The following is a 220,654-nucleotide window of genomic DNA, read 5'->3' on the forward strand; positions in this document are numbered from 1 at the left end:
CTTAAAGAAAAACGAGTACAAGCAGTGCGCTATTGCTGTGATGCTACTTGAAGTTAACACGTGTATTATTGTAGTAGAAGCAAAGTGCTATTTATGAACGTGTTCTCGCAAACTCATTCTGTCATGTCAGAGCGCTCCTCTTACAGCCTCCGTTAAGCCGCCTCATTCTTTTACACCGCTGCACCCAAGGCTGAGCAGATTTTTTAAATTACTCTCACATCCATTACTTCCAACTGGATTAAACTGATTGTTTGTTTTGCCACCTGCTCTATCCTTTAACGTAAGCCGTTGCAGTAAAGACGCAGTGCGTACGTTCTAAATGCAAAGCCTGTCCTGGATTACACGTTCGCCTAGAGAGGAGTACGCTGTGATGTGTCGGACTCGTTAAAATTGCACACGTGTGTTTTTACCGTGCTTGGCCTTTATCTGTGTGTGACTGCGGTATGAAAAGAAACAGCAGGGCTTGAAATGAGTTTGTGCTGCAATTGTTCAGTTTTGTGTACTATGCATATTTATATAATTGTTGCACGCTGATTTCCTTACTGAGCAATACGAGTTTATGAGCTCTTCTTCTACACCGCCTTTAACTTGAACATGAAACAATTTTTGTGTTTAAATCGAATGTTCAGACGTTCAGCTGCGACTGATGGAGAGGACAGGACTTTTGACTCTTTGAAGACAACAGGTCATAAAGCAGCAAGAAAGCGCAATCAACGCTTGCGATTATACAAACATTGCTTTCCTCATCTCGGATATTTCAAATTATATTCCGTTACACCTTGCAGCTGTAACTAATGGAAGTCGTAATCGTTTACGACCCTTCGTCAGCAATAAATTCGAGTCATTTGTGAAACGGTTTTGCAAAAATGTTTTTTTCGTTTCATTTCATTTTTTCATTTGCAGAAGTTATTACTCCCGCAACACTTTGCATGTAGGCCTTTAAAAGAAACGAGAGCTCATAACCTCTCTGAGTTACTATGAATTTTGCACATTCGCACCTGAGGATCTTCCTCCTTGCACATTTGCTTCAGTTCTGCCAAGTTGGACAGAGTGTATAAGTAGACAGCAATTTTCAAGCCATACCACGGATTTTCACTGGGATTCGACGCTTGGTTTGGCTAGGCCATTTTAAAAAAATCTACCTTGTTGTACCGACCTGAGTTACCGAGATTTTGCTCGGGGAAATGTGTTTATTGTAAATAGTTGAATTATGGGAAAAATGGAATTAAGTGTTCAACCGCTGGGGGGACTTACGGGGAATATAATGCAGTGACTGTGTTTGGGAATAGGCAAGAGAGAAAGCCTCATGAGTGCTAAGCCGGCTGGGAAGGCTGGCCTGAGATGCAGATCTGTGAGGATCCCTTGGACCGAGAGCATCGTTTCCTTGTGTGCCGGTGTTTTATTAAACATTTGTAACGAAAGCTGCTTGTGCGTCCTTCTTTGTCCCATCTGAACCCAGAGCACAGCATGCTACATTGGTGTCGGGGGGATGGAGCAGGGTACGTATGAGCAGACCAGGAGTCGGCTTGTCCTTTCGGCGGCGGACAGAGGTCAGCATGGGCACTCTGATCGTTCTGCAGCTACACAGCCCCATACGCAAGAGGCTGTGATGCACTGTGCGTTCTGACATCTTTCTGTCACGGCCAGCATTAAGTTTTCAGCAATTTATGCCACAGTAGCTCTTCTGTGGGGTCGGCCCAGACGGGCTAGCCTTCGCTACCCACGCACATCAATGAGGCTTGAGCGCCCGTGACCCTGCCGCCGGTTCATCGGTTGCCCTTCCTTGGACCACTTTTGGTAGGTACCAACCACTGCACACCGGGAACATCCCAAAAAGACCTGCCGTTTTGGAGATGCTCTGACCCAGTCGTCCAGTCATCACAATTTGGCCCTTCTCAAAGTCACTTAGATCCTTATGCTTCCCCAAATTCAACTCAAATTCACAAACTGACTGTTCACTTGCTGCCTAATATATCCCACCTCTTGACAGGCGCCGTTGTAGTGAGATAATCAACGTTATTCATTTCGCCTGTCAGTGGTTTTAATGTTTTGGCTGGTCGGTGTATGTATCAAAGAAAAGCACACCTTGGTGATGTTTCCCGACACCAAGTCAACCCATTACCCAAAATCATACTGAAACAATAAATCATGAAGAGACAACAAAATAATCAAAGCAATAATGATAATTTAACATTTTTAATAAAGGAGGAGAAAAAATTCTAATAATACATCTTTGTATTTGGACAAGGGGGGTGCGGTGGCGCAGTGGGTTGGACCACAGTCCTGCTCTCCGGTGGGTCTGGGGTTCGAGTCCCGCTTGGGGTGCCCTGCGATGGACTGGCGTCCCGTCCTGGGTGTGTCCCCTCCCCCTCCGGCCTTACGCCCTGTGTTACCGGGTTGGCTCCGGTTCCCCGTGACCCCGTATGGGACAAGCGGTTCTGAAACTGTGTGTGTGTGTGTGTGTGTATTTGGACAAAAATATTAGGGAGATGCTGAAACAAACAGAGAGCAAGACAAAGGAAAAGGAAGAGGGGGAAAAAGAAGAAAACAAGAAAAGGGGACAATAGGCAAGAAAATGAAGGACAGCAGATATCACACACACACACACAAACATTTTCAGAACCGCTTATCCCTCACGGGGTTACGGGAAACCGGAGCCTACCCGGCAACACAGCAGATATCACGTTTACTAAAAAAATAGTTACATCATGTGTTACACTGGATAAATCCTGCGCAGAATTATTGCTGTGCTGATCCTCAGATGCAGGATCTTCCCTTAGAAAATTTACGAAACAACCTACAGTAATCCAGTAACTCAATAATCACTACAAGGTAAACTATAACCAGCTTCATGCTTCTACCCTGCAAGTTCATCCCAATGTGGCCCAATCCAGACTTTTTCATAAATAGGAAAACACTCATTTGGACTCAGCATTTCCATTTGGACTCAATGGAGTATCACAGCTCCATCATATTTTTATTGGTAATAATTTTCTGAGCCTCAAAGACTTCGCACAGATGGTACAGAGCATAGCACCTCCTACGATATCTGCTTCTAAAAATGTCATTGTATGTACAATCCCTATTCATAACAACTCTCTCTGTCCACCACTTACCAAATTTTTAAAAAAACCATCAATGCACCACACAACAGTACATCTGCTCCTAAAAACCAGTAACTACAGATGCAGCTTTCTGGATTCTTATACAATACATAACAACATTTATTCCTTCACTCCCTTCACAAGGATCTTAGAATATAACTTATTCAATTCAAAATTATCCATCAAACACATTTGACGCAACAGCAAACATTTAAATTGGGATTCACCGAATCCCGGTGTTGACTAATTTCTTTTGATTCATACATTCATACGATTTGGTACCGCAGTCCAGTTTACCAGTTTTGGAGAAAGGTGGTTCATAAAATATCAAGCTTCATAAATCGCACTATTCCGACGTCTCCATTATTGTGCTTACTTGACAATATCTCATTTCCAGACCCATCAAATCAAAATAACAAAAAAAATACTTGCTGCTCTACCGAGAAAATCACACTTGTCAAGCGGAAGTCCAAAAATTAGATCTCAATTTCCCAACGGCTCCACTTTTAATGCACTGCACTGAACTTGCTCGGCTCTCAGCATTTCATACGCACCAGTCCCAGAAATGCATTGAAATCTGCTCCGCAGCTCTTCGTCTTTACACTTGCTGATTAATCAATTAACGTCATAAAATATACAACTTACTTTTGGTATAAGTAAACACATGAACGCGTTCGTGCTTCTCCTAAAAAGATCGGATCATAATGATGATGGTGATACTAATAATTCTTTTTAGCAATAATTTATGGCTAACATATTTTTCCTTTTTTCAGCCCGTCTCCTTTTTCCTTCCTATTCTTACTGCACTCCTGTCAATGTGTGCCTACTCAGCAGTCTGTCTTGACCTTGACACCTATAAATATGTCAGTCCCCTCCTGCCGAACAACCCCGTAACACGAAGCCTTACCACCACGCTTGACAGTAAGGGTGATGTTACAAGGGGTCATTGACTAGGTTTTGGGTTTGTGCCAAATACCTCACGAAAATAATTTTTCTTATCGTTGCTTTAGCTGTGCTTCCGTGACGTTTAAATGCTTTGCCCGTCTTTTCATTCGCCAGCCTTTTGTCTCCTATCAGCTCCATTTCAAAGTTCCGCGGACAGTTCACTGAGCATCATGACGGCGTATCTTATCTGATCTTGCCTGATCCGCGGTTAACTGTAAGACGTCAGAATGTGGGTAATATTTTATCGTTTTGCAACAGAGGTAGACCACACTCACGTTATGGACAGACCTTTAAGAAAAATTAAATACAACTGGCACAGTGTCAGTTATTTACAAGAAGAGAGTGAATACTTGTCAGTGAGGATGAACACACACGCTTGCTGAAGGCACAGCGAGCCGGAGCCAAACCCAGAAACACAGGGCGTAAGACCGGAGGGTGAGGGGACACACCCAGGATGGGACGCCAGTCTGTCGCAAGGCACCCCAAGCGGGACTTGAACCCCAGACCCACCAGAGAGCACGCCCAGGCCCAGGCCAAACCCACTGCCCCACTACAGCCCCTCCTAAGAATGCTTTCTGGTTTCAATGTTTTGTAAAATTTTAAAAGCACCTATAAACTGATATATTTATATCTGTGTGTATGTTTATGTGTTTGGGTGTGTGTGTATTTCTAAGTATGTCTATCATCGGCACACCCCCCCCCCCCCAGCTCTCCAAGAGCTGTACTCACCCAGATTCAGTAAAAGGGCTACCAAACTCATTCTAGACCCCTCACATCCAGGCCACTTCCTCTTCGAACCCTTGCCATCTGGATGGCGTTACAGAGCACCGAGCACCAGGACAGCCAGGCACAAGAAAAGTTTCTTTCCTCAGGCCATCTACCTCATGAACAGCTAAATCCCCCCTAGAGAGTAAACCAGTGCAATACACAACACTATTTATATTTATCTTTATATTTATAACTATTCATCACATCATATCTCTTACTCACTCGCCCTTGCATTTGTATAGAACATACCTGTACATACATACAATGTCTAGTGATTATTTTTGTATATTGGGTACTTCATATTTTTATATATTTTTTATCCTTCATTCACATATTCTATCTTCTCATCTGTCTTGTCACTGTCATTCTGTCTGTGCTGTGGAAGTTCCTGTCACCAAGACAAATTCCTCGTATGTGTGAACATACTTGGCAATAAAGCTCGTTCTGATTCTGATTCTGATTCTATATTTTCATGTGTATGTACAAGGAGAGATTTTTTATGCCTTTTTTGCTGCAGGGTCCATCCTGCTACTCACATGTGCTTTTTCATACAGGGTAACTGATCGTGTTTCTGGCTGTGTAAGCATAAAAGATCCAGCAGAGCGGTTAGTGCACTGGACTTACAATCAAGGTTAAAGGGTGGGACCTGCTGCCATACCCTTGGATAAAAGCAATTCACCTGAATTACTTCTGCAGATGCTCAGCACTTTCGTATGGAAAATTGTGAAATAATGTGCAATTGCTAAGCAACGTAAATTTGTGTCCCCAGACTAGTCTATTACCCAGATTGCCAAAGATTATTAGTTGTCTGCAGATATGAGCACTTAAAATATGAATGATACAGTAAGGAGCTCTAGTGTATAACCCAGGAAACAGACAACCCAACTATAGAACGAAGTATAAAATTCAGACAGCTGACAAACTTTCAGTGCAAATCAAAAGCACGGATACTGCACCATTATTTATACACTGATGATGGTTTTATTCTGGTCAAAAACATAGCACTGTGTGTTCCTCATAGTTAACATCTGAATCAAACAGTAAGGATTTTGAATTGCAGTGACATAGTTTTAGGTGTGTGAATTCTGATGGCTTTCTCCACAACCACCAGTATTACTAGGAAATTTTGTGGAAATTTTGTATTTGCACTTTCCTTTTAACACACACACTATCTGAAACCGCTTGCCCCAAGTGGGGTCATGGCAAACAGAAGCCTAACCCGGCAACACAGGGCACAAGGCTGGAGGGGGGACACGCACCCGGGACGGGACACCAGTTTGTCGCAAGGCGCCCCAAGCGGGACTCGAACCCCAGGCCGGCCAGAGAGCGGGACCCGGCCAAACCCGCTGCATCACCGCACCCCTACGTAAAAACACTAAGCATCATAATCCTTTTGTTACTGGTCTGTAAATGCATATTTTATATGTGAATTGTAAAATACAACTTGGCAGACTGTTCAAATTCATTGGCAATCAGTTCAGGGGAATGATATCAAAGAGTTCATCAGATTACACTGTTAGCTTATATCCTATGTGAGAGGAAATGACCTCCAGCACGATTTGACTTTATAAAGCACTTTCGGACCTTTTCACGTCAATGGGTTGCTCTACAGAGAGGTTGTCAAACACACGTGTTTAAATGATGAAATCTTCGGCTCTTATTTTTAGGGACAAGAGATCACTTGGTGACACAATAGTCAGGAAACCAGACTTTAAATCAGAAGTCCAATTATTTAGCCCGTATTTCCAGCACAAATAATTCCGTTATAATTTTGAGGAAAATTGTGAAACTGATGTGCTTCAGTAAAAACACTCATCTCTACAAATCTCTTAATGGTACAACTAAAAGGGAAAAAACAGGGCTTTTTTTTGTGTGTGCTGAGGGCCATATTTAAACAGGTGGCTAAGAAAAACAGTGTCTTCATGCGGAATCTCAGCCAGGTAACGTCAGCTGTACGAGCTCTCAGATTTCGGTCAACAGGGCGGTGACGGACTTCCATGGCGTGTTTGGTGAGCACCAAGAGGGCTCCGGTTCAGCTTACCCAGTTCATCACGGCTCAATACGTAATCTCAGAAATGTTGTCCGTGCAATCACGGATACTGTACCAAAGCAAATATTTCGACATGATCAACAGGACATTGTCCAGGAGAAGTACATAACATCCTCCTAGGGGACCTTAAAGTAAACAATATCAAAGTTTAAAATGAATTTTTGCACCTACTCCTAATTTTCAGAAAAAAAAAAGACTGGAATAAACATTTTTATTTTGAATGTTAATGCACTTGTATAAAGTTCTGCCTTGTGTACATATGTATGTGCTCTCAAGAATCAGGAAAAAAAAAAAAACAACTCATAAAAGTAGGACTTTCACGTTCGTGGGGCATAGCCGCGTTGTTCTGTACCATGAGAATATGATAATATATAATAAAACAGACATCTCTTGCTGGTCTGCAAAGCTACCCTGTGCTTTGATAATGTGTATTTTAGTTGAAATGCAAAAGGAGACAGGCAGTTTATTTATTCACCTCAAAATATGACATCTCTGCACAAAGCTGTAATTTTCTGGGAATTTTAACAGATAAAATGACAAAAAAAAAAGGCCTCTTTGGGAGTCTATCCTCAATCACAGGGAAAATGGCAGGCTACCGCATCTCATAGTGTCCGTCTCAGCTTGAACCACGCAAAAAAAAAAAAAAAAACTTTGTGAGGGCAAACATAAACATACATTGTACGTTCGTGCAAGGGAAGTAAAATGAGTAACTGGAAGGCCTGAGGAGGACAATACATGGAAAAAACACGGAGCGCTCTTCTCAACGGAGAAGACGACTTTGAGAAATGTTTAATGACGGGAGAACGGAGCGAAAGCAAGAGCAATTTTTTCGGGCTTCTTCCAAAATTATGGACAAAATAACAGAAAACAGCAGAAATAACAGAAACACCACATGAAAAAATAGTCCAGCTTTGAAGTAACTATCAAAATTGCAATTGCAGCAATTCGTTTTAGAAGATTAGATTAGAAATTACTGCAGGGCCGCCGTTCAGAAACCGCGTGTATCCAAGGCCAACATAAAAAGATGCATAATCTGCTGTAAGGAGCATGAAACATAGAGCCCACAAGAATGGAAAAAAGTAATATGGTCTTTCACCCCGTTTCCGACGTCCGTATGGGTTCACGTTTGCAGAAAGCCGAAGGATGCCTTCAACCACAATGTCCGTTGCCGAGTGTTAAACATGGTGGAGGATACATAATGGTACGGGCAACCATCTCATGGGAGTCATTAGGTCCAAGGATTGCACTGCGTGGTCATAGTATGGTCAAGGAAGATGAGGCCACTTTGCAGGACCAGGTTCCCTCACAAACCTCCTATATTCCACGATAATAATGCCTCTACAGAAATTGCTAGGCAAACTCCAAAGCGGTTTGAAGAACTCCAGGACGGAGCCCGACACCTTCCATGACCCTCCTATCACGAGATCCAAACATCGCAGAACATTTGTGGGAATTTATGGGGCACAGAGTGCAAAGGAGGTTTCGATCTCCTTCATCCCTCAAAGAACCGAAGGCTTTTCTTCTCGAAGAATGGTCCAGCAACCCTACAGCTACGCACAGTTCAGGACTTGTATGACAGCATTCCAAGGAAGACCGAAGCTCTTCTGTTCTTCAATAGGTTCTTCATATAATAATACTCTTATATGCTTCTGTTTTGTCCACCCTCTGTATTATCTCCATGTTTTTAGACAATAGTTTTGAATCATTGGCTCAACTGATGGTGGCACTTAGTAATAATTTGTGCATTTTCTCTTTTTTACCACGTCACTGCAACAACGTTGCAAATGATTTGCCTGTGAATCTTTGTGGTGCAGCATGACAGAAAAAACTGTATGAGTTCTTCCGTTATGGTAACTCCTGGGTCACAAGCCACATGGCCTCGGGTGGCATGGCTGCACGGTAAGTATCGCTGCTGTCTCACAGCGCCTGGGTGGTGCGAGAGGATGTGGGTTTGATCCCTGCTCGGTCTGTGGAGAGTTGGCATGTTCTCCCTGTGTCTGCATGGGTTTCTTCCCACAGTCCAAAGACATACTGTTCAGATTCCCCATAGTGTGTGAGTGACAGCGAGAGTGTGTCTCTAGCAGTGTAAGTCACCTCGGTGAATAAGGTGTGTGGGCTGATAACACTACATAGTATCCATTGGAAGTTGCTTTGGAGAAAAGTGTCTGCTAAGTGGCTGTTAAATAAAAAAAAAAACTTTAAAAAATCTTAAACAGGGCTGAGTTATCCATGCCAACGCCTCCTCAATTCAGTTCCATGGAGGGTAACCCAGTACAGCGGAAGTTGAGCAGCGCTGCATCAGCAAGTGGGCCGAACGTGAGGTCCTGGCACCGGCACAAGTGGCCTTATGTGGCCAAGCGCAATGGAGCAGATTTCTGATGTGGCAGAGCTGCTGCAGGACTCCTGGCGAGAAAAGACCGGTTTAGCATCACCACATTTTCCTTGATGCCCTGCCTGTTCACACTTATTACTGACCACAGAGGATAACAGTGCTTCCCCACCTCTGACTGAGACGGACAAAGCACAATACACCTGGCCACGTTCCAGTGCCTGACATTGCCACCATCCGCATTACCTTTGCTGCCTATGACTCAAGGTTAAATAGAAACTGAAATGTTGTCAGAATGTGACGGAATGAAAACAACTTTTTTTGTCGGTTTTTTTTTTTTTTTTGCCTTCACCTAGACTACGGTGTCTAATTTCTTCTGTTGAAGCAATTGAAATGCAAGGCTCCCGACGAGCGGAAAACAAGTGGCTGGCTGTGCATTGTGGCTCTAATAACTGTGATCCCGAGTACCACAGGAGAAAGACGAAGCGTAATTACAGAGCCTCCAGCTCTGCGTGCGGTTGAGCAAAATACCCCCTCATTATACTATTTAAACCAGTACATGTATAGCAGTGCCAGTCTTCCATTATTGCCTATATATACACATCTGAAAGCTGTGATCTGGGTGCCCTGCAGAGGACTCTTTGCTGGATTTGCACGTTTGTGCAGTGAAGCGGCAAATACTGAAGCCAGGAGAATAATTCTGGGCCGCGGATGCTTAAATGCATCCAACTATCTCATTCATCCCTTCCCCAAACATTTTCACTCCAAATGCCGTTTTGGTGGTAGTGGGGGATATTCAGTGGAAGTGATGTCAAGTCTATCACTTAAGTTGGATTCATATTTGCTAATTTAATGCTCTCGCCCCGAACACCACGGAAATGGAAGTCATCTCTGTTATACATAAGCATCAAAAGCATTTAAAACACAACGGGATTTCACTGTTAAAATGTTGCTTGAAAATAATTGCATAAAGACTGCATTACTTCCTGTACCAAGGGAAATACTTCTTGGATGCTGATCAGATTAAAATCAAACTGGCAATATGTTCACTTTAGAATAATTACCTAACCACAGTAGCTTTTAATCTATCCGAAAAATGTCCGAGCCTAAGTTTCGGTCTGTAATCAAAAGCCGATTGAAATGTGTGAGAGAGAAATGCTTCTGGGATTTGGATTTGGAGGAGGAAGAAAAAGACAAACTGTTCCTTTCTTTCTATTTTCCCCTTTGGTAGGGGAATCAATTGCACCTTTATCCGTGGAAACTGACACTCCTGATTTACACATGGCCAAGTCTGGGGAATGTTGGAGGATATGTGAAAGTGTGTGTGTGAATGAGAAAAAGAAAGAAAGAAAGAAAGAAAGAAAGAAAGAAAGAAAGAAGATCTGGTGGAGAACATGTCCAAAGACTTACCTTCTGCGTTTACATGAGGACAGCCAGTGATTTAATGCGGTGATTAGAGCTACTGCCTTTTGATCCAAAGGTTGCAGGTTGGATCCCCACCTCTGGCTGTAGTACCCTTGAGTAAAGTACTAACCCTAAATTGCTCCGGTAAAATTACCCATGTGATAAATGGGTAAATAATTGTAGCCTTAACATCGTAAGCTGCTTTGGAGAAAAGTGTCAACAAAATAAATAAATATAAATAAATATCTACGAATAGGGCTCTTTCAGCTTGACTTCACTGCTACTAGTATAACTACTACTAGGAGAATAAAGGTCTGTTTCAAATGAGCCCTTCTGATTTCGAATGATGTCCTCTGTATCTCCCCATACTGGCTCTTACACCGTCATCAGAAATATTTAGGGCACAATAGATTATGGTAGCATTCCAATCCTCATTCATTCCTAGATAAAAATCAAATGAAATTGTCCTCAGTTGCCGTAAACTAAAGCGTTGCAATTTTATTGGCGATTGCAAGAAGAACAAGTGACTCAGCAAGGTGTCGCTCTCCTCAAGGAGAGGTTGAAGGTTGAAAACTGATGTTACGTTGGCTGAAAGGAAGAGATGAGTGCATATTGAAATTAAGCAGCCCATAATGTCCAATGGAGGCTCCCACACCATATTCACATTTTGAAGTGCTCCTAAGTACTTCTTGTGCGTCATCTTAACGTGAATATTCGCCGCAAATTTAACTAGTGCAAATTGTCAGTGTCAAGCAGCAATGTTTTACAAAACAGTGCAAAGACACCGATAAACAAACAATTTACTTTCTGACTTATTTTCATCATCTTCCGGCCAGTATGGTGGCACAGCGGGTAGTGATGGAGGCGCGCGGGTCCAGGGCTGCGGCTTTGGGCACAGCTTTAGATCTGACTCGGTCTATATGTGGGTTTCTGTGTTATCCCTGTATTTGTGTGGGTTTGGTCTGATGTCCTTCCACAGTCAAAAGACAAGGGTTTTTGGCAAATTGTGATATTAAATTGAATGTGGTGAGTGAGTGAGTGAGTGAGTGAGTGAGTGAGTGGGTAACATAGCTCTGCTCTATAAGTATGTGCATGTTTGTAGGGACTTCAGTGCAGAGGATCTACAGGTATCAGCTAAAAACCAGTTAATTGTAAATGCATGTCACCGTGAGAAAAAGCTTCTGCTAAATTCACACACGCACACACACACACACACACACACACACACAGTCTGAAACCACTTGTCCCGAGTGGGGATTCAGCGAGCTGGAGCCTAACCCAGCAACACAGGGCGCAAGGGTGGAGTGGGAGGGGCCACACCCAGGACGGGATGCCAGTCCGCTGCAAGGCCCCCCAAGCAGGACTCGAACCCCAGACCAGAGAGCAAAATCTGGCCAAACCTGCTGCGCCACTGCGCCCCCACCTGCTGATTTCAATTCAATTCAATTCATTTTTATAGAGCGCTCTTCTCACGCAGCGACACAGAGCGCTTTAACACAGGCATAAAGCAAGGAAAACAAGCACATCAGAACAAAGAAGACAGTTGACTACAGAATGAATAAATGAACAGAATGAATGAATCAATTTAATAAATGTATGTAACTGTAGGTGAATAGAATGCGCTGTGGGACAGGCAAAAATTCAACACTTTCTTAGTGTAGATGCGGAGGGCATTTGCATATGAACATAATGTGCCATGGGTGGAGGTCACAGCAAACTAAAGTCGCTGCGGAGAGGACAGTTACACGGTTAGTGAGTCCATCGCAAGGTGTTCTTTCAGTCCCTATTTATTTCAGCTTAGCAGAACGACTTTGGACCACGAGGAGTGGGTGTCACCCAGGAGATCCCTGCAGTAGAACATGCTGACACCATACAGAGAGAACGGGGCCAGATCTGAACCCACATCCCAGGCCTTATGAAGCTTCGGCCATGCTTCACATACCACCATCTCACCTGAACTTACTAATAACATCATGATTATAAATCATCCCAGAATAACATAAATAATGGTATAATGCAGGGGGGTGCGGTGGTGCAGTGGGTTGGACCGGGTCCTGCTCTCCGGTGGGTCTGGGGTTCGAGTCCCGCTTGGGGTGCCTTGCGGCGAACTGGCGTCCCGTCCTGGGTGTGTCCCCTCCCCCTCCGGCCTTACGCCCTGAGTTGCCGGGTAGGCTCCGGTTCCCCGTGACCCCGTGTGGAACAAGCGGTTCTGAAAATGTGTGTGTGTGTGTGTGTGTGTGTGTGTGTGTGTGTGTGTGTGTGTGTGTGTGTGTGGTATAATGCAATAACCGGTCAAAGTATGGGGCAGTTATTAATACCGCAGTGGTTGCCAGTTAAAATCGCACCTCCAGGTGTCATGCCCTTGAGTACTCACTCTAAATTGCTCAAGGAAAATTACCCAGCTGTATAAATGTGTAAATAACTGTAAGTAGATTAATATTGTAAGTGTCTTTGGAGAAAAACTTAGTTAAAGAAGTAAACGTAAACTGCTCTCAACTGCTATGAAATGTCTCCCTCTAGTGGCCACATGGAAACACAGCAGGTGCGCGCAGAGGTGCCTCGATGTTATACATTTACATTTCAAGTCAAGTGGCTTTATTGTCATTTCAACCATATACAGCTGGTACAGAATACAGTGAAAGGAAACAACATTCCTTATGTAGGACTTTGGTGCTACATAAAACAACACAAAGCTACCTGCGCAGGACTGCATAAAGTGCATGTGTGCAAGACGCGTGCAAACAGCACAAGTACAGTAATGAACAAAACAATAAACAGAGTAAAAATAGAAGATATTACAATATAATTATACATTCTATAGATAAAATATACTAATTAGCAGCAAAAAAATACAGCTGGTCAGTACAGTATCATGGAGTGTGTGTGTGTGTGTGTGTGTGTGTGTGTGTGTGTGTGAGGGTTTGTGTCAGTCCAGTCCCTGGGTATTGAGAAATCTGATGGCTTGGGGGAAGAAACTGTTGCACACTCTGGCCGTGAGGGTCCAAATGCTTCGGTACCTTTTTCCAGACAGTAGGAGGGTGAAGAGTTTGTGCGAGGGGTGCGTGGGGTCATGCACAATGCTGGTGGCTTTGCGGATGCAGCGTGTGGTGTAAATGTCGGTGATGGAGGGGAGAGAGACCCCGATGATCTTCTCAGATGTCCTCACTATCCGCTGCAGGGTCTTGCGATCTGAAACGGTGCAATTACCACACCAGGCAGTGATGCAGCTGCTCGGGATGCTCTCGATAGTCCCTCTGTAGAATTTGGTGAGGATGGCGGGTGGGCGATGGGCTTTCCTCAACCTTCGTAGAAAATAGAGATGCTGCTGGGCTTTCTTAGCTATGGAGCTGGTGCTGAAGGACCAGGTGAGGTTCTCCATCAGATAAACACCAAGGAATTTGGTGCTGTTGACGATCTCCACGGAGGAGCTATCGATGTTCAGCGGAGAGTGGTCTCTCCATGCTCTCCTGAGATCAACAATTATCCCTTTTTGTTTTGTCCACGTTTAGGGACAGGTTGGTGCTCTGCACCAGTCCGTTAACCGCTGCACCTCCCCTCTGTATGCTGACTCGTCGTTCTTGCTGATGATACCCACCACGGTCACGTGATCGGCGAACTTGATGATGTGGTTCGAGCTGTGCATTGCTACACAGTTGTGAGTGAGCAGAGTGAACAGCAGTGGACTGAGCGCACAGCCCTAGCTGAGAGAATTTCAAGACTTCCACACTATATAAATACAACAAATTCTGCAGTTAGATCTTCTTAAAGAGCACATGAGGGCCAGCAGGTGGTACATTGCTGGAGTTTGCATGTTTTCCCCATGTCTGTGTGGGTTTCCTCTGGGTGCTCCGGTTTCCTCCCACACTCCAAAGACATGCTGTTCAGGTTCCCCCGTAGTGTGTGAGTGACACAGAGAGTGTGTTCCACTGATGTACAGATGAGTGACCCTTTGCAAGTAGTGTATCTAGCAGTGTAAGTCTTTGGGTGCTCTGGTTTCCTCCCACACTCCAAAGACATGCTGTTCAGCCCCCCCCCCAGTGGGTGAGTGACACAGAGAGAGTGTGTTCCACTGATGTACAGATGAGTGACTCTTTGCAAGTAGTGTATCTAGCAGTGTAAGTCTTTGGGTGCTCTGGTTTCCTCCCACAGTCCAAAGACATGCTGTTGAGGTTCACCACAGTGTGTGAGTGACAGAGAGAGTGTGTTCCACTGATGTATAGATGAGTGACCCTTTGCAAGTAGTGTATCTAGCAGTGTAAGTCACCTTGGTGAATAAGGTGTGTGGGCTGTTAACACTACATAGAGTTCATTGGAAGTCACTTTGGAGAAAAGCGTCTGCTAAATAAATAAATGCCTATTTATAATAATGATACAGATCAACTAAGAAACATGTGGCACACAGGGCCGGAGCTGTTAATTCTGGTACCCCTGAAAGAACAGTGCTGCGCAATGAAATAACTGGCTTTCGGACACCCCCTGCAGGTGTGGCCCCTAGAACAGTCGGCGCCTTTCCAGCTGCAGCCCTCGTGCTGCAGTCAAGATGCTGAAAAAAATGTTGCAGTCTTAGAGGTTATTGACTGTAGCAGACATATAGGGATGACAAGCACATGTTTTTACATCCTGATTCCTAGAAAGAAGCGAAGACTGGAACAAAGACATACGGGCTCTCCGTAATGATGGTTCGCATAGCAGCTCGAACAAACCCTGCCGAGGTTCCCGCTGACAGGCGCACCTAGTCCGTACGAGGAGAGGGAGCCCCCTGGTGGCCGGTCCCCGAAACTGCGACAGAGGACGTTAACACTCTGCTGGGCAGCGCCACCTACAGGCCCAGCGGCGTCTACCGGGCTCGTCAAGTCTGCCAAAGCTGTGCTCCGGTTTCCGCTCGTTCTCGAACCGACTCTGCACTGTGCGCTATACACACTGTCACTAAACAGTGCACACAGAGTACGGTGGAGACATGGTTTTGATCAATAAAAAGATTTAGAATTGTTTTTCACTTGACATGAATGAAGGATGTTGTATTCATTGGGGCTGAAATCTAAATCTATTTTGATTCCATAATGTAAGAAGAAGGGGGCGCGGTGGCACAGCGGGCTCCGGCCAGGATCCTGCTCTCTGGTAGGTCTAGGGTTCGAGTCCCGCTTGGGGTGCCTTGTGACGGACTGGCGTCCCGTCCTGGGTGTGTCCCCTCCCCCTCCAGCCTTATGCCCTGCGTTGCTGGGTTAGGCTCCAGCTTGCCATGACCCTCTTTAGAACAAGCGGCTTCAGCAAAGGTGTGTATGTAATGTAAGAAGACAAACACTAATGCTGGAGCAACTGCATCTGCAGTGAGTCAGTGCACAGTCCGACCTCGTTGCATGTTTCACGTTCTTCCTCCACACTGACTTCTTGAGTTGGGATCGCTCAGAATGCGATTTCTAAGAAAAACCGCCGTAGACTGCATGATTGTATGTGAATGTGAGTTTGATGCGCTTAGAATTTGATTTTAAATATGTGTCAGCCAAATTACATTCACATTACATTTACATTTATTTATTTAACAGACAGGGGGTGCGGTGGCGCAGTGGGTTGGACCACAGTCCTGCTCTCTGGCGGGTCTGGGGTTTGAGTCCCGCTTGGGGTGCCTTGCGACAGACTGGCATCCTGTCCTGGGTGTGTCCCCTTCCCCCTCCGGCCTTATGCCCTGTGTTACCGGGTTGGCTCTGGTTCCCCACGACCCTGTATGGGACAAGCGGTTCTGAAGGTGTGTGTGTGTGTATTTAGCAGATGCTTTTCTCCAAAGCTACTTCCAATGAACTCTATGTAGTGTCATCAGCCCACACACCTTATTCACCATTCGTCCTAAAATGGGGTTATTCACAGATATTTCGAGAACATATGCCTGCTGCTGCAACCTTGAGGGCCGCGTCTCCACGTGTTACCGCCTCGGGTGACAAAACTCCCGTTTAATTAATAACGCCGGGCACCGAGCGTCTGTGAAGCGCCTCTCCTGCCTCGAGGCTCCTGAGTGGACAGCGGCGTGGGGATGACAAACTCGCGTTAATCACGCGCGCGGTCCCGCCGTTTTAACCGCAGCGCGGCGGAGTCGCGAGGACAGCGGAGGTCGGCCGCGCTCGAGGCGCCGCCGCGAGCCAACCGAACGAGCACCTGCCGGCAAACATGGAGCGGACGGCGCACTCCGAGGAAACGAACGGGAGCGTCAAAAGCGAGAGCGTTCGCGACGGAGAACGCACGCAGGACCCGCACCTGCTTTGCTGCGGCTCGTGCTTGAGGCGCGCGCGCGCCTTGATGCCGCTGAAGTACAAAGAGGAGATGGTCCGAATCGTGCAGCTGGCCGGACCCGTGGTGAGAGCCGAGTGAGAGTGGTGCGCTGTCCGGAAACGCTGTTTCAGTTACATGATTCATTTAGTCACTTAGCTGCAGACGCTTTTCTTCAAAGCGACTTACAATGAATGGATACTATGTATGTAGTGTTATTAGCCCACACATGTTATTCACCAAGGTGACTTACGCTGCTAGATACACTACGGGTCACTCATCAGTCACACTATGATGGGGGAACTTGCATGTCTTTGGACTGTGGGAGGAAACCGGAGCACACCCACGCAGACAGGGGGAGAACATGCGAACTCCATACAGACTGAGTGGGGATCAAACCCACGTCCTCTCGCACCACTGAGGCGCTGTGTGTGTGAGACAAATGCCGCTGTGCCACCGTGCCGCCCGTTACTCTCCCTCGCTCTGCGTAGCTCCGTTTCTCGAGCTCTTTCATTTAAAGCAGGATGATAAGTAAACGTTTTTAATTGTGCATTGTATTAACAACTTTACTTAATAAAGTTTAATGCCAATGGGGAAAAAAACGTGCTAAATTCATTCACAACTTTTCAGTCCGGTTATACTTACTTGCAGAGTAGGGAGCAGATGGACCCAGTTATTTTGTCCGTTTTCCGTCCATTCACTTGATGTCCTGACTGAGGCAACTGGACCCCTGTGCGCAGCACAAGCGGGCCGAGCGTCACTAAAATACTCTAAACTGTCCGTTTAGAACCGTGTTTTTACCTCATTGCCTGCCTGTCGCTTTTATTCAAAGAGATTGATGCATTTGGCAGATCATCATGTATACCTCACAGTACTGCGTATTTACTGCAGGAGTTAGAATAAGTGCGGCACTTTCTTCAGGGTAGTCGAGCAGTAGCGGCAAGAGGGCCGGGAACCAACAACCTTCCGTCTCTTTTAGTCCCTTTCCTGACCTGCTACACACAGCTATGAGCTCAATTGCTGGAGGACACAATGAAAACATGGTTTCTTTTCCAGTGCTTAGTTTTCATGTCTCATAACTGTGTGTTTCTTTCCCCCTTGTTCCCAGTTCATCTCCCAGCTCATGGTTTTCATGATAAGTGTGGTCAGCACTGTGTTCTGTGGCCACCTGGGCAAGACGGAGCTGGCTGGGGTGGCTCTCGCCATCGCTGTAAGTCACCTCTTTTTCGAACGTGCGCACGAGCTTTTGAACCCAAGCGACGTGCAGAGATTTATTCCTCTTTTTCTCTTTATATGGTTGGATGTGCCGGTTGATCCATTGTACCTTGCTTATGGCTTCGGCTTTCACTGAACCTTCTAGAACTTGATCTTAGCGCAAATTAGTCACATTCCCTGTTATTGCTGCTTTGTACCCTTTCTGTTTTGTCCGTGTGTATTCATTTTATGCTGGGGCTACAACACAGTATTAATAATGGAAATTACCTTTATTTCTTATAGTCATTTCTTATGTTAGTGGTGCAGCAAGTAGCACTGCTGTCTCACAGCACCTGGGTGGCGTGAGAGAACATAGGTTCAATCCCTACTCAGTCTGTGTGGAGTTTCCATGTCCTCATTGTGGCTGCATGGGTTTCCTCTGGGTGCTCTGGTTTCCGCCCACAGTCCAAACACATGCATTTCAGGTGATCTGATGATGTTTAATTACCCCTAGTGTGTGAATGGCTGCGTCACTGTGTATGTATTCTTTATTTTGCAGGTGATCAATGTCACTGGAATCTCTATTGGCTCTGGCTTGTCATCTGCTTGCGACACACTCATATCTCAGGTAGGCAACGCCAAAAAATATGGTCTCTGTCTCACGTTTGTAGAAAAGACAGCTGGCTTTCAACAGGATCAAGAGATTATTGGAGTCTGTGTTCAAGTTGAGGGTGTCACAATGGATTAAAATTCAGAAAATTGCTATTGTGACACTTGTCCAGTGTATCACTTTGGTGGATAATAGATTGTTGTTTTAAGATGTAGTTTTGTTCAACATGAGTACTGAAAGTTGGACAGGGAGGTGATATCAGGGATCCAGGCAATCAGCAAGGAACTGAACCCTTGAAGATGCGTCTCCTGGGGTCCACTTTAGTTCGCCGCCATCGCTCCTACTACGAAAATGCACGCGTGTGGCTCAGTTCGAGAAGTTCAGGCTTACAGGTGTCCCTTTTCATTGTGTGCAAGGGCTTAGACACGTACATTTACATTTATTTAATTAAGTATTCTAAATGGAAGTGCTCAAGCCTGCATTGGTCCCTGCTCTCCTTCTGGCAGACATTTGGGAGCAAAAACCTGAAGCGCGTGGGTGTGATCCTACAGCGGGGGGCGCTCATCCTGCTGCTGGCATGTTTCCCTTGCTGGGCTATGTTCATCAACACTGAGCCCATCCTCCTTGCAACACGGCAGAATCCTGACGTGGCCAGGTGAGGTTCTGAAACACCTCCGCTCTGAGTGACCCTTTCACGAATCTAGTGGCTCAGCGGGGGGCAATTCCAGGATCGGAACGTGAAAGAGCGTGCGGTCAGGCAAAGGTGTAGGTCTTTTCTTCTTCTCAATCTCTTCATTTCTTTGTTTCTCTTGCGCTGTTGCTGCCGGGCCTCCCTTACCACAGACTCTCACAGCTGTACGTGAAGGTGTTCATGCCTGCCCTCCCCGTAAGTTCAAATGCTTTTTTGACAAACTCCACAGGAAGTGCGATTACTGTCACGCGCCCGGTAGGCAGGTTGCCCTGGGTCCGCTAACATGTCTCCATCCCCCACAGGCAGCGTTCTTATACCAGCTTCAGGGAAGATACCTTCAAAATCAGGTGAGACGCTGCTGGAATTATTCTTCCCAGTTGACGTTCAACATTTTCATACTGCTGCTAGGAGCTTAGATGAACATTGTAAGGAAATTAAAAATGCACTATGAGGCTGTGTCATTATGCTATTCCCTAACAGAGACTGCGTTGGTTACAGGGCATAATATGGCCACAGGTGGTCACAGGGGCAGCAGGCAACATTTTGAACGCCTTGATCAACTACATCTTCTTGCACTTATTGGACCTGGGAGTAGCGTGAGTACAGCCCGAGATTGACTGACTGTCCCAGCCTCCAGCTGCTCACGCGGTAACGTTGTGTCACCTGTTCGTAGTGGGTCGGCCGCAGCCAACTCCATCTCCCAGTTCTCCCTGGCTGTGTTCTTGTACATCTACATCCGGTGGAAGGGTCTGCACAAAGCCACGTGGGGAGGTAATGACGGCAAGGCTGGAGAGGGTTAAGCTTGCCCTGCATGTGGAATGGCTGGGGGGGGGGGTGGAAAGGAGGCGTATGGAATGGGGACTGTAGATTTTCACTAAAGTGACTTACAAACCTTATCTTTCTTAAATGTTATTGATTTACTATATGGCTAAATAGAAATGACATGATGTCATGGATGTTGCTGAATGATACAATAGCAGGGTCTCCTGGTCACAACGCAGTTCCTTAACCTCTACGCCGCCCCGCCTGCTGTTTTTCTCAGGTTGGTCTATGGAGTGTCTCCAGGAGTGGGGCTCCTTCATCTATCTGGCCATTCCTAGCATGCTTATGCTTTGTCTCGAGTGGTGGACCTATGAGATTGCAGGATTCCTTGCAGGTCAGTCTTCATTCCATCCAGCATCAACAGAGTTCTCTAGAAACGGAACGCGCCTTCTTGTTCATCAAAAAACAAATACTAAAAAAACTAAAACTGCGAATACAAACACGTGCCATCTCTGCTCCTCATTTTACTCCTTTTCCGCTAACATTTAGCATTCTGTACCAAACTGCATTGTACTGCTCTGGCTTGCATTGGAAGCATTTATGCCATCTTTAAATTGCACAGATTTGCACTGTACGTTTCCTTTGGCCTACTCTTTTAATTGTACCTGCACGGTTATGACAACCTACAGATACCATGTTAAGTGTTTCCATTACACTTGATATTTTCTACAGTGCACGGGTACTGTTAAAATTTCCAAAAAATTGTGGTCTGTCCTTACTTTATTTTTCCTTAAAGCTGTTAGCGCAGTGTGATGAAATTTGGGAAAAGCTGGATACTTGCGATGCATAGAAAAAACCAAAACTAAAGTATGAAAAATAAAAAACCACAAAACAAAAAACTCATAGAATTTAAATGCTTTAACTGATTCAGTTTGGGTCACTTGCTAGTTGTAATACGGTGTATTAAATGCACACATAGTTAAACTTCTTTGTCTCTTTCTTGGTCTGTTATTTACAGTAATATACAATGTTTCCCGTATATTGCATTAATATTTTATCAGCTTTACAAATTCACCGTTTCCTGGTTATTGAAATGATTACTGTTGCACTGTGTGCATGATATATTGAAGTTAGCGTTCCAAACTATCGCATTCTTTCTATTCTGTTAACAATTCACAAATTCTCACAAAACAAGATATTTTATAATTGACGAACAAAATCCTTTGTTAATCAGTAGCATCTCCGTTGAAGATCTCTCAAACCTTGTCCGTCTCACTGTGAAATGAGTTACCTCGTCGAGAAGGTTCGGCAGGGTTCAGCACAATTTAAGGACAGTGGAACCGATGGACTCATTCTGCTACAGAACAGCATTTATCATTCATATGCAGGCCTGTATTTCATACTGATATAGTAACTCCCCTCTTTCCTCAGTTTTGGTAAAGATGTTCGTTTGGGTTCCTGGGTTTACTGGGACTAGTCAGTGGGTAAAATTGTTGAATATGGATTAAGACCATGTAACTGGGTAAGGGGACAGCTGGTGGTATAGTAGTTAGAGCTGCTGCCTTTAGACCCAAAGGTCACTGGTTTCAATCTCCCCTCTGGCTATAGTACCCTTGAGCAAGGTCCTTACCCTAAAATTGCTCTGGGTAAATAATTGTAAATACATTAACACTATAAGTTGCTTTAACAAGCCAACCACTCAACTTGTCAAAGACCCTGACAAGTGTTTTCATTCATTTGTATGTAGTTTTTTCCATATCGTGTTAATTTCTCTTTGTTGCAGGACTGATAAGTGAAGTGGAACTTGGTGCTCAATCTGTGATCTATGAACAAGCCACTGTTGCATACATGGTACATATACCCGCATACCCTTGTTAAATTATACCCATAAGAAGGCAGCAATTCACAGAAGCACTACAGTATTTATTACTTGCTAGGCTCCCTTAAAGGGACTGAAAATAACGCTGCAGTCACCACATAAAAAGCACTCGGATTTTGATGCAACTATATTACTGTTACAGGAAAGCTACATGTGTGGGTGCTGCTATGGTGAAAATTAGAGATAAAGGCCTGGCAATCAGAATTTTTCACTGTGAGCATTTCATACAGCGTGATTTTGAAAGACACAAGTCATTGCCTGTATTGCAGGGAAAATGGCAAAAGTGTTAATAGGGTGAAAAGAGCTGAAAAACAGAAGTCTGGTACGAATGTTTGGAAAGCACTGTTATCCAAGGCTGACGCGCAAAACGCATAACCTGAGGTCACGAGCACAAATCCTGGACTTGTGGACAGTGGAAAAATGTAAATGGTTTGATGAGTAGTGGGGGTGCGGTGGCGCAGTGGGTTGGACCACAGTCCTGCTCTCCGGTGGGTCTGGGGTTTGAGTCCCGCTTGGGGTGCCTTGCGACGGACTAGCGTCCCGTCCTGGGTGTGTCCCCTCCGGCCTTACGCCCTGTGTTACCGGGTAGGCTCCGGTTCCCCGCGACCCCGTATGGGACAAGCGGTTCTGAAAGTGTGTGTGTGTGTGTGTGTGTGTGTGTGAGAGTGTGATGAGTAGTGTTTTGCTGTTTTTCTTACTGCTGTGTCAGTTTGTGTTTGAGAAAGCCAAAAAATGTTGATGAAGGCATTGTACCTGTCTGTAGCCAGATATTATACTTATCCACATATGAAGGTGGATCAGCAGCTGTCACATTGGATTCAATGGCTCTGATTACAGTTCTGCATGGTTACAAAGAAATATAAAGCCAGTTTAGGTGACAGTGTGCCCGAGGGTGCTCGCTTTCTCCGCAATGTTTAAATAGTGTGAATGTTAATACTCTCTCTACCAATGTCTGCTGATACAAGACCATGAAGAAGTCTATGAAGACCATGGCCATTCTTCTGTTCCTAATAATTCATCCACTCTCAGTATTTCAAAAACTTAACTTATTAAGTTAATTGATAACAGCGGGGCGGGGTGGTGCAAGCGGGCTTGGCCGGGTCCTGCTCTCTGGTGGGTCTGGGGTTCGAGTCCTGCTTGGGGTGCCTTGCAATGGACTGGCGTCCCATCCTGACCCTACCCTCCCCTCCCCTCCCTCTCGGAACAAGCGGTTTCAGCTCTGTGTGTGTAATTGATAACAAACTTTTGGTACATACCATTTAACTTCATTAAGTAAATGTTGTTGTCACTTTTTTTTTTTTTTTTTTTTAAAATATTGAAATAAAAGTAAATGCACGTGTAGTGCAGTAGACCAATGAAAATAATGTTATGTTTTCTGTACCATTTCCAGTTATAATCCTGCATTGTGTCCTGTCAGCTCCCTCTAGGCTTCTCTGTGGCCGCCACTGTCAGGGTGGGCAATGCCCTTGGGGCAGGGAACACAGAGCAGGCTAAACTGTCTGGCAAGGTATCCCTGTTGTGTGCAGGTGAGGGGGAGTTGTGTATGTGCTCGTGATTATTATTTGCATTGCACAACAACTGTTGCAATTCATTTTAAATCACTGACAGCACATTATCTTTATTGGAAATAACATAGGTCCACAGACCGCGGTAGGTACGTGTAAAGAAGTCATCCTTCTGATATAGACATTTCCTTAAGAAGCTAATATAAAAGTATACAGCTGTATATAAGTATTGTTATAGCAATTATCTGTGAGATTAGAAAAGTGATGGTTCTTTCTCTTTTCCAGTTATGGTATCCTGTTTCACAGCGGTGACCTCTGGATGTTTGAAGAATGTGATTGGATATGTGTTTACAACCGATAAGTGAGTGCTCTAGGCTATTACTTTAGCCAAATTATTACTGAGAATTTATCTCCCTACTTTACCGTTCGTCTGTCGTCAAGAAGGCCGGCACTGAGGTAACGCCTTACAACTAATGGCATTTCGTTTAATGCGTCCTTTGCTGGCTGTTGCATCAGTCCACCAGTTAGCCTTTCCAGTCCGCTGCACAGCGGTGATCATTGAAAATTGAGCTGTATAGCAGTGAGTCAGAACATTTTAGTTTTTTTCATTTTGCCTCTAAACCCCCTCCACTCAAGCCTTAAGAAATAAGGTAAAAGGAGGGACCTCTCACCAGGACAGTGTCAGGCTAATGATGCTGCTTCCCATAGTGTAATGTATTGACTACTAATACTGTATATTCTAGTGGATCATAGAATTTCACATTTAACTGCCAGGGAGGAAATGGCCTTTGTACCCTGGCTTTTATAAAATATTTTTCTTTATAACGGGGTGACAGCATGAAGTAGTGAATTTCAGCCTAGCAGCTGAATAGTCATTTAAAAAGTCACTTAATCATATCTTTTACAACCTACCAGCTGTCATTTACAAGAATAGTTTAAATGTGATTTATTCTAAGTGAAAATTAAAAAAAAAAAAAAAAAAAACATACATTTCTTCCTCTCTTGAAATTTTGCAACTAGTAGAATACAGGAGATCGAGTAATATGTTAATTGAGTTATGAATAATGTTAGCTAATGTATTTTCTTTCTGAAATAATTAACCCTGGCAAAACCTAATGTAAACTGCAAAGGAACATATTATATCAGGATATGAAGCCTTCATTATGAGACTTTTGGGTGAAAAGCGTAATTTAGTAAATGAATTTTTCATGCGTTTGAGCTGAAAGGAAACAAGTCTCGGAGGGGTACAGACTTAAAACCACTAAAGGTATAGAACAATTGTAAAAATGTAAAATGGTCATATGTTTATTGTAGGAAAATGGACACAAGAGGCATTCATCATTTTATAAGTATGATTTCCTAATTGTTACCGTCAATATGATATCATGAATCATTGTTAAATATAACAAAATGCATAACAACCACTTGTGTTTAACAGTTTTTTCAGACAATCGTTACCCCATTCATTCCAAACTGCTGAGCATCCTGCCAATTCAGAGGGTATTGCAAAAATTTTGCATTATGAGCCCACCTACTAAACTCACACCCGAGAATTCCCCACATTTAAACTGTCTGATTTTGCTGCTAGAATTTAAAATTAATGGCGTATAAAGGAAACCTGGCAAAGGCAACGTCACATTGATAACATCTGATCCAAATGTAGGCAATGGCAATATAGTGAAGTTCCAACCCAAGACTGTAATTGCATTTAGTAAAAACTAAACTTCTGGAGGGAATTATTATTCCATAGCCTTGCCCACACCCAGCTTTCGGTCAAAGAAAAAGCGTCAAAGGCCCGCTGATCTTCAGGGTTCCAGAAGCTCTGTTTTCAGCAGCTCCTCTCCATCTCTGTTGGCAATGGTGTCCCAACCAAGATGGCTCAATAACTTCACTTGACAGCAGGTTCAACTGCTCCAGGACACTCTAAGCCGATGTGAAAGTACACGAGGCATTCACCCAAATCCATAATCGCTCTAATACTAACAACTACTGAAACAACAGTGCCTCACCTCAGCTCTAAGTAGAGTAACTTGACCAACTCTTGGAATTGCTAACAATTAGTCCGTCATTTCCAAAATGAGTGCTAGAAAAGATGGCAAAAGAAAATTTTTCAGTTTTTTCCAGTTCGGTTTGATGTTCATTGAAGAACATCCTTGTAAGTGCAGGCCATTATTTCTTGCAGTTTAAGTAAAGGTAAAATGTTGTGTGCAAATATTTTTTTAATGTGTTTTAAAATTTGATGAAAATCACTTTGTACCAGATGCAAGAGATCTAAAATACAAGATTTTACAAGGGGTGTAAATAATATACTGGCAGCTGTCAACTCTGTTCTTTCGTTTCTTCATTCTCTTGGCTACAGGGAAATCATTCAGAGGGTCTCGAAGGTCATGATCATCTACAGCGTTTTCCACATATTTGATGCCACCGCAGTGAGGGATTGTCTTTACGTCTTTTCTGTGGATGTTTCTAAAACTGTCATTCTGCAGAAACCATGGTAACTCTAAGTGCTCTTCCAGGGTGTGACGGGGGGAATTGTGAGGGGTGCAGGGAAGCAGATGATTGGTGCACTGTGCAGCCTGGTGGGGTACTACTTTGTGGGCTTCCCCATCGGTGTGTCCCTGATGTTTGCAACCAATATGGGACTCATGGGTGAGAAACTGAAAGGGACATGGAAGTGGTATGGGACTAGGGTGTGGGTCTATGTTTCTGGACACCTTCAGCACCCCTCACAGCTTATCATACACAGTCCTCTAACCCTTCTGTCTCATCTAGTCATGATTTGCTCCTTCTTGTGGGTCATGAAGAAGTTGCTCGTCTTCTTTGCAGGCGCTTATTTCCCAGTGTGATGTCTGTTTTCCTCTCCACCAGGGTTGTGGACAGGCTTCTGCATCTGTGTGTTCTTCCAGTCAGCCTTTTTCATCCTTCTCCTAGTAAAGCTGGACTGGAAGAAGGCTATGGAGGAGGTGAGTAATCTTGTTTCTGAAATAAGTTTTATTCAACAAAACAAAATCATACAGCATAATTGAATGTTAAATTAATTACAGCAAGCACATTACAGAAATACATTTAATTTTTATTGTCCCGTGTTTGTTTTTTTTTTTTTTTTGAGTTTCGAAATGATTTATATAAAGACAGAAGCAGCTTGTGTCAGCGTGGTTGGTCAGTGCGATGCTTAATTTTCAGCAATTTTAAGTTGAAACAAGTATCATACTACATTCAGTCTCTGTCTTTTTTTTTTATTTTTTTTTTTCAACTTTGAGACAAATACTTTCAATCTTTTTCCGTATTTCAGGAGATATTTTACATTCTAGATGAAAGTTCCTCAGATTCACAGACACTGGAAACCAAATTATTTTACTATAGCAACTAAACACACACACACACACACACACATTTTCTGAACCGCTTGTCCCAAGCGGGGTCCCGGTGAGCCAGAGCCTAACCCGGCAACACAGGGCCTAAGGCTGGAGGGGGAGGGGACATAACCAGGACGGGACGCCAGTCCATCGCAAGGCACCCCCAGCGGGACTCGAACCCCAGACCCACCAGAGAGCAGGACCCGGTCCAACCCACTGCACCACCACGCCCCCCCAACAATTAAACAAAAAACGGATAAACAACCACAGAACACACAACAGATTACCTACTCCACTTCAAACTTTCATATAAACAGCAGAATTAATAAACATGCTTCTTTAGCATTTACATTTGCATCTATTCATTTAGCAGACGCTTTTGTCCAAAGCGACGTACATCTCAGGAAAAGTACAATTTGTTCATTACATTAAGAGAAGGAGACACAGCTGCAGACATGTGACTCAAGTAAACCTAGTTTGTTACCTACCACTTGCTGCACCGAGGTTCATCGTTCAAGTAGGTGCATAAAACACAGGATAGACAAATCTTGATACCCTCCCACCAATTATTTTTTATTTATTTATTTTTTTTAAATATTAAGATACACAAGCGAGCAAATACAATGCCGGAGTAGTGGCTGAATAAAGGCTTTGCCTGGTGATGTGCGCGAACATTTACACCGTACGTGAGCTGGAGAGATCTTGGGCGAAATGGGTCCGGAAAAGGTGACTGTTCAGACCCTTCTTGAAAACAGACAGAGTTTCAGCAGTTCTGAGTGAGAGGGGAAGGTCGTTCCGCCAGAACCGAGAACCTCCGAGCTTTACCTTTCGCGCGCGGGACCACCAAGCGAGCAGAAGCAGACGAGCGAAGGGGTCTGGCTGGGGTGTAGCGGTTGATCAAGACCTGCAAATAGCTGGGAGCAGTTCTATTGATGCATTTGTACACAGTAACCAGGGTCTTGAATTTGATTCGGGCAGCTGTAGGAAGCCAGTGCAGAGAGCATCCACTGTGATTACTTGCAAACATTTACAGAACATGAACAGATTAGAAATAATGATGAGAATCCCTTACACAGGAGGTGTTTTGGATCAAGGTTAGGTGAGCTGGAGGTCCCTGCAGATCCAGGAGAAGTTCTGCTGTTGCTTTGACCCTTTTACCGTACAACTGATTTGTTTCCCAGGCACTTGTAAGGGCTGGTGTGCAGGTATCCCGTCCACCTTTGGAAGGAAGGGAGCGGCCTCGTTCTGCGAACAAACGCGTCTCCATCCAAAGTAAGACCGCAGCCTAACTGCTTTGCTACACGGTGTAAGCCCTTCGACGCTGCCGGTTTCACCGATGCGTACATCACCGTGGGGAAAAGTTGCGTGTCGCGCCAAAGAGATCGTGACGCGGGTGTTTGCGTTCGTTAGCTCTGCAACTGGAGCCGATACCGGAGGTGAGCCCCGAGGTGGACCACGCGGATGTGGAGGTTCCGAGCAAGTCCGTTTACGAAGCGGGGGAAGAGCCGGTCCTCAGCACCATCGGAGAGGTGCTGTCTGTCCGGCAGCTGGTGCTGCGGCGGGGCTTGGCAGTCTTCTGCATGCTCCTGATCCTGGGAGGAGGCATCGCTGCCAACATATTCCTCACTCCTCTACTTAGCAGGTCCTCGGACTCCCCGCCCCAAAACCCCTAAACTGCCGCGTTCTTCCTCCCCATTCCTTTCTCTTACATTTTAATCGCCCCCCCCCCCCACCCTTCAGAGCTTTAAGCTGGATGATATTTATATTCCTGCCATGCAGATCTTTGCCTGTGTTGGCCTTATCGTTCAGGTGCAAAGCCAGTTCTTAATGTGGATGAGCTGGTGACTTAACCCTTATAAAAAATCCATTAGCAGTAGATCCTGCTGATGCACAGGACTGGAAGGGCACTACTATACTCCTTCCCACAGACTACAGGGAAGACACGAGAGGATGTGTTTTGGAAATACTCCGGGACTGATGCACCTGTCCCTCTCACTTGCAGTGCCTGTTTAGCAAGGGTTTTCTATCAAAGCCCAGGTGTTACATGTTCTTACTGTGTTTCAGGGAGGAAGATGCTTTGTCGTCGCCCTTGCAAATGCATGTTGTTCCTCATAGTGTTACGCTGAGAATGCCTTTGACCTTGTGAGAATGTCAAAATTCAATGTGCCCTTATTTAAGTAAAACTTTAAAGGAATGCGAATTCACCGTGTTCGATACACGTTTGGTGTCAGTCTCACTTTCACCCCACGACACAGAGAACACATACAGCGTCTGAAACCGCTTGTCCCGCACAGGGTCACAGGGAGCTGGAGCCTAACCCAGCAACACAGGGCATAGGGCTAGACGGGGAGGGGACACACCTAGGACAGGATGCCAGTCCATCGCAAGGCGTCACAAGGCACCCCAAGCAGGACTCGAACCCCAGACCCACCGGAGAGCAGGACCCGGTCCAACCCCCTGCACCACCACATTACTTACATAATACCAAGTGGAACAGACTACTACTTTCATCAGTTTATTTTTTAGGATAACATATTTTCACAAGTTTGTTCCAGCCAAGCAAAGGCTGATATTAAACAAGCAACATGTGAATAGCTTAAAAGAATGGCTCTAAAATGTAGATAAGAAAAAACTTGGTAAATATTACCTGTAATTTGTTAATACTATCTCTGAATGTTTAAATGATAAATAAAATATTCTTATATTTCCCAAAAAAGGTCACTGAGCAGAATTGTCATTTCAATGCATCCTGAGAAAGGAACGATTAATTATTCCGCGTACGCTTTTCTCCGACGTGAACGACAACTCGGAGATAACAAAGTACATTTTACCAACAGATGGAGAGATACGGATGCAAATGCACAATTCTTTTTGGCGGGAGGCTGCCGAAGAAATCTCACTTCATCTATTTGTTCTTAAAAGCATTTGAGAATCTGCATAATAGTGTGTACGCAATTATCATGACAAAATTGTTTCCGCAGCATTGGGTGCACTTGGCTTACAAAACTGGTTTTATATCCCTTGACAAACACAATCCTAGCGGATGCATGTCCGTACTATGATGGTTCCCTGTGTCTTGAACAGTTACAAACCAAATTTTTTTTCAGTCTTTTTTTATTTTGCGTCCGCTATTGCAAATTCATCCGTTTTTGCATATCAGCCATAGATATAAACTGAACCTGTGCTATGAATACCTGTTTTGCAACGCTCGCGATATATAGGTTTTGTTTGGACTGAGTCAACAAGGCATTGAGTAAATTATATATTGATTTTTCTAGTTTCTGTCACCATCAAGCCTCCTAGATATCGCCGTCAACGAACTTTAACTTTCAACTAGTTTCACTTTCAGCAGCGACTTAACAGTTGAAAGTTGTTTCACTGAAAACCTACATTATTGTCATAGATTCCCTTTGTCTGACATAAGTTGCAAACTTTTTCAACACCGTTTATCTTGTCATGTGACGTATTTTAGCTTTCACACGCATACATTCTCAAGCACATGCTGTGAACAATCTGAAGTCACCAGTTGATCTGAAACACATCTCTTTGGACTGTGGGGGGGGGGGAATCAGAGCATCTGGAGGAAACTAACAGACATGCAAAGATAATATGCCAGCTTCACATAAACCGCACCAGATTCGAACCTATGTCTGAATCCAAAGTTCACGAACTCTGAGGCTCCGGTGTGACCCGCTGCACCCGTGGGTTGGCCTTGCTCTTGGTAAACTACTCATAAAATACTCATCAATTATTAGCAAAGTTCTGAGAAGTTCAGACCCATTGAGAGTGTTTTTTCTGCTCTGACAAATCTAATACATCACCGATTTAGATGTTCCATGTGCAGTATACCGTGTAGTCGCTCGGGTGATCTGTCATTGTCCTTCAGGTTTTTCAGATGGGTTGTGCCAACAGGGGTCATTTTCTTCTACATGTATTCATTTAGCTGATGCTATTCTCCAAAGTGACATGAATCTCAAGAGAAAAATACAAAAAGTGCATTACATCAGCAGAAGGTACTTTTCTCTAAGCTTCCACCTGATTTTGACTGGGTTTTATTGTTTTGAGGCACTTGTGGGAAAAACAGATCTTAGATGCCTTTGCTTCACATTTAGCGTGTTAAATCTGAATATGATGACAAGATAAGCTCAAAACGCCCAACTGGGATTTTTTCCTCACCACCCTGATTCCAACCAAGGATATAGCATGTACTTATGTAGCACTACGTAGCAGGTCTTATTTAGGCAGGAAAATGCCAAGCAGTGCATGTCTACACAGTGTAGTGATATATTTTAAAATCTTGATAGTAGCACAACAAATACCATTATTACAGAAACCATATACATTTCTGAGCATAACAAATACTAGTTCATTCAATAAAATTAACACATACTTTAATTTGAACTTATCATAGAGATACTAGGTAAAAAATTAGAAAAACATGGAAGTTTCCACAGAAAATGCAGTGAGGTTAAAACTAAGTATTTTTCAAAATCCCGAAACATTGTAAGAATAAGATGCATATTTTATGATGACTTTAGTGCTCTAAACTGAAATGATATGAAGAAAATTAGCATCAACAACAGACTTTGGCTCCGAATTCTGAACTGCTAGACAGTCCCCATTTCGGCCACAGAGGATACCAATATGAAGAGGTCCAAGGGGTAAGGCAGGAGTTCTGACCCCAAGTTCTCGAACCCGTGACCTCATGCAGGCCGGGTTGTGTTGATGAGTGGCGTCAGGGTGGAAGTTGAGAAATTTCCCCAGACCAGGGTATAATTGTTTCCTGTGTTCCTTAGATCAGGTGGAGGGAAGGTAAAGTGGGCTATGATGCCCGCGGCCAGGGTGAGGATAGCTGCCAGCAGGGCCATGCCTCTCCTCAGTAAGAGCTGGGGAATAGAAAGGGGTGGCTTGGGGTCCCTGGGGGCCTCTGGATCTGCTTGGGGCTCTTTGTGTTGCTCCTTGTTGCAACTGAAGGGGTAGTCCCTGGTCTTACCGTCCTCATTTTCTGTCGACAGCTGGGAAAAAAGAAGAGGCATACAGTGTCACAGCGCAGCCTGCAGAAAAAACCAAGTATGCACTGGCTCATCAGCTTACAAACACAACTGGGAAAGGAAAACTGTTTATGTCTTGTTCTGTTCACAACTCCAAAGTCATTTTTATCTCTCAGTCATAATCAATAAATGCTTAATAATACAAATGTGTCTTTAGTTATTCATGGGTTTCGTTCCATAGAAATTTTCGATGAAGACATTACAATTAAGGGAGGTGCTGCGGAGCAGGGGGTTTGGCCGGGGCCTGCTCTCTGCTGGGTTAGGGTTCGAGTCCCATTTGGGGTGCCTTGCCATGGACTGGCGTCCCATCCTGGGTGTGTCCCCTCCCCCTCCAGCCTCGCATCCAGTGTTGCCGGGTTAGGCTCCGGCTCGCCACCACCCCACTCGGGACAAGCGGCTTCTGACAGTATGTGTGTGACGTTACAATTTAAAAAAACGCTCCCAAACGCAGTTTATTTTTTAAATATTTTTTATGTTTCATACATTACAAATGAATTTTAAGTAAATGGAAATAAGAATACGTTATAAATGTTTATTCAGTCCTTATTGTTGACTTATCCATCCCACAAATATGTGCAGCTCTCATCATCCTCTAGCCACTTTGAATGTTATTATCTCCAATTGCCAGTAGACCTTCTCCTACCGGCACTCTTAGAACCACCAGCACACATGAACACCGGAGGTGAGCTGTAGAAACTGTCGGGGGAGCAAGTGAACTAAGTGGGGCCCACATCGCTATTCTTTTTTGTTCGCTTTAGTGCCAGTGCTGACTTTGAAAGGTAAAAACAGTTCAGTCTGCTTGAATTTGAAATTTTAGAATATAAATGAGGAAAGTGCAATTAAAGCGTAACTGATTTCTAAAATATATAACTCAGCTGCTCACTCATTTAGAAGCAGGTGTGTTATAAAGTGGCTGCTTTACATAAGAAATTACTCTTGGCCTGATTAGTGGCCAAAGGTGCGTTGTGCTCCGGGTATCCCAGCCTGGTACTGCTATTTTTTCCAGTTCTGTAGAAATGTGCAGATCTCTGGCAGCACCTACCAGCACCGTCTCGACCGGTTCCTTTGGACCATCCGAGTTCTCTGGGACCAGTGTGTCAATCACAGGCTCTCCTCCAATGGGTGGCCTTGGGCCCACGCATGTGATTCTTCCGCCCTTCGCAGCACGCTTTTGGGCCTTTCGCACGTAACAGGACACATGGGAGAAAGTGAAAGAAGTGAAGTGCACAAAACCTACTGCCCGGTGTAGTACTACTTTGCATGACTTTTTTCCTTAGAAGACACTTTCATCTGCACCGTCTGAAGCGACCGACCTCTTCGGTCACTCGAATCCAGTTCATCTTGAAGATGAGGGTGATGAAGAAGAAAGCCTGTATGACAACACATATGAGAAGGCCCAGCCACAGCCCTGAGAGAGACAGGAGAATGACAGCCATCACAACACAACCTGGATTGAACAGAAGACAGCTCGCACGTGACACATCATGAGCTCATCAAAACTGATTGATTGAAACATTGATCCACATCAACCATTTATTTATCGACAAGTGAACAATCATAGGGGGGCGTGGTGGCGCAGCGAGCTCGGCCAGGTCCCGCTCTTTGGCGGGTCTGGGGTTCGAGCCCCGTTTGGGGTGCCTCGGGATGGACTGGCATCCCGTCCTGGGTGTGTCCCCTCCCTCTCCAAACTTGTGCCCTGTGTTGCCGGGTTAGACTCCGGTTCGCCGTGACCCTGCTTGGATCAAGTGGTTTCAGTCAATGTGTGTGTGGGTGTGTGAATGATCATGGATCCAATTCAAGTACTATTTCAAGTCTTCTCTACCCAGGGAAGAAATACTTAGCTCCCAGTAAAAGTGTGCTTCTGAAGCAATGGCCAGAAACATAAAAGATTGAAACATACTGTAGAATATCATTTCCACTAGTTGACAGACCTTTCGACAAACCCACATCAAGACTATGTAACTCTGAAACCCAAAATCATATTCTTTTTTTTTTTCTTAAAATCAAATTTCCAAAGTGAACTTTGTTATCTTAAGGGGCGTGGTGGCGAAGTGGGTTTGGCCGGGTCCTGCTCTCTGGTGGGTCTAGGGTTTGAGTCCCACTTGGGATGCCTTGCAACGGGCTGGTGTCCAACCCTGGGTGTGTCCCCTCCCCACTCCAGCCTTGCGCCCTGTGTTGCCGGGTTAGGCTCCGGCTCACCGCGACCCCGCTTAGGACAAGTGGCTTCAGCCACTTTGCTATCTTACAAATATGTATTTTTGGAGAGAACACAGCTGTTGTATAGCAATAACAGGGAAATTTACCAGATATCCTCAGCTTGGCAGCGAACATCAGGGAGATGCCTGTGGGTACCCCAACGGTGTAGTAACAGATGAGGTTGGCAACAGCAGCAATCTTCTGCTTGCCAGCCCCTAGGAGAATTCCGGAACTGACGCACTGGAGAATCAGAGCATCACAGACACGGACTTTTGACCTGCCACATTACATCACACCTGTGTTCCCAAACTGCAATGAAAATGCTGATGCTCAAATGCAGAGGTGCAACATGGACTGTGACTCAATTTGGATCGTTTTATTTTTAGGTCTGTTCGGGTTTGGGTTTCAGTTCTGGGGCACTGTAGCAGAAAACTTCTGCAGAGTTCAAACTACAGTCCTCTGGTTATGCATTGTGAGACATTAACCACTAGTAAATGCCACTGCCAATTGTTCTATCATTCCATAACTTGTAAAGAGAACCGTCGGGATACAAATGATGACAACATGAAAAACTCACCACGAGCGCATCGAAAAACTGCAGGAAGATGTACACGTTCAGCGTGCGGGAGACCTCCTTCACAATGTTTCTAGCAGCAGGGCACAGGTGAGAGAGAGAAAAGTGTTACGTGACTGTCCATTGTCCATGAAACCTGCCTTTAAACTTCTTTTTCACGCAACAGCGCAAAGCACAATGGCTTTCTGGGGCTGTGTATGTCAAGCAGGCACTCACACATCACTGGTGAAGATGAATCCAACCACAGTCTTTGTTGAGCCAAGTACGATACCCTGAAACACCGCTAGTACACCTGCAGCAACGAGCAATGATTAGAGCACCGAGGAGTGAGGGGTACCTCTGCGGTACGTGCATAACCGATATTTCACTAGCAAACTATTGATATATGATCACGTTGTCGACTCGCAGAATTTTTCTGGTTGATCCTAATAGAGCTTTGTTACGCAACCGTTATGCAGTTCGCCCAAGTTATTGTTATATATGTTTTTCCGCTTCATCGCTCAGCTGAGCATCCACTGTCATCTACTATGAAAGAAAGAACTGAGTCTTGGAAACAAGCAGGACCGCCTCACCTGAGAGCACAAGAGACACCTTGCTGGTGGTGAGGGCGCTGGCCGTGTCCCCGGCTCCCAGCGCATTCCCCACGCGCACGCAGGCAGCTGCGTGAATGCCCAGCGGGAACTGGAAGGCACAGCAGGGACACAGGTACTTTCACAGAGGAGCTACAGGTATGGACACAAAGTGCAGAGGCAACTCTGGATTCAGATGAGACATGATTACTGATGAACGGTCCACACAGCGGCTGCAGACGGTCAAGACGGGAATTTTCTAATGCAGAAAAGTTTTTTGCTTATGTATTTTCTAACGTTTTTGGTTTTCCAATGTAAAAGCAGAAACTTTACAGACGGCAAGGTGGCACATGGAGTAGTGCTGCTGTCTCACAACATCTGGGTGGCGCAAGAGGATGAAGGTTTCATTCCTGCTCAGTCTGTGTGGAGTTTGCATGTTCTCCCCGTGTATGCAAGAGTTTCCTCCGGGTGCTCTGGTTTCCTCCCACACTCCAAAGACATGCTGTTCAGGTTCCCCCACAGTGTGTGAGTGACAGAGAGAGTGTGTTCCACTGATGTATGGATGAGTGACCCATTGTAAGTAGTGCATCTAGCAGTGTAAGTCTTTGGGTGCTCTGGTTTCCTCCCACACTCCAAAGACATGCTGTTCAGGTCCCCCCATAGTGTGTGAGTGACACAGAGAGAGTGTGTTCCACTGATGTATGGATGAGTGACCCAGTGTAAGTAGTGTATCTAGCAGTGTAAGTCACCTTGGCGAACAAGGTGTGTGTGCTGTTAACACTACATAGAGTTCATTGGAGATCGCTTTGGACAAAAGTGTCTGCGAAATGAATAAATGTAAATGCTTGTTTTGGGCCAAATGTGATTTGTGTTTCCAGCAGGTGTCAGTAAGTTGCACCCAAAGAGGAGAAAGTAATATTTGTATTGATGCTGTATGTTTTGCAGATTCTGTTCTCCAATGTGAAATATAACTCCAGGTAAAAAAGCCCATTCCACAACAGACAGAAGATACAAGCCCTTAATGCTGAGACAGAAACAAACTGTTATTAAAGTGCCGCTCGTGTGTGAGTTGGGGGGGGGATGTAACTTTGAAGTCGCAAACAAAAAAGTTTCCAACAGATTTACATTTCAGTCGTATTCATAATTTAAGGAGCCAGCGACACTTAAACACAAAAGAAGCGAATCATGAAAAAGCACAGATAACAACCGCTGTGGGAACATTAGATAATCAGCATCATACGAACAAGATATAAAAAGCACATGGGTGAAAAAAAAATTTAAAAGATGAAATATGAATACAGACTTGGCCGTATTTTAAAGACATAACAATGTGGAAATATAGGCAAAGACACACGCAGAACGCAACAGAAGGAAGAAGCGTACAGCTCGGACTGACAACATGCTAAAGTGAGAAACTGAGAAGAACCGAGAAGAACCGTGAAAGCTGAGTCAGAACACCTCCTGTTGCATAACTGCTTGTAATTACTGCCTGCTATTGTGCTGCAAAGCAGTTAATGAGTGTTGTGAGGATTGTCACAGGCTAAGCACAAGCCACCTTCCAGCAGCCTACCATGTAGGTTATGGCCCCCAGCTCCAGGAGCACATGCTGGGCTGCCAAGTCCACCTCCCCCAGCATGCCTGGAAATGGGAGAAGGAAGGAAAAGGGCACAAAGCACACTTCAGTGTGCAGGACTTCAGAAAAACCTCTAATCGCAGGTGGTGCATATGGATCTAAACTTTTGTGCCAAGGAAGAAGTTCTTTTTGCTCTTTAAGTATGATTTGCAAAGATTTATAAAATGAGAATAAAGACTCTTTTATAATATAGAACATATAGATGAGAAACACACACACTTTCTGAACCGCTTGTCCCATAGGGGGTTGCGGGGAACCGGACCCTAACCCGGTAACACAGGGCGTAAGGCCAGAGGGGGAGGGGACGCACCCAGGACGGGACACCAGTCCATCGCAAGGCACCCCAAGCGGGACTCGAACCCCAGACCCACCGGAGAGCAGGACCCGGTCCAACCCACTGCGTTTATGCATTATTTGTCATATTCTAGCATTTATCCACAAAAGATTATATCTATCATAGAACCAATTTGTTATGATATACAACCGATCTGAGTTGGTGTTCAGCAATGGTGACTGACAGACTCCCAGTATGGCATGAGGCAAGAGTTACAGGGACACAATACCTGCCAGGAAGCCGCCAATCTCATATATCCACCACTCAAAGCAGAGCATCAGTGTGCTCGGGATGGCCAGCTGCATGTAGGAGCCCCACTCCTGTAGCGACGCTAGAGACCACCCTGTAGGAGATGGAGAGGCGTGAGTCCCCTTCCCATAAACAGCTCATTTACATTTACATGCATATTTATTCATTTAGCAGACACTTTTCTTCAGAGCGATGTACATCTCATAGAAAATACAATGTGTGCATTAGATGAGCTGGAAGAGAGACATAGATGCAGATGCGTGATTCTTAAATGCAGTTAGTTTCTTTCCACCATAAAAACCGATGTTCATCACACGAGCAGTTGCATAAAACTTTATCCAAGTATCCACGATTCCAAATCACCTTGCTAGTAATTTTTTTTAAGAAACATATAAACGTTTACATTACATTACAGGAATAGCTGTGTAAAGGTTTATCTGGGCATCATGTTAAAGTTATAGTGCATGAACATTTACACCTTACATGAACTTAAGAGCGCATGGGCGAAGTGAATTCACCTTTTCATGTCTGAACAGAAGGTCCTGAACTCAGAAAAACAACAGTTAGTTTGAATTTTTGAATAATAAATGCCAGTCACATGTATTTTCATGTATGCATCTGAACATGAAGCCTGTTTCATTATAAAGACTGAATCCAGTACAACCTTAGTTCTGAACCCTGCTCACCTCCCCATGTTTTCACATGCAGCTTCTTCCAGCGAATATAGAAAAGGAGAAGGATGGCACTGTAGATCTGGGACAGGCTGTTTGCTATTGCCGACCCCCTGCACGTGCACACCCACACACACGTGTACACATACACAGACAGAAACACACCACTGTAAAGACTCAACCAGTGAATCCTATCCTGTAGATACTATATGCATACCTGCATACTAGCAGTGCAAACACATCTGAACCATTGCTCTAATCACGTATAAAAATATATTGATAACGGTCAGAAAAAGCAGACCTACTTCACTCCCAATTCCATCCAAAAGAGGAGGATGTAGTTAGCGGAGATGTTGATGACATTGGCCAGCGCTGCCACATACAGCTGGGGTAGAGTGATTCCCTGGGCACAGATGCTTGCATTTAACTTTACACACTTGCACTGATCTCACTCAACACTCGGGAAGACCTTACTTAACACAAGGACTGGATGGTTTACACAATGTGTGCGCAGTGTATTCAATTACTTTAATGGTAAGATGGCCACAAGAGGTTTCCCTTAGCAGCAGGGCCGGATGGTTACCATGGCAATTCTTTGCTCTTCGTCAACATTAACTTGACAGTAATAACAGCAAATAAATCAGTAGCCGAGTAATGCATTTTAAAAGTGTGTGTTTCCACCACCGCAGTGGGTTGGACCGGGTCCTGCTCTCCAGTTGGTCTGGGGTTTGAGTCCCGCTTGGAGTGCCTTGCGACAGACTGGCATCCCGTCCTGGGTGTGTCCCCTCCCCCTCCAGCCTTATGTCCTGTGTTGCCAGGTTAGGCTTCAGCTCCCCACGACCCCGTATGGGACAAGCGGTTCAGAAAATGTGTGTGTGTGTGTGTGTGTTTCCATCCATCCATCCATCCATCCATCCATCCACTATCTTCCATCCTGCTTGTCCTAATAGGGTTTCCACCCCTTTCCCTATAATCTCCATACATCCCACTTTTTGACTGTCCCAAGAACAACATATAAAGATGCAAGAAAATTAGAAACTGAGATGTTGTACCTGGTTCTGAAGATAAGCCACTTGTAACTGATGCAGAAACATTGCCTAAATGAAGCACAGAAATATGAGACAAAAAGCACAGAATAAATTTGCATCCGTGAAATCCAAAAAGGCTGGTGTAATTTATAGGGATTTCATACTGTATGTTTCTGTGTATTAAAATGTATGCAGAATTGTCTGGGTTCAATCATTTAGGCTTGAAATCCACTATTCCCCTTCACTACGAGCTTGTAAATACGAAAAGGCAAGAAAGAATATGTAATATGAGTCAGATGATGAAAAAGGAAACAGGACAAGTCATACACACATCTGCACAGCATCATCCCCCGATTCACTGCCTTTTTAAAGCTCTTGGGAACATTTTGAATGACCAAAAGCAAGAGGGAGAAGCGAGACAGACAAAGGTCTGCTCCTGATCCTGCTTCTTTCAACCCTAAGACCCAGTGTGCCACGGAGTGTCACTATAAACTAGTGTTACTATAAACTGTATACACACTCACATTTCTAAACCAAAAGATAGTAAGAGTTGCGCATTACCAACACAGCCCATCTCTTTCATTGCTACATCAGTTTCTCATCAAAACCATATTCAACATGTGCTGTTTACTCACTGGAACAGCTGGTAGGAAGGCATTCACATACAGCTGTGCAATCCTGAAACAGGTAAAATGGTCTTGATTAGCAGTGGCACAAAAACATATACGCAGTCCAAGCTGTTTTGCACCGTAACCCAAATTTATTGCAAATTTATTCGGACAGGGTCGTGAGGTGAATGTGGTTGCCAAAAATTTAGCAGGAAAGGCAGGGCCCCGAAGCCATGCTTGTTATGTTCCAAACCCTATGGTAACCCCCACATTCTTATGCTCCTAATTAATTTTTATATTAGTGTGGTTAAAGTCCCAATAAAAGTACAATTTCAAAAATCCAAACTCATTGGGTGTCTGAAGTCATTCATTAAATTGGAGGCTTTTGCGATTATGTGGAAACACTACAATTTAAATGGTGCCGGGTGCAAACATCTTTGTTTCAGTAATAAAGCTGCCATCCCCAGAAAACAGCAGGAACAGGCTCGGCCATTCACTACACAGCCCAACAATCCATAGAACGAAAATCTGAACTCTAGTATGGTTCTAATATGCAGCAAGCAAATAAACAGAGTAAATTGCTCTAGTGTAGCAGAAATTTTGATCAGTTCAGCTGCTGTAGGTAAATCCTATTTCAGCTGACAGGAACTTACCTTTTTAGAGATATGCCAGACAGAAAGGCTGTGATTTTTTTTATTTTCAATCCAGAATGAATGACCTTTCCCTTTGAAATGTACTCATTTCAGTATGCTGTAGAAAATGTGTTTTTTTACATGTACGTTTACATTTACATTTATTGATTTAGCAGACGCTTTTGTCCAAAGCGACTTCCAATGAACTCTATGTAGTGTTATCAGCCCACATACCTTATTCACCAAGGTGACTTACACTGCTAGATCCACTACTTGCACTGGGTCACTCATCCATACATCAGTGGAACACACTCTCCCTGTCACTCACACACTGTGAGTGAACCTGAACAGCATGTCTTTGAACTGTGGGAGGAAACCAGAGCACCCAAAGACTTACACTGCTAGATTAACTACTTACAATGGGTCACTCATCCATACATCAGTGAAACACACTCTCTCTCTGTCACTCACACACTATGGGGGGACCTGAACAGCATGTCTTTGCATGTTTTAATGTTTCAGTTTTTACTGTGCAAAAATGTTTTAATTAGTTTCGAAAAAAGTTTACAATTTTAAAATCTTTCTAAAGCATATTCTAGGCCTCTAACTTTCAAAATCAGAACTGATAGTTAAACTTAACAATCCTTACATTGTGGATTTCTTCAACCTTGAGAACTGTACATTGTTGTTTCTGAAATGGACTAATAAATAAACTTGGTCATGCTGATATTATCAAGTCACCTATGAAATTTTGATAGCACAATAAGAAATTTACAATATTTCAGTTCTGTCCCTGGGAGCTCAGACATGCTGTATACTGTATTTTTTATATCATAGCCGTGCTGTACTGTGTAAATCAAAATTATTCCATGCTAGAAGTGACTTTATAAATTCAAAAATATCACAAAAACAAAATTTGTCTCATTTTATATGCAGCAAACATACATAATTTATAACTGGGTCAGGTTTAACAAAAGAAATGACACTCCTGGAAAGCAGGCAGTGTTGCAAGATTTATAAACTTCAGCTTCCTGGGGGGACTGTCGTCATGAAACCGGGCAAAAATATTAAGTACTCCAGGATTTATAATTTCTTTACAGGCAAAAGAAAAATATATTTTGAGCAAAAAATAATTAAGGCACCAGACAATTTTGCCTGAGGCTTCATTAGTGAATCAATTACTACAGCTAATTTCTTTAGTAAACTCTAAATGTATAAATGGGTAAATCTGTAAGCTACTTAAAAGGGGATGTGATGGCGCGGTGGGTTTGGCCGGGTCCTGCTCTCTGGCGGGTCTGGGGTTTGAGCCCTGCTTGGGGTGTCCTGTGATGGAGTGGCATCCCCTCCAGGGTGTGTTCCCTCCCCCTCCAGCCTTGCGCCCTGTGTTGCTGGGTTAGGCTCCAGTTTGCCGTGACCCCAGTTGGGACAAGCAGTTTCAGTCAGTGTGTGTGTGTGCGTGTAAGCTACTTAAGTTCTTTAGGGTAAAAGCATCTTCTGAGCAATGTTTAAATATTGTAGTGGTTTCCAGAGAAATGACTGCTTAAAGCTGAGTAACAAGATGTGGGTTTGGGCCCTGGTTGGCGCACAGTCACCTGGCCACCTCAGCCTCCTGCTGCAGAGCGATCAGTATGGACTGAGTGTTAACAAGCACAGCCCAGCAGGGCAGGCAGAAGAGCAGCAGAATGAGGATGCTCCTTTGCAGGATCTCCCCAACACGCTTTAGGTTCTTGCCCCCAAAGGTCTGTGGAGGGTAAGAGACTTTGTTAATGTTGACATTTATTCATTTTAGCTGATGCTTTTCTCCAAAGCAACTTTTAGTGTTAGTCCACTTACCATTATTTACCCATTTATACAGCTGGGTAATTTTACTAGAGCAATTCAGGGGAGGTACTTTGCTCAAGGGTACTACAGCTGGACATCAAACCTGTGACCATTGGGTCCAAAGACAAGAGCTCTAAGCACTACATGCACTTAAATAAGCATGTTGTAGAACCAAGTACTGGAAGGGGCTCTACTGTTGTGCCCTTGTGAAAAATTCTTCAATTCTTATACTAAACTGCAACCCCCAAATTATATACACTGGTAACAGGAGTTTAGGCAGTTTATGTTCTTTTGAATAAAAATAACAATATATAAGATAATAATGGTCATGTAATAATAATGAAGACACAACAAGAGTCAATTACTGAAGGCTGTGGTAGGGAGCTCTTAGTGTCTTTAACAGGAAATCAGATATACAGTAGTGAATATTCAAGACAATCAAAAAATGTTTCTTAGTTTGAATTCGAATTAAATACTTAATTTAGCGTGGAGGCTTACGTCAGTATTTTCTTATTATTGCTGTTGTTGTTGTTGCATGATGCAGCTGAGATCAATGCTGTAGTTTTAGCACCCTTCAGGACATTGTGTGCAAAAAATATTTTTTGCATGACTGTGATAACATTACAAAAAAACTCACCTGGGACACCAAAGTGTCACATGCCAAAGCAAGTCCATATCCTACAGCCGTTGAGGTGACATTTATGGTCTGAGGGATAAAGTGAAAAAAACTGATTTCAGTTTCCTGCCCATCCCTAATTTGGTTGAGCTGATACATTTCTAATAGCTTTTGTGAAGCACTTGTAATACTATCAGTTGCATCTTTGGGCTCTCGGCATTTCACAGTAGCTATTGACTTTTTTTTTTCAGAGATTAATATTGCAAGATGTAGTTATCATTTAAACAGAACATTCAGCTAGAATCTTTCAAAACCATGACAACATGAGGCCGGAGAATTTTTTTAGCATTTTTTTCCTTGACGATGTTAATTGAGTGTTTTTTGACAGATTTCCTCTACATGTGACATTTTGCTTTTTTGACATTCAAAAAGTAAAATTAGATGAATGAATGAATGAATGAATGAATGAATGAAAATGTGTTACCGCTGAAGCCAAGGCGTAGCCAGCCAGCTCTGAATTTCCCAGGTGCCCACAGAATATGGCATTGATAAAGGGAAGTAGGAAGTTCAGGATCCGAGATGCCAGCTGGGAAGGCAGAGGCGCACGTGATGGACAGGACAGGATACATGCACGACAAGGTGCTCGCAGTAAACACACAGCAAGTCTCACACATGACAGTATAACAAATGTAACAACTGTAATTTTACATTTACATGTAATGATCTCAGCAATCACCTTGCAGCACCACACTGTGACAACAGTGATTGTTATTCTCTTCCACAACACTGAGCACAGTGAGAACAAGTGGAGGAGTATCTCCAGTAATATCAGCATGCTATCTTCATGCCTTTAAAGGCTACAGCTTGATACACTTAAGAAGTAAACCCTGCGGGTGACTCTCACCCGCAGCATCGCGTGCAGCACCACCAACTGGGAAGAGAGGTAGGAGAACAGCCAGAAACAGCAGAATGTTCTCGAACAGAGCCAAGTGACACTCGCCATCCTCTGAGAAACTCAGCTCATCTAACGTCTGTCCGGTGACATTACAACCGCTGTTCAACACCACACACAAACGCGGGGTCAGTCAGCTCATGCTGCACTCAGCACCCATCCCAATAACTTTGGTCCCTCTCCGCCCTGACGTTATTCATTTCTTTCTGACGGTTCATTATAGAAAATGAAGTGAGTACACCCCTCAGAGGAGACCCAAGTCACCCATTTCTGTCTCCCTGTGTGACTGGAGCGCATGGTGCAGGCACTGTTACCGTGGGAACCAGCTGACGGGTAAACAGAAGGGGTAGTGTTGGGGGGGGGGGGGCTCTTGCACCCCTCTCCCCATGCTCTCACCAGGGGCCCAGTCAGGCGCAGCAGCTGCTGTAGTTCCTCTCTGTAAGCTGCAGGGATCCATCGATGCACACAGCGCCAGCGGAGGAGACCATGATCGGGACCCGTCACCGCGGCAACCTGCCCACCACTGCACGGGGGTCCGAGCATGTCCGGGGTCCTGTTCTTTTCCATTCTCTGCATGTCCTCCTTGAGAAAAATGCTACTGGGAGTGAAGGGAGTGTGAGGCAAGTTGAGAGAAAGAGGGGGCTATAGAGGGAGAGGGAGAGAGATAGAGAGAAAGAAATGCCTTCCACCCTTGAGAACAAGCTTCTTCAAAAGTCCATGGAGGCAAAGACAGCTGAAAAGAATGAAAAAAGAGAGCAAAAAAGGGAAACCAATGGGTTACTGATTAAGTAACCTGCAGCCTGGTGTTCCACGGGGCCACTGTAAGCGCTGCCACAATCAATCCGTTTATAAGTTCCTGCAGAAACACAACAGCGCTGGGGTTGAAGGGGTGGTAGGAGGCTGGGGGGGGTCAGGCCTCACAACGTCACGCTAATCTTATCAGGAATGCCTATATAAACAGCTAAGCGTTTTCTTTTCACGGCCCATGCTGTTTTTGCCGGATTTCTTTTAGCCCCTCTTAATTAATTGATGCAGGGGGAAGAAAATCTACAATAAAATGGCATTGCTTTGTTCTGGCTTGATGTAGTGTCGCACATTAAGGTCTGACCCCACACCACATTGCTCACCGAATGCCACCTCTGTCAGACTGGTCTTGCTGGACTTACATGCACATCCACAGTCGCTTGGAAGCTGTGTTACTCTGCTGAGTTACTTTTGCTCTAGGTACACTTAGCTGGCAGAGTGACATGAGACTTCAAGGTGGTTTGTCCCTCATGGTCGCTTTGGTGGCTCATGGAAATCCGGTCTTGCCCAGACTCTTTGCCGTCGATGAACACAACGCTATAGACTCAGGTAGTTATTTGACGAAGGAATAAAGGTAGGATTCTGAAAAGCCCTGGAAAAGCTCAAATTGATAAACAAAACCTCTGACCTCAGACACATGTGACCTTTATCCCATGAAGCCAGTCCAATTCCACACACGCTATCTGAGCCGCTTGTCCCATACGGGGTCGCAGGGAGCCGGAGCCTAACCCAGCAACGCAGGGCGGAGGGCTGGAGGGGGAAGGGACACACCCAGGACGGGACGCCAGTCTGTCGCCAGGCACCCCAAGCGGGACTTGAACCCCAGACCCAGCGGACAGCAGGACCCGGTCCAGCCCACTGCATCACTGTGCAACCGCACCCACACCCCCCCCATTTCAAATATTCTCATCCAATCACTGCTTTTGTGATACAGCTGTTTATTTATTACATAATGGTGAGAGAGGACTAAGATATATTTGTTACAAATGCTATTTTAGATTATGGCATGTGGTTGTGCCTCTGTCTCAAGGCAGATACGGGAATGTGGTCAGTTCGGAGATTCAGGTAAAGGGCAGCGTTTGATATTCCACCTTAAGGAATAAAACACTGTGAATCTGAGTGCGTTGATGTGTGCAATGAACCTTTGGTCCTTGGTTTCCACAGATCTCTGCCCTGTTAAATAGGTGTCTTATCATTCAGCTATTATATTGCAAAAACACACACACACTCACAGGTCACTGTCCTTTTATGGGGGGAAAAAATAAAATGTGCCACAATGTGTGTCCCCCTTTTACATGAGCTTCACTGTAGCGCCACGAAATTCGTCCCACTGTGGTGGGATAGAGAGGTACAGTTCTTTAACAGCCGCAGGGTTCCTGTGTTGTTCAATTTTTAAGTTCACTAGAGTTTGTTTTCGGTGTGGAACTCTTTGCATGGTTTGACACAAAGAGGTGGATACAGAAAGAGAGACAAAAACAACACACACACACATTTTCTGAACCGCTTGTCCCATACAGGGTCGCGGGGAACCGGAGCCTAACCCGGCAACTCAGGGCATAAGGCTATATGTATAAAAACCTTTTAAGGTCGGGAGGACTGGCGAACATCCATTGGAGGTTTCGAGACATGAGTTATCTTCCCGCTGCTCTGATGACATTGACAGTTGAATTGACCTTGAATGTATGTTCTGTAAGCATATAATTTCTTGGTGATGTTGCGCAAGTCTCCATTATAACATTGACAATGTATGTAGTATCTGCAAAATAAACTAGGGTGGGTCAATTCCTTTCAGTTTGCTGTGGTAAGGAACTAACGGGGCAGTGGTAATCTGGGGTTTTCAAGAATGTTGTAGTAAATTATGGATATTCAGCTCTGTTACTTGTGATCAGATTTAAATCATATCACATCACTTAACTTTTTTGCAGGTTATATGAGAAATGTACACTTCTCCACACCCAATAATAAAAAGATGAAACAACTTTGATTTTGTCAGTGACACTTGAGCTATGTTTGTGGTATAATTATTCAGATTCTTTCTTGGGTTTGCATTTCACTTCACATTTTCACTTTTTGATAATAGGGATGCATTTGCTCTCAAAAGCTTAAAGCAAGCAGAAAAAGTCCTAAATCTTTGTTAAGTTCCTTGTACCCATCCCCTTACAAATCTACTTGGCAGTTGCTTTAACACCAAAGAAATTCCTATTGCTGTACTCGGGTCGTCTCGGTGTTTGTTCAGAGCTCAATTAACATTATAAAACTTTTGTGACTGTGAACGAAGAAAGGTGCGTCTCTCTGAGAAAACATTATAAAAAAGACAGAATTGACAGTATATAAATGCCATCAGGACAGAGTCTGCTCCTTTCATACAGATTCCACCATCCTTTGGAGTTTATACAGAGGGGTATAACAAAGGACAACATAAGAGGGTATGTAGCCAGTAGTACTGAAAATTAAGCATAATTAAAGTTTTGATAGTTCTCTTTGATGAATTTTCCACATACGTGTATATGTTGGGTTTTTCGCTCTCTTATTGGTCTCTTCAAGCTCTGGTCTTGTGGCCCATATGGAAGAAAAATAGATTTTAAAATAATTTTGTTGAATATATGTTATCATAAGAAATTGGGTTCAAATACCTTGAACATAAACATAAATATTTTGAGAGAAGTGAATATTTATCCCAGGTTAATAACTTTCTATATCGAACATTTCTATGGACATTTATTTTGAGCTGGTATTTAAAATATAGCTCTTTTTAATACATTGTACTTAAATAATTTTAACAGTTGAACCTTTTAGATAATAAGAATAAAAATGAATGTGATATTCTCTTTATGTTTATAGGTGTATTTTAATAAAAAATGAACACGATATTGGCAGCTTTTCAGCTGCTTCTACTGTTTTCTTGCTACACTTCTGAAACAAAAGGTGAGCACCAATTCATTTTTATATCTATGTAATACTATTGTGTGTATATCACATAATTTGTATACAATTCAATTTTGCACAGAAATGAAAAAAAAACAGTATGTTGGTGTGACAGAAGAAGTTGTGTAAGATTTGTATCATTTTGGATTTGCAGCCAGTTTCATCTATCTATCTATCTATCTATCTATCTATCTATCTGTCATTTCCTACCTTCTCTTGTCCTTGACTTTCCTCTGCTAGCTCTCAGGGTGGAGTCCAGTCCTCCAGCCTATGGAGGTGTGATTAGCATAGAGGCTGAAAAAACTGTGTCTCTCACCTGTTTGCTGGAGTCCTCAAGTCTGGTGGATCGGGAGCTGCAGTGGTTCCGGAATGGAGCCCAAATCCACCTGCAGGAGTGGAATCGGCTAAACCAGAGCAGCCTGTGTCTGAACCCCGTGTCTCAGGACGATGACGGTGTCACTTTCAAGTGCCAGCTGAATAGTAATGCTGCTGCCAATGCTTCCGTACAACTGGAAGTCTTCTGTGAGTGTCGGGCCTTAAGGAATTTGCTAGATAGAGATTCAGTGAGTGACAGAGATACAGATAGAGATCAAGGTTGAACATCACTGCAGGACAGAGACTGGTGCAGCACAGAAGCTAACTAGTGTTCCCCTCTCTTCTAGTCGCTCCAGATCTCTCAGGTGTTGACAACATCACCATAGAGGAAGGTGGAAAGATAAGTTTGGCCTGTGACATATATGCCAACCCCCAGGTGACTGTGACATGGAAGCAAAATGACAAAGCTTTGGACCTGGCAAGTGGTGGCTATGAACTTTTCCACAACACCTGGGAGTCACGTCTGTCCATCTCCAAAGTGCAACGAGAGATCCACGAGGGCCAGTACAGCTGTGTGGTCACATCCCCCAAGTTTGGAATCAGGACTAAGATCTTTTCTCTCACTGTGGAAGGTTTGTTTTACAGAAACCTTATTTCCTTCAAACTTTGTTATAGCTACAATAGATTATAGATACAATACTTTAAAATGCTAAATCAGAACATGAATTTAAGAGTCTTGCAACATACTATATGCAAAATGTGCACTTGCCTAACATGTGAAATATATACAATACATTCCATTCAGTCCTGATGTTATATTTCTATATGGAGTTAGGGTGATATTTATAACCTAAGGTAGCATAGGTGTTGCTGCCATTGAAGTGAATGAAAATGACCCAGAAAATTTGTGGGTCATACTGACAGTGAAATTGGTATTTGGAGAGAAGTAAAGAGAAACTGCAATGTATGGAAAAATGTGTGTAATGTTTTTGGGTTATTCTCAAGCACATAATTACAAATATACTGCTTGTTTGTGCAAGTAAATGGTTTATTTAATCATTTCTAAATTTACAGCACTAGTAAAATAAAGGAATGATTAAGTTATGAATGATGGTATACATTATGTAAAGAACTGAAATCAGTCTTTGTACATTTTTGCATTTCAGAAAGCAAAAAATAGGAATATTAAGCTAGACCATGAACTTAACACTCATCTATAATGTTATTATTAGTTGTAAATTGATATACAAGTCTTTTTTAATCTAGAATGCCCAGGAGGGTTGGGTAGCCACTGACACATGGACCCCCCAAGGTTTTTTTGACTTTCAGTTGGGAGTTTTTTGTTCCTTTCCTCCGTGGCCAGCAGGCATACTAAGAGCGCTCTATAAAATTTAATTTAATTGAACTGAAATAAATATAGTGGGACAGTGGTGCAGGGGGCTTGGCAGAGTCTCACTTGCTGGAGTTCGAGCCCTGCTTGGGGTGCCTTGCAACGGACTGGTCTCCCATCCTGGGTGTGTCCCCTCCCCCTCCAGCCTTGCACTCTGTGTTGCCAGGTTAGGATAATTTATTAGCCAGTACTAATAATAACAAGCCGGTCAGTGTGATCCAAAGCCAGCAGAGACTGGGAGTCAGAACCAGGACTGGGAGCTGCCCCATTAAACTACCTTTGTTGAACAATGATTTATACAGTAGTTATGTCAGTGGGAGCTGAGGTGGAGTATGTTGTAAAATCTAAAGATAATTTTTGATCCCAGTGAATTACAGGGTATGAGTCAGCACATCACTGCCTGAGTGAGTCCGGACAAAATGTAACTAATTATTGGATGTCTCAGCAAAAAGTGCTGTGGAAATATTTAACATCTTAAACTGAAAAAGTAAAACCAAGCTAAAGGAAATAACTGAAGACAAGCTACAAGGTTTTTGTCGAAAATAGAACAGCCGTGAAGTTCACAAAAGTAATGTGCTTCTCTCTTTTCTGCAACCAGATAGGACAGTTACATTCCCACTGGGCGCAGTAATTGCTGGCGTGGTGGTGGTTTTCTGTACTCTCCTTCTGGCTTTCATATCCAGGTGGAAACGGATCACAAAGGTATCTGCTCGTATCCTTCAACATTCATTCATTTAGCTAACACCTTCCTCCAAATGACTTACAATGTTAAGATACCTAGAATTACTTACCCATTTATATGACTGGGCAATTCAGGGCAAGTACCTTGCTCAACATTACAACAACAGGAGGTGGGATTCGAACCTGTGACCTGTGTGTCAAAAGGCAATTCTACTCTAACCAGCTGTCTGTATACTGTATATAACATAATGACTTACTGGCTACCATATGAAAAAGCTCGACTCTACACAGAGGCACACGGTGCTGATTAATCCCCGTTTTTTTCTCTCTCTTTTTTCTCAGTGCTGCAAGTAGAGCAGGCTGTTGAGTCAACACTGCAAGCTAAAGGTTTTGAACCATCAAGCCCCACTGCTACTACACACACACACACATTTTCAGAACCGCTTGTCCCATACGGGGTCACGGAGCCTACCCAGTAACACAGGGCGTAAGGCCGGAGGGGGAAGGGGACACAACCAGGACGTGACGCCAGTCCGCCGCAAGGCACCCCAAGCGGGACTCAAACCCCAGACCCACCGGAGAGCAGGACTGTGGTCCAACCCACCGCACCCCTACTGCTACTACATTTACATTTATTCATTTAGCAGATGCTTTTCTCCAAAGCTACATACATCTCAGAGAAAATACAACTTGTGCATTACATTAGCAGAAAGAGAGACATAGTTGCAGACATGTGATTCTTAAGTAAACCTTGTTTGTTTCTTTCCACACTTTTTACTAACTCCCGAAACCGCAGCGGCACTCAAAACCAATCATGTCCTGACATAGCCAGCTGACCGCAAAGTTAGACTGGTGTACACACTTAACTCACATTCTATGTCTTGATTTGATTTGTTAGAGGGATAAAATCTATGAAATTGGGGTAGGAGGGACTCAGTTATACATTGAAAACACTGAAATAAAAGTTATACATTGATTGACAGCTTGAAGGACATAGCCATACTTGAGGGCCAGCAGGGGAAATAAAACCATTAAAACTTTTAAATATTGTTTCTCTTACAAGGACGAAGGCTTCTCAAAAACTGTATTCACCTGTTATTCATTTTTTCTATCTTGCATGTTTAGCAGAGTTAATTAAGTTCTCATATCATACTAGTACACAAAATATGTCTTAATGCTCTCTGAAGACAAGCTAACTGAGCTTGTTTTGTGTTCTGTATCTAACTTTTACCTCAAATAAATGTACAATGTTGAAATAGCGTTTTTGTCTGTGTTTTTACTGACAAAAATAGATCGAGAGGTTCAACAAAGTGACTCCGATTAAGTCTTTTAAAGTGAAACTATGACGAAAGAGCAACCGTTCTAGCATGTTCCAACGAACAGTACGTCGAAGCGTCGTTTGTGGCGTGAAGAACGTAGCGAAACAGTCAGATTTCTCATCGGGCGTTGTTTATTGGAGGGAAAGGCCACAAGGAAGAGCCAATCGGAGAGCTCGCTGGCGTCGCGAGGTTTGGGAGTGGTCGCGTGAGAGCCGCCGAATTCGAACTGAGGAGTTAAAGGAGAAGTTCTGTGCCTTGTCGTGAGGTGAATGGTCGTTGGGTTTCGTTCCACAAAGGTTTGTATATGTTATATTTTAATGCAACTATAAGTAAAATAGAGCGACAGTATTTTTTTTTTTTTTTGCGATGTAGTTATACACTGCACCGACATGATATGTTTGATTATGTTGGTGAGCTCAGCTAGTAGCGTCAGTTTTTGTAATCCTGGTGAAAGTAATTTTTCGACTGGGAATCAATCATCGTGCAAGAAGAGAGATGAGTAGGAGACGTTGTTTGGAAATAATTTTCCAGATTTTTGTTAGTTCTTTTATTTGCTTTAAAAAAAAAACAGCACTCTGACGCCGGTGGTTTCCAGCAACACCCGGTGACTACCGTGTCAGCCTGCCTTACTATCTGCCTGACGAACAGGGAAGCAAGCTCAATTTTCCTCAGTTCATGGGTAAATAGTATGATATTTCTGCTGGTTCTAATGAGAAAAAACCATTTCGTTTTATTTTACTTCAGGGTTATTATTCATGGGGGTTCCAGCAGCAGTCTTTATTCGCAGCGAGGGGTAGGGTCAGTGAACGGCACCACAGCAAGGGGGCGCTCTTCTACTGCCCCGTGTTCTCCCCCTTCGTGCTTGAGTGCAGTGTGGCTCATTTCAGAGCTGCTTCTGTTATCCTCAGTTCACAAGCAATACACTGAGTGCAGCAACTAAATGAAGGCTTCAGCCAGGGGAACTCTGGGGGGGGGGATAGAAGCAAGTGCTTTTGTCACCAATATTTATCCGCTGAGATTTCAGACCCGGTTCATTAGTCATCCTGAGTAGCTTGCTTGTAGAATTAAATAAAGGTATATAATGATTTGGAGAAACTAACTGTTAAGGTGTAAGTTAAATTATTTGAAACATTTTTGTACTTTTTTAAACCTGGTGGCATGTGCAGTTTCTACAGGTTAACAATGGACATGACATCATCTGTCATCCAAGCGGTGAGCGGTATCTGGCGAGGGCACACGGCCCTAGATGAGTCAAATGAAGTGGACAGTTCTCCTGAGGTACCGGACAGGTTCCGAAAACTGCCATCCTCCTCTTCGCTGGGGTCCCTGGGCGCCTCCCTTCGAAAGAGACTCCCCCTGAGGACTGTCCAGGTTGATGCTGAAATACAGCCCACACGGGAGATACTGCAGGCACAGGCCAGCCAAAGGCTTTGCCTCCTGCGATGCAGCGCTCGTAACTCCGTGAGCAGTGCCTACCAGGTGGGTGGAACAATTCTTTGTGTGCTGCTTGACTTTCTAGGGGTTAAGCCTAGTCTAAGTCTAGTCCACTTCTTTTAACTGATAATTTTATTACTGTTCAAAAAGATCGTGTTGTCAGGTCTTTTTGGTAATTAGTGGATAAGTGCTTTGTGGATTATGAGATGTGGCTGACATTTTACCTTTACTCTTTTTGACCTTTACTGTCCTTCAACTTTTGCACAGAAGCTCCAGAGGAGCTGTAGTTCTCAGGAAGAATTCTTGGTGGCAAGCCCTGGTCAGGCCATTCAGGGAGAAGAGAACAGGGGGCCTGTCCAGAGTTGTACCCCTCACAAACCTGCTGCTGTGGTAAGCCCTAAATACATCTCCCAGGTTGCTAGCCAAAGGGCTTACCGGGCAGCAGCCACCTTGGATGACCAGGGCATTGCAGTGAGGCCCAGGAGCTCCAGAAGACGGCTTGTGCGACTGGCAGCACTGCGAAGTCCTCTTGCCTCCCCCAACACATTGACCCAACAGCGGTAAACACTTGCCCTATTTCATCTCAGTACTATAGCTATTTATTTATGCAGTATATGCGCATGCGATCACTTATCTATCACTTGCACATGCTATTTTACACTGTATGCTGCATGACTTATTTACAGATGAATATATTTCAGACTTAAAGTAATGGTAACATTAAGTAACACACTTGTATCCCATCACAGGGAGTTTAACCGAAACCTGGACTCTGTTTCTAGTGGCCTCAAGAAACTTGAACACCTCTCACAAGCTTTTGATGACATTATCGGGAGAGATGACCGGTGAGCTGGGGTTGAAGGGGATACCTCTGCTTAGCGTTAGTAACTTGGTCTTTATTTGCAGAATGAAGGAATTCTCTTAATTCTTTATCTTAAAATGCACTTGCAGTTTTTCCTAAGTGTAGGAAAAGATCAGTGTATGTGGCCTTTTGTAGTTGAGTGTTTGAGTGTTATGCTCAGAAAGACTGGGATTGGAGATCTTGTTATTCTTTGGGCTGTCTTTTATTTCAAAACTGTCTTCACTTTTTTGTCCAATTCCATATGAATTTATTAACCTGGACCAACAGTCTGTATAACTTTATTTCCTGTACTATTTCTGTAGATCAGTTGTTATAATATCCCTGTGAATTGAACTTTACCTAAGTTTTAGCATATAAAGCAGAATACACAATGGTTTACAGTGAGTCATCTAGTAAGTGCTACCTGAGACCTTGACTTAGTGGCTTGTAATCTCATTTTTGAGATGGGGGGGGGGGGGGGGGGATTTCAGAGTTTTAAGTCTTGATGGGAGCTTGTGCTCCTCAAAGCTTCTGAGGAGGACAAATTAACCGTTTTTCTCTGCCATCAGCAAGTTGAGAGACACACACACACACACACACACACACACACACACACACTTTCAGAACCGCTTGTCCCTTACGGGGTCACGGGGAACCGGAGCCTACCCGGCAACACAGGGCGTAAGGCCAGAGGGGGAGGGGACACACCCAGGACGGGACACCCAGGACGGGACACCAGTCCACCGCAAGGCACCCCAAGCGGGACTCGAACCCCAGACCCACTGGAGAGCAGGACTGTGGTCCAACCCACTGCGCCACCGCGCCCCCCTACATACATACATATAATATAAAAAAAAAAAAAAAAAAAAATTTCTGAACTGCTTGTCCCATATGGGGTCGCGGGGAACCAGAGCCTAACCTGGCAACTCAGGGTGTAAGGCTGGAAGGGGAGGGGACATACCCAGGATGGGACGCCAGTCCATCGCAGGGCACCCCAAGCGGGACTCGAACCACAGACCCACTGGAGAGCAGAACCCGGTCCAACCCACTGTGCCACCGTGCCCAGTTGAGGTACAAATTACGGAAATATATTGAGATAAGGTTTCCCCATTGTGGCCAGTATCTCTGTGGAGCATTCCTAAAAATGTCTATAATCCTTAGCTTTGACTTCTCATTGAGCATGTTTGTGGCCTAACAAATGCTATTGAAGTTGCATGGCTTATGTGGTTATAGAAATCTCCCATATTCAAAACCACTTGACTTATTTATACAGGATAAACAATGCAAGTATTATGCTGTTGCCCTTTCTGACCTCACTTCACCAAAGAAGCTCTTGTATTTTTTGCTGTGAAATGTGGACTTTTGGTGCATAACAATGTAATTCCTGTTAGTCCGACAGCTGACATGCCAAATTTCAAGCCTGTAACAATCACCCATCTCCGAAGGTCTTGACAGCCCTATTTCTATTTTTTTTAATCATACAAAAATATTTTATTCCCAAATCTTTGAGGGATTGGTATTCTGAAGCTGGGGTACCTTTGCTGGCATTGTGGACCCAGAATCTTTGTATACTTTGAGTCTAAATGTGTATATCATGCCTGCTGGTATAAACCTTACCTTTTCAAACTTTGAACTGTGATCTTACAAAACAGGATCCAGTCCATGATGAACTACCACCAGATTATGGTGAGGAGTTGCAGGGAGGTCCAGAATGACCCAGCCTGTTGGCTTACAAAGACCTCCATCCAGAGCAAAACCAAAAGAGTTCAGGAGTTGGTAAGCAGCTGGAGTGATGTGGCCTTGTCCAAAGTGCGTAAAGCCACCTAGAGTGACTTTCTACATTGTTGATCTGTTACTCAAATTATGCACCTCTATTCATTATAAAGGGTAAAATACCATTGTTAAGATGTTAACCATTTAATGGTGCTGCTGTTACTCATTGTATCCCATTTTGGTTTTTTTTTTGAGTACTGAGTGCATGTGTCCTGATTAGATTTCTGGGTTCAGTTCTTGACAAGTAATGTACAAAAATAATTCCAATGTAGTTAAAAGGCTATCGATAGGTTTTTGACTTGGCAGTTCTGACAGCTTAGCCTAGTCTCTGCACATATGATGCAAGGCTGCACAGTGTGTTTTCCTGTACTATGCTCTATGAATTGACTGCCTGAAATTCTGCTCTGTGCCAGATCTGCAATTAGGGATTCAATATTCATTACCTTAAAGCTACAGTGTGACCTTGGACTCATAGCATCAAAATCCAGCTTATTGTTTTCCTGCAAACAACTTTGATATATTGAGCTAAATGAAAGGCTTAACAATGATCCAAAGAATTGCCTGTATTACCATTTAACAACCACAAATATTGAGCTGATGGTGGCTAGGATTCTGAAACTGATTGTCATGAGCTTCCTGCCAAATTTAAAAGCTCTATTTTGCATTCAGGGAGGGTGTTTGTTAATCACATGGAGAAACATCTGTGTATCACAAATACAGAGCCATAAAATCGTGTCTAACACAAAATGCTGTCAGTTTTGCACAATGTGCATCTGTGTACTGATCAAACTCCTACAGCTAGAATTTTAAAACGATGCATGTATTTTTAGCTACTCATACCATTTAGTATTTTATAAAGTGCAGAGTTTTTTTTTTTTTTTTAAAGGATTTCTTCAGCCTGACAAAATGACAAACCAGTAGGCACATGCTGATTGTACATCAGTGTGTGCACAACTTTGGTTCTTAGTGATTATTGATAAAGATATCTTCAACAATTTTATACACTGATCAATATGCTCTACCACAGGTTTACAGTGACAAATGTATTAACTATATAATAATACCTTAGCCATAATGAGGTTTCCTTTGTTTTAATTTTGTAGCTGCTTTACCAAGTGGTTTTTTGTGGTTGGTTTTTTTTTTTTTTTTTTTTTTTTTCTTCTCCCCCCTCCTCTCTTCTCACTCCCCCCCCCCCCCCGGAGAGAGTCGAAATATTAACTTGTTTTAAACATTTCCTTTTTCTTCAAAGTCCTGTGATATATTTTTGTGCTTTGCTTTTCCTTTGACATGACAGCCTGTTTACAAAAGGAGACATTTGTTTGTGACATCAAATAATAAAGAAAATGTATTCACAACTTTCTTGCTTTTTCATAATGAGATTTTCAGGTCAAAAAATGTACTCTTTCACACCTGGACTTACAGACAGATTAGACTTTTAGATGCATAAATGGACTTTGTGTAAAATTTGTGGAGAAACCTAAAAAACCTTTTCAGTAATTGAATTAAGGAGTCAAAGGTTAATTTTTGTTTACACATTTAATCCAAAATCACATAAGCAACCTCCATTGTACACAGTAATCAGCTGTTTTAGGTGCCTTTCAACTTTAATTTGTCCCATTATTACAAATATAAGGAGGCCTTCAATCAGTGTTGCTTTGCTTACAATTTTTATTGGTATTTTTCAACAGCTTATTTTACTAATGAAAAGCCAAATTAAAAATATGCATTATAGATTCTACCAATATAACTGGTGCTTTGTGTAACTGATGGAATAGATGTAAAATAGCTGGAAAGTTACATTATTACTGTACTCCTATATTTGACTGTTTCACTTTCAGCAGTTACTATATGGTGGTATGTATATTCCAATTAGGCCTCAGTTTTGACCAGAAACTATTGCATTATGTTACAAGTTCCACTTTTTTTCTGCTTTTCTAACACCATTTGCAATGGTTCCTCAGAAATGTGGAATATTTCTGAACTTTGAGGCCTGCATGAGACTGACCCTTTCAATCCAGAAAAACAGTAGCACTGGTGTTTCATGATTTTATCCATGGAAAAAATGATTTGCTACTCTACTGATGGGAGGCTGTATGGTTAGAGCAACCTTATCGTGAGCCCGTTCCAGCAGAAATAACTCTTCCGGTTTCGCCTACTATAAGCTGGTTCTTATGACTGTCAGCTGAAATTTGTTTTTCTCAAACAACCAGGACCCCTGGACATGAGCTGTAACCATACTGTCTGGTACTGGGGCAGGGGTGAAGGGTGTCTGAGTCAGCTTTTCACATTCTACCCTACTTGTTCTGCTTATCTGCATTGCCATGAGAAGAATTCTGACTGCTGGATGAAGGAAGACCCCACAGGCTGTCTCAGTGCAAGCTTGTCCTCGTTGTGAACCCAGGGTATGGTAGAGGGTTCCTCTGTATGTGGTGTGAGCCAGCGCTGTGATCTTCCTGCTTGTGCCTTATGTTTACTGGAGATCGGGAGTGAACATGACATGCAATGACTGTCAAACGCCAATTGGTGTGTCATTCCTGTTTTTTTTTTTTTTAAACAAGTCCCCATATTCATTCCATTTGCCCTTATTTTGTATCTGTCATGCTTGTTTTCCATGATACATGTTCTTGTTTGAGCATCTAATGCTTTGTGTTTAACTTTAGTGATAGCAGTCATGGTCAAGTCAGAAGTTCATCTTGACACACCTCAAGAGAGACAGGGAGGATCAAGGGGTGATGTTTTCGCAGTACATTGAGCCACGTGGCCACACAGACCGTCCCCGTCCCCATGGTCCCACCCCACCTCCGCCACCCCTACCCCTGTGCTCCTTGTCAGACTCAGGCTGGCTCTGGGCACGTTCAGGCTTGGTCATAGCTGTGAAAGGTGGATCCACTTGCTGCACGGACATGGTCCGACGTAGGTGAGCGCGCTTTCGCAGGAAGTCTGGTTTGGTGGACAGGCCAAAGGAGCCCTTCCGGAGAACCATGCGTCCAGCAGACGGGGTTTTTTTGGAACGAGCCCGCTGGCCAAAGCGCAAGGCAGAGAGGTGCGACGCATAGCCCTCGCTGAGGAACTAGTCAGAACAGGCATGCGTGATATGGTGAGGAAAGGAGGATGAAAAGGAACAAAACGTATAAAAACGTGTAAAAATCAGCAAAAGTTTAGTCTTTCCATAAATCAAATTGTAACATCAGGGGTGATATAAATCGTGGTGTCCTTCAAGTCTTCCTGACCCAGACTGTCTTGCTTACCTGGCACTGGTTCTGATGCTTCTTGGATGGCCTGCCCACTATGTATATCTGAGTAGGACTGATGCCCAGCATGCTGTATACAGAGATGTCTTTCATGGAGCCGTAGGCAGCGCAGATCTTGATGTGGCACTGGCAACAGGGGAATTGTAGACCCGTGAAAAATGGGTGTGCATAACCGTTGTGGAATAACATTAGTCATAGTTGTGAATGGACTACAATGTGTGCCGGGAGTTTTATCGTACCTGATCCATAGCAACGTGGCATGTGGTTTTAGAACACTGTATTTTGTGTGTGTGTGTGTGTGTGTGTGTGTGTGTGTGTATCATTACCTCTTGCACCAGATTTCTGAGGAAGATAGTCTTCTGGCGCAGTGGATCATGCACCAAGCCTTCAGAGAAAAAGACTGCACCCTGTGGGAAGTTGTGTTGCGAGAGCCAGGACACCACACGCTGCTTTTGCATATCTGGCCGGCCCGTGATGTAGATGATCAGGTAGCCCAGGTCCTGCCAGTGCCTGCCACATGGCCCAAACACGGGCACACAGACATTAACACTGCTAACAGTACACCGTCAGTATAACCACGTGTACATGGCAGCTGTTACCTCACTACATCTACAGCGCCAGGGCGAACCTTGGGGTCCCTGCCCATGAGGGAGACGCTGGCAGCAAATGACCCGTCGATGCTGAACACCACACACTCCGTTCCTCGCGGCAGCACTGTCAGACAGGCCTCAGCGCTCGTCTGGTCACCCCTGGGACAAGAGGGCATATTGAGTCAGACAGATGGTACAAAAAGATAGAAGAAAATGTTGCCTGTCCTTTCCCAGATGGAAGAGCAGAGCACATAGTAAGGGAGCTGAAACCTACACTAAACTGAGGTCTATTACAGCAATTTTCAGCATTTGCCCTGTGTGTATGCATTTTTGTTCCAGCTAAGCTGATAATGGTTTTTATTGTGCTATTCACTTAACAAATTGGATTATTCAGATCACACTTAACTGAATGAAAAGTTGTAATTTTTAGCAGTGTATTTAAAAAATTCCATAAAACCAAATTACAGCAGGTGCATTTGTGCTAATAAGATGTGTCCCTGTTGTCTGAGCATTCATGAAACTGAATTAGTATTTAAATAAAGGACAGGTGATTCTAGTCACTGCAGTCTTTTTATTAATTTAAAATCAATAGTGTATTCTGAATGAGGGAAAATGGCATACTTGCTTTAATGTGGATTGAATCAAGGGTAATTACAAAGTTCAAACAGAAACCATGATATAGTATAGGGGATCTCTAGGGTGACGAATGAATCATCTTCATAAAGGCTTAGATCTCTTTGGTTATAGAGCCCAACAGTGACAGCTGCTCACTTGACCACCATCTTGATAGGGTAGACCCCCACACCCAGCCTCTTGTTCTGAGGGATGGTGTAAGTCACTTTGCCACTGCTACTGGTCACCACAGTGTCATAATGCACCCAGCGGCCTGACGGGGGTTGCGTCACCAGGAACACGTCTACCTGGAGTTACAAAGCAGGGAGCTAGTCAAGATATTTGTCTCTACAGGTCTTCTGCAGCCTGAGGCTGCAGTGAAAGATACTGAGAGCAAGAAGACATCAGAAACTTTCACAAATGCATTCATCATATAGTCAGTTACATTACAGATTAAAACCCCAGGAAGGGAGCTGCAGTTTTATGTTTCATCAAGGGCACTAAATGAATTATTCTCTGTGAATTGCATGGGTAAATTTTCAGCTATATAAATGCATGAATATATTTTGAGGTCCACAAAAACAGTGACTCTGGATGAAAGTGTTCCACTGAGGCTGCACAGCTGGTCATGCTCTATATATACTTTGTGAGTGAGGGGCCAGGAGGGTACTGGAATTCCAGGGGGATCTAGAGAGTACCTGACAACAGAAATTCTGCAAATCCTACCTTTTCTCCAGTCAGTGTTACCATGTCCAGGGGACCATACATGAAACGACCCACTAGCGTCTGGGGACCTTTTTCAGTAGCAATGATGTCATTTACCCTGTGGTTGGCAGTCACATTCTGAGCACAACAAAAGAACAAAGTGTAAGTATATGTTTAAAATGTATTATTATAATTAACTGGTTTCTTCATGTGTTTTCATGTTTCAGTGGCAAAGGGACTATGGTCACATTCATATGCCTCTCATTCAATTCTTCACTCTCAGCATAAAAGTCTACATTCTGTGTCTGCTTTTTCCAGGAGAGGGCATCATATTGCCATATGCAGCCCCATCAAAGATAAATCTGCTACCTGCAATGAATTTTACATTAATCACCATGCATAATATCATGGATTCTGCTAAGTATAATCCCACAGAATCTATGTGCTGCAGAAAGCTATAATACGCACTTTCCAAAACAGGGAATTCCATAAAAGAATACTTAATTTTTCATTATGTCAAAATATCACATTTGAACAGTCAATAATCCTGTTTGTATTGGAGAAAAACCCACATTTCCTGTAACATATAGTAGTAAAAGGCATTGTGTGCTCTGTATATATGAATGGATGTATAAATATAACAACTTATTTCAGCATATTTTGGTACCCTGTCCAGGGTGTACCCCCCAGTCTTGCGTTATTCCAGGATAGGCTCAGAACCACTGCAACGCTGCCCAGGATGAATGGTTATCGAAAGTGAGTGAGAGTGTGAGGAATATTCTGACATTCATTTTACTGTACATGAGGAGGCTATACTATTGAACATGTAGTAATTTCCTACAGCTCTGTGACCAAAATTTGTCATTGGAGCTTACTGTTCAGCTAACAGACAAGTTTTTGCTCACTCATGTTTATATGTGCTAAACCAAAATATTACCCCATGTTCTGCTTGAGTCTCCTGGAAATGAATTCTGATTAGAAACCAGTTGGATAATTTTCTGCTTTGGTTTTTTTTTATGCAGAGGGATCTGTGCACTCACCCGCAGCTTCACGTGAGTCCGTCTGCGTAGCCATTTCTCTCGTTTGCCAGATGGAGAGAAGGGGGCAGAGTTAGAGTCCTCTGCTTCATGCGAGCTGAGGCAATCACACCGCATCACCTGTCAAAAAAAACACAAGGCAGTCTGTCAGACCTTCCACAGCCACCCTGATGTCAGTTACATCTGATGTTCCACTGGCCTGTTCTATCGAGACAGCCAGATTTACTTTCCCACTGAGCAACAGGACCTGTTGTTTCACTGGCAAATTAGATTTGCCATTGCACTAGCTGGTTGTCCATCATAAACTAAGAAAAAAAAATATCATTACTCACTGAAGGGTTTAGACTTGGCAGTGATAGTCTCAGAGGAACATACATCAGCTACCTCACAAATAGTGTTGGTGCAATGTTAAGATGAAAACAGCTGAACTGGGGCTCGAAAAGGGACGAAAAGAGGCTACTGTTTGCAGTAGAGCCAAGAGGTGGAGTATGACAGCAGGGACTTATGAAGACAAATTAGGGATCTGCTGTCTCACTCAGACAGCATAATGGCTCAAAAACCTTCACCTCTCCCTGTGTTCTGATGTCTCCAGAAATAACCCAACACGTCTGCCTTGCCTGCAAGAAAGGAGCGTGCTCCCGACTCCCTGCAACCCCAGGTGAGTCAGAAGGGCAAATGAATATGACCCAGAAGTCAAGGAGACCAAATATTTGAGCGTTCAACTCCACTTGTTCCTTCATTGCCTTCTAACATTACAATGCATTTCTGAATTTTGTGACCTTGAGTTAACATCACTAGAGGGAAAAAGTCATTCACCGGAAATTCACTCTGTGTGTGAATGGATGGAGGAGGGAGAGGTAATCAAGTGTAAGCTGTAGCATTCCAGCTCAGGCAATAAATCTTACATTTGGAGAAGTCACCATGGGAAATATGGTCACATCACGTTCCTGGCATCTCTCGGTTTGAAAGCACTGCCAGAACACCAAGCAGACATGAATTCTGCACACTCAAGGTGGGGTTGCAAGTGCTCACCTGTCTGAGCACAAAGGACACTACATCGGTGGACTCCCAGTAGGAGCTGTGGAAGACCGGGGGCAGCGCTGCGGTCGGGAAGGCGGTGAGCACGTCAGGGCAGTGCAGGGCGTAGTCCAACCTCTTAGTGCCCCACCACATGTGGCAGACTGGGAAAAGCAGTGAGATCCACAGATCACGGAATTACAGCAGAGTGGGTTGGGCTACAGTGAAAAGTTTCAGTAAAACTAGTGGTGCCTAATTATACCAATTCTGTTCCTTTCTATTTCATTTTCTATTTCTATATCTTAAAATCATATGCAAAAAAAGTACTTATCTGTGTTAGTCTCAGGATCAAAATCCCTGACTGAACCTCATTTTGGATTTTCCAGAAAGAAATACCCACAGAAATAATTTCATGGGACTAAGCCACCCCTGTCCATTTTGTGTCTAATGCCATCTTGCTCACTGTCAGCAATGATTTCGTCCAGCTGATCTGTTCTTGATGTCTCATTTTCATCAGCAGGGTGGCTGATTTGTTCTGCAGTTGAGGAAGGAGTCTGGAACGCTTCCACGTTGCTTTGGATCGCATCATCTGGAGGGATTAGAGGGACACCGGGCTGGTTTCATGGAAACCCAGTGTAGTGTACAGTTACGGTCTACTGAAGCTGCGGCAGCTGCTGCATGTACAGATGGTCTGAATGAATGGGACATGATCTGAATGTGTGTCATACAGAAGCTGCTGTAAGTGTACAGCATCAGCCCTGTCTTCTGTTGCTGAACAACTACAGACGGAGCAGTTTTGTTCAAACTCATACAGAAAGTTCTTCCAGTATGTGAGAGACTCTGGTTTCAGTGGAAAACATGACCACGCTGTTCATTTTGCTGGTGTGAGAGTGAGGATGTCAGTATGAGCTGAATACCTGAGAATGGTATCACCTTCAAGGGAAAATTCAACCATTTTTACAAAGTATTGGGTCAGTAATGAGTAAAGTGGGTGGAGACAGTGTTGGGAAAGCAGTTACTCCACGCTGTAGCAGCCTGTACTTCTTTCTGTACTTTGTCTTTAGAGATTCACAGGTAAGCGGCACGTAAAGCTAAATGAAGCATGTCTCCTCAGTGCAATTCTGTACAGGCCTTTACCCAAGACAGCAGAGCGTCCATCCCCCATCGGGTTGCGCTGGTAGCGGGGCACAGCAAAGGGTGGCAGTTTGTGGAAGCTGGGGTGCAGCAGTGGCTCCAAGCGAGAGGCACAGGGGTCCAAGGGGTAGAACAGGTTGTAGATCTGGGAGCAGGCAGGTTGGAGCTGGGAGGCTGGGAGAAGAGGGCAGAGCTAAGAACGTCACCACTTAGCATATCACCACACGCAGGTACAAGATAGTTGTGTGTGTCGATCTGTGTTTTTTTCCTCCATCCAGACCTCCAGGCAGCACGCTTCTCCTCATGGCCAGCACCAAGCCCAGCGGGCAGCCCAGCAGAAAGCAGTGGGACACCTGGAAGTCCAGGTGGCCAGGACTCAGGCCCACTTTGGAGCTGCTGTCCGCGTCTATGCCGCCCTCCCTCTGCAGCGGAGCGCTGGGGAGAGAGTCCGTTCAGGTCACAAACACTGCATTTGTATATAACACTGACATTTAAACCATCTTGGCCCTCTGATCACTCGGGTTGAACACACCTCCCAGCATACAAACATGATCCGCTATCATTTTCTGACTTCTCTCCACTGTTGCCAGTTGCCTTGCTCCATTATTATTTATACATGTTATGACTGCAGCTCTGGATTATTTTCAGTAACCTCGTTTAGCACTCTAACCTTGTTCAGAGCTCTGTGTCAGTCTGATGAGAAGAGCATTCTATAAAAACTGAACAGAATGAAATTTAACTGAATTCAATTTCTAATTTTAAGTGTCTTGAAGTTCAAAATGTACTGGTTATAGAACGAAATGTTAAAACAAAAAGTTATAGGTTCGATCTCCTGCGTTGACAATGAATTGTTTCGGTAAAATCCTCGTGTTTAACATTTTGAGAAGAATTTTGGATGTGCGGGATTGTAGCCCAACCCTGTCCTGGCGTCACACACACACACAGGCTTGCACGTAAAAGGGCTATTTTTATCCTGCAGACAGCGGATGGGCAGACTGCTAGTGCAGTAGAATATTGATAAGGTTAGAAGGAAAATGAGGGTGACCAGGTTTCTTCACCCCCATCTTTGGCCACAACCACCTGGCGACACCTAGATCACCTTTTCGCAGCACTCCTCCTTTTATATAACTATATCTAATTTACAGCCTGATTTGAAATGACTGAAGCTGATATAGCTGTAAGTCCAAACACAAAGAGCCTTTGCTGCTATGAAAGACTTCCAGTCAAATCCTGTCTGTGTCACACTTGATGGCTGGGGGGTTTACACAGACAAATTTGCCATGGCAATAACACAAAAGCCCTCGTCTGACAGCTTGCTGCAGTTCCTGCTTCAGCTTTTTGGCTCAGAGCTGTTTGGTTTGAATGTCAGAACAAGGACGTTTCCTTTGTTCACAGTTTCTGTTGGTTTTTATAAAAATTATTAAGTACATAAGCCAGGATCCTTCTCTTTCCTTTATTTCGTATCGGCATTCTGATGTCGGCCAAAAGCACAATGCTGCACTGAATACCTAATGAGATCGGGTATCACTGCTAAGAATTAAATGTGTTAATCTGTCATTTGTTGTACATTACTGTAGACAGCATTTGGAAAACAAAACACCTGACTTTTCAATTTTCTCCCTGCCTTTATTTTTCAGCCTTATCTTTTTTTGTACATTGACTCTTGAGTTCTGTTGCCGCTACTTCAATAGCTACAAAGCCATGAAAGATATTTTCGAATTTTTTTAGGTGCATTGAAGGTCTTGAAGAACCAAAATTCAAGACCAGACACATGTTCTCAGTATGATGAAATGCTGAGTGGGCAATAGCACCCTTTGGTGAGATTGGCAGGAATCCATGTCAGCAACTCTTCAGCAGCTTCAGTAGTTGATGAGTAAACTAACTCCACCAAAGGTGTGTCACGTTGACATGGTGGTGGTGGTGCTTAAAATCACACAGCGGCTAGAATGTTACTTTGTCTTCATTGTTTCTTTTACGATATTGGGAATTTATGACTGGTCTACGCAGAGACAAGCCGTGCTCTTGATTTTACACCCTGCTGGACCATTTGCTTCTGTCCTAAACTTGATTGTTGAATGAGCTCAGGCGATGCAGTGAGCACGCAGTCTTTTTTTGGCATAAACACGTGTGTGAGTCAAGGGACACCCCAAAGCACTTAGGGACTTCCAGTTGCTGGCAGTTCTCATGTATAATGCCTTGGCTGAACCTTGGCTGAATCAATCAAGTATTTTTCCTAACTGGTTGTAGAGTTTATTGTTGTATTCCACAACATTAACATTTATTCATCTAGCAGACAGTTTTTACTGTCATCTTCGACATCTGAATGCACAGCCCAGGATGTGGAACACACAACAGTATGTTTTTCTGGCATTGGCGCTCAAGTAGTATCTCATTTCCATAAAATGCCCAAGATTTTCTCTACTCTGGGCCCCAGAAAACTCTTCCAGTATTACTTCATTATTGCCCTGCTTACAAGCTTCTCCATAAGTTCATCTTCTACCCTGCATTTTAATTTACTCGCATACCTTTCCTTTCCAGTACCTGCTGTACCTGCAGAAGAAGGACCCTTGGCCACTGGTAGTGGAGTCACCATCGTACAAATCACTCTGCTTCCTGCTGAGGTTTCTGCCTCTTCCAGAGCCAGGGCAGAAAGCAGCTGAGACGTCAATGTTGCTCTTGCTGAGTCTTTTGCTAGAGCCAAGGCTTGGGCTGGCCCCATCTAGGAGCCTTGGGGGATCCTGTTGAAGGACACTGGGATGAGGATGTGGAATGTAGATGAAGCAAGAACTCTTCAAGTTTAAATTCCTGCTCTCTGTGAAGGACTGGCACTCTGTGATACCTGCTAGGAGTTATTTTTGTCTTGCAACTCAAGAAGATTATCTCCAAGGAGAGGTTGGTATACATGTAGGGCTTTTGGTGAGCTAGGGTTCAGAAGTAACTCTCTAGGAAGGAGTATCTAGGGGATCAGAACATCAACACCCTACTACCTTTAGACTCTCTGTGCTGTTGTTCCCACTGCTGTCACCAGGGCTTCTGCATGGTGGTCCACTGCTGAAGCACAGTGCATCGAAGCACAGCACACCCCCCACACAGTCTCCCACCAGGCATACCTGACCAGAGATTCAAAACAACACTGGTGATTGGCAGGAACAAAGTTCTGAACTGAGAGTGTTGCTGACTGGGGAGAGCATAGGGATGACTAACAAATTTCAACAGCACATTTTTCACAGATAAGATATGTTTTAACTTGAAACTCATTAACCATGACATTTGAACTGTGTTCAACCGGACTCCAATCTACTTGTGTATTATTCAAATAAAAAATTGTCAAAAGGCCAGATGTATCACAGAAAACAGCCAACAACTAACTGGTCCTTCGGCACTGGTGAGTGGACACAGTTCACACCTGGCCGGTGAAGCCACGCCCATCTTCGGACTGTAGGAAGCTACGGTAGACACGGTTGGCCCGGATGATGAGGGTCGCTACAGCATCCAGGTAGCGAGGTGCAGAAATGGCAAGAAGGGGTAGCGCAGCCAATGGCAGGTAGTCCACACTGCTGGAAACACAGCTCTCATCATAGCTATAGGGATTCAGGCTGCAGCGAGAAACAGGGGGCGGTGACTTGCTAAGTCATCAGCACGGAAAATGCCAAAATTCAATGCAGCTATAGAATTTGTAGCGATTTACACATTGCAATGGCATTAAAGAGGCCCAACATTAACTGCTATTTTTAAGTTTTTCATTGATTTTCACCCAAATTTAGTCATAGTACACTCTAACAGTGCTAAGAACAATTAATGGTACATCTGCATTCTATAAATATCCTAATGCACAGGGTATTTCTGCCCTGACTAAGCAGACAACACAGATCATATGTTCAGTCTAAGAAAAAGGTGGATAATGAAACACAGCCCTTCCTAAGAATTGTCCATGATTAACATTCATAAAAGCCAATGAACAGTAAATGTCAGAGGCATGTTCATTTAAAGAATTAGGTTTATTGCCATATTCCTGCAAGTACAAGTAAAGGACAGATATGACATCTCCAGTGATGCTGAAGTTTACTCATTTACTAATTTATGTATATTGCCAAGAGTACAGCAACATCAGTATCTTATGTAAGATCTCATATCTAGGATCTAAACAGCACCTTCTGGGGTAGATGGCGCCACCCCACTCACTTGGAAACAAGCGAAAAGGCCTCCGCGCACACAGCGGGGCAGGGAACCAGCCGGATCTGGATATGCTCAGCAGTAGCGGTACGCGATTGTGCCCGTGCCACCCGGTCCAGGACTTCTGCCAGCGTGGCCACATCCCCTGCCTTGGCCCCCGGGTCCCCACCTCCTGGCTCCAACATGTGCCCACCGTGCACCACCAGGATTAGCAGACGGGCCTTGCAGGTCTTGCCGGTGGAGTAAAGGTGGTGCAAGGAGGGGATTCATCGTCAGCTTGTTGGCATGATCTGCGTTTACTCATGCTCCTTCACGAAGTTAAATCTAGAAGGCATGCGTTTTAATACATACAACACTGCTAAAATGATCAAATTGTTCGCAGACAGCGGGCTTACCTCGACCTCCTCCAGTATGTCAATGCTACTCTGCGGTCGTCTCAGGGCACACAGGCTCTCTGGTAGGTAGGGGGTGAGAGGGACACAGAGTTTGGACTGTGTGACATTTTTTCTGGTGCATCAAGGAACTCGTATTGTGCTCCTTGTATTTTTTAAAAGCATTCACGTCTGACAACCTTTCTGCTTTGCTTTCACGCAACGGCCCATTATCCGCTGCCTTCAGCTTCGTCTCTGTAGAACTACTATAGCACCCGCCCAGAAAGGCCCAGACAGGGGATAAATCAGCACAGGCCTCTGGGACGGGGAGGGGGGGCGCCGAAATGCTTCCCACTTGCCACTCTCAGACGTATAGCCCGGTCACCTCAGGAAACCCGCTGTGAGAAGGGAGCTCCGCAAAGGAACCGAAACTAGACTTGAGTCGATAGTGGCGGTGATCAAAATCCTAAATATAACAAAACTGGACAATAAACCTTGAATTCCACATGCAGCCTTTCGGACGTCTAAGTGCCAGCTCTTCTGGATCTGAGCAAGAGGGTGGAGAGCAATCTGACCCCGAGACCATTCCACGAGACGGGACAATCAATGGCGGAATCGGAGCGGCAGGCAGCGGCGTAACGCTAATGACTTTTTATGAGGGGATCAGTTCCATTCAAATGAGCTTCTAGAATCATCCGTTGCATATCCCCCACCTTTGTCAGCATGATAAAACCTGAGTACTGTGCTCTTTACATTGTGACTGGGGTAATCATTCAGTTGTTTCCATTTCCACGCCGTGTTCATAATGCCAATTCTCCCCCGTGGCTGTTAGCGCTGAGCTTTTTACGCAGAGTTCATTCAAACAGACTGCTGCTGGTGATCAGGGGTGTAACCAGTTGTTGATTTCCAGGGAAAAAGTTTTGAATGTAAGGGGCGCCGTCATGCGGCGAAACAACGGAGCAGCGAATGGCGGTGAGGTCGGGTCAGGATGGGGATCCTAAAATGGGGATGGAGAAATTCCCGAAAAAGGAGAGGAGAAGGAAACGGGTGTGTCCGTCAGCTCGCAAGAGGGAAAAGGAAACGCGGGAATAAACACGGAGGGGTGGGCTGATCTGCGTCTTCGTTCTTTGCCCGCTTCGTCAGTCTGCCAGCCTGGGGGAGTGTCAGCTCTCGGGAAATAAAAGGACAGCGCCGTGTAGGCTTTCCCTTTCTGGGCCGCTGCCTTTTATGAGTTCTCTACAGCCCAACTCTACCTAACGCACACAGTCTCTGGCTTTCTCTTTCACACACACACACACACACACACACACACACAAAGTCTCTCTTCTTCTTATGCAAACCAGCCCTCAGCATGTGCTTCTCACACAAACACTTTGGTTCTGTTTCTTTTCTCGTCTTTGTACATATAAATTCTACCCCACAGCTGGCTCGACGCTTGCTTACCAATCACTCATGCAGGTCAGGGGTACATTACATTTTTAATAAATAATTTGATACAGTTGTAGAAAATTGCTGCTAAGAAAAAAATAACGGTTGAACCACTTGGGAGATTTTATACATTTATTGGTGTAGCTGATGCTTTTCTCCAAAGCAAGTTGCATTGTTATGCTACCTACAATAATTTTGCAATTTGCACAGCTGGGTGATGTCAGTGGAACAATTTAGGGTAAGTACTTGACTGGGGTAAGTACAAGACTTGATCAACCACTACACCCCAACCAGACCCCTTCGCTCATCTACTTCTGCTCGCTTGATGGTCCCGCACACAAAAATTAAAGCACGGAGGTTCTCGGTTCTGGCTCCGTTGTGGTGGAACGACCTTCCCCTGTCACTCAGAACTGTTGAAACTTTGTCTGCGTTCAAGAAGGGTCTGAAAACTCACCGTTTCCGGACCCATTTCGCCCAAGATCTCTCCAGTGTATGGTGTAAATGTTCGTGCACCGTAACTTCAAGATCATCCCCAGATAATCCTTTTCACAGCCGCTACTCCTGTATTGTATGTGAATGTTTGTTTGTGTACGTTATTATAAAAAAAATTGTAGGAAGGTTTTCAGGATTGAGGGGGGCGCAGTGGTGCAATGGGTTGGACCGGGTCCTGCTCTCCGGTGGGTCTGGGATTCGAGTCCCACTTAGGATGCCTTGCGACGGACTGGCATCCCGTCTTGGGTGTGTCCCCTCCCCCTCCGGCCTTACGCCCTGTGTTTCCGGGTGGGCTCCGGTTCCCCGCGACCCCGTATGGGACAAGCGGTTCAGAAAGTGTGTGTGTGTGTGTGTGTGTGTGTGTGTGTGTGTGTGTGTGTTATCAGGATTCATCTATCCTGCGTTTTATGCACCTACTCGATCAATGAACATCGGTGCATCAAGTGGAAAGTAACAAACTGGGTTTACTCAAGAATCACATGTCTGCAACTGTCTCGTTCTCCTAATGTAAAGCACAAATTGTGTTTTCGCTGAGATGTTCGTCGCTTTGGAGAAAAGCATCTGCTAAATGAATAAATGTAAAATGTACCTTGCTCAACAGCACAAGAGCAAAAGGTGGGATTTAAACCTTCAGATGCAAAGACAATGTAACACTAACCACTACACTACCAGCTAACCCTTTATATGTGTGCTTTGCATGTATTCTTGTTTCCCGCTCCCTGTATGTTAAGTGTGACTGACTGCATCCATGTGTCCAGTTACAGCAATCCAAATTACCTGTGTCCACGCTGCATTATCAGCGTTATACACGTCCCTTATTTCGAAACTAAAATGGAAACAGCAGACATTCTCCTCAGCCCCGCTGTTCAGCGTACGAACCTTCCCCGAGGCTGTGGCAACGTGTCGCCGCAGCTCCTCACAACCCAACGCAACGCACGCTGCGTGAAAACCAGGTCTCCTGAATTCTCCTTGGGAATTCTGGGATGTTTGCGTCCGTTTACCCGGCTGCACCCGGGGCAGGACAACAGCCAGAAATGCCCCTTTCTTGCTGTGAGGGCTGCCTGTTGGCTCAAGTCCTTACATGTGAGCCTTATTCGGTTTCGCTGCTTCGCTGTCATTCTGCTCACTGTATAGCCACGGTCTGCTGGCGTGTTCCATTCACGGGTCTGTGCTAGTGCGTCATACTCACCCTTAGCAAAAACTGGCTTAGTTTTTATGGTGACAGAGGGGGGTAGCGTCTGAGTGGGCTTGCAGACCCCTCCCATCACCTCCTGAACTGCTTCGTTCAAATACATTTTTTAAATGTAATAAGTTCTCACATAATAGCAGGAGAGGAGTCGTACCTGAACCCTGAATACCGATTCATCCTTCAGAAATTAGATCCTGTACAATCTCCTGCCTTTTCTGCTTTTTTCTCCATTCGACGGCTACCATTATTATTCTTTCTTTTGCTGACACCTTGACACCTTTGTCCGAGGCGTCTTACGGGGATAAGATGCATTGCTTTCTTAGCCAGGGCAGTCTTGGCCACTTTTACAATCCAGGGATGGATTAACAGAAATATGAATTACTATACTTCTCTCTCCTATTTATGAATTTTAGTTTGGGAATGTATTCGTTAAAGGGGGCTGTGGTGGCACACTGGGCATGGTCTAGGGCTGCTTTCTGGTGGGTCTAGGTTTCAAGTCCTGCTTGGGGTGCCTTCTGATGGACTGGCGTTCCATCCTAGATGTGTCCCCTCCCTATCTGGCCTTACACCCTGTGCTGCTGGGTTTGGCTCCGGTTTGCTGTGACCCTGCTTGGGACATGTGGTTTCAATCAATTTTTGTATGTACTCAGCATTTCACTTTTTTTTGGGGAGAAGTTTCTCACTGTAAGCGATTTTTGAAATGGCCAAATTCTCATATTACACAGATGCCCAGACACGAACAAAAATGCGGCATCAAGTTGGCAGCCGTTAATTGCATGTAAACCGTGGCAATAAGGCATTGGGTCATACAAAAAGACTGGGCAAATAAACTGTGGGTTAAGCATCCGCACAGAGCCCAGGGAAGAGCACCAAGCACAAAGAAAAAAACTTGTACTAATCTGTGGACAACAGAGTAACACGCAATTCCTCTAAATGACTCGTCATTTCAACAGCAGCAACTGGGGCCAAGTCCAGGTAGGAGTGTTCGTGACCGGGACTTCAGGGCGGGAACGTAAAAGGACTCTCAGAAGAAAAATATTTGGCTCTGTTTCCTTCACAGTAGCCCACTGTGACTTTTAACAACATGTAACTTGAACTCAGAGTAAGCTCATTGTTGAATAAGCTACAATAAATACAAGCAACATAGACTGATATTTAATTCAAAACAGAAGGTCATGGTGGAAAGCAGCCATAGGTCTACCTGGAGAAATAAGTGTATGAGGAAGAAAAACAGAACTATGATGAACTGAAAAATATGTGCAACGCTTAAACACTTGAATCAAAGTCGAACCCTAAAAAAGACAACCCGATCAATAGGCAGCTGAATGACTCTACCGCAGTAAAAATAGCAGGGTTAGTCTGAAACTCGACTCAGTTTGCACCATCAAGCAGCAGCTCAGCATATGCAGTTATCCAAAGCTACATATTTCTCAGTTTTACATTTACATAGGTGCTTTTTTTTTTACATTTTACATTACATTTACATTTACACTCATTCACTTAGCAGACGCTTTTCTCCAAAGCGACTTACAATGGATACTATGTAGTGTTACTAGCCCACACACCTTACTCACCGTGGTGACCTACACTGGTAGATACACAAAGAAAGAGGCATCTCTGCTTAATTGTACAACAGTACTGTGTCCCCCTGGGGTACAGCAGGTAAAGAAATGGAAATCCTGAAAAATATTAAGGTCACGTGTTTCCTTATACCTTGAACTGAGATTAAAAAAAAAATCAGAGAAAAAGACTCAAACTCGATGTGTTACAGAATCATACAGTGTCATGAAACTCAAACACATAACAGCAGGAAATCTCCAAGTTGTTGTATTTCTTCTTCAAATTTGACCTTGTCTGTCAAACTACTATCTTTCTGGGGACTTAAGATTGCCCCAGGAAGTGCGGTCTGGAAGAACTCCATAACCCCATGTCTAAAACCGCTATTCTGAAACAGAATTAGTTTAGACCTTCTGGCAGGCTGTCTATACTTCATTTCACTTCTACATGACTAGGCTCCAACCTTCTCGCTCCCGCACTCTTTTTCCACTACTCTCTCCACTGCTCATAATAACTTGTCTTTTCCTGCCCAACCTATACTCTGTTCCTGTCTCTACCCTAATGCCAGACATATCAAAGAGTAGAAAGGTGACATGTGAGACTGTGTTGCCGAATCAATCAATTTCTAAATGTTATGACTGTCTGCGCTAGTAGAAAAGACACACAGCAGAGAAACAAGGTGCTAAGAACGCCTTCCTGATATCAGTGGCAGTGCACAATACTCTGGAATGTCGTTTTACGTGACTAATACCTGAAATGTAAATGAAGACAGAATCTCCTGATTACTGTTGCATCAGACCTGCTTGAGGCCCGTTTGAGGAGGACCAAGGTGCAGTTCACCGTTGCTTGCTTAGCGGAACCCTTATTCAACACGACGTGCACGGACTTTCACGGCTTACATCTTGACTGCCTACAGACGCAACTGCTCTTAGTCACGAAGAATCTTAGACCGCACATGAGACAATGATGGAGTGGGTAAATATTTGCTCAATATGCATCAGATACAGATTTTGTGTCACGACTGTGTGAAATAAAAACTGCGTTAACCCGTAGCAGATGGAGATGACAATGACATCAGCATAAATATATTATGAGTTACATACCTTGAGAGCAGTCGCTGTGGCCCAGGGTCTCAATCTGCTCCACCAGGTCATTGGAGTTCCATTGGCTCATGCCTAACAGGATGGCACTCTTCCCCTCCAGCATTTCTGAAGTGAGATGCAAAAAACAGTGTCGGGGAACTTGGGTGAAAAACCAAGCGCCACCTGTGGGCATTTTCCTTTCTGTCTGTGTTTCCATTTATATCACGTACACATCAATAAATTCAGTACTATACTCTACTGAGTATTCCAAATAGCCAGAACAGCAGTCTTCAGGCCTTTGGTGAGTGTCACTGAAAAGCGCTGATTCTATAAGTTGTCGAAATATTATCCGATGCTGGACTTATACCTTACACACATATATACGCAACAGAGAGAAAGTCACCACGTTGTGGCAGAAGAACTGCTGCAGAGGTATTCAAACTCAAATTCAGCAAAACACTGATTTGTTTAGAGAAAGAGAGCATGTCCAGTCTGAGATGCTTAAAGGGAAGGGACCAGACAGCCACTCTTCCTCTGGTGTGGCAGTTGCACAAGCACAACATTCAAATCGAAAGGGTAAATGGAGTCGTGCAAAAGAAATCACAGGCAATCCATCCTAAGAATCCAGCAGCTTTTTATTAGCATAAACAAGACTATATAAACTTGAAATGTGAGAAAAAAGGATTGCATCAACTAATGTGCGAGTCTCACAGCTGATGTGCCAGACGTGAGCTGAACGCTTCTTTAAAAACATTGTAATATATGCATGGCAGTAGCATCACAGGCATAAAAAACTAAATACATGTCAAAGAAGCCCTGCCTCACATCATCTATAGCTACAAAGTATCCCTGGAAGTCAATGCAGGAGTGGGGCAATCCTGGTCCGGTAAGGTAGAAGGTAAGATAAAAGGTATGGCCTATTAACATTTTTTAAAAAGCAGTTTCCTCTTATGACTGACTTCTGGCCCTGCCAGCTGGCATTGGTGTGATGGGCTAGTGAAACAGTATGTCTGGCTGCTCAAGGCTTCTGCAGAAATAGTCATCATCTGACAGAATACAGCAGCAATTGTACACGAATGCATCTCAGAAAACTGGGCACAACAACAAACATAAGCACGCACACGTTGTCTGAACCGCTTGTCCCATATGGGGTCGCGGGGAGCCGGAGCCTAACCCGGCAACACAGGGCGTAAGGCTGGAGGGGAAGGGGTCACACCCTGGACGGGACACCAGTCCGTCACAAGGCACCCCAAGTGGGACTGAAACCCCAAACCCGCCAGAGAGCAGGACCACGGTTCAACCCACTGCACCCCGCCAAAAATAAGCATTTTATGATAAATAAATAATAAATATCTTGTCCTGAACAGACATGGTTCCAAGCCCAGAACATGTCATCATCTTTTTCTTGCAATGACTTGATGTGTGAATGTAAACACAAAGTTAAATATCTCATGTTCCCAACAGTCAAGTTAAGAATGTTTTTCAAATATTTCACAGTTTATTTTTTAATTGGATTTTCTCCATCTTTCCATAGTTCTGTTGCATAAGATTTTTTATAACATTTGTTAACTGAGGAGAGCATGCAACCTTTATCATACCTAGCCATTATTTCGCAGTAAAACACACCCAAATAAAATCAGAGTATAGGATCATCTTCATTTAACTAGCATCCACAGTATTCAAGTGTCTGGTGTTTGCCTATGTCAGTGACCAATAATAAGATCATGAACAAGTTTATGGGATGAATCAGTAACCAATAGGTATGAATAGGAGTTTGTGGACAGAGGGAATTTTTATTATCAGTGATTTTAAATCAGAATTTTTTTTTTTATTTTAATGAGGCTCAAAGCTAATAAAAACATTAAAATGAAAAGTCTTACAAAGTATGCTAGCCATATTATGGCCATAATTGAAGAACTTATCCCATACATAAATCAAGAGATGTGTGTATTACTAAACTTCTATAGATTGTCTTGAAAGTGTCACGACAGGCCAAGAGAACCGGGACGGAAAGACCCAAGTACGGAGTCGTTCGTCTGGAGTCAGGGGATCAGGCAAGTTCTCAATATCGGGGACAGGCGAAGGGTCGGTCGATCAGCGGCCGGGGTCAGAGCGGGAATCCATGGGCGAGGTCAGGAGACGAAGCAAAGAGTCGGTCGAACGGCGATCGGAGTTGAAACGAAGATCCGTGGTCGAGAAACAAAACTAGGGATCGAAACTGGAGAACGTGAACTGAGAACTGGAGATGCGTATGAGCGAGGAGTCACAAAGAAGGGCGGTCGTCCCTAACGAGATTCCGCAAAGGTACAGGAGCTGGGGAGGGTCTTTTAAAGGGTGAGGGGTTAGCCAGATGCTGGAGCAGAGTCAGGTGTTGTCGGTTGAGTTGTGGGTGTGGGTGTATTTCAATCAGTAACAGAAGGGGGGATGGTGGATGGTGTTACCTGTGGCCCCAGAAGTTGCAGGTTTGAATCCTCACTTAGCTGCAGTGCTTGTCCTAAATTGCCCAACTCAATAAGTTTGCATGACATTTATTCAGCAGATCCTTTTCTCCAGAGCGACGTACATCTCACAGAAAAATCCGATAAATGCATTACATCAACAGAAAGAGAGACCTGGATGCAGATTCGTGATTCTAAAGCACAGTTAATTTGTTACTTTCCACCATATGAACCAATGTACATAACACGAGTAGCTGCGTGAAAGTTTACCCGTTATTCAAGTTATGCTCTCAAAGTTGTGGAGCGTGAACATTTACACAGTGACATTAATTAAAGCGTAAATGTGTAAATTAATTAAATGGGGAAACGATCATAGGTAGCTTAACACTGTGAGTTGCTTTGGAGAAAAAAATTCAGCTAAAAGAGTGAATATAAGCATTTAATGTTTGGGTATTTTGAATTGTATAGTTTGGGTCAATCAGACAGGCATCTCTACTCAACAATGAGCCTGTTTCCAGAGACGCATCACATTTCACCGTGGCTTCTGGGTGCAGATTTTCTTCGAGTCTTACAAAGAAACCACAAGCCTCAATCAGCAGAGGTACTCAGAGGTACTCAGACCACAGCCTGTGTTTCAACTACTCCAGCTATTGATCTCCTGTGATGACCGGGGGTCTCATATTATAGAGCTTGTTGGGATCTTTGTGATGTTAAGTGCAGCTGTACAACAGCTTTTTAAACTCGTGCTATTGACTTGAATCATAGCAGCAAAACCGAGGCTGCCCTAAAGAGCTCACGAAGCAAACTGTTCAGCTGCACAAGTGCGTGAGCCTGTTAGCTTTTTAAGTCCCTCTGGATCAATTACCTCTGCCGAAAATGACATCAAGGACCCAGAAAAATTGTTTTTCTTATTTTGAATGGCGCAACAGTCTGAGGCAAAGCCGAGGTTGGGCAGATGCTCACGCAAACACAGATTTATTACTTAAGGTAAACACATCAGGCACAGCTCTGCAGAAGCAAAAGTCAATGTTTTAGATTCCTGCGGCCAGCCAGACGAAGCGAAGCCCACGGACGTCTACGTGACCTGTCGAACTCGCTCATTTTTAATGAGTACGTGACAGGGAAATTGTTTGCTTTGTGCCTCGGTATCCCTCAGTTTGATTTAATTCAGATATTCAATCAGCCACCTTTGATAAAAAGTACAGCAACGCTGCTAACAAGGGAAGGTGAAAGACAGAGAGTTGAAATCTGGTATATCAGACATTCAATCAAGTCCCGGTGATTTATGGGTTCTGATTAAATAAAAAGGGATGCAATCAGGAATGGAGGCATCTGTTAGTTGAAGCAGGTACAAGGGTACTTGAGTTGATGAATGAGACTAGGTGGGGCCGCCCCAGTCTCCCTGAGCCACAGAGCAACTGTGCCATTGGGCACCTTTGCTCCATACATGATTGATTCTGTCACATGTCCCGATGCCTGCTTGCGTTGTTGCTTTGGATGTTGTTTTGTCCCACTGAGCTCATGTTGAATTTTGGCAGCCACTGTGGTGTGTCTATTGTCGCTGTGATTGAACGCATCCATCCAGTTGCTGGTCCTACACTTCATTCTTCTCCTTCAACTTCCCCAATGCTTTTGTACAATGTGCACATCTTTAAACTCCGTATGCATGCTGTAACACTCTCTAATTCTCTGTTACACGCTCTCTTTCCGCCCTTCCACCTTCACTTCCTACACGCTGACAAGTCACCTTGATTTGTAACAAAAGTCACACCAAAAATGCCAAGCTTAGCGTCCGTCCGATCATCGAACATTGACACACACCGTACACAACCCGACTCGCTCTGTAGTAAACACAGTGAGGCACACTGAAGCACATCATTGTCCGCTTTTTGTGATTAATTTCTTAGCTTTGCACCCCTCCTTTTGGTGGATGCAGTGGCAAAGTAAAATAACCTACGGAAACCCCATAATGACTTGCAAATCCCTATGATGGTTTTCATTTATATTTCTTGATGGGAATTAAAATTTTTCCAAAATGATCGTAACTGGTGAAATATGTTCTTGTTATGCAGCTGTTTTTTAAGCACCGGAAAGATTTATTATGTTTATTTTGTTTTTAGCTGGGGGGTGCGGTGGCGCAGTGGGTTGGACCGGGTCCTGCTCTCCGGTGGGTCTGGGGTTTGAGTCCCGCTTGGGGTGCCTTGTGACGGACTGGCGTCCCGCCCTGGGTGTGTCCCCTCCCCCTCCAGCCTTCTGCCCTGTGCTACCGGGTAGGCTCCAGTTCCCCGCGACCCCGTATGGGATAAGCGGTTTGGAAAATGTGTGTGTGTGTGTGTGTGTGTGTGTGTTTTTAGCTGGACAAACTTCCCTCTTTTCTGTGCAATTTTTCAAATGCTTGTGTCAAAGCCAGCATTTCAGATAACTTTGTGCTTTTGCTTTCTAAGTGATCGAATTATTCAACAGAGTCTGAAAAATAATTTATGCACATATATGCTGTGTATAAACAGAAAACAATTTATTATGTTTCATTTGAACTCAGAAACCTTCACTGCTGACAAGAGTAATAAAAAACTGCCAGCGTGCAAAAGTGTAAGTGCCTTTGTGTGTGCGAGTGTGTGTCTTCCCTTCATCCAGCGGGTGCTTGGTGTGTGTAATAAATAAATACAAGTGAATCTGCTGAGCAGGAGACAGAGTTGCCATAGGGATTGTATTGATGCGTGTGTCAGCACAGCTGGATGTAAGTCTGCTGCAGAAGTAAAACCCATTCAGTTTTCTCAGCACGCCTTTCAGCCGCATGTCACCGCGCCGGTCACCTTTCGCACTTTCCCGGTGCTTTTCAATCACTGCCTGCGAAACCTTAACCACTCGGATGGCAAGCTCTCAGGTCACTGTGACCAGGCAAAAGGTCACAAATTCGCCGGGACTCCTTGCTTTATTTGCACATTCCGAAGATCAGAATCCATCTAGGAGCAGAAAGAGCGCCTGCTGTCAGCCATCGCATCCAAGTTTTGTCATTAACGCTGACCTCTTTCCGCACTAATGAGGCCTTTCGCTCTACATTCGTTCATATCTTTCGCTTAAACGTTTCTGGAGCGTTCTTAAAGAGACCCACACGAGATCTACACCCAGGAATATTAGCAGGCAGAGAAAGAGCACACGACGAATCTCGAAAGTCCCAACGAGAAACAGACTGATAATAAACACTTAACCTGCCTCCAGGTTCAACCGTTCACCTATTGTGCTAAAAATCTTGCCCCTGATCACAGTTTCAAAGCATAAAGCACCCAGTCCATTATCGGATATAATTAACTGTCCTGGGTCAGCTCTGCGGGGGCGCGGGAGGTTGGACCAGGTCCTGCTCTTCGGTGGGTCTGAGGTTCAAGTCCTGCTTGGGGTGCCTTTCTACAGAGTGGCGTCCCGTCCTGGGTGTGTCCCCTCCCCCTCCGGCCTTACGCCCCGTGTTGCCGGGTTAGGCTCCGGCTCCCTGCGACCCTGTATAGGACAAGCGGTTCAGATGGTGTGTGACTGTGTTTCTGTGTGCGTACCCTAAAATGCACATTGGAAGCATTAGACATGCAAATCAAAATCCCCTTAACAGCAGCACTGCCTTTCACTTCTCCTAACTGCTACTACCACCCTACAAACTGCTCTGCACATCCCCCTTTGCTGCTTCTCAAGGTAACCTCTTCTTCCTCTTCATGGGTCTGGCATTAGAAATCAGCCCTTTCCAGTTCCCGGCCGTGTCGGGAAAGGCAGCCGGTTTCGCCGGACTCAATTAAGACTTCAATCCAGGAGACCTGGCTAAGCTGCCCTCTGAGGATTTGTCTGCATCTGCAAACACTGGAAAGCTGTTCCTCTCTGGGCTTTCGCATTGTAGTGAAAAAGTGAAGGAGACTGAAGCAAAGTAATCACCTTGATTAGTTATTTATTCATTTAGCTGACACTTTTCCCCAAAGTGATTTGCAATGATTTACTCATTTATACAGCTGAGTGATTTTAACTGAAGCCATTCAAGCGAAGTACCTTGCTCAAGGGTACTACAGCAGGAGATGAGTTTCATCCTTGGTTCTTCAAGTGCAGGGTGGTGGCTCTAACCGCTAAGAAAGAAAGGCAACTGATACCTGATGTACAGCAGAACGATGTCCCTGAATAGGCTGATTACAGGCAGGAAGAAGAATGGCAGCAGCTCACCTCGGGCATCGAAAAACTCGTCATCAGAGCTGTCGACCGACTCCTGCGTAATGTTCTGCAGTCGCCAGTGAGAGGCACTGTACTTGCGCACAGAAGCTGGTGGACAGACAGAGGAGAGACAGAGATTTAGCCATTAGGTACAGAACCCATGATGTGTCCTGCTTCTCACAGCATTCTGCAGTTCAGCTAATAATAGAAACTGACCGCTAAGGGCCTGTTTGTAAATGTTCTCCCGGCTACTTTTTTACCAAATAAATAGAGCATGAGGGGTTAAGATGATCGCATTGCTCAGCGAGAAGTGTGAGTCAAATTTCTATGTTCAAATCCCTTTTCAAAGTAAAAATAAACAGTAATCACAAATTTTGGCAGCCTGCAATTAAATTAAATTATTTATCAAAGGATGGTCCAGAGCCTATCCCAGAAACACGAGACATGGTGCATGGTACACCCTGGACAAGACGCCAGTTCATCACAGGGCAATCATACACACGTTGGAAGTAATGTAGTGTCACCGGTTCACCTGAAACAAGTCTTTGGACTCTGGGAGGAAACCAGAGCACTCGGAGGAAAGCCACACAAACAGAGTGAGAACACGGAAACTCCGTGTTGCCGGGTGGGCTCCGGTTCCCCGTGACCCCGTATGGGACAAGCGGTTCAGAAAGTGTGTGTGTGTATTTATCAAAGACCCATCCTGGGTGTGTCCCCTTCCCCTCCAGCCTTACGCCCTGCGTTGCCAGGTTAAGCTCTGGTTCCCCATGACCCCCGCATGGGACAAGCGGTATCGGACAATGTGTGTGTGTGTCATCCTCAGCATTGACAAGTGGAGGAAATCAGTGGAAGCGGTGAGCAAGAATGATCGTTAAAGTACCATAAAGAAAGTCTTCGCGGACCCGAAACACGACTGAATGACCTGCCTCCACAAGTGAGGTTGCTAAACACCACTGAGACGCTGTCCTTTGAAGCGCAGCGTCGCTAATTAAAAACGGGAAATCCTCTTTGTGAGCTGCAAATTGAGGACCGCGATCAGATCCGTCTTACAAAACGGCAAAACCACCGCTCTGCTTCCGCAACGTCTCGTCGGGCCGAACCGCATTCAGCACGGCCTGCGTTTCATCCGTCCCATCCGCTGCAAAGACATCATTTGGGTTATTAGAGCGTTACAGCCTCTTATCCTCTACTCAGTGTTCCACATAACAGCCTGTCTTATCCAGCTCTAGCTTACCATAAACATTTCATTTCAACAATATCAAATATGTGTACGCTGAGACGCGGCCTTTTTCGGGAGACAAATTAATTTTTTAACACAGGAAATGCCAAATTCATACGGACCGCCGCTCGTGTGATACATGACCACCTGATATCTTCATCCGAGCCACCCGATTTCAGACGTGTGACAAAAATCTTAGGAGGAGAGCTCCTAGCGTGTTTCATTCCCTGGCTCCATGCAGTCTCTCCGAGTAGAACAGATCTTCTTGCAGAATCTTAAACTCCCACACCACTTAGCATCTCAGCCTCTTTATTAAGCCCCAATTTCGCGGACCGTGTTACAATTGATACTGTCTCCAACCGTTAGCTGTACGCAGCCCCGCTCTGCCGCTCCCTGCAAAAAAAAAAACCACCGGGAATGAGAACACAGGTCTGTGTTCCCGCTGCACCAGAAGAAATGACCATGCAGAATAACAAATAATAAAATGACAGTGATTTGTTAATGGACTCATTATTCAAGCCCGGCGTGGCTGTTCGTGGACAGCGGTTTCTCCACACCTAATTTGCTTGCGGTCCCACTCCCTTCTGGACGTCTGCAGCTCTGTCGGAGGGACTGAAAATAGAGCACCGGCAAGTAGCACAGCTGCAAAACAAAGTCATGGCTGTACTCAAAAGGCTACTTTCCACCCCCTAGGGTACATGGAAACTTTCTGGGCATATTCAGCACCAGATACATAGGTAAAAAAAGGCAAACCTGAGGGAGCGGGTCTATACATTTTCATTCATACCCTCTGCGTGCGCTGAATACGTGTCAGTCTGTATGTGATCGAAATCCGGTAACGTCTGCGAAATCTTTCCGTGTTTGTAATAGTCATCGGGGCTCGGACGTCAACACGGAAGGATGGGGCCTTTTGGAGTACTGTCACGTGTCACTGGCACATGATCAGTTGATCGGAGTCAAGTGAAACTCACAGATTTCCACAGCAACCCATGCAAGCGCTGCGACCAGGCAGCATCATCTGAATTGAACTTAAACCCTTTCTTCTTATTTTTTACTTCCAACTACACTGGATGAGGGGGTGCGGTGGTGCCGCAGGCAGGGCCGGGTCCTGCTCTCTGGTGGGTCTGGGGTTCGAGTCCCGCTTGGGTTGCCTTGTGATGGACTGGCATCCTGTCCTGGGTGTGTCCCCGACCCCTCCAGCCCTATGCCCTGTGTTGCCGGGTTAGGCTCTGGCTTGCCGCTACCCTGCTCAGGACAAGCAGCTTTGGCGTGTGTGTGTGTGTGTGTGTGTGTGTGTGTGTGTGTGTGTGTGTGTGTATACACACACACTGGATGTGCTCATAAATAGCAGTGTCAGTCAACACGCTTTGGAATTAAAATGAACTACTGCATTCATGGTGGAGAAGGCTTTTCCCTAGGGTAAATTACCACATGGTGAAATTTCCAAAACACGCAGAGTACGTACAAATAACAAGCACTAGGCAAAGAAGAAATGTACCTCAAAAGATGGGGGGAATTTAGATGCTGAATGAAGTCTGACGTACAGGGAATGATGGACCTTGCCTTCTCAACCCTGTAACAACCTACAGTTTGACACAGAGTTGTTACTCGTGCTTAATCACTGCGCTGCTTCGGTATGAACGGTACTATCGGAACCAATCAGGCTGCAAAGCAGCACAAACTAAGAGCCGCGACCACGGAAGAGCGGCACACGGAAAGGCTGAGGACCCCGCGCTCTCCTGCTACTGCACACAAGCTATTTTTAGCCGCATGCAGAGTCCCCAGCCGTTATGCAAAACACAGCACAGGGAGATCACTTGACAGGTTCTCGGAATGCAGGCAGGCAATGGTGATTCATCGAACTCGCTGGCGAGAACGGAGGAACGCAGTGGCAGGAAAAGCAAGCGGATTCACCGCCTTGCCTCCCTACCGATAGAAGGCGGGGTAACTCATCCCATCGGCAGCACCTGAGGAGGCAAATAGGGTTCACGCTAAAGAGGTACCGAGACTGTTGTCTCTACTGGGGCAAATTTTCACATTATTTTTTCTTCTTATTGTTTATATATAGGGGGTGCGGTGGCGCAGCGGGTTTAGCCTGTGCCTGCTCTCCGGTAGGTCTGGGGTTTGAGTCCTGCTTGGGGTGCCTTGCGATGGACTGGCGTCCCGTCCTGGGTGTGTCCCCTCCCCTTCCGGCCTTACGCCCTGTGTTGCCGGGTTAGGCTCCGGCTCGCCGCAACCCCGCATGAGACAAGTGACTTCAGTCAGTGCGTGCGTGCGTGCGTTTATATATACAAAAACATATTTAAAGCAGAGCAGGCCCCAGCCAAACCAGTATTGCATTTGCATGGGGGGGTGCAGTGGCACAGTGGATTTGGCTGGGGCCCGCTCTATGGTGGGTCTGCGGTTTGAGTCCTGCTTGGGGTGCCCTGCCGCAGCTGGCATCCCATCCAGGGCATGCCCCCAGTATCGTGCCAGGCCCCAGCTCGCCCCAGCACAAGCACCTGTACATATTGCGTTTGTGTGTGTTCATTCATTCTCTTCAATGCTCCAATCCAGACCTACTTTCCTGATGAAATGGACTACATTGAGCTAAAGCAAAAATGTTCTCAAAAAGTTGTACTTTCCACCCACTGTCCTTCATCCAGTCCAATTTTTTTCACTCAGTACTGCACCGGTTCTGCTCCTCTGCTACAAACTAGGAGATGGTGGGAGCTTCATCGTGGCATCCTGGAAAGCATGTAGGATCAAACTGATAGTGACACTCTCCAGACGACAAGAGCGTGCGTATGCCCTCATTTTCACCGGTATCAGCTCCCTCGCTGGAATTAAGTGGTGAGCTTGCGGGCGAATTCTGTCAGGTGGTAGGTTGTTCTGTGTCCGCATTGTCTCCTAGATCCAGCGCTCTCCCTGTGAGCACAGTCACAGTACCAATAAAATTGATAGGGCATCTTTATTTATTTACTTCTCAAGGCTAAAAACCATAACAGATCTGAATCAAAGTTTGGGTCACAGTGGGGGTCTGAGGTGGATTTATTCCACTCTATACGGTACGCACTTCCCTAGGACATGGGCCAGTCTTCAGCTACCTCTGCTCAGAGATGCACCTCTACTCAAATTGGCACTAACTCAACCTATGAAGCGAGGAACAAGAAACACAACCAAACAACAATGTAATTTATTGGCATTTTCTACTGACCTCGTGGTTCCTACCAACACTCGAAGACCGGTGACTCATGATTGCGTAGCCTAACTTCCAGGTTGAATAGTTGACAGCTGTATGGCTTGTCTTAGAGTCGACGGTTGTTTATCTCTGGCTACAGAAATTGAGAGCATCGTAGCTGCATAGCTGTTAGCGATGGAAAATAATCAGGTAAATCAAAATTTTCTATTACCTTCTCCAAATGCACTGGTACTAACTGATAATACTTGAATAAGGTTGTTTAAGTTGGATATGCTAAGCATAATATAATGAGATAATTTGGGGCAAGACAACTGAACTAATTAAATGAACTACATATTTCTATATGTAAAATTAGCTGATTTTGAAGATCTGTCTAGGGACCACAAAAAATGGATTACCCCCTAGGTGTCCCAGCATTCAAAATAAGAATCGTGCGCTCAGTACTTATCAGTTAACGGTCTTTCCTTTAATAAGGCATTCTTCTACTTAGCCATCTGACAATGGTCAGAGAGTAATTTGTCAGATTTATTATTTTACCCTGCGAGAGCCTTCCATTTTTGGTATGGTCGTGCTGTACAGAATGAACAATTTTGCATAATGAAGTACTGTACTAAATAAATATGACAGTCACTGACTGACTTACAGTCATTAATATAGGGACGTGGGTGTAGAGTTTCTGACGTCAATGCTCAGCACCACATTGATGGCTAACAGGCAGCGGAAAGCCCTGCTCTCACAAACAGTCATTGACCACTGAGAGGTTTCATAATGAGCACCAAGATCTGAGAAAAATCAGCTTGATAGCACCTTCTACACACCAAATTCTGAAAAAAGCATCTGAAGCAGGTTCAGCCAGAGGCAATCCCACTTGAGGGAGAAACAAGATTGAAATGTAAGTGTGATGCTATTAAATAACTAAGCTGGCCAATGAAGTCTTTTTTTTTTTTCCATGTCTTTCCCCATAATCTGAAGAACTCTCTATGAGTGCACGAGGCCCTGATGTACTCAGTGGCCTTGTTCTGGACAAACATTAAATTGTGGGAGCCGCAGCCATACACCATCAGCTACTTGCATTTAAATCCAGATCCACAGTGACTGTACAACCTGCAAGTGGTCCTGATACTTCTGCTTTTCAAAAGTGTTTATATAATACTCACCCCATCTGATATGACAAACTCAAAATCTTGACAGAAAATGTGCACTGTTATGCAAAACTTTGCGTCACTTATTTTATCGGAAGGGGGCGCAGCGGGCGTGGCCGGGTCCTGCTCTTCGGTGGGTCTGGGGTTCGAGTCCCGCTTGGGGTGCCTTGCGATGGACTGGCGTCCCGTCCTGGGTGTGTCCCCTCCCACTCCAGCCTTTTGCCCTGTGTTGCCGGGTTACGCTCCAGCTTGCTGTGACCTCGCTGAGGACAAGTGGCTTCAGCCAATGTGTGTGTGCGTGTACACAATGTTCAAAACACAGGTTTACAATTTAAACAGAGCTTTGACCAGGAGTCAGAACTTCTGTAAAACATCAACTCAGTAGCTGCTTCTTCCTGGGAAAACTTATTTACTCACACCACAGAGGTCCGGCAGTTCCAGTTCACATTCTGCACACTTCCCTTCTTCCTGTTAATAAGCTTCAAGGTGAAAGCAAAACACCGCAGGATCCAGGTGTTTGTCTCCACCTGATTTGTACATGGGACATAGGTGAAAGACACCCTTTTTGAATATTGATTACATTGGAAATGCCACCTTTGATTCTGTTCACCATCAACAATTAAGGAATCCTTAACATTAACAGTGGTTTTATCCTCCTTGCAAAGATTCAATGAGCACGATCCATCGCGATTTCTAAGTAAATAAAAACACTACACCCATTATCCATCATCACCTGACTTCAGACCTGTGATCCTTCTTCTACAAAGTTCCTTAGCCACTTGGGGTAACCTAAACATCCTGAGAGCTTTAAACCACAGAGTGGTGCTCAAACCCCAACACTCTACTCCAACCCACCAAACTCTGGAACCAGCATAGGTTTACTCAAATCCCCTATCATCAGAGACTAGTTAAGTTTATTTATGTAAATAGCTGTATGCTCTGACTTGAAGGCCTTCCAGTTCCTTTCCATGACTAGTAATGTAAAGAACCTGAAGGTGTACTCAAAACACAGTTGCACATTTTCATAATTTGCACAACTGAATACACACACACAGAGTCTGGAACCGCTCATCCCAAGTAGCGTCACAGTGGACGGGAGCCTAACCCGGCAACACAGGGTGCAAGGCTGGAGGGGGAGGGGACACACCCAGGACGGGACACCAGTCCATTGCAAGGCACCCCAAGCGGGACTCGAACCCCAGACCCACCAGAGAACAGGACCTGGCCAAACCCGCTGCACCACCGCACCCCCCCTCACAGCTCAATAAATGTGTGAAAACATTCGCTCAAAAGCAAACAGATAAAAACAACCATTACATCATCCATCACCTTCATTGGGCACTTGAAAGTCTAGCTCCTGCTGCATGTGTGTGACCATCCCAACAGTTCTTGTGCAGTCATTACTGGCACCACTGTGAGACTGAGGGGTGGAATTTAACTGCATACCAGGCAACACTTTGCAGTTTACTAAAACAGCCATGACACATGCAGAAGTCTCATTTCACCCTACACAAATTTCTCAGATATCTAGATTCATTTTACCTTTGTTTTCCCAGATTTTGTGTAACAACTACATTTATTCACTTAGCTGACACTTTTCTTGTCAAATGACTTACAACATTAAACAACCTGCAATGATTAACTAATTCACACAGCTGGCTAATTTTTTGGGAGCAATTTAGGGTTAGTACCTTGCACAGTGGTACTACAGCTGGAAAAGGATTTGAACCTCAGGCTTTCAGGTCTAAATGTAACAGCACTAACCACTAAACTAGAAGCTTCAACAACAGCATGCAGACTTTTCAGAACATACATCCGCAAAAATGTGTATTTCTTAAGTTAATCTTTATTTTGTTGAACTCTTTCGTTAAAACATTTTATTTTTGCTACCTTTTTAAAATTCCAAGGATGCTGAGAGGTGTTGGTACAACATCAATATATCAATAGCATCTGTATTCTAGTACTCTGCCTTGAAAGCGTAACACTGACAAAACACCTAGTTTAGGAGTAGATTTGAGAATGAGATTTTGCAGAAAGCTACTTAAATGTACTGTAGAACCAGACAGATGGTGTGACACCCATCTGTTGCACGACTCGCACGGACCGCGTGACACACGGTGACAGATCAGGGTGGCGCGATGGGACACCGTACACCTCTACCCCTCTGCTGTCACACAATTCAAAAGAGGGGCCTAAACTCAGTGACCTAAAAATTACCTTGTTTGTTGACCTGAAGATTATCAGACACCACCTCTCCATGTATCCTACACAGGCATAAACCAGCACAAAGCGCTGGTGATGCATGAGGTCATATTGTGTCTGACAAGGATGAAGATGCTGAGGTCTCCCCTGGACCAGTTTCTATATACTCTGTGTGTGTGCGCAAGACAGACACACACAAAGAGGGCGGCTATTATTAGCACGCGCACAGATCATAATGCTCCTCCGTACCATGTAAGAGAGGTACTTGTTTCCAGACTTACTCATTTAGGAGATGCTTTTCTCAAAAGCAACTGCCCATGGATACTATGTAGTGCTATGAGCCCACACACCTTACTCACCAAGGTGACTTACACTGCTAGATACACTGCTTACAATGGGTCAGGCAAATCTGAGGGACTGGGTCTATACATTTTCATCCACACCCTCTGTGTGCGCTAAATATCATCTATACGTCAGTGAAACACACGGACACACTAGGGGAACCTGAACGGCATGTCTGGACTGTGGGAGGAAACCAGAGCACCCGGAGGAAACTCACGCAGGCAGGGGGAGAACATGCAAACTCCACACAGACTGAGCGGGGATGGAACCCACGTCCAGTCTCTTACCACCCAGCGCCGTGAGACAAGAGCGCTACGCGCTGCGCCGCCGTACTCGCGCATGTAACGTATCACGTACCAGTGGATCGTCCAGCTGGGAGCCCTGCGGTCACAGTTCCCACACAAACCATTCGGACACGTAAATCCATGACCTTGGATGAGGACTCGCCCGAAACCCACGATGTTACTCCGCCGTGAGAAGTTTTTCCAGTGGACGCCTGCTGACTCTGACTGTCTGTGGTCGCGCTGCGCATCGCCAAACCCCCAACACACACACAGACACAGACAGATAGATACACACAGACACACACCTTGCTTGCAGTGACATGATACAACATGATGAGCAGGTCGGCGACGCAAACTTCGCCGGGTCGCTTTTTCCAGCGGACGGACGACACCGAAAACCTCGAGCAGCAAGTTCCTCACGCATCACACGTACATAATTTATACGTACAGATTTCCTCACTTGTGTTGTGTGCCGTCGTCGATATCCGTGACAGACACACAGCGTACAGACACACACACAGCCGCAACCGCGTCGTCAGCGAAAGGTAACATTTATGGGTAAAACACGATCGCCATGTGGACACACGCGTTGCTTCGGATTTTAATAAGAGCATTATTATTATTATTATAATAGAGCTGCTGGCAAAAATCGCAGCTTTTTGCTTTCCGTGAGCTCTCACACAGATGCGCTCACCTTTCCAATCGCATTTTTTTCTACATTGTTACACGCCCGGCAAAAGCGCTCAACACAATCCTGATTATCCTCCTGCCTCCAGACCAGGGGGGGCAACACAGAAGACACGTGAGGTGATAATTAAGTGTATATAATATGATGACACCGCCGCTGCGCTCCGCTCACTATTGATTCATGATCGAACGCATTCCAGCAGATGCTGAGAACGGGGAGGAAGTGAGTCCGCCGCTGACTGCCGGACTCGCGCTCATTTGCATTTACCTTTACCTTTGGTCTCTTTCGCCATGCCTCGGTGTCGCGTGAGGACCGCGAGGCTCCCGCTCCCGCTCCCGCGCGCCTTTCTTCTCGCTCCGAGCGCAAAGTCGCTTAAGTCCCCGGCGGAGCGCCGCTCCTGTGCTCGATCGCGTCTCCGTGCCGCTCAGCGAAGGAGGTTCGGCTGGCGCTGCCCAGGCAGGCGCAGGGTGCGAGGCGAGATCATCGTGCACATGCAGGCAGGGGATCTCTGGCTCCGAGAGTCGCTGAGGGAGCGCAGCGCATCCGTGCTGCACACACTCACTTCGGCTCTTTTCCTCCCTCCCCTCTTGCTCCACCGAGCGCTCTTGCCAGACTGTGAGAAGCAGCAATTAAAGCAGTAAAGGAATTAAATTAAACACTCCACGGTGCAAAGCTCGCAGGTATTCCAGGTATTCACTTAATCTGCTTTCAAGACGCAGCCGAAAGGAGGAACGGATGAGACCAAGTTGCCAAGCATCCCATCTCCTCTGGCTATGCATTGATGGTCATGTAAGTCCTTCTGAATAAAGGATTCCGCTAATCCCAAATGCTCAATCTTATATTGGAAAAGTTACCCACAGTCCAAATTGCTGAGTCACAAGATGATTTTACACAGCAGGTCACTTGACCTCTTTATAATGCACCTTACCCCCTCAGACCATAACTCTCCCCAGGCCCAAATGTGCTCATCTCAGGTATTATCTGATGGATAGTGAAATTTTTCCTTCAGAGTCATACCAGCCCAATACACCAATCCATCAGAGGATTCCAGACAAATGTTTCCAGACAACATGGTAACATGACACAGTAAAGACACCCTGCAAAACGGATGCGGTGAACAGCTGCCACAAGTGGAAACAGGCACGATGAATATCTCTTCATTCAACTAACATTAATATCTCTGCTAACGTCTGAATTCAGCTATGCACAGGGTACCTCAAATGTTTTTTTTTCCTATGCCGTAATTCACTGCTTGCTATAATAGTAATGAGAGGTCAGAGCGACACGAATATTAATTATTTTTCAGGGGTTGGAATTATTAGACTGTGGCTATGCATTCTCTATGAATGCCTAGTGTGCTTTCTGTTTGATCTTGGAGTCTGCTGGAGGGCTGGCTACACCTGAGCCCCCTTTTTGGTACACTACTGGAAAAGGGTGAAAGGCAGAATTGGGTGAGTCGGTGTTTAAATATACATTGTGCATGACTGATGCTTGGGCCTTGCCACAGATTTGGTCTAATTTCCTCCAGAAATTTCATTTTTATGAAACTGCAGACAAAAGAGAGCCATGGTATATTCAGGATGCAAAAGGACAGGTAGAAGAGAGAGGAGGAGTGGACTGTTTTGGAGGACATCTCCGAAGGACCCTAAGCTGAAAGCCTGTGAAGAGGAGTAATAATGAGAGTGGTACTTTTTGCTAGCAGCACTCAACATGTTTCTCACGGACTCACTAAAAACCCTCAGTCCTGTGCTTGGTTGGTTTCTAAGAGCTAATTAACCTAATCTGTAACAAAGGATGGCCCTGGCTCAGCATAAAAGTTTCAGAGCTCTTGGATGGAAACAAGTGGGCTTCAGGTGCTTCAGAAACATCAGCTTTTCAGACATGAGTAATAAAAATCAATGCACAGCACTGAGTGCCATAGCAAGCAAGGTCATTCGGCACTCTAATTAATCCCAGTGCCAGGGAAAGATGCTCAAAGGTTTCCAGGAAATACAATATGTTATTTTAAAAATGCACATATTATTGTTGTTACATAACTCAGATACATCCATTGTCACTGTTTGCAATTGATTTATTGATATTGTTCATTAAGACCTACCTGCAAAATCATATGTATTCTGTGCTGCATGTGGTACAATTCTGAAGCAATGCAAATTAATCAGGGAATACAGTGCTAAAATATTTTTACAAAATAGCATATTTCAACAAGTGTGTAACATTTAGAAAGAGCAATTTGCGCTTACGTCGATATATCACACTGGTGTAACAGAAATGTGTTCTGCTAAGTACATTCAGGACACACCCTGATAACAAGTATATAGGTTTCCTCCCGTGAATGTGCTTTCGTGAAATTCATTTTGCGAAATCACCCTATCATGCAGGTCAAATTGAAATTATTTCTTAGGGAGCAAAATGAGTTCCCAGATAATACAGTTGCATGTAAAAATCATTAAAACACCAAATTACAGATATTTTTATCTCTCTTTGCGATAATACTTATTAGACAACACCCGCTTAACAGTGCAGGCCACTTTACGTGCTGTGATTGAGAAACAAAATCAGGACCGTGTTTCAACCAGTCTGTGTTTAAAGTGGGTTGTCCTAAAGTAGTTTGTCCTGCTACAAATCCATATAGTATAAGATATCCAATACCACAAACTGATCACCTTTAGCCAAATGAAAAAATGTTATTTTACACGTTGTAAAATAAGGTACGTAACGATACGTCACTTCTCCGCACACGGGCTGAAGCTGCTTGTGCTGAGCAGGAGCCTAACCTTAACCTGGCAACACAGGGCAGGAGAGGACGCACCCAGGATGGGATGCCAGTCTTCGGCAGGGCACCCCAAGGGGGACTCAAACCGCAGACCCACCGGAGAGCGGGACCCAGCCAAACCCACTGCGCCACTGCACCCCCGGCTTTACTTACTCAGTTTTATGTAATAACTGTCGTTATATTTTAAAAAGTAGGGAATATTCGGGGTGGCGTAGTGGAACAGCAGGTAGTACTGGTCCCTCAGTACTGTGCTGGAGGTTCAGATATAAAAAGGGGCGGCTGGCGGCGTCGTGGTTGGAGCAGCCGCCTTTGGCTCCAAAGATTGTTGACTTGATCCCTGGCTCTGGCTGTAGTGTCCTTGAGCAAGACGCTTGCCCTGCAATTGCTCCAGTACCTTCGCCTGGCTGTATGTCTTGGTAGCTAGTTGTGGCCCTGTGATGGACTGGCGTCCTGTCCAGGGTGTGCCCCCCTCAGCCTTGTGCCCGATGTCGCCGAGGTAGGTTCTGGCTTGGCGCGACCCCACTCAGCACAAGCAGTTACTGCAATTGGTTGGTTGGTTCAGACATAGTTTGGAACTAGACTCAGTCCGTGCAGAGCTTATATGCTCCCGCTGTCTTTGAGTGGGTTTTCTCCTATACTCCAGAAACATGTATTTTAGTTGAGCTTGAGACACTAAATTCCCTACAGCGTGTGTGTGTCTGAGAGAATGTATGTGTTTGATTGCCCTTCGGTGGACTGATGTCTCATCCATGATATACCCTACATCATGTCGCATGATTCTGAGTTTGGTTTTGGTTACTGATAATGAATAAATGGATATGTTCCAATATACTGATTCAGCTGTATATTTTCATTTGAAGGCTGAATCAAACAGCACTTTCATCTACAACATGATTTACATTCATCATGTTCTGCAAACAGAGCACACACACTGTCTGAAACCGCTTGTTCCGCAAACAGAACAGACAATTGTAAAACATCAAAGCCAACTCAAATTCATGAGAGCACATGGATTTACGCACAGACCCAAAGATGTTCAAGGAAACAAGAAATAAAATAAATCCTGACCTATAACAGTCTGTTATATGTGCCTATACTCATTAGTACTTCAATTCCTTGTTTGTAACTCAGAAATGTGGTTATTCCTAGGATGTACTGAAATAAGATACTGTATCCTCTGAAAGCTGGATAACAAAGATTATCAAAACCATCAGTCTAGACCACAGCCAGAGGAGTATGCGAACTCAGGACTCCGATCCATTTCACTAGGGATAGAGTAAATAAATGCATAAGTAAAATAATGCAATGAACAGCCTTTTCTTAATTCAGCAGATGTTCCCAGAAGTGAACAAGAACAAAAGGGGGACACATCAGGTGTTTATAGTATCATTGTTGTTTTCTAGTTAGAATGAACTCCATGTGAAGCAGGACCATACAGGACTGTCATGAATCAGCAGCACAGAAAAAATCCACAAATGTGCAGTACAGATGACCACAAATTACTTGGCAGCGTTTTTACAGAAAGCTCACGTGTCAGTTATTTTTTGCAGAAATTGGAGCAGCGCTAAACATGAAACAAGGGAAAATTGTACCCATTGGACAATGGCAAAATAATAGCAATTATTTAAAAATGGGGGGGGGCGCAATGGTGCAGTGGGTTGGACCGGGTCCTGCGCTCTGGTTGGTCTGGGGTTCGAGTCCCGCTTGGGGTGCCTTGCGACGGACTGGCGGCCCGTCCTGGATGTGTCCTCTTCCCCCCCCCCGAGCCTTACGCCGTGTTGCCAGGTTCCCCGTGACCCCATATGGGACAAGCAGGTCAGAAAGTGTGTGTGCATTTAAAAGTGGAAATATTTTTGTGCGAAATGTAAGCCAATAAATAAAAAAGAATGCCTTCTGTATATCAGGAAGGTTTGGGAGGCTGGGTCAGCTAGAGAAAAGCCCAGTACCGAAATTATTTGTATTTCAGCTCCTACTTCTCATAGCTGAGTGTCCAGGACACAAGGCACTACTTTTCCAGCTCTGCCCACAGGTAACCAGCAAATCAGGGTTTCCCTCTAGCAGAACCACAAGGGAGAGACAGGATTTGAACGTGAGTCCTTCGAGGAGAAAGTAGGAGTGAAAACCACTACACAACTTATCACAAGGTCCCAAATGGATTAGGCACTAACAGTACTGCTGGACCAGATCACCACAACTGCCATTGTGAGTTTACAGCATAACACACACACACACACACACACACACACACACACACACACACACACACACACACACACACACACACACACACGGAACCAGAGCCTACCCAGTAACACAGGGCATAAGGCCAGAAGGGGAGGGGACACACCCAGGACAGGACACCAGTCCATAGCAAGGCATCCCAAGCAGGACTTGAACCCCAGACCCACCAGAGAACAGGACTGTGGTCCAACCCACTGCACCACTGCACCCCCCACAGCATAACAAGGACACCTTAATGTGCTTAAATGCAAATTCTCCATGTACTCAATGGGAAACTTTCCATCCCTGCAGTTTTTAGGAATGAAATTAATTGATTTAAAATACAGAAATCTACATATTTAACATATATTGCACATTTCACATTGGTTGTCAAAATTGCTCTTTTGGCATAGATAAATGAAATAAAAAGTAGGAAACTGTCTTGTTCTTGCTCAAATCTGCAGCAAAAACTGTACGATTTTTGTAAACTTTCAAAGGACACTGCACAGCAGTTCTGCTCTGAAGGAGAGGTCGTCTCAGGCACCCGTTTCTTGCATCTGCTATTATTCTTAGGAAAGACATCAAAAAGAGAGAATTTTTTTTTAAAAATGAGACTTAATACTGTGTTTTGCCAGGGACCCTTCAGCATAAACAGCCCTTCCCAGTGAGTGCCTGTAGTAAGTGGGAAGATTCACTCTGTAAAGGGAAAGGTTGTGTTGAGCCCACCGACAACCTACAACCTGACACAAAAACTCTGTGTTTGTTTTATTTTTTATGTAGAACTGTTTAGATTTAGGAATTGAAAAATTACCTTGGTTCTTGCTCATGCTGTGAACACAGCCCATCTTGAAAGATGACTGAAATTGAGCTTGTCCTCAGAGATTCCCGAAGTGAACAGTGTGTCCATCTGCTGAGATGACTGAACCAAAATGACTGTTTTTCTTGTTATGGATGTGGTTCTGGTTGTGTTCTTAAACCGGGAATTCTAGGATGCCACATGTATGTGTCACGTTTGTAGACGTATGTTCCTACTGATTCCTCGCAGTTTTATTTGGGGCATGTTCTGCAGATTTAAATAGACTGGTGTAGGAGCATGTGACATGAACTGGTCTCTGTGTGATTTCAGCAGAGTGAAGAACAGCCAAGTGTTTACATTTATTCACTTAGCAGACGCTTTTCTCCGAAGCAACTTCCAATGAACTCTATGTAGTGTTATCAGCCTACACCTTATTCACTGCGGTGACTTACACTACTAGATACACTACTTACACTGGGTCACTCATCCATACATCAGTGGAACACATTCTCTCTGTCACTCACACACTGTGGGTGAAGCTGAACAGCATGTCTTTGGAGTGTGGGAGGAAACCAGAGCACCCAAAGACTTACACTGCTAGATACACTACTTACACTGGGTCACTCATCCATACATCAGTGGAACACATACACACTCTCTCTCTGTCACTCACACACTACAGGGGAACCTGAACAGCATGTCTTTGGAGTGTGGGAGGAAACCAGAGTACCTGGAGGAAACCCACGCAGACACGGGGAGAACATCTCCACACAGAGCAAACTCCTCAAAGACTGAGCGGGGATCGAACCCACATCCTCTCGCACCACACGGGCACTGTGAGACAGCAGTGCTACTCAATTTATTGACTTTGTATTGTAGTAAATACTGTATTTACAGTGATGGTTTTGCTAGGGTCTCCAGTCATATCACCTTCTGAAAAAGGAAGGTCTCTTTGTTTTAGAAATGAGACCTGAATGATTAAACAGTCAAAAACAGTAGTAGAAACGAGAGCGTCACCCCTTGTCAGGTATTGGGGGAATCAAGAAATATTATGAACAGTCCACAAAGAAGTTATGGACAAATAATGAGAAGACAAATTGAACATCTGGGACACATTCACCGCGACTTTGTAACACCTACGGTTTTTAATCTTGACAGTGGCGAGAAAAATAGCAGCCCGTAAGTGAGGGGCCGGGCAACATATCAACAAAGAGCATCTTGATTGTGTTTTACGGCGCACTAAATCCAGCATCACCATCTTACCGCTAAAGCCTACTTTTAGCATTACCTAGTGTGAAGGACAACACTGTCACCAACTCATCAATTTAGCTGAATTCGTGCTTTTCTCATAGGTTTGTAGGACATGTGGTGAGTGAACATGACAAGCAAACAAGCCTGAGTAGGTGAAGGGGCGTTGATTCTCTTGCAAACCCTCAGACGGGGTCCTGTGGGAGCTGCTGGTGCGGAGGATGTGGCAGGATGACACGGCTTGGAGGGGTCAACAAACCGATGTTTAGGACGTCAGACTTTGGCTCCTCTCTGTCTCCTCCAGTGTTAAAAGAAGGTTAAATAGGCTGTTACTGACAGCTTTATTGGATGGACAATCTGCCAGCCGCTCCAACCTCCTGATGGACGTTCTCAATGAAACCGAACAATTTCTTCATTTCATTCACTTCACTGGTCAAGAACTTTGGAGTAACAATCAACTCAGCTCTCAGCTTCCTCCAGCACACCGGAGCCACAATCCAGTCCTGCGGATTCCAACTGCATAATATCCGCAGGATCCACCCTTATCTCACAACACACTCTTCATAGATCCTGTTCCAGGCCACAGTGAAATTCCACCAGATGTACTGCAACTCTTTCCTTTCCAGCCTTCTGGATTTTAACATCAAGCCCTTTCAGATGATCCAGAACACTCAAGTTCTGCTTTCCTTGCCAAAGCATTCTCATGTATCTTCTCTCTTGATCTCTCTCCATTGAATTCCTGTGGCTGAATGTATCAAGTTCAAGACTTGACCTACAAACACGGTCAAAGGATGTGCACTACAAAACTGCAAAGGCCTGATCACTTCCAACACCCCAGCTACGCTGCTATGCACCTCCAGCTCTGGCTGCTTAATGGCCCCACGTGCAACAAATCCAAAAGCTGAAGTGTGTAGGTTCTCATTTCTGGCTCCGGTGAGGTGCAATCAGTTTTCGTTCTCCCTCAGAACTGCTGAATCCTTTGCAACATTCATGAAGGGTCTCAACATGCGACGTGTAAAATTCATACCATTTCTCCCCTGATCATTTAATCACTCTATAAACTTATCATCTGTTCTGATTTCTTCTGTATTTTTTGTCAGTTCTATGCACAGCTGCTTTTGTAATTTAGTCCAGAAAAAAACAGAAATATTGGACAAGGAGACATTTTTACATTATGTTATAATAACAAGAGCTAAGCGCACACATCATCTGAAGGTGCTTGTCTCATGCAGGGAGCCAGAGCCTAACCCCGCAGCACAGGGCACGAGGGGACACACCCAGGACAGGACACCAGTCCATCGCAAAGCACCCCAAGTAGGACTTGAACCTAGACCCACTGGAAAGCAGGACCTGGTCAAACCCGTTGTGCCACCACATCCCCCCTAAGAGTTAAGCATTGGAGTAAAATTGTGCTCAGGTGAAAATTTAGCATATTTGGGTGAAAAAAATATTGATTTCTGGCCACATAAAATTTTCCCATTTAAATCTAGAATCAGGGGGTGTGGTGGCATGGTGGGTTTGACCAGGTCCTGCTCTGTGGTGGGTCTGGGGTTCAAGTCCTGCTTGTGGTGCTTTGCGATGGACTGGCATCCCGTCCTGGGTGCGTCCCCTCAGCCTTATACCCTGTTTTGCCAGGTTAGGCTCCGGTTCATCACGACCCCATTTGCAACAACAGGTTCCCATCAATGTGTGTGTAAATTGAGAGTCATTTTGCCTGATTTAATTTATAAGTTGTTTTCAGGAATACATAGCAGCGGAACCAGGGTAACACTGGAACAATACCGTAGTTTAACTGCACACCTCAGGTCAATGCAGGCACCTCAGTGCTCAGACTCGCTTATTCGTACGTCTCGGTCCAGACAACAGGAACAGTGTTGGAGCTCTGATGGGACGGATGAGAAGCATTACCAATATTTCTCTCAATTAATGTGTTCTACTTCTCACGCAACTGTTTGATTTAAACAGGGTTGCACATTTTCTAATGGACAACAGAGTTATAGTTATTTAAAGGTGTCTGAAGATTAATGGGCCTCGAGGTCTGGGGTTTGATTAATTGCATTCTAGTTTTTAGGTCAGATGGCAAGCTGGCCCTTCACACCCCAGTGACAAAATGCTGCCCTCCAAACGACGGTGCACTTTGTCTTCTAGGACAAGTCGAAGAGAAACAAGTGGCGGGGGGTTAGCAAGCCTTGTGGCGGCGATTACTGCAGGAAGCCCTACCCAGCAGATCCGAGAGGAAACGGGGTTAATCTAATTCATTGGAAGATGGAGAAAAACTGTTTAGAGAAAAACAGGGACCTGTGAACCCAAGAGAGGAACCACATTTACACCATTCGGTGTGTAAACTTTTGGTTTTATTTATCTATGAGGCAAATGTAGTATCAGCAGGAGAAACGGAAATGAAAAAAACCAAGTATTCAAAGTGCTTGTTTTTTAGAATGTCAATTAGTTTTTCTCGTTTTCTTTCCAAAACACAGAGTCAGAAGCACACAACATTTAGTATAAATGGTTGTGATAATTAAATGTGGCTGTGATTATATATTGAAAAATGTGGAGAAATATGTAATAGAGGAGTTCTGTGAAGAGTCCTTGTGATGCTATGCAAATATCACAAAGACACACTGAATTGCTCCCTGTCTGTGCTGAAGTTTACGGTAAAAAAATTCCTTCTCGGTCATAAGAGGCATTTCTGAGCTCATGTTCATATACCTCGGAACTCGCAGAAAACGGATAATCGAGTGTGTGCTCCACGTATGGCGGCAGGAGGACTGGGAGAGGGTTGAAGTACTGATGGGTTCACGCTGCACTGAAGTGACCTGACCATAACACAGAAAAGAACTTGGCAGATAGCTGGTAGCATAGTAGTTAGTTCTACTACCTTTAGACCCAAAGGTCATAGGTTCAATGCCCACTTCCAGTTATAGTACCCTTGAGCAAGGTACTTATCTTAAATTGCTCCAGTAAAATTACCCAGCTGTATGAATATCTAAATGATTGCAACTATAATAGTTTTAACCTTAACGTCGTAAACCACTTTGGAGAAAAGTGTTGGCTAAATTAATTAATGCAAATCATGGTTTCAATACTCAGTGGACTGGTTATGTAGATGCTGTATGGGACACCACGGTCACCGTGCTGTTGGCTCAGAGACCGAGACCTGCGTATCAGCCAGAATAAACACAACTAGTCAACATAAAACAGAAAGGCTGAGGATTTGAAATATGTTGTTTTATACCTTCCCATTCAACAGTCAAAACTGTTGTGAAATGTAATTAATGCTGCAAAATTTCAGTTCAACCGGAATCTGGCAACAGTGTAAAAAATACAAATGAGACAACGAATAAATAAATATCAGTGTAAACTTTTATACATGACATTTCGCACCCTCTTGTGATCTTCAGACTATTGATTTACATTTACATTTATTGATTTCGCAGAAACTTTTCTCCAAAGTGATGTACAATGATGACTGTGCAGTAGTTTACTCCCGTATCCCATGTGGCTTACAATGCTAGATACGCTACACAATAATACGTACTGCAGGTACGTGAGGCTCACCTTTTCACCAAAAACACGTGTTTGCAATGTAAGGAGGAAACCCACACAAATATTGTGTAAATTCCACAGAGACTGAACCAACATCAAGTCTCACAGCCCAGGCGCTACGACACACCATCGTGCTTCCAGCAACTTCAAATTGCACATTTTCGAACCGCCTGTCCCATACCGGGTCGCGGGGAACTAGAGCCTACCCAGCAACACAAGGCGTAAGGCCGGAGGGGGAGGGGACGCACCCAGGACGGGACGTCAGTCCATCGCAAGGCACTCCAAGCGGGACTCGAACCCCAGGCCCACTGGAAAGCAGGACCCGGTCCAACCCACTGCACCACCACGCCCCCTTTGTCAAATTGCATTGTTTTCCAAATATGATTAAATGATTAAACGAGTTAGGCGAGATTTAAAGAAGAGGGTCATTCTCTGACCAATATGAAACGGTTACACATCACTTTGCAAAACTCACATCAGTCAGCAATCTGTTGCCTCCTAAGCTGAATTCTAATGGTGCTCAGTCCATTCTAGACATTCGTCTTTACTCATCAGCAGTACGTCCAACGTCATCAGAGTACGGCGAGCGTTGTTTAAGCGAGGAATCTAGTACCGAGCCATCTACTTGTCATTCACAAATTAAGTCTCAGATCAACTTTGATGACCCCACCAGTCTTCCATAACAGACGTCAGCCAAAGCCTCTCCGCCACCGTCTCTGCGTGGGCGAAGGTCTTTGCTCGTGTACACGTACGCTTAGCTTGAATCGCTTCAAACATGATGCGATACAGTATGAATGAATAAAATTATAAAATGGTAAAACGCCATGCTGGATGGAGGTATGTGGCAGCGCACTAAAGAATAACTTGAATAGTCCCCGGGTTAGGTTCACAGTCCTGTAGTTCCCCACTAATGAGAGAGCGGTGCGTGAATCATCCAAGGACACGTGGGTGTCATTACCCTCATGTTTTAAATTATCCGAGTCTACTGCAGTCTGCATTTTCCCTGATGGTCAAAAGTTATCTTTTTGCATCAGGAGATGTTTGTCCAAGTGAAAGATCTGTCAGTGTGACGCCTTCTCTCGCACGAACCCCCCCAGGATGGGCAGGGCAGAAGGAGAAGCTCTTTTGCTCGTCTCTCAGTCGTGGATATTGGGGAAGTTGCTCTTCTTACGGAGGAGGGTGAGTTCAGCAATACCCTGGCTCAAAAAATATTTGTGGGAGGGACAATCTGTTCCATGGGGAATATGTATGCATTTCGCATAGGGATGAATAAAACATCGCCTTCCGCCAAGTATCTGTTTTTGAAATGAGATGCCGTCATCTTGCAGGCTTGCAGGCTCGGGCCCCTTAGCTCAGGCAGAAAATAAGAAACTCTTCCTGAGGCGTTCGGGAAACTACGTCAACATCACCTCTGTCGGCGGTGCGGAAGCCAGGCAACGTGGCTGCGACGTCATGGATCGCGAGAACGACAGGGAGAGTGCGGACAGCCACCGTGCCGCTCCAGTTGCTGCTCTCACGACACCGAACTTGAAGAGAAGCGAATGAAGAGAAACACAGCGCGAGTCCCCCAACATCTACAAACATATCCAGAAAAGCTGGTGGTGCACATTTGCAGGAATCTGCACAGAGAAAGGAACTCTTGGAGCAGAAATCATCCGGGGAGATGCGGTAGCACGGCAGGTTTAGTGGGATCCTGTTCTCCGCTGGGTCTGGGGTTTGAGCCCCGCTTGGGCTGCCTTGCGATGGACTGGCGTCCCGTCCTGGGTGTGTCCCCTCCCCCTACACTCGTGCGCCCTGTGTTGCCGGGTTAGGCTCCAGTTTGCCGCGACCCTGCTTGGGATGAGCAGTCTCTGACTCTGTGTGTGTGTGCGAGAAATCATTTCACATGAGGTGAGGTATTAACCGATCTCCGTGTACCATCATGGCCACAGTAGGGAAAGGTGGCTGTAAGGTCACCACAGCTGGAACCAAAACACTGCTTAGAAGTTCCTCAATAAGACAACACCCCTGTCATGTAGTTTCTCCACGCACGGGTATTCTGTCCTCTCTTTATTGGTTTTGGAAGCATAATAAGCTCAAATTATGAGCAGACTGCACGGAATATATGGTTGTAATTTTCTGCTGGTCACATTTGCAGATTGCCCTGTATAATGGGCACTGGGCAATTCTTTTCGATTTATTCACAGATTCTTGCGGCTGAGTAGCACATTTTTCCCACTGTGCCTATGTGTGACGACTCTAAACGCTGAAGACAATAAGGAGCCAAGCCTCCCCAGTGGCACACGAGTGAATTGGAGGGTGCCCTACATTGGGGCGTTGGGGACACGGATCCCTGCTGTGCCACACTAGTCTGCGTAATAGAGACCGCATGCCAGGCGCTGCTTTGCTGCCCCTGCGATTCCGTTTTAGGACTCGGGACCAGTCGCTTTTTGGAGCCAATGCATATTTTCACCGAGCCTACGATTAAGGCACAAGGCGGGAACGTTTAGGGGTGCAGGGAGCGCGGGGTAGCCAGGCCAATAGGGAGGGAGACTGGCCAGCTGAGCTACTTTGCGAGTCTGCAGGTACGTAGCTTCAAAAACGTATTTTAAATGTACTGACGTGAAAGAGTAAATTGTGTAAAAGAAGGGGTAAGTATAAGAGGCAGTAGGGTGTAAAAATTTTATCGCAGATGGGAAAACATGCACCGCGCCTGCGTGAGATGCTCTAGGTTTGCTCGCAACGTGTGTTTGTGCGTTCGCCAGCGAGCCTGCGAGAGCCCGGCGTTCGAAAAGGCGGCGAACGTGCGTACGTGTTTGGGTGCGTGCATGTATGCGTGCGTTCGGGAGCAGGAAGAAGGAATCACGGTGCAGGGCTCCTGCAAACACTGCTAATGAGAGCTTAGACGGTGGGATAATGAGCTCTCGGCTCCTTAATCAGCAGATGTGCCCGACGTGCGCCTCGCGCCCTCGGTGCGTTAATCAACATTTCCGAACGCTTGAGGAGAACCGAAGGCGGCGCACCTGCACGGCAGGCCTCTAAAGCTAGCAGTGCCATCCAGTGGACGGTTATTTTCAGATGGAGGTCCAGCAGCTTTCTCGCACTCACTTTGAATTAAATAAATTCGGCTTTGAATAAATCAGAGCTGCTAAGCACCAGCAGACCTTCTCAGTTCCCATCAAAACCACCAGTTTCCTCTCAGCGGTGCGGGGGAGGGGGCTAAATACGTCCAGCGGACGTTACGATTCGTTAATGGTTCGCTGCCAGAACGACACTGGACAGGTCCTGCTGTCCGTGCAGCTGGCAGGTTGGCAGCACCAGGCAAGAGCAAGTGTTTAACACATAGCTGTGACCAACGGTGTGCTGGTTCAAGTCCCAGAATTCAAATTAATGAGCTTCACCTGTACCGCTTCTTTAAAAAATGTCCAAGTGATGGGTGCAGCGTACGCTCTCCAAATAGCACGAATAATCAATATTAAGTCTAATTATGTGCTGTTGAATTTATATAAAGGGGAATCATTATAAAAGCAGTCTACAGGGCATATTTTTACATTTACTCAATAATTTCCCCCAAAGCAGCTTATAATTAGTTATCTATTTATACAGCTGGGTAATTTTACTGGAGCAATTTAAGGCCATTACCTTGCTTACAGGTGAAACTCAAACCTGCAACCTTTGGGCCCAAAAGGCAGCTGTTCTAACCACTACGCTACCAGCTGTTTTCGGAGAAAGGGAGCGCTTGTATCGCGAGATTAAAGTGCATCACTTTAGTTTCTGCTCATTGCCAGCATCTGTCCTCTGTACAGATGTTTGAAATTGATCTTTCGTTTTTAAACAACCTGAGACCCAGGAAGCGCCATGGTGTAGAAGTCTATGAAAGAACACGCGTCTTGCTTTTGGAAAAGTGGGTTTCTGACTGCCATGTTTCATCCTTCAAATGTCACCTTTGTAATTTAAAAGGCTCTTCAAGGTTGCCATTGTGCACTGAATACGCAGAGGGGAAGCGTGAGAAGAAATGCAAATCTTCAGAAGCTTTCGTACATCGCTCGCTCCTTCGGCCAGGCCACGTGGCAGGATCAAGATGGTGCTTTCAGATTAACCGTAAGACGGCCAAGAGGAACTTCTAAGGAAAATGGAGTGACATACGAATAAGGGGACAAGTCCTAATAATCTTATACGTGACATGAGAACTTTTGACATTTGTCCTAGCTGGCGGGACAAAAAAAAATTAGTTGTTTTGTTGCCGTCCATTTATTTAACTCATTTTTTTTTTTATATTAAGGGGACATTTTTACTCAGAGCTAAATGTTTCTCATCAGAACCCAGCAAATTTTAAGTGGGATTATGATTTTTCATGATTGACCATCATTTGATCTGTTATTTCATGTTCTCTGAATATTAATACTGTTAGAGTCAATAAATAGGGAGTGCAGTGGCGCAGTGGGTTGGACCAGGTCCTGCCCTCCAGTGGGTCTGGGGTTTAAGTCCTGCTTGGGGTGCTTTGTGATGGACTGGTGTCCTGTCCTGGGTGTCCCCTCCAGCCTTATGCCCTGTGTTGTTAGGTTTGGGCTCCCTACAACCCTGTATGGGACAAGTGGTTTCAGATGGTGTGTGTGTGTGTGTGTGTGTGTGTGTGTGTGTGTGTGTGTGTGTGTGTGTGTGTGTGTGTGTGTGTGTGTGTGTGTGGTTAATAAACTGCAGAAGAATAAGGAGATTGGAGAAGACACTGGTCTTTAAGGACAGGCTCCTTGGTGTGGATGTGAGTGCAGCTGTGAATACCTGAGACAGCACCATGTCCCCACCAGTATCTCAAACACCTTCCTCATGCCTTACTATCAGCTCAACCTGCCTATACTTACATATTCACCAGTAAGATCCTGTATTTCCAGTACAAATTTACTAGGTTCTCTGCATCCACTGCTGCAATGAACCCTTTCCAGGCAGACATTGCAAATAAGCATCAGCTGATAATTATTTCTCCAACTGCCAGTATTAATTTGGCCCTGAGAGGGTTAAAAATGAGTTAAACTATTTAAGTCATCATAAGGTTATTCCTGAAATGCACAATTTGTGATCCGGTGATCCGGTTTCCTCCCACAGTCTAAAGACGTACATTTCAGGTTACTCTGGATTGCCCGGTGTGTGTGCGTGTGCGCGCGCGCGCGCGCGCTCCTATGAGGGGCTCCGGATCACCGCGACCCTACATTGGAGAAAATGGACTGATATGACTCATTTACTTGTCCTTCCAACTATGAGTTCCACGTGCATATCATTTAGCCATTTCCCGTGTGATCAGTTACACTGGTTCACAGGGGTAAGATCTTACTGAGAACTGTTAAAAATTGTATTGTAAATGTCCATTAACTGCTATGGAAAATAACGTATTGTCACCAGCCAGGGTGTAAAAAAAAATCTTCATTATTCTACTGGAGTATGCAAAATTATAACAGTTATCTTCAGAAGAGGATATTGACGCTACTGCCCGTGCTGTAACTGTAAGGGAAGTTACACTGTGTGAAAGGGCCGTGTGGACAATCGGCTCAACAAACGGGACCGATCAACACCCTGATCGATTAAGTTAATCATTAACGGTGGTCCTGCCCTCTCTCTCTGTCACCGCTCTGAAAAACGTGGTCTGTGTTAAAGCGTGTAAAGCGCGCGCTCTGGTGTGGGTCACACTTTTATATATTTCTCAACATCGTGAAGGAGCGGTTTTCCACTTTTCACTTTTTCCACATGTTTACAGCTGTGGGAATTAACCCCTTTGTAGCATTTAAGACGCACGCTTCAAATAGCGAATTCCCGTAAATCTAGGTCTCACGACCCTATAAATAACGGATCGGGTGCGCAGCTAGTTGTGCAGGAAAGGCTAAGCATTCTGTGTCCCGCGATATTCGACGTGTCTAATTTTATTGAGTAATGTTTGTATTGTGGGGGTGTGGTGACGCAGTGGCGCAGTGGGTTGGACCACAGTCCTGCCCTCCGGTGGGTCTGTGGTTCGAGTCCCGCTTGGGGTGCCTTGCGATGGAATAGCGTCCCATCCTGGGTGTGTCCCCTTCCCTCTCCGGCCCTACGCCCTGTGTTGCCGGGTAGGCTCCGGTTCCCCGCAACCCCGTATGGGACAAGCGGTTCAGAAAATGTCTGTGTGTGTGTGTGTGTGTGTGTGTGTGTGTGTGTGTGTGTGTGTGTGTGTGTGTGTGTGTGTGTGTGTGTGTGTGTGTGTGTAACGACCCCGCGTTACCGTTTTAGGAGGGAGTGTGTGTTTAAATATAAATAGTTGCATTATGGGAAATAATGTTAAATGTTTGTGTAACCACTGGGGGCACTTAAGGGGAAAAATGGTAGGGTGACCCCCAGTGTCAAGCAGCTTAGGTGCGCTAAGGTAGGTTAGCTGTAAGGTTTGGTGGAAATGGGGTTCTCGGACTGAGAGCATTATTTCCCTTGTGTTGGTGTTCGAATAAATCGTTCGTTATGACCACTGTTTCCGCGTTCCTCTTCGCCCCATCTAAACCCACGGCACTGCGCGCCACAATATATTAAATATGTTGTTTTAATAATGCTTGTATAATATCGCTTAAAAGATACTACGCTCAGTTCCCACTCAACCGAGACTTTGTGCTAATTTAAATTTGCAGCGTCGCCATCGTGACCACCAGGTGTCGCTGGCGGGTCTCCCGCCTAGTCTCGGCGCTGCCGAATTAGTCGCGGGAGCGCGAAGCGGCGGCGAAACTCTTAGTTTCACCCAGCGCGGACAGCAGAGCGGGGGACGCAGGACAGCTCGTTTTCTCGCCGGAAGCTGCTGCTTCACCTCTACTTTTAATTGTCATTGCGGGGGGGAGGGGGCGAGAGCAGTCCGACTGGGCGTCTTTCGCAGCGGAATGATGTCCGAGTTCCTGGCGCACCTTCTCGGGGAGCGCCTCGTCCGCAGGGACGGAGCCGAGGTGGACGTGCCGTCTCTGGGCGACAGGGTGTCGCTGCTCGCTCTCTACTTCGGCTGCAGCCAGAGCGGCCCGTGCAGGCAGTTCACCGGCAGCCTCTGCGAGTTTTACTCGCACTTCAGGCGAGCGTCGGAGCACAAGGACGAGCTCGAAGTGGTGTTCGTGTCCTCGGACCAGGAGCACAAGCGCTGGCTGGACTTCGTGCAGGAGATGCCGTGGCCCGCCGTGCACTTCAAAGACAAGCGCAGAAAGGTAGTAGTAGTGCTGCCGCTACCGGCCCTTTTTAGTTTTACTAAGTTTTAGTACCGGTTTTACCCCAGTACTACTGTACGTCTTAGTGCACCGCGAGCGAGCGGAACTTTCTAGTTTCTTCAATTTCTTCTTGTCCTTCGCTTCGGCGGCGGCTCGTCACGCTCTCTGACGAGCGAAGTGGTCAGTGAGTAAATCGTGCTGGTGGTGGTACAGCTTCCAACAAGTTGGGGGGGCGACGAGCGGGACACACACATGTGACATGATGATGATGATGATGATGATGATGATTCACACACGCTCGCGTGCTTTTTTTTATTATAACAGTACGCGTCACAGGTACCCAAAAGAAGCCTCGAACTATTTGGTTCTGCTTTCTAAAATATATTACCGCAGCAATAAGAGCATCTTAAATAAATATTTAATATGCCTACACAAGTGGTCGGAATACACCGTTTTACTGTGCGCTGAGTGGCGGGTCCCCCCCCCCCCGACCTTCGGGATAGGCTCCGCTCCAGCACGAGCCTGTACTGGGCAAGCGGTAAATGACGATGCGATGAAAACTGATCGCTTCTATTAATCACATCATCGACAATCATCATATAAAACTATATATTTACATTTACATTAGCAGAGGCTTTTCTCCAAAGCAACTTCCAATGAACTCTGTGTAGTGTTATCAGCCCACACATCTTATTCACCAAGGTGACTTACACTCTTAGATACACTATTTACACTGGGTCACTCATCCATACATCAGTGGAACACACTCTCTGTCTCGCACACTATGGGGGGACCTGAACAGCATGTCTTTGGAGTGTGGGAGGAAACCAGAGCACCCAAAGACCTACACTGCTTACACTGGGTCACTCATCCATACATCAGTGGAACACACTCTCTGTCTCGCACACTATGGGGGGACCTGAACAGCATGTCTTTGGAGTGTGGGAGGAAACCAGAGCACCCAAAGACCTACACTGCTTACACTGGGTCACTCATCCATACATCAGTGGAACACACTCTCTCTGTCACTTACTCTGTCATATATATTTAAGATACATGTGAATGTTTTACTTTTCTGTTTTGAATCTCCAAATTATTGTAAGCAGCGTGATCTTGTCCGAGTGTTTGAGCACAAACGGAACACTTACATCATACTTCTTGAAAATATTGCTTCGTACCCTATTATTATCTGCCATGTGTTCTTAAAAGTAGCCTTTTCCTAGTAATTACCATAATTACTAGGTTTCTGGGGCAGGTGGTGAGGCAGCTGGAAAGTGTGACCACAAGGTTGCAAGTTCAAATCCAAGGGGAAGAAGACCTGTTGCTGTAAACTTGTACAAGATACTTGAGATGAACCGGCCTGGTTACTTACCCAGATGTAAAAGTGAGTAAACGTGCAAAGTTGGTGTTTGCCGTGTCCTCAGCGGCACTCTGGCACATGGCCGTGAACCCTGCGGCGAGATCCAGGTTCGACCGTTATTGTGCTACACGGCAACCTGTGACAAGTAGGACTGCAGACGGTGGTCACGATAGTTGCGACATTGGTCGTGATAGTCACAGTAGTGGTCCCGGTCGCGATAGTCGTGACAGTGGTCGCGATAGACTGTTCTGAGTGAGGGGGAAGGTCATTCCACCGGTTGTTCTCACAAAAGTGACACTGAGCGCTGAACAAGGTGGCAGCAGTTGGGGTTTTTGAATGGAGCGAAGCAGTGCAGCGCAGCACACTGGAAGACAGACCCACCCCCTGGTGAGTCAGGACAGCTCATGAGCTCATGCATGCTGCTCCTTGATCGCTTCTTGTACAAAATTCTCACACACACACACTTTCTGAACCGCTTGTCCCATACAGGGTCGCGGGGAACCGGATCCTAACCCGGAAACTCGGGGCGTAAGGCCGCAGGGGGAGGGGACACACCCGGGACGGGACGCCAGTCCGTCGCAAGGCACCCCAAGCGGGACTCGAACCCCAGACCCACCGGAGAGCAGGATCCGGTCCAACCCACTGCGCCCACCTGTACAAAATTCTCTAATACATCATGCAAGCACGATGAGAAGAAAATCTTAGTTATACAAAATTTAAAAAAAAAAAACTACGTAAGTTGCTTGTTTACTTTGAAGTGCGGACAACTAGGCATCAACTCGAAGGTGAGGTGTTACAAAAAGGTGCAGGATGACTGAGAGGCTCAAAACTGCTCGGTGTCGAAGCCATAGATCACCTGCGGTGTCTTTACCTTTTCTTGCTTCTTTTCCCCAGTCCCCATTTTTTATTTTTGAATTTTATTTATTTAGTATTCGTTTTAAACTTAAGGCAGCCCTTACTGTTTGCGATCACCATCAGCTTTGGCGCTCATTTTGAGTTGGTATGCCAGACATCTTTTCTATAATAAATACGTAACTCTTCCCGAAAAGATTTGTCAGTTAAAAATTCATTACGCAAAAGTTCAGGGAGCAACTGTAAATATCTCGCTCGTGGATATTGTAGCAGATCTTCCTAACATCAGAAGAGGTGTGTGCGAATGTGTTAACCCTTCCTGAATTGATGTGGGACTTCAAGGAGGCTTCATCAATGGTTGGTAGTTGGCCGTTATTAAATAGGAATAAAACTGAGATGGCCCTTTTTTTTAAAAAAAAAAAAAAAAAGTAGGTAAAGGAAAGGGTAACTTTTCGCTGAGAAGGAGAATACAAGATGCCTGTAAACCATCTCAAAGCTGGCAATATATAGTAAGGATAACATGTAGTCTGGGACACCCTGAAGGCACCAGCTTTGTTACTTGCTCTCATCCCCGTGTGTGGTCTGCTAACCACTTGGTCTTTTGCAGGTGAAACGGGAGTGAGTTTCATTAAAGGCAGAGCGGCTGGTCTCCGTACCGCTGTAGAGCTCATGGAAATACCAGCTCAAGGCCTTTGGCTGCATTACAGGGGCTCTCTGATATTATATGGGGGCAGAAGGTCCCCAGTTTGAATACCACTGCTGCTGTAATCCTACTTGTGTATTTGCCCTCACCTCATTCCACTGGCGTCCTGACGCTTTTCAAATCGATCTTAAGACTGATTATGGCCTACAGGACCCGGTGAAGCCCTGCGCTCCAGTAGCTGAGCTGCGCACCTCCACCTCCTGCTTGTCCTGCTCAACGGGCGTCCGAATCCAAAGGCTTGTCGGTTCTCAGCTTTGGCCCCGGCTCGGAGGACGAACATCCTCTGTGCCTCAAAAATGCTGAATCCCTCCGTATTGAAGAAGGGTCACGTAACTCGCCTTTTGGATTCGTTTCTCTGTCGCCGGACGGCTTCGTTAATTAGTCATTGTGAACTCGAACGTAAATATTTGCCATTTCTCTCACTTTTGTAAGCAGCTACTTGAGCAATCTGTGCAGCCAGAATGTATCAAACCAGCAAGCTACGTTTTGATTATCATGTGTCTATTTCTAAAATTTTGTTGTTGAATGTACTGTCATTTACTCTCAGTTGCACATTGTACATCAGAGGAATTCAGAAGGCATGGGACCATGAGGTCGATCTCTTTGACTCCCAGCAGGACAATATCATTAAAGACAACAGATGAGGCACCCAGTAACAGAACCAGGTCCAGGTTGACAGGAAAACAAAGCTGCCAAACAAACAGAGCAATGAAACCATTGTTGACGTTGTCATAATTTAACAAACACTTTCCTTTAAAGCCTCTTGTATAGATCACTGTTGCGAATGTTCACGTTAACCTTAATTTCAGCACGGCTGCATGGACCCCGATGCAAGTCTCGCGCGGTACCTCTGCTAGAAACCTCCGAGTTCTGAATGGGCAGCCCATTCGGCACCAGTGTGCGAGATGCGGTGTGTTTGAGTGACAGGCTGAGCAATCTCGTGTCAGAACATCAAACATATGAGGCGAACGGAGATCAAAAGAACTGGAGCATGCAGCTTGAAATAACCGAATTAACGGGAAGTGCTGAAATGGCAGAGTGAAGTGCAAATGAAATAAATGATTTATAGAAGATCCTTGAAGGCAGGGGACGTTTGAGAATGGGACAAAATTAGATGAAATGTAAAAAAAAAAAAAAAAACGCAATTCCCTCGTATAAACATTCGTTACATAACTGTTACCGTTGCGCCACATCAATATGGTACCGTACCAAGTGTCAGTGTGGTTAGGGAGCCAGTCTTGTGTCCCAGAGGCTGCGAGTTGCAATGTCGCAAGGGAATGTGCTGTTGTACCCTTTTACAAATATTAAAGTAAACATCCAGTTTTTAAGTGGGTAAAATTCATTACGTTAAGTCTTGCTGGAATTTTCGTACTTTGTATCTTTGGATAAAGTATCTTCCATATAAAACCATAATGAAATACTGAGTAACGTGGGAAATCATGGGTGTTAAACTACAGGGATGGAAGAGCTGGTATGAGAGAACGTCAGGGAATATGGCATCATATTTGAGGCTTGCATCATCTGAAAGCACACTACCCCCCTTAGACGTCGCAGCAGTAAGCCCGCTGCCCGCAAGGACAAGCGTGTCAGATGAAAGGAATCTGGGAAGCCGACACACAGTGGGGCTTTGAAGCAAAAGCAAGAGAGTAAGGCATTGGGGGGGGGGTAGTCATACAGAGCTGATTTAGTCTGAGTCTTTAGTCTGATCTACGAGCCTCTGGTGGGGATGAGCAAAGGAGCAGTGTAACTGAGACTGGTGTGTGTTGTGGAGAAGGGAAGTGGCAAGGACCAGTTCAGCATTTGACCTGTTTGGTTGCCGCTGCTGTCCCCGAAACTTCCTCGATTTCCGGCCGCTCGGAAATGAAACCCATCTTCAGATCCGGATCCCAAGTCCACCATCCTTTCACGTCTGCAGCTATGTCTCCTCCTCTCAACGTAATGCATAAGTTGTACTTTTGCTGAGATGTACGTCGCTTTGGACGAAAGCACCTGCTAAATGAACGCGTGTAAATGTAGCCGTTGAGAGCTGTTCGACGTGGACGGTAGTTTGTGCGTGGAAACGAAGGCTGGTGTCGATCATTTCGCGTGGACTGCGGATGTGCCGTTTTTTTTTTTGGCACGATGAGTGTCCGGTATCAGCTGTAACCCCTGACTCTTGGAGGATTTCAGCTTCGTGCACACATGCCCCTCTTAACTGTATAGCATGAAAGCAGCTGCAAAAAAAATTTAATGAAGAAACAAGTTTAATGCATAACTGGACCTTTAAAAAAAAAAAACAAGAAAAAAAACCCTACATCTCAGCCACTCAGTGAAAAGGAAGCCAGAGTGAGTGACCCCTGACACTGAAGGGATGCGGTTTGAGAAAATATCCAGAGCTCTATAGAGCACCGATTCCGATTTGTTTCTCAATATGTGCAGATGAAGCTGTGGAACAAGTATCGTGTGACCAGCGTCCCATCCTTGGTGTTTGTGGATGCCGCCACAGGGAGGGTCGTGTGCCGGAATGGGCTCCTGGTGGTGCAGGACGACCCCGAGGGTGAGTAACGACCTCCACGAACCCAGCCACCCCCGTAGCCTCCACACATACATTTCTTATTGATTCTGGTCAAATCCTGGACAGAGGGGTCACTGGCAGCATCATTTGAACAAATCTGATCGAATCTGCGCATTCCGGTTCAGAACGAACGTATAAACTGGCGTGAAAGGACCGCATCGGTTCAGACTCATCCTCTGCAGAGGTGCTGCGATTGTCAAGGATTATCTCTAGTTTGTATTTGCGCAGCGGGGTTCATCCGCTGTCCAGATCTCATCTTCAAAACAGAAGCAGGGGAGAGAAAAAAAAAAAAAAAAAACTTACGGCCTTTATTGTATCAGTGGAAAATTCCTTTGAAATTGTTCCGCCGTGATTTATCGGAGCATTTTCACAGCGTTGCTTCATCCTATCCTATGACTAACGCTATTTTCCAGCACCAGCATCCGCGGTGATACCTTGTTTCCTTCAGCCTTAATCAAAAGCACACTTCACGTTCGTTCCTTTCGGCAATGTGACGCACCGATTAGTTGGTGCTCAGGTTTTCTGTGGATAGACCGTTAAAAGTAAGCAGGCACACGCAAAAAAACAATGTGATATTATCTTTTGCCCCCCCGCCTCCATCGTCAGGACTGGAGTTCCCCTGGGGGCCAAAGCCCTTTGCTGAAGTTGTAGCAGGGCCCCTCCTCAAGAACACCGGTCAGACAGTGGACAGCAGTTCCCTGGACGGCACATACGTTGGAGTGTACTTCTCTGCCCATTGGGTAAGTAGGAGGGCAGCGAAGTACAGGTAGTGCACAGTGCAATTTGCATATAGTTTCTCTTGCTCGCTAAAAAAGATCCAACTACGTTAAATTGCGCGACGCCACCTGCAGTTTAACAGCTAGGATGGTAACAAGTTACTGCACTTGAAACCGTCACATTATTGACTACGTCAATGTGTCGTAGTGTAGCCTGCTTAGCTGGCCGGCTGGAATAGCGATGGAGATGTAATGGTAGCGTAACCCAAAAATGGACTTTCAGTTTATGATTATGATAATTATGTTCTACGTTAAAAAATAAACTGGACAGATAGCTTGATAAAATAAACCTCTTTGGAGACAATAATGTGTGGAGTGTCTGCTTTTTTCTCGTCTTTTTCTGAAGTAGGAGCTCTGCTTCCGATTCTTTGGGTGTTTTTTTCCCCAGTTACAAGGAAATTCAAAAGTCAAATAAAACAAGTAGTGTCAAAATCAAATTCAAATTTGATTTGTCACATACGCAACCGTGCACAGTACAACGTGCAGTGAAATGCTTTATACGGCTGTCCGACATAAGTTTAGAAAAAAAAAAACAAATAAATAGTAAAATGTAAAAAACGTTTATAAAATCTATTTATGCATATGAAAAAGCAAAATATCTAAATATCTATAAACAGATGTGCAATGAATTATAAAAAGTTGTGCAGCGTAAGATGCAGTCCAATATGGTGTGCAACAATGCAATGCAAAATTATATTAAAAAATTGAATAATTTGAAATTTATACGCATAACTGGACGTTAATGTGATTTAAATTGTTTGCAAATTTCTGCATCACATTAAACTGGTTTTTACAGCCGTAGCTGCATGAATATTGCATTGTATTACATCAGCAATACAGTAGGACTGTACTTCATCACCCGCTGGGGATAGGATCAGTCTTACTTAACCAAGTCCACAATTACCAGCCATGGCCAGAGCTGTGTTTACAGACAAAGCTCGTACTGTATAAATCCGCTGCTCTTACTTTACACTATATTCTGTTTCTGTTGCTTTCGCCTGTTTGCATTTATATACTGCAGTGCCCACCATGCCGCACCCTGACCCGGGCGCTGCTGCAGTCCTACCACAGAGTGAGGGAGGCAGGCCAGCAGCTGGAGATCGTGTTTGTCAGTGCAGACAGGTGAGCCACCGGGAATGGACAGAACTGGTGAATGCCACTTGTAATGGGAACCATTACCAGGGTAATGCCCTCCCAAATACATGTGATCCCTGTGCAGGTCGGAGGACTCTTTTAAGCAGTACTTCAGCGAGATGCCCTGGTTGGCGGTCCCATACTCTGACCAGGCTCGGCGGTCGCGGCTCAACCGGCTCTACGGGATACATGGTACCGAACCGTGCAAGCAATACTTCTCCCTTGTAGCTGAGATGATTCTGTTGTGTGTGTAAAAAAAAAAAAAAACTTAAGAATGGGGCGGCACGGTGGCACGGCGCCTGAGCGGTGCGAGAGAACGTGGGTTCAATCCCCGCTCAGTCTGTGTGGAGTTTTCATGCTCTCCTGTGTCTGTGTGGGTTTCCTGTGGGTGCTCTGGTTTCCTCCCACAGTTCAAAGACCTACTGTTCAGGTCCCCCCATAGTGTGTGAGTGACAGAGAGTGTGTTCCACTGATGTATGGATGAGTGACCCATTGTAAGTAGTGTATATAGCAGCGTAAGTCACCACGGTGAATAAGGTGTGTGGGCTGATAACACTACATAGAGTTCATTGGAAGTCGCTTTGGAGAAAAGCATCCGCTAAGTGAATAAATGTAAATAACTAAGAAAGGGTCCCCTGCTCCTAGGTATCCCCACACTGATCCTCCTGGACACGGAGGGCCAAGTCATCACACGACAGGGCCGCATAGAAGTCTTGAACGATCCAGCATGCAAGCGTTTCCCATGGCACCCTCAGCCTGTGATGAAGCTGAGTGAGACCAACGCCGCCCAGCTCCACGAGGGTCCCTGCCTGGTGCTGTTTGTCGGTAGGTGGGGGGGGGAAGAGCTAAGGCTGACAGTAAGGAGGGGGAACAGACTGGGATCCTCGGTAATTCTAGGTTGAAAAGCTCCACTGTGTGGCAGCTGAAATATACAGGACACAACGTACGTTTGTCAAGTGACACATCATCATATCAGGACAAGTGCACTGGCTCCTCATCTTTACAAACACTATTGGGGCTCGAAGACCAGTCGTAATTTGTTTTAATTCCACGGTCATTTTTACGACCAAATCGCCAATAAAGCCATAATAATACTGAGGTGTCTTGATTTCTCTGTGGGTTACGTTATGTGTAAACCTCATATATAGCTATAATAAATAAATTATTTTTAATATTTTACTAATTTTGAGCTACATTAATAATAAATTAATTGTAAAATGCATGAAAATAAAAAATACATTGTTCCTACAAACTCCTGTTAAATGTCAGCTGCTGACTGATTAATTTCATAACTATGTACAATGTTCCTCCTCTTGTTATTGATCACCAGCAGTCATCATTTCCAGACAGGAGCTGTAAACACTGAAGGTGAGGAGAAATCAGGAAATCCCATGCTCTTATTCTCTTTTTGAGTGTTTAACTGATATCTGCTGACTGGGCACCTAAACAGAGATCACATTTGTTCTACTTCAACAAATTTACGAAATAAACGATGAAAAACATGCAAAAATAAACAAACTGAGAAATGTTGGTACTTTGAGAGGATTGTAACTCAGAAATTCTTAACACAAGGAGCCAGTGTACTTTGAACATCAGTCAAATCAGACCAGGTCCTTTGAGAACTCAGATGAGGTAAAAATATTTGAATGTAGAATGGTATGTAAAAAAATGTTTTCGACAGCGTGGCTGTAATAATTTAGCTTTAGGCGCTCCAGCTCAACTAGTTTGTATGTTGTTCTATTATGAGCCCTTGACTGAGATGAAGCCTGGACCAAATGGCCCTGCTGCCCTCTTCGTAGGGCCCGAATCAGACCGATACCCTAGTATAACGTTTCTTTTTCTCTGTCTCCTCTCCTGTCAGTTGCCACGTTAGATTATCCTTTCATTCATTCGTTTCCACCGTGACCTTCATCCCTCCTATTTTCTGGCCCATTTAATCCTCTTCTGGAGGTAACATGTAACCGCTCTGGTTTCAGATGCAGAGGAGGAGTGTGAGCTACAGCCTGCTCAGCAGCTCATCCAGCCAATTGCGGAGGAGCTCCTGGCCATTCACAAGGCCAAAGAGGAAGACACCCCTCTGCTCTTTTTTGTGGCTGGAGAGGTGAGGCAGGAGCAATTCTGAGTGACGTGGGAGGCGAAGAAGTGGATGTCCACGCTAGCACTCACTCCGTGAATGTACCCATTCTTGGAAATTTACAACGTGTGCGCTTCTGCATATAAATACTGCACACGTGTGTAATCATCCGGCTGTTGCCATTAGCCTCTAGTAGATCCGCCGCCGAAATGCTGATTGCAGTGGAACAGACAAGGGCCGTGGGTCAAGCACCAGATGTTAAGTCCAGCCATGAGTTTTAGGACCATCTGCTGTACAGAGCAGCCCGGTAGACTCTCACTGCTGGCCTGCCCTTCAAATTGTGCTTTGGCCCAGAGAGCATTCAGTGAAAGCTATGGCAGGGCTGGATGGTTCTTACCCAGCAACAGGCATGGCTTCCCCGGTTAAAGCCTTCAAACCAGGGGTGTCCAATGTACAGCGTGCCGTTTCACGTAATGCAGCCCTCGGGAACATTTGTAAAGTCATTAATTCAGTATGTTCTGTACCTGCCATAAATACTATGAATTCTAAAGTCACACAATAGATACGCTTGAATACACACCACACCTAAGTAAAGTGCATTAAAATAGTTTTTCTGCTTAGTTGTTTAAGATTCAGTATGGCGGTGGTGTGGCACAATGATCATCGCAGCCATTGGACAAAAATGGTTGGACGGCCCCCCCCTCCAGCAATCTGAGGCTTTTTCACTGAGGTCTCGCCTCCCTGTTTTCCTTAGAGGGTATTTCCCAGGGGTGGGCTTCAGTACTCTTGTGTTGTGCAGTAAATTCAATATTGAGAAGAATGAGGTTCATTCATAAAGATGGTAATTTGTGCATTGCCTGAAGTGGTGCTGGGCATGCTGTGAAATACTAACATTTTCAATCTGTATTTTCTCAAATGTCTACACATCAGCCTAGTATTGGCATGATAACTGATGACAGAACTAATCATAATTTGTCCATGAAAGGTTTCTCCATAGAAAGTCCTCCATGGTAATTCTTTAACGGGGATTTTCGCTGTCAGTTGCAAGCAGAAGTTAAGTAAATCCATAGCTTAAAACCGCTGTGAAAAAGTTTCAAATTTAGCTTCCCTGCCTTTGAGACCACCCAGGAGATAGCTGCTCTGAGGTGGCCCTAGTCCCTTCTCACACCAGACCACTGTCTGCACCATTGTGGTGTTTTCCTCTCTGTTATTCTCTAGGTGTCAGAACAGCTAGACAAACTGCACACGCCACCTTTCACTGAGCCCTTCTATTTCAAAGAAGATTTTTTTTCCTCTGACTGGCAGCTGCTGGTTCCATCTACTGGTCATTAGTGGCACTGCTGTCAGGCCTCCCTGGGTGCTTCTCACACAGTTGCAAACCAAAAAATGTGAATTCACATAGTATATATGTTTATTTTTACTCTTCACTAACATTTAAAATCTCACAATCAATAATGATTGTGAGCCACTGAACAGGAAGGTGCCCTCCTGCTGAACTGGTCCTGGGCCATGAAGCCCAAAGCAAGCGTTCATGCCGGCCTGGTGCAGAGCACAGTAATTGTACCACTGCTTCAGAAACTGTTCTACCAGAGTGCTTTTAGTTCTGCCTGTTCCTTTCACTAAGCCTGTCACTTGTCCCAGCCTAATAGGTCATTTGACACCACAAAATTGGCTGGGGTTTTATAAGCACCCGATATGGAAATCTCTTCTTTCTGGAGTTGTCTGGATGTACAGACACTAAAAACACTGAATATGGATCAGAGATGAATAATAATCTTAGGGATTATTAATCATTTTGCATTCAAGGTTGGACTGACACAGTAGTTAATGGCAGACAGTAACCAGTCTCTCATGTACTCACAGGATGACATGAGCGACTCCTTACGGGACTACACCAACCTGCCAGAGGCAGCACCACTGCTCACCATCCTGGACATGTCAGCCCGGGCCAAGTACATGTGTGATGTGGATGAGATCACACCAACTGTAGTGAAGCAGTTTGTCAGCGACTTCCTGGAAGAGAAGCTCAAACCAGAACCAATCTAAAGGGGTGTAAATGGGACTGAACCTTTTTCGTGTCATCTGACCTCTTCTCCCAGCAAAGCACTTGTACTTCAGAATATTTTAATAATTTTAAACTCAAGTCCTTAAATGAGGTATTGTTCTTATGAACTCCCTGAAAAATTGTCAACTTGAAATTGTTTCCCCATTTTAACTTTTTTGAATTGCTTCTTTAGACAAAATATTAAGTGTTGAACAAATTGAGAAGTTAACATTAACCAAGATAAGTGATAAACAGCAAAGCACAAAACATTGCACTGTCACCACCACTGTTTTATTAAAAAAGTGAGCCAGTTAGTTAGCTGGCCCTGATGTACATTTTATTCACCAGTTAAGGATCATGCAGAGAGCGAGACATCAGCCATATCATGTACTTATAGCCCCAGAATGAAGCAAGAACAGGGTAAAGGTGTAGTTGAGCACTTCTCCCAAGATTAAAAGCTATACTTATGTGGGGGAAAACATTTGTTGATTGCTTTTCTGGAATACAGGCAAATGCTAGGTGGGCATAATTTAGTGATGCGTAGTGGTTAGAGCTGCTGCCTTCAGATTAGAAGATTGCCGGTTCAAATCTCACCTACTGCAATATACCTTCAGAGCAAGGTACTTACATTAGATTGCTCCAGTAAAATTACCCTGCTGTATAAATGGGTGAATAGTTGTATTTTCATATTGTTAGTCACTTTGGCTAAAAGCATCAGCTCAATAAATGTGAAAAGGCCAGCAATTTGCACCCATCTGTAGCTCAATTCCTCCCATCTGCACTCCAGTTTCATTTTTCACCTTCCCCATTAAATTCCTGTAAGGGTTTCTGGTTAGTACAAGGATTGCTTTGGATTGACTGAAGAATGTGTTTGACAAAATGCACTCACTGCATCCTCAAAATCAGCCCAGCAACCACAAACTTTAAAATGACTAATGGAGAAAATGGATCAGTGCTGAAAATACTTTTTGAAAAAGCTTCCCTCCACATCTGTGGCTCAGATGTTGACATTCTGGTTCTGCAACTTAAAACTGTCCTAAATGACTGTGATTACATCCTTTTAGGAAATGATGCAAAATGAGATACTTGCTGAGGGTCTCACCTATGAGGCAGAACGGCAAGTACCTCTTGCTCAACATTATCCTGAGGCTATACAGCAAAATGTAGTGCGTGTGATGACTGAGGAAAAAAGGCACTCGGAACAATCTGCTGTGTGTTTTGTGGGGGTTGAAAGGAAATCTGGAATCCATCAGAGTAAAACATCTGAATGCCATCAGATGGCCCAGTTACTGGACTCCATTTGGTACCAATAAGGGCTAAACCCCTGAAGAGGAAACACACACCACAAAGAGTCCTAGCAGTAGGGACAGCAGCATGGGATTGTCCAAGAAATACAGTGACTTCCAGGATGGTTAAAAAAAGCATATTTATGTTACCAAAACACATGAGAAAATGGACAAAATATGCACAGGATCATAAGTGAACATCACTCTGTTTTTGAATGGATGTCACTGTTAAAGCGTTGGACTGACAGCAGCAGCTGTCTCCTGCCCTCAAATAGGAGAATGCTGGCAGCCATGGCAGAGTTCAAGCTGTCCACCCCTGGAACCATGGGGACAAATAGCCTCCGACCATCTGTTCTCTCAGCCAAGTGGAGGGCCTCCAGACTGAGCCCGTGGGTCTCCCCACCAATGACAAGAGCTGTGGGATTCTCAGCCCAGCTTTCATGATAAAGCTGAGTCTCCACTTTTGGAAGAGAGATCTTAGGCCCACCTTTATCATCGCCATCCTCATCAGACTCACTGTCAGAGTCTGAATCCCAATCATCAGGATGGTTCTTGTGAGGTGTGTCTCTGGAACAAGGCCGACTTCTCACCCAGCCATATATCTCTGCCTTTCCTGGGGTGTGGTTTTTGGGCAGCCCCACTTCCCTCAAGGCCCTATGGCTGTCATCTGTGATGCTACAGTGATCAGCCAGGTGAACGGTGACCTCAGCTGGGAGGTGCCTGGGAACATCGTCCCATTGTAAGCTGGGAAAGATGGGAACACGAAAGTGGGCCCCCACTGCAGCTCGCAGCACCTTGGGTTCCCACACATCCACACACCCTGTACAGGAGACACACGGGGACACATGAGGTAAGATGGTTCTCTGCCAATTAAGCATCACTCTCAGAAAGATGCACCTTTATTTCAATAACACCATAGTGTAAGTTTTAAATCTTTGTTTTTACCAGACAATCAATTTCTTCTCTACAAGACCTGGCCAAATGACAGTCATACCCCAGAAGTCCAGCCCCACCGACACGCTGAGCAACACATTTTGCCCAAACAATGCCCACCCCCAGTGCACGCTGTCTAACATCCCACCCCTCCCCAAAAGCCTGTACTGTTGGAAGAGAACCAAGTCCTAACACTGTCCCCAAGACCATACCTTTAGTGAGCAGCACATTGTGGCATCCCACCGCAGCAGCACAACGCAGAATGGTGCCCAGGTTCCCCGGGTCACGCACGTTGTCACAGATGAGGGACAAGGGCACAGCATGACCACGCCTGTCCTGAGGGAAAGTTAGCCGCAATGCATCCGGCCGCAAGAATATAGCTGCATGGGACAGGAAGCATAAAGGGGGATTAGAGAAGAAGGACTTGTATGTACAATAGCAGAGCGCACTTGAGCTTTAAATGCACAGTCTATATTTACATTCATTTTAATGCAATTTTTTTTTACCCATTTGTACAGCTTGGTTATTTTACTGGAGCAACTTAGGGTAAGTACCTTGCTCAAGGATACTACAACTGAAGGTGGGGATCGAACCTGCGACCTTTGGATCCAAAGGCAGTAGCTCTAACCACTACACTACCGAAATGACGTTTCTTCAGACACAACCGAATCTAGGGTGAGTACCTATTACTCCTTGTGGGGTCACAAGGTCGGACCACATCTGAATATCTTCAAATTTCACCTTGACCAGGCTGGCGCGGCGGACTTTATCCAGGGGTAGCTCACGCAGCTGATCCATGCTGCTGAAGAAGAGCGTGTGGGGGACGGCGCCCGCAAGCAGTGCGTCACAGATCAGCCGCCGCCCCTCCAGCAGCACCTTGCCTTGCTGCTCGCGGTACTTCCTAGAGCGAGCCATACTCACTGCCCTCCTGCACAAGACAGGAAACGCGATGAGGAAGCAGCATCGAGGTCATCAGCTCACCTCTAAGTAGACGAGGGCACAGACACTGTCACATTTGAACATCTGTGGCTTATTGGGTAGTGTGTCCTGTGGCCCTCTGGACTCCCTGTTGGGTCAGTTATTGCTCCCTGCATTAAACACCAAGAGACAACCATAAATCTGAAGTTTATACTCATACATGCATTTTCCTCCAAGCTCTCTCTGAAACTTTCTTGAAAACTGAACAATGGTATTAGAGGGACTGCAATGATTAACCCGGGAACAGTTTCTTTTTTAAGGCAAAATACTAGATATACACAGTACTGTGCAGAAGTTTTAGGCACTTGGAGGGGGGGAAAGCTGTAAAGTGAGAATGCTTCCAAAAATAATGGTCTTAATTAATAAACTTCCTAGAAAGCTTAGTAACCATCCATCATCAACAACTGCTTGGCGCAGCAGGCTTGGCTGGGTCCCATTTGCTGGCAGGTCTGGGGTTCGAGTCCTGCTTGGGGTGCCTTGCGATAGACTGGTGTCCTGTCCTGGGTGTGTCCCCTCCACCCTTCAGACAGTGTGTGTGTACTTTCTTTAACAACATACAAAACCCTTACTGTAATACTGTAACTTTTTGCAAAAGGAATGCTTTGAAATCTAAAATATGCTCTTTCTCACTGACACTAACTAATGCAGAAGACATTAAATACACACACACTTTCTGAACTGCTTGTCCCATACGGGGTCATGGGGAACCGGATCCTAACCCGGCAACTCAGGGCGTAAGGCTGAAGGGGGAGGGGACACACCCAGGACGGGACGCCAGTCCATCGCAAGGCACCCCAAGCAGGACTCGAACCCCAGACCCACCGGAGAGCAGGACCCGGTCCAACCCACTGCGCCACCGCACCCCCCACATTAAATAACTGTCTGAAACAAATATTTTTGTGAAACATCTACGTGCATAAGACTTTTGCACAGTACTGTATGAAAATAAAGCTGAAAATCATTACGAAATAATGTTTTGCACTGCAAACAGCATTACTTTGTCAGTAAATATCTTGCCCGGTTTATTTCTATTATTCAGTACCGCTAACATAGGGGGCGTGGCCTTCCCCCATTCTTGTCCATAACGCCATAAAACGCTGTCCGTTATATGTTCTGGAGGATCATGTTCTTTAATATTGTCCGCACTATGTTCTGCTCGCCCAACAGCGGACAGCTTGTTCACCCACGGGTGTTTTCTGCGTGTCCGTTGTAAACAGGGGCCGCAACGCGCCTCTCGGGTCTCCGGGCAGCGGGTCGCGAGCTTATCACGTGACGTGACGTCGTCCCCCTCGGGAGGCCCCGTCCGGAGTACGTTATAGCGATGGACACTCACTGACAGACATGTCATGTGTGCAGAGGACTGAATGATATCAGAGTGGCACGCGAGCTGTACAGTACAGTTTTCACAGCAGTAAGAACAGAGAAGTGCCCGTGTTTCACCACTCTGTCCGGCACGTGCGCGTACCCGAGTCTCCTGTCCCCCGCGTGGGCCCTTTCATAGCGCAGTCCTCCATCCAGCAGCAGTTCCATCTCATGTGCGGCCGTAGTCGGCGGACCGCTCCTTCGGCTCGCTTCTGCTTTCTCGGGAGCCTCCGCTCTCGGCTGTGAGTCCGAGCCGCTTCTCCTGGGACGTCCGCCGGCGGATAATAATTCCGCTCGCTGCTCAGCCGCCTCAGGCTCAGCGCTCCTCTCGTCTCGTTTCTGTTTTTGTTTCTGCGGCTTCGCCTTCTCACCCTCGCCGTCTGGAAACAGGACTCTCACGGGTTTGCGCCTCAGCGCTCGCACGTACCTCCTCAAGTCTCTGCACGGATTTTCTTTAACTGTCAGGATTGTTCTAGAATCCACCGACAAGATACGACAGGCCACGCGCCGCACGAACGCCGCCATGTTTCCGAGGTAATTTGCATCTGTATTCTCATTGGCTGCTTGTACTAAGAAGGCAGAATAACTGCTGGGTTGTATAGTAAACCGTGCACTTTTGCCATTATTAATACATTTTGTTGATGTTACGAGAATTTTATACAGGTCAGAATAACACAATAAAAACTGAAAAGGTAATAAGGCTTGTCGTGGAGAGGGAGCAAAAAACACCGGGTTTAATTCAGACCCGACTAATAGATAGCGGATAAACTCCTAGATGTAGAAACGTCATCTAATGATATACGTATAGAGTATTAATGTTTTTTTAAACTTTACCTTAAACATCATACAGACTAAGCTGAGTTTAGTTGGAATTGAGACAAAAGAGACAAAAAAGTAACAGTCAGCATATACAGGGAATGATTTAAAAAAATAGCATTAGACCTACAGGGATTTCTTTTTTGTAATTCTCATAGATACTAGTATGATTATAAACTGGACTGGCTCATACTCTTTAAATGCTGCATCTCTAATAAAATTAAAAAAGTACAGTTTAAAATTCTTCACACCATTTATCCTGCAACTTCTTTACTCAATACTTTTCCAGATGTGTATTTCTTTTGTAAGCCAAGTAAGGAAACTTTTGTTCACATATTCTTTGAATGTGTCATTTTAAAGGTATTGGACAGAATTAGCTTCTCATATCTTTAAATATATTAGGGGCAAATATTCATGTACTGTCAAAGGCATTATTATGCATTATAAAAATAAAGCAATATGTCTTGAATAAAGTGTGAATGTAATAATCTTGCATGGCAAATGTTACATACATAAAATTAATTCAGTAATTTCATGCCAAAGTTGATTTCTTAAAAATTTCTTATAGTTGTGTTATATGAAAATTTACCCAGCAAATTAAAAAAAAAAATGGTGTGGGTATCGGGATTTGTCTGTGTCTTATGCACCTACTTGAACGATGAACCTCGGTGCAGCAAGTGGTAGGTAACAAACTAGGTTTACTTGAGTCTCCTCCTGTGTCTCCTTCTCTTAATGTAATGCATAAATTGTACTTTTGCTGAGATGTATGTCGCTTTGGACAAAAGCGTCTGCTTAATGAATAAATGTAAATGCAAAAAAATTAATTACTGCTAAACAGATAAGGCAGTATTTACAAAAATGCTTTAATTGTTAGGTTTATGTATATGGATGCTTGTAAATATATATTAATTTATATATCTAATTATAGGAAATATCCACAGATCATTTTGGAATATTGTATGTATTAGTTTTTCTGATTGCTTTTTGTTTATCCCTGTTTGTTCTTTTTTTCTCTTACTTCTGAATAGATTGTATTTCATAATTTGCATAATAGGATGAATCTACATACTACTGTTATGTTATGAACCCTATTCCTTCAAGCCTGACATTTATATTATAAGCATATTAACAATAGATCTAGATGATAACTATAAGTCCTCCAGCTTGATAACAAATGTTCTTTTTCTTGTTCTTTATAATAAAATGTTTTTAATCATCCTGTCCTTTCTGGGAAAACTGCTTGTTTTGAAAGATGATATTCTCCCCACATTATTCTGTTTTAGAGCATGTGTGTGTCATGCCTCTGAAACTTTGAAAGACTTGTGAGAGAGGTTTTTAGTCTTGTGTGGGAAGTATGACAATATGAAGAGGGACATAATGGGAAGGAGGTACATTCCTGCTTTTTCCCACATAACTGATTGATTGATCTTACGTTTACACACATACACATTTTCAGAACCGCTTGTCCCTGACGGGGTCACGGGGAACCGGAGCCTAACCCGGCAACACAGGGCGTAAGGCCGGAGGGGGAGGGGACACACCCAGGACGGGACGCCAGTCCGTCGCAAGGCACCCCAAGCGGGATTCGAACCCCAGACCCAGCGGAGAGCAGGACTGCGGTCCAACCCACTGCGCCACCGCGCGTTTACATTAACATTTATTCATTTGGCAGATGCTTTTCTCCAAAGCGACGTACATCTCAGAAAATACAATGTGTGCATTACATTAGGAGAAAGAGACATAGCTGCAGATGTGTGATTCTTAAGTACAGTTAGTTTCCTTCCCCATAAGTTTCAGCGTTCATCACACCAATAGCTGCATAAAACTTTACCAGAATATAGTCGATTCCTAATCACCTTCCTAGTACTTTTTTTTAAATACATATAAACATTTATATAAAGCTCTGTAAAGGACTGATCCGAGCATGATATGAACATGTATGGCTTACACGCGTGAACATTTATACCTTGCATAATCTTAAGAGATCATGGGCGAAGGGATGGTCTTCCGGCAGTTCTGCTCCTACCTGGTTGCCCCAACTGAACACCTGCACCAGCACTTGACTTTTGTTCCCACTGCGCTGCCCGATAACAACTTAGTTCAATAATGGGCCCAAAGCTGAGACCCTGCTAGCCCATTACAGCTGTCCTATGAAATGGAAAAACCATTATAACAGCCACCAACTGGGACACCTTGATGAAACACAAAGCCCTGTTAGACTGGCTGCCTTTAGACCTAAAGGTTGCAGGTTTGAATCCCACCTCTAGCTGTAGTACCCTTGAGCAATTTTACTGGAGTCCTAAACTGCTCCAGTAAAATTGGCCAGCTGTACAAAATGGGTAAATAATTACAAGTTTCACTGGAGAAAAGTGTCAGCTCACCGAATGAATGTAAGGGTCTGTTGGAGGAGAGGGGTGTCCAGGTGATGTTAGCCCCGCATGAGGGAAATGGGGAATAAATCCAGCAGAAAGGGTTGGACAACCAGTTGCAGAAACACAACTGGCAGAGTCTTCACAGGAAACTGCCAGTAATGGTGGTCCTACAGAGGCACCATGCCCTCTGTGTAAAGGGGGTGAAACCCTCAGGTGTGCTGTTTGGGAATGGAGGCTCACAAAGGTGATTTGGTCAATAGTCACTTTACTGTGCTGACAGGTCAGGTAGGCAGGAGACTGATATTGCCTTATCATAAGGTGTTGAGGGGCTGCCCTGCTGGCGACTCAGTTGGGAAAATACATGTTTTTGACCTTGATCTAGTATTCCATGGACTGGGGACAATTTCTTATTACTACGTTGCTGTGGTCATTGTGAGGAGCACAGCGTGTGTCACACATAAATATTTTTACATAAACACAGCACCGGCCTGGTAAAGTAGTCATCCGCATCGACATGTTCCAGATAATCATATGGGCTTGAGCCAAGAAGATTACAGCTGCAGTTACTTTCTGCTTTGTACAACATTCAGAATCATCCTACTGGGCTGTCAGAATGTAAATCTGCTGCAGTCCAGGGTGAGACGGTAATAACATAATCCACATACACCGAGATGAGCGTCAAACAGCACATGCATGGTGCAACATGTACTTCGCTCTTCGATCCAGTGGGAGGGGAGCCTATTTATTACATGTTTGTGTATTTGATTAATGATGTGTCTGAATGAGTGGTCTACATAAAATGATCGACATAAGGGCGATGTACGGTGGAGGGCAAACTCGTCCATTGACGAGGTTTCATTAATATTAATTAAGTGGGCGGAGTCCCGCACCGACGTCACACTGAACAGCGCTTATCCTGTTTACGTCGCCGCGTCTGGAAAGTACGAGCGGTAGGGTTGCTTTGTGAAAGCGTGCGTCCAGAGGCATGTAAATGTGCGATCCAGCTGTAACTAGGAAATAAACGTTAGAGATGAAACAGCGTGAAAGGTTGCGATGGGGGCGAGGCGTCGGTGTGGTCGTGTGGGTAGAGAATCATGATTCATGTCATGGAGAGCTCGCGATCACAGCGTGGCGCTGACCTAATAATGTGATGGGGTCCGATGCCAGTAAGAACTGCAAGGTAAGTGCTGGAGAACCGGCTTGTTGTGTCGTGGACGCAGTCGAGGTACCTTTGACTCGAAAAACCCATTCGTGCAGGGAGACAGTTTTCCACCATTTGTCTGGCTTGAATCACTTTTTAAAGCACGCCCTGATGCCGTAAGGAAAACGATCTTTCACCTCGACATAATGTGATCCTGCTTTGAGTTCAAAACACGTTTTGACCATTAAAAGAGTGCAGCGCAGTACGGGACAGAACAGCTGCTCGCGGTAGAAATACCTGTATCACGTGACGTGGGAGCGCTGAACGCGCAAGCTGCGCACATTGAGTCGGACCCGAACCCAGAGCCGGGTGTTGCGCCCAATGTGTCAGTGTGTTTTGAAGCTCCGTTTTTTCCGAGGTAATAAGTAACGAAGTCTCAAAATTAAATTGCAAAGATTATGTATTTCTCTTTTGTAAAATTCCTTAAGATTTAGGGTGTGGGAACCAAGTGGAGTGTTACTCATCTTTTAATTCAGGGGACAGCTGGTATCGTAATGGTTAGAGCTACTCCTACTGCCTTTGGATCCGGAGGTTATAGGTTTGATCCCCACCTCTAGCCGTAGTACCCCTGACCAAGGTACTTACTCCAAATTGCTCTGGTAAAATTACCTAGCTGTATGGGTAAATAATAATTGGAACGTTGTAAATGGCTTTGGAGAAAACTGTCAGCTAAATGACTCAAATTGCATTTATTCAATCTCCTGGCAGGCTCCCCTTAATTTACCTTGTTTAGTCCAGTGTCCAATGAAGAGGATGCAGGTGCACATCTGCCTCAGCTGTAGCGCCACCCTGCAGCGGTGGAACCACTGCTTTCCCCTGCAGAGCTCAAATGAAAAGAATTGAGAAGACAAAATTAAGCTTGGAATGACTTTACCCTGTATTTCATAAGTACTGTACGGTTCAGTTGAAAAAATGGGCTAGAATGTGACTGAGTAGACGGTGGTCGTTTGTTTCTGTACAGAAACAATCTACGACCGGGGACAAGCGCTGTCCGTCACGCTGGCGCGGCTTGTTTTCTGGCATGGGCATCTCCTTGCCCTCAGTTCTCAGCAATCTCCACCTGAGGGGTCGCCGGATGGTACGGGATAAAGGATCCTCTGGCCAACACCACCCCGCTCCATGCTTCCCAGAGTGGCCCAGCATGGAGTGGACCTTACCAGCTTTCATCTCCATGTTCTTGCCAGAGTTTCCCCACCGCAATGTTCCTGGGCACGAGCAGTTCCAGGTAGACACCCCACCAACGTCAACCAACTATGTGCTACATCGAAGCAGCAGCAGAGTTGATAAGCACACAGTCACAGGGCAGCTTTTTTTTTTGAATAGCTTAGAGATCACACAGTGAACATAGCTGCGGTGCAGTTCTGATTTCTATGAGTGAAGTACTTTGGTTCCACCACGAGCGGAGCCACCATGTCCTGCCACACAGTGACAAATCTGGACGCAAAATCTGCAGTTGACTCATGTCCACTAGCTCTTACTGCTGAATAAAACAAGCCAGAAGGTGTCAGAGATGGCTGTTGTAAAGTTGTGGACATGCTGAAGAAATACTTTAGAGTTTAGCTGGCATACTGTGCTCAGTTCCATATTCAAAGTGAGATCTTTTATACATTTTTGCTCTTTGAGGTTCTGGGATACATTGCCAAGGGCTCATTTGGTCCCATTTTGAAGGTGAAGGACAAGTCCAAAGAGAAGACCTATGCTGTGAAGGTGAGCTTCCCCTTATTGTCATACACTCAGAACTGGTCTCTTGGGTGTCTGTCTGGACTTCTTAGTCCACAACAATGTTAGATGTGTTCCATATAGCCAAATTCCCTCAGATTTTAGATGTACTTCAGTCTCTGATTTCTTCAGTCGATCAATCTCCAGTCTCCACCTTATTCCTAGGATTCCTCATTTAATTACTGGTGTGTAAACTTTTTTTAGCCCTCTTTACTCCAGATCTGTCCTGCCTTGTATAATATTTTGCCCGTTTATCTGCTTTGCCTGCACGTGTAGGTCGTGCCAAAATCTGAAGTGTTGAGACTGGGAATCCTTGAGCAGTCCAAGGAAGAGGTCATCATTCAGGTGCGTCTGTGTTACGGCCGAATGCTGTCTGACCCTGTCTCAAGGAGAGGGTGACTGCTCTGTCATCTGTAATAGTTTTCAGAGGAACTACTCATATATTATTGCTGTTGCTACATCAGTATGGGACCTGCTGCAGTGTTTCATACACGATCCATTCTGTAGCCACATACTGATTCCGTATGAAGTCATACGCCTCATTTTCTCAGAGGAAAAACAACGGCGTGCCATAGCTGAGATTTAAACACGGACATTGGATAATAGAGCCTGTTCCATAGCAGTGTTTCTGCTCCTTCACACTTGAGCCCAACGTAGACACGGCTACAGGCCTTCCTTGCAAGCCGCGGGGCCCTTTCTTCCTGTGTATTCGGTGGACTTTGAGGCTGCTGGAGAGGAAGCAGGAGAGCAGTGTCTCCAGAATGTCTCCAGACCCCCACCTGTCACAGGTGGCCTTGCTCACACCTGTTGATGTACTGACTGTTGCCTTACAGCGGCAGGTACGGCACCCATTTGTTCACGACCTGCAGGACTGCTGGCAGACGCAGCGCCACCTCTTCATTAGTGAGTGACCTGGAATACACGGGCCCCTTTGGGCCTTGCCCTGCCCACAATCCCACCCTCCTGTAGCAGACTTCCTAACTTCTCTTCCCTCTCTCTGCAGTGTCCCTAAAGAAAGATGCAGGCAGCATCTGTTTGATTTTGTGCTGCTACCCCACCATACCTACCCTGAGCATAGTGACCACGGACCCCACTCCCCTCCCGCCGCCTGAGCTTGATCAGTGACAACCGACCGTCCCCTGTATGACCACCGTCTCACCCCTGACCTCACAGTCTTTGTGTTGAGATGGAAAGACGATCTGTGACACTAATGTAGCTGTATTTCCGTGGTATTGCCGCTGCACAGCGCTGCGTCATCTGAGTAGAAACGCTTATAGCAAGTTGGTATTAGGGCAAAAGAAACACTGTAGGAAAGTAATCACACACTGACTGAAACTGCTTGTCCCAAGTGGGGTCGCGGCAAACCGGAGCCTAACCCGGCGACACAGGGCACAAGGCTGGACGGGGAGGAGACACACCTAGGACGGGACGCCAGTCCGTTGCAAAGCACCCCAAGCGGGACTCGAACCCCAGACCCACTGGGGAACAGGACCCAGTCGAACCCGCTGCGCCACCGCACCCCCCACGAAGGAAAATAATATTAATTATAAAACTAGTGAAATGAAAGGTAAAATGCAACAAAGGAAAAGAGTAAAGAAAAAACAGACTTAAATTTAACTTTGAACGCTACAATAAAAAATGGAGTAAGGGAAATAATTTTCTCCCTCGGAAGGTGGTTAAAAAAAACATAGCTGGGGTGCTACATGAAACATGTAACTAAATGCAGATCTCTTACAAGTCACTAGTGCATGCTTACCCAGGCACCAGTGTATGTCTGCAGAGAGTATAAAGCCTTGCTAATCCCGTGTCCATGCCTACAGCATGGACGATAATCCTCCAGCCCTGGCACAGCCGCTCTCGTGGCATTTTCCGATCAGGAGTGATTCGGGGACTTGATCTGTGCCTGTTTCTAAGGGAGGGATAGCAGCCTGTAATCCTGGGAGGATCTATTAGCCTGTGGCTTGACGGCATGTGTGTGTGCGAATGCTGTGGCAACCCACCCCACCCCACCCCACCCCCCTTCCCTGTGCAGATTGGGAAAGGACTCCATGGACGTTCCAAGTGGCTACTATGGAGTGTGCGGCCTGAGCTTTTGGGAAAGGATTAGAGGTCCTTTAAGTATTGTCACCGTTCTTCGCTGCAGGTCTCAAAGGGTCACAAAGTGTTCACTTTCCAGCTATTTATAAACTACGAACAGCCACATTATTAAGAATGGCTAAAATAAAAAAAAAATTAAAAAAAAAAAACTAGTGTTAAAATGAAAACTGTTTAACACGGTGGCCCTCAAGGGCTGGGAGGGAAGATGTAGGTTCTACAGACTAAAGTTGTATTAATTTGTTGACGTCCAACCCTTGACCCACCTACTGTCTATCAACCATGCCCATGTCCCCCCTTCCCTCATGAATAGTCACCTTCGCTCCGTCTTTTGGCCGAACTTGATTAGCAACAACTACTTTTTCCCCATTATGTTCTCTCACCAGACCGTTTGACCTTAGTGTTGAAGTGCAAAGATCATAAAGTTCCTATTTACTAATGGATTATACTGTATTGCCAGCCCTACTTGTAGTCCATGGATACTGCTGGATCTCCAGCTTTTGACCCTTGTAGTCACTTACAAGATGGCCATTTCCACTAAAATGCAAAAGGTTTCTCTTCCCTCCTTGTTTTCCTTTGTTATAGAGTTTGGAATGAGTAGATGGGCAGCAACAAGCAGGAGGAATGCACTTGAGATGATGCATTAATAGGATCCTCCAGGGAGGAAGGTGGAAGCAGATGGAGGGTGAGGGTATCATGATGGGGTTCTTTGCGCTTAGTGCACAACATCTGTCAGGTATTTTACATCCCAGAAACCTGATTCGGTACTACATTGTATGGTTAGCATGGGAAGGTAAAATTGCCACACCCCACCATGATGAAAATAGTGATAGGATGGTAGATTGGATCATCACTTCAGCAAGGTCATGAAGTGGTCAGATCAGCTGTGGTGGAAACCCCTCAAGTGCACAGGTGTGTGATGGTCTGATTCTCTTGCAGTGTGTGACTACTGCAGTACCGGAGACCTTTACACCTACTGGGGTATGATCGGCCAGTTCGGAGAAGATGCTGTGCGAGTGTTCGCTGCCGAGCTGGGCTGTGCTCTGGGTAATGTAGGATTGTATTCCTCATAAGATCCCAAACATACTTTTTAGAATGTTTGTGCCTTTCCCAAGTGTCACTAGCCTCTTACCATTTGTCTGTGGTTGACAGGGTTCCTACATGACTATGGGATCATCCACAGGGACGTAAAGGTGAGGCAACCTGTGCAGAGACGAGACTTTCTTTGAGAACGGCACAGTTAGAGCTCATGTGATTTCTTGAATGTTTGGAAATGTTAAAAGGAGGAAACATTTTGCATCAACGGTTTGCATGAACAACTCCTTTTTTCTTTTCTCTAAATTTAGATGGAAAATATCCTCCTGACAGACCAAGGTAACACCAGCGAATGTGTTGAAAGAGGCCACAAGAGGGACCTAAAACATAGCTGTACACAGAGAGGATTATTCTGGAATGTTCAGTGTAATAAGGATTTTGATTTTTTCCGGGTTTTTGTTCCGTTACTAGGATCAAATGTTATGTACGTATACGGGTATGAAAGTGTAATGCAAGTTAATGTGCATGTGTGTCTTGACGTATAAGTCACTGGTGGCATAGCAGCAGCAGCACTTTTGTGTATCATCATGGGTTTTGCGTGTAGCATGTTGACGAGCGAAGCATCTTAAAGGTGTAAGGATGTATTTGTGTGCGTGTGAAAGTTTATGCTTCCCATGCGCTTATATTCAGGACATCTCCGTCTGGCTGATTTTGGGCTGTCCCGTCGTCTGGAACGTGGCGGAAGGGCTTTCACCATCTGCGGCACAATCCAGTACATGGGTGAGGAGATCGTCTCGGCCGCAGGATGTTTACGAATACGAGTGCATACAGTTGTGGTTGCTAAGAGCAGTGTTTGCTCTTTATTTAACAGCTCCTGAGGTTCTCAGCGGGGGGCCCTACAACCATGCGGCTGATTGGTGGTCTCTTGGCATTCTGCTCTTTGCACTGGCTACTGGAAGGGTGAGCTCGTTGACAAAGTTGTGCAGCGTTCAGATGAACTATTTGCGTCTGTGTGTCAGCGCACAGGTTTGTCACTATTTGTGGGTCTCTTGTTCCAGTTCCCTGTGCCTGCAGAGCCGGACCACTGTTACATGCTGAGAAAGGTGCGGAGCTTCCAATACGAAATGCCCCAAACCTTCAGCCCATCATTTGCCCTGCTGATAACAGAGGTGAGGTGTTTGTAGCCCACACCCATTCAGGAGCCCATGCGCTACAGAGTCCATCCACAGATGGGCACCACAGATGGGCACTCCCTCCCACCCAATCATCTAATCCATTTTGTGTCGTATTTTGAATCTCTCTAATCGTGCACCCTGCCCCCTCACCACAGCTTCTGTGTAAGACCCCCACGCGACGCCTGCGCACCCTGGAGCGTTTTAAAAGGCAGACATTCTTTCGTGGGACACCCTTTGACTCCCATTTGCTGCAGAAGACCCCAATGGAGTTGATCCTGGAGCTGAAAGAGCGGCCAGACCGGCCCGCCCGAGCAATGCGTGGCCTGCCCCGAGACCCACTAGCAGACTTCGACTGTGACCTCCTTGGCTCGCCCGCCTCCCCTACAGACTCACTCCAAACTCCTCCCACTACTGACCTTGGCTGCGCCTTCCCCCTGGCCAGCTCAGCTGCAGAGATATTCGTCTAGCACAAAACATAAGGGACAGGACAACTGCCCATGCAAAACTGGTTTGCTTTGGCCTGTCCTCTAATCTTAGTCTGATTCAAACACAAGACTTACATTAAATGTGTTCTGTGTGTGTATTTTGTACAAAATAACAGGATGAGTGATTTGCCTCTCTCCACTTGTACTTCATTCTGCTTCCTTTGGCCCTCTGAGAAAGACTAACACAGCACTGGGTATTGAGAATCTGATGGCGATGAGGAATCTTGGGCACTTGGGGTATGGGGAAAGGAAGCAGCAGCTAGGCCGCTCTCTCTGTACCTGTCTCAGTAACCTAATCCAAATGCTTTATCCCCATGTTCTTTCATAGTGAATGGAAAATTAAAACATGGGGCAGCTGGTAGCACAGTAGTTCGAGCTGCTGCTTTTGGACCCAAAGGTTGCAGGTTTGAGCCTCACCTTCAGATGTAATACCCTTGAGCAATGTACTTAGCCTAAATTGCTACAGTAAAATTACCCAGCTGTATAAATGGGTAAATAATTGTAGGTACCTTAACATTGTAAGTTGCTTTAGAGAAAAACATCAGCTAAATGAATAAATGTAAACCTGCTAACTGTTGCACTCAAGGGCAAAAGTGATTTTCCAGATATTCCTGCAAGCACAGCATTGACAGATTTGAAAAGCCATAATAGAAGGTGTAGAGCTTTGAATTTTACAAGAAGAAAGGACCCCAGAAATTGTATTCTTGTTAGCTCTGTGAGTTATTCTGTTAGCTTTTCAATATTTTTTGCAGCCCAATACCATTTGATATTGTCAGATGTAATCCATCAAGTTAGGTTCTCTCTCAGGTTCCAGGCCAACCAGCCCTGTGTTAGTATGACATGTCAAAACACATTTTAGGGAACTTTTTCCTTATATAGAAGTTTAGTAGAGCCAGATCATAAGTGTTCTTAAGTGTCACACTTGTGTTACAGTGTTACCTTTGCAGTGAATATATGGATGCCTGAAATAAGTGCATGGTGGCACTTGAACAAATGAAGCGAGTTTTACACTGTATAACTAAACAGGTCAATCAACTTAATGTACTGTATATAAATAGTTACTGCAGAGTGTAAAATAATCAGTAGTCAAATAAGAATGGCTAATGTTTTATAGATGTATCTTGTGTATTCATCAATGGATACAAACACCTTAATTATAAACTTTTTACCAGGGGAGCTGCTAGCGTTGTGGTTAGAGTTGCCGATCCAAAGGTCGCAGATTCGATCCCCATTTCCGGCTGTAGTACCCTTGAGAAAGGTATTTATCTTAAAATTGCTCCAATGAAATTACCCATCTGTATAAATGGGTAAATAACTGTAACCTTGACAGTGTAAGTTATTTTGGAGAAAAGCGTCAGCTAAATGAATAAATGTAAATCTCAGCCCAAGATTCATCATGGTGTGAATACACATCAGCTTGGAGGAGAATCATATGGATTCATATTTCTTTTGACAATTAGCAAGTTTCTGTCCTACACTGAAGAAATGAACCAGCCATAGTTTGTATTTATGTAAGGATTATGTATTTACAGAAACAATTTCATTCCTTGTACTGAATGTGTGAAATTTTGAGAATGCATACAGTAATAATACATTTGATGAGAAAAGTCAACACATCCCATGTGGGCTAAAATATTTTACAATGTATGACAATGTGTCATGTATTTTTTGGGACATTTTACAATGATTACCAATGAGTTTCTTTCCCCATAGCCTTCAATATGTCGGCGTTTGCTCATGTACACGTACGTTTAATTTGGTATCATACATTGAAATATCAGTTTTTTAAAAGTTCACTTATTGTGTGGATGGTTAATTCCTTACTGTGCTTAAATATCCTTTCAATAATGTACACAATTAGTCTACTGTAGTTTCTGCGCAGCTGCAGTACATGCTTGGCAACTGCATTGAGCCCCTTGGCAACAGAGGAGCCCCACTGCGTCACACAAACAGCCTGCCTTTGATCACACTCTCTGATCTTCAGAGGTCATTCATCACAGGCTGTAGCTTTTAAGAACCAGAGAGTTTATTGTTGCTTACATTGCTAAATAAATAAACAAACAAATAAATAAAAACCATGGGGAATTAGCCTTCTTTTCAAAAACGTATAAAGTAATGGCGTTTTTAGACTACAGTCTGAGTGTAGGCTTGTTAGCTGGTATCAACTGCTGTGTTTATCAATATTCGGAACAAATTTTTTGTTCTGACCGCGTGTGAAGATGCTGAAAATACTTCCACTGACACTGAGTGAGAATACAACTTCAGTAACGTTGCTTCAGTTGAACCAGAGAGGACATTTGAGGGCTGACGAGTTGTTTTTATCCTTGTGAGTTTATTCATGTAAGATAAACACAAGCAACGCCGGTTCCGGTGAGTTCTGGCTGTGCATTTTCCACCTGTATCACAATACCACAGTACACTACGTATGTGACGGAGACGCGCCGCTCCGGCTGACGTCGCAGTGACGCAACACGAAGCCCCGCCCCGAAGTGGGCTGGTTTTGTGCGCGGTCACGTAGCTCTGCGGCACAGAAGCTCGCTTCCAAGGAAGAGCATCGTTCATCGGACGGCAACCGCTCAGCTTCGCGCTTCAATTGGTAAAACCAAATACGCCATAACACTATTGACTATATTCTCATATACTGGCAGTGGGATTTTGACCTATCAGGTATATAATAAATAAGGTTAAACTGTTCATATTTTGTATTTAATTAGTTTGATTAAAATTGTTATATCGTTATTCCTATTGTAACCTGAATAAATGATCATGCCATGGCATGGTGTGTGCGTCGTAGCCTAAGCTAATGTCGAGACTTTAGTTTTTTCCACATTTATTATTGCGCAGTCATGCCGCCATCGGATGTTGTCAACATCACAACTGTTGAGGCAAGTTGACAATGGCAATCAATGCTGTGTGTTACTTTTACTGGCCTCAACGATGGATTTTAGTAATCGCGGATTGTTTTGTCAGTTCAGTAATTGCAGAGAATATCGCAGTTCTTCTACAATGATATAAACCAAACTAATAATTATTTGTAACCTCGGTGTGTTAATTTTTGCTGGTCACAACCAAGATGGCATGAATGACTGGAGGGAACAGCAGAACAAAATGGCAGAGTTGTTCTTTGCATGTTAATAGCTGATGATGAGAGAGATGTACAGGGGGGACGGAGTCTTGTTCCGAGTCACGACACGGGGCGAGCAGTGAAGGTCGAAGAGTTCTTCACGACGCAGATGCTGAGGATGATAAACGAACGTAGGCGTGACAAGGGACGGCGTGTTTCTTGTTCAAATAAGCTTGTGTGTGTCCACCTGAGAAAACTCCACCGAGTATTATTATAAACATTTTTGGTCCCCCGAGTATCGATAAAGTTGTTAAACCCTAGTACCCAACCCACCCTACTACTAGCACGTTAGATAACGCTTTAAATTCCGTATGTTTCGAAGGGATGTTTCAGTTGAAATTAACTGTTAATGACGACGTTAAATACGTACAACGGTCGGTTCGAACGCTCACCTGAACGCATCCCTGTCGCGAGGCGGCTCGTGCTGGGTACGTGCAGGACGTAGCGTCACATGACACACAACCGCCCGCAGGTGCGTTAGTTGCACGTGTCGCGAGACGCTGAGATGAGGCGATGCGGACTCCGCTGTTGTTCCCCGAAAACCCATCTTCTCGTTGTATGATGTAAGTCGTAACCCTATTGTAAACTATGGCTTTTAATTTCACATTCACCAAAAATGTTTTTATTGCGGCTTGAACCTAGGCTAGCTGTCTGGGGGGGAAAAAAAGGATGTGTGTTTGTTTACGGTATTTAAAGGGGCTTAAGGTTTTTCCTCACATTATTACCTCAGTGACCTCTGCAGCCAAGATGGCGGCAGGTTGTCCTTGTCCACTCACTGCAGATAAGTCAACTCAAACCAAGGTATACTTACCTGGAAAACTGCATTGGTGTTTGTCTTTTATTTACGGTTTACTTTATTCGCTTAGATCTCCAAAGCATACAAAATTATTTTTACAGTTGGTTTTGCAACCCTTAGCTGTCAAATTTAGCAGTTTAATTGACACTTCCATGTTTTTTGCTGCTTGTTCTGGCAAGTGGGGCAGTGTGGATTGACCTTGACTTCTGACTTGAGACTCTGCGGAACTTATTATGCTTTTTTTTGTTGTTTCTTACATAACCGTTTTGATTGCTATTTAAGCTGTTTCTGTCTAACCTCTGCTCTCCATGATCACCTGAATGCCTTGATGGAACGCAATTCACCGTTACATTTAAAAAAAAAAAAAAAAATTACACTCATTGTAGCTCTGCTTAGTCACTGTGGATCACTAATTTTACCCAACAATGACTGTGTGTTGCTCAGCCCATCAAAGTGAGTTCAGTACATGGTTTCCACAGTGTGCTGCCAAGGCACCAGACACTGGAAAACACTTGCTGTTTGTCAGCAGGCACCTGCAGATGTGTGAAGTGGCATTGAGGCTATGGACCTTGATGCCACTATAGCAGTGGTACTAGTTCACTGCACATCATACTTTTCTTAGAATAATGATAAACATGAGGGACCAACAAATTTCTGGCATAACCAGAGGATTTTAGGTTTGAGTCTGTTGAAGTCCAGTATGTAGCATGACAAGTTGGAAATTTTGGGAGGCTTTGCCCCAGGCACTTTTCTCTCATGTTTTCTAGTGATGGTTGCTGTCATTGTGGGGACTGGGATAGTTAGAAGGGATGGGGGATGTTGTTTGTCTGCAATTTATTGAACTGAAATGGTGAATTTCACACTGGTATTGCACTGTTATATCCTTAGCTTCATTTTCATTTAGCAGATTTTCTCCAAAATGACATACATCTTTGGGAACAATATAGAGACAATCAACAGGAGGAGAGATTTGTATGCTGACGACTAGTTCTTGAGTACAGTCAATTTGTCACCACCATATGAACCAATATACATTACACAAGTAGGATTAAACAAATTCTAAATATTAAAAATAACATGAACATTTATCAAGCATTTGTAATATCAGAGAAATGAGTCTGAAAGAGGTAAGTTTTGAGAGCTGCCTTATTTTAGTTCTCCAGCCAGTATGATGATGATGATGTGATGTTAGCCTAGTGATGGAATGTTGTAAATTACACATTAAAATGATAAAATGGTTATGCGTTTCTCTGGCTTGTCTAAATTAAAATGGTTTTTAAAAAGGAGGCTATCCTAGTGATTGTAAAGCTGTTATTTTAAGCAAACTAATGCAGCAGTGGCTTCAAGATATTTGCCCTGTTTGCAGTAAAGGACCATTTGAATCCCACAGAGGTTGTGTGAATCTGACCCGAGTATTTTATCACTGCCATGTGAAATAAGCATCCATTGACATGGTAGGGATCCGAAACAAAGAGCAGAGCTGTTTAAATGAAACACAGGGAGAATTGGTGTGTGACCAATTTCTTCCTGCTGGGTTGGCTGCAAACCCAGGTTTCCCTGGAGCTCATTGTGTTGACTTTTTGGGGGGAGGGATGTAAAGAAGGCCGTCCTAGAGGACCTCAGCTGGCTCTTCTGCAACTGAAGTGTAGATTGTATGTGCTGCATGTAATTGCTGATCAGGCTGCTTTGCAGTAAAAACACACATCATCCACAGAGTTCAGAATGGTAGAAGTGCTAACACCTGTTTAATGGGAAGTGGTAGTTTAAACAGGCACACTTGCATAATCCTTATGACTGGCAACACAACCAAGGCTCTTTTGTTTCCTACTGTGGTGTGGCTAGTTATGTAATATAAGCCCATCTGCTCAAGAGAGGGCTTAGTGAAGAAGGAACTGAGTGAATATGGCACTTTGGGTGGATAGTACAGACTAATTTGTGTTTTTTTTTTTTTTTTTTTAAACTATTGGCACAGTTGAATTTTTGTTTTTGTAAGTTAGTCTCATGCCATTGTGGCATCACAGGTGAGGGTATATCCAGTTGTACAGTTAACTCTAATATAGTGTCAGGTTTCTGTCTGATGGTTCTGTTTTACAAAATGTTACATGCACCTTAACACAGCAATTGTGCTACTTCTCACCCCACTTTGTAGCCCCTTACTGCTGCCTCCAGGATGACACACCAGTACCCCGCCCTCTCCACAGAGCAGAAGAAGGAGCTGCATGACATTGCCCAGCGTATCGTGGCTCCTGGGAAGGGCATCCTAGCAGCTGATGAATCAGTGGGTCAGTAGGGGGCATTAGAATAAGAACAGGGAGAATGAAAGGGTCAGAGTCTACATTAGGAATGCTGGGAAATGGAGGAATGCATGGAAAAAACAGGGCACTTGTTTATATGGATACCAACAACACTACATTTTACTGTATCCCCCAAGTGCTGGTGTACACACTTTAGTGATCAAAGTTTACAATGAATAAAGAACTTTAATGGAATTCTAAAGTTGTGTACAATTAAATACATCAGTCTTGCTGACTTCGATTACATGTATGTACGTGTGTGCAGGAAGCATGGCAAAGCGCCTGAACCAGATTGGTGTAGAGAACACAGAGGAGAACCGTCGCCGTTATCGTCAGCTTCTCTTCAGTGCCGATGAGCGTATCGACAGCTGCATCGGGGGCGTCATCTTCTTCCATGAGACACTGTACCAGAATTCTGACGATGGCACCTCCTTTGCCAAAATGATCAAGGACAGGGGCATTGTTGTGGGCATCAAGGTACTGTTTCCGCTGTGGTGTGACAAACCTGGGACTGGAATCACCTGAAGCATTAGTTATGTAGCGCTTTCCCTCTGAGTGACATCTGTGCATGCATTGTAACAACTGCCAATATTTTTACTGGGGAGTTTCAGTTGAGGTCCTCTTTTTCTCGAAGAGTACAACAGCAGGCCCTCTCCATGGATTAGCACTTGCGGCAGGACACAGGCCCAGCATGCCACCTGCTGTATCTTTGCCTCTGTTTGCTTGATTTTCTTTTAAAGAAATGGGTGAAAACTTGAGGGTGATGCTGCTTCTCTGGAAATGTAGGTTTGTCAAGGCTTTTGTAGACCTAACATGTGAGTTGAGAGCATTCTGAAATCTCTATGCCAGAGGAGCTGCTGTCAGCAGGAAGGGTCTGATATATATATAATTAATAGTGCCACACAAATTAGATGGGCTTAAGTGGATGTACAGGTCACCTGGAACAATAAAATAGGAGTGCTCTAGTCTTGTAATGCTTGGTAGGGGTGTCTGCTTCCATCCCCTTTGGTTTCACAGAGCAATAAGCCATTTGAGTGTGTTTCTCAAGGACCCTCTCTCCATATCTCCTCCTTCAGGTTGACAAGGGAGTAGTGCCTCTGGCAGGGACTGATGGAGAGACTACTACCCAAGGTATGACACAAGCAATATTATGGGAGTTGTAGGTGCATAAAGTGCAGCCTTGTTCTTTGAATAGCTTGTGTTCTCAGATTTATATTTCCTAAATAAGAAGAATTAACCACCGGATTATCTGTATAGATCTAAATACCAGTGTTTTTCAGTGTATTTATATAACCAGCATTAATGGGGGCAGTTTGAAAATACCACAGACTAAGTTTTGGTATAATATAGTGCGGGAGTTATGTTTCTCTGAAATACAGCTTTATGCTAATTTGTGTGATTAAAAAAAATTTTCTAGGAGAAAGTGGACTTAAACACACCCAAAATTAACATCTGCAACATAGTGCAAAACCTACCAAAAAACATCTATTGCAAGTAATAATCATGCAAAATAATCTGTAAGTTTGTTCTTGTAATGTAGCAGTTTTTTTTTTTTTTTTTTAAACCGCATTGGTGCTGTTTCACTAATGGTGTGATATTCACAATACAATGTTTTCTTTCAAAGCGCTTTATAAAAATCTTCAGTTCTGGCGTTATAGACATACTTAGTTTAAAAAGGAAAAAAAATCTGCTCGGACCACTGTAATAATTTGCAACACTGACTGGTTCATGTGAGTAGTAGATTCGGCACTAAGAAGGTTTCAGGGTCTAAACTGAAGTACTCTCCTGCTAAATTGTTGTTGTGCTGTAGGACTGGATGGATTAGCGGAGCGCTGTGCCCAGTACAAGAAGGATGGTGCTGACTTTGCCAAGTGGCGCTGCGTGCTTAAGATCAGTGAACATACTCCTTCCCAGCTAGCCATCATGGAGAATGCCAATGTTCTGGCTCGCTATGCAAGCATCTGCCAACAGGTAATTGCATGTTGTCAATCTTTAGTACCAGTTTGTATTAAAGCATAGACTGTAACTGTAGATTGTTCTGTTTGTTTTAGTGTAAATATTCAGACATGCATTGCCCATAACTAAGTTTTTTAATGGTATATTTTTATAAGGCTCCTAAAAGCAGGTGATTGTATATAAATAGAGGCATTATAAGTTTCCATAGCAGTTACATTTAGACAAAGCAACTCATGAATTTTAAAAAGCTGAATATTTACTGATGCATGTAAAATTTAGTACAGCTGGTCTCCGATTTACAGTGGGATTACGTTCCGCAAAACCCCATAATCAGTCCAAAATATCGTAAGTCGAAAATGCAAGTAATACACCTAACCTACCGAACATCATACCTTAGCATACGTGCCATGACCATTACAGGCTTGCCGCCTTCATGCTGGGCAATTATCTTGAGTTTCTCCTAGAGAGTAATTGCACCCCCCCCCCTTCCCATCAGTAGCAGAAGACACAGATAGACGTTTCTCCGACATTATGGATACACAAAACACAACGTAGATACAGGGGGGTGTCTGTATAGCCACCGCATGACACACTGGGAGATGCGGATCACTGCCATTGCCCAGCATCATGAGAGTATTGCAACGTGTATCACTTGCCCGGCGTGGGGAAAAATCTAAATTTGAAGAACGGTTCTACTGAATGTGTATCACCAGTTCACCATCGTAAAGTAAAAATCGTAAGCTGAACCATTGTAAATCGGGGACCACCTGTGCGTGTTGTAAAGGCACAGTGGCAGTATCTCTGTTTGGTATATGGGTTTTTTTTTTTTCGGTTTTTTATTAATGGCTCTACATCTTCTGCTCGCTACAGATGTCTTCTGGTTTGCAAAATTTTTTTTTTTTTTTTTTCCGTATCTGCCTTATAGAATGGAATAGTTCCCATTGTGGAGCCTGAAATTCTGCCTGATGGAGACCATGATCTTAAACGCTGCCAGTATGTCACAGAAAAGGTTGGTTTGTGTGCTGAACACAAAGCACAGCAACTGAGCACATATGTAGACTGAGTGAGCAGAGTGAGGAAAAAGCCTATCCGCTTTGATTTCTGTATCTTGTTCAGCTGTGACGATCCTTTGCCTGTGTTCCATCAGGTCCTGGCTGCAGTGTACAAGGCCCTGTCAGACCACCACGTCTACCTGGAGGGCACCCTGCTGAAGCCAAACATGGTGACCCCCGGCCATGCTTGCCCCAGCAAGTGCAGCTCTCAAGAGGTTGCCATGGCAACTGTTACTGCCCTGCGTCGCACTGTGCCCCCTGCTGTCCCAGGTGACATTCCTTCTGTAGTTACTTGAGTAAACATTTAACTTAAGGTGTAGAGTCTATATTTTAATAAATGAAAGTGTCTCTGTGTAAATGTATTTTGGATAATTGCTTTAAGATATGTGGAAAATAAAGTATCTGTATATGTGTGTGTGCCTGACTGCAGGTGTGACCTTCCTCTCTGGGGGTCAGAGCGAGGAAGAGGCCTCCATCAACCTAAATGCCATTAACACCTGCCCTCTGGGAAAGCCCTGGGCACTCACCTTCTCCTATGGACGTGCCCTGCAGGCCTCTGCTCTCAATGCTTGGCGTGGGCAGAAGGAGAATGAGAAGGCTGCTACTGAGGAGTTCATCAAGCGAGCTGAGGTGAGGGGTCTTTGCAAAGCCAGTTTACAGGAGGCAGGAAATGGGTTCATTAATTGCAAAAGTTGTTGAAGAAATAAAAATGCAACTCTTGTCATTCTTATTTTTGCAAAGCGATATGGCAGATAGTGCTGTATGCTCCAATACAATGCAGTATGTTTTTTTTTTTTTAAATAAATATACTGTCTTGCTGATGATCTTTAGTGATCCAGGAAATTTAGTGATCATTAGTATTCCACGAGTAAACAGCTGAAGCATTTTAAAATGAATTGTTTTTTTTTTTTTTTTTTTTTTAAAAATAAACTGGTATGTTCTACCAAAATGAAAATGTAAGACATTTCAAATGAAATTCTGTTGCAGTTTGTGAATAGGACTTATAGCTTGCATAAATACAATTTCTTTAGACTTTGCATGTCATCGTACTGTTAACGGTCATAAACAAAGTTGCATAAAACAGGAAACACATGGCCATGTAGATAAACTTCTGTATGTAACAGTCTTATCCTTATACAAAGTAACAGTAATATTATACAGCTTAACAAATGTTGCCTTATAATGTCTTTGTTACTGCAAATACAGTATTACAGTTGTGGCCAACACAGCTGGTGGCTGTCTAAAATGACACTTCTGTATAATTTCCCTGCTGTCTGTTGTTGTCATGATTTTTGTCAGTGAGTTCTCTGATTCATTCTGTCTGCAGGTGAATGGTCTGGCTGCACTGGGCAAGTATATTTCCAGCGGTGACGGCAGTGGAGCTGCTGGCCAGTCCCTCTACGTTGCAAACCATGCCTACTGAATGAATGACCCAGTCACAGCCACATTCCAGCTTCCGTCGACCAATAGTATCTTCCACTGCTGCTAGGTGTTTTCAGTGTCACCTACCAATCACAGGCCTGCGCTGTCTTCTGTACTTTACAGTTACTATCATGTGTTCTAATATATGTATTTTCAGAGAATCGGTAACTACATTGCCAGCTTCAGAGGTGGTTTTGATGAGAGGAGAAACAACTGCAGAGAGAGCTGATTAGATTGTAGTAATGACTTATTTTCTGCTTTTCAGTTTCTCTTTACATGTACCGGGCAGAATGGTTTTACTAGGTCTAAGCACTGAGAACGTAATCCAGAAACAAGCAGTTTATACTGTTTCACTTGACAGTGGAGTTTTGATGTCCTGTCCTAATTATCCAGCAGTTCTGCAGCTGAGGGAAAGAGGCAGACCTGCCAGTCAAATTATAGCACTAGATACAGCAGTTGTAACTTAGAAGGAACAACCATAAGGCTAAATAATTAAGCACTAACAACCTGATGTTGCGTTTCTTCTCAATGTTTGACAACCAAGTTTGGAAATGTCTGGGCTTAGCTAAAGGAAATTAACCTGTCAAAGTGAAAATTATAGGCACACAGTATTGTACAACAGTGTAGAATTGTATGTGTGATGCTTTTTGTGTGCAGGTCAACCCTGCCTCTTCCCCCATGCCACACACCAGCGGCTTAATGATCCATAGGCCCAGAACTTGGCATCTGACACCCAGGGCTGCAACTCTTGGGTTGTGACAGATTAGAGAATTCCTTGACTGGGTCAGGAACTACCCCTGCCATGTGGGAGTGCTGTAACTCTGTGATTGCTGTGTTGTCCTCCTTGCACCTGGTGTAACAAATAGTGAAGAAAATAAATTATATATGTAGAAATGGTCTGGAGCACATTGTTTTTCCACATTGGTTCAGTTTTATGTGCAGCAGAATAGACCACACACCAACACTTGCGTGAGAAGTTATATACATAGTTTTGAGGCTGTATCTTACCCAGCAATACTACTATACTGAAGTTTAAAATACTACATTTCTGACTCCATTGTTTCCTGTAAGTTGTGACCTTTTGTAATGACCATGCACAGCTCATTGTCACAGCTCAACTGTGCACACATGGCACAGCATTGTAAACTGGCTGGTGGTTGTCTGCTCCAGTCAAGCTAGTATACACACAATCCTTATGTCATGGGGTCCCTCATAATAAAAACAAATTACTGTAACTGTGTGTGGAAATATATAACTTTTTTCTATGTAATGGACTTGTAAATTAAGTACAGTTGCATTGTTGCCCATGCTGTTGTCATTTTACTTTTAGTAAAAGTGCTTCTCACAAACAGCTGCAGGTGAACTCAACTCCACGTAAGTGATCCCTGACAAAACAACCTTCCTTCATGGAAATTGGTTCACAGCAGTCATTTGACACAGCATTGACAAAAGTACACATGGAATAAACATTCTTGGCAAGGTTTCAAAAATTACAGAATACAGTACTGCTTTCAAACATTTATGCTGAGTTCAGGTAACACGGGAGAAGAGTTTCCTGTCATACTGACAATCACGACTGAAAAATCTGATTTATTCATTCACTTAGCTGATGCTTTTCTTCTAAAGAACTTATTTAAGCTGCTTAAAATTGTTGAACAATTTATACAGCTGGGGAATTGAAGAACTACTTTGATCAAGGTACTACAACAGAAGGTGGGATTCGAACCTGAGACCAATTGAGTCCTCCTATAAATAAATATGCAAGTACTCGGTCATTGTGAACCACGAGCTCTGTTCGGACGGCAGGACTGAGGACCGAAGACAAGGTACAACTAAGCGTAACTTTGCGTATACTTTAAAATTATTAAATATCTTGATGTCATTGCCATACAAAAAATACACTTTTATAGTTCATTTTACGGGACGCGTTTTAAATCCAGGAACCAATTATAATATTTGTCCATAGGAAATAAAATTATTTCGATTCCATTACAACGAGAATTCGCCAAGGTGATTTCACTGCAGAACCAAACCCACTTCAGCGAAGGTCGGATACGTAATTGTTATGTTTGCCTTGCTGTTCTCGCTGATGCAATTTCTTTTTACACGTATGAGAATTTTTGACTTGCTGACCGGTACAAATAATTTTTATTAAATCTGTCTTGAACAACACTTGCTGTCCTGCTTAAGTTAAATTCCGACGGGAGGTTGGTCAAAAATATAGCTATGTTTATGTAAAGAAGCCTAGATGTCCCATTCACACTGGAACAAGTTAACTTCTCATACTATCAAATGATTTTCGTATAAGCCATTAAGTCTTTCTACTACGTTTAATTCGGGGAGTTCTTAACTGCAATTACTACGAATTTGCCAAAGAACAATAAAAATCGTTACAACACTTCGGAACGCTATTTCTCCGGCCAAACTAAAAGGCGCACACTCTGTGTCACGTGATTGGACAGCAGGGGTTAACAACGGCCTCTGAATGGTCAGTATTCCATCCAATCAAACGCCTCACGGAATTCGCTCAGAAATGGCTTCAGCGGAAGTGGGTGAGTGGTGGTACCTATCATGTAAAGCTTCTTTTCCTGCTTTGTCAGTTACGTGAACACTTTACGGCTTTGATAAGGATACATTAGTACCATGTTCACTTTGAGATTTCCGCACAACCAGCAGTCGTTTGTAGTGAGCTGGCAGGTACTGTCGCGCTTAAACATAGTTTCACAGCGTCAGGACTGATTGTAATGTATCGTGTCATGACGTCATACAATGCATTTTAAGCGTATTAACTTGTGGTTTATTTGTTACAGAAAAGCTCCGAGGACGATACGCCGCTCTATCTATCGCGGCTGTTGTGATAGCTGTGGGTATTCCGCTGTGGTGGAAGACGACGGAGACGTACCGCGCATGGCTTCCTTACTCCCACATCAACGAGCTCGGTTCGCTGCAGGTACCGGCGCGCGCCCTGTGCTGGTCACTCTGCGCGTTACGTTCGTTCCGTTCGTTCATTCATTCATTCATTCATTCAACTGACACTTAGACTTTCTCAAAAGCCACGCACAGCCTTGCCTTACTTACATAATTTGTCCATTTCTTCAGGGTAATCTTTACTGGCGCAATCTACATTACATTTACTACATTTACATGTATTAATTTTGCAGGCGCTCCTTCCTTGTCCAAAGCCACATACATGATCTCAGCAAAAGTACAATTTATGCATTACATTAAGAGAAAGAGACAAAGCTGCAGACATGTGACTCACGTAAACCTAGTTTGTTACCTACCATTTGCTGCACCGAGCTTCATCGTTGCATAAAACACAGGATAGACAAATCCCGAGATACCCTCCCACCAATTTTTTTTCTTTTTAAATATTCTAAGATGCACAAATAAGCAAGTACAATGCCAGAGTAGTGGCTGAATAAAGGTTGTATCAGAGGATGCTCATGAAGTTACGATGCGTGAACAGTTACACCGTAAATGAGCTGGAGAGATCTTGGGCGAAGCGGAAAGTGGAAAGGTGAGTCTAGACCAGAGTACGACGAAGGCAGCAGCTGTCACCGCTGAGCTGCCTGCACATCTCACCTCCTCCACGCCACTCCACTCTTGAATGTTGTGTCTTCGTTAGAGAGAAGCTGGTCAGCAATAGGTTAGATGTAGTTGTTCAGCCAGCTGCACGTGTCGCTGCATCATTTTTGACCCCAAGTGTCCGTGTGGCACGTGGGCCAGTTTGCTGTGAAAGCCCAGTTGGTTGTATGTGTGTGAGCTGCGGCCCTGTCTTTTGGTCGACCGCAGCTCCAGCTGAGCATGGAGGTGGAGGTGGTGTTCTCAAGGGGCACCCTGACCCCAGAGCAGCAGAAGAAGGTCCCTCTCACCCAGACCAGGGAGCAGCAGCACCACGTGGATGGTGAGTTCTGACACTGAAGCCAATGGGTTGGGGTGGAGCTCGCTGTGGAGGAGCGGACCAGGGGATAAGCGTATGCTCAGCCTCATATCATAAAGTCCCATACAACATAAACTGCTGCAGCAGCTTAGGAAAAATATACCATTTTTTAACTTAATGAGGTTATTGTTCAGTACAACGGCATTTCTGCCCAGTTACAGTCATTTTACTTCCACAATAAGTATTTTATTCACTGCCGACTGTGTGTGTGACTCTACAAAGCACACAGACCCTATGCTTCATTTAACAGAACAAACTTTATTTGCCATACTTCTTTTTTCCAGTAACACTGTCAGTCTCAACCACAAATTGGGTAAATATTATAAATAATATAGCAGATTTAATGATTATCAGTCAGTTATTATTGATTCAGTTTGCTGACATTTTTCTCCAACGCCATCTACAGCACTAAGCTTATTGCAATTATTTATAATAACATAGCTGCATAGTTTTTGCTGGAGCAGTTCAGGGTGAATAGTACTTTGAAGGATACTACGCCAGGAGTGGGGATCAAACATTCAGACTCTGACTCAATGTTCCCTCTAATTTCTAAACACCTGCAAAAAATTATTTTTGTGCGAGAATTTTGCCGTAGCTGAAATACACTTGTGTGCTATGGTGGCAAAGAAATGATCCAATGTCATATACAGGCAGTCCCTGGGTTACGAACGTCCGACTTGCGCACAACCCGTAGTTACGAACCACCCCCTTACTGACCGGAAGTTAAATTTATTATTATTTTCTTCTTTTTTTTTTTTGTCACCTTTAAGTAACAATCAAATGAGAGCTTCATAATTAAGCCTATTAAAAATTTTTAGTTACTGTACATACAATGGTTTGTAATGAGAAACGGGCGCTACTTTGCGACGCGCATCGAAACATTTCCCGTCTACAGTGCTTTGTCATCTTGTGAGCGGGGCACGTGAGCCAGATGTAGGACAGACTTTGTCGGACTTCGTTGCTGTTTAGTGTCTCGTGTTTTATTGTATTTGACTTTAATTTTTTTGGTTTTACCCTCCTATGGCACCAAAGCGTAAACATGATGGTGATGCATCAGAGAAAAGGGAAACAATGATGGTGGAAATAAAAGTGAAAGGTGAAATGCCAATGAACATTGGAAAAGCGAACATTTAAGTTTCTATAATGTTTTGTACGCACTCTGTCTCTCACAAAAGGCACTTCTCAACCACTTCTAAGTTGCAGAATCTCACTCTAGACAATCGTCCCCACTGTTCACTTTGCTCTTCCAAGTCCTGTCCCTCATCGTTCCCCAGTCTGTTCCATGTCTCTTTGATAACGACCACCCGCCTTGTCCAGTTTGCCGATCGACCGACCGTTCGCCCGTCCCTGACCATGAGAACACGTCTAGTCCTTCTATTCTGAATAAATGATCCTGCCCTTGGGTCCAGCCTCCTCTGTGTCCTCTGTTCACCATGACAGTAGTAACATTCTCTTTCTATGTCTGTCTATTATAAATACTGTAGTTACATTTATTATTGTCATCATTACATTGTATTATTATTAGTCTCTGAATCGGTTGGTTGTCATGTCCTTACATTTACATCTTAATTTTTTTCATTTAGATGATGCTTTTCCCCAAAATAGACATAAGGTTGCATCTACCATTCTGACCTACTTAGAATCATTCTGCTATTTATACAGCATAATGTTTACATTTCTCATTTTTGTATTTGGCAGATTTGTTTCTGCAAAGCAATGGACAGCTCAGTTTAAAAAAAAAAAAGTGCATCCTACAATAAAAACAACACTTAGGGTAATATTAAATTCATATTGTATATCTTTATACTGTGAGAGGAAACTATAACACCCAAAGAAAGCACATGCAAACCCTACACAGCTGCATTAGAGCCCACCACCTAGGACCTGTGAGGCATTAATACTGCCTCATGCCAGCATGGGGGGATTGAACTTACAACCTTTGGGTCCAAAGGTAGTAGCTCTAACCACTATGCTATCAGATTCCCTGACTACTATATTGAATTACATGCTTTTTCACACATAGAAAACACTGGCCTGAAATACCGCTATGAGATGAAGTACCGCACTGCCACCATCATGGAAGAGGATGCTCTGAGACAGCCCACTGCCGAGGGTGAGGGTTTTGCACTGCTCGTCAGGAACTTGGATAATGTATGACTTACCTCATTAGGAGCTGCAGTTTTCCAGAGTGAACAGAACAGTCTGCTGCTTTAATTTATAGCAATTTTACATGTTACTAGTTTATTTCCTAAATTTAGTCTGAGGAAAATAGTATGTTTTAGATTCTAGGATTCGAAACTGACCTTCTGGTACTGTAGTTTGACTGGTGCCTGTGAATGTTGTTGCCATAGGCGGTATGGTGTCGCTGCATGTTGCCTGTATCATAAATTCAATCACAATTTCCTGACTAGAGGCCGACTTCTCCTTGTACAAGTTGAGTGAAAGCCCGTGTGGTTCAGTGGTGGTGTATGTGATTCCTGAGACATCTGTGCTGCTGCCAGAGGTGAGAACACCACTTATTGTGTTTGTTTATATGGATGCAGAGCAAGACTATGTATCTGGGTTGTGAATACAATAGTCTTACGGTATTACTAAAACCGGACATTGTCATTCTTGTTTACAAGTTCTACCTTGTTCATTACATAGCTCTTAGTTCAGTTCTCTTAAGGCTTTGATCATGGTGTCCTCTGTCATTCCCAGAACATCAAGGTGTATGTGGGGCAACGTCGGACCGCCCTCCTGCGTGGACAGGTGGGCCAAGGTGGGGAACTAAAAGCAGTACTATCTGCTCTGGACCCAGAGATTGAACAAGTGGTGCGCACTATGTCCTTCAGCCATGAGGACATCATGGCTGCGCTCAGTGACAGGATCCGGATGGGTAGGCTAAGCAAGGAGAGCCTGGCTGACAGCATGAGATCCTTTAAATCCAGTCCCGGTGAGATTCTTGCTTTTCCTACTACAATCACTCCACATCTCTATGAAGTTACAGTCCTGCTTTAGGTCCACTTCCTTGTATACCTCTCTCTACCATCTGCTCTGTTGTGAATGCACCTGTATTTTCTTTCAGCACTTTTTTCCCCCCTCTCAGTCTTTAGCATGGTTTAACTCTGTATTCTACTTTATCTGCAGTATATATCTCTGTCCGTGTGCCACGGAAATGCGCTTTGTCATATTTGCAAGCAAGAATTTCATTGTGAGATGTACACCCAAATTATCCACACATGACAGTAAACTTGACTTGATGTTCACCCCAGCATTTGACAACCTTCAGTACTCATGTCTTCCAACAAGTAACACTGTATCCCTGCTCCTACAGGATATGAGATCACTTTCAGCTTGTTGAACCCAGACCCCCAGTCCCATAACCTGCATTGGGACATCGAGGGAGCTATACACACCTACATCCAGCCCCTTCTGGACAAATTAGCACCAGTGGCCAACCACTCAGTGGACTCCCAGGTAATATAGCAACTCTGGCAACTGTAACTCCACATTAGAGCTAGAAATGTTAAAGTTTAAAAAGGTGTCAGAAGTTCATGTGTATTAAAATACCAATGTAAAACTGATTGCACATGTGTATTCTTCAGGAAGTCTTCTTCCTTCAGCATTATATGAACTGTGATCGAACCAGTGAAGGCCTTTCTGCCATATTTCCAACAGATGATTTAAAGTGCATTTGAGTAATACCAGTGTCTTTTTCTCCAAAATGCAAATAGATCCTGTATTATGCTGTCCTGGGGGTGAACCCTCGCTTTGACAACAGTGTGTCAGCATTCACACTCAGTGCTGACAGCCTAGCCCATGTCATAAATCCTGTGGAGGCAAGGCTAGGTGAGGCCACCTTTCCATCTGCCTGTAATACCAACTCTGTTTTGTCAATCTCTCACTTTGTAGTATACACAACCGTCTAAATAGCTCTTCAACACGGCACACTGAAAGACAAAGTAACATTCTGGATCTACTGAGGCCTGTGAATGGTGAACTAATTTTGTCAACATTTAGAATCATGTGGTCAGTATCTAACTAATGGAGATGGTGTGATTCCTTATATCCACAACTGTGCTACCATATTTTGTAATAGCGACTCCTTTGCTCTGTGTGTTATCCACTTCTGTTTTATATCATTTCCCCACTCAGGCTCTAATGCAGCCTCCTCAAACCCAGTCCTGAACTTTTTGCTTTTTGTGCCGGATGCCCACCACTCTCCACTCTTCATCCAGGACCACAGCAAGCGTGTTGTGGACAGCAATGCTTTCCACAGCCCGCGCTGGGGTGGCATCATGGTGGGTGCTCTTACGTAAACACACACTGTGATGTGCTCAAACAAACAGACAGACAGACAGACACATAAGATAGACATGCAAGTAGAAATCCTCATCCATGCATTTGTTAAATGGACCTTTGGCTCAGAGTTTGTGTCAAACAGTAAAATCTATGTTGATCACTCCCTCACTTACCAGGTGTATAATGTGAATGACCGCTATGGACAGGAGGCAGAGTTTCCTGTGCACATCGACATCGACATGGCACATGTGATGGGGGTCTTTCTAGCACAGCTACGGTCAGTAACCGGGGAGGGCAGGATTTTCTTGAACAGATCTTTTGCCTCCAAATTAGTCATTGGTCATTGAAAAACAGTGGCACACATTCTTGAGTCTTAAACCACTAAAAACCTGAGAGACAGTGATAGCAGTGGAGGCACTGCATCCATCACATTGCTCATCTGGGCATATCAGTCCACAATTCAGACTCTTGGACTGAGGATGGATATTTAGCTACAGACAGTGTTTGTGGTGTCATGGCATAAAAGCTTCACTATTTGTTTCTGTTTCCATTTGTGAAATTATTCCCATGTGTTTTTATTTTTCTACGTATGCACATCCACAGGCTAATGCTGGGTGTTCAGTCAGCTCACCCACCACCAGGCTTCTTGCTTCAGAGCCCAGGTAGTGCCGGGCTGACGGACTGGGAGCTGGACCGCCTCCAATGGAGCCGCACTGTGGAGAATGTGGCCACAGCCAGCACCAGCATCACATCGCTTGCCCAGCTGCTTGATCAGATTGGCAATATTGTCATCAATGACAACATTGCTCAACAGGTTGGCAGCAAATGAATTGATCAGTTTTTTTTTTCATTATCCCACAGCACTTTAGTCTGAAATTTGGATATTAAAGTGCTCATTTGAACAAAACTATTATATATTAAGTTACTTTTAACATTTTTTAGAAATGATAAAAATGTCATCTGTTATATAAAGTACTGTTTTTTAATTATGACATCACATTTCATGAAAAGCGTAGACTGCTTAAAGCTAAAGGAAGACAACTTGGATCTTGAGTGCATTACTGCTAAGAGATTGGTAAGGTACACTCTAACCTTGACTTGGTGGTCTCCCTCTTTGTCAGGTATACAATGCAGTGACGTCACTCCAGGCAGCGGTGGCCGAGCTGGAGGCAGGGAACTTGGCCTTTGCTCTTCAGTACAGCCGTGAGGCCATCCTTGCATCAGAGAGGGCCTTCTTCGACCCGTCGTTGCTGCATCTGCTCTACTTCCCTGATGACCAGAAGTTTGCCATCTACATCCCACTTTTCCTGCCTATGTGTGTCCCCATCCTGCTGTCACTGCTCAAGATGGCTGGTGAACTACGTCAGAGACGCAAAGAGCAGCGTGCCAAAAGGGACTGAGAGCAGCGATGAGACTCTCGCAGACTGTTAAAGTTACATGTTTGCTCCCGTGCACAACCATACAAATTAGGGCCTAAAGTTGCACACTTAAGATATAAATGAGTTCCTCTACACCTGTCAACACAGGTATGTACCTGTACACATCCACATCACAGAACATTGTCACTGTGCAACACTAGTGTTAGTGTGTTGAACTGTACAGGTGGGGAGGAGACACGATGATGGCAAAAGGGAACAGCGCTACATTTTTTTTCTGTGGCTGAACTCCGTTCAAACCAATCAGCAGGTGTAGCCTTACACATTATGTCACTGGAATTGAAACTGCTGTAAACAATGAATTCGAGACAGCTTGTATGTCACCTACACAAGTGGAGATAAGTCCTCAAGCTAATCTTTTCCTATTTTATAAAGACCTAAAAACCCTCTTACGCACAATGTTTAACGGTGGTGTTCAGGGTTTTGGGTACGCTATTCCTTTGTGTTTAGCCGAGCCTACCTCAGAAAATACAAGGCTTGTTTAAACTCTTAACACTGGTTTTGTCTTTAATCTTTATCATCCAATAATGTCAAATACATCCTTGAGGAAGTCTGTTCCTTTGTTGTTTTAATAAAACTAAATATAATACATTATTTGTTGTTATTAAGATATCAACAGTATAGACTTCTAATGTGGTTAGTGGAACTGTAAACCATTAAAAACATTAAAGGCAAAGACTGGAATATACAAAATCAAATTCCATGTCAACATACTCCTCAGGATGCCGGAAACAGTTCCATGGGTTTGGAAACAAATACAGTATTTTCTTGCCGTGTTTGGTTGTGTTAATACTCTTATCATTTCTCTTGTTTCGTTCCACTAAGTGAAATTGCGAAGTTTGTGAACTAGTTTGAAGTATTTCCATTTAATCATTTACTGAAGAGATATTTGTTGAAGAAATATTTGGAAACAAAATGGCACGTGGCTGTGGGCTTTCAGAGCTTTATCGTTCCAGCGATTCTTTTTTTTTTTTTAAATTAAACTTTATTAAATAAAGTTATTAATATAATACACAATTAAAAACAAACAACAAATCGCTCCAGGGTTTGAGCAGCTCTGTGGTAATTTCGATGTAGTGCATTTGCCTGTGCAGCACTGTGGGATTACAGTGTGTGGTATGGTAGGACAAGGGTTACGAACCTGTTTTTGATGATTGTATATGTCATGTTTGGATTTATTTGTATGTATGAAGGAATTTGGTTTTTGTATTTGTGTTTTTTCGTTTTATTAAAAAATGAATGTTTAGAACACTAAAACCTCTGCAACGCGGCGAACAGGAACACAAACCAGTTCTCGCGCCAAATTCTTTACGGAGCCTCACCCACCTGTGGACGTTCCGAATCTTGTGGGCGGAGCATTATATTGCTGCTTATTATCTATTCTGACAGAAAATACCCGTTTTTGTTCAAATTACGCCTATCACTGTTGTAGTTTCCTGCAGAGAATAATATTTGTATATTTTGATCTCGTGTGTCTTTTTTTTTCTTTAAAGGTACTATTTTACTACTATTTGTTTATAGGACGTGCTTTGCCTCGGTGTCAAGGAAACCCTTCCGCTGTTGGTATCCTTCCGCGCACAGCACGGCGGATCAAAAAAGGAGGAGGTCGACGCCATTTTAGCGGAGACAGAAGAGAAGGGAAGGAGTTGAGTGTTAGTCGTAGCTAGGCGATACCTAACGGTGTAGAGTTGGTTTTACTTGCTTTGATTGTCTCTTTTTGCGAGCCTCCTCTTTTATAAAAGAGTGGGCCACGCGCAGAGTTCATATTTATTCGTGGTTTCGATTAAGCGGCGTGTAATAAGATGTCTGGCGGCGGTGTGATTCGAGGCCCAGCTGGAAACAACGACTGCCGAATATACGTAGGAAATCTGCCTCCTGATATTCGCACCAAGGACGTCGAAGACGTGTTCTACAAGTATGGAGCTATTCGAGATATCGATCTGAAAAACCGAAGGGGAGGACCGCCGTTCGCATTCGTGGAGTTTGAGGATCCCAGGTGAGGTGGCGGGACGGTTACGAACGAACGCACGCGTGTCCTTTTGTGTTAGACTTAGAGCGCAGTTCAGTGGGGACCTGTGGTTCTCTTCTCCCAAAGAAAGCAGGCACTGGAACAACTTAGCTCACAGGAGTATTCTGCCTCACCAACTCTTCCGTCTGTCTAAAAATGCAGATTTAGCTACTACTTCTTGTCGTCTGCTGTGCTGGTAAGTTGGTAAAATGCGGCAGCCAACCAGGCTCATAAAGCTTAGAATCTCTACATTTGCTAATCCATGTAGTTTTCACCTTTTTTTCAGTTTTAGCCATATCTGTAACTAAAAGTGCGGACTTTTGAACTTAAGTGGGCGTTGTGGCAAATATGTTTGCATTTGCCCGGAGTGCCCGACCACGTGGTATAACGCCCGCCACCTGGGGGTTCGAAAGAGTCACTAGTGGCCAATGGTACAGTACCGAGTTTGAACTTTCCAGGTCATGCATCATGGGCTTCTACATTAGTTAATATAAATTGAAGATATACTGCTTGGGCCAGCTGGTCATCTAGTGGTTAGAGCTGCTGCCTTTTTTTGGATCAAAGTTCACAGGTTTGAATCTCACTTCTGGCTGTGTGTAGTACTTAAAGTTTAAGGTACATATCATATCCTAAAATTACTCTAGTAAAATTACCCAGCTGTATAAATGGGTAATCGTAAGTAGCTTAACATAAGTCACTTGGAGAAAAGCGTCATCTAAATAAACATAATACTTTGTGCCATTCCATGTATGCTTAGGATGATGCAGAGAGAACAGGACAGTGTGAGATTTCCTTAAGTCTTAACTGCCTTTCTAGTTCAGTGCTTAGTGTCTGCATTCGTATGCAAAATGTTTGCTTTCGGTTTCCGCCTGTGAGCGGGAATGTGCGTGATCATTAGTGACAGGTAGCTTCATCCTCTATCTTTATGTTGTAAACTCCAGTTTTGCTCTTGTCTTCATCAGTAAATGTCAAGCTGTAAATGGGTGTGTTTTGTAACTTGTTTACTCTGGGGGGGAAACGTAATATTACAGTATATGCCTTCTTCTTTCAGAGATGCTGAAGATGCCGTGTATGGGCGAGACGGCTATGACTATGACGGGTACCGCCTGAGGGTTGAGTTCCCCAGGAGCGGTAGGGGTGGAGGGCGAGGGGGGGTTGGGGGAGGTATTGGTGCCCCCAGGGGCCGATACGGACCCCCTTCCAGGCGCTCCGAGTACAGAGTCATCGTTTCAGGTGAGCTGGTCTACCTGGACACTCAGACCAAGCTGGGACGTGTTGGGGCTTTATCGTGATTGGAGTTGTGTAAGCGTGCTGGTGAAGGAGTTGGACAACCGAAAGGTTGCAGGTTCAAGACCCAGGAGGTGCCCTGCTGTTGTACCCATGAGCAAGGTACTTAACCTGTATTGCTTAAGTAAATATTCCAGCAGTTTAAATGGTTAAATGTTATGCAGGTATGTTCTAATACTTATGCTCATAATGGAACTAACTTATTCACAGCTGTCTTTTGGGTTTCTTGTATTGTTGCTCAGAAGGCAAAATGAGTTTCTTATGCCTCAAAAGTGCCTGCAGTCTTTCCTTTGGCAATATGATTGTTGTCCACTTGAAATCTTATTAGCAGGGTGTAACTTCTTGTGTAATTGCTAATGAGAGGGTATCTTTCTTATAGGGCTTCCACCGAGTGGGAGCTGGCAAGATCTTAAGGATCACATGCGTGAAGCAGGTGATGTATGTTATGCAGACGTTTTCCGAGATGGAACCGGTGTTGTGGAGTTTGTTCGCAAAGAAGACATGACCTATGCGGTCCGAAAGTTGGATAACACTAAGTTCCGATCACACGAGGTAGGTCTGAAGTCCCATTGGCTCAACATTGGATACTCATGATGTAGTGTTTGGCTTTTTTACCTTGAGGTAAGCAAAGTATGTGGGTATGGAGTTTTAACTGTTTTGGTCTATGAAAATTCCTCTGTGCTCAAACAGCTTTCTCATTTATTCTAATAATGATGATTCTAATGTTATATTTTAGCTTGGTGTAGTCCTTTTGCAATTTTATTCAGGGACTTTGAAAACAGGTATGGTTTCTAATCAACTGTGGTCTGCACCTTAAGTGCAGCAGTAAAACTGGTAAATACATTGAGGACATTTACAGATGTTAATTGCTCTGGTGCGACAGTAATGGCTTTATGACTTGTGCTCAAAGTATTGTCACTGTCAATTTATGTACTGCACATTTGGCTGGTTTACACAGATAGTAAATCAACTTGATATCTAAGATAATCCTGTTCCGTAGCTGTTACCCATTACTGCCACTTGAAATTACCCTCTCTCCATTCCTTACGGAAGGAACAGAGATTTAAACTATTAGACCAACACTCAGTCTTACTGCAGTTATAATTGATTACCAGTTTTCAGATCTGAATTACTATTTGGTGGAGGCTTTTGAAGTCTAACCACCCTTTTTCCTTGATCCTGATGTGTCCAGTTCTTCATCAGTTGGTCTCTCAAGGGTAGCCAGTTTAGTGTGCTCTAGGGTCTCGCATCTTGGTTTTTGTGGTGTCAATTTTTCCCTTGGCCTTAAAAGCTTCTCAATTCATTCTTGTCTGGGGATGATTTGAAGTGGACTATAACAAGAACAAAGTTCTATAGTTTGAGTTGAACTATGGCAGTCCAGAAAGCTCTTGGGTCCTTGTAATTGGAGGAAGTTGTCTCTCTTCACCAGGGTGAAACTGCATACATCCGTGTAAAGGTGGACGGCCCGAGGAGTCCGAGTTACGGACGCTCCCGCTCCCGCAGCCGTAGTCGCAGCCGCAGCAGGAGCAACAGCCGCAGTCGCAGCTACTCACCTCGCCGCAGCCGGGGGTCACCCCGCTACTCGCCTCGGCACAGCCGCTCACGTTCCCGCACCTGAGCGCCATCACAGCTGCCTCCCGTGCATTGCTCTTCCAGAGGACCTGCTGTTTTACATCACCCCACTTTTCCTGTTTCTTTTGGTTTGTTTTTTACCCTCTTCTGGTTTTTATTAAAGGTTGCTCCAGATTTTTTCCCCATTTTATTTTTTGCAATTCATTCCCTCAGGAATTAATTTGGCATGTGGTTATGAATCCTCTTCATTATTCATATTTGCTACCTTTCTTGCCATCCCTTCTTGCCATCCTGTCTTCTCCAGCATATATTTCATTTCCACAGGTTATTTAGTCTCTCTTCCCGCCCCCACCCCCCTTCTAAACAAAAGCAGGGCCATAGTTAAATGTACTGAACTGTCATAAGGTTTTTTTTGTGCTTGAGTTATGTTGATGCAGGGGAGGGGTGGGGTTGGACTTTGCTGGGAGAATGGTAATTGTTGCAAAACTGTTCAATTTTATTTTTTCATGTCTTTCTATAGACATCTGACGAGCAGGATTAAACAGTGCTTTGGAATAAAGGATTGTGAAGCACAATTCATTCATATTAGGATTATCAAAGCGTTTTTGGAAGGAGCTGCAGTCAGATCATTGGAGGCAATGGTATGACAGCAAGTGCTTCAGTCACCTTTTACCACTTGGCAGTATTGATAATTACAGAAACTATCCATATCACTTGTAAAACCTCTAACCCAACAATGGTTTCATTGGTTAAGAATTCTTGATGGCACATTCCCCACTGATTCTGCCGATCAGTACTGCTAAGAATGCATGATGTTTGGTATGACATTGTAGCAATGCTTGTACATTATCTGGTACAGGCATCAACTTTTTTTCTGTTAAGTATAGATTTTGTTAATGTGCCCCTTATTGAAATTTATAATTTCCCAGAGCATGTTATGCAAATTTGTAGTTTTTCCAGGCAGTTTAAACATGGCAATTTTACCTTGGCCCTGCCTATAAATGGATTTTGTTTTATATAAACCTGAGTGGCTTGGAGGTGATCGATATTTGGTATTCTGAATTTAAGCCACACCTCCCCAGAGAAAAAAAAACAAACAGCCACATGATTTGCTGTAACATGTATCAAGTGAGGAAAGTGGGGAAGTTTTATTTCATTAGTCCTGATTCTAACTTGTTGCCTCCTTCTTTTTGATTTTGCTGGAACTCAAAGGTTTGGAATGGAGGAGGGGCTTCGTGGGTGCCGGTCCTTGGAGCCGGATCGTTGGATCAGTTCATAATCAGGATAGGATAGGATAAGGATGGATCCGAGGAGGCCGGATCAGATAACCTGGAACCTTAGGAGTGGATCCTTCACCCACCTTTTTTCCCTTTCTTTTTTTGACTCTCCGCCAAATAATAATTACTGGAGTTAACATCAAAATTTCTTGTAATTGGCCATAAATAAATTTTTGTGGCGCCCCCAGAGATGAGCATACACATGGGAGTCTGCCTTTTCTTTTTATTTTAACTTTTGAGATAAGGAGCAAAGCGAGGACCAGGAGGCTGGATCAGTCTACTTGGATGGATTCCACATGAGGAGCATGGTAAATAGAAGGGTGTTGTGTTGGGAGGGTTGGTTTGGTTTCTTTGTGGTAGTTTATGAATGAAAAAACTACAGTACTTGGCTTTCGTCATAAGTAAATGGATGAGCTGTTTTAAAGTGATCTCTTCTAGTTTAGTGTCTTTGTCTCCTTAATAAAGACTATAAAATGCAGTGAGTTTGAGTCTGGGTTTGTAACATTTGGGAACAAATTCAATTCCAAGACAGGTACCTTAAACCTCACATGCCTTGATGGATTTTAAGAGTCGTCATAGTGCAGACTCCCAGCGGCTCTTTATAGTACGTTTCTTATCCCTTCATGATTCTAAAACGCTTCCTATATTCCTGAATAACATGAATAATGCAATATAAGCTTGGGGACTAAACCCATCAGCAAAATGTCTAATTCTTGAAACTGGTATTTTATAAGGTCCTTATATATCTTAATAGTATCACAAGGCAATTAAATGTTCATAAGTGACTGACCCCAGTGAATGTGTCTGCTGTGAACAAGATCTGACTTGTATACAACCCTGTACCAGTCAAAAAAGTTTGTGTACTGCTAGAAACTAGTTTTTCCTCAAGGTACTTGGTCAAGTCTCAGAATTTACCAACATGTCATCCCAGCTCTTCTGCACCAGCTGACACAGAGCAGTTATGTTGCTTTGCTTGGACTATTCTCTGTAATTTGTCCCATACAGGTATTATCCTTGTTGCCCATTTGTACTCAAATTAAAGTGCTTGGTATTGGTATTTTGAGTTCTTACAGAAGATTAGGTAACCCCAGGGTTTGACCATAAGAAACAACACCGTAGGACCACAATTAACAGAGCACACTTTTAATTTAGTCATTTTAGAACTGACTTTGAAAGTGAATGTCTTTCAAATACATGTAGTGGGCTACTGTAACAATGAAAAAGCATGAAACAAAAACTACCCAAGAAAACTTAAACAGTATAGAGAAGTCAAACATTTGTATAGAAGTGTTTGATGAAATAATGCCAGAACTGGTAATTGGTACTGTACTAGACCTGGCTGTTTGGGTCCTAATTCCCCTGGGGACTAACTCAGGGTCTCAGTGTGTGTCTTTTTAAACTTCAATCTGGTTATTAAGCATGGAAATTATGTACAGTTCATAAGAACAAAAAGGTAACAGCATTTGTGGTATACAATGGGAAAACTAAATTCTAGCACATTCTTTGAATTGATTAATTTGACATACACAACTATGACCGGCCCCCAGCACGTGGCCCCTCAGACCACAAAACTAGACTAAGGGCTCCCTAACATGGAGACCTTTCTTAAATGTCACTCTTCCAAAGTATTTAAAAAAAAAAAAAAACAAGTAATGTAGTGTTTCAGATTACGTTGCACGTTTCGAGATGGGGGGGAAAAAAAAAAAAAACAGGAACTCTCAAACTGGACGACAAAAAGTTAATTCGGAAGAAGCTTTAGCTCACCTCTCCGCTGCGCGCCCGGTGCATTGTGGGCTGAAATAAGATGCGGGCAGAGAGGAGCTGGAGAAGAATGCATGCGGCTCGCGGGGAGAGGCCGCCTCTCGACCAATGGGAATGACGGCTTCGTGCGGCAGTGCGGAGGGTGGGGGGAGGTATTTTAACGGGGCAGAAACCCGCAGATCAGCCACAAGCAAATTGTAACAGCAGTCGAGTCACCCGTGGAAGCGGCTAAGGTGTAACGCGAGTTAGCAGCAACAGCGGCGGTGGGGAAAACCGGTATCATCCGGGAAGCCACACTGATTGAAGAAACAAACGTTCAACAAAGGGTGAGCCAGCCACAGAGTATGCGATCATATGGTGTTCGTGCATGCTGCAGAACCGTCTGCTTTTACTGACAACGCAAGTGTGATGTGAACCGAACCAAATGACCCTCCCACATGTACAGCTGCACAGATTTATGACGGGGCAGCGCTGCAGGGCCGCTACTGCACAGCGCTGCCGGGCAGATTTAGCGCAGCTGTACATCATGCAAGGTGCTGACGAGATTCCGTGTGTACTGACGTTGTGATTTTTTTTTTTTTTTTTTTTTTTTTTTCTTTTTAAAAAAGCGGGTTTTGCATGAACTGTTTTCGTGGTTGTCCACAAATGACGAATCACTTCCGTTGGATACACCTCGTATTGTCGCGCAGCCCGTACGGTGTGTTAATCGTGCCGCACGGGCCGTTTTAGCGGTGTTGTGGCGTTAACGGCTGCCGCGCTCGCGCCCCAGTGTGGCGGGTGTGCTCGTGCGCTGTGGAGGGAAGCGACGTTATGTAACGACGCCCGGACGGCGCCGAGCGGAGCGCGCTGCGGCCGCGCGCTCGAAACGACGCACCTGGGAATCACGTGCGACGCGCGGCTCTGAGCCGCTCGCGGCGTGTTTCTCGAGATCTCCGCGGTGTTTGGCGCGCAGCCCTGGAGCGGAAGCGCTGCGCGGCACCTCGCAGGTATTTTGTTTTCCGTGGAGCGGGTGGCTGTGATTTCCAAAATCTTGCCCGCCTTCATTTGCGCCAACTTCAGAACTTTAATTTATGACTCATGACTCTACGCTGGCGTTGAGAGATGACCCTGCCTGTGTTGGCAGCGGCTCTATTAAATAGACTACTTCTGCTTATTTTTATCTCTTTTTCTTAAAACTTGTATGTATTCAGTGGGCTGCAGCCAAGCCGTGGAAGTGTGAAAGAACGTGTAAGAATGAAGGTTTTTGTGGCCAACAGTGCTGTCCCCTTGGGGTGGGAGGCAGCCCAGGAAGAAAGTGACTACGTCTGGGAGTTGGACATTTAAGGAAACGCACTTGAACGTGGATGTCCTCTCCTCCTGCCCTGAGCAACAGAACACGTGTGGGGTTTTTTTTTTTTTTTTTTTTTTTTTTCCCCCCCTCCCTCTTGTGGCTTTTGAAGTCTTTAGAGGTTGTGTTTTGAACTCGGAAGGGTGACATTTCCATTAGACACTTCAGTGCAACAACCATCTAGACTGAGCATTTGGGGTAGGTGTCTTGTTGGGCACACCGCAGAAACAGTTAAATGGGTTGTATTGAATAACTCGAATAAATGAGTAGTAAGCTGAGGAACAGCAGATGCCAGTGGAATGTGGAGAAGGTAGCTGTAGCTTTCAGGATCCAGCCTGTTGAGCAGTGAGGGGGTGGATGTTGGTTGGGTCTGGCCCTCAAACCACAAGTGCTTGGATCTGCCGAGTGGAGATGATCGTGATCTGCAGCACAATGTAACATTATTAACGCCTTGCTTCACTACAGTTCATGCAGCAAAGGTGTTAAATTCAGCTTTTTAAAAAAAAAAAAAAAAAAATCGGCTCTGAATCTGCATTTATTTCATGCATGGTAATGAAGACGTTGCTTAAATTCCACACTTTACGGGCCAGAGTAAAAGCCTGGAATATTTTTTCACTTCGTTCTATTAAACCTGTGTGTTCCTCCTCCACTGTTGCACACAGGCATCATGACTGACAGAAAGGCTGTGATCAAGAATGCTGACATGTCTGAGGACATGCAGCAGGATGCAGTGGACTGTGCCACACAGGCGATGGAAAAGTACAACATTGAAAAAGACATCGCCGCCTACATTAAAAAGGTGGGTGTGTGGGTGGGGGGGCAGTATTCAGCTAAGGTTTTTGTATGGAGCAGAGATGTCGACAAGGTGTGAATTTTGTCATTATTTTTTTTTTTTAAAGCTACTAAACAGCTGTGGTCTTGGTATTAAGTGTGATCTTTCACTGATCATTTTAAGGCAGCCTCTTATATTCCTTGCTTACCTACAATGTGTTTTGTCCCTCCCATTAGGAGTTCGACAAGAAGTACAACCCCACATGGCACTGCATTGTGGGCCGGAATTTCGGCAGCTACGTAACGCACGAAACCAAACACTTCATCTACTTCTACCTGGGTCAGGTGGCTATCCTGCTGTTCAAGTCTGGCTAAACCATAGATGACTGACATGAGGGAGCTTCCTGCCCCTCCCACCTGGACTGATGCACTGATGGCTAATGCTTCACCTCCTCCATATACACACTTAATACACACAGAGGGGAGGGGGGGGGGGAGAGCAAAGACGCACTATTTAAAAAAGGAAAAAAAAAAAAAACTGGCTGTGCGCAAATGCATGGACGGTGTACAATATTTGACGTGAATATGTTGCAGTAAAAATCTTGCTTTTTAGTTGCTGGAAAATAAGCAACAAGAGGAGATTTTTGTTAATGCTTTTTACTTTTATTTTGTTATTGCACTCAAGTTGTATAAAATGCTTTGAAAGTGGCCTTTAAGTGAATAATAAAGAATAGTTCTACACTTATTTCAAAATCATTGTTGCATCACTTACTGTGGGGAGAGCCCTTATCTGTCTGAAGCTTTTTTTTTTTTTTTTTTTTTTTTTTTAAAAAATGCTTATTTTATGACCTCATGTACCACTTGAGCTGCTACATCAATGATCTGTTGACTACACTCCCTTCTCTTGACCAAAGGCAAAGATTAATATAGCTGTTTGGCAGGATAACTAAATCAAGACCATGGTTTTTTTTAATTGCTGTAAGTGATGGGGCTTGACTAAACATGTGGCATAAACTCTACGGTCTATGTAAATCGTATAATTTACCTTATGCTTTTCTCCAACATGACTTCCACAACTTAGCTACCGTTTACAAATATTTACCCATTGCTTGTGGGTTTGGCAGCATCAGTTCAGGGTAAGTACCTTGCTCAATGGTACTGGAGCAGGAGGTGGAAACAAAATCTTTCGATTATGTTCTTGTACTCTAAGGTATAGCATTAACAGCAACACTATCTGCTGCCCTCTAACATGTACTCTGTGGAAAATGGCTACTTGCTGCTCTGCATGTGTACTGACACTTGTTGAAGTCTGCGGAGTGCTGCTTCTGGAATACTTGACTTCACTGTTGCTATAGGACAGTAATTTTTCTGGTAAGCTGAAGCAATCTCTCATCCTATATAATCAATACTTCACCAAGGGCATATAGTTTTCTTACCATGGAAAGACCAAAATCACCCATTTCATTGTGAGCTGATCAGACTGCAGTATAGTACTTAAGTACAAATATGGGAAACTTGGTTCGTCCCCCGCTCGGTATAAACAACCACGCAAAAACACGGTACAAAAGAGGGTAACAGGAGAGAAATTGGTGCGCAGCAGCATAAAGCTATTTTATCCAGGTGATTTACAATGTTAGACTATTTCAGATTTATGTACCAATTTACATCTCAAGAGCTGTGTTACGGGAGTAATTGGGTTAAGCGATTGAGAGCAAGAGTGGGATTCGAACCAAAGACCTTCACTGGGAGATAACCTTGTCAGCTTTAATGCCTGCTATCAGAAAGGTGCGGAGCACTGTCTTGATACGCGGGTAAGATGTAGGATGTAAGGTAAGGTATAGCGGTGCAGCTCAGCGCTCGGCTACCGCACCGCTTCCGCCGCATAAATCGGAGGACTCTTGGAAGCGCTTTAGGGGTGCGTCAGTACAATCACAACGTACTTTTCCCTGACACCTAATCATAGTTGAACAAATGAGCGTTGACCATAAATAATTTACTTTTATTTAGCAGACACTTCTCTCCAAAGCATCTTCCAGTGAACTCTACGTAGCGTTATCAGCCCACACACCTTATTCACCATGGTGACTTACACTGCTTACACCGGGTCACTCATCCATACATCAGTGGAACACACTCCGTCTGTGTCACTCACGCACTACGGGGAACCTGAACAGCATGTCTTGGAGTGTGGGAGGAAACCGGAGCACCCGCGGAGGAAACCCACGCACACACTGGGAGAACACGCGGACTCCAAACACACTGAGCAGGGATCGAACCCACGTCGTCTCGCACCACCCAGGCGCTGTCGCAGCGCTACCCGCTGTGCCACCGTGCTGCTGCCGTGCCGATTTCAAGACATTTAAAGAGACGGGCTGCGGGGACAAGTGGCTCTCGAGGGAGAAGGAACGAGCTGATCGCCAGGTACACAAGAGCAACCGCTCGGTGGTCTCACGGGGGGGGGTACCGGGCATTATGTGTTCTACTACTTATAAGACTCCAATTGCATTGTCCTCCCATCGAAGACACCGCGAAGTGTCCGAAGCGACCGCAGCCAACTAAGCCGTAAAATACATGAGGGAGCTTCCTGCCCCTCCCACCTGGACTGATGCACTGATGGCTAAAGCAACACAGAACTGTGAGCAAAATAAACACAGTTAATACACGTTTATCTTGTATTATAATATTGTAATTTATAATATTGTAATTTAACAGCCGCGACTCCTGTATAATTGTGCGTAAATGTTAGTGTACCTTATTAAAAAAAAAAAATTGTAGGAAGAAGGTGATCAGGATTCGTCCGAGTTTAATGCACCTACTACTCGCGCGATCATGAACACGACTGGGGGCATAAATATGATAGTGGAAAGAAACAAACTAAGTTTACTTAAGAATCACATGTCTGCAATTGTGTCTCTAATGATCATGTACGGTCATGCACAAAATTGTATTTTCTCTGAGATGTACGTCGCTTTTGGAGAAAAGGCCGTCTGCGAAATGAATAAATGTAACTAGTTAAGGAACCGGACAGAACGGTTGAACCAATGGAGTTGAAGTGACGGATCATCGACAACGAAAGAATCCATTTGTAGACAGTAAAACGTTCATTAAAACGTATCACTTTATTTCCCTGTCACGTGTCACCCGTTCTTGCAACTACATTATCATAATTTTGTTTTGTGCTATTAAAATATCACATTTCCTTCTAGCACGTACTGTTATTTCAACCCCATTTATATTTATAAACGCGACCCCAACCTGCGCACCAGCAGCGCTACGGCAACGCCGGAAAAAGTCAGATCGCTTCACCTTTGACCTCGGATGTGGATTCCGGTTGCCACGGCAACCGTCGCCCAGTCTCTCAAAGATGGCGGCGAACACGGCCGTTCCTTCGCTCTCCGGTGCTCCCCGCTGCGCTCTCGACTTCTCCACAATAAACCATTCAGGAGATGCGGCGTGTAGCGTGAACGGCTGCGCGGGCCTGGGCCGAGGGGAGTCCGGCGGCCCCGGCGTGCAGTTCAGCCGCTGTTACTCCAAGCTGTGCTCGCTCACCCCCTCCGATATGGAGAGTTTCAAAACGGAGCTGAACCTCCTCTTCGACCAGCTGATTTCGGAGAACTACTATAGCGACTACGCGGGCAGCTATACTATTCGAGCAGAGGTGGGTGGGTCACGCATCCTAGTCACGATTTCTTAACGTACAGCACAATATTATAACAATTGATTAGTTAAAAATTAAGAACATTATTAATGAAAGTAAATAATCATCATGAATCAACTCAACCATTATAATCACGCTTAATTTTTCTACACACATCTTTATAACTGCTGCATATTATATTTTTAATAAATAATTATTTTCTGTTTATTACAATATTTATAATATAACATTTATTAACAATAAATATTAATTAATTATTCTTTTCATTGATGCTTTTCTCCATTAGTCTACCTACAATTATCTGTCCATTAATGATTAATAGACCTGCTGGGTAATTTTACTGGAGTTATTTAGGGTAAGCACCTTGCTCAAGAAGGGTGCTTCAGCCGGTGGGAATCGAACCTGCAACCTTTGGGTCCGAAGTCTAACCGCTGCGCTAACAGCTGGATCAGCATAATAACGGGAACGTAGTTCTAACAAGGGAGCAGGGCGTATCCTCCCAGTCTAAAGCAAGCCTAGTGTGTCCCCATATGTTATTGTATCCATGCGTAACTTTTATTATATTCATTGAGTGCTGCTGATAAGGAAATCGGCTGCGCCCTTTTCGGGGGTGTCGAGCCAAACGGCCGTATCTCGATTCGATTTCCGTTCCAGGCCTGTGAAAATGGAACGGAGTCCGTTTCGCCTGTTCCGTCGCGATATTTTAACCGCCTTTTTGGCCCTTCGCCCGCAGGACGTGTGCTCTCTGCTTGTGCAAGCCAGCAGGCTCGTGAAGTACAATCAGGAGCATCTCGTTATAAAATTTTGCCAGCTGACCCATCACCTCCTCAACCGACTGCAGGTAATATAACCCGCAGGTGGTATGCGGCAATACTTGAAAAGAATACTGTTTCTAGTTATTGGCCGTGATGATATCGCGGTGCAAAGCGCCGAGATGAAAGGCTCGCTTTCCACCGTGTACTGCTGCTCTTATCTGCGCTCAGGCTAATTGTGAGGCCAGTTACAGTGAGGTGTGTTCGGGACTGAGGGCGTGTATCCCGTCAGGTGATTGTGGACGAGCCGAGTTTCGACCGCCTGGTGTCGTACTCGACCCGAGCTCTGGCCGCCTGTAGCCCGTGGACCCACGCGGAGATCCTCCAGGCTCTGGCGGCGCTGGTGTACGGCAACGGGCCCAAGTGTCAGAAGGTATGGTCTTCACTCTGACGCCTGCTCTTTATCTTCAGACCTTAATTCCTTTCACCCCCTCCCTCCCCTTTCGGAAGCAACGCCGTCGCATGTGTATGGGGGCAATGATGGGCATAGCGAAACCCACCATCCGAGCGATTGGACAAGTGGCCGTACATATTTAATGTATGCATACGTGCAGAGGTGCAAGCTCTGCTCAGTCTTGCGAGGGTTCCTCATTTTGAGTGCGAGGTGGTTGAAATCCAGTGACCGAGTAGGAAGTAGATATTTCATCCGCGCTGATGTGTTTCTGTACCCTACATGTAACGCACTTTTTGGTGTAGGCCTGAAGTCAGATTTCCGAGCATAATCATAATTTTCACCAGGATCAAGGGAAATTCACAGTGAGGCAATCTCACCTTGTATATTTTTCTTGAGATGGTAGTGTGAACAAGTGGGAGTCCAAATTGTCATTTCTCACAGTTTTTTTTTTCCAGTTTTCCCACACAATAATACCAACCAGCCAACCAAAGTCGTCAACCGCTTGTCCCGAGCGGGGTCGCGGCGGACCGAAGCCTGCCCGGCAACGCAGGGCGCGAGGCCGAGGGGGGAGGGGACGCACCCAGGAGGGGACGCCAATCCATCGCAAGGCACCCCAAGCAGGGCTTGAACCGTAGACCCGCCGCACGTCGGGCACTGGCCAAGCCTGCCGGCCACCACGCCCCCCCCTTTACACTATAATACATTCAATTTAAATCAGTTTTTTAAGGATAAATTATTAAATGAAAGACCATCTAACATATACTGTTATATATCATATGTCACATATAGTAAAATTTCTGGGAAACTGCTACTTGTCATGGTTTTCATTGTTTCTTGCCATGTATATGATCAACATATGCTTAGTGTGTTTTGAATCTTTCATGTATTAATGTAGATTCTTTTCTGTATGAGGTTGTACACTTGGGGGGGGGTGTGGTGGCGCAGTGGGTTGGACCGGCTCCTGCTCTCCAGTGGGTCTGGGGTTCGAGTCCCGCTTGGGGTGCCTTGCGACAGAGTGGCGTCCCGTCCTGGGTGTGTCCCCTCCCCCTCCAGCCTTACGCCTTGTGTTGCCGGGTTAGGCTCCGGCTCCCCGCGACCCCGACTGGACCGAGCGGTTCAGGCCGCGCGCGTGCGTGTGTGTGAGGGGGTTGTACGCTCAATTTTACTTCAGTTTAATGTCCGTGTTAAACATTACAGAAAAGGAAGAACAGAATATTTTGCGGTCTCTACGAAGGTGAATATTGACTTTTACTGGGGTAGAGTACTTTTAATTCATTATTTTCTGCCATATTATTGGGAAGGTCTTCCATACCGTGCAGCTTTAGTGGTATTTCAGCAAAGTTCAAAATTCGACGGTAAAAATATTAGTACAACGTAGCATCATCTTACCATTTTCCTACCCAGTACCTGCCAGATCTCCTGGGCAGAGGAGGGGTCCTGGTGCGGTACAGTTCTCCCAGCCAGCCGGACCTGGAGCTGCGCCGTACTGCCGTTCACTGCTTGGCCAACCTTTGTCTTGGGTGAGCCAGTGCGCTCGCTCACACTTTCGCACACAGTAATACCCCTCTTTTTTCTGTGTGCACGCGCACAGTAGTACGCCTATTAATTCACAAGTGATCACACAGTGATCCATCTACTTATTCCTACTTACCCCCATACGCACACGGTGTTAATGCAGCACAATGTACTTATAAAGTGCATCCTGCATGATCAACCTAAGTGAGCTGTTGAGTAAAAGGATTCTTGAAATATTGACTTCTGACCCATCAACAGGCTCCCAGGCCAGCCGTACCTAGAGGAGTCCTACAGGAGCGTCTGCTTCCAGACCTTCTTGCAGATCCTGCAGGCCCCGAGGCCTCCCAACGTGGACGACATCGTTTTCTGCATGGTCAGTGTTGCCTCTCTCCCTCACCCACCCCACCAGCATTTTTTCTTCGACGTTTCTCTCCCGCACTCCCTTGTGCTTTTCCCCTCTCCGTCTTTCACAGGCATTCACTTCCATGCAAACACCCACTCGGGTTCTCTCTCTTTGTGTCTCCTAGCTCCTGCAAGATGCCCTGAAAGGGATGCAGTACTACCTGAATGGAGCAAAAGGGAAGCTGACAGCAGGCGAACACCTGGGCACCTTACTGGCTGTGTTAAAGGTGCTGATGATGGACAGACGTGCACTCGCTCTCAGCCGTCGTTATCGTCTTAGTGGCAGTAATTTGCCATTTGTGCGTCACACCAGGTCCTTCTGTAAGAGCAATATTGGGAAAAAGCAACTGGACCAGCGTATAACAGCTGTAGATCCTAGCAGGTGAACTGCAGGTCCTCACTTTAGTACTTGTGTGCTTAGGGGCAGCAGGTGGCGTAGTGGTTAGAACTGCTGGTCTGCAGTCAGAGAACCCAGTTTTAAATCCCCCTCTTCTGGGTTAGTATCCTTGAGCAAGGTACGTTCCCCTAAATTGCTCCAATAAGAACGCCCCAGCTGTATTAATGGGTAAATAATTGTAAATGCCTTAGCGCACAAACTTAATGTTGTGCGCTGCTTTGGAGAAAATAATCAGCTAAATGAATAAATATCCAAAAGACTAATATTTGTATGTTTTTGGTTTTATAAAGTGCAAAGAGTGCTAACGCGAAGTATTTCGTCGTCGGTACTTATTTACTCGTTTAGCCGACGCTGATGTAAACGGCCGCAAAAAATTGGAATGCAAGTGCTGAGAAACTCGCATAAAGCATCGAAATAAGTGTCCTTTTCCCACAGAAATATATGTTCTTTGGGCTATGGGGAATAAACTTGGAGATGCCAACCATCCTGTACCCTACACCACTGCCCCAGTATGAGGGAGTCCCCGCTGCTAAAGAGGATTCCCCAAGAGATGTTCCAGCTCAGAGCAGGCAGCCCGGGGTGTGGCTTCTTTTTTTTTTTTTTTTCCCCTTATCCGTCCCTATTATGCGTTGTTTCCATGTCATGATGAAGAAATTGAAAAAAGTCTCTCAATGAATCGCTTCCTTTCGTAGAATAAGAAGCGAAAATCGCGTGGTCGCAGTAAGAAGGCAGAGCCCGAGGCTGGGCATGGTGAGGACGATGAAGAGGCTCAGGAGGCAGAGGTGCGACAAAGCCCCAGGAAGGCGGGCGGAGGAGAAACCCACAGCCACTGGTCCCTGGGGCCCACCTACGCTGGACGTCCGTCCTCCGTTGCCCAAAGAGAAGCCCCCCCTTCCCTCTACCCGTCGTGGAAGAGAAGCAGCTCAGACTCTGAATTCTCAGACCCGGAGGGGGGGATGCAGAGCAAACTCAGGTGCGCTCGAAAATTTCACGCGAAAAGTAATTGTCGGCGGATGAGAGTTGATGTCCGCCTCTGAACATTGTGCAACAAAGTAGACGTTGGGATAGTTTGCTGTGATCGGACCCCAGCCCGGCGCTATACGTTGTGCCCTTCCTGCAGGCTGTACCAGGCCCGTGTGAGGCAAGGGGCGCTGCACTGTTTCCTTGCGGCGGTCAAGTGCGTGGAGAAGCGGGTGCTGTATGGCTACTGGTCCTCGTTCGTCCCTGATGCCCCGAGCATCGGCAGCCCCCCGGCCCTCACCCTCCTCACCATCGCTCTCAAGGATCCCTCTCCCAAGGTGAGCGAAACGTGCCGGTCGCACCAGTGTTTCTTCACGCCGGCACGTAATCGGTGAGAGAGGATGCGGTTCACCTCCCGAACGTGTGTTTCTGAACCGCAACAGGTGCGGGCGGGGTCCCTCCAGGTGCTCTCGGCTCTTCTCGAGGGCTCCAGGAAGTTCCTTTCTGCAGCGGAGGACACGGGCGCCCCTCGGCAGGCCTTCACACCCTTCTCTGTCACGCTGGCAGGAAGCCTGCGGGAGCTGCACCGGGGGCTTGTCCTGGCCCTGGTAGCCGAGTCCTCCTCGCAGACTCTCACCCAGGTCATCAAGGTGGGCACCTCTTTCCTTCTCTCGCACGCAGCCGACGCACCGCGTGCTTTTCTGCTATATTTGCTATATCTGCGTATGTGTGACCGTGGGCCTTCCACGGCACCGTGCTCTTGCGTTGCAGTGCTTGGCCCACCTGGTGTGCAACGTTCCATACGGCCGCCTGCGTCCCGGTCTGTTGAAAACGCTGTGGCAACAGATCGGACCGTATGTCTCTCACCGAGGTGAGGGGTGGAGCAAAGCTGGGGTGCTGGGGTATGGGTGGGAGTGGTTGTGCTGTTTAGAGGAGACATCTGACTTTCTTTTTTTTTAATGTCTTTTACTCCACTCCTGGATTCCTTGCTCCTTAATTCTCTTTCTATCCCATCTCTCCCCCCGCCCACTACGACTCCAGATGTGAACGTGCGTGTGTCCAGTCTCACCCTTCTGGGAGCAGTGGTCTCTGCCCAGGCTCCCCTTTCAGAGGTTCGGCTTCTCCTGCAGCAGCCCCCTGGCTCCGGTTCTGCAAGCGGGGCTTTAAGCGGGCCCTCCACTCCTCAAGAGGCTCAGCCGCAGGGCGGCAGGAGCGGCCCCGAGAAGGAAGCGCCGTCCTCCTGTGGGAGGCTCCCGGAGGGAAATTCTCAGAGTCAGTGTTGGCTGCTGCAGCTGTGCGTATCGCTGGTCGTACAGCCACGTGAGGATCCTTGCTCGGATAGCGACGCGGGCGCTGCCGCACCTGGTGCTCTTGAACCGTCGCCAGTCAGGCTGGAGGCCCTCCAGGTGAAGTTTCCTCAAAGTAATATTACTTTTAGCAACTTGTTTTTCATCACGTTTTTGTTTTTTCATAATCCGTCTCGTTACCCGCTCTTCGTTGCGCTAACCCTTGGATCGCAGGTGCTGGCCCATCTGGTGAGGGGCTACTTCTCCCTGGTGCAGGCTCATCTACTAGAGCTTGGGGAGGTGAGCGCGCAGTGCCTTCGGGAGACTGACCCCTCTATCCAGCTGCATGGCGCCAAGGTAACACCCCATCCTCATCACATCTGTAGCCCGGTGTGAGTGATGCTGTCAGAGTTTGACTTATACTCTCTTCTCCCCATGTCTTTGCCAAGCTGCTGGAGGAACTGGGCTCGGGAATCATCCAGCAGTACAGGGGTGACTCTGCCACAGAGCAGGCCTATAGGGTGCCAGTCAGACAGGTCAGTGCCGCCTGGTCTGTGTTCTCTAGGCGCGTCAGCCCAAGAGTCGCTCCAGCTTCGCGGCTTCCGTGCGCGTCTAAGCACAGCTCTCCCTGTTACAGGTAGTCCAGTTCTGGCTAGAGGTGCTCAGCGGACCCCTCACGGGCGCCTTGCAGAATGAGCTTCATCCGACCCTGCAGACCAGCGCCTGCGATATCCTGTCCTCCATCCTGCCCCAGGCCTTCACCCAGCTGCCTGTGAGAAAGCCAGAAATGCTTCTGCACTAACCTGATCGTTGAGTTCCAGAAACGTTTGTATTCTGGACATTTGATATTGGTTTTTTTTTTTTAATTCTGTAAATTACCTTGCCAGTTAAAATTCGTGTAAATTTGAGCTTCTCTCTTTGCCTCAGAAGTACAGCGTTCTTTGATCAGTCTTCTTCCACTGCATCGGGGTGTGTTTGTGTGTGTGTGTGTGTGTGTGTGTGTGTGTGTGTGTGTGTGTGTGTGGGTCCACAGGATAAGAGTCAGCTGTTGTGCATCACGGTCCTACTGGGCCTGTCCTATAGTGAAAACTCCCCAGTGAAGGCAGCAGCTGTCAGGGCCCTTGGTGTCTATGTTCTGTTCCCCTGCCTCCGAGAGGTAAGTGGAGGTCAAGGATACATCAGATGTGGTCCTGTTGTGTTTCTGCTGGTATAAAATACTAAACTTATGGAGTCGGCAGCAGTTGTCTCTGTTAGAACCACACCGTCATGTCCAAAGTGTAGCCCACTAACACATATGAGACTTGTCCCTGAGTGCACGCTCTAATGCTTTCGTACAGATGCGTACAGTATGTACGTGTCAATTTAGATAGTGATCGTCCGGTCTCCTCTTTGCTCTCAGGATGTGATGTTCGTGGCGGATACGGCCAACTCAATCCTAACCTCGCTGGAAGACCGATCCCCCAACGTGCGTGCCAAGGCAGCCTGGTCGCTCGGCAACCTCACCGATACGCTGATTGTGAACATGTGAGTCCCTGTGGTGCGGGCCGAAGGACCAGATGAGATAGGGTAGATGGGGAATGGTAGAAGTCAACTTCTGCTCTGTTCCTCTGCCCTCACCCAGGGCATCGGTGGGGCGGGACTTCCAGGAAGAGTTCTCTGACATGCTGTTGCTGAAGATGCTACGCTCAGCTACCTCTGCCTGCCTTGGGGACAAGGACAGGGTGAGTATTGACTGAGGCGATGAGCAGAAGGATGGAGTACATAGACGGGGATGGACCAGGATAGTGCGAGAACCAGGTGAACGGCGGTAAAGGCTACAGGGAGTGACAGAAGGTGCCTGAAGGGTGAGGCTGAGTGGGTTCAGGGGAAGTTGGGGCAGAGGGAGGGTATGAGTGCAAAATCAGTGTTGTTCACTGTACAATCTTCGGTGGCTGACTTCATCCTGTCATCAAGGCAACCATTAGATCTTTGAGCTTTAAACTGTGGAGTTGTTGAGTCTGAAGGTGTGCCATGTGACAGCGAGAAGCTCGTGTTGTTTGGAAATCAGTCCCTGTTTCGTGGCACACGACAGGTGAAGAGCAACGCGGTCCGGGCATTGGGGAACCTGCTGCATTTCCTGCAGCCAGCCCACCTGTCTCGGTCAGGGTTCGAGGGCCCAATGGACGAGGCAGTGCGGGCATTGATTGACGCTGTGCGGAGTGATGCCACCATGAAGGTGCGCTGGAACGCCTGCTATGCCCTGGGTAATGCCTTCCGGAACCCAGCCTTGCCCTTGGGTAAGAAGTGGCGTTATTCCGACCGGTCTCGCAACGCAAACAAAAATGAACCAGACGCCTCTCTCTCCATTGTGAAGTCATACATAGGTCCAGTTTTATTAGCGATCAACAAGTGGCAATAGCTAAATAAGGAATCATGTCACATCCGCTCTCTGTGCTAGGCACCGCCCCCTGGACCGCCGATGCCTACTCTGCCTTGTCCCAGGCAGTGACCTGCTGCAGGAACTTTAAGGTACGGATCAAGTCAGCGGCTGCCCTCTCGGTGCCGGCGGAGCGCGATCGCTACGGCGGCGCGGCGCAGTTCGGAAAATTGTGGCGCGCCCTGGCACGGGCGCTGGAGTGCAGCAACGAGGCAGAAGACTTCCTGGAGTACCGCTATTGTGCTGGCTTGCGCACCCAGCTCTGCCGCACTCTGCTGCACCTGATGAGCCTGTGTCAGCCTGACGACCTGCCTGCTGTTGCTGCCCCGCTAGCAGAGGAATCGCGCCCTGCGCTCCACGCCTACTTCGCGCACTACCACCTGGACGAGGGTAACCAGGGGCAGCCCGAGAATGACGGTGTCAGGGAATCCTGCCAACCTCAGGAGAAGCTGGGGAGGTTGGAGGAGATTGTGGCGCACCTGCGAAGCTTCCCTGAGATGAGTCCGCACACCCGTGAAGCCCAGACCCAGGTAGTGAGCTTCTTGGAGGAGGTGCTGAGGAGCTGCCACGAGTCCCAAGCTCCCTCGCCCTTGTATTGAGGGGCCCGGGTTGTGCGGCGCAGGTCCTTTGTGGATGAGACTCTGGGGACTGGCAAGAATTTGCAGGTGTTAGTAGGCCCGAGTCACGAAAAGCAGCATTGCAGAGTGAAGTGGTTTCTGCTGGGCTTGTCGCACTGAACACAAAGGCAGTCTTCTGCTCCTGATCATGTGCTTCCTTTCCTGAACGACTGACTGATGCCTTGTTTGCTGTTGTTGGGTCTTGCAGTGCTCCTCTTATTTTTGGTCTTGCGACTAAGGAAGATTAAATGCAATAAATGCCTTTTATTTTTATTAATGCTACTTGTTGCATGTCTCTTTTAGGTTAAGTGCTGAGAGGTCACTTGTTGGAAAGTATGTTATAGAAAAATAAAATGGTTTGATTTTAACAGGATGTGTGATTTGCTGATATGTGTTTGTCACCGAAACATTGAATTCTGGCCCAGAGGACAGGTGCTGTGTCCAGCAGAGGGCCCTGTGGTCCCGACGGTTTTCATTCCCATTATTATTTGCAGCGCCGTCCCTCCTTTTTCTACTAAATTATTAAGCTGTGACTGAAGACTGGAAGTAGGACTTGTATAGTTGGAAATTACTGAGAAAAAGTCTCAAAACAATTTTTACTTGGGAGAAAGCAGTTATGTTCCTTTTTTTTGATTAAACTGGAATGAACATATTAAACTGATCTTGGTACATATGCAGAATTTAATGCTTCAGATTGTTCAAAGGTAAACAGATGAAAACGACATGTCGCTCAGTTTTCAGCTTATGCTGAATGGCATAAAATAAAAGGAAAAATGCTCCAGTCCTGAAATTAAGAGAAGCAGTAAGCTTTTGAGATTACATGTCATAAACTTACCGACGACCGTGTACTGTAGACCATAAAAACACATTGTAAATATAAAAATGTGCTAATCTCATTCATATGGAGTAGTAAAGCATTGTTTTGTCACTAATGCAGTGGAAATATAGATGGCAATGTTTCCACACGTTCTTCTGTAGGCACAGAATCCATTTTCTCGTCTGTTTTGTGAAGTGATGTAATGTAATGCCCCTTTATTTCCTCTATGCTTTCCTCAGGAATCATATGAGAAAGTGATCGAAAGCCACTTTGAGTCCCTGCAGTGATCGAAACCTGTGGCTTGTTCATTCTTTACCTTCCCCTCTCACTCAGAACTGCTGAATCTCTGTCTGCATTCAAGTAGGGTCTGAAAATTCACCTTTTACGGATCCGCTTCGCCCAAGATCTCTCCAGCTCATGATACGGTGTAAATGTTCAGGCACCGTAACTTCATGAGCATCGCCAGATAAAGCCTTTATTCAGCCTCTACTCCGGCATTGTTTTTGCTTGCTCGTGTATCTCATAATATTTAAAAAAAAAAAAAAAAAGGGAAAAATTTGTAGGAGGGTATCAGGATTTGTCTATCCTGTGTTTTATGCACCTACATGAACGATGAACCTCGGTGCAGCAAGTGGTAGGTGACAAACTAGGTTTACTTGAGTCACATGTCTGCAGCTTTGTCTCCTTCTCTTAATGTAATACATAAATTGTACTTTTGCTGAGATTTACACCACAGAAAAGAGCCTTTCACTGCGGTTTAGTAGTGTAGGCACTGTAAACACGGGTTACTGGTTAGAAAAATAGACGTTGCTTTATTACAGTCAGAAAATGCCTGTTGAAAATCTTACATACAGCAGGTTGCTGCTTCATTTCCCAACAGGTGAGTAAGCTACTTAAAATTCCAGCTGGTATAAACTGATAAAATGTGTTTAAAAAAAAAAAAAAAAGAAAAAAGTGTGCTGTAAGAATATTTTAAACTGGGAATAATGCTGGATCGTTTCTTCCTCACGGCATGTGATGTATACAAGCCTTTTTACAGTCTGAGTATAACCACATCATAAAAGTGTAAAAGAGAACGCAAATAAAGTTCGGGAATAAAAGTCCCGAAGAGGCCGTAAAAAGCAGATATTTGCGTACTATGAAGAATCCACGATTATGGAGGCCGGGTCGAAGGTGAGAAGTGCCGGCGTTACCTGTTGTCTCGCTTAATGGGCTCGCGTAGGTCACGAGCAAAGGTACGACAATGTTTCACAAGAACCAGCTCGCTGCACCTGTTACGTGGCTCCGGTTTTATTTTACCACGGGACGGAATCGTGAAAGTATTGGACGCGAAATGGACGGACGCGGCGTAAACTTTTGCGGGGGATCCGAAGCGGTTAACAAGGTCGTTTGGCCGATGTGGACCAGACGGATGCTTCCGTCTTTACAAACCTCCATCGGTGCGATACCTCGGTCCAGCGCAGCCTTTTCCTCTCGTGCGCTCGTCCGCGAGATCTTGACGCCTCGCGGAAGGCGGAGGGTCGAGCACCGAACCGTGCCCCTCTGATGAAGTCACCTGACAGTCGACTTTCTTACCGACAGACACGTGGCACGGTGCGGCACAGCTGACTGCAGGCTAGAGTATAGCGTATGCGGTGTTACTGCTTCCCATCCTTCACCCTGTTCCAAGCACACATCCACATGCAATTTTAATTTCACCAATTCATTTCTGTTCATTACTGTAAACACCACAAGCTTAATAAGGGGTGGCTAGTAGTGTAGCGGTTTGAGCTTCTGCCTTTGGACCCAAAGGTTGTGGGTTTGAATCCCCCCCCTCTGGCTATAGTACTCTTGAGCAAGGTCCTTACTCTGAATTGCTTTGGTAAAATTGCCCATGTATGTAAATAATTGGCCTTATGCCCTGTGTTGCCGGGTAGGCTCCGGTTCCCCGCGACCCCGTGTGGGACAAGCGGTTCAGAAAATGTGTGTGTGTAAATAATTGGAGAAAACTGTCAGCTAAATGTAAAGTGACTGTTGTTATACTTCAGCAAAGTGTGTCGGAAAGCACGTGGGGTTCGAAGCAGTTTATGGGATGAGGTGTTTTAGAGAGAGGGGGTGCAGTGGCTCAGCGGGTTTGGCCGGGTCCTACTTTCTGGCAGGTCTGGGGTTTGAGTACTGCTTGGGGTGCCTTGTGATGGACTGGCGTCCCATCCTGGGTGTGTCCCCTCCCCCTCCAGCCTTGCACCCTGCGTTGCTGGGTTAGGCGCTGGCTTGCCACGACCCCACTTGGGACAAGCGGTTTCAGACTGCGTGTGTGTTTTAGAGAACAATCGTCCTCCAGGATGCTCGTTTTGTCTTGTTGGCCTGGTTCTTGTATCTCAGGTTAAATGGAGATGTGTGCTGGCACTTGTTGAGCCTCTGGGGAATGTGATGGGCTTGAACCGGGATGGGGGAGAGGGGTAAGAGCAGAGTCCAGTCCCTTGGGAGGTTAACCGTGCGTTTGTGCTTATCTGAGCACCTAGGCAACACACACGGTTCATCTGCTTGACCCCTAACAAAACGAATCCCTTCCTCTGCCAACGCCATTGAACCGCAACCAACAAAAAAGTTTTAAAGGCCACCGACTCGTTATCGGGCAGATCTTAATTTAATCATTTTTGCTCGTCTTCTTATATATGGAGAAATATAAACAGTTGTCACTTTTTTTGTTATTCGATAAGCAGCTGCTCATCCTGTACTCAGCTCAGAAGGTGCTCTTGCAATTCCCCTCTTGACATTTCATCCTCAGATTTTCTCTTTCCTTAAGAAAACCTAATTCCCACCAGAGCACAACTTGGTGAGCATGTTCAGACCATGTCACAGGGATGCAAACCCACACTAAGGGGCAAATCCATCTGATCTTCCCTGAGAAGAGTGTTCTGTTCGGTGTCTGTCGAGGTTCCCAAGGTGATATCAAAACCCGTAGGCTTCCGCGGTTGGTGTCAACTGACTGGGAGTTTTGTACTTCCAACGTTGGAACCAATGTCCCACAGCATGCGATTTAATCCAGAAGTACAAAACTCCCAGTCAATTCCCAAGATGAGTTGGCATGAGCAGCAGGTGTGTGAGCATGACCGATTCCACGGCTCGCTGAGTGCGAATCTTCCCCGTCTAACTCTTGTCATAATAAATAACCTTAGATTTCCCATTAAGTGGCACAGGGTTAGAGAAATTCTGCAGTAGAGAACAGAGTGCGGAGAAAAGTCATAAGAACAAGTCAAATAAAAACAGGTTTTCTATATTTCACAACTGTACATTTTTAAATTTCTAGCTCAGGGCTCCAGGTGAGCAGCTGTTGAGCAGTTATTTGATTTACCCGAACACAGGTTTTGTGTTGCTGTTTAATCCCATTTAATTGGAAGGGAACAAAAAAGGCCCAGTTACACAGTAGCCTGTTTCTAGTCTTTTTCCGCTGCTTTCAGAAGTTTGTTCCGTAGAGACAATTAACAACAGGGCTCCTGTTTTGACCAGAGTGTCTGCAACAGCAATCGTGTTCTCATGGCAAAATAACTGCTCTGTGGCAAATAATGTACGTTGCCGGTCAAGCGCTGCATTCAATTCTGACTTCGATATGTTTCAGATAAAATGCACTATTACAGACCTCAGAAAGGTCTGTAAGAACCCCAACCACATTGCTACACTCCCCAAACTCTGGCTGCTTGGTGATCCCACCCATAAGACGTCCAAAATCAAAAGCCCAGAGTTTCTCAGTTCTGACTCCAGTGCGGTGGAATGACCTCCCTTTCTCACTCAGAACTGCTGAATCTCTACCACCAGTCAAGAAGGGTCTCAGAACGCACCTCTTTAAGACTCACTTCTGTCCGCATCTTCTGTCAACTCCATGACGTCCCACGTTATGAAGGTACTGGAGAGACTGGTGCTGATGCAGCTGAGACCACAGGTAAAATCTAGTCTGGACCCTCTTCAGTTTGCCTATCGGCCTCATGTGGGTGTGGATGATGCCGTCGCCTATCTGCCGCATCGAGCTCATCCTCACTTGGATGGTAGTGGCAGCACTGTGAGGATCATGTTTTTTGACTTCTCCAGTGCCTTTAATACCATCCAACCTCTTTTGTTGAGTGAGAAGCTGCTGGGGATGGGTGTCGGTGCATCTACGGTCTCCTGAATCTCTGACTATCTGTCAGACAGGCCTCAGTTTGTACGGCTGGGGAGCTTCTTGTCTGATGTTTTGGTTAGCAACACAGGAGCGCCACAGGGAACTGTTCTGTCACCATTCCTGTTCACTCTGTACACCTCTCAGTATGATACTGAATCATGCCACTTGCAGAAGTTCTCTGATGACTCCGCAGTGGTGGGGTGTATTAGAGATGGACAGGAGTTGGAGTATAGGCACCTGGTGGATAACTTTGTCAAGTGGTGCAGCAGGAATCATCTGCTCCTAAATGTCAGGAAGACCAAGGAGACGGTCGTCGACTTTAGAAGGACAAGAACTGCAGTCAGACCCATAAAGATTCTGGGGGAGGAGGTTGAGACTGTTCAGAAATACAAGTACTTAGGTGTCCATTTGAACAGCGGTCTGGACTGGAGGGACCACACTGATGCTGTGTACAAGAAGGGAATGAGCAGACTCTATTTTCTGAGAAAGCTCAGATCTTTCAATGTGTGCAGCAAGATGCTGGAGATCTTCTACCAGTCTGTTGTTGCGAGCGCCATCTACTTTGCCGTGGTCTGCTGAGGGAGCGGCATCAATGCCAGAGATGCAGGCAAGGTGAACAAGCTCATCCGTAAGGCCGGTATCATCATTGGACAGAACATGGAGACGTTTGAGTCGGTAAGGAATAGGAGGTCATTGAACGAACTGCTCTCCATTTTGGACGTTCCATCCCACCCACTTCACAGCACACTGCAGAGAGAGCGAAGCTCATTTTCTAATAGACTCATTCAGCTCCGCTGCCGTAAAGAACGGTTCAGGAAATCATTCCTACCGTCCGCGATAACTTTGTACAACTGCTCACCTCCGTGTGACAGATGAACTATTCAGCACTATTGTCAGTTCATTCTGTTACTACTTCATAATGATTATATTACCGTTTTGTACAACTTGCACTTTACTGTTGCACTACATACTGTTTTAATTTATTTATTTAATATACTTTTTATTCTTTTATTCTTCCAACTGTATATATAATTGTACATGCTTATATTTTTATCTTGTATTTTTCCACTTGTTTTACATGTTTTTTTTTTTTTTTTAATATGTATTGCAAGTATATATCTGACTTGTGTTCTGCTGCTGTAACATAATAATTTCCCTTGTGGGATCAATAAAGTTTATCTATCTATCTACCTATCTATCTATGAACGTACGTTATTTCATTTGTCACAAATACCTTTTTTTCTCTGAAACATTTAGGACTTGAACTCTTGAAGAATGTGCGGAATTCACTTTTACGAGTCTGCGGATGTTTTAATTCAGCCGGCGTGTTAGTGAAGCCCTTCTAGCGTATCTTTCAGAAAACAAAATGTAGAGGAGAAAATGAAGCAGCACAGTGGCGCAGCGGGTAATGTTGTCAGGTGAAAATCTGGGTCACTGTGCTACTTTTACATGTTCTCCCCATGTTCACAATACAAAAAACTTGCATGGAAGAAGGAAGAAGGTCGTGGTAAACCACCTTGGTACCCTCCTTTACCAAGAAACTGGTGCTAATGGTCACCATGAGTTGAAATTAGACTTGATGACACTTATCGTACCCTTATCATATCCCCCAGCCTCCTGTGAGCTGGTATGACCTGTGGTGCGTGAACTGGTATCCACTGGTGGGACTGAACGAGAGGTACGACAGCTGCGCATGCTCCTCATAAGCGTTGGTGTGGGACAGCCAGCGTAAAGAAGAATGTGTCAAGTCTTGTAAAAGACTCCCTTTCCTGTTAGTGCTGCATAAACTAACATGCCAGTTTCCTTATTGGACTAAATACCTGCTCATGAACCAAAGTATTTTGCTTTTCCTATCTGATGAAAGTCTTTCCATTCATTGTGGCCCCTTGGTCGTCATGGACATCAGGTTTCTGCCCATCTCAGTCCAGGTGCTGGTTGTGTAACGGTTTTGCACGCTCTGTGTTTGTTTACTGGGTTCTGGGTACAAAATCACAATGCTTCATGCGTGCCTGCGCATAATGAGGGTCCTTCATGCCCGGCCATGCAGGTAATTGCCCTTGAATCCCTAATCGCATAGGGCACAAGGGCACAAGAGGATAGTAGTCACATGACCTTTGTCCGCATCTCTCATTGGTTTGCTCTCATTACCCCATCCAAGTGCATTCTGGGTACTGACTGATGGGAGGATTGGGCTGTGATATCTGAAGAGGGACTACAGAAGCACCTGCAAATCAGGTCTGGGGCACAGAGTACTCAGAATTACCTTGTGTCCCCTTTCTAGTGTCGCACCCCCCTACATGTCTGCCTCCCATTGTCCTCTTCATCAGGCTGGGTGAAGGAACAGGACATGACACCAAAAGCAGCTTCTTTCATCTCCTTCAGCATCTTCCTCGTCCCGCAGCTCATTGTATACGTACCTCCCCTCTGCTCTTGAGGTTCTCATAGTCACAGCCACGAAATGTTGCTCTTGCTATCATTCCAGACATGAGAACCAGCACAGAGAGGGACCCCACACGCCACCTTTCTGAGGCCTAATTCAGGGTGGGTCACATGATCTCACCTGAGTGGGCATCAGAGCCCAGCGCCATGACCCGAAGACCACAGCTCTGCGAGGTCAATGCGATGGAAGTTACCATCATGTCCAGGGTTGGCCTGAGACCAGCTGAACCTGTTTTATCCGATTGGGCCCCCGCACCCACAGGGAGCCCCATACTAGGGCTGCCACCCTAGCTTTGAAAAATACAGAACACCCTAAGAAGAGGTTGGGGGGTGGTGGCGGTGCAGAGTGTTAAGGGAAAGGAACTGATCAAACTTCCTCCCAGACAGACACACAATGGCCTTGCAATATTATCCAAAATGATCAAGCCAAAAACAAAATCTTTAAAGAATTTGCTGAAGAGAACACAGAAAAGATTTCTTTATACTATAGTTTGGTTTTAACAAATTTTCTGTGAAAATACAAGCTAATAAATAGAACTAGTGGTTTGTTTTTACCACAGTGTGATATATTGCAGTATATTCCAATTTAATGTGTACATACAGTATATAGGGGCATGGTGGCACAGGGAATAGCGCTGCTGTCTCAGAGCACCTGGGTGGTATGAGAGGGCATAAGTTCAATCCCCACTCGGTCTGTGTGGAGTTTGCATGTTCTTCCTGTATCTGCGTGTGTTTCCTCCGGGTGCTCTGGTTTCCTCCCACAGTCCAAAGACATGCTGTTCAGGTTCCCCCATAGTGTGTGAGTGACACAGAGAGAGTGTGTTCCACTGATGTATGGATGAGTGACCCAGTGTAAGTAGTGTCTCTAGCAGTGTAACACACCTTGGCTGAATAAGGTGTGTGGGCTGATAACACTACATAGAGTTCACTGGAAGTTGCTTTGGAAAATGTGTCTGCTAAATAAATAAATGTATTTCTGATACCTAATTTGAAATAACCTTAACTTCCGGAAGGATCAACTAAAATAGGCCAGCCTGCACCCCATATTCATTAAGACTGGCCCTCAGCATATTTCTTTGTTTTCTATATTTCAATTCTAAGATACAATTCATATTGTCAGCAGGTATTGTAACGGTTATCACTGCCACAGAGTACCCAGGTAAAACCAGCTCCTACTCCAGTACCCTTGATCAAGGTAACTTACCCTGAATTGCTGCAGTAAAAATTACTCAACTGTCTAAATCATTGTAAGGAGCTTAACACTGGAAACCCCTTTGGAGGAAAGTGTGAGGTTAGAAAGAAAATTTAAAAGGGTGCGCAAGATCAAGTCTCATGGGACAGCTATTGGCCTTTTGTATCAGTAGGTGGCGCCAGTGGGGGGTGGGGGGGTGGGGTGGGGAATTGAAGATGACACCCCTCAGTATATAGGCACTGAGCACATGCAGAAGCTGCTCTTGGTTGCATTGTTGAATCTTCAGAGATGAGGACACGGTTGGCATGAGCAGGAAGACAGCGCCCAGGTGGAAAGCGGTGTAATATATAGGCGTACTGTGCTGTACATGGGTGCAGCGTGGACGTGTATGGGGGATTTCTTCCTAAAAAGGCTGGTGATCATTACTACTACTGGTGAGGCTGTCAGTCGTCAATAACTTCAGCCTATTTTTCACACAGCGCTGTGATGCCATGTTCACCCTGTACATAAACAGACACATACAAAGACACACAAGCACGTATCGCAAAGTTCCGTGCGTTCTTCCGCTCTGCCCAGTCTGTTGCGCAGTCCACAGTTGTTTGTCTAGTGTGGTGCATACTGTTCCTGTAATATCTGACATTTTGCTCAGAAAATTCCGCTTATCCCTTTATTTCCTTCTTCCTTGCCTTTAAACTGGGGCCATAGCTGACCTTGATTCCATTCTGGGCAGAATATGCTCAGCAGCTCTTCTGCCAGTTCTCATATTGTGAAATTACAACGTTAACCGAGTTATCCATGTACACTTATTTGCCAAAATATGTTGCAGCTCAGATACATCATAAGTGTAATGAATTCCGCAAATTCAGCCCCGGGTCTGAAAGCAGCAACAGCACAGATTTGAAATTCCAGGACCCAAGTCCGACACTTCTGACTTGCTACGCCACATAATAAAAGAAAATAACACATTTCTGAACAGAAACAGCTGTACCTAGAGAATGTACCTTTACAAAACTACGCACAGGTAAGTTGCAACACGGGTACACATGTATTCGGTCTTACTGGATATTGGGTTTTCTCACACCACAGGCCACACCTTTACCTTTAACTACGTTTGTCCGCTTTTGGTTTTTCTTTGTTCGGACACACAGTGTTTGTTACGTGGAACTGATATTAATCCTTTATCCACAATCACATCTCCCTGCCTTGCACTGCAACGTTTATGTAGGCTGATAGAGTCCCTGGGAGCGAGGGTTCGTTTTGTTGTTCCTCTCTTTACGAGACACTTTTTGGAAAGCTCTCCCGACTGCTTCCGGTACGGAAATGAATACGTGTTTGAGAGGGACTTCTTGGAAGGAGGCTTGCCATCAGACACAATACTTTATTCTGCTCTCCTTTGTTCTTTGAATTTTCAGAAAACTCATTTAGCATAATTTTAAAAATGAAAGCAAACAACGTCAGACACAGTAGTAAAACACAGTACAGAAAAGAAAAGAAAGAACAATTTCGTTACAGAATTTCAAATTTACCACTGGAGTGATGCAAGGTCAAGTGCGACTGGAGCTACAATTTACACAAACACACACCTATTTCAGCTAAAGTATACCCTCCTGGCACTATTGCCTATGGGCTTCTAAAGGCGCTTGGAAACTGCTGAGATTTTGCCTAACATATACCATACCAAGATTTCTGAGAGATAAAACTTGCTTTGTTGCAGATGTGATTAAATGGAAAATAAATGCATAAGTTGAATGTTGTAGTATCCTCAAAATGTTGTTGCTGCTGCTGTGCTGGACAATAAGTGGGGCAACAATATGCCATGTTTATGCACATATATCTGATACAGCCAGGCTGGGGTATAAGGAACAATGCAGGTAAAACACAAGGTAAGAACTTAAAGTAAGATTAGTGGAAGCAGACAAATAGAAGGAATAAATTCCAGTCACATTTCGGTGAAAGAAACAAGTACTCAAATGAAACTGATTAACCTTCATCTATTATATATAAAAAAAAACATGGACTCATAACATCTGCAGCATCATGAATTATCATATGTGTGTCTATGACATTGTTTATGCATGAGTGCTTAGCAGGCAAGGTCCAGGTTACTCTCTGGAACAGAGTACATTCGTTTCCCTTTGGGTCTCCAGGTTCAAGGAGCGTGTGCGGGGGTGGCGGAGGTGAGATGAGGATATGTGTGACCAGTGGAACTGTAGTGCTGATGCTGAGTCACAACCTAAGCTTCCCCTTAAATGCCGCTTTAAATGGAGGAAACCCAGGCTGGTCAACTGCTGCTAACACCCCCCACCCCACCACACACACACAAACACAAAGAAACATACACAGACAGAGGCGGAAGATGTTGATGTGAGTTTCATCTTCAAAATCTGATGGACAAAGTCATTAGGTGCTGAGCTGGAATATCTGGGCTCAGCAGGGCTTGACCTTTAGTGGTTGTTGCAAAGCACCATGGGAAAAGTCAATCACTGGCCGAATCATGAGGACTGGGAACAGTGTTTGCAGGTCTGACAGCACCTTGAGTAAAGGAAGATGACATCAAGGTATGGGGTCGAGATATAGGGAAAGAGCTCTGAAAGAGAAGCCATCGTTGTCCCTGTTGCTCCTCCACCATGAGTCCTGTGAGGAGGGACACAGTCCAGCTAACACACCCTGCTCTCGTAACCTGGGCCCCTTCCGCATTTTCCAACTACGAATACGGTCTTCTGCTCTTCCTAATTCTTAATTAATGATTGTTATAAATTTGTTTTTTTCACCACCATAATGCATTTGTTATCTATGGAATAAACCATTTACTGTTCCCTTAAAAAAAATACAAATACTCAGGAATTTTCAGTTATGCAATTCCAAGTGACATAGAGCTGTCAACCAGTTATGCTGCTTTCATTCTTACAAGGATGGAAAAATCCAGAACTCAACAAAGTGTCATTCATGTTTTATTCGGGGGGGTGGTGGCGAAGCAGGTTTGGCCGGGTCCTGCTCTCTGGCGGGTCTGGGGTTTAAGTCCTGCTTGGGGTGCCTTGTGATGGACTGGCGTCCCATCCTGGGTGTGTCCCCTCCCCTTGCACCCTGTGTTGCTGGGTTAGGCTCTGGTTTGCCGCGACCCTGCTTGGGACAAGTGGTTTCAGACTGTGTGTGTGTTTTATTCGGTCCCTTTCGATACAATACCATTTTATCAAGATATTCAATGCAATGTCGTATGTACTTTATAATGGTGTTTGGGAATATCGTTTAAGTGGTTACTTCTGATTCTACATTTACAGCATATACCCAAATGAACGTGACACATGTCTAGCTGTGTGTAGAGCCTGTTCTGATGCTGTAACACTGACTGTTCATCTTACTGCCCCATCCAAGGACCATGGAAACAAGATTTAACAGACCTCTTCAAGTACTTTGGATACCCCATCTCCAAACACAATTCTCTAGGCCTTCGTATGAATATAAATTACATTTACATTTATTCATTTAGCAGACACTTTGCTCCAAAGCGATGTACATCTCATAGAAAATACAATTTGTCTATTGTACATGTTCTCCTTACTTTTGTATGCTGCATTGTATGGTGGTTACCCTATAGGCTCATCTCCATAACAGAACTAACACGTGTAATTCCAAGTCCATCCCGGAATAGGCACAATGTGCAAAGCATTATTACACAAACACACAGAAACACACACAAGCATGCATCCCAAAGTTTCACTAAAATAAGAAATATTAAATTAATAAATGATGATAATGGCTATGACAGTAAAATCAATAATAGAAATACCTGCTTCAGTTTTAATAATAGTTAATAAAAGTAAAAAAATAATATATTATTATAAGTGGGGCGCAGTGGCTTGGACTGGGTTGGACCAGGTTGGACCGAGTCCTGCTCTCCGGTGGGTCTGGGGTTCGAATCCCACTTGGGGTGCCTTGCGACGGACTGGCGTCCCCTCCTAGGTGCGTCCCCCATAGGACAAGCAGTTCAGATGATGTGTGTATATTATTATAATGATGAAGACGATAGTAATAGTACTTCTGATTAATAATAAGAACAACAGAATCTTGCGGCAGCAGTGGTGCTCCGAGTGAACACTGTTGCTTTTTTAGAAGAACTATAACTCAGCAGCGCGCCGTTGACTGCGTAAAGTGCGCGCCTCACGTCCGCGTCTGCCACGAAACACGGTGGTGTATAGTTTAGTATAGTTTGGGCGCGAATACACTACAGTCATTGGAAGTCATCGCAGTCGTGCAGGAGATCATGGAGCCGCACTGATCCCGTTTCAGCTGAGCTCTCAGTTTCATTAAAGCCGGAGGAGCGCGGCTCCTCTTGCCTCTTCTTCTTGTGCCATTTGCATGCCGTCCCGCCTCGACCCGCCCAGTCACGCTCTTCTAGACTATAACGCTCTGGCTGCGCCGCGATCATGGGTCCGGCGCCGAGCTGAGCTGATCCGAGCTGAGCGCAGCTGAGCTGAGCTGATCCGAGGGGAGGCCCATGTCCTCCAACAACAGTCGCCGTCCTCACAAGAAGAAGCCCGACGTACCCGCACCAGCCCGGACAGCAGCAGATCGCATCCCTTCCTTCCACGCGGCGCGCCGTTTCTGCTACCTTTTCGATTAATAATTCTCCCGCCTTGATTTGTTCCGAGGAGCTTTAATGTTTGCTACTATGGTGTCCAAGCTGACATCTCTGCAGCAGGAACTCCTGAGCGCCTTGCTGGATTCTGGAGTCACCAAGGACCTTCTCATCCAGGCGCTGGAGGACATGGATCCGAGTCCGGCCGCCTTCGGCAAGTTCGGGGTCAAAGCGGAGAGGCACGCGTCCCCGCGGGGCGGAGATGGCGAGTCACAGCCGCCGGTGTTCCACACGCTCACGAACGGACACGGTAAGGGCGGAAAGTGCTCCGGGGACGAGGGCTCCGAGGACGGCGATGACTTCGACACACCTCCCATCCTGAGGGAGCTCCAGGCCCTGGACACGGAGGAGGCGGCCGAGCAGAGGGCGGAGGTGGAGAGAATGTTGTCGTGAGTTGAGCTTTTCACGATTTTTGAAACATGATCATACTACAAAAATGCGCTGCCTGCTTATAATAATAAATGGAAATAAAAAAATCGAGGTAGAAGACAGTGAGTGAGCGAGAGTGCGGGGACATGCGCCCCCGGGTTCACCGCTCATTAATTCTCCCCTCTTTCATATACATTCATTGCTTCTGACAGTAATCATGTATTGATTCATTTATTGCTTTTCACAGTACTTCCTGGGCGCTTTTAAAAATCATGTACACTCACTCTACATTGTAAATAACTTCATGAAATTACAGGTGAAACTCACCAGTGTCGTGCGTCACACGTCCCTCTTGGTCTCAGACAATAATCCTGTATTTTTAAATTTAATTTCAGCGCCTATTTAACTTTTTTTTTTTTTTTTTTTGCTTTTTTTTGATATTGACGATTATACCAAGTTTATTACAAACTATTATTTGTTACTGTGCAAATTTCCAAAGAAGCAGAAACTTGGAAACTACAAAAGGTAAATATTTATTCATGCCAGAACAGAAGAACAGAGTGTGAGTCTGTTTTCGATTTTATTTTTTATTTGTTCGATTTAAACGAACGAGCCAGAAACTCCAGGACTGGTATTTAAGTGAGCTAAAAATGCAATATTTCTCTATCAGTTTAAAAATCGGCTTTGTTGTAATGCTTTGTCTTCACTGTGGAGAAAGGACCTAAGTGTAAAAAAACTTAGACGTGGGATACGCCGTTAAGCCCTCAACTATTCTTACAGGATGTTTGTAACTATTATTTGAAATAAATGCATCTAATTGCTACTAGTATTTTTGTTCGTAATAGTAGTATCAATAGTAATAGTAAAGTATTTGTAAGAGCAATGATATTTAAAATAGTCTATTTTTACATATTACTAAAAATGACGAGGTCTCTTTTAAAAATTCCTAAAAACTATGGGCGCACATTAAAAAGGTAACAGTTAACTCTAATTTCGTTTTTTGATATTTCTGCATTTTTATAACGTGACAATTTTCGGAAAGTATATTTCTTCTCTCTTTTTCTGTTCTCCTATGAGTTAAACTAAATGACAACCATCTTCAGTGTTGCCTTTTTCATCGGTCATTTTTTTTCAGTAATGTGTAACAACAACAGTACGAAGACGACAAGTGAAATGAACACGGAAGCACGTGGCGCTGACATATTATTAATTTTATTCTATAAATCATCAACTGAAAAATACACAGAGCCGTACGATTAGGGTGAACGCGGAGCTGGTTATTCATTGCTGGGAACTGTGGTGCAAACCAGCGCCTGAGCCTCGCCGTCTTCGGTCGCCCGCTTCTTTTTTACTCTGTTTTTTTTTTTTTTTTTTAAGTTATTTGTCGCCGAAATGGAGTCAGTTTCCCAAAAAAAACATCTTATGCTTATGATGCTAATTTATCTTCTAAAAAAGTGCAATGCTCCAGCATAAGGCCCGACTCCGTAGGGAAGGAGAGCCCCGAAGTACAGGTACAGGTACGGGTACAGGTACAGTAACCGTGACTGTGTTCTTCTCCACTTCTCTTCGGTTTTCGCGCAATTTCTCTGCTATTAAATCATTTCTTTGGTTGACGCGTTTGTCCGAAATTAATTACAGGTCTGTGTTAAGATGCATATGACGTTTGTACACCTGTGTCACTTTAACAGAGCGGTAAAGGGTGGGAGTCTTGCAGGCCGGGAACTGGGACTGGGGACTGGAACTGGGACTGGGACTGGGACTGGGATTGGGATTGGGATTGGGAAATGGGACTGGGAGTCGCTGCCACCCACACACCACCTGCAGACGCCTTAAGCAAAGGTTGCAACTATAATAAACAAAGCTATAAGTGAACATAGGCGCATCTATGTATTGCGTGATTTATCTCATTTGCAGCCCAGCCACGATGTGTACTTATACGGACGTTACAAGTTCTATTATGAAATCTGAAAATGCAATACAATTAAAAACGAAATGTGTGAAGTATTCGGTAAGGTTTACAAAAATGAGGTTCAGATTCATGCGCCTCATAGACCATCTGTTTAGATCTATTTCTTACGGAAATAAATGGGATATCGACCGATACATGGAAACATTTTAGCCCTAAAAATAGGCTATCATAAAATTCAAAATAATAAAATTTAATTCGCAGTCCAACGAATTTCTCTTTATTTGTGTTAATTGCTAAACTAAAAAAAAACTATTTATGGAAATTAAGGTGCATTGTGTAATATTTTACAAGAAACATTATGTAAGTAATATTTATGTGTGTTTTTAATACCTTTTATGGTTTATATATTCGCAAATCATTAGAAATATTTTACAGAAGTCACGAAGGGACTATTTACTTTTGAAATAGTGACCTCTGAGGCGTTTTTTTCCCCTTTTTGCGACTTAATCTCACAAACATTATGTTAATTTGTGATAAAGCGTTTAAATACGAAAAACAGAAAAAATGTGTTTTAATTTTGTTTCTTCCTGTCATCGGGAACGTTGTGTTTAACCCAGGCAGGAAAATAACAATGTATCTAACACGATATAAATCGGTTCTCACTAAATTCTGTATATTATTTCATATTTATATTTAAAAGAACCTGGGCATGTAGAGCACAGATTGCCCTATATAGGTACAGAATACTCAGTACAGATTTATTTTTACTGATCGTTGACTTGTTCTGAAAATCAAGGTAATTCCGCTGAGATTATAGTAATATGTGGTATGTATATATGAGTAATGGGGGTTGGTGGACTTGTCCCCCGTGTTCTAAGCAGCCTAATGTGTCCATACAATATTCATATACTGTATAAATCCACTGAGTACGATTGCTAATATTGACTGGCTTCCCCAGTACTTTACTAAGTTATTATGGCCCTCCCTGTCATAATAACCATGTTATGAAATATGGTGCATATATAACCGTAAACTGTTATGACATAACCGTAAAATACAACTGTTGTTATTGATGTTGCTCTTGTTGTGGGGATTTTCCAATGATACATTTAGTTTATTTTCTTATACTGTACATTCCGAGTGCTTTCTAATAAATTTAATTATCATCATGTGCGTAGGCCTGTCTGTATTTATATATAATATATAATTCCGAAGATGTGGAACATTAATTAATAGAATTCTGCTGGCATCACTGTATTGATGTGATTAGGCAAGGCAGCGCGTAAATAATATTTTTATTGCAATAAGTGACGGAAGGAAATTGCCTTTATCGTCACTCTAGCGAAGACCCGTGGCACGCCGCGCGCACCATCAAGGGCTACATGCAGCAGCACAACATCCCGCAGCGCGAGGTGGTGGACGTCACGCGCCTCAACCAGTCGCACCTGTCGCAGCACCTGAACAAGGGCACGCCCATGAAGACGAGCAAGCGCGCGGCGCTCTACACCTGGTACGTCAGGAAGCAGCGGGAAATCCAGAGACGTGAGTTTGTTTCCGCGATGCGATCGGTCGCAAGGTGCGCGTGCGCATGCGCGTAGAACTGCGCAGTTAAGAGGCACTAAGGGGCCTTAATTGAAGCCCTATGCTATTAGTCTAGTGGCATGTAAGCTGTTGATTGACACTGTTTTGCAAAATCTATAACATATACTCAGATGTGCATTCTGCTGTTATCTGAAGACAATTATGGCAGTAAGGAATTATTTCTATAATTAATATTTTAAACACTCATTCTTATTGTTTCAAGTTTTTTTAAAAGACTCAGTCTTTTCAGATCATTGTTTTAATAATGCAAGTGTCAGTTTGCCTTAGATATTGATCGAATTCTAAATGATTCCACGAGATTTTGTGGGCCATTATTATTATTAGACTAGTTATTTACATTTCCTAAATTCACTTTAGTTTCCTAGTTCTATATTTTGACTGTATTCTTGTCCTTTGGTTTGACTGAAGACCATAAATCAAGATAATTAGCCAAGAATTTATTACTTTTTGTACAAAGGAAAATTTCTATACCTATCCCTTCGCTGATTAAAAAATGCACGGTCTAGTGTTTGCAGCTCAATGCTGTTTAACAACCTAAGATTAAAATTAAGCTTTCACAGGATTGAGAAGTCCTGATATAACCTGTCACAAAGTATGATGGCATTTATGGATTCGCCATAATTCTGACCATGATCATTTTAAGCAACACTTTACAACTTACAAAGCTCCTTATTCAGACTGAATGGAGGAGAGGTGACAGTTAAACTTTAAGACTAGCTGTAAAAAACCGGTGCATTATTAAAGGACAATTTCTATGATGTGTATTTAATCAAACTGAAATTGGGCTGAATTCATACATCGAAACAAATGACATGTTTTTGCAACCTACTCTATCTTGTCATGCTGCCAGTGTAAGTCCTAGATAAGACCTTTAACTAAATAAATGCTATAGAAGGCATGTGTATATGTGTGTTTCACATGGCTGAGACGGGTTAAACAAGCTTTCTCTTATTTTTGCAGAGTTCGGCCATGTGCAGGGTTCTGGCAGCAGTGACACAGACAAGGGCAGTGAGGATCAGGTGCTGTTTCTCTTCCCAGAGTTCAGCGAGCCAGGCCAGGGCTCGGGACAGTCCGGGGAGGCAGCCAGCTCCGAACCTGCCAGCAAGAGGCTGAGACGCAACCGTTTCAAGTGGGGTCCTGCCTCCCAGGACATCCTTTACCAGGCCTATGAGCGTCAGAAGAACCCGAGCAAGGAGGAGCGGGAGGCACTAGTGGAGGAGTGCAACAGGTTTGTGTGTGTGTGTGTGTGTGTGTGTGTTAGGATGTGCATCTCAGTTTCTCTATGTGTGGAGGAGGCAGTCAGAGTTACTGGGGGGTTTATTTTTCGTTTGTTTTAGAACTGGAAACGAGGCAGAGTGTTATATAATGGGACAAGTTCTATTCCTATAATCTCTGTTATTATAAGAGACAGCAAGGCTCATATTATTTTTCTGTCCCTACCTTGCGAGTCATGCCTGATGAAAGTGCAAGTAGTTCTGCATACAATGATTGCATCTCAACAGCTATAATGATTTAATATCTCTTCGAACATCTTAAGCCCTTTTAAATCTGCTGCTTATCTGATCTTATAACAAGAGCACTGAATATTTGATTTGATCATTAATGATGTCGTCCCTTCACCTTCATCAGGGCCGAATGTGTTCAGAGGGGAGTGTCCCCATCCAAGGCTCATGGTCTGGGCTCTAACCTCGTCACCGAAGTGCGTGTCTACAATTGGTTCGCCAACCGGCGCAAAGAAGAAGCTTTTCGGCAGAAGCTGGCGATGGACAGTTACCCGGTGCACAGCATCGGTGCCCTGACACCGCAGTCCTCGGTGTCTCCACCGAGCAAAATGCAAGGTATGGTGGTGACCCCGCTCTCGCTCCTGCACTCACTTTAGCAGCAGCTTTACAGTGTAGCGGTGTTTCCATGACCGTGTGCTCCTCGGTTAACCGAATTTCCCACAGAATGAATGCTGAAAGATAATTATGTAAACTGCATAGGTCCTTTTAAAGAAGCTTTTAAAATTGGTAAGTGTGAACACCTCATGTTGAAATAATGTTCTAATTTCATTAACACAAACCCAGAATCAATGCAATAGGGACACAATCACAGAGCCCGAGAAACGGTAGTACGGAGTAACTGAAAACGACGGCATGGGATAGGTGAAAGCCATCGCCGTTCAGATCTGTGACAGTGTGTTGAGAGACAGCCCACGTCGCCTCTCTGATATCTGCTCTAAGATCAACGAGCAAGATGCAGAATGGAGAAACCTTTCTCCCTGCGAAGGATTAATGCAGCTCAGTGCATTTCATTGCTGTTCTATTGAGGAGCGTGGCTCAAGTCTGCATGACAACACATGGCAAATAGTCGGACTGCAGCGAGTGTAATTTTAACTGGTGAATTCTCATTGTTACCATTGGAACGTACGGAGGGTCCTTTTCATCTGATGATCTTATGTTCCTGAGACCAAGTCAGATAATACACATATTCATCGGATAACCATCCAACTATCAATATTATATTCGGCGCTGTGTGTAACCATGTACGTTACTGAACTGCTTTGCACGGTATTGGTACTATACTGTATTGCTGCACAACGTCACTAGCAGTAGAGTACTGTAAAATAAATAACCTCCCAGGCAACTATTCTGTGGAAAAAGCATTGTGAAAAAAATGCATGAAATCAGAAAAATGCGCTACACTTATAATTTAAGAGTGGGAGGCATAGTCACTACTATAAAAAATAAACTACTTTTTCAGCAGTCTGGGTATTTAATCAATTCTTGAAATATTTTTTATTAATTATTTATGATAGGGCTGTCTGACAAGGAAATCATCAGAGAAGGAAATGCTGGAGCAAGGGGGCCCACTCTATTTAGTTAATTTCACTGGGAATTTTTCCTGGGACTTTAACTAGCAATGAGGGAAACTGCTTGGCTTTTGGTGACAGCTGGAGCAGCAGCGAGTCCACTTGGGGCTACATTCTTTGGCCCTGCTGAGCTGCAAGGCACTGTCTCTACACCAAAAGGGATCGACAGAGGAGCTAGATTTGGGGCAGCCTCTCTAAGGAAGTTCACAGTTTAATGGTGTGGTGCGTTCCAGAGGGTATAATTTCGAATTTCCAAAATTTTAATTCAAGGAGACTTTTAGTTCAGAGATCCATAAAGTTGTTGGATCTTTGGTCTTGAACTTGTTGTTTAAAAATTTGTAACATTTCCACCGTATCTCCCTCCTGCTTTCGTTGCTTTCACAGAAGTTCGATACAGCCATCAAGGGAACGCCGATGTCACATCCTCCGCAACGATGAATCACCATGGCAACAGCGGAATACCCAGCACTGAGTCATTGCTACAGCAGGTGTCTCCAAGTGGTCTTGATCCTAGTCACAGCCTGCTGTCACCCAGTGCTAAGATGGTGAGTAAAGGGGGGCACAGCGCCTGAGTGGTGCGAGAGAACGTGGGTTCGATCCCTGCTCAGTCTGCATGTTCTCCCATGTCTGCGTGGGTTTCCTCTGGGTGCTCTGGTTTCCTCCCACAGTCCGAAGACATGCTGTTCAGGTTCCCCCATAGTGTGTGAGTGACAGAGAGGATGTGTGTTCCACTGATGTATGGATGAGTGAGGGACCCAGTGTAAGTAGTGTATCTAGCAGTGTAAGTCACCGCGGTGAATAAGGTGTGTGGGCTCATCCACTGGAATTTGCTTTGGAGAAAAGCATCTGCTAAGTGAATAAATGTAAATGTAAAGCGAGGGAAATGTATCTTTTTCTGAGGGAAGGATGCTAGCTCTTCTCAAAGTGGTCGCCTTCGCAGGAACTGGAGTGTTCAGTGAGCTTACCTGAGAAGCATTCAGTCCCGTATTGATCGAGTGCCTCTTCGAGAGCAGGCAGGGAGGAGGGGTGTTTTCTCTGCCAGGGTGACAGCAGCATAACTTGGTAACATCAGGTGTTGATTTTCCTTCTTCTTGGGGTAAATCAGAACAAATAAGAAGTGCAGAAACTCTTTTTCTTCATCTGCTACAGGAAAATGTCAGGAAACATGACTTTTATTTTGCGTTGCATGAGCAGTCAGCGACACACGTACACAGACAGGCGCGCAGAGTAAATATGTACACTGAGGGTGCACAGTTCACTCGGCTTCACGGTGACAGGCACGCGGCGAAACAAACACGAAAGAGCTGTGACCGCTAATGTCACCCGCCGAATCTAAGCCGCTTCACTTAGTTTGTGGAGTTAGCGTGTGTTTCTTCTTCAGTGTGCAGGCGTGACTGTATGTTGCAGTTTGCGCGTGTTGCAATTACTTCGGTCCGGTGTCTTTCGTATCGCTGCGATGCCATGGCCGCATGCGATTGTTGACATTTCAAATTTAGGGTTGCCGCAGGTGTGCGGGCAGGTGTTTGGAGCGGAGCGGTACAGCGGGTCCGCTGCGTGAAGATGTTCTTACTTCCTCATTTTTAAAGGCAGGTTTTGATAGGTTCCAAAAGCCGCGAAACTTCACGAGGGCCCGATGCCCGGTTTTCTCTCTTCGTATGCAAAATGTCGCGCACCAACAGCCATTAAACATCCTTAGACTCGATAGCCAAGAGTGCAAACAAACACCACGGGTTTGGCACGGTGAGAACGTGTGCGTTTGCCCCCACCTCCTGAGTTGGGACACAAAGAGCCGTGTGTTGTGTAAGCCATGCCATTTGTATATATGTCAGCTTGTACTCGCACTGGGTTTTCCTTATCAGCTTCTGTCTGCGTGGATAAACCTGGGTAAGGGAGGCGGCGCCATGGATACACAAAAGGCCATAGAGCTGGCCAGTGTTGACATTAATTCCACATAATGTGTTGGAGCATTCGTATTTTACTAAGGACCTTCATGGTTCCTCTTAAATGAGTACTTCCATATGTATATATTCATGTAAGAAAGTACAGGAAAGATTTGTGTGCCCGTCCATCTGACGCCGCGTGAATTGCGCGGTCGTGCCGCAGGCACGTGTGCTAGTTTCGGTCGGCGTATGTGATGCCGATGCGTTTTGAAAAAGGAGACCCGTTTCGACATACGTGCGTAAAGATGTTAAAATGATATGGAAGTAGAGGACTTCCCTCGCTTTGACTTGCTCAGTCTGTCAGAATTGTAGAACAGCGAGCTGAAGGGTGGACTTTCTGGCGAAAGGGGAGCGTTTTGGTCACATGGATCACCCGCTTCTGTGTTGTTCCTACGTGCTTCCAGATATCGGTGTCGGGTGGGGTTCTGCCCCCCGTCAGCACCCTGACCAACATCCACAGTCTGTCCCAGAGCTCCCACCAGCACCACTCCCAGACGCAGAGCCTCATCATGACCATTGCACAGAGTGAGTCTGCATTCCCTTCATGCACAGCCTACCCCCACTTACCCCCTACCGTGCCCGCTTACCCCCCGCACTCTCTTGCCGCTTACCTCAGCTCGCCCCTCCCTCTTTATCCTTTATGTTGACAGTTGCGTCACTAAACTCTTTCATTCCTTTCTCTGTAGGTCTGAATCCGTCACAAAGTGTTCCGGTCATCAACAGCATTGGGGGGAGTCTGACTGCGCTGACTGCGCAGCCGGTTCAGTTTGCGCAACAGCCCTTGGCCAATTCTCACCTGCACGTCCCTCCCCCGCAAGCGCCGACTCACATGGGGCAACAGCCTTTCATGGCTGCTGTTACGCACACACACAGTGAGCATTTCCTTGACCTTATCTCGACATCGCATTACTCGTGCAGACTTTTCCGAAGACAACAAAACAGATTTTGTATTTGTGCTCTTAACCTCTGTTTATACAAATGGCGAGTGCTGGTCTTTGTGCTTTTTTACTATAGTGAATGCGTGTTACTTGTGCGCGTGGGTGGCTGACTACCAGCTTGCACTCCTTCTTTCCTGCCAGTGTACCCCCACAAGCAGGAGCCCCCGCAGTATTCGCATTCGTCCCGCTTCCCCCCTACCATGGTTGTGACGGACACCAGTAGCATTGGCCACCTCAGCTCGATGTCCTCCAGCAAACAGGTCGGTCCGTCCGTCGGTTCTCATTGCTTCTACCGGAGTCACGTTGACTCTTTGACGCTCAGATCACCGCGCTGATGTTTGTTCCCTCCACTCAGCCCTTTTGACGTTTCTGTGCGTTTCTTGCTTTAGGAGCTAAGGCGAAGAAGTACTTTCTTCTACAACTGGGTGTACACAAAGCCTATACGCATAAACATCACATAAACATGACGTTACTTGAAGTATAAACCTTACCCTGTGCAAGGAGTGTTGGGTGGTTATCTGTTTGTGCGTGAACTAAATGCAGAGCTTTAGACAAAGCACACAAAGACTAACTAGTGTTCTTTAACCCGGTTCATGTCGGGATTGACCCATTAACAACTGGGGTTGCAGACGGTGGATCATCTCTGCTATGTTTGGTCATAATGTGAAACCAGGGCAATTAAACATACTTTTTTTTTTTTTTTACAGTCAAGGAAGATAGGATGTACAGTTCCAGTGAGATACTTCCTTTTGGATTGTAACTTGCACACATTCACTTAGCACCGCCTGGGAAGGGCAAGGTCCCTGATAGGGACGTGGCCATAAAGCTTACGAGCAATGACGGCGGCGTTGACGTACGCGCTGAGCTGTCCCAGGGTACGAAAGCCTCGCGTACTTTGCCTGCTGTCGATTGCACAACCAGCTAGACTCCGGCTTTGAACCCAGTGCCTGTTTGTATGAAGAGGCAATGCGAAATCACACACATATTAGTAATTTTACACTTTTCAGAGCTGCAAATGAGATGTTACTGTCACCTTTGAGCCATGCACGTTGCAGTCACGGTAGAATGTTTAGATTAAAGATTGTTTTCCATCAGACATCTTTCCTTTTTAAGTGAGTGTGTCACCAATCTTAATTAGTGAACCAATTGACTGTGCTGATACTCCCAGGATTCCCATTTCCTCTGAATGGTCATTTTGGCCAATCAGGCGTGGCCTCGTCCTGGATGCTGCTTGATTACAAAGACCCCCCTTGATGTGCCCTCTTCCCTCATGCCCAGTCGTCTCTTAACTACCCCCAACAGGAAATGCCCTGGGATGGGTTCATCTGGCTGACCGGTGTGTATGTTTGTTTGTGGATGGGGGGCAGGGGGGTGTTATTACACCTTTTCCCCTTTCCCACCCTTCCTCTGCACCGCGATCGCTCTTCCTCGAAACGCCGTTCCTCTCGCTTTCACACGCGCCTTTTCCCACGCTTCGCGTCGCCCCTCGATGCGAAGCTCAGCCCCCGAGCAGCTGTGCGCGCAGCCTCTCCGCCTGGCGCCCGTGCTCGCCTGCGTCCATCCCGGCACAGGTGCGCGCGTCCAGTGCTACCCGCTTCACGCACAGTCCGCTCGTTTGCGTTCGAAGAGACTTGTATGTTTTTCCGCTTCCAGATTTGATTCCTTTCCCGCGATACACAAACAGCCTCCCTCCTGGAATTTAAACAGCTTCTCCTGGTTTATAAGTCTCCTCAGTCAGGTCACCAGGGGCCACAAAATATATTTAAATCATGTTGTCTTCCTCTTTGATGTCACCTTTGACGTATTCGCGTGCAGCGAAAGGTGAAATTGCACAAACGTGGCTCTGTGATTGATATAACAGCAAGGTGATGGGCTTTGAGCCGCAGTTTTGGGGTGATGCTGCGTGTGTTAGACGGGTATGTACCTGTGAATTCTCTGTGCTCCTTATCAGGACCTGTATTTGGACTGGGGGTGTGGGCATGGGGGTGGCTCCGCAGTGTGAGTGCTCACTAGTCAGGTACGCCTTGGAGACTGGTTCACCTTTTATTACCTCTGTATTTGCTGAGGCCTCCGTGCCCCCCGGCCCCACCTAATACCCTACTCTGACGAAAACCCCCACCAACCCAGTCGAGACTAATGGAGCCCACCTTATCAGGTACGGCTGTTTGTTGGTAAATGGGTCACGGAGGGGTTAACTTATTCTTAGAGGGAAACGCACAAATGCAGACATACACACAAGGACACGCACAACAACACCAGCAACAATTACTAGAAGTGTTTTTCATTTTCTGGTCTTCTTTTTTTTTTTTTTCTTTTTGCAAATGAGAGGAAGGCTTCTGATTATGGGATGTGAGCAGTCCTGTGTGACACTGCTAAATGTACCGTAGCCTCATGTCCCATCCTTAGGAAACGAACCACTTTGCACTAATAACCTGGCCAAGTGAAGTGGAACCATTTACGCAGTGAGCCCCACAGTCTCTTTTGGCCCCTTCTAAATGGCCTGTGAATTCGGAATCTCTGTGTGTGTTTGTGTGATGCAGCATGTGAGGTAATGGTCTTTTCTTCTCCCTCAGTGCCCTCTGCAAGCATGGTGAGCATGTGCATCTGAGCTCCACGTCCCCTAGCAACCATGATCCCTCATTCCACCCCATCACCTTGGTAAACTTGGAAGCCACCTGCATGGGAGAGCACCTTTGTTGGACAATTAGTTCTACGGTGAGTAAGAAGTTGCAGAGGACAGCCAAAGTGGAATGGATGCAAAGTGAGGAACTTAGGGAAAGAAGCCCCTAAAACCACTAAAGTAGTAAGGCTGCTATCTCCAAATGCCAGCTCAAAGTTTGGAAGAGGATAAAGACAATGACAATGACCCCTGACTCTTGAAGAGAGGGGCCAGAAGGGACATACAACTTTATCTCTATTCATATTACTGAAAATGCTCATTTTGGAAAAAGTGGTGCATTTGTGAATTTGACGGTGTATTGTATACGACTCTATATGAACAAAGGAAATATAGTGTAAGCAGAAGTTTTTCGGGTTGCCGGCGGGCTCTCTGTAGGGAGACACCGCTCCCTGTGTGGTGACAGTAATCCTGGACTGATTCTGGTTATTACCACAATGACTAGGTATTCCTGCCCTGTAACCGTAACAGTGGTGCAGCTTGAGGAATTTTATCATCTGTTAATGAATGACTGTCCAAAATGAATCTGATAGTCCACGATCCTTTAAGTCTTCCTCACCAGATCTGAGAATGGTGAATGATGTTCGTTTGAACTCCCACATCTCCGAGGAGATGCGCTGTCATGCATGGAGTTGAGCGAACCCGCTATGCCGCAAAACTATGTTCTTTTTTTTATTAACCATATGATGTGTTCACATTGCCACTTAAGCTAGATAGTTTGTTCAGTGGGTGGTGAAATATACTGCAAGTGATCCTCTCTGATGTGTTTTTATAAAAACAAATAGAAATAAATCTTTCCTGAAAATCATGTTTCATACATTTTTTTATCCTTAACAGCTGAAATGTTTTTTTTGGGTGTTTGGGTACAATGTTTAAAGGTTTTAAGAGGTTTTGAGTGTTTCTCTGACAATGTGCTATACCCCCCACACATCTGTAGAGCATTTCAGAACATTGAAACTTTATTAATCCACTCCAGGGTGTACCCATAATCAACAATGAACTTCTCCAAAAAAGAATTAAATAAATGCATATTATAGTATTTATTTTTAAAATATCAATCCATCTATCCTTACCTGCTTGTCCAGTTCAGGGTTGCAGTGGTACGGAGCCCATCCCAGAGGCACAGGAGGTGAGAGAGGGTTAACCCTGGATAGGACACCTGTTTAATATTTAATAATCAGATCGTTACAGTAAAAACAACAATAGCAGTAGCAATATTTTAGTAGTGGATTGAACCTGAAACCTGAAACTGATATGCAGATTGATTGAGTGAGTGAATACTTTGTCATTGTACTGCTGTCCAAAACAACAATATTATAATGTTATTCCCTGAGTTCTTCAGACAACATAGAACAATAACATAAAATGCAACCACTTAAGTTAAAAAAAAATGGAAAATTAAACAATTTAAACAATACAGCAAAACAGTAGGACAAACAATAGGACAAACTTTTGAGGTGCCTGTGCAGTTATATCTATTATGTGTGTATTTGGGGGTAAAATCAGGCAGTATTCAGCTGTTCTATAGCTCTCAGGAAGAAGCCGTCTCCCATCCTGGTGGTATGTGAGTGAATTGTCCTGTATCGTCTGCCAGAGGGGAGCAGTTTAAAGAGGTGTTGTGCAGGGTGAGCGGAGTCCCTGATCATTTTGGAGGCTCTGCTCTGACATCCGGACAGATAAATGTGCCGATGATGTTTTGAGCCGTCCGGATGACCCGTTGCTAAGCCTTCTGGTCTTATCTCGTGCAGCTGGAATACCGTGCCGTAATACAGTACATCAGTGCACTCTCCACCGTGCTTCGATAGAAATTCACGAGAAGATCCAAGTTTATTATTTTCATAAGTTAATTTCCAGAACCACTGATGGGTAATATTGATTGTCCTAAAAGTGAACATCTGAATTAAACTTTGATATTTAAGTTTAAATATTTAAAAAATTTGAGTCCTTCTGTTGATGGAATGTACTCACTGTATTTTTCTCTGAGATGTCGAGAAATGCATCCTCTAAATGAATTAATACAAATGTAAGTAGATCTGAAAATGTTCTGGTAAACACTGCTTAATAAAGTGATATTTAGCTGGCGTTTTGGAGAAGGAGCCTGTGAAATGTAAATATGCATTCTTTTTGCCCCACGAGACAGCCTGTAGAAAGGCCGCTCCCCCTTCTGGTAGAGACCTTTGCATGTTATATGTTTATGATGGAGATGCTGCAATGTGCTGATGGAGGGGGTGGAGGGAAGCTGGGAGGGGGGGGCAAAGTCCGGCCACGGCACGTCCGTCTCGCACTGACAAAAGAAGTTTTATTCCGCCCACCCTGCGTAGGCAGCCGCAGACGGTGCCGAGTCTCGGGTCCTCCTGGTCGTCTTTGTTCTCGCTCGCTAAAACGAATGGTTTCAATGGTCTTTTTCAGACATGGTCTGTGTAGTTTCTTTCCAGGTTTAGTTCCCTCAAGGGCTTAACATATCATCCCACATACATTTGATCTGCAGTTCTTTTTTACAATAAGCATGATGGACAGAGCTTCTCACCAGTGGGAAGCCACGAGTCTTGGCCATCTCTTAGCGTGCACTCACCCATCCACATCTCCCACATAACTGACTGACCATCAACTTATGGTTCGGCCTTCTGTTGTGGTATCAACCATATGGACAGGTTTCGAAGGTGATCGCTGAAAAGTCAGCAACGATTGCTTCTGACGACCCAAAAGTTATAAGTCAGAGGCTAAATCTGATCTAGTCGCATTTGTTAGATGCAGTCTGGTGCCAAGGAGATGAGCAGCTCTGAATTGGGGATAGATCTAAAACAAAATGCTATCTCAAAGTTTGTCAGATTTGGTAAATGTTAATTGTTTGTTGTCAGCTTTGTGTAGGAATGGAGTTGGGAACCAGTTACTAAATAAAGTGAGCGTCAGTTTGAAATGCACATGTAGGAACACAAGTGTGACTGTGGGTGTTTATCTATGACCGTGTGTGTGTTTGTACTCTATGTCACTGGATGAAGGACCAGAATTGCTGAAGCGCTGTGTTTCGCAGAAAGGCAGTGTGTGTGGAGGCTGCAGAGTCAGCTAGACACCCGTGGCTGGGAGGAGGCGGCTGATGCTCAGCTACTCTACATGAATGCACCCTAACACACACTTACTACTCTGAACCATCCATTCACCAGAGTGCCTGAAGCACGTTGGGGATTTCAGAACTGGGTTTCAGGTACGGGCTCGAACAAACTGGCCAGAAACGGAAGCCCTAGTGCTCTCATGCATGGGGTCTGACACGGATACACCCGGTGTGGTCTTTGAACTGCAGGCGTCCGTCTCTCTCTGCTTTACTCCGGTTTCTACTACACGCTGCTTTTGAAAGTCTCAGACAAAACTTGCAGGACATGTTTACACATCTCGGTTGAAAAATAATGTTGCTCATTAGCAGTTACTGACTAAAGTGAGAGACAGTAGAGGGATGGATCTGTAGTGCAACCTTGAGCTGTGGAATCTATAATGATCTTGAGATATTCTACTAATTACAAATCCGTGTTTCGCAGAGGTGCAGCAGCTGGCAGAAAGGTAGCATTCTGGAAATATCACAGCGAAAGCTCTGGTATCCCTAAAATGAGCCCGGATTTTTCTTGATTTGAGCCCTAGGCAGACCAGATTAATGTCTTTAAACAGATCACGGCGCTACATTTATTAATTTTTTTGCATTTCAGCAACAGAAGGATATGAGTAAAGAACAAAGACAGAAGAACTTGTTTGGAATCTGCTGTGTGGCCTGGTTGTGCTTCCCTGTCGAGTCAGCATTTTATCAGTGTTTTGGTAAGAACTAAATGTATAATACATGTAGATTCAGTCCTCTGAATTTCCACATACATACATTGTATAAACTTTAGTGTTTGTTCTAATTTACATTTATCTGATGCTCTTTTCCAAAGAGACTTACAGTGCTAGGCTACCTGCAAATATTTACCCCTTTACATAGCTGGGTAATTTTTTACTGGAGCATTTCAGGATAAGTACTTTGTACAAAGGTACTAAAGCATGAGTAGGGATTTAAATCTACAACCTCCAAGTCCAAACGCAGCAGCTCTAATCATTACACTGCTTGCTGGCCCTAATTAATCATACACCTCTGGAAAAAAAATAAATTTATGCATAAAGTTCATGCACACATCCATTTGCATTTTACCTGCTACATCTGTCAGAGTATTTATTTATACATTACAGTAGCATATCCCGAATGGCTCTTATTAACGATTCCCCAGCGCAATATATGTGATTATTATAAATTCATTACTTTACCAATTATTTCACTTAGTAAGTTATTGGATTTTACTAGTTTTTATGCTTAGGTATTTTTAACCAGCCTTTTAAGGTAAGGGTTTTACTCATTTATATATTACCCGCAGGACAGACAGTTGGACTTCAAGCAGCAACGTTCAGGTTTTAGGTCTATGTTTTTTCCATTGCAATAAACATTCTCCTATGATGCCATATGTATGGGTATGTCAATAGCAATTGTGTACATAAAAGAGTGATACATGCTATGTGCTGCTACATATTGTATATCGCCTTGACTTTCAGTGCTATGCTAATCTTCTGTTTGCCTGGATTTTACAATTAAGTTAGAAGAGTAGACGAAGAAGAAATAGCGGTTTGTGGGTAGAAGGTGGGTGTCATGGCTGATCTTCCCTTCTCATGGAAAGTGCAGAGAATGTGGGCCAGCAGAGATTTGGGATGAGGGGTCAGAGGAGGCTCCTCCCACGCCTTCCTCAGGCGCATTTCAAAGGCCAGCAAAGTGAGGAGCAGCAAAGGGTGGTGCCCTGCAGGACTTGGAGCACAGAAGTCGACTGTCTGCCCATCTTTTCTGCCTTGCAAAGACACAGATCGCGAAACCTGAGGTGTTGCTTTGTCAAGAATCTGCTGACGAACAGGAGCTCAGACACTAAGCTAGAGATCAGACAAGCCCTATATTGTGATGCATCTGCCCAACAGCCCACCTACACTCCCTGCACCCTCTCCACATGTTATCATCCTTCTACCTGAAAGAAATTACCTTTAATCTGCACTGGAGATAATTGTCCTGATCCATCAAAAGGCTTAGAGAATACGGAAGCACTCAGGTGTTTCCAGCATTTGTTCACATCTTCCTAAATATTAATACCTTCAGCAAAATTTTGCAGTTACTGTAATGTAAAACTATGTACGTTTTTTTTACACTATCAGCAATTGCTTGCCCTATTGCTTGCACTGGCTTCCTACAGCTGCTCGAATCAAATTCAAAACCCTGGTTACTGTGTACAAATGCATCAATAGAACTGCTCCCAGCTATTTGCAGGTCTTGATCAACGGCTACACCGCAGCCAGGCCTCTTCGCTCATCTACTTCTGCTCGCTTGGTGGTCCCGCGCACGAAAGGCAAAGCTCGGAGGTTCTCGGGTTCTCGGGTCTGGGTCCGTTGTGGTGGAATGACCTTCCCCTGTCACTCAGAACTGCGGAAACTCTGTCCAAGATCTCTCCAGCTCATTTATGGTGTAGCCGTTCACGCATCGTAACTCCATAAGCATCCTCAGATACAACCTTTATTCAGCCACTACTCTGGCATTGCACTTGCTCGTTTGTGTATCTTATAATATTTTTTAAAAAAATGGTGGGAGGGTATTGGGATTTGTCTATCCTGTGTTTTTTGCACCAACTCGAATGATGAACCTCGATGCAGCAAGCGGTAGGTAATAAACTAGGTTTGCTTGAGACTTTCGTGTCTGCAGCTATGTCTCCTCTTAATGTAATGCACAAATTGTACTTTCGCTGAGATGTACATCACTTTGGACAAAAGCATCTGTTAAATGAATAAATGTAAATGTAAGATCAGGATGGTCCAGAGCCTATCCCGCAAGCATGCAGTGGGACACGACTCCATCACGGGACAGCCACGCGCATATTCACTCACACTGTGTGTCCGCTCTAGGATTCAGGGCAGCGGTGCTTCCCGCTGCAGCACCATGCAACCCTTGTCATAATCAGGGTGATAAAAACCATAATTTGAATATGATATATAGGCAGCTCTCTCAATGTCATGCTAGTGAATTTAATTCACGTGTAGGTATCAGTTGCAGATGGAATATCTGTCACAACTGTCAGGGGTCTGGGGCAATCTTCATGATGCACAAAAACTAATGGCTCTCACTCCCTTCACATCCAGCCCAGGGCCCTCGGATGAATAATTTGCATCAGCCAGGGTGAGTCACACCTGCACAGAGTCATTCATTAAAAGATGCTTTTCAAACAAAACAATTTTGGAATGGAGACACAAAGTCTTTTTTTTTTAGTGAAAAAAGGATGCATCTTATTTTAGTTTATAGCATATTTTCAACAATGTTCTCATAAACGAAATAATTATTAACTCACTGTTATATTAATATGTATTATTAGTTGCTATTAGGGGGTGCGGTGGCGCAGTGGGTTGGACCGCAGTCCTGCTCTCCGGTGGGTCTGGGGTTCAAGTCCCGCTTGGGGTGCCTTGCGGCGGACTGGCGTCCCGTCCTGGGTGTGTCCCCTTCCCCCTCCGGCCTTACGCCCTGTGTTACCGGGTAGGCTCCGGTTCCCCGTGACCCCGTAAGGGACATGCGGTTCTGAAAATGTGTGTGTGTGTGTAGTTGCTATTAATTGTTGGTGTATTGTACGGTAAATGATTTATGTCCCGTTGCTTCCGCAACTACGACATCTTGCGGAATTGCGCAGACATCGAAGGGTGGCGGAAATTGACTCGGTAATCGGCAGTGGATGTCTGAACGTGATGACGCAGCGTATCTACTAGCGATGCCTGCCGACGTTTCACGTGTGGGATCAATGAAACATGGACGCCTTTGAGCTGTTTCGGAAGCTCGGCGCTGGAGCAAAATTTGATCTTAAGAGGTTTAGGAGCGATGCCGAAAGGTTTAAGGTGAGGAATAATGTTCGCCATGGTGGTTTGAGTGGAAATTTGTGAATTGTTTAGGGCGAAGTTACCTAGAGAAATGATGGTGAGGACTAGAACTTGAAGTAAACTTACTAGCCTTAGCCGCGCGCGTGCAGAGGCATGATGATGATGTCCTGTGTGAGGGCAGAGTTTTTAAAAGTGTAACTAACTGGTACTTTGAGTTACGGTGAAACTGTGCAAATATTGAAGCTTGTGTGTTTCTGACATTTGAAATTATGTCCTGTGTTAATTATCCAAACACACAGCATGGCATGAAATTCTCTAAAACACACAGCTGAGCTATTAAAAAAAACTGCACAAACAATCCTGTGTGACTGGTGAACAACACAGATCATGAACAACAAGTACAACTAATGCTCATTTTTCTTCGAGATTCCGGCGATGATGACTGAAGCAGGGCTGTGTGTGTGTGTGTGTCCGTGTGTCCACACTATAGGTTGTCAGGCCTCAGAAGAAAGAGGAGCCTGGTCCTGATGACATCCTAGCCGGGATAGACTTTTTCGGTGGAGGCGAGCATGATAATGTGTCCATCAGCAACAAACAATACCAGCAGGATGATGGAGGCGAGGCTGAGGAAGACTCCCGGCCTGTGGGAGGGCAGCCGCAGCGTGCCGAGAAAAGGAAGCAAGATTCTGAGGCTGCCTCTCAGAAGATGAGTAAAAAGAAGAAAAACAACAAAAAGCAGACACAAGGTGCCTGCTTTCTTAGCTGCATCGCACAGTGCAGAGCGGGTGAAAGACTTTTGTGTAAAACCTTGCCAGGACATGAGCACCACAGTGTGAAGGAACATGTGAAATCCTGCTGTGATTAAAAGAACTCACTTAGATGTTGTGCTGCAGGAGAATGACAGTCCTCTCTATGTCCAGCATTGCAGTAGTCGTCATCTGTCCTGTTTACGTTAACATTTATTAATTTAGCTGACGCTTTTCTGCAAAGTGACTTAAAATGTTAATCTATCTACAGCTGTTTTCCCATTTATACAGCTGGGTAATTTTTACTGGAGCAATTTAGGATAAGTACCTTGCTCAAGGGTACTAAAACTGGAGGTGGGATTCAAACCTGTAACCTTTGTGCCCAGAGGAAGCAGCACTTACCACTATGCTACTAACTGCTCCTGCTTGTGTCAGTAATGTTTTTTTTCGCCTTGTGTCTCAAGATTTGAGTGTTGTGAGTGTTAGCCATCAAGGATCAGTAGAAGTTGAGGGGATCCAGTGGACATCATCTGTGAGTGGGGCAGCCAAAGGGCCCAGTGGGGCCAACAAGGACAAAAACAAATTCTCACAGAAGAGACTGAAGCATCTCCACCAGGAAAAGGTATGGAGCACATCAGTTATTGCACCATAAAGAAGTAGCACCTCAGGGTCATCACTGGCTGCCACCTTGCTCACAGACAGCATGTACTCCTACTTCCTCTGTCAGTGTTTTGCCTCTTGTTCCTCTCTTTAAAAAGTGGTTTTTCCCGTTTTGTAGGTGAACCGGATTCGGCACCAGAACCGGATCAATGTTCATGGTATAGACATCCCTGATCCAGTCGACACCTTTGAAGAACTCCAGGAGGAGTACCAGCTCAACCCAAGAATCATCCAGAACCTCCGTGCAGCTGGGTTCCAGACTCCCACTCCCATCCAGATGCAGGCCATCCCCCTCATGTTACATGTGAGCTGCTGTGTCCCGTGTGGTCACTGGCCTTGTCTGCCGTCCATGACTTTTTTTCCAGTGGTCACTCGCTTATTGTATCAAGTAGTTTCTGAAGAGTGCTATTTTTTTATCCATGTCTTGGATTTCTAGAAAAAAATGTTTTTATACAGTACAGCCTTAGTTTCTTGGATTGAATTGATGCTGTGTGTAATGGTGTTTGTTAGACTGTGAAATACTGTTGCAGTGATACTGTACCTTAGCTTTACCTCACATTGCAAAACACAGCCCTGCCCACAAGTCATTGTTGGCCTGTTTCAGAGGCGGGAGATTCTGGCCTGCGCACCCACAGGCTCAGGGAAGACCGTGGCTTTCTGTCTGCCACTGCTTGCCCACCTCCACCAGCCCACCAATAAGGGTTTCCGGGCTCTCATCATCTCTCCCACTCGGGAGCTTGCCAGCCAGGTAAAGCTACTCCTACGACCCCCTGCCCTGGTGCCGTATTATATGCTACGCTTAAAATCATTGTGATTTACATACGTGAATTCTTCTGTGAATATTTAAATGACGTACTTAATTACCATCTTGTGTAACTGAAATGGAGAAATAATTTCTGTGTGAAGGTGTTAATATCTGAACCAGCTGACAAGGTTGTGCGTGTCTCTGGTGTGTGAAAAAGACCCATCGGGAGCTGTGCAAGTTGTCACAGGGTATTGGCTTTAGAGTACACATCATCGACAAAGGAGCTGTTGCAGCCAAGAAATACGGGCCCAAGTCTGCCAGGAAATTCGGTAAGGTACTGGTATGCGTTGTCGCCATAGGTCCATTTATGTCTGATTATGTGTGCGTTTTGTTGATTATCTGCTTTTCCTGCTATAATTGTGCAGACATCCTGGTGACCACACCCAATAGACTGATTTATCTGCTCAAGCAGGACCCACCTGCCATGGATCTGAGCAGGTGAGGGGAATCTAGGGTTGGAAGTTGTGTGCTCTGTGGTGTGTTTGTGTGTGGCTGTTTGACCATCTCTGTCTGTCCTGCTTGCAGTGTGGAGTGGCTGGTAGTGGACGAGTCAGACAAGCTCTTTGAGGAAGGGAAGACTGGCTTCCGAGATCAGCTGGCCACCATCTTCTTGGCCTGCACGTCTCCGCACATTCGTCGAGCCTTGTTCAGCGCTACTTTTGCCTTGGATGTGGAGCAGTGGTGCCACCTCAACCTGGACAACCTGGTGTCCATCAGCATCGGACACAGGTGATGAACCGCTGCCTTGACCTGTAACAGTACCAAATTAGTCCTATGTTTCAATTAGAAAATGATCTTTGTGTCTTTTTGTGTGTGTCCGTCTCACTGTGCATGTTCAGAAATTCTGCAGCTGACACAGTGGAGCAGGAACTGCTGTTTGTTGGCACAGAGAATGGGAAGCTGCTGGCCATGAGGGACCTCATCAAGAAGGTAGTGAGTGGTGTGTGAGCAGATTAGCCTCTAGCTGTAATGTTATAAATAGCTCTAAACTGACTTAAAAGTCTTTTTAGAATGCCCAGGAGCAGTGGGCATCCACTTGCACTTGAGCCCCCAGAGGTTTTTTCTTCCCTTTCTTTTCATTTGGGAGTTTTTTGTTCCTTTCTTCTGTGGGCAATTGGCTTACTCATAGCTTCAGTAATTAATACAGTTATTCTAGTAATTTAATGACATTCTGGTCAGAACAGACTTTTTTTTAGCCAACCTTTTATTTTAATTATGCTTCTGGAGTATGGATGAGTGACCTATTGTAAATAGTGTATCTAGCAGTGTAAGTCACCTTGGTGAATAAGGTGTGTGTGGGCTGATAACACTACACAGAGTTCATTGGAAGTCACTTTTGAGAGAAGCATCTGCTAAATAAATACATGTAAATGATCCTTTGTTCAGTGCCTCCGGTTCACTGTGTGTGAAGAGCACTGTATAAAATTAATTGAATTGAATAATGGTTTGGAACTTGGAATGTTTCAGGGTCAAATCCTAGAAAAGAAAATGCTCTGGAATCCTTCAGAAAGTTACATAAATCACTCTATTTTGCATGTAACAAAGGACTCTTACATTTATTCATTCAGCTGATACTTTTCTCCAAAGCAACTTACAATGTTAGTCTGCCTACAGTTATTTACCCATTTGTACAGCTTGGTTAGTTTACTGGAACAATTTAGGGTAAGTACCTTTCTGAAGTGTACTACAGCTGGAGATTGAACCTGCAACTTTTGGGTCCAAAGGCAGTGGCTCTAACCGCTATGCTATTGGCTGTCCTCTGATGTTGATGGTGACGATTTGAACTTGCTCAGTGCGGCAGTGTCCAGTTTGGGTTGTGGTTCTATCTGAATCTGAGGCATGGCACTCTTCTCCTCCCCAGGGGTTCATGCCGCCCGTGCTCGTATTTGTACAGTCCATCGAGCGGGCCCGTGAACTCTTCCATGAGCTGGTGTACGAGGGTATCAACGTGGATGTGATCCATGCTGACCGCACACAGCAACAAGTATGTATTGTCCTATCTGTGAACTTCTGAACCTGGTCCTGCTGCCAGTGTTTACATTTGTCTTCCCTTCTGCCTCCTTCACCACCTCCCAGAGGGACAATGTGGTAAGCAGCTTCCGTTCTGGGAAGATCTGGGTACTGATCTGCACTGCGCTGCTCGCTCGCGGGATTGACTTCAAAGGCATCAACCTGGTCATCAACTATGACTTTCCCACCAGTGCAGTGGAGTACATCCACCGAATTGGTCAGTTCTTTGACACTCTTTTCCTTCAGAAAGGCTTTCTAATTTTTTGTGCATGTTATGAGCTCAGTTGAAATCCTTAAAAGAAAAACAGCAGTTTGGGAGGGTGCCTACTCAGGATGAATGTAGGTTTGATTAAAAACATTGATGACTGATGTCTCATACCCTGGAGATTCTTGTATTTCCTCTCCCATGGTGTGACACGCGTCTTTGCCACCTGGTTTTCTCCTAGGTCGCACAGGGAGGGCTGGACACAAGGGGAAGGCCATCACCTTCTTCACAGAGGACGACAAGCCTCTACTTCGCAGGTACTGTGGGCAAAGGCAATGGGAAGGCTTACCTTGAATCACCATTCATTCTGAGGGCAAAGATGACCTCAGCTGTCCTCAAATGACAAATACTGAAGTTAGGTGGTACGATTCTTTTCTCACCAGCATTGCCAATGTTATCAAGCAAGCTGGCTGTCCTGTTCCTGATTACATGATTGGGTTTAAGAAGATACACAGGTACCTAACTCCACATCCACTTGTCTCATTTACTACAACACTGCAAAGATGCACAAAACAAAGGTTTCACAAATGAAATCTGTGGAAGGAAGCCTATTTTGTTGCCTGAAAGATACCTTAATGCTTTAAGTAAATATCCAGTTGCAAAAATACTAGCTACTTTGGGGTAGCATAGCATCTTGAGTACAGACATGTTCTTGCAATTGTGTTGGGTGCATTTTATGCTGATCTTATGACTTTGTGTTTGAAGCAAACTGAGACGCAAACTGGAGAAAAAGCCACCCCGAAGGACAACGATCCGCACCACACCACGATTCCTCATGAAAAAGGGCGGGTCCAAACAGAGCAGGTGGGTGAACAAGTAGCCCTGGTGGCTATAGGTTGTGGTGATACCATACCTCAAGGAGAGACTCCAGCACCATCACTGTAATGGTGAAAACCTAGAAGAGCCACATGTCCACATCCATGGTCCAGTTGCTTTCTGGGCACTGATTTGTGGCCTGCCTTGTTTTCTGATATTTTGAGACAGTGATGATTGCTATTCTCCTTTTTGCTGCCAGGAGAGGTGTATGCAGCCCATCCTGATTCAGCAGGTAGCTTGGGGGACATGTTTGTATAAACTTATGAAAATTATCATTTGTTGTAATGTGCCAATATGAAGCTAATGCTACTGGCAGTTCTTATGGCATCCAAAGACTACCATCCTTCGTAAACACATGCTCCATGCCTATTTATTTGCTTCAGTAAGATGTCCTGCCATTTTAATAAGTATCATAGCTGCTTTTGTCATCAAGAGGAGGTGGTATATCCTTATTTTGATAGCATGTGTTTCTGTTCGTATGTGACCAATACATAGTTCTATAGCAAAGAAGTTAAATAACCAGTTGGTTCAAATTGCCACAGGTAACGTATATGGGAACAAGGCTAACTGTCTGTCTGTAGTTGATCACAGGTTAAGTAAATTGTACAAACACAAATGGTAGTAGTAAATCCACACATCCTCCTCTTTCAAAGCACGTCAGCCATATGCAGAGTGCTTGGAGTGAAAGTCTTTCTGGGGTCATGGGCACCGTATTTTGCTGGGACTGATGCAGAAATCAGTTGGACATACAACACTTTGCCGTTCCAGTCATTTTCCGCTGTGGGGTGACATGGCTGTTTGTGTTTCTGTGCAGGCGGCAGAGGAAGAAGAAGGAGGGAGATTCCACAGAGCTGGCTGTCACCAAGAACTCCGCCAGCTGAGCATGACCAAGAAGTTATGGGTGTATGCATGGATGGATGTGTGTGTGCTGTTTGTGGAGTCTTTTTTTTATGGTTATGATTTTCAGAAAATTTGAGTCCAGCTATTTTTTTCATACTGGAGAGTATATGTATTTGGACTTTGTTGTCTATTAAACAAATATGCCTAGGCTCAAGCCAAATTGTTTTAAATTCATTAACCTGGAAACTCTGAGAAGGAGAAGCTGTCGCTCACTGAGTGGAGATGGAGCTTGATGTATAGTGCTTAGCTGGCCTGATGTTAACATGATCTGCACTTTTTCCTCTCGAACCTTCATCTCTAAACACATGGTGGCGCTGTTGTAGCAGTAAAGATAAAAGGTGCCATACCTAATACAGGGTTACAGGCTACTGTTAACTGAGTTTTACAGTCCAGATGGTTTACTTCTTTGCTGCTTTGTGTGGTCTTTCCGCAGAACATCAGGTAAACACTGCAGCAGTCTGGGGACAATTCTCTCTCTTCCCCCAGCAGATTTGTGCACAAGTTAATTAGCAAGAACATTCACGTAATTAGGAGGAACACAGCCCTGGAGGTTCACACTGTGCAGCTGTCCAACCTGAGGGTGAGGCAGCTTTGTGATGGACGGAGACCTGCACACCACTTAAACCCCTGCTGTCCCCACAGTGTGTGGGAGGGGCAATGAGATGGGTTTACACTGTTATATTTATTCATTTTGCTGACACTTTTTTCTCCAAAGAAACTCAGTGTTAATATGTTTACCGTTATGTATACAACTGAGTAATTTTATCGGAGCAATTTCTAAGTCCCTTGCTCAAGGGTACTACAGGCAGAGATGGGAATTAAACCTATGACCTTTGGGTCCGAAGGCAGCTGCTCTAACCACATTACTGGCCTCCTCTGCTATTTATCTGTTATTCATAGTTTCACCTAATCATCGAAGTGATTGAATATGATAGGAGTCTTTTAACTGTTCACACTTTGTCATTTTGGAGACGGGTAGAAAACCCCCAAAATATAAAATTTCTTTTGTATTTTTTGTGTTAAAGTAACAGGTATTGTGTGGGACCTATGTGATCACTGTGACACATTAATGGCTCAGCATGTGGAAGGGACCCCTCTTTCTCCAAGCACCTTTTAATCAGCACCAGTGATGCTGCAGCTCATCTACGTTAATATAGGTGCGCGTGAGCAGATGGCTGCTGGTGTGAAGGGCTGTGGAAGTGTGTTCTCACTGCCTTTAGTGAGTATTCAGCTGTAACAGTGTAGGAGGTGTCTAATTACCCTGAAACCTGTTACGCTTTCCAACCAAGTGTTGTAGATCTCTTTTAATAGTAATGTCCTACAAGAAATAATGGGATTACACATATGAAGATTGTAAAAAATTTTCACCTGTATATTCTTGGTTTAAATGTGCTCTTGCTTCCCTCATCAGATGGGCCGTTCACGCGAGAGCATTCCCCAGACCTTCGGGAGGTAATTAAGAAGGGCATCGCAAAGGTGCTGTGCGTCCACAATCGGCCCAAGTGGGAGTGCAGCATGATAAAGCAGCTTTTACATAGTTCTGCTCTTAGCTGTTGAGCAGTGCCTTGTGCCTGTGTGTTTTGGGTGGGTGTGGAGCTCTGTACCGAACACAAGGTAATTCGCACACAGTTTCAGATCAGTGGACAAGGAATGATCGCACCAAAACTCCCTCTGGAATTCCCATGTTCCTTGAGGGAGGAAATTAAGGGAAGTTCTGTTTCCTTTAGGGGAGGGGGATTGGAGGGAATCCCAAACGGTTCTGAACCAGTGGTTCATGTCTATACAGACGTCCACCCCTCGAAGAAAGTGCTGCTCACTTAGCTGTCCACTTCTGGGCCTTAAGTCTGTGTTTCCAACAATCAAAAGTATTGAGTTCCTCAATTTATTGTTATTAACAACCTGATGTCCAGGGAGATGTTTAGGGCTGCAGACTGATACTGGCTAAGGAACTTGGATTTGTGATCAGAAGCATTGTATCAGTGTGCTTATCCTCTTGTCACTTACTAGTGTAGAGTTAGCTGCCTTTGACCCAAAGGTCGGAGGTTCAAATCCCACCTCCAGCTGTACTACCTGTGTGCAAGGTATTTACCTTTAAAAAAAAATTGCTCCAGTAGCACTACCCAGCTGTATAAATGGGTAAATAATTGTCTTAGTGTTGCAAGTCACTTTTGGGGACTATTGTCAGCTAAATGTATGATGTACTAGTCAGCTGTGCCTTTTGTAACAAGGGGTGAGAAGGCAAGAGCATCTGCATGTGACCCTAGAGACCACTGAGGTGATGTGTGTTTCCAGGTTATTAACTGCAAACTGTCCAGAGGACAGCGGTCACCAGTGAGTCTCGAGATCACGTGTGAATGAAGCACCTGAGGAATGTCAGTAAGAGTCTCTTTTTCTTCCAAGTGTAGATGTGTTAGAGCTATGTGGGTACATTTTTTGTGACTAGGCAGAACAGTCAAGTGTTATAGCTAAAGATAAATCTTTTTATAAACTTTGTGTTATTGCTAATATAGCTAAAAATCATGTCCTCAATAATGGAGCTATTTTCATTTTGTGTGTCACTACAGAAGGAAGGTCAGAGGTCACTCAGCAGGGACAGCTGAGGGCACAGAAACCTCACCACTCTAATTTTGTCCAGTCAATTAGCAGCTGCTCCTCATGGCTCATATGAGCCCGAATTAGATGCCTTTCGATTATGCCTTAGCCAGCAGACTTGGTCAGCAGTCATACTGAAGCGGGCAATGATCAAATACAGAAATGCAAAATCTAGAACAACAAAAATGATTCATGCGCTCTTGTTTTATGAAGGTCGTTACTGATTTGTGAGGGAGGTGCTGGGGTCTTCATGTGGTTGTGATTCTGGGTGTTGAATTAATATCAGCTCCTGTCTATCTGCACCGTCAAGACATTAGGCCCTCTGGTCTGCATTACAGTTGTATCCCCATCCTTAGAGAACGGAAAAATTATAAGGAGGTAGTCAGCCTCTCCCTCACCCCCTTAAGTGTTCCTAAAGTGTGCCTTTAATGAGGCTATACGGCCTTTATGGGGCTGTTAGCCGGGGCTCCCAGCATGCCTTTCATCTGCAGTCATCCATCCTACACAACATGACATGGCCAGGTCAACACCTTGAGCCCAAGCATCATTGACTGGGAGCTGTCTGAGGAGGTGCTCTCCCTGATTTATGTTCAATCAGGCCTTTTGCTGCCACCTGCTCCCTTGACTAATGTCAAAGGAGCTAAACCTCTGGCCTGGGTTTCATGAGCCAATCTTTCATGACCTTAACATAGTAATTTATCACCAGTACATATCAACATGACATCGGTGTGCTTTGGCAGTGGAGAAACAGGTTTTGCGAGACATGTTCGAACACTTTGCCTTGTAGGCAGGTGAGCTGCAGAGATTGAGGTGTGAGCAACGCAGGACGGAACTCTTCATTTTACTCATCGGTCACTTGATCCTCAGCCCTCCTCACAAACGCCCCCACAAGTATTTTCGTTGTCTTTATAAAAGCTCGCAAAGTCTAAAGAGATCAGTGTGTGTGTACGTGAAGTGAGCTCACAGCTGGAGGATGGCCCTTACGAGGCTGTCTGCATGCATGTGTGCGCTCTTGCTCGCGAAGAATCGGCAATTGAGGGAGTCCGCTCTTGCGTATTCACCACGAATCTAGGGATGAAGCCTGCGCTCCCAGCTGTACGAGTACCCACAGTGCCTTCTTTGTGAAGCGGCGCCCCGTCACCCCCCCTCCCACACACACACACACACACACACACACGCTTGGTCCGGAGCTTCTTTCTGTGTAATCCAGTCAGCTTTGGCCTCTGATGAATTGCGTGGAACAGTTTGTCAATTGAGTCCCTCATCTACCTTGCAAAGCCTTATATCAACTTCCCTGCCCTGATTCATGGCCATTCCCATAAAAGAGGCAGCCAACATTTCATTGATCGTTTGAGAAGTATGCAACGCAAGCAAACCATGACAGGCGTCCTTGCAGAGGTTGTTTGTTTTAGTACCTCAGAATGTGGGAACGACTCTTTCTTATTGCCGTCTGATCCCGGGGATGTGAAGGGAACGGTTGTGTAATTTGCCTCTTCGGTAGGTGAATGTAAGAACCATCTGTGTTTTCTTTGATTTGTGGAGCGGACGGTAATGGCTGCGTTCGTGCAGGAAGTCTTTCCGCTCGACTTTTCTTCCAGTCGGTCCGTGTGCTGTAATTCGCTGCTCTCTTACGTTTCCGCCTCGTTCCATTCGTCGAGGGTCTCCCGTTCTCCTCGCTGCGTGGTCCTCTTCCGTCGCTTAATGTCATCTGTTTGACTTTTTTTTTTTTTTTTTTTTACAAAGCACTTCCTCTTAATTGAACTCACGCAAGGTGAGCGCTGGGTCTGTTTCCACGCGCGAGTTCGAGGTTCAATTAAAACCAGGCCTAGAGACGGCAAGAACCCATTTACATCTGTTACGGTCATGTCCTGATGTTTGTGCGTCTCTTCGCAGAACAGCCTCAAGGTAATCGCCCTTTGTCCCATCTGGTGTGAGAGCTCATTATTTTTAGTGAAACAAAAGCCTGAGATGTTCCTAATAGTTTTTGCCGTGTTTACCGTGTGTGAATTCGGTGTTCCAGAATCACTCCCATGCGGAACAGACTTTTGGTTTCAACTGTAAATACTGTGAGAAAGAGTTGTGGCACGGTGGCACAGCGAGTCATGCTGCTGTCTCACGGCACCTGAGTGGTGCGAGAGGACGTGGGTTCGATCCCTGCTCAGTTTGCGTGGAGTTTGAATGTTGTCTGTGTGGGTTTCCTCCGGGTGCTCTGGTTTCCTCCCACAGTCCAAAGACCTGCTGTTCAGCACAACCCGTGAGTAAATGGAAATTCAAAGGCGAAGGATAAGATCTTCTTGCGTCTTCATTCGTTCCCCCAGGTCAGCCCAAGTTAAGGACTGCCTGCCCTGAAAGTGCTGCATCGACCACTTTCTTCCCATCGTAAGTCAGTT

At 44.8% G+C, this 220,654-nt stretch overlaps 15 protein-coding genes across 24 annotated transcripts; 12 read left to right on the plus strand and 3 right to left on the minus strand.

Annotated features, from left to right (window-relative positions):
• Nucleotides 1-16,681: 16,681 nt before the first annotated feature.
• On the plus strand, nt 16,682-28,744 carry LOC108921229 (multidrug and toxin extrusion protein 1-like). The gene is made up of 17 exons (XM_018730581.2): nt 16,682-16,945; nt 17,967-18,068; nt 18,612-18,680; nt 19,169-19,317; nt 19,506-19,548; nt 19,656-19,700; nt 19,852-19,949; nt 20,027-20,124; nt 20,396-20,509; nt 21,899-21,966; nt 23,412-23,520; nt 23,785-23,860; nt 25,859-25,928; nt 26,016-26,148; nt 26,368-26,462; nt 28,037-28,127; nt 28,266-28,744. Exons 1-17 carry the CDS (start codon nt 16,760-16,762, stop codon nt 28,526-28,528), a joined length of 1,809 nt encoding a protein of 602 aa, XP_018586097.1. The 5' UTR covers nt 16,682-16,759; the 3' UTR covers nt 28,529-28,744.
• A 2,579-nt stretch (nt 28,745-31,323) lies between these two features.
• On the minus strand, nt 31,324-45,271 carry slc47a1 (solute carrier family 47 member 1). Of its 2 annotated transcripts, XM_018730577.2 has the most exons (18): nt 44,956-45,271; nt 44,186-44,522; nt 43,322-43,423; nt 42,859-42,927; nt 41,993-42,141; nt 39,796-39,838; nt 39,185-39,229; nt 38,438-38,535; nt 38,148-38,245; nt 37,442-37,555; nt 36,816-36,883; nt 35,249-35,357; nt 34,893-34,968; nt 34,680-34,749; nt 34,210-34,342; nt 33,220-33,314; nt 32,949-33,083; nt 31,324-31,870 (listed from the first exon to the last, which is right to left on the minus strand). In XM_018730577.2, exons 2-18 carry the CDS (start codon nt 44,363-44,365, stop codon nt 31,559-31,561), a joined length of 1,896 nt encoding a protein of 631 aa, XP_018586093.1. In that variant the 5' UTR covers nt 44,366-44,522; nt 44,956-45,271; the 3' UTR covers nt 31,324-31,558. The 2 variants fall into 2 exon arrangements, with proteins under 2 accessions (XP_018586093.1, XP_018586095.1); XM_018730579.2 differs by lacking the exon at nt 44,956-45,271 and having other exon boundaries at nt 44,186-44,626.
• tmigd1 (transmembrane and immunoglobulin domain containing 1) lies at nt 45,064-50,326 on the plus strand. Its single transcript, XM_018730562.1, has 5 exons — nt 45,064-45,142; nt 47,759-48,040; nt 48,181-48,465; nt 49,822-49,925; nt 50,247-50,326. Exons 1-5 carry the CDS (start codon nt 45,064-45,066, stop codon nt 50,256-50,258), a joined length of 762 nt encoding a protein of 253 aa, XP_018586078.1. The 3' UTR covers nt 50,259-50,326.
• A 1,082-nt stretch (nt 50,327-51,408) lies between these two features.
• pimreg (PICALM interacting mitotic regulator) lies at nt 51,409-56,334 on the plus strand. 2 transcript variants are annotated; one of them, XM_018730594.2, is made up of 5 exons: nt 51,409-51,519; nt 52,390-52,702; nt 52,925-53,217; nt 53,407-53,502; nt 55,151-56,334. In XM_018730594.2, the coding sequence occupies exons 2-5, from the start codon at nt 52,406-52,408 to the stop codon at nt 55,323-55,325; spliced, it is 861 nt and encodes a 286-aa protein (XP_018586110.1). In that variant the 5' UTR covers nt 51,409-51,519; nt 52,390-52,405; the 3' UTR covers nt 55,326-56,334. The 2 variants fall into 2 exon arrangements, with proteins under 2 accessions (XP_018586110.1, XP_018586111.1); XM_018730595.2 differs by having other exon boundaries at nt 51,489-51,519; nt 52,928-53,217.
• A 534-nt stretch (nt 56,335-56,868) lies between these two features.
• Nucleotides 56,869-90,126, minus strand: LOC108921178 (membrane-associated phosphatidylinositol transfer protein 3-like). Of its 4 annotated transcripts, none has more exons than XM_018730526.2 (19): nt 89,858-90,126; nt 80,539-80,634; nt 73,931-74,035; nt 68,186-68,244; nt 67,800-68,020; nt 67,024-67,213; nt 66,605-66,727; nt 66,168-66,355; nt 63,898-64,052; nt 63,621-63,791; nt 62,947-63,072; nt 62,499-62,647; nt 61,470-61,586; nt 60,451-60,567; nt 59,884-60,032; nt 59,122-59,271; nt 58,849-59,032; nt 58,520-58,648; nt 56,869-58,341 (listed from the first exon to the last, which is right to left on the minus strand). In XM_018730526.2, the coding sequence occupies exons 1-19, from the start codon at nt 89,874-89,876 to the stop codon at nt 57,994-57,996; spliced, it is 2,796 nt and encodes a 931-aa protein (XP_018586042.2). In that variant the 5' UTR covers nt 89,877-90,126; the 3' UTR covers nt 56,869-57,993. The 4 variants fall into 4 exon arrangements, with proteins under 4 accessions (XP_018586042.2, XP_018586041.2, XP_018586043.2 ...); XM_018730525.2 differs by having other exon boundaries at nt 66,159-66,355; XM_018730527.2 differs by lacking the exon at nt 89,858-90,126 and adding an exon at nt 89,591-89,849 and having other exon boundaries at nt 66,159-66,355.
• Nucleotides 90,127-106,659: 16,533 nt separating this feature from the next.
• On the plus strand, nt 106,660-119,439 carry LOC108921225 (nucleoredoxin-like). The gene is made up of 8 exons (XM_018730575.2): nt 106,660-107,339; nt 112,673-112,790; nt 113,415-113,548; nt 114,606-114,706; nt 114,804-114,910; nt 115,364-115,543; nt 116,695-116,819; nt 118,656-119,439. The coding sequence occupies exons 1-8, from the start codon at nt 107,028-107,030 to the stop codon at nt 118,836-118,838; spliced, it is 1,260 nt and encodes a 419-aa protein (XP_018586091.1). The 5' UTR covers nt 106,660-107,027; the 3' UTR covers nt 118,839-119,439.
• Nucleotides 119,440-120,009: 570 nt separating this feature from the next.
• mrm3b (mitochondrial rRNA methyltransferase 3b) lies at nt 120,010-123,923 on the minus strand. The gene is made up of 4 exons (XM_018730722.2): nt 123,499-123,923; nt 121,739-121,983; nt 121,268-121,435; nt 120,010-120,942 (listed from the first exon to the last, which is right to left on the minus strand). Exons 1-4 carry the CDS (start codon nt 123,918-123,920, stop codon nt 120,323-120,325), a joined length of 1,455 nt encoding a protein of 484 aa, XP_018586238.2. The 5' UTR covers nt 123,921-123,923; the 3' UTR covers nt 120,010-120,322.
• Nucleotides 123,924-127,471: 3,548 nt separating this feature from the next.
• On the plus strand, nt 127,472-134,702 carry rskrb (ribosomal protein S6 kinase related b). Its single transcript, XM_018730723.1, has 12 exons — nt 127,472-127,763; nt 128,746-129,009; nt 129,408-129,491; nt 129,780-129,848; nt 130,337-130,406; nt 132,537-132,644; nt 132,750-132,790; nt 132,944-132,971; nt 133,323-133,412; nt 133,504-133,592; nt 133,691-133,801; nt 133,963-134,702. The coding sequence occupies exons 1-12, from the start codon at nt 127,734-127,736 to the stop codon at nt 134,272-134,274; spliced, it is 1,296 nt and encodes a 431-aa protein (XP_018586239.1). The 5' UTR covers nt 127,472-127,733; the 3' UTR covers nt 134,275-134,702.
• A 2,079-nt stretch (nt 134,703-136,781) lies between these two features.
• aldocb (aldolase C, fructose-bisphosphate, b) lies at nt 136,782-145,830 on the plus strand. 2 transcript variants are annotated; one of them, XM_018730631.2, is made up of 9 exons: nt 136,782-136,888; nt 140,362-140,494; nt 140,772-140,983; nt 141,583-141,637; nt 142,317-142,477; nt 143,388-143,471; nt 143,610-143,784; nt 143,945-144,144; nt 144,842-145,830. In XM_018730631.2, the coding sequence occupies exons 2-9, from the start codon at nt 140,383-140,385 to the stop codon at nt 144,935-144,937; spliced, it is 1,095 nt and encodes a 364-aa protein (XP_018586147.1). In that variant the 5' UTR covers nt 136,782-136,888; nt 140,362-140,382; the 3' UTR covers nt 144,938-145,830. The 2 variants fall into 2 exon arrangements, with proteins under 2 accessions (XP_018586147.1, XP_018586149.1); XM_018730633.2 differs by lacking the exon at nt 136,782-136,888 and adding an exon at nt 136,893-136,959.
• Nucleotides 145,831-147,408: 1,578 nt separating this feature from the next.
• On the plus strand, nt 147,409-155,143 carry pigs (phosphatidylinositol glycan anchor biosynthesis, class S). The gene is made up of 12 exons (XM_018730630.1): nt 147,409-147,488; nt 147,747-147,886; nt 148,732-148,843; nt 150,903-150,992; nt 151,291-151,382; nt 151,580-151,814; nt 152,196-152,338; nt 152,596-152,710; nt 153,017-153,162; nt 153,340-153,440; nt 153,767-153,977; nt 154,285-155,143. Exons 1-12 carry the CDS (start codon nt 147,422-147,424, stop codon nt 154,561-154,563), a joined length of 1,731 nt encoding a protein of 576 aa, XP_018586146.1. The 5' UTR covers nt 147,409-147,421; the 3' UTR covers nt 154,564-155,143.
• A 1,026-nt stretch (nt 155,144-156,169) lies between these two features.
• On the plus strand, nt 156,170-160,426 carry srsf1b (serine and arginine rich splicing factor 1b). The gene is made up of 4 exons (XM_029251218.1): nt 156,170-156,595; nt 157,659-157,840; nt 158,274-158,446; nt 159,324-160,426. The coding sequence occupies exons 1-4, from the start codon at nt 156,402-156,404 to the stop codon at nt 159,510-159,512; spliced, it is 738 nt and encodes a 245-aa protein (XP_029107051.1). The 5' UTR covers nt 156,170-156,401; the 3' UTR covers nt 159,513-160,426.
• A 570-nt stretch (nt 160,427-160,996) lies between these two features.
• LOC108921270 (dynein light chain 2, cytoplasmic) lies at nt 160,997-165,355 on the plus strand. 3 transcript variants are annotated; one of them, XM_018730664.2, is made up of 3 exons: nt 160,997-161,051; nt 164,494-164,630; nt 164,840-165,355. In XM_018730664.2, the coding sequence occupies exons 2-3, from the start codon at nt 164,499-164,501 to the stop codon at nt 164,975-164,977; spliced, it is 270 nt and encodes an 89-aa protein (XP_018586180.1). In that variant the 5' UTR covers nt 160,997-161,051; nt 164,494-164,498; the 3' UTR covers nt 164,978-165,355. The 3 variants fall into 3 exon arrangements, with proteins under 3 accessions (XP_018586180.1, XP_018586181.1, XP_018586183.1); XM_018730665.2 differs by lacking the exon at nt 160,997-161,051 and adding an exon at nt 162,549-162,830; XM_018730667.2 differs by lacking the exon at nt 160,997-161,051 and adding an exon at nt 163,390-163,490.
• A 2,586-nt stretch (nt 165,356-167,941) lies between these two features.
• Nucleotides 167,942-177,311, plus strand: heatr6 (HEAT repeat containing 6). The gene is made up of 20 exons (XM_018730524.2): nt 167,942-168,260; nt 168,994-169,101; nt 169,305-169,445; nt 170,871-170,986; nt 171,240-171,354; nt 171,509-171,610; nt 172,216-172,359; nt 172,473-172,753; nt 172,901-173,078; nt 173,184-173,390; nt 173,512-173,611; nt 173,782-174,146; nt 174,261-174,383; nt 174,476-174,562; nt 174,664-174,798; nt 175,060-175,182; nt 175,426-175,550; nt 175,648-175,747; nt 176,098-176,302; nt 176,464-177,311. Exons 1-20 carry the CDS (start codon nt 167,967-167,969, stop codon nt 177,039-177,041), a joined length of 3,627 nt encoding a protein of 1,208 aa, XP_018586040.2. The 5' UTR covers nt 167,942-167,966; the 3' UTR covers nt 177,042-177,311.
• Nucleotides 177,312-189,645: 12,334 nt separating this feature from the next.
• On the plus strand, nt 189,646-203,337 carry LOC108921303 (hepatocyte nuclear factor 1-beta-A-like). Of its 2 annotated transcripts, none has more exons than XM_018730734.2 (9): nt 189,646-190,667; nt 193,899-194,098; nt 195,119-195,386; nt 195,788-195,996; nt 197,394-197,554; nt 199,354-199,474; nt 199,636-199,821; nt 200,029-200,147; nt 202,461-203,337. In XM_018730734.2, the coding sequence occupies exons 1-9, from the start codon at nt 190,300-190,302 to the stop codon at nt 202,479-202,481; spliced, it is 1,653 nt and encodes a 550-aa protein (XP_018586250.1). In that variant the 5' UTR covers nt 189,646-190,299; the 3' UTR covers nt 202,482-203,337. The 2 variants fall into 2 exon arrangements, with proteins under 2 accessions (XP_018586250.1, XP_018586251.1); XM_018730735.2 differs by having other exon boundaries at nt 195,197-195,386.
• A 6,054-nt stretch (nt 203,338-209,391) lies between these two features.
• On the plus strand, nt 209,392-215,816 carry ddx52 (DEAD (Asp-Glu-Ala-Asp) box polypeptide 52). Its single transcript, XM_018730571.1, has 15 exons — nt 209,392-209,488; nt 209,961-210,216; nt 210,681-210,838; nt 210,995-211,180; nt 211,481-211,624; nt 211,839-211,950; nt 212,047-212,119; nt 212,207-212,410; nt 212,521-212,611; nt 213,543-213,665; nt 213,758-213,908; nt 214,138-214,213; nt 214,340-214,411; nt 214,662-214,760; nt 215,587-215,816. The coding sequence occupies exons 1-15, from the start codon at nt 209,402-209,404 to the stop codon at nt 215,651-215,653; spliced, it is 1,899 nt and encodes a 632-aa protein (XP_018586087.1). The 5' UTR covers nt 209,392-209,401; the 3' UTR covers nt 215,654-215,816.
• The last annotated feature ends 4,838 nt before the right edge of the window (nt 215,817-220,654 follow it).

Source organism: Scleropages formosus, chromosome 4 (genome assembly GCF_900964775.1).
Source record: "Scleropages formosus chromosome 4, fSclFor1.1, whole genome shotgun sequence".
Lineage (NCBI taxonomy): Eukaryota > Metazoa > Chordata > Actinopteri > Osteoglossiformes > Osteoglossidae > Scleropages > Scleropages formosus.

Bases quoted from the DNA above. Each gene is read 5' to 3' on its own strand.
- LOC108921229 (XM_018730581.2), top strand. From the start codon at position 16,760: ATGGAGCGGACGGCGCACTCCGAGGAAACGAACGGGAGCGTCAAAAGC. The intron at 19,950-20,026 runs GTGAGTACAGCC...ACCTGTTCGTAG, and splicing joins TTATTGGACCTGGGAGTAGC to TGGGTCGGCCGCAGCCAACT. The intron at 20,510-21,898 runs GTCAGTCTTCAT...TCTTTGTTGCAG, and splicing joins GATTGCAGGATTCCTTGCAG to GACTGATAAGTGAAGTGGAA.
- slc47a1 (XM_018730577.2), bottom strand. From the start codon at position 44,365: ATGCAGAGAATGGAAAAGAACAGGACCCCGGACATGCTCGGACCCCCG. The intron at 38,246-38,437 runs GTAGGTCTGCTT...GTGCACGTGCAG, and splicing joins TGGATGGAATTGGGAGTGAA to GGGGTCGGCAATAGCAAACA. The intron at 37,556-38,147 runs GTGAGCAGGGTT...CATCTCCTACAG, and splicing joins GCATGTGAAAACATGGGGAG to GGTGGTCTCTAGCGTCGCTA.
- tmigd1 (XM_018730562.1), top strand. From the start codon at position 45,064: ATGGTCGCTTTGGTGGCTCATGGAAATCCGGTCTTGCCCAGACTCTTT. The intron at 45,143-47,758 runs GTAGTTATTTGA...TTCCTCTGCTAG, and splicing joins ACACAACGCTATAGACTCAG to CTCTCAGGGTGGAGTCCAGT. The intron at 48,466-49,821 runs GTTTGTTTTACA...TTCTGCAACCAG, and splicing joins CTTTTCTCTCACTGTGGAAG to ATAGGACAGTTACATTCCCA.
- pimreg (XM_018730594.2), top strand. From the start codon at position 52,406: ATGGACATGACATCATCTGTCATCCAAGCGGTGAGCGGTATCTGGCGA. The intron at 52,703-52,924 runs GTGGGTGGAACA...ACTTTTGCACAG, and splicing joins CCGTGAGCAGTGCCTACCAG to AAGCTCCAGAGGAGCTGTAG. The intron at 53,218-53,406 runs GTAAACACTTGC...ATCCCATCACAG, and splicing joins AACACATTGACCCAACAGCG to GGAGTTTAACCGAAACCTGG.
- LOC108921178 (XM_018730525.2), bottom strand. The intron at 67,214-67,799 runs GTGAGTGGGGTG...TTCTCGCTGCAG, and splicing joins GCCTTTTCGCTTGTTTCCAA to CCTGAATCCCTATAGCTATG. The intron at 58,649-58,848 runs GTAATGATACAC...CCCTGTTGCCAG, and splicing joins TCAGAAATCTGGTGCAAGAG to TGCCACATCAAGATCTGCGC.
- LOC108921225 (XM_018730575.2), top strand. From the start codon at position 107,028: ATGATGTCCGAGTTCCTGGCGCACCTTCTCGGGGAGCGCCTCGTCCGC. The intron at 113,549-114,605 runs GTAAGTAGGAGG...TATATACTGCAG, and splicing joins TGTACTTCTCTGCCCATTGG to TGCCCACCATGCCGCACCCT. The intron at 114,911-115,363 runs GTACCGAACCGT...CCCTGCTCCTAG, and splicing joins CCGGCTCTACGGGATACATG to GTATCCCCACACTGATCCTC.
- mrm3b (XM_018730722.2), bottom strand. From the start codon at position 123,920: ATGGCGGCGTTCGTGCGGCGCGTGGCCTGTCGTATCTTGTCGGTGGAT. The intron at 121,984-123,498 runs GTACGCGCACGT...TGTCTTGTGCAG, and splicing joins GCGGGGGACAGGAGACTCGG to GAGGGCAGTGAGTATGGCTC. The intron at 121,436-121,738 runs GTACTCACCCTA...TGTCCCATGCAG, and splicing joins GACCCCACAAGGAGTAATAG to CTATATTCTTGCGGCCGGAT.
- rskrb (XM_018730723.1), top strand. From the start codon at position 127,734: ATGGGGTCCGATGCCAGTAAGAACTGCAAG. The intron at 129,849-130,336 runs GTGCGTCTGTGT...GTTGCCTTACAG, and splicing joins AGGAAGAGGTCATCATTCAG to CGGCAGGTACGGCACCCATT. The intron at 132,645-132,749 runs GTAATGTAGGAT...TGTGGTTGACAG, and splicing joins CGAGCTGGGCTGTGCTCTGG to GGTTCCTACATGACTATGGG.
- aldocb (XM_018730631.2), top strand. From the start codon at position 140,383: ATGACACACCAGTACCCCGCCCTCTCCACAGAGCAGAAGAAGGAGCTG. The intron at 140,495-140,771 runs GTCAGTAGGGGG...ACGTGTGTGCAG, and splicing joins AGCAGCTGATGAATCAGTGG to GAAGCATGGCAAAGCGCCTG. The intron at 144,145-144,841 runs GTGAGGGGTCTT...TTCTGTCTGCAG, and splicing joins AGTTCATCAAGCGAGCTGAG to GTGAATGGTCTGGCTGCACT.
- pigs (XM_018730630.1), top strand. From the start codon at position 147,422: ATGGTCAGTATTCCATCCAATCAAACGCCTCACGGAATTCGCTCAGAA. The intron at 153,163-153,339 runs GTGGGTGCTCTT...CTCACTTACCAG, and splicing joins CGCGCTGGGGTGGCATCATG to GTGTATAATGTGAATGACCG. The intron at 153,978-154,284 runs GTTGGCAGCAAA...CCTCTTTGTCAG, and splicing joins ATGACAACATTGCTCAACAG to GTATACAATGCAGTGACGTC.
- srsf1b (XM_029251218.1), top strand. From the start codon at position 156,402: ATGTCTGGCGGCGGTGTGATTCGAGGCCCAGCTGGAAACAACGACTGC. The intron at 156,596-157,658 runs GTGAGGTGGCGG...TTCTTCTTTCAG, and splicing joins GTGGAGTTTGAGGATCCCAG to AGATGCTGAAGATGCCGTGT. The intron at 158,447-159,323 runs GTAGGTCTGAAG...TCTCTTCACCAG, and splicing joins CTAAGTTCCGATCACACGAG to GGTGAAACTGCATACATCCG.
- LOC108921270 (XM_018730664.2), top strand. From the start codon at position 164,499: ATGACTGACAGAAAGGCTGTGATCAAGAATGCTGACATGTCTGAGGAC. The intron at 164,631-164,839 runs GTGGGTGTGTGG...CCCTCCCATTAG, and splicing joins TCGCCGCCTACATTAAAAAG to GAGTTCGACAAGAAGTACAA.
- heatr6 (XM_018730524.2), top strand. From the start codon at position 167,967: ATGGCGGCGAACACGGCCGTTCCTTCGCTCTCCGGTGCTCCCCGCTGC. The intron at 169,102-169,304 runs GTAATATAACCC...GTATCCCGTCAG, and splicing joins ACCTCCTCAACCGACTGCAG to GTGATTGTGGACGAGCCGAG. The intron at 171,611-172,215 runs GTGCTGATGATG...CTTTTCCCACAG, and splicing joins CCTTACTGGCTGTGTTAAAG to AAATATATGTTCTTTGGGCT.
- LOC108921303 (XM_018730734.2), top strand. From the start codon at position 190,300: ATGTTTGCTACTATGGTGTCCAAGCTGACATCTCTGCAGCAGGAACTC. The intron at 194,099-195,118 runs GTGAGTTTGTTT...TTATTTTTGCAG, and splicing joins GCAGCGGGAAATCCAGAGAC to AGTTCGGCCATGTGCAGGGT. The intron at 200,148-202,460 runs GTCGGTCCGTCC...CTTCTCCCTCAG, and splicing joins CGATGTCCTCCAGCAAACAG to TGCCCTCTGCAAGCATGGTG.
- ddx52 (XM_018730571.1), top strand. From the start codon at position 209,402: ATGGACGCCTTTGAGCTGTTTCGGAAGCTCGGCGCTGGAGCAAAATTT. The intron at 209,489-209,960 runs GTGAGGAATAAT...TCCACACTATAG, and splicing joins GCGATGCCGAAAGGTTTAAG to GTTGTCAGGCCTCAGAAGAA. The intron at 212,612-213,542 runs GTAGTGAGTGGT...TCTCCTCCCCAG, and splicing joins TGAGGGACCTCATCAAGAAG to GGGTTCATGCCGCCCGTGCT.